The sequence below is a fragment of the Cinclus cinclus genome, chromosome 1, assembly GCF_963662255.1.
Source record: "Cinclus cinclus chromosome 1, bCinCin1.1, whole genome shotgun sequence".
NCBI classification, from domain to species: Eukaryota; Metazoa; Chordata; class Aves; order Passeriformes; family Cinclidae; genus Cinclus; species Cinclus cinclus.
The window spans coordinates 104823001-105111358 of record NC_085046.1 but is presented as its reverse complement, the minus strand read 5'-3'; the positions used below and the strand labels follow the sequence as shown (position 1 = coordinate 105111358).

Here is a 288358-nt window from a genome sequence, read left to right as displayed (position 1 = left end):
TTTAGGAAATTCGGTAATTGTCAAGTGTGGTAAATTATCTTTAAAGCAAACACTCTAAAAAGCACAGAGATAATGTTCATTCCCGTGGGACGAGGAGGTAGCGAGGAATATGGTGAGGCTGTGGGCAGGGATTCAAAGCAGCCCCGTCACACTGGGCAAGATAGCGTGGCCAGCTCCCGACAGGATTTCTGAGACTGCTGGCACCAGGGTGACAGGCCAGCAATCGTTAACAGGGGAAGTCTGTCTGGTGCCTACTCTTTGTTCCAGCCCCACTTTCATATTTGAGAACCCTTATGGTATACTTTCTATTCACAGCAACATTTCAGTCTGTCGCAAGTGTGGCCCCAGTGATTATAGTTAGGCAAATACAGCAAGAACCCACACATGCTTGAGCCCTTCAAAGTATCTTTTTCTCCCCCCGCTCAGTTTCCACTTGTTAATATTTGACTGAGTCTGTAGTTTGAACAAGTACTTCCCAAATATATTTCAGCTTTCAAAAAGGAAAAAAGAAAAGCCACCGAACGTTTTACGGTGTTCAGAGCATTTATGGCTGAAACTCGTTCTGCAAGTTCAGCCATCTGTCCTGCCCATCCTTGCACAACTGTTCTCTTGTAAAATGCAGTCGGCCTTCTTATTGGGGAATTCTCAACACCCCCGGCACCACATTCAGTTCCTCGATATCCCACCAGGATGACTTCTTGGAAACACTGAAAGCAAGGAAGATGCTAGGAAAATGTGTCTCAAGATGCTTAAGAGCTGCAGGGGGCAAGAAGGCATTGAAATGTAGATAACAATGTCTTAAGGGATCCATCTGAAGGAAGGACATACCCAAAGTGAGGGATTGTGATCACCTCCCTAGAAAGATGATGATGATGATGATGATGATGGTGATGATGATGATGATACATACTTCTGACTACATGAAAGGGAATTGCAGTACCAGGAAGAGCATCAGAGATGGGCCAATGTAAATGTTACTCAGATTAACAAGCACGGTAATTGCCATTCCTTACTGCTATCCACATAAAAGAGCTTGTCAAGGGGATCTATTCTTGTTATTCACCGCTGGAGAAATGTACCTGGAATTTCACAGAAGCTGGAAAACACAAAGTTCCAGCATCTCCAAAAGCTGCCCTTCCAAGCACTTTACATAGTCTTAGAACAGGTGACTCAGTGGGATTTTACACAAAGGCTTTTTCATTCTGCTTCTGGCAGCATAAAGCATTTTAGAGAGGATATCAATAATACTGTTTTGATAGAGGCTATAACAATTGTTCCTATGTGAATCTGTTCAACTGTTTTAAATCTCCTTAATCCTACGAGTGGACAAATGTGAAATCAGAGAATTTTGCAAACCCAGCTTCTTTTTTTTCCAGTCATGCACATATACCAGTTCTGGATTTCATATTTCTGTATATAAGCCTGTTCTGCCTATGTTGATATTTTTTGCTCACCAAGATAAGAAAACAAGGATATTGCAGTATTAATAAGAACGCAGCCCATTTTCCCTTTGAAGAAAAGTTCTTAAAAAATAAGCTTTATGATAGATGTAAATAATTGTGTGTTCTTAGAAATTATGGGTATTTCTTAATGTGACAATATAGCACTATTATAATAACCTTCAACAAGCCTGAAAGAATTTCCCATGAGCAAGGAAGGAAGAGGTGAAGTTCATCTCAAAGTCTGTGTAATTACACAGACTTACAGGAACTGCAAAAATGGTGTGGAAACTGTAATGTATGACAGAAATTCCACTTTCATATTTGCCTTGTTTGTAACTGGAACAAAGTTACTTCAGGTGAAGCTCAGTCCCACTACCACAAACAAAAAATTCTGATCTCACAGGGACACCAGGGGAAAAAATGTTGGGAAGGCTGAAAATGGGAGGGGAAGCTTTTCTAACAGGTTTATTTATTCCAAGAAATAAATAGTTAAGTTTAATAACATTTATTAGCAGTGCTGGCTAAGTGTTTGAATCAAACAATTTATTACCAAATCTGTCTCACTTTACTGTAGGAAACCTCAGAACTACAGAAACCTTCAAAGCCAAGAAGAAAAACTAAAACCCATTGCTCTCCTCCCTCCTTAATTGTTACAGTGCTGGTGAAGTCTCACAGTCTCACACTGCCCCTGCAGACATCCTGGGTGATGGCACAGTTTTGTTGAGCCAAGTTTTATGTGGCTACTTAAATAAGAATAAAATTTTCCATTGTTTTCTTCCCATTCTTCTCACAGGCCATGGATGCTGCCTGTCCACCACTGCCTTTACACAGACTGCAGATGTTAATGCCACATCTCCATTGTCTCACCTCTGCTACCCCTTTTTCCAGGTGCCCCTTTACTTTCACACATGCTTCTTCCACTCTACCTTCTTATCTTCTACTTTCCCACTGGGCAATCACAGTTGGAGCTGTCTTGTCATTTGCACCCTGGAAGAAACCCCTTTTTCTGCAGCACATGGGAACACCACAGCTTTCTCTTCACTAATAACACTACACCAACTCAAGCAGGTAAGCAGAGGCGATCTGCAAGCTCCTGTCTATAAGGCCTATGGGTGCTGCCAAACAACCTCTCTTTGTAGCATTTCTTCCTCCTAGAAATGCAACCATGGAGCAGTTCACATTTTCAAAGTGTAAATCAGGCCCCTATCTTGGATGCAGCTGGTACAGTTGGAGCATGGTCGGTTTAAATCAGCTCATAAAGTGAAAACTACATAATGAATGAGCACAGAAAATTGGCTTGGCAAAACTCCACTGTAATGATTTGTTTTCCAAAGTGCAGCTGATTTACAGATTTGAGGCCTTCATTGGTGCACTCTAGGTTTAAAGCAAGATATTTCAACAAAAATTATAGTTGAAGAGCCGTTCTGCTAATCCAGGAAATGTTCTGAGGGTGAGAGTAAACGCTCGAGGTATGTGCGAGAGGGGTATGTCCCAGCTGGTACTGTTACATCTCTGCACAGAGCAGCCTAGCCAGCAGAGTTCCTGAATTTATTGGCTTTCCAGCCCCTGCCCTGTCCATGCCCCCAGAGCCATCCCACTACCCCAACAGGCCAGGCGTGGGTTTAGCCAGATTCCTGTCAATTCTCACCGAATTTCCACCCTGTAGATGGAAGGGGCGTGTGGAGATATTGCTGGCTCTGTGTGGCTCCCAGCTACTCAGCCCCAAAATCACCCCTTTTCATGGGGCAAGGGGATTCCATGAAGGGCAGAGGAAAACCTTCAAGAGCTAAACCATGAGTAACAGCCCTTGGAGGAAACAATGCTAAACAAGGCACATCCTTGGGCCTGCTGCAGCTTCTTTTAATAAAGGGAGATCAAGCTCCCTGTGCGCTAGCTCCTGTCCCAGCATTTAACTTCCATCTCATTCCTAAGTAAGGAACCAAAAGCTCTTGGAGAGATTGACCTATTACATGCTTTGTCAGTTGTAATGTATGTCTTATTCCTTAATAAACTGGAAGGTGACTCCACTCCTCTTGTGGTGACAGAGGAACTGGTAGCTGACATCAAGTTGAATGCCTGGCTGCACACCAGCCATCCTTGGGAAGGTCCCCACAGGCATTTAGGAGCTCTCCAGGATGGTTATCTGATTTTTTTTTCTTCCTCTAGCATGAAATTAGATGATGGAAATTTAAACTACTTAAGACTTAAATGCCCATCAGAGATAATATAAGCAGTACAATCCCAAAAAATGTCAGTGTCCTGAGTATAAGGATTTTTACCCACCGTGTCAATTTAAAAACCAAAACAACAGCACAAGGGAAACTCAGTATGATGAAACTGTCCCCTCCCTTCAACTTCTGTATACTGCAATTAAATCCTCTGGTTTAAGGATGTGATTAAGGAGGTTGATTTCTCTTTTAGACGATGTGACATTGGCTTGAAAAGACATGGGAATGTTTACTAACAGTTTCCTCACAAATAAAAATAGGATAAAGAATTTATTAAACTTTCAAACTTTTAAAGATGACAGACTCAAAATATTGTTCCATGTATGGTGTGAAGAAGAGAAAGAGCCTTTCTACTGTGGGGGGGAAAGATGGTTTTGCTTCAGGCACACCTAAACTCTAAAAGTTAGGAAATGGCAGATATTTCGTATTATGGATGGATCTAGGTCTATGGAAAGAGAAGCTTAAAAGTTCTGCCACAATATTCTCATGACCAGAAGTACTGACAGTAATCAAACCCCCCTCAGGAAGCTGGGACAGGCTTGAAGAAGAATAACTTTTATAGGACAGAAACTAGAAGGAGACAAACTCAAATTACCCAGAAATGAATTGACTGCAAGGAGCTAGTCAGAAATGTAAATTCAGAGTTAAAGGTGTAAGATTTTCAAAGGGGCATCACAGTGCCTTGCCCAGCACCACCTGGACCTTAGTGACACATTTTGGTGGTGTAAGACCAGCAGGAGGTCCCCACTGAATGGACAGTAGGCAGGAACTGGGAAACATGGTCCTTGCTAGTCCAGCTGGGCAAACAGGGCTGGACCTGCACCCTCCCCGACACAGAGCACCTGCCTGGCAAGGCATCCAGAGGCAAATGAAATTCTTTTTCTCAGTTTGTTTTTTGCAGGAAAAAAAGAAAAAACTTCAAATTTTCAGGATTTTTTTCTTGTTTTTTAGCCCTGGTTTTTTTCAAGCTACAAGTTCTTCCTCTTTATGCCATGTCCATGACTTTATTTTTCTCACAAATGGAAAAGGAAAAATATTGGAGGAATAACAGAAAATTCTCCAAGAATTCTCTTTTACTGGAGATAAATTCTGAATTTTTTTCCTCTTTTATGTTCATTTACAGATTTTCAAGCTGTCTATTTCCTCTTTCAAGCCTTGGAAAGACTTGATAGCTCCTAAGGGTATGTGAAACCAAACTCACCACCCTGAGCTTTAAAATCCTCAGAAGTTCAGCAATGCAGAATGTGAGACTATTTCTTCTTGTGTTTGCACATCTTTGTTATCTACTTGAAACTGTAGCTGAAGGAAAGACAGGGAAACCCACAGGGATGAATTCATGTGGCTACCAGGGAAAATTTGCAATTGCCTTAATATGGATAATATTTTTTTGTCAATAATGCTTGCAGGGCAATGTAAGGGGGCAGCTTGGCACTGTAGGTGTATTCACACAGAGTAGCAAGTTGGTGGCATGAGCAGAAGTTTGGGTGGTTTTGCTTTTTTTTTTTTTTAAAAAGTGCTTCTATTTTTTTTTTCCAATAGACCTGGGCAAAGTTTTGTGTAGTTTTCCAACGACCTTGATTATGCAATTATGCTGCTGCCCTAGACGACATCAAAGATGCCACCCTCATCAGGTGGCAGGCAGCCCCAGCCAGGCAAAGGCACCGGGCAGTGCCAGGGGCAGCTGGCTCTTCAGCCTGCCTTGTTTAATGAACTTCTCCTGAGGAAGCTCTTATTGCTCCCACTCTTTTTTTTTTTTCTTTTTTCTTTTTTTTTTTTTTTTTTTATAAGCAGGGGAGTTACAGAGCTGGCAGTCATAAAACACACAGATGCATCATCAGGTAGATGATGATTTACCGCAAATCAACTGGATTATTTATTTCCCCTTTCAAACAAAGAGAGGAAGGTCCCAATCCAGAAACAGCACGTGCTTAACTCCAGCCAGGAGCTCAGGCCCCACTGAAATCAAAGGGTTAAATGCAGCCCCCTTTGAAGTCAGCAAGGGCAGCCCTTCATCTCAACAGGGCGAGCTCTTCCTCCCAGCACTAAATGCTTTGATAATCCACACTGCAGCACCCAAACGAGGTGCAAAGCCACGTCGTCTCTTCCGGGGTCCCTCCCTGATGCAGGCACGAGGTTTTGGAGCCAGGCTGGAGTCGGGGCTGGGACGAAGCCCTTCCACCCTTTCTCCTATAAACCATCAGGAATATCAGGTGAGAAACACCTGGCTCCTCTCTGCAAGCCTGACCATGGGCAGACAGTGAAGAGCGATGACCCCGCAAAGGCAGTGGTGAGAGGGAAGCAGAAGTGATGTTACCCCCAATTTTTTATGTTATGGGAGTCCCTGATCATGCTTGGCAAACCTCCTCACCGACCTCACTGGTACAGAGGAAACCAGTTACAGTCTCAAACTGCAAAAATGTGGCGAACATCACCCAGAAGCCCTCCCATCACTACCAGATTCTCTTTCAATGTTACCATAATTTTACCCTTCCCCCAAAGACAGATGAAAGCCACCTACACCCAGTGTTTCAGGTGGTTGAATGTTAGTTGTTTTTGTGGTAGGACCTGGAAAACTAAGCTATGAGAGGTTTGTACCTGGTTCTCTTTGAATACTTCTCTGTCTTTGGTCCCTTTACCACAATTTCTGTTCCCTGAAAGCCTGGGATGTAGATCTTAGCAAGCAGGTAATCTGTCTCCCAAGTGCTCTTGACACAAGTGAGACAAAGAAGAATGAGAATTGCCCATTAATCCTTGCTTTTCATAATTTCTTGCATCAAGAATGTTTTGACCAAAGCAAGTTCTTTCCAAAACATTTTTTTTTCTTCCCCCACGCCCTCCCCCGACCCCCCCCTCCCCCCCCCCCCCCCCCAAAAAAAAAAGGCAGAAAATAAGAACGAAGAAAAAGAAAAGGTCTGGTCAATCAAGCCCCAGGTCTCTTGTCTCCAGTTTGTGATTATGTTTTATGATCTCAGACACAACAGATTGTGAGCCTGCAATGTTTGGAAATAGTAGATGATTAAACCTTCTGGCCAGGTGTAAATGTAACCTTTGTCTTCTGATGACTGTGTGAGAATTACCTTTCCTCTCAAAGTCCCTGGCTGGCCCTGCTCTCTTCACTGTTACAAACACCCCTGCTTGGAGCTACAGTCACAATGTGCTTCCATTTTATTTCTTGTCTATCTACAGGTACCATCACAACCCATATCATTTCAACTGTCTTGAGACAGTGGAAAAAAAATGTTGAGCAAGCTACTAAAAATTTGAAAGTGCATGGCCTGTGAGTTTTTCTACTTCTTCACCCAGGGGGATTTTGTACCAGGTAAATAATAAAAAACGTGTAATGATTGACTAGGCTTTTAAACCTGAGCTGAAGGTAAGTTTGCCTTGCTGTTCCAGTTAAATATTCTCACTAGCCCCCTTCTCTTTCTCCAGCTGATCATGCCATGAAGTCCCATTCAGCCTGATGAATTCTTTATTCTTTAGAAATGTGGGCAACAGTCAAATCTGACCTTTAGAGCCATAAACAAATTAAATTGTTTCACAACCAAATAATATGAAACAATATTGAATAGCTAGGCTTCCGCCGGGTTTCCTCTTAAAGAGAAAGAAGCCCTGAAACAGCACAGATGTGGGAGATAGAGGGAGAGAGATGGAGGACAGGGCATGCTGACACCCCACACAGAAATGAGATGGCAGAGCACTGGGGTTTGGCAAGGGACCGATGGGTATTAGCACTTTGGAAAATGTTGTGAGACACCTTTATTAATTATTCCCTCTTCTGGGAACAGAACCATACCCCTCTGCAGAGACACCAGTGCCAGCAGCACCTTGAGCTCTGGCTGTGCTTCAAGGTGAAACCCAAAAGTGGCCAAAGCGGCCTCGGTGCCACTGGGTCGGAACCCATTCCTGCTCTCCAGTGTTTGCCTGAACTTTGGCTGCATGCAGCCCAGCCTTCCTGCACACAGAGCTCCCGCTGTCACCCGCGGTCCTGCTGACACGGGCGAGGGGCAGGGCTGTGTCACCTGCTGTCTGCTCTGCGGGGACATCCTTGGGACCAGGGCCGCTCCCTTCCCCTTGGATTGCATGCACGAAGCTGACAGCTGCCGAGGTGGTGAGAAGCGAGTCCTCTTTGGAGAGATGCTGTAGGGTTCAGCACCTTTGCGGAGCATTGCAGGAATGCAAAGCATCTGGAGCAGATGTGGAAACGTGATAAGGCTCCTTGCTGTCCTTAAAAACACTATGAAGTGGCCGGGTAGGGATTCCCCTGGCAAAGGGAGATTCCTCACCTGGCACCAAGCAGATCTCAGTTGCCAGTGAGTCTCTGGGACCACCACAGGCAGCCCACCCTCAGGCCCCTGGGGAGATCTCTGCTGTGGGTGGCACCCCTTCACCTGGTCCCCCTGTCTCCTATGCATGGGGACACCCCAGCTGGGGGCAGGCTACCCCTCTCCTCCCTTGCCTGTGCAGCCAGTTATACAGTTTATGTTTAAAGGCACAGACAGAGAAAGAAACAGAGAAATGAGAGGTTCTCTGGGCCAACACAAGCCACAGAGTACTACAGCTATATTGGGAAGGTGGCACCCACCTCAGGTCCCTTGGTCTGACACCAGGGCTGGTAGAGACTTCCCTGTGCCCCTGGGCACCCATCAGCACAACAACAGCCCCACCTCTCAGCATCTACACCAGCACCAGGACTCTCATGTTCAGTATAAAGAGATCCTAAACCACAGTTAATTCTTTCCCTACATGATGTCTGCACACACGATGCAAGCAACAATCTGTTGGAGACGTAAAAATAACACCCGTGCTGCTGCTTTTCCCTGGGGCTGGACACCTAAACTGCCATTACTGTCACTGATATGAAAAGCATTTCATTACCTACAGGTACATGCCATACAAAGCAGAGGCAACAAACATGAAACACATTTAGATGCCTTAATTAACTTGAAGAATTATGAAGCCATGCCTGTAACTGAAATACAGTTTTGCTTTCTGTAAAATGTTTGACATAAGAATGATGAGTATAAGAATTAGATGTAGAAATACATCTAAATATTTATACTATGTTCATTACACCAGTGTCTGAGCACGTGTTTATGCTGTAACCTCCACTTTTACATCCGTTAATTTTGCTCTGCTGTGTAACCCTGGGTTAGCCACTGCTCAGTGCCACGGTGCCCTTCTACAGGGACTGACTTGGCTCCAGGATGATTCAGGGTAAAGCTCTTTGTCTGGGCAGTGCATTTCCATGCTCTTGGTGCAAGACTTGCTGAGGCTTCGAAAACAGGACAAAGGATTGAGCAGACTCCTGACCTAAACCAGGCTGGCAACCCCTACGTTGTACAGCCCCAACAAACTGAACCTCCTCACGTCGTATTTCAAAGTCCTCTGACACAGGGCAAGGAAATGCTGTGGCTGGCATCCAGTAGCTGCTGTCATCAAAATGCTGATAGAAACAGAGGTTAAGGCTACTAAATATTTTGCTGATAACAAAGGCAATCTAAAGTGTTTTTTTTGAAGGCTAAGGAGAGGGGGACTCTGCCAGCAATGCCACTGAAATATACAGAAAGCTCTGAAACTAGCTTTGAATAAGGTTTTAAAAATCTTCTAATTAGATGAAATAAATGTGCATTTTGATCAAATGTTTTGCTCTATCTTTAATGCTTGCTTTCATTTAAAATATTAACCAATAAAATGATGAAAATTAATTTTTGGGGAACAAAGTCAACATGCTTGGTTTTGAAGAGCTCAGAACAGGGCTTCTTGTGCCTTTGCATTTTTCCCCTAAAATACATCTGCAAGTAAATTGTTCTCCAGAATAATCCATCTAATTCTACAATTATAGTAAAAAGTGATGTTAGTAATTACACATTCTCTAGAACACGGGAATTTGCCTTTTTATTTTCCCCATGGAACAGAATTGCAAGTGCTGCAGGCAGAATTTTTGACCAAAGAGTCATTTGGAGTTTTTGTACTAGCAAGCTAAATAACTGGACAGGGTATTTCTAATTTTTATTACTAGACACCATGACACTTGTCCCTTGCCACATTCCAGATGATCTCGTGAAGTCACCATCTTCAAGGAGGTGGTCCCAGCAGAGGCTTCCCCACAATATCCTCAATTCTACATTTTCTGCCCGTCTTCTACCACTCCAGGTAACAGACAGTGTCATCACAGTCCCAATGAATGACAGCTCCCTCAATGAAGATCAGTCATTTAGCATTGTCACTTTGTTTCTACTAAGCTGTTTTGTCATTTCCATGACAGCCCTTCTTTCCCCTACACACACACAATTTCACCAGTCAGTGCCCTAAGCCTGGCGCTGGACAGTAGCAGCTCCCTTGTCATCCTCCTAGAAAAATGAGTTTTGCTTTGCAAAGGACAATTCTGTTTTGCCAGCAGGGTGAAGAGCAGGAACGTCACCCTGATCTCTGCAGCCACATCCCCAGGAGAGTGGGTGGGAGATGTTGGCCACTGATGGGAACAGAGCCTGGGAGAGCCAGTTTAGGTGGGACAGGGATTTGCCCCCTTGACAGTTGCAGGTGGCTGCTGGGGAGCCCAGGCTCCTTGCTCAGGGCATTTGCATTGCAGGGACATCTCTGTATCTCACAGCGATTTTATTTACTGGGACTCAGCCCCAGACTGTTTCATCCTATTCCTGTTTCATCCACCTGCTATTATGTCATGCTGTTCTTGAGAAATTACTACCAAATTATGCTGCTCTCTTTTTTTTCCTCCCCATCATTAATTTCTTTTCTAGGGTGGAGAGCTTCCTAGATCACCCTCCACCCACTTACACACATGCATGCGCACACACACACTTTATAGAAAGTGTTTACTTATGCGGGGGCAATAGTTTAAAAGGTAAATGAAATAGAGGACGCAGCCTGGATTGGCTTAGCAACACAAACAGTGCCAGCAGGTAAAGGGCCCAGGCCTGTTCTTTCCCACCTCAGAATTGTTTTAAAATGACACCCCTTCATAATTAATTGTACAGCACCTGATTAGTCACTATTGACAGACCTAGAGCCAATTGACATTTTTTCCCTTCTTTTTTGTTGTTTTTTTTTTTTTTTATCTGGCTGGGGAGAAAATATGAAGTGCCTGTAGCCACGCACACACCTCCTGGTGATTACATCAGGCAGCTGAGCAATTAGAGCTGGTAAGATCAGCTCAGGAGCTGGAGGCTACAGTGGCAGGATCACAGCCCAACCTTAGCCTTTAATATGAAAATGAAGAAGGGAAGCAACAAACCCAGTAAACCCTAGAAGTCAAACAAAGCCAACTGGAAGTTCGTTTTTGATAAGCTGAAGGAAGAAATGAGGCTGGTAAAGCTGGACACTTCTACTGCTCTGGTCTCTCTCCTGCATGAGGAGGATTAAACCAGTCAGGAAGCATCACCTAAGTGAGAAGGCAACCCCAGTGGCAGAAAATGTATGTGTGGTTCATCGGCAATGGAGTTAGGTCAGAAGGGGTGAGTCTGTGCCCCTTTCCACTTCCATGCATCTGGGAACGCTTTGCAAAGCAAATGAGTTTGCTGTGGGACAGGGCAAGGACACATCATACCAGGGAAAGGTAGAGGCAGCCTTTGCTCACCTTGATCTAAAACAACATTATCTTGCTGGAGACTTTGAAAGAATAAAGTCAGTCTCCACCACCAGGAATGCAGTTGAGGTCCTCCATTTCCACATCTCCAGCAGTCCGCTTCCAGACACGCTGCTTCCACGCACCCCAGTCAGCCTGGTATCAAATGAGCTCAGATATTGTACAACCCAATAAAGCTGAGTCCTGCCCCTGTGCAAACACTTTACTCTCAAAGAAGAGGATCTGTACAAGACCTCAGCCAACTTCAGAGTACTTCTGAGTGAGGTATTAAGCTAATATCAGGCGTTTGCTCCAGTGTGAGTTAATCAGTTTAAACCCATACCTTTGGGTAAATACTTGTGCGCAGGCAGACAATGACTTGGGATGTGACCAAAGCTCAGTGAATACAATGTGAATTAATGTGTGCTTTGAATAAATAAATAATTAAAGGCACACCTGATTAAGGCTCCTCTGTGGCCATTCTTGCAGATGAGGCACTGTATGCAGGAAACCTCTGGGTCAGCTCTAAAGCAGATTATACGAATTTATCAAAGGATCTCCTGTTCTGGAAGCTGATAAGTTCATCAGGAATATTTTTCTCTGGAAAGACCTCAACATAGCCTGTATTTAAACTTCTTAGACACAGGTGATTTTACATCCCAGATGTAGTGACTTCCAAACTTATACCCCAGAGCACAGGAGAGAGCAGAGCAAAAATTCCACAGCTGACTGACTGACAAGAAAAATTTGACTGCAGAAGGAGCTCAAGTCACCTTGGGTCCAAAGTGACAGCCCCCGCTAAAAATGCCTAGCCCTGGGCTGGGTTAGTAACATGGTCCAAATGTACTCAGAGTTACTTTTGCAGTTTCAATCAGTATAAAATGCAGCATAGGGTTAATAGAAAATGCCGTAGTTAAATTAGAACCAAGTCACAGCTGTTTAGAGTTCCGGTTTAGGGTCCAGTTCTCTTCAGAAGAATGTAAATACTGCACTGGTTAATGCCCTTAAGACCCTGCAGATGAAATCTAGGATCAGGAATATATCACAGAATTGCAGATTCAAGTAGTTTGGAAAAGACCTCTGAGATCATCGAATCTAACCTTTGACTGAACACCATTTTGCCAACTAGACCATGGCACTAAGTGCCACATTTAGCCATTTCCTGAACACCTTTAGGGATAGTGACTCCACCACCTGCCTGGGCATCCTGTTTCAAGGCTTAACAATGCTTACTGTGAGGAAATTAATCCTCATGTCCAACTTGAACCTCCCCAGGTGCAGCTTGAGGCCAGGTCCTCTTGTCCTGCCACCAGTCTATCCTGGTTGCCTGGGAGAAGGGATTGATCCCCAGCTGTGTACACCCTCCTTTCAGGTAGAGAGTGAGAAGGTCACCCATGAGCCCCCTTTTCTCAAGGCCAAACAATCTCAGCTTCTTCAGCTGCTTCTCATGGGACTTACCCTCCAGACTCTTCCCCAGCTCTGTTGCCCTCCTCTGGACACGCTCCAGCCCCTGAATGTCCTTCCTGAACTGAGGGGCCCAGAACTGGACACAGCACTCAAGGTGTGGCCTCACCAGTGCCGAGCACAAGGAGACAATCACTGCCCTGGTCCTGCTGGTCACACTGTTGATGGTACAGGCCAGGATGCCATTGGTTTCTTGGCCACTTGGGCACTGCTGGCTCACATTCAGCTGCTGTCATCCAGCATCTCCAGGTCCTTTTCCACTGAGCTGCTTTTCAGCCACAGTTGTTGAAAAGTTATACACACTGTTGAGGAGAGATGAGAAGGACTGACACTGGGGCAGAGAGTGAACATGGTATCTGTTTCAGGCAGTGTTTGATGCCACCTGAAAGGTGACTCCAGTGACAAATGTCTCAGGCAATGCTAAGAGGGGAAGATCTGAATCTCACTGTCGGAGGAGGAAGCAACCACAAGATCAGGTCTTCCAGGAGTGATGCCTGCTGTTCCAGGTCACACTGAGCACATATGGAGGAAGGGCGTTAGGAAGGCACTAAGGATGGGAATGCTGGGCCCAGTGACTCAGAACACTGACATAGGATAGTGGTCCCATCACTCACTTGTACATCCAACTTGCCATGTGGACTTCACACGAGCTCACATGCCCCAGTGCTATGGCATCTGCTTAGGGAATAAGCATCCTAGAGGTCACAATGTTGCCTTTGTGTGTGTGTTTGTATGTGTTTGTGTGTGTGTGTGTGTGTGTGTGTGTTTGTGTGTGTGTGTTTGTGTGTGTGTTTGTGTGTGTGTGTGTTTGCATGTTTGTATGTGTGTGTGTGTTTGTGTGTGACAGCAGACCAACAGATCCCCAGATCCCAAGGTACTGCAGCAGCATGAGTGATCCTGACAAGGGGAGGAGCAGGACACCATGGAGTCCTGCTTCCCTGGGACAGCAGCAGCTGAAATCCATTGTAATAAATGCTGATAATTTTTTGCTGGTGGAGGACAAGTGTCTGGGGGTGGGAGGGAAGTGCATTTAAGCTGAGTGCTTCAGGCCAGATGCTGAGGAAATGCTGTCAAACATGGATGGTCAGAGTGTGGATATATCATTCAAAATTCTATGGAGTTCCCCCCAACCCCGATCTTTAGGAAAGACTACCAGTAAGTCTGTACTTCCTAATGTTATTTATCCCTGGCATTATCATGATTGACCTGGCTTTTCCTCCACAGGTTTGAATCTATACATATGTAAGAGATGTGTCTGTACCCATATCAGCAGATATACATTAGCCATAGGGCTATCTAAGGGATACTGTGTGTGCAACAGCTCACAGACTTGAATGATTGCTCCCTCTCATTAGTAGTGGTTAGAAATAATCATTTCTATCCCGTGGATTATTTTACCATTACAAAATTTTGTGCCATTTTGACACAGTCAAATACTTGACAAAGTTAATACTTGACAAAGTATTAACCTGAATTGCTACCTAATTTTAAATTACAAAATGGATATTCAGGAGAGCTTTGTGGGGATAATTCCAGCAAACTGCTCTGCCAAAGACGATGATCTATTAGTTGAATCAGCTACTTAGAGCAAAATGTTGAAATAACAAATTTTAATTTTATCCTCTACGTGAAATACAAAAGACTTGTTTCAATATATTTGGTCCCTTCAGAACTAGAATTCTTTTTGTAGTAAATGTTTAGAAATTTCAAAAGGAATAACTGTTCCACTCAGGCTTTTATATATCCTGCAGTTACACCAAGCATCACTGATGCTAGTTTGTGTATTTTTTATTCTCTTTGTACTTTGCCTGTGGGCATTAGTCAAGAGGCAGGACCCAGAGGAAGATCATTTAAATGACTCAGTAATCCATGAATAAACTATCTCTGTCTAGGAGAAACCATAAATTTTGCCAGTTGTCCAGCTCAGGATGCTTAACAGAACTCCCACAGCACTTTGTTATTCCAGAGGACCATTAATTCCTGCCAAATTTTGCTAGTTTGTAGATATTTGACTGTTGGTTCAAACTATGGAACGATAATCTGAAGATACCTACACACAGGGAGCATTTGCTTTTTGCTATTTGCAGTGTCATCTTCTATTGTTTTCATGCAGTTGAGTAAAGCTAAAAGGACTGCACCATGGTACTGCGGCAACATGCCACAAATTGTCTCTGATAAGAGTTTTATCAGATAAGCAGCATGTTGATCTAAGGACCTGTCACAAAGAGAAAATTTGCTAGATAGCTAATTTCCAAGGAAAACTCCATCTCTTTGAAACTTTCCTTCCAACAGCAGTCAAGACCCAGTGTTTAAAGAAAAAAAGACTGTAAAAATAAACCCACAATGCACCTGTAGAATTGTGCATTCTTGTTACAGCAGAGATCTCTGCCTTTGCCCCTACTGCTTTTGTAGGATGAGAAGGGTGCAATGGGGTTTCATCAAGTCTCAGGGAAGTGAAGACAGCACTAGTGGACTATGGCCCTTGTTCTGGGGTCAACACTTCCAAAACAGTGGAGAATGTGCAGGAAAATACAGATCAGAGGCACCATTTCAGTCAGTGTCTAGCTTTTTAAAAGAAGGCTGAGTCGGCTTGCTGTCAGTACAAATTAATTCAGAAGCAAACTGTGTCACATAGCAAACCCCACTTATTTTTGGTAGGGAGGGACGCAATATAAAGAAGTGGAATTTGAAGCCAGATTAAAAAAAAAAAAAAAACCACAAAACAAAACCAAAACAAAAAGCCTGATGTGAGGACTTACAACTACATTCTTCCTGGTGAAGCATGCTAGCAAGCTGCTGTGCTTACCAAGGGGACAAAATTCAGTGAGGAAGTGTGTGGTCAGTGTTATGTGGGAGACCCACAGGGCTATACTCTGGCACCTTCAAACCTTCACAAATAACACTGAAAGAATAAAACCACTAACACTTTTGTTTAGCTGCTGATGTCAGTAACCATCTGTTACACAATTTTTCCTGATTTTCATCTTTCACAATCATTTCTATTCCTGTAGGAAAATTTTTGGAACCTAGAAAGCATCTTTATCCACTTATTTCAAGACACATACAATTTTTCACAGAGCAGACCACCCCCATCCACTTGCTAATGCCTTAGCTTTCCCAGATTGTTGCACTCCCAGATGCTAAACACTAATCACCAAGCAGGGAGGCGTGTGCAACCACCAGAAATAGATCTTTTACATCCCACGTTATGTCATGACAAATGACTTGCCATTAATGAATTTCATCGGGACTAGCAGGGTGAGGGATGCAGGTGTGGTTTTCAGAAATCCCAGTGGCAGCTGTTCGAGGTGCAGCAGGCACAGAGGCATCAGCAGGAGTGCATGCAATGGTCAGACCCGAGAAGTGACTGGCCAAACCACAGAGATGTGAAGAGATGCAAGAGGCACAGGGGCCTGAGGTCAGCTTAGGGTGGTATTGCTTGAACAAATCCAGGCAGTACAAAAGACTTGATGACTTAGGGTACTTTGTCTGCCTTTTCTGCCATCATTTTTTAATGCCTGGGCATCCATAGCATGCTTTATCCTTTGATTTTCCACAATTCTTTCAGTCCATGGTTCCCCTTCCCACCCCTGGCCTATTATTTCTCTCTCCACTGCCAACAAAGTAAACCCCAAGCAGAGGCAGCACTGGTGGCATCATTGAAATGAGCCCTCCACCGTCATTTTGGTGCTGGCCCTGCATTTCCCGAGGGTGGGGTGGGGTCACATCCCGGTGCTTTCAGCAGCACCATGATGACACCACACTCGCCTGGCTGGATGTCCTGCAGCTTGGCAGCCCAAGGGGCAGCGGCAGCAGCTTCCCACTGCCTCTGCACAGAGCTGTTTTTTTTCTTCTGTCCCTTCACCCTCCCTCACCAAGAAACATCCTCCCTAGCCAGACTTCTCATATTATGACTAAGGCAGAAGGCCACAGATTTAGTCAGTTTGTGTACAGCTTGCGATTATTCAGCTGTTTTAATGAGAAGAGAGACCTTGAGGCCCGTGATGTCAGAGATAAGAAAGTGTGGAAAGCAGCAGATGTGTGACCTTGCTGCTGTCCTATTGCTTTCTCCTTTGTTGTGTGTGCTGCTGCTCTTCAAGGTTTTAATGCCAGGAAAGGGTGGGGGGAAGGCAGGTTTCGCAGTAACTCAAACCCCTGGTTCGTGGAGCAACCCCTGGCTTTTAATACAAGGCACTATTAACAACCAAACCCCAGGAGCTGCTTGAGGGCTGAGGTCTTGCAGGCTGTAGCCCTTTCCAGCACCTGGATATTTATTCTCCTTGGTAAGTTGGGGTAGAAGTTCTTAGTATCCAGTATTTCCCTGGACAGAGAAGTTTTCCAAAAGAAAAATGCCAGTTAATGAACACTGGGAGACTTTTTTCATACAGAACAGCATCTCCAAACACGTGACTGGGACTGAGTGAAACATTTCAGTTTGGTGTGCGTTTGTGCCCTTTGGCCTGGCAGGGAGCTGTGCTGCGAGAGCTGGAGCCAGCAAAGGGGCAGAGGTGCCTAAATCAAACCTCAACTGCCTCAGAGGCAGCTGAGTGCAAAGGTTGGGTGCTAAACTTCTCTGCCCAGGTGCCTTCAGACATCTGGGATGTCCCTGGCTTCTTAAAGTACAGCCAAGCTGAGTGGTAAAATGCCTAAACCCCACAGGTGCCCATGCCAGGGTGTCCTCCCAGCTGTCTTGCCAGCAACATCTCTTCTGAGCGCTGTCTGGGCACAGGGTTGGTGTTGTGCTTTCAAGTAAACCAGGAGAACACGGCTTCGATACAAAACTGGTTGGATAATGCAGTCCAAGGAGCCGCTGTTGGTGGTTGTTATCAAAAAGGGAGAGACACAGAGGAGTGGGTACAGGAGGCTTCTACTCAGCTCTGCCTGGCATCATCTGTCAGAGCACAGACTGTGATGGCAAACATGGCAGAGAGGGTCAAAACTGAAAATCTTTAAAAAGAGGGAAAAGTGGGGAAAGAGACATTGTTTTGACAATTTAGAGAAAGCGTGTGACAAAACTCAACAGAGCAGACTGCAGGGAACTACAATCAGGCAGAAATAACCAGGCGGAAATGGCTGGTTAAGAAGCAATTCTGTGGAAAATACTCTAAATCACACAATTACCAAAACCAAAAAACCAAAACCAATAAAGCAAATGTCATATTGGAAAGAATAACAAGCAGTATTCTGCATGTACAAAGATATGGCCCTTTTGTTCAGTGCAGATGTGGTGTGCTACTGCTCTTATAGGGTGGCCAGTTTAGTGCAATGCATTTCAGGAAAGATGTTGGCCTTTTGTAGAGAATTCAGGAACACCAGAGGTCTGGGAAATGTGACCTGCAGGGGAGAGCTGAAAGAACTGAATGGCCTAGGTAAAAAACAAACAACTTAGGGGGAAGCAGTAATAATTCTCAGCTACATAGAACAGCTCAGAGATGAAGATGGGAAAAGTTTGTTCCCCTGTCCTTAGCTAACAGAGAGAAAAACCTTTCTAAGGTAAGAGAGATCCTTAAGAATGATGTAAGAACACCTTTCACAACACAGTGCATGTATAGTTCGTCTCTTCTTGGGCAGACACAACACTTTTGGACATCCCTTCAAATCCCTCCATCCGTTTCTGTGCTCTGGGCATAGAAGCCCTCACCTGCAGGCAGGCAGTCATCCATACATATCCAGCACCAAATAAACATCCTCACCACCAGCCTTGAGGCACAGCTCCCTTTGAAATTATTCCACTTGGCACAGAAGGATGATGGAGCCATTTGTCTGGAGTTGGAGATCACCCTCGCCTCAGCAAGTCCGTGCAGATGTGGTCAGGGTGGTGTGGATTGGAAGAGGTTGTCACAGCTGAGGGTCCCTGACTGACCAGCCAGCTCTTCCCTGGGGCGTTGACAGGAAAGATAGGCCTATTTGAAGAGTATTTAGAGCATCTGTGTTACCCCCGAAAATACTTCCTGAGGGAATTTCTCTCCCTTCCTCCACTACAGAGGTAGCTAAGATGATCAGGAGGCTAGATAAGCAAACTCAGTGCATTGGTTTATATGATCTCCCTCTTGCCCAAAATGTCCTACTTTTAAAAAGTGACACTTTTGCATACATTTCACCGGACATTTAATGACACTGTCGTCATTTCTCTAAGATCTAGACCCTTGAAATGTGAGAGGGAAACTAGAGATTAAAAAATATTATCTGGCCATTATATTTATTTTTCAAATTAAAAACCCACAGCACAGTTCTTTATTGATTGCAGCTGGAAGTCAACCCGACAGGCCATTCCCACTTGCAAATACTTTGCGTGACACGTCAGGGAACAACAGCTCCAAGCAAGCTGTGCCAGCCACAGCCCTGGGACAAACAGTGCCTGTCCCAGAGCTCACCCTGTGCCTGTGAGGGGGCCAACACCTCACCCTGAGCCCTGCCACTGCCAAAAAGACAAAGCAGAAGAAAAGGAGCAATCCTAAGGCTATGATACTCGGAGCTGTGCCTGTGCCCATCATTACTTGGCTGCTACATTCTCAAGGCAACTTTTTGGGACAAGGTGTTGTGTGCACATCATCTGCAGAAACACCGTGGCCAGAAAACATCCCTATTCCAGCCATACAATGGCTTTCTTCCACTTAACTCACATAGCTTTCCCAGCAACCCCTCCTTTTATACCTTTGAACATATTTTAGAGGCCAGTGTGACATGCAAGGCAGGCTGCAAGATGGGTTGGGGGCAGCCCCATGGCCACTCTGCCCCACAGAGCAGGTACGCAGTCACCAGGATGGCCCTGGCTCGTGGCCCCCCAGCACCCCATTGTAATCCTTATCAGGCTGAGGCACATTTTTTATTCAAGGTGGCAAAATGCCCAGGATTGCCAGGCTGCCAAGCTTTCCTCTAAAAATACCCCTCAGACACATTGCAGACTGTGCCCATGAGAGAAAAGAAAGAGAGAGTGTATTCTGGCTGCAATGGAAATGACGTGGAATGAGGCAGGGGAAGAGAGAAAGAGAAGGGGAGACAGGGAGAATGGGGTGGCACGAAGGCTGGAGCACTGCCCATGACAAGTTAAAGCCAGGCTGAGCCTGAAGGAGGTCTTGGCTGTCCCTGGGGGTGCTGAGTGACATCACTGGATTTCCATCCCGCTGTAGAAAATGCTTGTCCTTGTCGTGCTTCCTATGTGTGATGCCACCAGCATTGCAGGAAAAGAGGGAGCACCCCCTGGGATGTCCCCCGGAAGTGCAGAGAACAGGAAGGGACCTGGCATAAGAGACAGAGGGACCAGGGTGAGAGGGCAGGATGGAGCCCAAGAGACCAAAGGGAGACTAGACAGCCAGGATGAAGGCAGTCTGGTGTGGAAAAGGAGGGAAAGGGAAGAAGAAAGTTGGGAGAGCAGTGGGTACAGAGCTGGGGAAGGAACTAAAAGCAAAGGGTGGGTGATGCTGGGTCAGTGGCAGCAGAAAGAGATAGGAAGAAATAAAAAATAAAAAGAGTTGAAAAAGAGCAAGGGATGGTAAAACACTCTCAGCATGAAGATCCCTTGGCTTCATTCCCTGCCAAGTGGGATGCCATTAGCTTGAAGATCCTTGGGCAGATCCCTATTTTGGGAGCCCTGCACAGTGACAAGTGTTTCATTGACTTTCCTAGCCTTCAACAAAGCTAGCTTTCATTGAATATAGCTGATTTTATCTATATTGCAAATGGAAGGAGCAATTGGCATAGAAGCAGTTAGGAAGGGGCTTAGGTTTTTGAGAGTCAAGAGTGATTAATACATTTTGGTTTTCTTCTTATTTTTAACATTTGCTTCTGTGTTTAAACTTTATGAGAACTGACAAACCTTCACGAACACAGCCTGTACTTCTCTCTGACCTTGCAGATAACCATGAACTAAAACGTGCAGCTCCCTAATTACTGCTCCTGGTGGCGCTTTACAGGCTTGTGCTAAATTTACCGAGGAGGAGGATTTGACTGAAAACTTTTCCAAATGCTTCTTTTCCTGTGGCATGGGGAGGTATTGGAGATGCAGGAGGACTGGAATCACTGTGTGCCTCCTGTGGCAGGGAACAAAAGTGCAAGAGATACAGAAATATCCAGAGGACCTTACCTTATTGTAAGAAGTTAATCCAACAAGAGACTGGAGCCTGCATGCACTTTTATCGGTATTTTTATGTCCATATGGCCATAGCAAACATAATCCCAAGGTTTTGTGTTCCTGGTCACAGTCCCTGTCCTGCCACACACACCCATGGAGTTCGTATGACAGCAGAGGACCTGAGGGACAAGCATCCTCTCCTTGGCCAAGGTTTCTCCTGCCCCACCAGCCTGGGGACAGGGGTAAGGACACAAGGCAGCCACTGGGTCCACAAGGATCACCTGTGGCTCTTGGGAGGCTTGGTGCCAGCCAGGATGACATTCCTGGAGCACAGGCATGCAGGCACCCATGTTGGGCCAGCCTCAGTGCCAGGACATGGCACTGACACACCGTAGATGCAGGTATTTTAAAGGGTATTTTCTTTCTAGTTTTTAAAAATGTTTTTCTCTCCCAGTTCTATCCCTTCTGGCCTTGTATGTTCCACACTTGTGATACGTCAGAGGAAGCAGATGTTTCCCTGACCACAGAAATTGCCACAGTGTTTAATCTTATTAGTCTCTTAAGCAAAAGACTGTAGGCATCTCACAATCTGCATATGCCAGCCTGAGAGTTGCAGATGACGACAGGCAAAAGCCATCCCTCAGGAGGATCACAGTGTATCCAAAGAAAGGCCTTACAACAGGAGACATCAGATCAGTTTGAAATCACCTGCTTGTCAAGTTAGTGTTGCAGGCAGAGAAAGAAAGAAAGAAAGAAAGAAAGAAAGAAAGAAAGAAAGAAAGAAAGAAAGAAAGAAAGAAAGAAAGAAAGAAAGAAAGAAAGAAAGAAAGAAAAAAAGAAAGAAAGAAAGAAAGAAAGAAAGAAAGAAAGAAAGAAAGAAAGAAAGAAAAAGAAAGAAACTCAAACAAAAAAACCCAACTTACCAGAAACACACAGAACGATATAAAAGTCGTAAAGATCAGAATATTCACTGATCAAGTAAAAGGGGCTGTAAAATTCAGTGCGTGATTTGGAGCCCTGGAGAGCCCTTCCTGAGCAGGAACCTGGTTTAATTACTCCTTGTTCCGGCACCCATCTCCCAGTGCCTCCTCTCCCTGCCACTATCTGCCTTGTCTAACAGGACTGCAAGTTTCTCAGGCCAGGGACTGCTTCTCACTTGAGTTTTGCATATTCCCAGGGCAGTTAAGTTTTCTGGCTTTTTCCCCACTCCAAGCAGTGGCAGCAGGAGCAGCAGCAACAACCAAAGTCTTCGTATCTCATCAGCGCCCAGGCTGTTGAGTCTTTTCCCATTGTACTGTATTGTTTGGCTTTGGTAAAGAGGAGAAACACATGACTTACAAGGATATGAGAGATTCTCTCATTTTCGTATTGCGTATTTCAGTCAAGCAAAATTTTCCTCTTTGTGGGAGATGAAAATTTAGCTCAGGTAAGATTACAGTGAGTGTGCTGGATGCGGCAAGGTGGAATAGAGAAGAAATAATTCACAAACAGAGGAAACAAAAAACTACTGCAGATAATCCAGGACAAAAAAAAAAAGAAAAAGGAAGTGGACCAGCTGCAGAGAGATACCTGAGCTGGAAAACAAAAAAGACAAAACAGGCTGTGAACTACATGAAAGGAGAAAACCCAAACCAGTTTGAAGGATTGGAGTGCCACATCCTTCTAGCTGCATACAGCCAGATGGTAATAGATGGTAAGTACCACTTGCCATGGCAGATACAGAAGTCACTTCATCTTCTCACAAAATATTTAAATGAAGACAATGTTTTCTAGTATGTGAGGGACAAGGGCATGGAGGACATAGCAAGGGAAATGGCTGTGGATGAATTGCACATAGGAGGGAAGCATTTAATAATACATGTTTGTGTTGCAAAGGGTCTGTTATCCATTTTTTTTTCCTGAAACAGCATTCATCCTTAAAATAGAGTAGGAAACACCGATTAAGGCAAATGCCCACACTCCTGCATTGCACGGAAAGGGGCTGTCAGCAGTTAGAATACCTCCACTAGGTTTTCCTCCCAAGGGTTGTTGTGTTAAACCATCCAGCTAAAAACCTCAACTTCTGCCCAAGCGCGCTGGGTATTTTCCCAACTTCCCTTCCTGCCTGAGCATGCCGGGTTGTGTGGTTGCCAGCTGGGTGCTGCAGCATGGGGAAAGGGTATCAGCAGGTGGCCCAGGACAGCTATCCCAAGGTGCTGCTGTAACGCATCAAGTATCCATCAAAATATCTCAATTCAATGTCAGTACTTTCAGGAACAAGAAATATGAGGATGCAGGTATAAAAGGCCCCATAGGTCTTTCTTGTCTCTGGCCATGGGTGAATGTACCTGGCAGAGCCAGTATTAATGTCTGGCTTTATTTCTGCTGGAATCCAGGCTGGAGCAATGATTCCAGCCACCTCAGGTGGCAGACAGGGAAACAGCAATATTGGCAGAGCTTGATCAAAATTGTGGCACAGCTCTTGACATATGCACATATTTCCACCTCTCCTTGCCAGCCCTGGTTCCAAAGTCAACTGCTATGTAAAGCTGAAGAAGCTCAAACTCTACTGCAAGCAGAGGTAGGGAATTTTCGTCCAGAATTAACTGGTTAATAACAATCCTTTCATTTTTCCTAACTGCCGTGTTCCAGGACACTTGAATTAACAATTCACCGAGCATGTTCACTTTGAATGACTGCATTGAAATCGGCACAAACTCAAACAGAAGCCCTATAAAAAGCCAAGGCTTTATCGTGTGCTTGGTGGTGGCAGCAAGGAGGGCTGTGGGAAGGAAACAATACCCGTCTGAGTGGAGCGAGGGTTTATCTCCCTGCCATCAGAACAGGCCAGTCGTGTTGTTTTTCCGTCCGTTCCCCATGGAAGCCAGCTACGGTGTACAGTACCAGCCTGAGCAAAAGCCCGCGGCTGGGTCCTTCTGTTTGTAGGGCTTGCTGACATAAGGTGGAGTTAAGGTTATTGTGGTGTGGGACGTTTCCTGCCCTGGCCGCTGATAACCGCAAATCCCAGCAGCCTTACAGGCTCCCTTTGTCTGCCGGGCCCGGACCTGAGCTATGTATAGCCCATGCCCGCCCAGCCCGGGGCAGACGCGCTCGCATCCCTGTGCCCGAGGATGCTCTCCCGCACGCTGATCGCTTCCCCGGCGAGCTGCGTAGGCTGAAAACCTTTCAACGCAGGGTCCAGATGAACTTTCTACCTCCAGGAGAAAAGGAGGAGGTTGAGGATGGGTCAGTGTGGGGCAGTCCCAGCCATCAAGCGCACATTCTTTCACACCAGAAGTAAAATGATTAAATTGACCGCTAAAACCTGGCGTCATTTATACCAGCTGAGGTGTAAATGAGGACCTTGCCCCGAAAACAGCATTAAGTTCACTCTGTCGGTCTCGGTGCCAGTGTGGATGGTGAAGGGTGACACCTCCATGTCAGTCAGTGTCTGTCCCCTGCCTCAGAAATCAGTGTGGTCGTGCCAGCCGGTGCATGTGGAGACATGACTCCGTGTGTGGCTCTCGTGAGCAGAAGAGAAGTGCAGGGGATGTGTTTTCATAAAGAGGTGATACAGGAGGAGGTGTGGACAGTCAGTCAGGAGAAGGATGAAGTGTGGGATGCAGGAGAGGGGACCACAGGCAGGAGAAGGGCTGAGCACCACCTTCCAGGATGCAGGCAGCACAGAGCCGTGCAGAGAAGAAAGGACCGCTCTGGGAAAATGGTGGAGCAGCAAAGGGGTAATGCACAATACAGTGCAAAACCAAAGGGTGTGGAACCCAAAAGAGTTTTCCTGAAGCCAGGGCTCTCTTCCAGCCTAACTGCTGCAGGATCACCCCAGGGACTAAGCTGTGCCTTGTGCCAAATAGAAATTGCAGCAGGGAAGTGTAGTTACATGTCTCTAAGTGAGTAAAATCCTCCAGGGATGTCCCCCGGCTTCAAAGCCTGCTAGCCCAGTGCAATTCACAACCATGTGGCCAGGTCTCATACCTCTAAAAACAGACTTGTCGCAACTAAGGTGCTCAGTAGTCACAGCTGCTGCAAACACCTGAAACACTCGAATCACAGAATTATTAGGGTTGGTCACACTCTTCTCAATGCTTCTTGGGATACCATTGCCCCTCCTGGGCACAAGGCACTGCCAGCTCATGGTCAGCTTGTCATCCACTGAGACCCCCAGGCCCTTCTCTACAGATCTGCTCTCCAGCAGGTCAGCCCCAGGCCTGTGTTGGTACTTGAGGTTATTCCTCCCCTAGTGGAGGACCCTGCACTTGCCCTTGTTGAACCTCATCAGATTTTTTCCACCCAACTCTCCAGCTTATCAAAGTCCCACTGAATGGCAGCAGAGCCTTCAGGTGTATCAGCCACTCCCCCAGTTTGTATCGTCAGCAGCCTTGCTGAGGGTGCAGTCTATCCCTTCATCCAGGTAAATAATTATAAACAAGTATTAAACAAGTTGAATAAGACTGGGTCTTGATCCCTGGGGAATGCCACTGACTACAGGCCTCAAATTTCAGCTCCTGATCACAACCCTCTGAGCTCTGCCATTCAGCCAGTTCTTGATCCACCTCACTGTCCATTCATCTCACCCACATTTCCTGAGCTTATCTAGGAGGATTTTATAGGACAGTCAAAAGCCTTGCTGAAGCTGAGGTCGACAACATCCACTGCTCTCCTCATCGTCCCACCCTGCCACACCATCATAGATGGGATGACCAATCCTCAGAGTGAGCAAGCACAATTTCCCCTTCATAATCCCACGCTGATTACTCCTGATTAACTTCTTTACTTCTACATGCTTGATGATGACCTCCAGAATGATCTGTTCTATCACCTTTCCAGGGATGGACATGAGGCTGACCGTCCAGTAGTTTCATGGATCCTCCTTCTTGCCCTTTTTGAAGATGGGAATAACATTGGGTTTTCTCTAATCATTGGGTACCTCCCATGATTTCCTAAGGATGATGGAGAGCGGTTTAGCAATAAAATCTCAGGGGGGCTGTAACTGGCATGGCTCAAACTCATGCAAGTACTTGTGCTAACAATTCAGTGATACAGGACTGCTACATGCTGGCCTAATTTAATTGATTTACATGGGTATGGCCAATGACATGGAATTCTCTTTCCTTTTGTGATTATTTGTGTGTGCTTGACAACCCAGACTGGAGGCTCTGTGAGCTCACCTGTATTGAGGCTTTCTATGTCCACAGCCACCAGCCAAAACACACAGACCATCACTTCCACTCACACAGGCTCTGCTGCCTTGATCCCGCATTGTAGCAGCCATAAGAGACAAGGTGCTGGAGAGATCAGCTTAGTCTGATAAACTGCTTTGGTGCAAAGCAGGGGGTCAGACTCCTTCCCATTAGGTGGACATTGGGACCATGCTGTGGAAGGAATTGGGCTCAGAGCAAGCAGAGGGGCAGCACACATCCTTGAAGAATGGGAACTCCCTGGTTTCAGGACTGGCGCTGACACTTGACAGGGAGGTGTTAAAAAGCAGCAGCATTTTACCTGGACTCATATGAAGCCTCAACAGGCTGTGCCCTGCGGATAAGCTGTGCTGCTGGAACAAATGGCAGTCTCCAAGAGCACCCCAGGGGGCTTAGAGGCGTCCCTGGTGACATCTGTTATCCCAGAACACAGAATTTCTTCTCCCCATACCACCTACTGAGCAGACCTGCTCTGCAAGGAGGTTGTGGCTGCACAACAGCACCCATGAAGAGAAAGACAAATATATTTCTGGTTCACTTACTCCAGTACTCCGACTTCTCACTGAAAATCTGGCTTTGGCGTGGGTCTGTGGATGGCAGAGCAAAGACTTTGGTGGGAGAAATTAATTAAAACCAGGGCTTGAGGGTCTTTGTGGCTAGACCTTACTTTGCATGAGGTACAATTCTCTTCTTGCCAACACAAGAAGCCCAGCAGCTCATGTTAGTGCTGGTGTGGAGCTACAAAAGGTGGGATGGTACATTCCTCTTACAGCAAGCCCAGCTGATGTGCCCTCTGGCTGGGAAGCACTGAAGACTCTCGCTTTTATACAGTATTTACTTTACTGCATTTGCACCAGCTTGGGAAAAGAGCACTAATACCATCAGCTACCAATGTCTGCCTCTAGTAATCAAATATCCTGCTCCCTATAAAACTCAGACACCAGGCACCCAACACTGCTACTCATATGAGGCTGCAAAGCAGGAAGATCCCCCATCTCCTGAGCAAATTCAAGTGAGAAAATGATCTGAATAAAGTGTTCTACTCACCTCAATCTACAGCTGCGAAGCCTCACACTCACTAATTACCCAGCCCTGGTAATCAGACCAGATCCCATTTAACACAGATGTTAATTTGTCAGGTGTTTTATCTCTCTTAAATGTTCACTTCTCTGTTGTTGGATCAGACAACATCCACATCTTACATTTGGTTCACTTTGGAATGCTCAGGGCTTTCACTCCTTTCTTCCACTTTGTCAGCCAGAGTTTGCCCAATCCAGGCACAGCTATTCACTCTGAGTTATGTCTGTACCCCTCATGGGGAGCACATTTCTAGCAGCACAAGGATGATGCTGCACACATGGCAGTGAGTGTGGCGGTAGAGGCTGGAAAAGGCCTTGGAAAAAGGATGTGGCAGACACAGCCAAGGTGGAGCTGCTCTTACATGACGTTTGTAACACTAATGGTGCAGTGAGTCAGACCTTGGAGACCTCTCTCACTCTTCTTACCTGTTCCCTGTGCCATGTCAGAGGCCGATCTGTGGCATTCCCATGGCCCTTCCATCAGCCAGAGGGATTTGTTGAGGGCTCTGTTTGGAGGAGAGACCTTTGATCCCCAGCTTGAAGGCATTTTTTTGGTCGTAACACACCAGTAAGGGAATGCCCTCCCTCCCAGCCACATTTGAGCTGGAGCTCCAGCTCTCCAAGACCCCAGCAAGCTCCTCTGACCAGCCAGCTGTGCTGGCCTGCACACCAGCCACAGAAGGTATAAACCAACCCATAGAATTGATCAGGCCCAACATGGAGAGCTGGGAATGTACAGGCTGGGACTGGAGCAGATCCACTGGCCGTGTGTGGTTGGGCTGGGCTGGGCCAGTAAGAGGGAGCACAGGTTCAATTTTGCTGGAGGGAGTGGGGGAGAAGTCTCGGATTCCATCCCTCTGGAAGGAGTGGAGTGTGGGTACAATAAGCTAGACCCAGGGTGAAGTGTCAGTCAGGGCCAAACACTCCATCCATCTCGCTGCGCTAGTCACTGCCGGCAAATTTTCTCCCTGTGAATATTCCACCCGGCTCCCTCAACTCACCCGGATAATGGCATTTCTGTTCCAGTTGTTTAAGCTAACAGCAGCACAGTTCGCAGCCAGCGGCTTCAGGGCTTTGTGTTCATTTGCTCAATCAACATTCGCCCCCTGGTAAGTGTCTTTCAGAGAGAAGTGTCACCGGCAGACAATGGGCTGGCAGTCAGCAGCGGCAGCTCTGCGTCTAAATGTTTGCAGACGCTCGGGTAAAATGTCTCAACCCAAATTTATAAGGACAGTCACCTCCCCGCGGTGCGTGGGGCGGGAGCGGCAGCGGGGAGACGAGAGTGGCTTTCCTTCATCCCTGCCCTGTGCTGGGAATGCCGGGGGAAGGCGTCTCCAGGCGGTGAAGCTCGGCGCTCTGCTGATGCTCATCCTCCCGCTTTCCCCGCGACCGGTACCCACGGGGAGCTTTTCTCCGAAGGACACGGCTCTGCTCTGCAGTACTCCTGAAAACACCCACGCTGCTTGGGCTTGACAGCCCCCTGCCACCAGCAGCTCCCTGGCATCGCCCCCAGACCTCAGAACTTCGTGAGAATAATTTGCCTCCCTTTCCGCGGCTCACGTAAAACATTTATTTTGACAATGATAGAGATTATGAATTCCAACCATTGATATATTTTTCCTAAAAGCCCATTGTTATCCCCTAAATGTGCATGGTAACTTACCATTTGAGATACCAGCAAATGGTTTATAAAGTTGTCTACCAGGAAAAGCCATGTCAGTTTATAAACAGGCTGGTTAAGTGGCTCCCTTGTGGCAGTGTCCTTATTTTGCTTTGACAGTAAAGCTTGATACGGTTTGAACTGTAGGCAAACCATTAATTAGGTAAATTGATATGATTCTCTCATACAGCTGAGACACCTCCTGGTTTTGATAATGCCATAAAAGTCCTATGTACCAGCAGGTCATCTAGAAGCTACTGTTAGATGACAGACTCCTTCTCATCCTTGTGACAAGGACAAGGTCCTGAAGTGTGAACTTCCCTGAAACTTCTATCAGTCTTTTAAATAAATATCTCTACTTTTTTGCCTTAGGAAAAAGAAAAAAGGCATTTCTACTATTCCTGGCTGCACAGCAAGCCTTGACAGACAGGTCTTCCAAAGACTGAAAAGCCAGAAAGATAAAAATGAGGAGTGTCTTGGGTTTTCTCTGTTTTTTCAGGCTTACAAGAGTCTCCAGCTCCTTAAGCCAAACCTGATTGCTGTATGTGTGAGTCTCTGGCGGTGAAATCTGCCAGCCTGTCAGGTGATGAAGATCCAGGTTTTACGCAGCTTGAGAAAACACTGTCTGTTTTTTACCACCAGAGTTTCCCCCACAGCAGATATTAAAATGAAAGTCAAGAAGCTATGCTGACATAAAGCACCCCGTGCACCTTCTGCCTGCTCAATGCAGACTTTGCCTACCCCAAGCCCTGTGGCCTTGCAGAGACTCTCTCTCCAGTCACACCAGCAAGCCGCTGCTCATCCCAGGGACGTCCCCTCCTGGGACTGACTGGCAGATTGATCCCAGCTCCATGACCCGGAGCGGGAGCCTTCCAGCGCACCATGCATTTTGGGAAGGTAAACACACAACCGAAATATCCAAGCTGCAGGGCGGTGTGACCTTCGGGCGACCCTTAGCCTGACCTAACGCTGGTCACTCTCACCAGAAGATTTGTTTATCTTGGGACCTCGAACCTCCCAACCTGAGAGCACCGGGTTGACTCCCAGCTCCAAGGCCTGCCAGTGCTGGCTGCCAGCCCCCATTAGGATTGACCAGTGAGAGGCAGATTTTATTTTTAGTCCCATCCTCACAACCTCAGGCCAAGCAAGTGGCTGTGATCGTGATAGAAAAGCCCTGGCAAGTTAAATTGGAGTGTGAGCCCCTTCCCCAGCCTGTGGAGCAGCTGCGGGCATTCACTCAGGAAACAGCTCCAAGAGGGGCTTTTCCTTTCGTCAAAACTCGGAGGAAATTTTGCCCGAGGGTTTCCTCTATTTTTGCTAGAGATGTGCAGCGTGGACCGGGAAGCAGCTGGGGCAGCAGATGCAAAAGCAGGGGGAGATTTTCTCTTACCATAAGATAGCAGAATGCAGGGGGCAGGGGCGTCAGCAGCACGCATCATTTCGGGAATGTCTGCTATCCCTGAACTGAGTGGAAACAACCCATCTGAAATATGCAGAGCCATTATCAGGCCAGGGCTTAAATAAACTTTACTGTCCTTTCAGTGATCAACCTCCCTGGGAGCCACCGGCTCCATTCATCACTGTCACCTTTTCAAAGTGACTGTGATGACAGTTCATGATCATTAACTAGTAATGGTGTGCTTTGCATTAACAGGAGGGCACATCAAACGGGCAGGCTCGCAGCTCGAAAGTTAACTAAATCATATAATAAACATTCTCCAGCTAACCATGTACAGATGGTGACAAAGGGTGGGACAAAGTGGCAGGCAGGAGAAAGAGGGGAGTGGGGGGATGCGTCGGGAGAAGAAGCACTTTGGTACCTATTGGGTGACTCGCCCCTCTATTTACTATTAATTAGAAATAGCACAACATGGCTCTCCAGCCAGAAGGACCACAGCCGCTCGCCGAAGCTGCAGAAGTTTTGCTGTCAGAAAACTTGCCTGAAGATTTCACAGATCTGTCATGGCCATGGGAATTTTTTTTCCCTGCATTTTGTCTTTTTTTTTTCTTTTTTTTTTTTTTTTTTTTTTCCCCTCAAATGATATTTATCGCAGGCAAAGCTGAGGCGCTCCAGGCACAGTTAGGATGGGAAACATTGAAAACTGAAAAGAAGAGAATGTAAGGAGAGAGATTTCAATCTTGCCCTTCATCTCGGAGGGCTGGGGTGGCTCGTTACCACTTCCTGCTGGCACGGAGCACCAGGCTCCTGTGCAGCCCTGCAGCGTGCTCAGAGCCAGAAGTGCCCGTGCTTGAGTGGGCTCAGCCAGCTGAGGCAAAACAGCCTTGCTCAGAGAATAGCTTGGGAGGCAAGAGCTCCCTAGCACAATTCCTAGTCTGAGAAACATTAAAAAAAAAATCCTATTTTTTCCATCTTTCACTAGCAAAAAAAAAAAAAAATTAAAGAAGCAATAAATTCATTTTATTACAATTTATTATATTATACTTGTAACCAGATCATTCACACAGAGAAAAATGGTGCCTAGAGTCGGGTTTTTAAGTCCATAATTCAACACTTTAAGGAAATGGGAATATATTTTAACTGGGACTTCAGTGGGAGGTGCTGGATGCTCAAAGCCTTTGCAGAAGTCCAGAAATATTCCAGAAAATGCACTGCAGCAAAGGAGTCTTCTGCCACAGAACCCAGAAGCCTCTGTACTTAAATGCTTATGGATTTGAAGGGGTTTCATTTTGGGCACCAATTTTTTTAACCATTCATCTTAATGTTTTAAATTAGTGCAGTCACAATCAGGCAAACCTTTGTGCTCCCCATGACTTAGAAATGACAAAAAATTTCATCAGTCAGTGACAGTTTGTCTTCCTTCACATCCCCACACCTCAGCCCCTTCAGCAATCTCTCAGGTAATGTACTTTTCCATTATTTACCTCTCTCTCATATCTATGTCTTCACAGAAAAATGTCCCAGAAAAGGCAATCTGGACTCAGCTTTTATCCTAACCTAAACAGAGGCTGGAGGGGGAGGAGAGGTAAAAAAGATGGCCTGATTTTTGTAGTTTCTCTCCCAACAGCTCTTCAATCTGCACTTGAAGAACTGATATCCCTGCATGAAACATTTTTGGACACGTATTTTCAAAACCAGTCGGTTTCTCAATGCTTAAATTATCGTGGATTGAAGGAATTGACTTTTCCTCTGCTCATGCACCACCTGTTTTCAGGCACCACTGAGCAGGGTGACTTTCCCACTAGTTCACTGTAACTGTGGGGAGTGTTGTTAGAATTGAGATTTTCAAAAGAGGCTTTAAAACCTGGGTGACTTGCCACTTGGGAGCATAATTTTGGAAACATGTGGCTTGTCTGTCTGAGGTGCCCGGAGCTCCCACTTGTGTCAGGTCTGTGGGAGTTTCACATTAGGTCACTAGTGCTCCCAAGGATCCAAGAGACCTGCAGACAGAAGGTCCTGTCCAAGTATTTGAGCAGATAAATTGCATTTCAGAGCACAATCATCTGTTGCTGACATCTCCCCCACCCCAGCAGTTGCTGGGTTCTTGCAGCAGGACAGCAGCAGCAGAACATGAGCTCTCCCAAGTCAGAACATTCCCGTTGGCTCCAGCTGCTGACAAAAGGAGGCTGCTGCGATACAGCAAGCTGTGAACGGCTTTGACTGAGGTACAGCCCTGTCTCTGCCCCTGCTGAGATGGGTGGAGCAGACACCCTTGACTGCCATCTATGCTGCCTGCCAACAATTTAAATAGGGAGGCACAGTTATGGCAACACATCCCTTCAAGGCTATGGACATGAGAGAGAACCTTAACTTCTCCTACAGCTGCTCTTTTCTCTTTTAAAGCTGCAGGAAAAGAAGTGACAGTGTCCAAACACTAGAAAGCCAGCTAGGACACCCACTGTCTTTCACCCCCTGCTCTCATGCTCTGCCAGGATCCCAGCTGGGCTCCGCCGCCTGCCCAGCACAGCGTTTCTCCTCGGGAATATGTTGGGACACCAAGCATATACTGTCCTACAAGGGAAGAAAGCCCTTCAGAAATCAGATAGAATGAAGAAGCTGCATTATTTTCTCAGGAGATTTATATTTCTTGTGGGATGTTGCTTAACAAATCTTTCTGTCTCTCTTCCTTGGTCCTAAAACAATGTTTCTGACAGAAAAGAAAAGCAGAGAACTACAACTGGTTTATGATTTGTTCTTTTATGCATGCAGATGTTTCACAAACATCTGTAAAATAACAATCCACCCTGGGAACTTAGTGGGTGAGAGAGGCAACAGAGACAACGACTTCTGGGTCCTGTTCCTGGTCTCATCAGTTGTCAGCTGTGTCACGCCACTCGAGTCACCTCGGGAGTATTTCGTGCCTCTCTATGACTCTATGCAAATGAGATGCTTCATATTTTAACATCAACATCGTCTTTCAAGTGGCCCTAGAGGTGACATTGAATGGGAGCTGATGGACTCAGATGTACTCAAAGCAAAAACAAACAAACAAGCAAACAAACAAGAGCTAAGCCATTCTCTAGTATTAAGCATATGCCCCATACAGGAATGACAGAGGTTTTGCACTTACTCCTGAAGGTCTGTGCTGGGCTAAAGGTTACCATATGCCATAGGAATGCTGTGCAAACACCCACGAGTGGCCATCAAAGCTGAAAATTTGAAGTTACTATACAGTCAGAGCTGGTTAATTGCAGCTTCTACAGCCTTCTTGCCTAGGTATACAGAGCATTCAACTGCTTGGTTACCAGGGATGTTAGCTTTTCTCCTCACACATGACTGACTAATTTTCTACATACCATTCAAAAGAAAATGCAAATAAAACTGGTTTTCAAACAGAACACGACTTCTTCTCTGGAGTGGCCTCTACAAACCTTTATGAGTTCTACAGTCAGGAAGGGAAGAACAAGAGCCATAGCTAAGTAGCTTAGGAAGGAAAGGGAACAGAGTTCTAAGCAGGAAAATAAAACCCTGCCAATAACTATTTTTTGGTTATGCTGTAAAGTCTCCATCTATTTTGCAAGCAGTTAACTCCTTTCACATTTCTCATGCACCAAGCCACTTCTCCCAGCCTCTGATGTGGGTAAGGGCATGTGATAAAGGACATTTTATCCTAAATAGAGAGCAAGAATACAGACAGAACATGGATCCACGGGGGCTATATTTACTGTGGTAAATGGTGACTGCCATTCTTCAAGGGCTGTGAAATCAGGGACTAGCCAAGTTGGGAAGGCAAGCACATCAGAAGCATGAATGAGATTGTGATTATAGCATCATATTGTGGGATTCAACTATGATCAGTGGAAAGAAAATAGCTGTATTGGTCTGCCAATATCACCTGAATGGAGCTGTGTCCAAATTGAGTGATGGGTGATGGGTGTCCACCTCATAGGCATGATTCAAACTTAAGAGGAAGATGTTCCTCTGCAAGAATGTGTCTCCTCATACACAGAAACCAGAAGAAAGAAACATGCTGAGATGAGGAATGACAAGCTAAGACACAAGAAGAAAGGCACATAAAGGTCTTCCTATGTCACTGCAAGGTGCAAACTCACAAATACAAATTACAGAATATATGTAGGTGCAAAAAGCACCAGAAATCATTCTGAGATGGAGGTGAGGGCAGAGTGGGAATTAGGACTTCCAATTGCATAATTCAGCCATTCTCCTACAGTCTTCATTCAAAAACAGGTGATGATTCATGTTTTTAGTTTCACCAAAGCCCATTGAAGGACCTCTGCCCCCACCATGTATGCAGCTGAATAATCTGTTGCAAAATGCCTGCCATGGTGTCTTAGTAAAGAGCTACTCCAATACACTGGCTTCTTTGGAAACATCTTCCCACACACACTTGATTCCTTCTTTGAAAACAAAAAAAATCCTAAAAAGCCAAGAAAACTGAAAGTGACAAAGCCATTCTCATCTCGTAGAAGATATGAGAGACAGCACTAGTAAAGTGACTTGAGCATGAAAGCCTATCAAACGCAATTTTATTTATCCAAACAGACGAAAAGACAGGGTGCAGGGTTCTGATTTAAAGGTATGACAAGTATAGGCAGCAAATGGGGAAATGGAACAAACCTTATATACTGAAGAGTGGAAGGAAAGTGTTTCCTGACCTGCACCATTGCAAATTAGACCTGTGCAGCTGGATTTCTAGTTTCCACTTTCAGGAAAAGCACTCCAACCAGAGAAAATGGCAAGCTCAGCTCTGACTAGGAAGCAGGTCTGGTTAACATTATGAAAGGAACTAAATCTCCCTTCCCCCAGCCTCTTCAAGGCCCAGAGATTTGTGTGCAAAATAACTTGAGTTTTACCCTGTGGTCAAAGACTGGAGTTTTATTTATTTGTGGTTGGTAATGTTGGACTTCTGTCATATTTTGCTGTGGTACTCCATTATTTAATAAAGTCCCAAGGAAACTGGCCAATGCCTTTGCTTGACAGGGACTACTTTCTGACATTGCACCTGGCCAACAAGATCACTTTTTATTGAGAGAGGAAAGGAATTAAAAGTACAACAAGGAATTGGTTTATAGCCTGAAGGAAGGGGAACTGTCAACCCTGCAGTGGTTTGTTATTTTTTTAACACATTAGACCAATAGTGCTGCTTATGCCACAGAGCACTTGTGTGTATAGATCAAGCTACTTTTAAATCCTTCTTCTAAGCTCTGCAGGCCTTGGCAATTTCCCCTCTGACCAAAGCCTTAGTCTGCCCAGCCACTGCTTAAGAAAAGCCCTGGGTTTTATCCATTCTGAAATCCAGGAGTGAGACACCTCAAACACCTCCTTATTCCCATGTCCCAGGAAAAACAACCCAGCACCTGCAGTCCCTTGCACTGATAACCACCCTCTGTAGTCAGATTTTAAAGCCTTTCTTCAAGGCAAAGAACCACTGCTCACCACCAGCCCAGAGCCTTTGTTACTATCCTGCGGATCTGAATCTAGAACATTATTAGGATTTTAGGATGGAGGCTAAAAGCAGCAGCTCTGCAATACCAAGTCCTGCAATTGTAGGGATGAAGACAGCGTGAAAACCCCTCTGCCTTCTTAGTGAGAGCATTTCAAGACAGCAACTACTAGGCCTGGGAAAATAAACCAGGGGAACTAGACAAGAGAAAATTATAAACTGTTGAAGTCTTGGAGTACTTCCAGGTATTCAAACAGGTAATAGATTTGTTTAAATAAGTGGAAATAGTTTCAAAACATCAACTTCGCCACATTGTCTAGCTTCTCCTTTCTGGTTCAGCTCCAGTCTGGGAGGTTTCTTTATGCATGAGCTCAGAGAAAAGCACCTAGTACAGAAATACAACAAAATCAACAGTGTTTCAGCAAGGGGATTTTCAGCTGGCACATGTCTAATGCTTTCATGATTTCCTGTTGGACAGATAGCTCTGGGGAAACAGTTATATGACCTACTGCCCAAATAGCATCAAGGAACTATGCACAGAAATAAATAAGCAAGCTAAAAAAAAACGTGACACTTGTTACTCTCTTCCCTGCCAGAGTCCTAAAAGCTGTTTGATTCTTGATAATCCAAACACATATTTTGGCCAAAACTTTATAGCCAATTTCAATTAGGTGAGTGACACAATAGAGCAGGGCCTAATGACTTCCAACGCCCTTCCATATGCAACCATATATATATATATATATATATATATATATATATATATATACACACACACACAATATACACATACACACCACGTGTATACACACATACACAAAATACCAATCAACAGGTTCAGTAGAAATAAAGACTTACAACGATATTTCATCCAGGATACAGCACATAAGTCTATTTGCTTCTCATGGGAGTGATGGCATTTCACACCTCTGTGGATAGTCCATTAAATTCCACATGTGGTTCATTTTAAATCTTTTTACCTTTTCAATGTCCAACATTAATTTGTGACAAATACCACTATCTGCATCTTTCCAAAACTGTTCTTTTTCTCTGCAGTCCTGGCTAGAACAATAATAACACATTCATGGAGTACAAGTTCTGCCTGAAGTTATTTTATAATACAGCATGCAGTTTCTGTGGATGCTGTCTTTGATTCAGAATTATGGGAAAGCAAGGCAGACAATGATTATTGGATACTCACAAGAACCGTTGCTGGTGAGAAGATGACACAGCTGTCCCAATTTTCATCAGTGTTCACACACTTCAAGACAGTTCCCTTTATTTGTGTTAAGTGACACAAATTGGCTGCAAGATTTCAACTAGTTTGCATTTAGCTCAGCATCCTATGGAACCAAACCTTGGGCAAACCAAATTTCACAAACTGAACTTCAATAAAGCCTGAGAAAAATAGACAACTGCGTAAAAGGGAAGAACAAGTGGGAGGGGAGGGGAGAGAGAGAGACCCAGAGAAAGCAGCATGGTTCACTCGTGGAACAGCCAGAGCTCAGAGAATCTGCTCTGGTGAAAACTGATGAAAATCTGATTCAGTTCACTCCCTCAATCAGAGAGTGACTTGTTCCTCCATATGCTCTGTAAAAAAAGCTCTCCTCATGTCAGAAACATGTGGAGACAGCAAATATTTCTCAATTGCGAATGATTCATTGACTTAATAAGCATGTGGCCTAAACATCTGATATATATTTAAAATTCCATCTATTTCCTAAAAAATAGTCCTTATTTTTTTTTTTTGAGTGATCAAAACCAAACGATAACAGTGAAAAAAAAAATGCAATAGGATAGTCTTTTTTGATGCCATTTGTGATCGGGGGAAAAGATGTTTAACATTGGTGTGGACCAGATTAGGAGCAATTCCTTGCTAAAACTCCTTTCTCAAGTAGAAGAAAGTGAACACGACAAATCTGAATCTGGGCAGTGGGTGAGCAGTGATGTTACTTGGGGGGGGATCTGCTTCAGCACAGGAGGTGATGATAACATTCCTGTGCAGAGGGCTGTTCCAAAGGCAATTATTGACTCAGCCTGACAGGTGCACACCCACTCCAGGAGGACAGAGCTCCTGGCTCCAGCTCCAAGTCACACCCTTCACCACTGGTCCCTATCAGATGACTTTTGCCACGCACGGAAACTGGCATAAGTTACAGATCAATTTATCACTTTGGAGCTGGATCGAGCACCAGCCCTCCAGGCCACCGTGGCTCCAGCCACACATGAATCAACATTTAATATGGCATTAAAATTCTCTTGTGATTGCTTTTAACTTCCCCACAGTGTGTGCTTAGGGCCGCAGAGTGGGTGTTCTCCTGTGCAGCATTTTGTAGGCTGGTTTGAGCTGTGTGTCCAGAGAGACATTCCTCCTCTTCTGGATGATCCAGAACACTACACTGTCTCCCTGCACCCATTTCCCCTCTCTCTTCTATACAGCAACAAAGCAGTCTGAGCACAGGTATACACAAAACATCCTTCTGTGGTGTGCAGTGCATACTGTGGTGTGCAGGACGTGAAGGACCATGACACAAGAGCAACTTGTTATCATACACTCCTCCAGCATTTTAACTTACTTACTTTTCCTTCCCTGTTTTTGGTGGATTAAGTTTTTCCAACATAACTGGGCTGACTCTGAGTGTCTGGGCTAGATTTAAAGTTCAGTGAGGTTCTTTATTTTCCAGGAAACATTCTTCCTTCCTCTCCTTCAATGACTGTTCCCACAGGTTCTAATTTCTTGTTGTTTGGGACTTTTTTTCTCCCTTTCTGGGTTTGACCTTTGTCCAGTTGCTTTTTAAACAGGAGTCTTGAGGGTCTCACAGCAGGTTTCAACACAGTTGTGCTTCCAGTCTGAAAGGGGGCTTAGCTGGGCAGATTGGAAGTCTCAGAGCTGGAAGCTTGGACTTGGTCACCTTACTCCACACAGAGATTTACACCTCCCAACAGACTGTACAGGGGCTGCTGGTCTCATTACCTCCAAGAGCTCATTCCTGCCCCTGCCTACCAGAAGCAAGGATGACTACAAGAAATTTCAGGCAACATAGTGAAGCAGGTATACCTCCATCTGAGGCTTTTCATGAAAACTACATATGTATCTGTGTGTGTGTGCATAGGTAGGTGAGTGTGGGTGTATAAAATAATAGAGAAAGAATAGAGAAAGAATAGAGAAAGAATAGAGAAAGAATAGAGAAAGAATAGAGAAAGAAAATCCATGGTCCTCATCACTTCCCACAGCCACATGAGTCTCTTCTCCTCCAGGTTAAGCATCTACCATCTAGCAAAATTGAATACATTTATTCTGAGATGCCTAATACCACTGTACTGGCAGAGGAGACAAGACCTAGGACAATGTAATCTGATCTAAAGCCTCTGCATCTTTTCTGTCTTTCCAGCTTGGTTTGTTTGGCTGAGGATTGTTCCTGCCCTTCTTTCTTAAGGATCCCTCAAACTAGGCCAGTACTATAATGACTATTGCCCTCCCTGTTGCTGGCTTGATCATCTTTGCCAATCTAATAATGCACATACTAACCACTTAAACACTCACCAGGTTTTCTAAGCTGCTCGTCTTGGAAGGCTCATCCAGAATCTCACAGGTCAAACTGTGGGAATCTCCTCTTAAACCTGCAACCTATATTCTTAAATTTACACTTAATTGTTCACCCCAGTATTTTATACTCGTGTATACTCCTTACAGTCCCTGTCCTTTAGTTCCAGTTCCTCTTCTTTGCACCTTTCTCATTTTGTGGCTTGTGAGTGAAGCTTGTTTGCTCTCTCACAAGACAAGGGTTTCCAGCCTCCTGGTTGCTCTGCTAGCCTGATGCTGTACCTACTTTCAGCATGGTCTGTCTCTTTTTTCCAGTTCTTCCTACAAAGGCAGCTGCCCAGAGCCATATGCAGCATTTCACACGAGGTCTCTCCTCAGCACCTGGCTCAGCTACAATGCTCCCCTCTTCCCTGGAAAGGGTTGCACTGACACTGCATCCAACTTACACTTCCTGTGACTCACTACAGCACCCTGGTTTTCACCTTCTCTGAACCCTCCAGCTCCATTTCATTGCCAAAAATGTTTATTTCCCCCTAAATACTATGAGATCTTATCTTCTGCAGCATTAAATTTCACACCTCTTGTGCTATGTGATTATTCTGTTTTCCTTGTGGAGATCCAAATTCCACTCTATATAAAATGCTTTCCAACTCCAGGTCATCAGCATACTCCTACACTGACACTTGGTGAAAATATTAATGCAATTAATTGCTGATTTTAATTTTATGAAGCTCTGCCAAGAAAACTCCCTCAAATATATTATTTCTTTTTACCAGGTAAGCCACTTAAATTTGTTGTCTGTTAACCACACACTGAATTCTCAATACCAATAGTTTTAGTCAGAGTTCAAATAAAATTCACAACCAGTAATTTAACACATGGAATTTTCTTAGCTTTGTGAGACCAAAACGGAGATGAAAAAGCTTTTTCCTATAACTCTTCCATTGGTGTTACACATGCTAGCTCTGCCTTCACTAACAAATCAAAAGGAATGAGCACTGTTAATTCAAGCTAGCTGTAGTAAAAATTCATATTAAAAAATAATGAAACTTTTAGGCCTTTATGAGCTAGTAAGTTTTAAGTTCAAATAACCCATTACCCACAGTCTTTAATTTAATCTGCTGCAGGATCCCTTACTTGGCTAGACTCTCCTTGGAGTTGGTGTTGCATTAACACTCCTCTCCTAGCAGTGAGGAGAAGACCTCAGACCAGCAATGTCAAACCAAGATTCTCCAAGTCTTTCACACAGCTTTTCTGGTATGTTTGGTCCACAACTGCTTCTGCCTTCCTCTCTAAAGGGTCCCTTAAATACAAGTGACATGAATTGCTTTGCCTGATGCCTGATATGATTTCTCTTGTGAAAGATGCATATTGATGTTACTCTCATGCAATATTGGGAGATTACAAGTATATTTCTTTCAGGGATAAAAAAATAGGTCATCCTGATTTTCCTCTTCTTTGCTCATATAAAGCCGGTTACATGGAAAAGAGAACCCCATAGGTCTCTTGTCTACCAAAATATTTATTTCAATACTCATTCTGAAACAAATTGCCCTGAATTTGTGACTCTTCAGCTATGAATTGTCCATGTCTCCTTTATTCCCAAACAGGCTCATAGGTTTGTAGACACCTTAGTGAACAAATACAGCAAGAAAAATCTTATTTCCATCTCTTTGGATCAGTTCTTATGCTGGAGAAGAGAAGAGAAGAGAAGAGAAGAGAAGAGAAGAGAAGAGAAGAGAAGAGAAGAGAAGAGAAGAGAAGAGAAGAGAAGAGAAGAGAAGAGAAGAGAAGAGAAGAGAAGAGAAGAGAAGAGAAGAGAAGAGAAGAGAAGAGAAGAGAAGAGAAGAGCCCAAGTGGTAGGAAAGAAGCTGCAGCTTGGAGAACAGAACTCCAAGACAGGACTTATCCAACATGACCACAAGCAATTCTGTTAAACTTGTAAAAGACACATATAGTCTTTCAATCAACTCATTGGCACCACTCCACCGCCCGTGTTTCAAGCTCCCAGTCCACTATCACAGCAATGTGCGGCACCAGGGTGCTCAGCTCTCTTCCAGCTGGTTTTCCATGATGGCTTCAGCCACCAAAGATGGGCACACGCACTCCCTGCTGCTAGTATCCATTAACAAGGACTCAACATGCTGGCAAAGTGAGGAGAACTGGGGTCACTGAACGCCAGCGAGCTCAGCATCCTTTCTTGGGGGTGCCCAGTGCCTTTGAAGATCAGGCCCTCGGGTACTTGCTACGTGAAGACATGAATAGACCTTTCTCTCTGCCCTCACTGGAGACACTGGCAGCATTGTTAGAGCACAGGCACAACCAAGTCTAAACTGGCTGAAAATTTGGCTGGCCTTTTTGCTTCAGCGTGATCAAATGGCAGCATTGCTCACCGAGTGTGAAGGGCATGAAAGGATTAGCCGCCCTCCCCCAGCAAGCAGGTGAGCTGAAACCCTTTCCAATTCACTACATGTCAGTTTACAAGTAAAACATAAGGTATAAATGCAGCTATTGTTAAGGTGAAGCAGCCATCCTGGCTGGGGAGTTAGATTAGCAATTTACCCTTTGTAAAAGGATTAGCACAGCCCTATTGTTTCGGTGTTTATCTATCAATTTGCATTTTTAAAAAGGGGCATATATCTGAGGAGGGCCCACGTTGTCCGTGTATCCCGGGCCACCCCATTTCCTTCCAACTCCCCACTGACAGAATTAACCAAAGCATTTTATAGACCAGAAATCGAGGAGAACCCAAAACCTTGGCACTGCTGCTGCTCACACAGCATTTTGATGGGCCAGCAGGCATTCCTCCATCTTTCAGCTGAGAGCAACTGCTGGGTGCTGCCAGCCATGCAGATCAAACACCAGAACTGGCTTCCCACTGTTCCTCAGAGACCAGAGTTGAACGCAAAGATATTTACAGCACATTCACCACAAGTTTCTAAGGACATGGAAACCTGCGCCAGGTTCTTCCGTCACATAGATTGCAGACACCAAAGCAATGAAGCACCTCTGTAACTAGCACTGATTCCACTCTTGCAGTTTTCAAAGCTCCCCAAATAATTTGTGTTGCTTCCACTGGGCTCACAAAAGCCTGATTTTTTTTTTTCCACTGACAAGGGTAATGAAGAAATTACTCGGTCCATTAAGCACAGAGGTTAGCATCAAAAACCATTTCTTGGCATCCCAACACCTCCGATGGATCCTCAGCTTCAGTTGTGTTGGGCGCTTACAGAGTCTTTGGGAGCCTTGTAAGCGAGCCTTTATTGGTGCAGGGACTGGTTCAGCCTCCACGTGCCGCAGGGACTCCTCGCTGGAGTTCAAGTCAAGGGAAGAGGTTTCACACAGAGCTGCTCCTCTGCAGCATGGGAGAGGGGGAACGCTGCTCACCCAGCCAGGAGCACAGACTGGCCATTTGGCAGACAGCAGCTGCTCACTCGGATTAGGTAAAAATTCCTTCGTCAGAGGGAACAGGGGTGTCTTGGAAGGTGAGTGAGAGAGCAGATTTTTTAATTAAAATTAAACCAGTGCATTTGCACTCTGGTGCAGCCCCACACCCTGCTTTTCCATAAGACGGCGATTTAGGAAGCTATTCTTTTAGACCATAAAAACAGTTTGGAAGACGAACAAGCATCCAGCTGTGCTAAATTATTTTCCTGCTCCCTCAGGACCCAGCAGCAAACTACAGCATGTATTTTACAGGCATATGATTTATTTATATGGACTAACATACAGGTATTGATTTTGACCCGTAAACCCCCTCTGTGGCTGGGGGCCTACACATCCAAAAGCCTTCTCCCAGCCCAGGCTCCACCACCACAGCTGTGCAGGAGCAGGATCCCCATTTGTGAGAGAGGGAGAAGAAACCGCAGGGTGTTCACTGGCTCCTTGTAACTCCTTCCTCACATCCATTAATTTTTCTTTTCCCAAACAATTCTAGTTTGTTGATCAAGCATCTCACACAGGCAATTCATTTTTGCTGGTCATGGGGGAAATGAGGAGGCTCCAGTGGGAGCTGTTAAGATCTTAAAATACACTCTGTGCTGCTGGCTTATTGCAGATACTCTGATTCATGGCTGAGAAGAGAGGCCATGAGTGGACTCGATTAAATACATGAATTTAGGAATCATCAAGGAGCACATAAAGCAAGCAACAGATACTGTGCCCTGAGGATCATGTGAAAACATAACATTAAATTAAATTAAATACACACAAAAAGAAGAGAATGTAAGGGACAGACCTTGTCCCACAAGGCTTACAATTTACATTTAGATTAGCACAAGTAGAAGCAACATTGCAGGGAAGGTGGGTGAGGGTTACAACAACAAAATTTTGTGGCTGGCCTGCATTTTAATTTCACTAATTAGAAAAAATGAAGTTTCTAGTTAATAAATCAGTGCTATTGACATTTCCATGAATTTGAGGGAGGTACACAAATACCTGTGAGATAAACCCTTTGATTGGATTTAGCCATTCTACCCTCTAGAGTAATGGTTTTAAATCATTAGCCTTTGAGGTCTGCTTTGAAGATAAATGAAACGTTCCTCAAAAAGAAACAAACCTATTTCCTAAACTTACACTCAGTGTATGTCCCTGAGTAATGCTGGTGGGTACCACAGAAAAAAAATCATGTGATATTGTAAGCAATTGCTGCAGAAAGACCCATGGAGAGGATTTCTACCTCTTTTTACTCAACTGAGAAAATCAATTATCACATCCTCAGAGACAGGGGCTGGCAATCTCCCAGTGTGTGGAGCTACCGACCTCTCCATAGGAGCTGGATTAACCAGGCTGACTGCTGGTGAGCACTCAGGTGTCTGTAAACACTGACCTCAGTGCTTGACAGATGCCTCAACTTGAGAGCAAGCTTTCTCAACAGACTTGCAGAGGCCTCAAGTCACCTTTTATCCTGGACTAGCGTGGCTGTTAGCAATAAATATCTAATCGTACCTCAGCACAGCACCAGCCCACAGACATTCATCAATCACAGGTGCCATGGCTACGGCACAACACACGGCAGCAAAGCCATGGCACCACTGGCACCATCACCGTCCTTTATCAGCAGCAGCGTGCTCTGGGAAGGCGGTGGCACTGGCAAACATGATTGTTTGTGGCTCTTCCCATAATAGGGCCCTCCCCCACTCCTGATTTACCAAGATTCCCCCTCTCAGTATGGAAGCAGAGAAGTGACTGTGACTCTGATACTTCTTGACACTCCTGCAAAGGCTGGTGGTACAAGCCTGAGATCTGTGAAGACAGCTGCTGATGCCAAGAACTGTACTGAATTGCAGTTTTTGTTCAGCTCAATGTTTAAGGTTGGATAGTATAGGTGAACTACCACGAGGCATGGCTGAAACGAGCATTGTGTGGATACAACTGAATATACTGCCTCATCCAAACAAGAATAGAAGGGAAAAAGCCAATTATTCTGCACTGAGAGCGCTTTTCCACTCAGCTGGCTAGAAACAGACCAGTGATCTCTTGGTATTGTTAATATCTGAACCACTTTATTTTTCTATGCCAAATTATTCCTAAATTTTCAGCCTAATATTCTGTTGTCATGAACTTCCTGGATTTAAATGAGGAAACAGGAATCAATATACATTCAAAGCCAGACAAAGTTTTGGATGGCAACCATGTTCTGGCAATATAGCATGTTAGCACATGTGTCTGGGGTGAGACTTCAGCTTCCAAAGGTACCTTCCATTGCCATGCCTCCAATTCCCCTTCCTTACCCTGCCGAAAGTGCTCAGTGAGTGAAGGTGGTTTCCCAAACCCAGCAGACTGGCTGCAATCCTGACACTTTCTATCTTAGCTCTAGGAACATCAAAAGGCAAATCAATTATGATTTCAGAGTGCCCACAGTCAACTGTTTTAAGTCAAAGGTTGAAAAACACGTTCTAAATTTTAAGGCAAGCTTAAAAAAATACTGTACTATTGGATGACCACAGAGTATTCCATGGTCAAGGCTAAATGGACACCACTGTGCCAGGCAAGTATTCCAGAGAATACCATGACTACAGTTTAGAGGCAAACAGATAGAGTGAATTGATAAGGCAGAGGTAAATAAGTGGTTCTGATAGAAAACGTTTTTTAAAAAAGCAGACCCAGATCATGGTACAGTAACTTTTATTGCAGAGATCAGTAGGCCAGCACAGCTATTCATAAGTACTGTACATACACAACTGCCTCATGCTTATGCCAGCCTCCACAGGGCTAAAATGGAAGCATATAACCAATTAGTGTTAATAGGCAAACAATCATTAGAAGTGTTAACAAGTGATGGTGGAGAGGCTCTGGTTTTAATTTTATTACTGATCTCTAGTAAGTGTTATTATCCTCATAGAATAACATTCTATTATGAAATGCACATGCACAGCATTAAAGCCTTTGATAGCCCAACTCTTGCCAGCAGCAGCAAAACTGTAAACAAAGTGAAAGAATCATTTCTGAAATGCCAACAGCCATTAGTATTCACAAAGTTTAGAGGATGCAGAGAGCCAATATGCTAAAGTGTAAATAACAGGAATTTACTGTGACCTGGGGATCTATGGAATCAACTGAATTTTTGGTTTCTTCCCATTTTTAAAAAGAGCCTAAACATACATGCTTAATCTCAATTGATTTGTGCCTGAACTAGGGTCTTGAATCTGTTACATATTTTCAAATCTTTTTAGCCAATAGAGTCCCCTCACATTTTTCTCTTTTATAACACAGCAAGCAGCTGCAACTAATCATATTTCATTATGGTTTTGTACATGTTTTGTTTTAAAACAAATTTTACTTAACCAACAAAAATGCAACTGAGCAACTTCTGCTCATTGTAGAAATAAGATTTTTCTGAAGACTGGCAGAATTGGCCATGACATCAGATACAATTTAGACAATATATTTACTTTGAATTTTAGCTAGGAGTACTCGGGTTGACGAAAGAAAAATCCCAAAAACCTTGAAATGAATAAGACAGACTTAAACTTTGCCTACTTTCTATTACTGTTCACAGACAGATGACCTGAAAATTATGGATACATTTTATATGACTACCTATTTATTGCAACCATTTCTTCAGTTTTGGCATACAACCAGAATAAGAAGTGATCAAGGCTTACATTTATGTATTGGAAATATGCAGTCTCCATCCGTCAGGAAAAATCTCAATGGGAACACAACCTACAACATCCTTTACCACAACTGAATAACACTAAGCCCCTCCCAAGCCACTTTCAGCACCAATACAACAAAGCAGGGAAGTGCACACAAGTCACTTTACAGCTTTGCATAGGTTACATTTAGGAAACTTTACAGAACTATTAAATAAGCAATAATGGCAATACAAGATATTAAATATAGATAGGGTTGTGTCAACTGAGCTACTAAATTTGGGCCTTGGGCTCTTTAAATTCTTCCCCAGAAATAGTAGGGGTATTCAAGTAAGCATTACGCCTTTCCTTCCAATATGCACCTCTTTCTTCAGAAGATACCCAAAATTCAGTGAAGAAAGAAAGGGGAAAAAAAAGTAACACGGCAAAGTCCTACTGGGGAATTGGGTTTTAATGGACACACAAAGCAACTAGGTGACATCTTTATCAGCCCTCATAAACCTTGATTGAATACACAGTGATAAGGCCTGTTTAAACTGTCATCCTCACGATAACACAGGCAGAGACAACGTGGGCCTTAGCAACGACCTGTGCGAGGGAGGCCCTTCCCAAAGAGGCCACCCTTCCCACTGCTAGGCAATGTCTGTGCCGTGAGCAGCACACAGCCTGCACGGCTGCCTGGGATGTGCCACGCTGGGAGGCAGAGGGCTGGGGACTGCCCAGGATGGTACAACCACCTCTTCTCCCAGCACCGGCTTGGAAGAGCATCTGCGTCAGAGCTCGCCTGGCTTTGGGGATAGCCAGCTCTCCAGGGAAGATGGGGGCTTTGAGGCAAGATTGACCTTCAGCACTCAGATCTGCAAACACCAAGAATTCCACAGAAGCGGTTTTAAAGAATTCAAGGAACGGCTTTTTGGGGTTCCTCAGTGTTCATTTTTGGTTGTTTTGTTGCTGTTTTTTTATTTTAAACCGCCATAATCTGTGAAGTGCATAACATTCAGCACTAGGAAGCAAATCAGTGTTTGGGGCCAGCATGCCTATGGAAGTGCCAGTGACATGACTTCTAACAGAAGATTGGTCTTGGCCATCTAGGATACTTAATTTTTTTAAGTAAGCATTTAGAACCTTTAAGCATCTCCAAGAAACATCTATGCAAATTGCCAAGTTAGGAAGTTAGGATTTAATTGTTCTTCTGCAATTATTTCTAACTTACAGAAGATACAGCATACACTTGAACTTTTATTCTTTCTCCCCCAAATCATTCTTCTCTCACTGCAATGCTTGCAGTGACACCCACTGGCTGTGGGAGGCAGAGGTCCAGAGAACACTTCTCAAACAAAATGCTTCAGAGCACTGACAAACTCACAAGAGACAGAACCTCAGAGAAGTGTTGCCACCCAAAAGCTGACATTTTGTCAGTACACTTAAAGCTATAACTCAGTGACTGTATTGAATACAGCTCCTTCTCATTAACAGCTTTAACAAGGACATAATAATCAACAGTTACTTGTTAAGAATAATAAAATACATATTTATATATAATTACTAGTTAATTAATAACTCCCATTGCTTGGGTGATGGAAGGTGTTAGTCCATTTTATGCCTATTTGCTCTGTGGGAAGATTGAAGTGGCACTAGCACCTGGTTTCAGATTTTCATCAGCAAGACACTGAACTGAGCTGGTACACCACTGCGTAGCTGACTGGCAGGGGAGACATCTTACCTACTCAGGAACACATTGAGGCTGTTGTAGGACTCCCTGCATACAACAGCAGATTTCTTTTCATACCTCCAAGCAGTAATTTCTCATTTCACACTTAAGAAAGAGAGGAAACACAAAACTAAGTGACTTGTGTAAAGACTCACAGGAAAACCACAGAAACCAAATCTAACAAATCACAGCCTAATGGCCTCAGTTAGAGGATAACTTGTTTCTTCAACCATATTAGAGAAACTTCTCTATAATATATAAACATAGGTTCTTAATGTTTAAACGAAATTATCCAAGTTTAAGCTGAAACACAAACAAATCACTCCTTATTACACAAGGTATTTACCAGAAGCCTGAGTTTTATTTTAACTACAACATAATGGCTTGGAACAGATCAAGGGAAAATTCAGAAATGCTTAGAATAAAAAATTAGAAAAAAAGGAGACCTACTTTTTGCCTACTCCGTGGCATGAGCCAAGAGCAAATGGCTTCTGGCTGTGAGCACGCATGGTGTGTTTGCTCACTTACTCAAATTAAAAATATTTCAGTCACCCTTGTGTTATTTCCCTTATATACAGCACTAATGTGCAGAGAGTCAGAAGCAGAACTATCACATTCATGGAAAACACATTTATACAGGACTTCCCACAGAGCTGAAAAAAAAATTAAATTATCCAATGCCTTCCCAGCCAAACTTCCTCCTGAAGTGAAAAATCCTTCCCTTTGATAAGAAAGCTGTGTCAGACCACATTTCTGTCCTGACAAAGGAATTTCTCTCCCTTGGCTTGCTCCAGTTTTGGCAGCTGTACTCAGCAGAACCAGGCTGCTCTTCCCAGCCAGTCACCACGCTTAGCAGAGACACCACTTTATCTTTCCTGAACAATAAAACAAAAATGAACTATGCACAAGCAAGCAGTAACTGTGGGTAACACTACCCACAGCTCCAAGGCAAGCAGTTCTCTGGGTTAGAAATTCCATCAATAACGTAACACATCATTAAAGACCTCTCTGTCCTACTCGCTCTCCCTTTTTTTTTTTTTGCCTGTCTACATTCAAAGCTATCTAAGGAGATGTTCAATGCTGCGTATACACAGTTCATAGCAAAACAAGGTAGGCTTGTTAGCTTCTTTCATTCTTTCCATACCAGGAGGAAGTAAATTAATAAAACACAAGGAAGGACACTTTTCATGCAAACTTGGAAAGCTGGTGCCTTATGGATTCTCATTTCTAATTCACTGACAGCCAATCCACAGACACACAAACTTGTTCTAGAGTTTTGGACTAAGAGTACCAAGCACCACCCAGTGTTCTATATCCAGGTTCCTAATGGCACCTATTAAGCTAATCTCAGGCTACCTAGCCCTTCCAGAAAAGCCCCGTGAAAAATATTGTTATCATGGATGCAGTGCACTTCCGCTCTCACCGCTAGCTCCTGTGGACACAGCACTGTGCCATGAAGATGCTTTAATCTGTATCTACCCTTCAGACACTGCAGGTCACACAGCATTTAGCATTCAGCTGTGACAGGGAAGAGTTTGACCTAGGATGTGCTAAGTCTTTCCTTATCTTCCCTAGAAAAACCTGCCAGATCCAGGCCATTTCTATTAATATTCCTATGAGTAGAGATGGCTAGCTTAGTGTTTAAATACCTGCACCTAATAAAACAACCAATCTTAGCCCAACAGGCCTGATTTTGTAGGAAAGGACAGGCCAAATCCAAGAATTCCAGGCACAACAATGATGCCCCCATTCACTTCCTCTCAAAATTAAATGCCACGTGAAAATAAAAGGCATCTCAACATTTGATAATTGAAGACGGTCAGAAAGAAAAAGATTGGACCAAATCAACATTAAATCGCTTTCCTTGTCCTGGAAAGTTACAGAGGATAACATTAGCTCTCCTATAACCCCACAAGTGAACACTCATAGCCTTGGAAAGATGTTCTGGAGAGAGACAGTATGATGGTCAGGAACAGTTGCAACAGACACAAGGGATATATGTTTGATTTTGGCAAATCCATATGGCAAGCAGCAATTATGGTAGCATCTCTGGCTAAATGAAAATTGTCAAAAGAAATAAAAAACCAGGCACAGTTTTCATCCAGTAGAAGGTGAGAACAAAAAACCAAAAAGCCAACCAACCAACTAACCAACCAAAAAAGGGTAACTCTCTTCTGAAACACTCCTGCTAGCTGCTTTTTTACTTTCCTGAGGACTATTTGACTATGTCCTCAAAGTTGAGAAACTCCTACAAAAGCCAGTGACTAACCTTTCCTGGAGTGCTCAACAACTGCTTGCCAAATCTTGTCACCGTTTGATTCAGCACAGCAGATAAAGCCTAAAATTAAATGCCAGGTATCCCAATCTTGCTAATGAAGATACAATTTTCAAATCTATTTCATTTCCATGCCACTTACAAATAAAGCAATGTCAGCTCAGGATAAGTAGATGCCCAGAGGGCTTGGCCCACTCAACCCTACTTGGCTGCAACACTTTAAAAGCTTAAGTGGCTCCCAGCTTCAGCTTGCTGCAGGGCAAGCACCTCACAGAGCTCATTGCTGAGCAGTTGATTTGCAGCAGCTCCTTTATGCTACTGCCTGGGTGCAGACAGCCACAGAACACAGAAAATCCAAGCCAAGATCATTTACTCCTTTACATCCTCTGCGTGTGCAATGGGAAGAGAGCTGTGTTAAATAGAAAAGCAGATTCTCAAGTTTTGCACCAGAGACTGGCTTGTAACTCCCATACCTTCCTTCTCCATGGGTGGAATTGTTTAAGTGTAATTATAAGAAATATTCCTCCAGGGAGATTTGGTGGGGAAGGACCTATCCAGGGTGGTGGGACATGCAGGGTTAACAGCAGGACTCAATATATCCAGACTCTCCAGATAGGGTACAGAAGAATTTTAAACTCAGTTTCATTAGATCACTCTTCTCTCTGTCAAATTTGCCATCTGAATTTCTCACCTCAAACTCCAGAAGAAGTAGGTCTATGACTGTATTTCAGCTTTAGGTTTCCCCATGCCCTTACTCTAACTCACTTTTCTATCTCAACAAAAAAAAGTGTGATGCTTCCAGACTCTCTGTCCGCTATATGAAAGGGTGGGAGAATGCTGTTTCAGAGGACAACAATGATATGAAGACTTCCTCAGCCTTACACAGAATCAGAATCACCTGATCAAAACCCAAAACCAATACAAATTAGGTGTTTTAAGTGCCATGTACTATAAATCAGAAAACTAAGACAAAAAACTTGAGCATGATGCTTTAAATTGTATGGCTGTACCATTAACAGAAACTAGGGCCTCCGGATTAGGAAAAGCTGCCTTGTCTAGATAGATCTGAAGTAATCTTTATTCTACAGGTCTCATCACAGAAGAAGAGAGGAAGAACAAAAGTATTGTATTTCAAAGTCAACAATCTATGGCCACTGGTAAATAAATTCTGTATAATTGCTATCTAGTTCATATAGCTTTCATACAGAACATCATGATACCTTACAACTGTAAGATATATACACAGTAGGGTTTATGAAATCCTAGCAGAAAAGTATTATTTGGAATTTGATTTCAGTTTTACTTCATTCAGAGAGATGGAATTCTTTTCCTAATTCTTTATGAAGGCAGCAAGAACTCAAAAACCAGACCACTTCTCTTTGCAAGCAATCCTACTGAACTTCATCCAGGCAACATTAGTGCAAGACACTCTAGTTGCAAGCTTCTCACTTCTATTTGTCTGTAAGTTTATTTGAAAATAAACCCTTAAGCTGTCAACAAAATCCAAACCCAGGATACAAAAAGAATGAAAATTACAGGTGGCTTATAGGACAAAAGACATCACCAAAGCAAAACAACCTTGAAACATTTACTTGTTTCTGAATTTCCTCATATAGCTGAGATCAGAAGTGTCCCTATCCTTTTCTCAGGTGGTAGACAAAATCTCTTTTTTATGCCACTAATGGAGAGAAATAAGGGATGTCAATAAATTAATGTGAAATTATGCTAAGATCAAATTCAGGAATTCCTCCTGCCAGTACATGAAATTCAGAGAGGAGTTAGGGACACAAGGACAGGACTTCACTATGCTTATGCCAACCTCAAGTGTAAAAGGAAACAGGAGGACGTTCAGACGGGACATACCAAGAAGGAAGGGACACAGTTCTGCTATCAAAAACACAGACGAAGAAAGAACTGAAATGGAGGATTTCAGTAGTGGAACAGAAGCACTGAAGACATAAAATACAAACCCCACAAGAGATGTGACATAGAGAATAACAAGAGTTGTAAACACAAAGGTAAGAAATTAAATTCAACACATGTAAGAACCTGAGCCTGAATGACATTGACCATCTCAAGATTCCTATTTGTGAAACACAATTTTGCTACAAAGAATGGAAATTTTGTTGAAGGAATAGCTCTCTTGTCTGTTCAGCCTCTTGGGAGAAAGATTACAGGTTACTTCAAACTTCTGGCCTTCAAGTAACTTGCATACTCAGGGAAGCCTTGAGAAGCTGGACATTCCTTCCACTGAGCAGCCTGATAGGCTTCAAAGCATATTTAACTATAAGCTGTGTTACTATAGAGTGGAAAATATTAATCAGCTCTAGCCATCTAGGGAGACTGTGGTTATCATTAAGAATATGTGGGACACTCATACAAGAATTCTTTTCCCCTGCCCACTGGACAAGCTCTTTCATATAGTTTATCTGCTCCAACTGCATGCTTTTGAAAAAAGCTTGACTAAATGAATACTTTCAACTAGAGCTAAAGGCAAACACTCCACTGGAACTTTGCCCTAATCAATAGCAGCAATGTTCATGTCACATGAGAGTCAGAGGATAGAATATGGTGCTTACTGAAGTCAGCAAATAACCTAATTATACTTAGCCTGCCTGAAGAAGCAGACAAGTGAGGTCTGGTCCAACCACATATTAATGCAATCATCATTATCCTTATCCCTTGTTTGCTTTCTGCTTATATTGTAATAAAAACTTGTGCCAAATGGAGGGTGCTACTGACCCCTTGTGGGAGAAACACTCACACATTTTAGGATGCAGACGTCAGTGGGGAAATAGGCTCAGAATTGTTTGTCTCCTTACCTCCCACAGATGTATTTCTAAGGAAAAGTCAGTGAAAGTGTTAGTGTTACAAGAGGTCACTATTGTCTCACAAGTGCATTTTCACCATTTTAAGCAATTTTACAGAAACCAAGGTCTATTAGCTCTAAGGCAGTCACATAAGCATCAATAAATCCTAATTGTAGTAGATACTGCAATGACTTACCCATAACTTAAAAGTCTTGCATTGTTGAAGATCGAAATTTATACATAGCCAGTTGGCACAGTTCTCGACTTTTAATGCAATTTAAGCTACTTTAATCCATCACACTATCACTTGCTAAAGACTGCAGAAAACCCCCACTTTATTATCTCTCTAGAAAGCAAGGGCATACTACTCTGCTGAAAAGAGAACAAACTATTTAAAACCCTGAAGTATTTTTTCAGCCAAAACCTTCTTGTAAGTATCAAGAGAAGTTGGTGTAATTCATTCTTGAAAGCAGAAGTTTTCCAATGCATGTCACTGTCATGAGCAGGGCTGCACAAAGCACAAGAACTTCAACGATTTTATTTCTGACAATTTATATTTCCTTTCCTTGTGGTGGAAAACCAAATCTGAAAAGAAAGGGTAATGTTTTTTGTTCCAACACTACTGCTAATCTTTACTCCCTAAATGAAACAGTGCACACCCATGAAGAACCACCCTTTTCATTTGATTCATGTCAAATACAAAGGAAATCTCCATGTGCTTTCACCACTCCCATCAAAAACAGATGGCTGTATACGGGATATAGCTGGAATGACTTGGAACACCAAAGTGCATCATAAAGAAATTAATCGCATTACACAGTATCTATATTACAAAATTATTATAATTATTTATATCGTCCAGTATGAAACAGCCTTCTCAGAATCTAAACCCATCAATACCAAACACCAGCAAAACCTGCAGCTTCCATTGCAACCAACAGCAGGGGCTGAAACCCTTGAGACAACAGAGATGAAGTCTTGAACCAATGCCAGCACTGCTCCCATCACATTTAATGAACATGTAAGGAGAAATATGTGAACAGCTTGTAAATCCCAAAGCAAAGAACAAGAGGCTACCTCAAATGTATTTCAACTATTTGCCTCAATTATTTTAAAATAAAGTTTTTTCAAAAGTATTTAAAAACATTGTGTTGTCATACAGACCTATCATATAAACCAAAGCTGAAGAAACTTGAGAAACTTGTAGAAATGAAAAGAAACTGCGAAAGAGAGAAACAAACTTTTTATTCTGTCAGTTCCTTTTTTCACCTGTACACAGGACAAATAAAAACACTAAGCCATGTAAGTCTGGTTGGTTTTGTTGCCTTTGATTACATAGACCCTTTTTTTTTTTTTTTTTTTTACAAATGCTTCCATTAAATTGAATCCTAAAAGTACAAACTATGATGCAGCATCTGTTGTCTCAGAATATGGAAGTTACTGTATCTGGCAGGAGATGTTTAAACAATCACATTCACGTAGCCAGATCTGTAAAGGCCATTCAATTACAAGTAAACACAGAGTCTAACATACACTTAACAGCAACTCTGGTCAGTGGAACAGTATTATGAACTGCATATTTACAGAAAATTTTGCACATAATCCAGAGATAATTTTAAATCAATCTTTCTGTTCTTACAACATAATCCACCCTTTAAACTTCTACTGTGCTGCTTTAACAATGTTTGAGTACCTTGAAGATTCAAAGGCACATAGCACTTCTGACGCCTCCACAAACTCATTCTTCAGGAACATACTGTAAGAGAACCAGGTTTTTTAAAGAACTTTGGACTGCAAAATTTCTCAGTGAAGTCTGGTGCAGTTTTAAACATTGTATGCCAACAAGTAACCAAGTTTGCAAATATTTTTTCAGGTATACAATTGTCTAATTCCATGGTGACATCTAACATCATTACAACTAAGAAGGAGGAAGACAAATGTGCCATCACGCCTTTTCCAATGTTGTGTGCAAAAAATCAGTATTAATTCAATCCAACTATACTTTTAAATCAAAGCTCTTGAAAAAGTCAGTATATATCTTATATGACAAGCTTTACTAACCATACAGTACATCAGCATTTCCTTTGAAAAGCTCAGACCTTGCAAAGCAGTTTTAAAGTAATCAACTACATAATGCTATCTGCATACAGAAATACACTACATTCACACAGGCAACCTTAAATTTCTCCAATAAACAGTCATGTCAAAATCTACAGTTTATAGAATATACAAAATTTTAACAAAAGCAAAAATGTTCATTGTGATTCAGTAAAACCTATTTTCTAACATGAATAGTTTGCATTCATAAAGACGCTAAGGTTGGGACAAATTAAGTATTTCCTAGAAACTCAAAATGACACAACATTTTCTAACTATGAAATGGCATGCAAACATACTGATTAGTTGTTGATTATTTCTCTCACACAAAAGATTTACTAGATCAGAGTAAAGCAGGTACTTTTACATGTTATACAATGACCTCTCCCTCATACTAAAAATGTCACATACAGAAAATTTTCTCAGCTGTCTTTGACACAAAAGCTGCTGCTGTAAATTTCAATATTACACCCTTCAGATCCTCATGACCAGTGCAACAATTAAACAGCTTTCAGAAAGCTTAACAATATCTAAATTTGCCAATTTTCCTTTACAGAAAGTATATACAAGTTTATAAATCCATGGCAAGGGCATTACAACTATATTAATGTCAACTCATTAACTGGATTGAAAAGATACTTGCATTCTGTGAAGACCCTATGGCTGCTGCCCATTCAATAGTTCCATCAAGGCACTGTACAGTCATTAAATCTCGAGTATTCTCCAAGATGTGCTGAAGAATATTGTGAATGTGTTTAAGTTGTTAAAAAGCCCTGAGTCAGAACTCGTGTATTCACCACAGGCTCAGCTATAAAAATGGCACATACTAAAGCTTCTGCAGACAACAGTTTTACTTTGTCAACACAAACAAGTTATGAAATGCACAAAAAGACAACAGTATGAATTCCAGCAACTTATGCACAGGTATACAATGTACTTTGTGGCAAATCACACACTGCTATTGTACACAGTTTACACAGTAATTTTATAAAGTCAAAAAAGCTCCGCAGTGTATTCAGACATCAAAACCAATGAAGCAAAAGAAAACTGATGCGTTCCCCATCCCTTCCCAAAGACAACAAACAGCTAGAGAAAAATGCAGCACTTTGACAGAAAGGAGGTAGCACTGCTAAAGTTTAGACTGTAGCGTTGTTGGGGTTTGGTTTTTTTAAGTGAAAACTTGACCCACGCAGCACAAAGAAAAGGTTAGGCTCTTCGGTTCACCTGCTACTACTGGAAGAGTAAAATTAAATTTCTGACAATTAGTTTTGTAGAGGAAGCTCAGATCACTAGCTGAAAGCAGCTTCTTCAAACAATTTAGTGTTTACATTAACTGCAATTAATACTGCTAAAGATAATTACACATACATAAACCTTCATCTCTAGAAAATATCTACACAATAAGTACTTAATTATTTTTAAAAGACCATTTCATGTCTTTAAAAGAAGCTAAAATACCAATTGTAAAACTATGCTAACAAGGCACAAGTACTTGTGCAAATCTGCTATATTCTCACCCAGTCCAAGTTAATAACACCACCTTCTAAACAAACTTTCACATTTACAAAGTAACTTGTTTGCTACCTCATCAGTGTAGTTTTTATTATCCACTTCAGGAAAAAGGGATTTCTCCAAACCCCAAAATACAAATACCCAGCAATCCAACAAATGGAACGCAGGTAATAGCTGCCCAGATTTTGGGAAGTGCCATATAAGCTTGGGCCAAAATAAGTGATGATACAAGTTTTGAGGGGAAGAAACAGTTAAAGGTAGTTATACAAAAGTTAGCAATCTACAACTACTAAGTTTATTCTGTTAACCTCTTAGGTTGTCTTTACACTTTAAATCACTGCATAGTGATATTACTGTTTATGTTTCCTACTGAATAGAAAGTATTTTATTTAAACATCTGAGCCTATCTCACACTGAACAATATATTTTAGGTGTCTTGTAACTTGTATCAAAAAACAAATGGAAATATTTCATTCCATTTAATTTCAAAATTGCTATTAAACGCTGGGGAATAGACATAACAAACCTTACAACCCTTACATTCTATAATTTTACAATAAATTAAAGATAAATGCCTTACTGATTTTTCTAATTTTCACTTTGCTCAGGTGAAATTTAGACTTCAATCTTTTGCTGAAGACAGACGCACAGTGATATTTCCTTAACTCTACAACTTGTTATGATCCCCTTTGACTTTCAAGTGAACTTCTCATCCTTCAAACATGTGCTATCCAACTAAACATTCACACTCTGTGCACATTGCACAGGAAACAACAGAATAAAGTGAATGAGCTTACTGGGTTCCTCAACACTAGCTCACCTTAGTTCATCTGAATGCAAAGAGAGGGTCTGAATATAAATATTTATTTCCATAAATGATACCAGATTTTCAAGCATTTTTCCTCATTAAGTTTGTTGAAAGGCAAACTATATTGCCATCTCCAGACAAATACAGCTCTTCCTCCTGTAAATAAGACCTAGATAAATAATTCAAGCATCTTGGTTATCTTTCCTAGTTTTTGTAATTCAGTTGTTTTTCTTGGCACCAAAATAGCATCAAGCATACTTCAGTTGCAACTGGCACACAGCATTGCTGAAGGAGTCCAATCACAACCTCCTTTGCAGTCACATGCATCAGCTGTGATTGCAATACAGGACACTAAAGCTGCTCCTACAGCAATACCCTCAGTCATTGTCTCCATTTCCATAGGACTGTGATGGTATTCAAGTACTGAGGGTGTTAAACAGTAACTTACATCTTACATCCAGTTTCCTACCCAGGATGCTTCAGATCTGTTCTAACTCAGCTGAATTATTCAAGTGATGCTAAACTGGAATACTTTCAAGTAATTCTGGCTTGTTCCAGCAAAAATAATTAGGGAAATGCAAACTCCGGTATTGAGGCTTCAGTTTTGAGCTGCGTTATCAAGAAGAGATCCACCCTGCATCTGTGCAGACATGTTTGCAGAGGTCCCCTTGAAGAATTAAGAGGGCAAAATATGTCTGCCAGAGACAGAGGAAATCAAGGTACAAATGTGATGCATGACAAGCTAAAACTCAGAATGGCTCATCAAACTGTACATCCTACTATAAAAGTATTTCCAGGGGAAACCTGACAAGAAATTGAAGCCCACTATAGAAAGCTCAGCTGTAAAACATGCTACCACCAAAAAAATATCACCAAAAAACCAAACCAAAAACCTTAGTGACATCAGTATTGGCCAAATGAAAATTGCAATAAACACTCAGATGCACACAGAGTTCAAGTGGAGATACCAAAATGCTGAACTGAAAAAAGGCCTTGTATCAAAAACTTTCCAAAACTCCTTGAAATTTTGGGATTTTAGAATAGGAACCAAGAAACAAAAAACGGGAAGGCTGCTTCATTTGATCAAGAATAGAGATGCAGATTATCTGAGAACAGATGACCACTAGTATACAAAATAAACCAGATTACTATGGTGACTCCAGACTGTGATTGTGTCCAATGAAAAAACACTGAAAATAATGAGGAACACTTGGAATGCTGGATGAGGATTAAAGATGGCTGTTGTAAGGCTGTGTATTACATCACTTCATGGTGTTAAAAGCCACTCTACATACCCTTTTCCAATATATCACCATACTTGTTTCCTGGAAAACTTTATTCAATGTTTAAATCTTATTGCTTAAAGGTTTGTCTGTCTTCACAGTTTATTAGTAACAGTCTTCTGAGACATTTGCCAACATTTGCACAGTTCAGGCTTATCAACATAACTTTCAGAAGACAGATTGATTTATCTGAAAAGACCACATTTTTATCTTTATCCTTACTTGGATCTTTCCCTGAACTATCCTTTTGTCCACATTTTAGATATGCAATGAGAATTCAATGATAAATTCATCTTAGCTGCAAGTAAGGCACCTAAGTGACTCCAGCATGGATTTCTTTAATGCTCTGCAAGAGCACATCCAAATCAAGTCTGCACAATGGCAAAGGGCTACATGAACTATGCACTCAGAAAACTGTTGAATCACTTTGGAGTAAGCACAGATTCCTCTTAGCTACAAGAGATCCTTAAATTAGCATATTTTCTACCACCAAAAAGGATGAAAGGATGCATTTGTTTTCAGAACGTTAACAGTTTATAGTCCCTAACAGCAGCATTTGGGGGGGGGGGGGGGGGGTGGTCAGGAGGAACAGCTCTTTAACATATCAGTGACAACAAACTCCTTCAGCCAAATTTAGCTCAGCTAGGCACAGCTCACAAAATTCACTTTCTGTCAGCAATATCTTCATTTGCAGTACTACTCAGTAATGCCCACAGATAAGTTCTGGTGTTAACACCCCACTTACATGAATAATCAATATTAAATATTTTCTTCTGCTGTTGACACTGTTTGCCTGGAGGCAATAAAGCTCACTTAAAAAGAAAGGAAATTTTGCAAAATCTGTTTTTTCTAAATCCACAGACCCACAAATTTTAAATGGCTCTGCATATGTGTGTTTCTATACAACTGATCAAATTCAGTCTTCTAAAAGGGATAACTGACCCACTGCTCAAATGTTCTTTCCACTCAAGTTAAAAGCAATTCCATGCGAAGTCAAGTAATTAGCAGAATTATAAAGCTCACTATTTAAGTTACTTAGCTTGAACCTGGTTAGACTAAAGTGCAGTTTTGGAAACATAATGCTTCTAAAACAGATTTTTCTTTTTACTGTTTCCTACACAACCCATCCTCAGGAACAAAGGGTATGATAAAGTCAGAATTACCTTAACATTGTATTCTGAGGCATGACCTTATGGGAACAGCATATTTATTACTACTGTGTATAGATTATGTATTGATTTTTCATGACTGTGTATTTCAAGACAGAAATTAATTGCAAATCAGAACTGCCATAGGAAATGTTGACACTCTCCAGAACAGCATAAAGCAAAAAAAATCCTAAATATGTTTGGTAGTAACTGACAATATTAAAAAAAAAAATTCCCTTACATCACTTGACATCTGATACATACGTGATACACATGAACAAAACCAAAATAAGATTGTCCCTTTAAACTTCAAGGGGAAGAAGACAGAAACAAAATTTTTAAAAGACTGCTTTAAATTAGCATTAGGGTTAAACGTTCTTAAAGAGTAAAGCTACAAGCTGACTGTTCAAATACTGTTTCTTTTATTTGGCGGGTTCACAGTCTTTAAACAATTACTATGTAACAAACCTGTGCTACCGTATTAGCAATGTTTCCATCAGAGCCCTTTACTGCCTTTCAACCTTACAGAGGTTTAACCCATGGACATGTCCTTACTCTTTCACAACCTAGTAAAAGTCCCTGGCCCCTGCTCAGTACAGAAGGATCCTCCGTTCAATTGCCTTGCGGCATATGGGGCACTCGCTCATCCGGTCTCCACAAAGCTGGCACGTTCCATGGCCACACAGAAAGATCATGTTCTTCAGGCGGTCCAGACACACAGGACACATGGTCTGGAAAAGATTGTGACAGGTTGCATAGTCAGTGGTAGTACTTATACACTATTGAATATGCAACATTTAAACTGCTGAAATTTAACAACTAACATGTCATCCTAAGCATAATTGCCATAGCCACTAAGCTAAAGTGGGGTTTTTTTAAATCCCATTTTTATTCCACATTGAATTAAAATATATGGGCTTTTCCTACTCCATCATGACACAAACAACTGCGTAGATTTTGTCTAAATATGATTCCTTTAATAAAGGCAATCCAGTAGTAGGTTGACATCATATTTTCAATATCATTACACAAGTTTGCAACATTAAAACATTCTTTAGAAGCATTCTCCTGTAATTACACCATGTAATCTTCCAGGGAACAAAACATACACAGCTTGATGTATGCAATGCTTGGGCAATGATTTACAAATTTCTTCTCAGGCTATCTAGCCATTCATATACTTACCTGCAAACACCGAGCACTCAACACTCGCCGAAACAACAAAAATGTTGCATAATCAATATGATATGTAAAACTTTAGCACTTTGTTTGTGAAAGTTATCTATATTTGCAACCAAAAGAACACCTCAAGTTTCAAATTAGGAACAGTGTAGTAAATCTGTAAGCTTCGCTCATAACAGCAGCACAGCAAACTTTTAAAATCAGTTTTAATTGCTGAACGTGAAGTGATAGTCAATGCCCTAAGTTCTTAAACAGCAAAATTCATTTTGTACCAAGCCACAAAGGAACAATGTCCTTCACCTTTGGCCATGTGCAGAAATTGAAGTTTTCATAAGGCATGTTCCTTCACCATAAACATATTGCAGCCATATGAGGATTTCATTTATAACAGTTTATAAAACGTTAGTAAATGAATAGATGTTACAAAAAATTAATATTAAGAACATTCTATAGATCAGATCAGATCAAATCAAATCTAAGATGTCCTCATCTGGAGACATACTACATATATCTAACATTTATAAATGTTGATCTCATACATAACATGAAATACTGACGAGGCTCATATTTGAAATACAAATTCATTTTATCACCATCTTGCACCTCTGACTTGCTTTTGAATTCATCATTGGGGCTTTACTTCAATTTGCTCATCACATGAGAGAGAATCAATAACAAGGTACCCTACTGAGAAAAATCTTAAAACACATTTTCTGTGAAATCAATAGGTATTACTTCCTAGGCAGTTTAACTGAAGACCAGAAAAATTCACCATAATTCTGCTTAAGAGTTTAAATTGGCATGGAATCTGGCCAAATTACAATTTTAATCTCCAGGATACTAGTTTAATGGGCTAGCAGGAAAATAAAACTTCCAGGTTAAAATCTTAAAGTCAATTTTATGTTTTAAAACGGCCCTGAAGGGGGGGTGTGCTAGAATTTCCACAGTACTGTAACAAAACGTTCACAAACTAAAAATTTACAGAAGGACTGTCAGTCAGTCCTGCTCATTATTCCATTCACACTAACTCATCACTTTCACATCCCACACATCAATGGGACTTTTAGAGTATTCCTCCTTCAGTTAAATTTACAGACTTCAGGTACCAGTGAAACAGCATTTCCAATGCAATGAATATGCTGCTGTGGGGCAAGTGTCTATAACTTGACAGAATTGGCATGATGACCTTTCATAAAGGACTGACAAAGCAAACACTCATCTTATCTTTGGGAAAATGCCCAATGTGTAGCCTTTATGTTTTGGCTAATTATTTGCTTTTGTGTCTAAATATAATGTCAGAATTATTGAAGTTACAAGGGTCTGTTTCTCTCCAAATCCTACACCATCATTTAATAATGAAAACATCCACTAAGGGGCAAAGACATAGTAAAAAAATAAAATCTTGTAAAACACCATTAGTTCAAACTGTTTCATTCAGTAAAGGACAGAAATCCCAACATTTTCATTTTGTAGTTATGCAGTGTTAGAAAATTGCCCTATTTCTCCTGCTTAGTACAAAAGTGGAGTATTTAAAATACATTAGCTGTTTAACTTCTTAACATGATACTATCTTGTCACTTAAGTTACTTCACACAGTAGGAGGACTCAGCTAGCAGAATAACAAGCTTCCTGTTTGTTACACAATTCTCTTCTGACACACTTTTCTCGATTAATTCAGCAGTTTCCCAGTGGGATACAAGCCCGGATAATTGAGTTTTATCCACCTCTGAAGGAGAATTCCTTACTTAACCACTATCTTACACTGCTTTTACAGTGAAAGTAAATTCACTGCAAGCCTTATGCCCCATTTGGGCAGTAGAAAATTGGGAGTGAGAAATAAGCAGTATCTCTAACTATTGTACTCTTTGTTAGAACATCCTCTGCATGAAATCCCGTTTTTTATCTTCCTGAAACATTTGCCTCCCATCTTCTGAAGGAAAACAAACAGTATAAAAAGGCACTATGCCTGTTCTATATGAGAATTACTTCTGCAGTTAAGTACTCTGGGAAAGTGCTCATTGCACCTTAAGTATAATTAGATTTGCAACTCAAATAATGTTTTTGTCACTAACCAGGTTTTCTAAACTTCTTGAAGTATCAATTCTTCACTATTAAAAACAGTTTTTACAACAATATACAGGTGCACAGTGACAAAATAAATTTACTTTTTAAGGAAGAAGAAAGTGATGTAAGTATGGTGAAGGAACATACATAAGGTATTAGATGGATGATGAAGATTATGTATAAAATGGAGTGAAGGTATTGCAATTACAGTCAAAAGGGTTCACATTCAGGGAATCCCTGAAGAATGGTGTGGTCATCAGATGTGGGAGATTCTGTTGACATCAGCATCACTTCTGCTTGGCACCAGAAATAGTTTTAAAAGCTTGCTGCACTAACATATTAGATTATCATTGAAGGTATGAGTTGAAACAAAGGCTTATACCTGCTGAAAGAGAACAAATTAATTTTAAGTAGAAAAATATCAATTGAACACAAAGACTGAACTGTTACAGCACAAATTAAAAGAATACACAATTATAGTGGAATGCAGTGCATAACTCTAAGCACAAATCTAAAATATTAGACGATCCATTTTAATCAGTCCGACTTACTACTCACAAGTATGATACAACTTGCTGTGTCACAAGACTTAAGTACAAAAGACACTAAAGAAAACTTAAAAAGCCTCAAGCCAAGAGGCATGCAAGGAATGACCAGAATCATCTCTTTCTAGTCAGAGGCACTGAACAATTTTGGCTACTGGCTAGCAAAATCCCAAAATCATAAAGAATAAAATTTCACTGAAGGAAAATGTACAAAAAACCCCTAAGAGCACATCTAATCAAGAAGAAGAAGTGAAACATGAAGCAGTTTTCTTTTCACGTGCCTATGCATAAGAATATCAGCATACCCAAACAGAACTCTAATCTTCTGTAACTCCTAAAGTACCCTGTAAAAATGTATCTGAAGAAAACAGATTACTTGCATTTAAGCATGCATCTGGCATCTTTGGCATGTATCATTTCATATGCCAAAATAACAACCTTATTCTTTCCATTCAGTAACAAAAAGTAAGGCAGAAGCTAAATAGCAGATGCAAGACATCAAAGATGACAGTAACATCTGGAGTTTCTAGGTAAGACAGAGTTGCATTTTAAAATTACAATTTCTAATCTGCATGTTCTTTACAGAAAAAAACTACACAGGAAATTGTTTTGAATTTCTACTACTGGGGTGCTGGCCCAGTCACCATATGACAGGAAGAGCTCTTTCCAGACGTTCAGTTGAGCATATCAGCTCTCAAATTTAAGGCATTTAGAAACACAGGCCTTAAAACTGGCAGTCTAAACATTCTAGCCCTGACTTTTATGCACATGAACAGCTGAATTCAACAACTACCAGGACAAGATGTGATGCTGCCATCACTGAAGTATTATGGACTGCTGTAAGCCTACTAGAGGCAAAGGGAAGCTAGAACACCTCAGTTTCCTGTATCCATGAAGTTTCTTCCAATTATGTTATATACATGGAAGGAAAATTCACATTATCAGGGTTCTAAGAGAGTAAGCTCATTCAGTAGTCAGAACCCTCATGGAAAGACCTGCAAACACTATACCTAATTACTAAGATAAGCCTCAACATTTAAATTCCAACTATTTGAATTACATGTATAATGCTTTCAAAGTTTTAACCTTGCAGCCACACAGTTTTTTGAAGTGTGTGTTCATTACACCCTTCATAAGACAGACAACTGTTAGCCATTTTTCCAAGGCAGTTAATGAACAGAAAAATCAAGATTAAGGTACATACAGAACAGTGAAGATGATCTACTTTTATCACAGTTCTGTGAAAACAGCTTCTGCTGTGCCTACACATTCAGGTCAGCTAAATAGAGAATGTACTGACTGAGCGAGCATCCTTTTTTAGTCACATCAACACACATGCCCTAATAGATGGATTATCGAATATGGACACTTGATTTTTTTTCCTTTAACCCTGTACACAGAGGACATACAAGCCACATCACACAAAAAATATTGGTCTTTTGACTAAAGTTTAAGACCTGATACAATTCAACATGTCATTCTGCTTTAAATAATAGAGGATACACTGGCTTTTTCAGTCAAGTAGTTCTTGCAATTAGTACTTAAAATTTTTATCCAGCACTTTTACCTGTTCCTTGATGTCTTGCAACTGTTGCTGAAGCTTCTGTACATCTGCATTGACATTAGTGTTGTCTTTGTCCTTCTGCAAAACTGGAATGTTTCCACTTGCTGTAAAATAAAAAAAAAAAAGATATGTAATTACACACCAATCTAATGAACCAAGAATAATTATTTCCAGTGTCACAGCTACATTTTTTCAATTATCTGAAAAAAATGTTAGTCAAGCATCTTTGATAATCCAGTTAAATTCACTACACCATCACTGCAGCTCAACAAAGATTTTCTTTGAGTTTAGTGGCAACACTTCTTTGACAAGTATTTCCATAATAACAATGACTGCAGTCCCTTAATGTTTTCAGAATTCTTATTTGTCAGTGAAGTTCCTGACATAAATATGTTTTGCACATGTTTAAAGAAGAAAAGCCAACTTCCTTCACATTCAAATGACTTTATCTACAGAGATGATTCCATTTGGTGTTCAAAATTGCCCAAGGAAGTAGTTCATTCAAAATTTGAACAAGCTCAGTTTAATATTCCTATATTTGACTGATCTGGGAAGCAATATTACTTCATGAAAGAAAAACTGTCAAGTCTTAAATTTCCAGTGTGAGTACTGAAAATCTGATTTTAGTGACTATTCTTAATATTTATCTATTTCAGAACATTATGACAAGGATGAACTAATATTCCAATTCCTATAAACTCAACTGAAATACTGTGTACCGCATATATACACACAGAGCAAATACAAATAATTTATAGAAATTACTCGAATAAATCACAAGAAGTTTAAAAACAAGTCATAGGAGGAGATGTAAAATTGGGCATTCTCTCAGGTAAGTTGCTTGTACCTAGATGCTACTTACCATTCCTTCAGAGTACCAGAGGTAAAAAAAAAAAAAAGTATTATTTGCTCATTTGCAGAGCCACAGACATTCTTCAGCTGTTCTTTCTTAGGGTATTAGTAAGTGGCCAAGTTATCATACTGTTTTGGATTCTACTCCAAATGCTGGAAGCAACTCTCCGGTGTAATGACTGGTAGTGTTACCACATTTGCTGCTTCCAATGCATAAAGTAGTGCAAACACCAAAGGGATACCTGGGTTAACACTGTTTTTGTTAAATTTTTCTTCAGAAAGGAGAGAAATATATAGATAATTTAAGAGAATGAGAATTAAGTTGGTGGAGAAACGTGAAAGAGTATGGGCTCTGGAGTCACTCACAAATATCATCACTGGTATCTTCTGTACCTTTCCCTCCGCAGCACATAATGAAAGGCACTCTTCGCTCAACCACTGCCCGACACTGCACACATTTCTTCATCAAGCTTGCACAATCTGAGGGAACAGAGAAATAATCAACTCTGAATCTTCCCACTTCATTTTTCCTTTTTCTATCCATGAGTTTGTTTATTCATAGAGTACCTATCCAGCAATGACTTAACAGATGCTTATAATAAAAAGAACTACTTGAGTTGATCTTCACATAATTTTCTGTAAATCACACCTAAACAATGTCCTATTTGGGACTGAGAGTAAACTTATTCTCTATCTCCTTTTAAGATATTTCAAGTGAACAGGTTCCTCTTTCTCAAATGGATGTCTAGTCCACAAAAATGACACAAGTCTCACACATTTGAGACCAGAACTTCCAAAAATGTCCTGGCTATCTGCTTTTTTCTTTAGAACAAAGAATCTCACTGGTCTAATGTTCCAGGCAAAGAGTTGCAGCTCTTTACCCTTAAGAGTAAACCTACATCTTTTGATATAACCCTAGAATGGGGGCTGACATTTTTCTGCTAAAGGCAAGTTATTGTCTCATATATGCTAAAATATTACTGTGAATCAAGAGAGTGAGTCCTATAAAATACATGAACTTAAAGACTCTCTAGTCTTGCTTGAAAAAGATGTCCAGAAAAAAAAAACTGGACAGAAATCATCTACAACTGTTAAACCTTTTGCTGTCCTTGTTCCATCTTAGACTTTGTAATGTGTACTGCACTGCTGAAATCCTTCACCACAGTAATCAATCTTTTTGTTGTCTTCTTTCCTGGGAAATGATTCAAGAAAACTTCTCTCATCATCTTTCAACTGCAGACAGTGAAAGAAGACAGATCAGGCTAACTATAGTCAGTGATTTTATGTCAGCTGCCTGAGCCAGAACAGAGGAAGAAACCAGACTTCTTTAGCAAGTCCAAGTAAGCAGTTACTCATAGGAATGATTACCTTCCCTCTTATGCAGATTCTCATCAATAAGGACCACTCTTTCCTAGGGAAATGACCCTTCAACAAAGCCCTAAAATGTCTGGAGACAAGGTGATAGCTGTATTCTCATCCATATATACTCAAAACAAAAAAATTTCTGGAGATCTCCTACGTACTTTTTCACTACACAGGATAAATCAAAGTGAACCATAACTGGTGCTCTTGGCAAAGATACATGATGTGACTTTTGGGCCCTTGTGCAAATCTGTAGATTAGTAAAGAAGCATACTAAGTATTTATTTACAGTTTTTTTAAAAACACCATTGGCATATCTGAATGCCTTCAAAAAGCTGCAACAAAACAACAAAATCAATTCTAATTACTTTCAAAGTGCTAATAATATAGAGTAAGTTTCTATAATGTGAGAAAGCCTTCTCACAGTTAAATAACTCAGATGAAAGTCCACATGTTTTGTAAACTTTTGAGAATCTCCAATTATTACCAGCATGACAAATACTGCCAAAATTCTGATGATCACCAGACTACCAAGTAAATTGAACCTGAAATCAGGTTACTAATGAGCTTTTAGCAATCTGATTAAAAACATTCTGTTTCATGATTACTTCAAAAAGAGGTCTTGTAAAGCTACTTACTCTCACAGGCACACATATGACCACAAGGCTGGAAGAGCACTGCTGCCTTTTTATCTGAACATACTACACATTCTTCAATCTGTAAAGAACAACACAGATGTGAGCAAAATGTATCTCCTGCTGTCTACATTAATTTGCAAGGCACGTGGGCTTCAAGAATCTCCATGTAGTGGGGTTTTTAACTAATTCAGCATCTCAAAAATGCAACTTAAATGAGTTATCACACTAACTTCTAAGAAGAGGTATTTGGTGACAATTTTTACACATTCAGTACAACGACAAGCACAGAGAAGCTGTTAGAACAGCACCAATTTCTTTTTCTTTTCTCCTTCTTTATTCCATCACAGATACTTCAATCAGGGCAGATCAGCCTGGTGAAGGGAAGTCTCCAGGAAGACGTTATTACAGCCTTTCTGCACTTAAAGATGGGAACAACCTTTTTTGCTGGGCCTGTTGCAGTAGTACAGGGAGTAATAGTTTTAGACTAAAAGAAAGCCAATTTGGACTACATATAAAAAAGAAATTTTTTACGATGAGGATCATGAAACATTGGAACAGGTTACCCAGAGGGGTGGTAGATGATCCATCCCTGGAAATATTCAAGGTCAGACTGGATAGGGCTCTCAGCAACCTGATCTCATTGAAGATGTCCCTGCTCATTGCATGGTATTAGATGTCAGTTACATGATAGATTTTAAAGGCCCCTCCCAACATTCTATGATCCTATGAAATTCACTTAAAAGGTACTTTCACAGAAATGCTTTCATATTCTGGGTTAGGGTTTCTCAAGCCCTTTTTTGTGAGAGCTGTATATATCATGGAATCATTGAATGGCCTGGGTTGGAAAGGATCTTAAAGATCCTCCAGTTCCAACCCCCTGCCATGGGCAGGGACACCTTCCACTAGACCAAGTTACTCAGGGCCCCATCCAACCCGGCCTTGAACACTGCCAGGGATGGGGCACATAGAGCATGATCACGGACATCACATACAATCCCATCTATATAGGCCTGGACCTCTTTCAGTACATAGAACTATTGTCCTGATTTATTAATTTCTCTAGCCTTGCAGATACTACTGCACGTTTTCATACAGAAAAGTTTAAATGAAATATTGACCAGATATTCCAACCTCTCAAGCTAATTCATCAAAAGAAATCAAAGGAAGGTTATCCACACAGCTTAGCTTTCACCTGGGAAAGCTGATTTCCATAGCTTCTTTAGATGGATGAGTAGAGGCAGAACCCCTCACTTTGCTGCTCCAAATCACCAAGTGGCAGAACCCTTTCACTGACTATAAAACCTAGAGAAAAGGAGCTTCCACTATGTTAGCATTTGGCTTTTGAACATACAAAATGCAGAACAGTGAATAGTATAAGAAGAATAAGAGTGAGTAGTAAAAACAGTGCAACTTTATATTAACAATTTTTATACTTACTCTGAGATGGAGAAAGAAACAACATACCACAGAAGCAGACTAATCAAATATGTTCGGAAAAGGTAAAAAAAACCAACCTAAACGGTTGGCTTTCCTAAAAAAAAAACCTCAATCAAACAAACAAACAAAAAAAAAAAAAAAAACAAACAAAAAAATCCCAAAGCCAAACCACAAATAAATCCAAGTGCAGAACATGAATTCTTTTATTAACAGCTAAAAAAATAACCAGGACAAGACCTGGTGATTACAAGGAATAAAATAATACTCAAACAGAAAAGATGGATGTACCCATATAGTCAAAACTACTTGGGAATAACCATTTGAGAAACTGTGGTCTCCAAAATAGGGGATGACTGGCTGACTCTCTGAAGGAAAAAGAAAGCATAATGAAACTCATGTTTCCAAAGAAAAAGAAGTGAAAGCTGAAAATAATTATTAACTACAGAAACAAGCACGTATTAACTCAGTTTACTGGCAGATAATCTTTCAAGCAGCCCTAAGGAACAGAAGAACTCAATATTACTGAGGGAAATGATACTTCAGAAAAAGTAGCAATTTATCTTAATATGAAGAGAAGATACCACGGCAGGGAGGAGATAGCCTATTTCAATCCTCAGGTGAGTCTATTACAACTCTGAGGACCTGAACAATAAAGATATTGCAAGGCTGGGAGAAGTAGGTACGACAGGCAAACAAAAAAGAACAAGATAGCATTATGATGCAAAATTAATTCCATCCAGTGAGATATGTAAGGCACAATACCACATAAAAGAAGACGTAAATTTCTTTGACATCTTTTTTCCATTTTCGTCACTTTTCCATGATAAAAGAAAGAGAACCAATAAACTTCACAGGTTTTTACCTTTGTCCTAGACTGAACTTGCTCTTTGCAGATGAGGCATTTTTTCACCCGTGGTGAGCACAAAGAACACGTGGCAATGTGACCACATGGACCAAACAGAGTATCTCTCTTCATGTCTGAACACACCATACATTCTTCTAAGGTTTCAGAATCATTGTTGATCATAGACGGGCTTCGGGAACCAACCTGCCCACTACAAAGAAACCTTGCAGTCAAACTTTTGAGAATTAAAAAAACCCCACTCAATTTAAAATGCACATCAACTAGCTGTTTATATACTCCTATGCACTCGGGCACCAACGTACGATCATAAAGCAATCTGCCTTTTCCAAGAAGTGCAGCTGACACGGGGTGCAAGGTCACACACTCGGGTAAGGCATTGTACAGAAAACAGGACACGTAAGTCAGGATATCGTATCGTGAACGCAAGAAGTTCCCCCCTCTAGTGCTGAGAGCTTGCTTTACCAACAGAGCCGTGTCCTGTGACTCCGTTCGGCACCGACCCCACGGCCGGCAGGGTCGGACCCCGGGCCGGAGCTGCGCTGGCCCGCAGGGGGCGCGCGTCCCCAGCCTGCCGCCGCTCCCGCCACGGGCGGCCACAGGGAACCGCCGAGGGATGGATGAGGCCGGGATGCACGGACACACGGACACACGCATACGCACGCACATACACATACGCACGCACATACACATACGCACATACACACACAGACTCCGAAACGAAATAAGCACCTTACTCCTTACCAGGGAACATCAATAAAAACAACATCTCCTCCTCACATTTTAAAAGTATTGTTTCGATTTCCATACAGGAATTCAGGATGGGAATCATTTGCGGCAACAGGGGTGGAACATAACTAGGACAAGGTGAATCATCTGATACTGCATGGACCTGATAACATGGTATTTCACTGAAACAATAATTCCTATAGACATCTGACCTACCACCTCATTCTCTTTTCACAGAATCATACGGCTGTTCAGATGAACAGCTACTCAGTAGGTGACTTCTCAAAGCAGCATCAACACTGAATTCATACCACTTTCTATCAGGCTTTGCCCATTTCAGTCATTAAAAGTTGTATGGACAGAGATTTCACAACTTCCCAGGCTAACCTGTCTGTAACGCTTAGTTATTCTTCCAGGGATTTTCCTCCAACCCCTTTGTGAATGAAGTTCTACCAATCCCCACTTGAAGATTGTAACCTACCCATTTTCCCCTCCCTCATACCAATATGCACAAAAGTTCTCTAAGACTTGGGTAAGTTTCAATTAATGCATTAATTAACGTATTCAGAGTACCATAAAAACTTAAAAGAATTAAAAGTAAAATTAAACAACCACACACAAAAAAAACCCACCAAATTCCCAGACTTGTATGTTTTAATTAGCTATTACTAATTAAAGGCTCAACATTTTAAATTAATCAATCTGTGGAAAGCAGAGATTTGGAAACTGTGTATTTTATGAATATACAAACCTGACTTTTTCTTTGTGACATTTAGCCAGTGCTTTGCAGAGACTTGGATCAGGGCAGAGATCGAGAGGGGACTGACCCTTCTTGTTACGAATGCCAAGGTCAGCCCCGTTGGCTGCCAGGAAGCAGGCAATAGATGCAGCACTCTTCTTCTCTGCTCCTTGAGTGCTAAGTCCCATTATTAACTGAAAGAAAACAAATATGTCAGCAAGAAAGACTCTCTAAACAGTTAGGAATTGTCTGGCTAAAGGAAAGCTACTTGACATGCACACATGCACATATATGCATAAATGTGTAAGCCCAAGGAAACGTCTCTAGAACTAAAATCAAAACAATTGCTTCATTTTGAGTCAGCAACATTCAGCTTTCCTTTAAGGAACTAAAATTCAGCAAGTTGAACTACTGAAGCACTCAATCTCCTGCACACCTATACTCACACGTGAAGTGGCTGTCCTTCTATGCAAGCACTGTAAAGGGCAAAGTTCCAGGGGGTATATTCAAAACACACTTCAGTATATACTCAAATTGCTGAGTTCAGACAAAATGCTACCACTACACCTGTACTGAAAACACAGCTGAACAGAGAAATGAATGCACACCTAGTTTTGGACCAGCAAGTAAAGTACCTGCCCAAGAAAGTAACAGAATGTCAGTCTTTCTCAACCTGGATGGATTAAATTCACACACTGTCCCTGTCTAATCACATAATGCTACTTTGCCCTTTTACAGCTGTTACTGTATCCTTTTGTCACTGCTTCACAGGGTCAGCTAGAAATAGAAAGAAGGCTGACTACCACAGCCCAGCAAGGAGTGAATTCCCCTACTCCAGAGCATTCTGGGACTCCTCCCAACATCTTTTTGCATTAATGCATTTTATCTGATCGAGCTTTAAGTTTAACACAGACTACACATAACACAGAACTGCTGGAATCACTAAGAACTCCGCAGCAAACTACGCTACACTGTATTCAAAGGAAGAGCTTTGGCAAAGCTAGGGCAGCTCCAACTCAAGGAAACCCAGGCTAGGAAGCACTTTTTTCAACCTCAGTCCATACATTTTATTTTTTTTTCCTAAATTAGAAGTTCTTATATCAATATGTATCACTGAGGCTACAAGACTCTTGAAGGCCACTTTATGAATTCAGATACTCCTGCATTCTTCCTCATGATTAGGTAAGAACAGTACATCTCCAAAGGCTTTATACCAGGAAAATCAGTAAGTTATGGAAACAAATGTTTCATGGTGTTTAGATAACAGAAAATTTTCATTTATTGAGACCATTTTTCTACATTTCAATTACAGCATTGGCTGAAGCAAAGCAGAGATTTTTATCTAGTTTCAGTCCTGATACTTTGGACCATGTTATTAATCCAGCCAAGGCAGCACAACATCCAGTGAAACTGATTTGCTCCAAGGTTGGCAGAGACATAATGGAACAGTCATTGACATTAGTCACAAAACCCCTAGGTCCTAAAATGCCTCTGCATGCAGTACAATTTGAAAACACGAGGACAACATTGCATCCTGCGACGTTTGTCAGAAAGTGTGCAACTTTCCAGGCACGAAGAATGAGGACACCACAAAACAACCCATGCACATATTCTCCATTATGTCTTGGTGCCCAGTATGGCTGCAGCAAGCTACCTCTGGAGGGGGTACTTTTTAGGGAGTACCCTGAAATGCATCAACACAGGCCAGTCCCAGCCAATTCACCAGTGAGGGAGAAGTCTCAGTGTAATCCACAAAAACTGTATAAATATCACCTAAGTAATTGTAACTAGTGAGCTACCTTTGAAGCAGTAAACATTTTCCATTTGTTTCTTTCTTTAAAGTTAGGATTTAGGCACTGGCAGTACTTAAAAGCATTTAAAGAGTCAAAAAGGCACCTATATTCAAACAAATCACTCAAAATGACCCTGGGAATAATACAATTATTTAGGATAAAAAGTATTCTAGGCCAGAACAGTGCATCTGTAATAAAGCAATTCAAATGACTTTTTTGTGGTGGAAGAGACTATACTTCAGAAAGTTTCTCTTCCTCCCAGCTGGACAATCACCACAACATGCTGGATGGAAAAACTTAAAAAATTATTTAAAGAAATGGTGTTCACTGGTTTTAGCACTTGGGCACAGAAATGTTTCTCAGAACGGTACCTAAAATGAGCAGGGCTTTGTGTACTATCAAGATCATTCACTACATGCATTTTAACTACAGTATCAAAAAATCAACTGAAAAAACCTGACAAAAATTGTTTTGGGTATAACATAAAATACCCCGAGTTGGAAGGAATTCACAAGGATCATCAAGTTCAATTCCTTGCCCTGCAAAGGACAGCCCCAAGATTCACATCAGGTGCCTGAGATCATTGTCCAGAAGCTTCTGGAACTCTGGCAGGCTTGGTGCTGTGACCAGCTCCATGGGGAGCCTGTTCCAACAGGCATAATGTTGGCATTCAGAAGGAACTATTAAAAAATATATATAAATGTTAAAGAATTAATTCCATTTAGTTCAGTTTATGAACTAATGATAACCAGTAAAAAGTATCATTTCATAGGTTAAACAGTGGTCAAAATAAAAAGTAACAAATTATACAATTTCAACGAGTTGCTGTCCAACCAACTCCATCAACTATGAAAAATCCCTAAAATCCTGCAAGTGCGAGTTTTCAGTTTATTCAACTGAAACAAAAAATAGAAATAATTATTTGTTGAAGTACTATGTACTATAAAGATGCACCCTACAGGCCTCAGTAGGTTGGAATCTCCATGACACCAGTCCAAAACAAATTAAAATTTAGCCAAGCAAAAATGAGCTCTAAAATACTAAATATTTACAGAGATGTGTTGCTATCACATTACCTAATTAAATCTGACATTTCCCAACTTTTAAAGGAATTAATGATGAATAATAAAAAAACCTCCCAAAACAAACCCTCAGTTTAACTCATTGCATTGCAAAGAAAGTCTTACTGATTCCCATGCTAAATTATTAATCCTATTTATCTTCTATTATCTATCACCTGTATTTGCAATTCCACACAAGACAAATTACCAATGTGTCCTTGGATAGCTTTAAAGGTCCAGATGCCTGCACATATTTTCACAGCTTCAATTCTGTCTTTGCTGATGTTCAATTTTGGGCCAAACGCAGATTAATACTTAAAATAGTTCAATGGTAAAATCTGGTTTATAGAATTTTTACCTTACTGTCATTTAAGTAAAGGTAAATAGGTACAGGTATTGTAAAGGGGAGACACATTTTCTTACACATGTTAGTCATATCTCAAATATCTCTTTCAAAGCTTATTGAAGTATATTTCAGAGAGATTAAGTAACCAATGTGAAAAAAAATTTGTACAGTGGAATTATTGTTTCGAACAAAGACTTGGTGAAAAGTTGGTGTATTTTTTTTTTGCAAAAAAATAATTTTTTTTCTAATTTTAACCCTCAGTTAAAATTATAAAACATTATACTGGTAACTAATTCAGCAGGTCAGCAGATCTGATCCACCATTATGTTGTGCATCTTTGATATCTAAAGAAAAAAAATTGTTCTTTTCCTCAATCTGAATTGCTCCATAATTTTATTTCTCCTTTGTCGCGCAGGTAAACTATCAACTTCACTTTTGCATATGGGGTTCACACAGCTTTTTGAGTGTGATAGTTTCTTTTGTTCAGTAAAACATTTTGGTTATTATTACCTGGAGGCTTTTTTACTAGTTCCTTACTACAGCACAATTTCTGAAATGAACTGTCAAAAATACCAATAAACATACAAAATTAAGAATGCCTTGTTCTAACAGAACATACTTTCAGAAAGTTATAGAAGCAACTAAGCAATTAAAGCTATAAAGACATGCAAGATGCTAAATCACAGAAGACTATTTCAGTCTCATTCTGTACTGCAATACTGTTCAATTCTCTTTCTGAAAAAGCTACTTTGATTTTTTGGCAGCCGTACATGTTCACTATAAAAGAGAAATTTGTATAAATACTTTTGAGCTACATAACCCTTTTTTTCTTCAAAAAAGGTAATGACTTCATGTGAAAAGCCACATATAACAATATGATTTCTGCCTACACTGCAGTTCAATGCAGGATGTCTACATAAACTTATGCTGCCAAAACCAAGTCCAACAGTACAGAACTAGACAAAGAGAAAAATATACATGGGGGAAAAAGGAATAAATAAATGTGTTTTATTTACTGTGTTCTTTGATGGCTCCCAAGCAGTATCTACCTTGCCCACATCTTGCATGTCTTGGAGTTGGCGGAGCTGTGATAGGGTGTGGTGTCTCAGGGCTTCATGCAGGGGAGTATCCCCATCTTTATCCTGAATATCCAATTTAGCACCTGCACGGACTAAGAGCTGAAAAGAGAGAGAGCCCAAATTAAAAAAAAAACAAAAAACAAAAATAACTCCATTTAGAATTAATTTCAGAAAATTATGGTTTAGGATTCTCTAGGAGGTTCAAAAGGGCTACTCCTATCTTGCTACAATTCACAGTTGAATTAATTTAAATTTATTTTCCATATCTGGAGCCCAGCCCTCAACCAAAGCATTTATCTGTCTCAAATATCAAGCTTATTTCAGCAGAAGACTAAAGCTTGCCTGTGCTCTGAGTGCTACAAAAGACACAATTTTAGAGGATTCTTTCTACTTCCTTAGACTTTAATTCTTATAAGACAGCATACAAACAATGTAATGTATTACAACAATACATGCAATACTTAAGATAGGTATATACCCTTTACTATTATTATTAGGTTACAATGACCTCAAAAACCACCACTTTCACACCGTGCTAAACTCTACAACTTAATTAACAGCATCTTTGTATTACCAAAGTAGTTAAGCATGTACATCAGTTTCCCCTAATTCAGAAGACATAAAAACCAATGACAAAATCAAAAAATATCTCAGAGCACTTTGGAAAGTAATGAACTGTAAGACTCGTCTCTAAGGCTAATTTTAGACACCCGTTCCTGTTCACATGACACAAAACAAGCACAAGGCTGCACAGGCCCTCCTATCCCTATGGCCTTTGCATACAGCCCTTCCATAATTCAACCCACCAGAACTTTCTTAAATACACTGTTGAGCAAAACAAAGCAACACATGCTGACAAAAAAGTACCAACTGCCCCTAAAAATTAAACCCTGTCACTGTCGCCATTCAGAAACCTGTGGGCAGCAGCTGAGGTTTTAACTCTAGTTTTTGAGCTTCTGCTACTCTGCAAAACTGGGATTAGCAGTAGAGACAAAAGGCATAACCTAAAACCAGGAATACACAGAGGGATCTCGTTCTTTGGAACCCACATGCTTTCAAGAAGCTCAGTTTCTCAGAACCAAAGAATCTCAGACTTCAGAACAGGCTAAAAGGAAAACAGCTTAAAAGGAATTCAAAGCTTAATTTTCAAGTAAGTATCTGCCTGCAATTATTTGCAGCTCACTATTTCCCCAACCTTTTCTTCCTCAAGCAAAACCAAGAAAACCAACTAACAGTCGACACAGTCTAGTTTCAACTTCTTACACTCTCTAAATGGATTTACTCCAGCCAAATTTCTTTCCTCATATTCATATCTTGTGTCTGCCACTAAATCTTTAGTGCTTAGAGTTTCTCCTGGAATCCTTGAAAACCACAGAACTTCAGAGTCTTTGCAGAAGTTTAAAAGATAACTTAAAAAAGGCAAACCACTGCCCTTTGTCATGGCAGAAGGACTTTTAAAAGAACCCTGCTACCTTTGACCACTATTCCACAAATGCCTGAGGGTACAAACCCAGCCCTGGAAGATATCCAATAGGAATTAATTTTGAAATATGGAGCCAACGTGTTCTTTGCATGGCTGCATGAGCTATTTTAGGACTTCTTAAAGTTAATCCAGCTCTGAAAAATGGATACTCTGCAGGGTCATTCACTTAAACATTCTCAGCTATAAGCATGTCAGTCAAATACACATGCTAATTCTTCTACATGCCTACCTTCCTGCTCATCTGCTACATTAATATTGTATTCCCAGGTACTGTGTAAATTCCAGAAGGGCACCAAGAGTTCACCAAACACAGCTGCCAAATAGCTTGCAGGATGCAAGTGGCACTGACTCTAGGAAACCATTCTTCTGGTAGCAAGCAGTTCCAGATATAGGGCCATATCACATGTTTCACTGTAATGGGATCACACCCATCAACTCTCAGAGAAGGAGAAACCTTATGGTAAAATAATGCTTAACAGAATACAGGTCTGGATAGAGGGGACAATTCTATGTAGGCCTGAATAAGAGACAGTGTTTCATACAAGATTACTCTACAAAGATTAAAAAAATAAGCCAAATTGATGTATCCACTCTGAGAGCAGTGAGTGCTTTCTCTGAGCCTCAAAAGCCCACACTAGCAAGGCAAATGGTCACACAGATCCTGTATGACAGTGCATGCGGGTCAGAAACAGCAAGCTGTGCCAGATTCACACTCCCTGTGCTAGTAACAAAGCTTTGTTAAGTTGAATATTAACTTTTGCAACCATGCAAGCAAAAATCCAGGATAGCATTCCTTTCACCAATAAGGTACTACTGTTAACTGCTTATAGGTCTCCCAAGCTCAGAGCAGGGAATGTTAAACACTCAGAGACTGAAAAGTAGTTAAGGTCATCAAAAGACGTTTCATGTTACAATTTGCAAAAGCTATGAGCAAGAATAACTACTCATACAGCAAAAGGCATCAGAAATTATATTTGAAGGTCCCCTTACAGCATCACGAGATTCAGACAAGAAACAGCCTAACACATTCTTCCTTACTAAACAAGAAGGGATGCTAGAATTGGCAGCCACACAGAGGAAACCATAATGTACGTGTACAAAAATTTAGCATGCCTCAAGTGGCGTTCATATTGCTGACTGACCTTCTGTGCAAGTTGGCAGGCTTCTGAATTAAACAAAATCCATCAAACAAACATGCAGTGACTATATGTTGTCAAATAATTTTTAGATGTTCATGAAGTATTCATATTAACAGCCGCCATCAGCTTTAGTCAAATGCCATTAACCATATGGCTTACTGCAAATAAGATACTTACCCTAACAATTTGTGTATGCTGTCGTTCAACAGCAAGATGAAGAGCAGTTTGCTGGTTAACATTCTGGATATCCAGGTTAGCATTGCCCTGCAAGATATACAAACATTAGAGCATTATCATTCCAGAATTCATCTACAGGCAAGGCAGTCCATTAGGACACTGACTACAACCCTGAATACAATTCCTAGTTGGGGGATTTGAGAAGTGATTAAATACTTCAATTATTCACTGTACAGATGCTAATCTGTTGAATGAAACTAGGTATCAAATTTTTCAGTCCCTCTGCATCATTAGGCCATTGTAACAATCTCAAAGGCAAGTTTGACCTTTAGAGCTCAGCACATCCTTCTCTGCTCCACTGCTTCTGCATTGCAACTGCAGGCATAAAGCAGCCAACTATTTTCACATCAGATGGCTAACCAAAGCATGACATTTAAATCCTCCTGAGGAAGAGTGTCCTACCTGATGCACCAGAAGTTCAGCCACTTCCACATGATTATTGAGAGCTGCCAGATGTAGGGCAGTGTAACCATCATCTTTTTTCTCATCAACTATCCACGGTCGTGGTAACTTGGACAACAACACACGCATTGCACTGAAAAAAATATGCAGAGATGGCATAAACACCCCTACAATGTATGCTGAATGACTATAGAAGAACAACATTAATTCTCAGAACTATGTAGTAGTGGCTAAAATAATTTTAATCTTTTTTCAAACAGAGAAAGTAGGTGAAAATCAATACCAACAGTTCCAAAGCAAAATAATTTCATGTTCATTTCCTTCTAGTTAAAGCATACAAACAAACTACACAATGCCTGGAACAGTGTGAGGATCAGGTTTGTTTTGCAGAAGAATGCTATCTAGCAGTAAAAATTACATTAAAGAAGTATTCAAACAAATTCTGAAATATAGATAAAAGAATTTTCTCCCTCAAAACCATTAAGTAAAGAATCCTTTACTTAAGTATTTATTGACCAGGTTCCACTACATTATATTTCTTTAAAATCATCACTTTATAAACTGATGCTGTGGGCTGTAACAGTTAAAAATACGTTTCTGAGAAAGAAAATGGAGCAAGATATCTTAAGCACAGACAAAATAAATGCTGAATCTGTGAAGTACTAGTGGGATATTTTCTTAACATATAATGGTTGAGTATAACATACCATGGCAGTGTCTGGTAGTCAGGGGGTAGGATGGGGAAAAGCAACTTGAGTACCGCAAGTATTAAAGCTAACTAAATATCATGAAGTCCAAAGACTGAAGGTTAAGGGTATTAACAACACAGTGTATTAATGCTAGATAAACAAATTGCTCAATCTTGTATTCTCTGAGAAATACAGTTTTCTTAAGCTTACTTGTCTTCACTTAGCTTTTGAAAGACATAAGTTACCAAACTTAAACCCCTTATTGTCTTATTTTTATAAACAGCATATGCAGCTCCCTTATGACAGTTCCTTAAAGACAAGCACAAAACCAGAAACTGCTACAATCCCGTGCCAAAAAAACCTTTTCTGTCATCTGATGTTTCTCTACTGTTGAATGCACATGCTACCTACAGGAGAAACAGAGCTTCTGCACAGAATTCAAACTTTTAAAATCCAAATAATACTTGCTAATGCAAGTGGAGTCACTCAGTCACACAGTGCCTTGCAAGGCAGATAATGTACCTGAATTAATTCAACAAAAACAGTTCTTCATTAGAGTTCTGGTATCAAAAATGTGGGATCTCAATAATCCTCAGAAATAGCCTCATAAACTGAACCTCCCAGCTTTTACTTCTAAATACCTTCAAAGGGTATGAATGACTGCCCTGTCAAGTAATAACTGAGCTCCCAGTTCATTCCAATCATTTGTCACCTTGAACATCCACACTGAGGTAAAGTGCTATTCACTCCTAAGCTCTCTTTTAGAACAAGCCAATGAGTTTCCTAATAAAAAAGCTAAAAGCTGTGTCTAGGCACAGCTCACCCTAATAAGCCCTCCTTATAAGCAGAGAAGTCTGTGAGGTAGACTATTGTACAAGTAAGGAAATGCACTCCTTCCTACACACTGCTCAGATGCTCCCATAAGAGACCCTGTTTATTAAGCATCTCCATTCTCCAATTGTAATGTGGAGCATCCACTGCCAGGCTATTCTGGATGTTTGTCCTCCTCAGAGTGGACAGAAGCCATTCTCAGCCTCTTAGGATTTTTTTGTTTTCCTGGCAGAAAGCTTCCCACTTCTTCACAGTCCAATATATATATATATTATAACACAGCAATATAAGACAACAACACTTAACACATTGTACATTGCTCATTGTGAGCCATTGCTCAGCTTCTATTCATAATGCCTTCTACAGCTCTCTCATGGGCTAGGAAGAAAAGACTAGAATACTTCAGAAAAAAACAAACAGTGGCAACATTTATTTTTTGAGAGATTCACTTATGTGGGATTTTTCAAAATTAAGGCTAATTTATACCAAAGCCTTATGAAACGTGGCAAAATGAACCAGTATCAGTTGCACTGATAAGTAGCCTATTTTGTAATGCAATGATGCCATATTTTCAAATCTTGGCAACATCAGAACTGTGTTTAGCCGCTTTTCCTGAGGCAGCATGTTTGGAGCACTTGGTTTGTTTGGTATCTGGGCACACCACCACATCAGCTCTTCAAAATGCTTGGCTGATACAAAGCACACAGCACAACAAGACTTCTACAGTGGCTTCCCACAGGGCATCATGTCATGTAAGCTCTTTATCTTCACCTGCCAGGCTCAGTGCTTCTAAAGACCCCGTAAAGCTCTAGGGTATCTACTGTGGATAGTCTTACTGGCAGAAGCAATATGATTATGAGCAACCAGGAAAGATGATGCAACAATAACCCAAGAAAGAGACAACAACCAAGAAATTTTTCTTACAACTGCAACTACAACTTGAAGAACACTACGGAAAGGCATCAACACTTTAATTACAGCCAGCTTGTCTCCAAAGTAGCTCAAGTCACTAAACAAGAAACTGTCCTAACCAACTCAATGGTATTTTTTATCCTTTTCTTCAGTAAGGAAATAAGAAAATTGCCAACTATAAATAAGATAAATAAAATTTAAAGTACACTGACACACTTCATCAGATGCCTAAATATGTAAACGTACTTCAGAAATACTACTGACATGTCTTTAATACACACTAACCTTTGAAACAAAAATAAGTAACCAACTAACTCAGTATATTGCATACTGTGAAGAAAAATCACTCACCAGATCCTCTTTCAAATCTTTAGTTTGCTGTCTTATACCAGAAACAAAATTTATCTGAAGTTTGACTGAAAAATATCTGGAGGTATCCTGATTTCAGAGAAATTAAGATGCCTGCTACATTTTTGGATGTTTTTAAGACGCATTAGTCTCACTGGAAAAACAGAAGGCCCACCAAAACAAATAAACGGCTTCTGTGTGGAATAGATTTTTATCTCACTGTTCACAGCAAATCATCACAGGGCCAGGAACCATTACTCAGTTGTTTCTTTTTTATTCAGAAAAAGACTATACCACTCTTCCAGACCATGCTATATTACGGGACAGCAGGATAGAAGGACTATTTCATGGAGTGACACCTTAAAAGTCTGCAAGATATTAATATGCTACAATGGTAAATTCAGCTCAGCGGCTGCATCCTCCTCCTCATTAGATGAGAGGTAGTTTCTTTTAAATTTTACAGGATTTTCTAGAGCTACTGCCAAAATTTTGACAGCTAAGTGGCTACTATTCAGAGCAGCACTCACTGGAACAGGCAAACATCATAAAAAGTAACATTAGAGAATTAATGTTGCCAGTTACACAGTAACTCTTGATTCACTCTTCCTCATGAAGTATTACAGAAGAAGCTGGGTTGTGTTGCTGTTTTTAAGATGATAACATAGATATGAAAATTTACTTTTATCTTGTATACATGAAACAAACCACAGACTGCTTCCACTGCAGTTGTATTGAAAAGATCAAGAAATCAGCAATTCTATTAGTAACCCTGATCATGAAAATGGCTAAAGAAAACTTTTCAAACTATCATCTTCAATGTGTTCAACTGTAACAGATTACATGGCTGTCTGAGGAGCTGCAAAGATTATTGATGAAAAGCTTAAAACTCTTTATTGAAACACTGACCTTATGCCATCACCAGGCTATTGGTACATTATTACTAAAGCATCATCAATAAAAAAAAAATTGTAACAGGCAAGCTTTGGTATTTGTTGGTCTGTAGCATTTTCAGCTTAGGGGGAAGCTCGTAAAGATTTTGGGCATTTCTTAGCTGGATGACCATTTGCAACTTCCAAAAATTTCTAATGGAACAACATGAGAAAAAACTCTTGAGAATTTCTGAGGGAGTTATCTGAAAAGCCTTAATATGGATAAGTAAACTATTGCTTCTTTTCTAGGAGCTAAACACATGCTCAGTCAAAAAGGAACAGGAACACTCATGGGCGTACAGGGGGCTGAGATGGAGGTCTCTGCTGCTTTCCAAGGCACAGCTGTTGGGGGTACACTGACTTACACTGTCCAATGTAATTCATCCCCATAAAATGACAGCCCAAACTCTAATAGTTAAAAGTGATTTGGTCAAAGCAACATCCACTAATATGGTGCTACAATTAATTTGAAATACAGAAGAGTAACAGTAAATGTTGCTGTTGCATGCATCTTTATCTGACCTTGCCACATGAGTAATACTTTCTTTTTCTTCTTTTTAAATTCAGGTTTTTAGAGAGTCTCGAACCACAGCTTAACACATATAGGATCATATATCTTGGATCCATCATCACTTGTATTGATAGAGACCTTACAGATCATCTTATTCCAGCCCTTGCCATGGAAATTTAGCAGCAAGAATTGTGTATTTGCAACGTAAGATATGTCACAGATCTGAACAATACACTAGTTCACCTTCAGCCACAAAGAGCACTTGTTTCAACACCAGTTGAAATCAGTTACCAACATCAGACACACAAAAAATAAAATTATTCTTATGATGGAAAGTTAGTATATGATATATTATTCATTACCAACTCACATATAAAATGTTGGGTTTTATGGAATTTTTAAAGATGCTCATCAGTACTCTCTGAGAATGCAACACACAATAACATTTATTTGGAAAATCTACAAGATAAAAGTACTTTTAAACAAGATGAAGCTCAGCACCTCATTGTATAAAAACAATTCCAGATTTAGCAGTCTTAACTGCAAAAGCATCCTTGCACCCTGTTTAAAAATACACAAATAAAATCTAGAGAAGACTGTCTGCCACCAACTGCAATTTGACTGCAGAATGAGTTAAATGAAGGTTGAGGGTTTGTGGCATAGTGGTGGGATGGGTTTGTTTGGCCTTTCAGGGTTTGTTTGTGAAGGTTTTTTAGAAACAAATACTTAGGCAGAAAAAAATTAGAAAGGCTACCTCACAACCTGCATAAGCACATTTAACTTAAATTGCTGCTGAAAGAAACAATCCCACTTTTTTCTGTGCACTTCAGTTCCTGCATTATGTTGGCTCTACAGACACATCATTTTCTAGCAAGTGAAACAACCTGCCAGACTCCTGATTTGGCAAGTTTGCTTTCAGACAGATCAATGAGATAATCCAACCTACCCTGCAACTTCATGATCACTAGAAGCAATAGGAGTAAGGAAATCACAAAGCCAGAGCTGCGGGGAGGGCAGACCACCCTTTCCAGAAGCAAAGTCTTAGATCAGCATAAACTTATCACCAATCCTATCACCAGAGGTTGTAATGATTCACTGCACTTTCTATTACAGGTTTTTCTACTTTCATGCTATTGTCCTCCCTCAACTCAAGTTTCCACTGTCTCAGTGTGTGTGACATGGTTTCATAATGTATTTTACAGCAATCCTGGCTTGAAGCATTCTCCACATACACCACCTCCCACCCCCACATAGTTCACTCCAGACTCCCAACCCTGGCTCAGCTAAACCCGTTCACCTGCCTCCTGTTAGAGCCTCAAACAGCTGAAGGAAGAGTTCAAATTTAAAGACTGCTTCTATGGCAAAGTTTTCTTTTAAGACTGTGTAGTCTGACATGAATTTTACAATACAACAGAAGAAAAACCACATTTTACTAAAATCCTTTCTTGTCCTGTTGACTCCCACCTCTGCTCACAAAAAGCTCCCACAAAAACTGGTCCCAACACAGCATCTGAAGAGACAACCCCTTCTGTTGGATTATTTTGCATATGGAATAGTACTCCAAGCCTTCTCACTGTGAAGCCAAAGAAACATTTGTACCAACATAGTGCAAGAAGTAACACAGGAGCAGGACAGTGCTATTTTTGGCAACCATAGAATCGTAAGTGCACGTCAGCACACAACTTCAAGCCAAATCAGCTCCCTGATCTGATTCACACCATACTTGCTGTACAACACAGAGAGAACCACTGGAAGAATGAAGGAGGAAGTATCTATCTCTCAGGAACAAACAACAGGAAGAGATTAATACCTTAGACTGGTACTACTGAGCACATTGTACCTTCAAATTATAGCTTAATATTTCATATCTGACCAATGGCCTAGTTAGTAAAAGTTTAAGTAGGCAGACTGTTTCCTTCGTTTTGCTTCTCAGATTTTTCAAGCATCTCTTGCTTTTGAAAAATCTATTCCAATATACATGTAACCAAAGAAACAATAAGGTATATACATTTACATGGAATTCGCAAGAACGTATCGCACAACAGCTTTGTTTTCAGTGAATAATTATGAAATCAAAAAGAAAAGAAAAAATGTGACTTTTACCAGAAAGCAACAGAAGTTACAGGGTAAATAGTTACCAAGCACAGGATAAAATCACGTCAAAAAGAAGCAGCAAGGGAAGCATAAACCCAAGATACTGGTCTGCTCAGGATTTTGCAATTCAGTCTCTACCCTACCATACTGAACTTATAACTACTACTTTCATCAATATTAATTGAATGGCATTTCAATTTAATAAATTTGTTTCATTTTAGATTGAGATATTTTCACCTTTTTCATCCTTCTTGCTCCCAAGCAAAGATTGTCTGCAAAATACAGAGAAAGTCTTGAAGTATTTGGGTTCCTGAGTGTTGTATTTAAATGCCTAAATTTCAGTTATTCCTTTTTAAAGAAAACATTGCATATACTCCCCATGAATATGAACATCCCTCTTCACATTTTGACTATGTAGTTATTAGGCTTGCCATGAGCTGATTTTGTAAACATGAAAGATTAATGCAGTGAGCTGGTCCCTTCATTTATTTTTATTCTTTTTCTAAAACAATTCAGTTTTTTTCCAAGAACAGTAGCTCCTAATTTATGAGTGCGTTTATTTTCTTTAGACGCAATTCTATGGATAAGCATTACAAACAAAATACTATGGCAGTATTAAACAGAATGGTATGGAATTATATGAATTTGTTGAAGTTTTTTCAGATAATTTCTAACGTGATTTGAATATGGAAATGCAGGGCTACAAATGGGCACCGATTGGTATACATAAAATAACTATGATTTGCACTTGAAAACTTAAGACTGAGGCAGCTCAGACCCTGGGTTAATCGACATGTTAGTCACGGCATTTTTCAGTGATCAAGAAACCAGGTTACACAACCTGCCATGGCAGTGCAGGATATTTATTGTTCTGTATCTGCGAGAAGTCCCTGCCTTGTTACTAGCAGGGCTGCCTTTTTTTTTTCCCTCTCTCCCACTCCTCCTCCCTCCCCCCCCCCCCCCCCCCCCCCAAACGTTTCTAAGTATAGTGACAACCTCATCAGGGTTTACTAGTAGCAGCGCAAGCTCAGTGAAAACCTGGGAAATCTAACTGGAAACACGAGAGAGAGCTTTATTTGGCAGTGCTAAAAAAACCTGGGGACAAATGGCTAAGCGGCGGTGGAAGTGCAGGCTGCACAATCAATAGGCAGAGAGCTGGATAGAGGCTCCCTTTGCTGCTGGATCGACAATCGACAGCTGAGAGACTATTTTTTGCAATGGTTGACTAAATATGGTCAGGGAAGAGAGAGGCACAAGAGAGCCTGTTTGCCTGGGAGTGCATGTTTCAAATGCTTAGCTGCCTATAAAGCCGTAACAGTTTTGCTCGTGCCCTCTAAGTGGGAAATACAGTTGGTGACTTCTGTAGTGTGTGTGCGGGAGCCCTGACCTCGCAAGCAGACCTGACCTCTGAAGATGGAAAGTAGCTTCAACACAGACCTGCCTACAGTTAAGCCTGGAAACATAACCTCAAGCAAGAAAAGATGCAGTGCAATATCTAAGGAACTAGAAGAAACCAATATTTGCCAGGGGAGGGGGGAGATGATCGCTATTTTTTTGGTGCCTTTTTCTAAATTTTTTTTGGAAGCAACTCCAACTTTTGGGGGCTTGGTTTCGGTCTTTTGTTGGGTTTTTATTTTTCTTTTTGCCTGTGATTACCTTCATCTGACAGTGGGCTAAGCTCACCTTCCCTTGGCTTCCTAGCATCTATCCTTGGAGTCTTAACTCTCAGTCCAGCAGACATAAGGTATAATTTCTATACAACATCATCCATATTTTAGCATTCAAAAGAAAGCAAGAAGGTGCCAATCAGGCACCCATCTTCATGCCTTTTTTTTTTCTTTTAAGTTTTATCTATTTAAGGTGGTGAGGTACAGTATGCACCGACATTCGCCCCCCCTTGCCTCCCCCTCCCATGTAATGAAGAGCTGATTCAGCGAATAGAGTGAGAGCACTCAGGATGAGATGGCTGCTGCTGATGTGTCTCTAGGTCATTACCTCTCTTCCAACTGCAAATGCTGCATGATACTAAGCTTACAGGTAACAGAACATCAGGAGACCTGCATTATTCTGCACGTTTAAAGGATGCCTATGACTTTCTGCATGTGTATCTTATTTACTAGCCTGTTTTTTTAATTGTTGTATTAATCCCTCTAATCTGGGAACAGCTTAATTTTGAGTGTGCTAAAGTACCAAGCATTTGTAGTGTAAAGAGCAGGTTGCAAGAAAACAACTGTTAGTGAAAATTTCATAGGGAAAAAAAAAAAAGAAACCAAAAAAACAAAATCCCAACTTGCTTAGTAGGCAGAATTCTTTTTAAAGAAGATAAACTAATAAATTGCAATGCCATTAACTGGTTGTTCATTTCAGTGAAATATATTCTTATCTTCCTATGCAAAACTGAAAATGTACAAACTTGAAAGCCTAATAAACAGTGTGGTAGTGCAATGCTGAGTTCTCAAATAGGTCTAGGTAAAATTTTCCAGGTACTTTATATCAGACGTAAATGAAAGCAGCTACTTTAAAACTAGAATGTGACTGCTGTGATTCTAATGCTGCATTGCTGATTCTCCCTGTACTACTGTGCTAGCTACTGCTACACTCTGATTTGCTCTCTATCAGCTGCACTAGGTTTTTGTCATGAGCTGCAGAAATTCTTACTTCCTCTGCTCTCAGCTTTCCTTACGACTATTACAGTTACTAATTGTTAAGCTTATTTCAAATTTACCTTCTAATGCTACAGAGACAAAGCTTACTCTTTACCGTAACCCAAATCAACTCCTGAAATACATATTAAGCAACCATAAGCTATATCTGACAGCCCCTCAGAAATCAAAGCTGTACTGCACATCAAATATTTAGCCTCCGTCTCAAACCAAGTCGTCCAAAATCTTACGAAACAGGGTTAAACTTGGGCTTTGTTCCTATGAGGTATTTTGTTTGGTTTGGGTTATTTTTTTTTAGTTAAATTATTTTAGCTGTCATAAATATGTCAAGGGTGGACAAGACTTGGACTGAAGAAGGTGAGTGCTAGTTTTAGAAAACGAGAAAAGCTGCTTGCAGAAGTGTTGAATAGGTATTAGCTTTCACATGTGACCTTCGGCCTAACAATCCAAATCCTGTCACAGCAGTTAGAGGTTGTTTTCTTAATTCAATGTCATCATCTTTACGAAAAGCAGGATCACTGGTGGCATGTGCTTTTGTGTGTGGGCTTTTTGTGGCTTTTTTGTGTTTGTTTTACTTTTTGCTTTCTTTTTTAAACCCCTGTGAAATACACTGTAAATAAGTATAAACCTGCAAGGAGTTTGCAGAATAATGGATGGACTGCAAAAAACATAGAAGTGGGATTTGGGGTAAGAAAATAAATTTATAACTGCTATTTTAGATCAGTTTATGCTTCCTTTCAGGACACTAGATGAAAACTTTACCCCAGCATGAAAATCTGCTAGAAGACCTGGGAGAAAGCTGAAGTTTTTACAGTGGACTACAACTACGAATTCTGAGAAAAAACACTGCAAACCTACCAGCAATTCAACTCTCTACTTAAACACTGTCACTTAGAAGAGCAAGAGGCTGCAAAGTATGGAAAAGCATTTCTAACATCATTGCCATCCAAAACAATGAACTATGCCCGGATTTAAGACACTGTGCAGGTAAATTGCATTGCAAAATTCAGTTAGCATAGTAAGTTTATTTTCCACCATGAGTTAATCAGAGCTGTTGTCCTTCCAAAGAACTGTCAGCCAATTTTACCTAATGACAGCAAGAAAAAGCAGCAGAATACTTTTCAGGTTCATCTGACAGGCAGTCAAGCAATTCTGTGTGTACCTGCTCAGAGCACATACTTCTTTATGTACCCATATGAACATACAATGCTATGGAATGTAAAGAAGTATGTATTTTTGGCAGGCAAGGAACGACCAGTAAGAGGAAACTAAACAGCTGCTGGAAGAAACAGGTTTCCCTCTTGTTTGAATGACATTCATGTGACAAATTGGCTTGCTAAGGGTCAGCTGGTACTGCCAAAATAACTCATACTTGTTAGTAACAAATCACAAAACATTAAATTAAGTGACTATAAAAGTGGGTAGGAAGAACTGTTAACAGCTGATAAGCAGAATGTTAGTTACAAACAGAATTTAAAGCAAGGCTGGAAATGAAACCCTGAAATGCACTAATTGAGACTGCAGCACAGTTGCAAAATTCATCATTACCAGTACTCCTCACTTCATAGATCTTAAACTAAACTTAAAAGCCTGGTTATCAAAATGCATCTCATAAAAACAAGCCTCTGTTCTAGTAATCACAGCGTGTTCTGTGTACTTCAGATGGTAGTACTTAAATTTGCATCTACCACAGAACATTTAACCCACAGGTTGCAACCTAGACAAGTATTAACAGCTAAAGAATTACAGGTGTGATCTAGAGAAAATTATAGCCAAAATAATTGAGTACAACTTCTGTAACTTAATAAGATTTAAGTTAGAATTTTCTCCAAATCAGCACTTATTATGCTCACTGAGCTGTTCAACACAAAGTGCAGTGTCAGGTTTATGCACAGAAAGTGACAATACAGAGATTTCTAGGCCAGAGTTGCTGGTCAGCGGATTAAATCTATTGACAGATTCCTAAATGAAAACAAAAATGACAACTACAGCCTAAATGGTATGTTATATTAAATAATATTTTCAAATAAGCTGAATTTATTTTAAATACAAATTTAAGAAAACTGGCCATTAAAAACAGAAAAACATTGTAGCATTCAAAAAATTTTAAGAACAACTTGAGAAATAGTTCTGGAATAGTTTCATGATCTAAAAGCGATATTAATTAAAATACAGTGCTGTAAGATACTCAACATCAAATTCAGGAACAGGGGAAAAACATGAGGAAAGAACTCCCCACTCATCAATCCATCGATTCCTATTCATGACAGCAGACTTCTAAAAGCAGTTATTAAATAGGATACATCCATGATAAACAGGCACATTTGGCCCAGATTAAAGATTCTAACTGTAGCTCTTTGCCTACTAAAATGTCTGTGAGGAAAAAAAACCCAACCAAAACAAACAAGAAAAACAAACAAAGGCAACACATGATTTTTAGATGGAGAACTTATTTTTAAATACTCATACAGATACTCTATAATAATATACATAGCCTGATATGTACACCTGAGACTACATAAATATATATACACAAGAAGAAATATTATCTTACCTGCTTAAGAAAGCAAAGTTTCAATACTTGTTTTAAAGCTCTCCCTCTTACAAGCAGATATTTTGACACCAAGGCTACAGTATCTTAACGTCTAAATTAAAACCTGGTTTACAGTGGGAAACAAATCAAATTGCAGTAGCTTTTCTGAATAAAGCAAGGCTACTAAACGTGATCATGCTCACAGAAGCAATCTGGTGTAACTAGCAGCTTCACTGAGGGGTTAATTGCTAAGCATCTTCTTCTTTACCTGAAGAGTTCCTGTGCTCAGCACCAATTGATTCAGCTACCACTATATAATGGGACAGACCTTTTAACAGTTTTAATTTATCTGAAAGGTTTTGGTAACAATTTATCATACTGTGTTCTCCCCTTGTATAACAATTGCAATGTTATTCTGACACAAAATGACAGTTCAGAGTGATACAAAAGTTAAAATTATATGTTGACATTGCTTCCTGCTAGTTCATGTTAGCATATCTCTAAGAATACATACCCAGTCACTCTAAAATGTCACATCCATCACTTAGATCAGCTGTTCAATTTTAACTGAGCACACGTTGAACTTTGGGCATCTGCTGACACAGTTGTAACTCAAACATTTCAACTGTGTGACTGACAGGGATAACAGATGCTGACATTATCAAATGCTACACGGCTTTTTTTCCACAGCCGTTTTTTGTCCCGATATGGCCAGTACATGAAACTGTATTGCCATCCAAAAGCACACTTGAGCAGCTGTATCTGTAAAACAGTTCCTCTATAACTGGTAAAAATAGAAACTCATTTTATAGCCATCTTGATGCTTAAGTCCAAGTGACACACCTGCTACGCTTCTATTACGATACATGGTGTTGGGAATATATTTACATAAATCTTCTCACCATCATCAGACTATGCAACAAACAGATGTAGACTATCCTTGACATACTCATTACTAGGGAATGGTTTGAAGTAAGGTTGTCCCCTACTTTCCACTGCAGTCAAAGCTCAGAAAGAATTCAGTATGACATAAAGAAAAGCTGTGTGAGCTCACACAATTGTATTAAGGACCTTAGTTATAGAAGAAATCAGACGCAACCCCAGATAAATCTTTAAAAACAGCATTTTTCTGGCATTAAATGTTTTTACATACACTATCAGGGTAAAAAAATTAAGTCTACCCTTCTATATTATATAACCATTCCTAAAAAGTTAATACTAACCAGAGATATAGCAATGGAATTGAAAGCACTTGGCATTTATATTTGTGCTAACTAACTACAGCATAAAAGCAGCTGCAAAAGGGAACTGCCAGAAATGAATGAGGGGAAGGGGGGGAGGAGGGTGACAAGGAAACTGAAACATTCTTCCCCAGTACAGTTTAACATAAAGAAATAAGGGAGCTCTACAGAAATTTTAAGACTACAATTTCTAATCTATTCTAAAATTTGATTTCACTAGACAGGAAAAAGTTAAAACTGTAACTATGATTTGATTTGAGAGTCATCCAAATATCCTCAAGGAAATACTCAAGGACAGAACAAACCTGTACAGGCCTTTCTGGTATACAGCTTTTAATTTTGCCATCTCCAAATTAGGAAAGAGTTAAAAATTTGCATTGACAAGAAACAAATTGGGTAACACAGAAGAAAGCCGTGTGTTCTTTGTGCACTGCTTATGTGCTTTAAAATGTGTTACTGAATTATAAGCTTCCTGCACTCCAATGCTTTGCTAAAGCTGGTAAAATGGAACCAAATCACCTCTTCAATGGATTTGGTCCCCTTCAACCAGCTGTAGCTATGCATTGATCACTACAGGATTTCTCATGTTTTTAACACGAGACACGAAACCTGCTCAAGCAATTATGCAGTCGTCTCTGCAGTCCAGCTTAACTTCTAGGCAGTCCGAAGATGGAAAGTAACCAGAAATGTAGCAAATTCTGTATTCTGAAATTTCGAGTTCGTATTTGTAAGTAAATAGCTACTGGTGTTTAACAGTTTGTCCATATGCAGTGAAAATCATCTCTTACAAGATTTATAAAGAAGATAGGTAAGCAATGAAATAAACATTTCCCAATGATTTATTGTCTCTTGTATTCTTCCTCAAGTCTGGTGCCCTTTCTAGCAGAACTGACCAAAAAAAATCCAGAACCTAAAATGAAACAATCATGAACAGTACTGGCAGAGCAAGTTTATTCTCTGGGCACCCCTCTCCCCTTTTTTTCATTACACAAGGAAGGAAACTCCTCGGGGCAGGAACTGTATTTGCCATTTTGTATCCGTCAGGCACATTATTTACTATTTAAAGATAATAAATTTGCCACTGACCTCAACAGCTACAGGCTAACCTGCCATCTAATAATAGGTCTGCTCATGGAGCTTATATTCTTCCTCCAAACCAACTTGAACAAAACTATTCTTCCAAAGCATTTTCTGACATAATACTTTAATAAGAGGTTTTAAAAACAGGCTCTCTTTGCACTCAGCTTCAACTATGCTTAACCTACACTTACTGTCAGAACTGCAAACACAAAAGAAAAAAGTCACTTTGACAGGTTTAGAAAATAATTGTACCACTCTCATTTCCTCAGAACTTGTCTCTCTGAGGACCTACATGACAACACAGCCGGTGAGTCCCGCAGACACTTCCTGAAGATACTCATTAACACCAGGTAGAAGTGAGAAACCCTACCTCTCAATTAAATTGCTACAGTTCGAAATTTCACTGCCAACCCGTTCAAGCCATCTGCAAATCTAAAAACAAATGGAGATCTCCTAGATAAGAAATCCACAGGGAAAAATTATGATTCCATTTTAAATCACAATCTCCTGCTTGCCAGTTTATGAACATAAAGATGACATACTTCTTGCTGTTGGAGAGCAATATATGAATTCTGTATCTTAGTTCAGGACTTTAATATTTTGATTTAAAGTCCAGCAGAACTGTCTTGCTCTGAAGAACTAATCACACACGTGTGTGAAGTCAGGTCAGCTCCAAGAGCAGCCTCTATTCAAGATGCTAGCTGCAGAGTGAATAATAAAGCTCTCTTCACAAGATACAATGCAAATCTAAAACTAACTGGGGCAACGGATATAAAATACGCCTACACTTCACAGTCATGTCTTCAGCTCAAAAATCTGAAGTCACAGGTATGCGAATAGATCAAACATAAGCAAGAGATGATAACATGGCAAAAATAACCAATCTGTACAGTATTTTCAATTTTTACTCTCCTTTTTTCTGTCTGAAAAAAAATCTCATTAACACTGAAAAGGCAAAGTCTGCCAAGCTTTGAGGCTCACAGCACTTTGAAAAAAGTCCAAAATAAATGCACTTTTAATATGACTGACTCAGTTAAAAATCACGAACAAGAAACCATGTATTAAATAAAAGTTGAACTTCACCACACTTAATTTAAAATTTCCTTTTAGCTCTCCCATGCACAAGTTTAAAGCCACCTACAGCATAAACTAACATCGATTCTACATTTCAACATTATACAACAGCACAGAAACCAAAAGTTCTCATCCTGTACCAATTCACAAGGTACAAAGAGAAGCAAAACATGAAAAGGAGAAATATTCTACTAAGAATAGGATGCTGTCTGAAACACACTGTAGCTTGACTTGTGGAAAACACAGCCAAACTAACATGGAAGATAAAGTGAAGAGAAAATCTAAGCTATTTGACATAAATCGCTATCTTTATCCAATATTCAAACATTTCATATTAAAAATTAAAAACCTTGGAATGTTCTTCTCAGCACAATTTGTAGGTTTTTTCTTGGGACATCTCCCTATTATTTATAAAGTTCAGAACACAAGAAACAAGAAATTTTGCTCTGAAAATGAAATTGGTTCCAAATATCTATTTGACATCAACTAGAAAAAAAACTATAGAAATCCACCTCTGTTTATTGCAGTACCCATGCACTTAACACATGCATTTATCTTTCTATCCTCAACAAGGAAGATGTATGTGAGCTTTATTAATTCTTGCATAGACAGCACATTTTAAATTTTTAGAATTATAGCTATGCACACAAATGCATATACATTTATATACACATAGAGTATGTGTAATTTTTGTAAAATTATACAGACATTACATAATATATCTATATATTTGAAAATCAGAGGAATTTAGTGCACCATATTACTATAAGGCACCACATCATGAAGCCATAAAAACTGTAATTTAGGTGGAGTAGGAAGATGAGGAAAGATAGGTCTTTAAGTAAGATTTCAAGCAGAACCTATTATATACTGTTTGTGACCCACAGCAGCAACAGGCTAAAGATGAGGGGGTTATTTTTAACAGAGTTTTTAATAGCTTGTGCTTAGTGCATTTAACAGATCAGTAGTAGCCATTGTTCTGTATTAGATTAGAAAAACAAAGTGGCAAATACAAAAACTTCGGTTTCATTCCGAAACAGGCAAGTGGATGAACTACAAAATCAGCAATGAAACAAATGAGTACCACTGAAGTCTTGAGAAATATAAAACTCAACTCCTAGATGAATGAAACTATTATGACAATTTTTGGCTGGGGGGAGAAATCAAAATAGATTTATTTTAGTTTCATTTTCAATCATTTCTTCCCAGGCTGATGGGTAAAATATCTAATGCTGAGAGCATTAGATATTTTAGATGAAACTACTCCTTCTGTGATGGGAGACAAAATTCCTTTTCTGCATGCTTGAGCAGTGCTCAGATGGAACTGCAACCAAAAAAAGAATATTAAATATCTGTTTTAGATACAAGTGAAACCCCTTGTATGGAGGGAACCCACACAGCATTCAAATCACTAATACTGGAAACATTTTCCAGTACTTCCAATAAAAAGTTTAGTAAAGGAGGGATTATTCTGTTTAAAACTGCACTGTACCTCACATTCTACCAATCATCAAACTGACCCAGTCTGAACTACAGTTTGGATCCCTCCATCAAAGGAATGCACTGTCCCTCCTTAAACACCCACCCACAGAAAAATCTCCAGCACATGTCTATGAAAAACATTTTTTTCCCATACACTTTCCCTGCATCTCATCTTGAGATTATGGTCACACAAACCAACTACCACAAGAGCTGAGGAAAAGCACTGCAGAAAAAAGTAAAAATAAATAAATAAATATATATATATATAAAAAAGAAACCACCAGAAAATACCCCACCTAGGTAACTGAGACTTTTACCTCATGAAATTATTCCATTCCACAAACAAATAATGAATAATGTTTACTTTTTAACTATCAGTCTTGATAGATATGTTCTAAGATACTAGCCTAGATTTATCAATAATGGGTGGAATTTATACAAACTTACAGCCTTATTTCTCCAACTTCTGTCAACTGAAAAACCAAATTTAGTAGTTAACAAGCAAACACACACATTTCTTGTTTTGTGTAAACTATACTGAATACTCCACCCCAGCATAAAGTATTACTGAAGTCTTGTTAGCCTGACAGCTTTGAAAAATACCATTTATCCACAATGTAATACAGAATCAGCAACACAACTTTTCTTTAAAGTTCTATCTGTGCAGTAGTTTTCAAAAGCTATCTTAGCTGAAAACTGAATTTAGACGTATATATAGAATGCAGCTAGTATAAAACAAACTATGCCTTAAAATGAACTTTTTCAGTTGAGCTGCTATATAAAAGCTGAAATAAAAAATATGATTAACTGTTTCATATACTGAAAAATATAATCTAATGTAACACTGCTAAGAGTGCTTCAGAGCTGTATGGTTTACTTAATAATTATCCACAAATAAGTATTTATAAAAAACTCAAATCTCTTTATCAATTCCAATAGTCAAGAAGGAAAACGTAGCAGTATTTACTATTTTTATCCTACATCAAGATTCTATCTTCACATGAAGATAGAATCTAACTAACTTCTGACTTTTTTATCATAACTTTTATTGGCAAAATTTTACAGCCATGACAGGAAATTTTTCAGGAATTTGGAGTTATCCAAATACAGCATTAAACTCAGCAGACTCCTAGCTTCATTCCAGTAAGGGCTTCCGAGCATTAGAAAGATGCACAGCTAAGCAACATCAGCATTTAAGAAATACAACTACACACAGATTTAAAGATCTTCTGAAAGAACACCATAGTTCTACCCTCACAAATACTTGCTTTCCTTTTACGTATGATAAAAAAATCTTTAAAAAGAAATCTGTACCTAGGGTTTCCTCTTAGTGCAGCATGATGAAGTGCATTAAACCCATTGTTGTTGGTGATAGTAACATCTGCTCCAGCTTCTAAGAGTACAGCAAGGATATCATCACGCTTTTTACTTATTGCATCATGAAGTGGAGTGTCTCCTTCAGAATCCTAAAACCAGAAACAGTTTACGTCAATTTTTGCATGCATTCACATTAAAAAGATACTACAATATCACTACGAAAACTGACTATTTAAACACAAAACAGTTCTTCCAGACCTGAGTGTTGCTATACTGCAAAATTCAGAGCAAGCCGCTTCTCATCCTGCTCCAGGTTTGCAAATTCTTCAGTGGGAAACCCCACCCTGAGCTCCACCATTGTACAGTCACTCTACTGCTAGAACTATGCTTTGCATCCCATAGTACTGAAGACACTGAGGTAGCTAATGACTTCTCTATGCTTCTTATCAAGATGGAGTTGATGCCCAAATTACAATTTATGAGTAACACGACAGCAACAAAAACTAATGTAATAAAGGGAAGACCAGTCAGGTGGAAGGAGAAATGGAATCTTGAGTAATAAATGCTGAGTTTAGCTAGCGATTAACCATGTAGCAGACAATACCAAAACAACAGTGTGAAATTAAAGCATAGGCAAATCAAAATAAAATAATGCAGTCCAGGTACTAAAAGCAGGCATATCTGTTGTTTTAACTGAAGCATATAATTTTCCATGAAGCAAAAGCCAATATCATAAAGCAATATTCAGCTTTTAACTTGTTATGGCTAATAGAAGATTATATTACACAAGGTACAAGATAATACTTGACTGCACAATTGAACAAGCAAAGAATTTAAACTTAGCTTGATGTTTTCTTTTTCAAGTATCCGAAATAAGGAAAAAATACTTTTTACTCCTAGAAGCATTTTGTAGATTATTTATTCAAGAACTCAGATGGCTGCACTGAAGAGAAATGCCCTAGACTAACAGCAAGAAAACACATCAATTTAAGCTTATTTGCAGCTACATAGGCAAAATCTCCAGATTTATGCTTCCACTAAAATTCTTGCACCATGTAAGTCAGGAAGCCTTTTGTCACCAACACTGACTCAACTGCAAGCTGACTAACACAGAAAGTGAACATTTTACCAATACAGTAGTACGAAAACAGATCTCTGCATGAGAATCAAAACCTGCCAAAAAGCACCAAAATATGGAAACACTTGAACCAGTGTGAACGAATTTGCCAGAACTAAATCATAGCTTTTATTTGGTTTAATTGATCGTATTTCCTAAATTTCCTGTTTACAAACATATGTTTGTTTACACAGTGAAGTGGCCACAGCAGTGGAGCGCTGGCCAGTTAAATTCCAGTTATGCCTCAGTCTTACTCCCCTGTGCTCTCATTGACAAAAATCAATCACCTACTCACATTTGCACATCACAGCTCCTCAACACACATGCTGAATCCAAAAGTTCATATTTTTCAGTAGCAATTATATTTTCCAGATGGAGCATCCTTGCACTATTCTACTGACTTCTTCAACTGAAACAAAATTCTGCAATTTAAACTCAGGCAAATCCACTTTGGCTACCCATATGATCCTATGGGACTTACAGTCACACTTTACTGGTCTCAGCACATCAGATTCCTTATTATATCTACCGTTCAACAAATACTACACAATATCTGGATGGACATAACAGCTCAACCTCAGCAAGATCAAGACAGTACCTTAAGAGATCAGGCAGAAGGAGATAAATAAATAATCACTACATTCACTAATTTCAAAAAACCTTTTGCTCATCTTCTTTTATGTGGATTTACAGCTCCAAAATATCTGATTATTGACATGGCAAAACAAGAAGGCAATGTCTTATTACTGCATATCTTGATTTGCGCCCAGACCACTACAGCGTTTTCTGATGCACATCTCTTCAAACTTACCCATTCTCATTTGTTTTACATACAGTTCACGAAGCTGCATTCAGCAGTGTGGACACCTGCTTATCTGATAGCTCATTTCCACACTACCTTCTATACAGTCCACTGCACTTACACTACTGCTTCCATCACCTTCATTACAGATGAAATTCCCTGTGAAATTATGGTACTTGAGATCCTATTCACGAAGGCTTTCTAAATAAAAAGCTGAATATTTGAAAGTGAATCTGACTAAATTGTTTTATCAATTATAGATCTGTTTAGGGAAAACAATAAAAGGTTTCTTTTAACAAACCATTCCACAGTATTGTTGGACTGCTAAACTGTAGCTTGTAGAAGGAGCACAGAGTTGTAGTGGAGTAATTAATCAGAAGTTGAAAAATTAGAAATAACTACAGACTGTGAAGATACCAATTAGTACCAACTGTCTAGAATAAACCAGGTGTCAATCTAGCTGTCAAGAAAAACAGACTTAATAGCATTTTTGTTATAGCTGATCACATGGTGAGGTGAAAGTTGATGCAGACAACTATACAAAGTTTGTTCCTTTCAATCCCATTTTCCATAATTTTTCTATCACCTACATGCAGCAAATCACACCATTCAGTAGCTGAAAAGTGAGCCTACACTAAAATTTACTTTACCTGGAGACTGGGGTGGCAGCCAAAGTCCAATAAAGTCTTGACAACTTGCAGATGACCTTTGTTGACAGCAATATGGAGGGGAGTCTGCCTGCGCTTGTTGCGAGCGTTCAAATCTGCACTGCCTCGGTGCAAAACCTCAATCACAGCACCCTCGTCACCGAAGGCTGCATGATGGACAGCCCTGTCTCCATCCTTGTCCTGAAGGGGAAACATTCATTTAACCTCGTATATTTCACGTTTCCTTGGCATTTAAACAAGAAGATTATTTCAACTAACAACTGTCCATATTTGATGTAATAAGAAAAATGAGACTACCATGACACCATTAAAATACCTAATTAAATAAGTGCTCAAACTGCAGCAATAGAGGATGAAGAATCAGTTTATAAATACACGTGTTCTACAACATATGATATTCTATAGCATATATAACTATTACCCTGAATCTTGGTGTGGTTTCAAATGGCTTCATTTGGGTTTCTACTACAAAACAACCACTGCCAAGAAAAAATCCAAAACAAAAGAACCAAAAAACCCACAAACAAAACCCAATGCCCAAACAGTATTATGCTTAATATCTCAGGGTAGTTCTTCCTGTAACTTGGGAAGTGTTAGAGATTCCAAACCATAGTGCAAGACTTGAGTATTTCCTTGTTCATATGATTAGGTTAGTATTTATTGGGACTTATGTGTCTTGGTTTTCACTTAATAACCCTTTTCGAAAGGAAATTTGTAACTGATGCTGACATTAACTAGAAGTTCTGATTCCGTGTTTATGATTCACAGCATTAAAACTCTGATTCAGTTTGTTTCAGTTTCACCCAAATTGAGAATTGAAATGTGAAAGTCAGACTTGTCAGTTTAGGCTATTTTAACTTTCATAGAAGTTGACTGAACAACATGAAACATTTTAAAATACCAATCAAGTTATTTTGGCATTAATGACAGTACACAAAAGACAGAAGTAAAATGGAAGTTATACATCATGAAATAATTTCCATAAGCTAGTTTCTAACTGAGTATTTGTGCATAACTTAATATAACCATGCATTTGTAGGATTCAAATTTGAAAACTGAGAAACACTGAAAATTGCAAAATAAAATCATGACTGATCAAGGGCTCACTGCCTCTCCTGAGTTAGCTTAAGTTTCTCATCAATTTGCTTCTTTAGCAACATCCTTGAAAAGTATTTTTATTATATGTAACACATCTCTAATATATTTTAAACCAATGCAAAAATTAATAGCCCTTAGCATAAACTGTATTTGCACAACCAGACTAGTTACAGCATTTTAAATGGTGGAAGACGACTTATCCCCTAATTATCTAATATACCTTTTTGAAAATATGGATGTGGTTTTCAAGATAGTCAGGGCACTATATAGCAGTTTCAGCAGCTTTTGAAAAGATACTTTTATTCCTTCCAAAGCAATCCACACTACCAAGATGCCTTCTCAGATCACAGGATTCCTTCTCAGGCTCATCTAACATGAACAGTCAAAAGAAGCCAAACCTTGCCCATTTCAAAGGGAAAAGGATCAGAAAGGGGACCTTCTCTCTATTTTTCATCTGGTTATAAGGATCATTATGAGGCAAACCTTATCAAGGGTGTGCCAGTCATCCTAAACTGCTACAAGATTTGTATTTACAGAGCATTTGGTTTCACAGAAACATGGTAATTTGTTGTTTCATATTTGCAGTCTGAGAAGTACATCAAGATATTTATGGATCAAACCCCGTATAATTATAGAATGTTTTGGCTTTACCGTATTTCAATTCTGACACAGAACCACCTGATTTTATTAAGTCTTAATGTACAGAATTCCTACTTTAATGAGTAGAGGTCCAAGATAATGCAAGCCTTTTTTTAAGCTCAGCATCAAAAAAAGTCATCTCAGGAACTAAATCCTACCCAACAGCAACAAATCATCTAGAAAAAGCTAGCAACTAGTAATCATCTGTCCTTAACACTTCCATTTAGATATAAATCTAAATATTAAAAGCATTATATTTCTACAGATGCCAACAGTACAATACTGTCAGTACTGTTTATATAATAGCTGACAAACAATAATGTCTGCAGCCTAGAAGGTTACATATTTTTACTATGCAATAGCTATATCAGGCTTTCTGAGCTATGTCAATAACTGTTTTCTGATTAAACAGAGGCCACTTGTAGTCTACATTAAGACATGTAATGCAGACATGTCTTAGAAAACACAGGAAACAACGAGGATATTCCCAGAAAATGTCATCATGTACATATATACTCTGCAGTAATGACTGTAAATGCAAAAATATCCAACTTAGCTATAAAGCAAAGAAAGTATGGATTTTTATCCAATGCTTCCATGCCTCAGACCACAACAGTGAAGTAAGTGGACTACATTTTTGCTCTCTGCTTAATGGGATGGCTCTGCTGAATATCTGCATTTTATAAACAATTATGTTTATAAACACACATACATATATATACATATATACACACACATAAATATTGATAAACAGCTTAAATTTTTAAAGCCTGAAAAATATAACTAATCTAATAATATGAAAATTATTAATATTATAATAACCAAGGCAATTATATAATCAAATGGGAATACCATCTTCACTTAAGCAACAGTTATGTGAAGATGGCTTTACAAGTCAAGTGAAATCCCTGACAATTTTTTTTATTTTAGTGTGATGGTGCTTCTGAAGCCTGAGCAAACACAAAACTCTTCACAATTCTTGTGCTAGCAGATTACTAGGTGTACGGTTTCAAACTGTTTAAGTTGTGCTTCTACCTCCCTCTTTAATGCTTCCAAGCTTCCCTTCAGTCCACCACTTGATTAACATGGCAGCCGTGAACACCACAGCACAGACAAAAAGTAGTTTAGTCTAATTTTAACAGTATTTGCTTTGTGCTGCAGTGAAAGCACTACTTCTAACATGAAGTTACTTCATAGAAATCAGACCATAGCAAGTATGTATTGCATCAATCTAAGCAGTCTTTAGAATCTAGCATGAAAGCTTTATATATTAACGGTGTATCTGTAAGTATGATTCGAATTCCAAGAGTTACATTGCCTCGTTAATGTTTTAACAATCTGTAACTTCTGTATATCAAATAAAATACAATGCTGGATGCCTAAGCATGTGAAGTTATTTTTCTATTATGCAAACAACTGGGTGCACAATTAATTTCTCAGCATCCCACTAGGCTTCAGTTTTTTTCTTAATAAATCAGATTTGACAGATCCTTCTTGTGCCTCACAAAACAAGAAATGGTTGCAATATCAGTGTGCTCTGTGCAAATAATTGAGTAAAAATCAATTCAAAATACAAATATCACAGTATGCTGATAGATAATTATCATGAACAATTACTCTAAAAAAACCTAAACAAGTGACACCCTTCTGTTTTCAGTGAAGTTAAAAAAAAGAAACTGAAAAACTGGATGCAGAGGTGGCAGTTTCTACCCAAAGATACCGCTATTACTTTCTGTTTAAACTTGTTTTAGCTAAGAATTTAAAGATTTCCCCTAACTGAATTTTGTTCATAAGAAGCATGGCAAGCATCTGAAGTTGGAGGTGCAGCACCTGACAACATTGTTTTCCCCTCAATGCTACAGGCAGAGTTCCCATTGAATTCTGCTGTTGAAATGAAACCAAAGGAACGAAAGAAGGGGCTCCATCGCACACTGGCTAACACAGCTCTATTATGTTACTTGTTATATTTCATTTAGTAAGAAGTGTTAAAGAGTTAGATATTTAGCCTTTATAGTACTGTTAGTAAGTCTAATTTGGGTACCCAATCATAGTAATAAAAGCAGTTTTTCACTCTCTCTGGCATTTAAAAAGAAGGCAAGTAAAGTAGAATTGTCATGCATTAACAAAGTTTAAGGACACACAAGCATATTTTGAAATTTTTAGGTTACCTCTGCTTCTACATCCACGTTCTGTTTCAGAAGCAACTTCAAAATGTCAACATGGCCATTCTGGCTGGCAGCTTGCATAGCTGTGTGTCCAGCACATTGCCCGTTCACCTGGAATGCCAACACTTCCAGGTGAGTTTCAAGACACACACACACACCCCTGTGAGACTGTTTAGCAGTAGAAAACTTAAAGCAACAGCACACGCAACACAGAATCAAATGAACAATTTTAAGATGATTTCTTAGCATATATAGATCTCCTAGGTCTTCTCTATTTCATTTCTGTATTAGCTAGACTGAAGAAAAGAGGAAGAAGTGGATTAAAAACATTAAGACATTAATGATACTCGGATTAAAAAATTTATCTTTCGGTGACTCCTGTAAAGGCAAGATTTTTGAGAACAAGTCTCAGATTTATACCTGTCCTCTGCTCTATGGTACATGTAACTTCCTTGCCAAATTTATGGTAACAGGAGAGAGTCTCAACAAAAAACCACATTTTGTAAAACTTTAAGCTAAAAATCAGTGCTCAGAACAGAAGAAGTTCAGACACTTAACTGTGAGCATTACTACTGCTCTAGTGAGAAAGACTGTAACTTTAAAATATGTTCCCTAAACAAACTCCTGTAATTACTAAGCATTTAGTTTTAGACTTTTCAGTCTTAGACAAGTTGGTAAAAGGAATCTGACAGAGAACAGATTAAATAATCTACTTTATGAGTTATTAAAGCAATACAAACTCACAACAACAGCAAAAAACATCCTGAAAAATCTACCCTCCTTCCTTCTATTCCCCCTTGAAAAGAGAATTTGAAGACCCTTCAGTAACTGTGAATGTTTCGTTCTCTGCACCAACTTTGGCAGCCAGAGATTTAAAAGTATCATAATTCACGGCAGACAAAAAAAATACAAAATCTGTCCAGCAAGGCAGCTCTGTGTTCACACAGCCCACACATTTCATAGGACAACAAATGGGAGAAGAGACACTGGAACTAGCTGTACTTCTTCTAAGAAGACACACTACCAACCGGCAAGGAATGCTCAGAACAGCTGCACTTCCTTTAGTACTAGAGAACCCCCAAAAGAGATACTCCCAAAACAGAATGCTCACATCTACGTCTGGCCTCTTTAGCAAGTCTTCCACTTTAGCAACGTCTCCATTGGCAGCAGCTTTTACTAATTCTTCATTGAGATCTCCAGATTCTTGGGTTTCAAATAATTTTTTCAATAGCTGGGACAATCTCTCTGTAAATGTTAACCAAAGGACAACTAAAATTACAATTCTAATTACACAAGATGAGAAAACAACTCCAGCTACATTTGTTGTGTTTCTAAGGCCACGTACATAGTAATACACAAATTACCATAAAATAGCAGCTGTAAAATTACTGAATTTGAAATAAGAGCTACAACCCCAGTACCCTTTAGACAGTGGAGACTGCCACATTAGACACTTCAAAACAAATATGGTTGTACCACAAATAGCTTTTCTCCCACAAAATACGAAACAGTAGGACAAGGTAAAAACATGAACTTAATGTACTGCTTAAACAGACTTTCTAGTATCAGGTATAGCCTGTCTTCTGTGATTTGGAACACTAAGTTGTTACACTCTTCTAGATAGTTTTACGGCCACTGTACCCTGTTCTTTATTGATAAAACTCACTGCATCTATGCCTCCTTAGGAAAAAATCTAGGAAACTATGTAGAAAGTTTTCTTGCCATTAAAGCAAGTATGTGAAGAGAAAAGAATAACTAACTATGACTAAAAAAAGGAAAAATTCTAGTTTCAATTGATCTGTGAAACTGCCAACAGAATACAAAACATGCTGGACAGTCTTTCTGTTTTGTTACTATATGAATGACAGCACGTTCAACAAAACTGAAGTGTGATTACATAGACACCAAAATATCTCACTATAATTAATCACAGGATGTCTGACTAAATTTTAAAGAAATAAATATCCTGAGTTATAATAAATAGCCACCTGCAAAAGATCCCTTGCCTACGTCCGCTATCTTAAACGACCTATTAAACAAGGAGGCTGCTTGTTACTGCCAGTGACACTCTCTTCATGCCTTAGTCCCTGTTTCAATCTAAAGTCCCTTCCAACCATTTTGAAGTCCTTGCAGAGGACCTCCAAAGACACACCTGCACTGTGACCAAACAGAAGCACCTGATACAATAATATAACAATATCTCCATCTTGACTGCAAGCTTTTCTTCCTATCTTTCTCAAGTACAACTTCAATTACCCAAACTCCAAATCCATTATTAGCCTTGCATAAAAACGATGTATTAGTACCTAATAACACCTTTTTAATTAATACAATTACTTGCCATACGTATATTACTGGTTATTCCTCAAACTTACCACCAGATGCATTGCTTATAGCAGATCCTGCTGATGCCACCTTCGAGACAGCTGCTGGATTATAGGTCCAAGATGTCCCACAAACCTCTACCTTTAAGTCACTGTCTGAATAGATCTGCTGAACCCGACCAACTTTACCTAAAGTCTGAAAAAAAGAAAATGTCAAAGGCAAATAAAACATTCAGACTTCTATATATTTTATTTTTAATATTATATACATTTTATGAAGTCTATTGTTTAACAGTACAATCACTACTACCTTTAGATAGGTTTCATTAGGCTAAACAGATAGGTACATCTGAGCAAGTATTACACTGAGTTTGACAAAAACCTAGAAGAAAATCCCTTTTAGACACCTGCATCCTTCAGGAGGAGGTATCTATACAATTATTGGTATATTACCAATAATAACTAGAAATACTGCAGAGGCTTTGCCATTCTATGAAGGCAAACACGCAGCTACTCACTGGAAGCATTGCCTCAGCCCACTCTCCGTGGCCTCTCTGGAGAAGCTTGATTCGCTCCAGGTCGTAACATACTTGAACAAGGTCACCCACTTGGAATTGAGAGGTACCTCCTTCTGCACCTTGTGCAGCATCTCCACTTCGGACAACGTTGGCCTTGGTGAGAACAGCTGGATTAAATGTCCACCTAAAACAATGAATCATTTGAAGAAGATATTAAACACACAAAGCAAAATATACGTTTAAAAATTATCAGTTGGGTAAGTTTCTGCTTGTATGCCTACAAACTTTCAGCAACTGGATACTATGGATACCATATTTGCTATTTTCCATTTTTTGTCCTTAAACTTGCCTGTGGCTCATTAATTCATTAATTGTGGCTCATTAATTAATTTCAAGGATAATCTTCAGAGATACACATGTGTAAAGGCAATTAAGAAATATCCTGCCTAAGGGGAAGCAAGCTGACAGCAATGTAAAAGTCCTGAACCTACACAGTTGCTTTATTTTTTCAGGGATAGGAAATAATTGGTTGAAAAGCAGCAGATCCCAGCTGTCTCACAACTGTCAGGAAATCACATGGGAAGAAGATGGAATTTTGGCCCCTCCCCCCAGGTCAAAAGATGCAATATTAAGTTATAACAATCCTTTTCAATTAAATGGATATCCCAGACATGCCTCAATTTTTAATCAAACTATCCCATTGGTAGTATAAATTTTACTTATTCAGAGGCATTTAGCTGTTTAGTTGGGGAGGAGACCACAAGATAAAGCAGCTCCTGTCACTGACTCTGCTGACATGACTGCCAGAAGAAAAGCCACTTGCATCCCTTTAACTGGGAAAACAGCTTTGTTCTGCATTACTATGCAGTATTAACAAAGGGAAATCCTGAAGGAACAATATACTGTCAATTCTTTCTGGACAAAATGAACAAGTCAAACTCCATATACAACTGAAATGATACTCCATTCCGCAGCTACTTTTTAAAGATAAGCCAAATACTTGAAAGCAAGAGAATAGAAAACCATGTGGCCATATCAGATTCAAACCCCGATGTAGAGCTGGGTTTGAGTCTTGTTTGCAAGGATACAGCTATGCAAAAATCAAACCTAAACAGCTTGTGGAGAGTAGTTTTGGGTTCCCCAATACCTCCTATTCTTGGTCTGTATTTACACAAAGTAACATTCCTTTGAATAATAAAAGGCTAGATACAGATCATGCCAAGGTGACTGTAGTTTAGACAATATTCCCCCTGACATTTGTCACCCGTCCTCTTAAGCTATTTTCCTGAAAACCCACAATGAATTGCTATTACCTTGGCTCTTGAAACCAAGGGATAGATAGTTTTTAATTAAAAAGGAAGTTACTGCTTAAAACACTACATTTTGCAAATAAGATAGTCTAGAATTTAATTTCTCATTTTGGACTCAAATTTTCAGCATGTAAGAGGCAGCAAAATTCCTCTTCCCACTAAAGCATCCTCAAAGTTAAGTCCTCATTACACACCTAGAAGAAAATCTTAACAGACACAAAAGGAGAAAAGAAAGCTTCTGGCACCAAACAATCACAAGCACTTAAGATGAAGGACGTTTGTGAGAAGCATCAAGGAAGGCTACAGAACACACCTGTTGCCACTCGGATATTGTACTACAATGTCATGGTCCTCATCGATGCCACAAACCGTTCCGGTTGTTGTTAAAGTTTCAAACATGCCATCAGTCCATCCTCCGTGACCATGCTGCAAAGACTGCACAATTTCCAAGTCGAGGTCAATGTTTACAAGGTCACCTATTTGCAGCCCACCAGGGTTTCTGTTACCATTTTGCTCACCTGAAAGGGAGTAAGAAAATAAAAGTTTACATCACCATACTAATTTTCTGAGTAATTTAAAGAATGGAAGTTAATTTCTGAGACTCATAGAATTGTTAAGTTTGGAAAAGACCTTTGAGATTTTTCAGGACCAACCCAGCACCGCCACCATGCTCATCACTGAACCCTGTTCCAAGTATCCTATGTGCATGTTTTCAACACTTCCAGGGATGGTGACACCACACCAATGTCTTTGCAACTGTAGTGGCCAACAGAAAAAAAAACTTTGGAACCTCTGGCAACAGAATCATGTGTTTCATGTTGAGTTTTCAAGGCAAATAGCAGTGACACTAGCACATGCTGAATACTTGTGACAAGTTCCACCATGGGTTCTAACTGGGATCTTAAAAGCTATCATATGGTGTTAGACATCTGGACACGTACAAGCTCTGGTATCAATAAAACAACAGTGCTTTTGTGCAAGGATTTAGATATATTGGATCTCTTAACATTTAAGCCAGTTCTGTAAGTATAAGCAGTTATGTTTGACTTATTAGAAATACAGAGCACAGGATGAACAACACAATTTATAACTTAATGAACACTTAAAAGCTCCCTTGCCATCCCCTTAGCACAATGATACCAAATACAATTTAGAAAAGCATGACAATTTATCATTAGTGCATAGCAATGTTACTCTTTTCACTAGTAAGGACAGTCCTTTTGAATGACATTTAAAAAGGAAAGGGAAATCCAGAGTGAGTATAATTAATACAAATCAACATGAATTTACTTCACTTTCAACTTACCTAACACAGGACAATGGTCTCTGTAGAAAGAGCCTCCTTTTGCATCTTGAACACATTTCAGGTCAGACTACGGAGAGAGATTGAGACAACTTTAGTCCTCAGTGACCGAGTCTCCAGGTCAGTGAAACTAGAACTGAAATATTTAATTAAGAAAGGCTGAAAATTATGTGTACAAAAAACATGTCCCATGATTGTCCCACACAATCAAATACTTTCCAGTCTATCAACCTTGACGTTCTCAAGATTTTAATAACATTTACAAATAAAAGAGGCTATAAAGGATGTGAAATTTTTAGTTCAAAGACAAGAATTAACACAAAGCACCTTTGCATTGTTCTATTAAGCTGTATTTCCTTTTAAAGTAGAATTCTGTGAACACAAGCAAGGAAGCATCATTTAATGCCTGCCAGTGCTGCCCACTCTTCCCAACACTTTTTGACAAACTCATGTTTAACTCGAAGAAAACTTGTCACTCAGATTGCATAAAATGAAAACTTTTCCATTAAGAATATGCAGAAGAGTATTACTTCAAAAGAGTCAACAAAATACTACACTGAGCAAAACATGTTCTTTTTAAAGAGGAAAGTTCTCAAGCTCATCCTTCATAAAACTGTTTCATACTACAAGAAAGAGAAATTTCAAGTGTGGTAACTGACTCCTATTCATGAAGCCAGAGGATTTTCTATAATTCTCCTTCCTTTAGGTTTTTTTCCTGTGTAATGCTTTATTCCAAATAGCTGTCACCTGCCATTGTTCCTTGTGAAACAATTCTCACTAAACAAAGGGCATTTTTGTATGCAAAATAAGTTGGGAAGGAGATCAGAAACTGCAAAATGTATCAGACTATTCTATCACGTGGGGAGGAAGTAGGGGACAGGTGGTGGCAATAATACAATTAACACAACTAAACAAATACTTGAACAATTCTTTTACCCCTGCCTGAGATTTATTGACAGATTGTCCTCCTGCAAAAGGATTAAAATGAAAACTCTGAACTCTTCCAAAGCACCATGGCTCTGAGCACAATACCATCCTTGGCAACTGGTAAGCAGTCAGAAACAATACAGAATTCAGTCCACGTCCTGATCTACGAAGAATGTACCACCACTTTGGAAAAACGATGAAGACAGCCAGAGGAAAACAATGAGATTTGAGCGGCTCTTCAAATCCCCTGAGAAACCAGAGAAAGAGCTTGCTCAGCGCGGGCGGCAGAAGGCTTGCGACAGGATGCTGCCACCCGGTGGGCAGGTGCTGGGTTTAGCTCGGCCGCATACAAAGGGGCTGCAAGGACCATCCCAGATGGCAAACTCATTCATCCCCCGGAGCGAGGGACGACTGAATGTGCCCGGGAGCACTGGGTCTCACCCACTGAATACAAACCCTCCGTGACAGGCAACAACCAGCTGGCTGTGAAGGAGATAAGGAGGGGTGCACACGCAAGAGCTGCTGTCACATTCTTCAGAACACCAAGAATAGAGTGCAGTAGAGTCCACAAGCTCTCCTCCTTGCCAGGCAAAATCAGGGTGAAAGACTGCTTGTGCTACAGAAGTGTTAATGCACCGAGCAGACTAATGGCCAAAACCTAGCAGAAGAAATAAAATGTTCATTGAAAGGCTAATTACTATTTTGCAGCTGACATTCCTAGGAAGCCTGTTATGGTATCCTAAATTTTATAGGGAAAAAAAACAAACTCAAACCTGCACTAGTATTTTACCCTGCCTGTACTGTGCCTGCACACAGTTTATTTCTGGAGTATAATGATATGCTTGGTTGAAAAACTAAGTGGTAGCTTCGTGTCCAACCTCAGCTTCACAACTGTTTTCCTCTCTCTTACATGATGTAGTCAATGTTATGTTGCTACAGAGTAAAACAAGAGTCTGATCTAACTACTGCAGAAAAGCAAGGGAACATGTCCTTTTTTATTCTTCTTTCCCAGAATCCTTCAACAAAATAAAGGAGGACCCAAAACACATAGAAAGGTAAGACACTGACTGATATTCAGGTAGTACAAAACAAACTTATATACAGTATATAAGCAGAGGGTCTTCAGCAACTTGGCAAACAGCACTAGTAAGAAAAGTACTGTCAACATGATAAAGGCCAGCAAATGCCTTAGAATATAAGCAAACTCGAGATTCTGGAGTTTTAAGGCAGAAAACTATACTTAGTTGTATTTCAGTGCCACTAAAGATGAGTTAGTAACTACAGTTGTCCTTCCAGCACTGGGCTGCTACACTTTTCAGAAAATGAAAATAAGCTTTCTCCTGCCCAGGTAATTCAAGTAAAAAATCTGGGATGATGGTTAGCTCCTGGTCACCCTATTCTGAGGGCTGCATAGCAAGAGGTGCCCCTAGTGCACATGGAACAAAAACACAAATAGATGGAGTCTGGATGCATCTGAATGCACTTCAGAGAACCCCACTGGGATTTCTAAAAGTTATGAGTCACCCTGAGACTTAAAATTAAATCAAAATTGTTTGGAGCAGATTGTTTGGAGATGAGATGTGCAAGCATAAAAGGGAAAGTACCAAAATAATGGACACTAGAATACAAGTTTTAGACTCACAGCAACACCATCAGAAAAAGAAATGACAACTGTGAGGCTGAGTGTAATGTAAATACATGGTGGAGATGAACAAATCAACTTTTCGACAATGACTTGATGGAGAAATCACTTAATAAACACCAAGTAGCATTCTTTCAGGAATAGTAAGCTATAGATTTTGCAGAACTTGTGTAGAATTAGAGATAGAAAGCCCAGTTAAGCAGGTAATCAATGACAATTCAAGGAAAAGCATGGGAATCAGACATTGCACAGCACAACCTGCAGGTCAGTAGTAACAGCTGATGCACATGAGCAATGGGTAGTAATGGGTTTTGCCCACAGTGGAGAATTTTGGTCTTCCAGCATCTAAACTTCAACTTCCTAAAAATCTGCACTCCAGCAGTATGTGACTGTATTACATAGAGATCATGACTTGCCCAGTCAAATGGAAAATACAGTAAATGTAACACTTTACTTTGACATACCATCCAATTATACAAACGGAAAACAACAGCAGCAATTTCATCTTCATAAAACTCCAGAGAATGAGTAAATGTAGAGCAAGGTCTGCAGTGCTGGCATATGGTATAAAAGCACCATTATCCCCAACCTTGAGGAGGAAAACAAAGCTGAAGGAGCAACTGAGTACAGAAATAACTATTAAGTAATTCCAATCAATATGGAATGCCATCCATCAAATCCAGGGAGGGAGGGTATACAGATTTGATAAAACTAGCCATGTTGCTGAGAAAAAGGGGAATGTTTGATCCAGTTGCACTGATACAGCATCTAACATCAGCAGAAAATATCAGGGGAGAACTTAATACTGATCTTACAGATACATTAGAAGGAACAGTGCTACAGCTGCAGTTGTTCAATGTAGCAATGAATACATACAGTAAAGGCCACTTTAAGCCTTTAAACTCACAACAGCTTTTGTCAAGGAAATCAGTCCTTCAGAGGCAAATGGGAAAAGTTCAGTGCACACTTTTTCACCAGATTAAGGTAACAAGAGACTGGATAATTCAGTAAGTTTTAGCTAAAGGTTTCTAAGAAATGCCGTATTTCAAATTCCACAAACTCAAATCCTTCTCAGCTTCAAGAAGCTGGGAAAAGAGAAGCAATAAATGGAGAAAGTAGAAGATGGTAGAGAAAGTGACTGAAGTGACAAAGAGGTGTGAAGCACAGAAACAATAACAAAAGTTTCTTACAGAAGAAACCAGACCTCAGGCAAGTCCTGAGTTTGTAAGGTTTGTAACCTTACTATTCATTATAGGCACTAACAAAAGCTTTGCATGAGTAACATTCATTTTAAAAGGAAGAAACATCTCCCTTGTCAGTTAATACTATAAATAAAATTGGAAAATGATCAGTAGATAACATTTCTGCTTTATGGAACTATTTTTCTTCGCAACACAGAAAGATGAAAAACTTGACTTGGTTGAGACTACAGGAGAAATGTGACTACATCAAAAAGAAGCAAAACAAAGTCTGCTGACAAATGCAAATAAATGCACAAGGTAAACAAATATCTTCTTCCTCTCTGGATTCAAACACGAATGGCAACTTAATTTTCTTACTGACATCTAACTTTTATACCACAGGTAATATATTAAAAAATATCTGCTGCTTGCATGAAAGTGGCCAAAAATCCTTGGTTTTGTTTTTTAAAACAATTATGGTCAGCACCTAGAAGAAACAGAAAGACACTAAACTAAGAAAATATTCTTGTTGTTCCTTCCTAAGTATTTTATTTTCATTGTTGTGGTGACAAGATAAATGACCAGAGAACTGAAAATCTGACTGGTGTTACAGATCTGACAGTTTTAACTAGAGTGGAAGGTGTATTTTTGTATATTTTGTAACACTCACATACAATGCCTAGTATACCAAGTCATTTACCTTGCTTTTATTTAAAAGAAGAAAGTGGTAACAAGCAATTCTTGAAATCCACTAGAGCAATTGCAGAGAGTAACATCATGAGCAATCCAAATAAAAGTTGATGAACAGATATTAATTATCCATCACCTAGAGGCAGGCAATCTCAACTTCCCTTACCCATTCACTATTTAGAATTTGTGGAAAGAAGTACACAACACAGATGGATTACAGATCACTGTGACAATGATGGATGTTAACTACAGATACTTCTTTCAGAGGCTACACAGATGAAAGCACAATCAATCCATAACAAGAAACAAGGAGAGGCTAATTGTAGCCAAAAAAGGCAAGTGGTACAGAGCAAAGAAATTCTGAAAGAAACAAATTCCTAAATAATTAAATTGATTTTGGACACTCCTGTGGATGGGACTATTTTCCACCGAAAACCAAGGGAAGTCACCAGCTTTACATCCTCAGCTCATGTGATATGAAGAAAAAAATCTAGACACAAGCTCCAAATGCAAAGTCACAATCTTCCCATTAACTTTTTAATTCCATATGACCTCTCTTTATTGCAAAAGGATATGTTCACACATTTCTAAAGCAGGTTATGTGCTTAACAGCTCAGTTTGGCTCAGGACTCTGAATACATATAGGTAAGAAATGTGAGTAGTGTAAAGAACCATATCAGCCAACAATAGTTCATTCTTTCAAAGGATCTAGCAAACATTTTATCTGACCTAACACCATCATAAACATAGATCTAAATTTGGGAATTTCTGGCCTGTGGCAACAGAAACTCTCAGATCCAAATGTCAGACTTCACAAAAAGAAAAAAAAGGGGGAAAAAAAAAAGAAAGATGCACTTCTCAGCTACTTCATATGTAAACACAGCAAACACACATAAAACCTCCAAGTATCTGACCAGAAATAAATGCATGTTTTCAGCTGGCACCTGCTGCCCCAACAGCCAAACCTCATCTCTCCAAAGCTGGCAGGCCAGATAGATTAATTTTGAGGACCAGATGCAGCCTATCAGCTATTAAACAAGAACACTGACTTACAATAATGAGTTGTGTTTCTTTAATCAGCTCCATTAACATGAGTCAAGTGTTATCCATTTGCAAGTCAGGGTCTCTTCCCAGCTGTATTTACATGGGTACACACTCTTGAGTATTGTTGATTCCACATTCTCTGGACCTTTTAAACCAATTTCCAAATACCAAAACAAATTTTCCCCAACTTTATGTGAACTTTCTGACAGTCTCAGCTTTATATAACAGCATATACTACTACTACTACATATTACATAAATAGTAGTAAATAATAATAACAAATTGTACACTTCACAAATTACTAAAATTAAGCGTACAATTAAGTATTCCATTCAAATGACTCTCACAGATATCCAAGAATCCATTCTGTCTGAAGTCAAGTAGCATTTGATGAAAACACCAAAGATAAAATTAGTGTAGGAATGGATTACAATCAGGTAAGCAGTACTTATATAGCCTCAAATTACCCTTTCTGTACATCCACATATACATATTTTTTTCTCTATTATACTAAATACAATATCTATATATGTAGTCTCACAGTTTAACAGGCTTTCTTTATTTAATTGAACAAATATATCTATTTCTACAAAACTTGTGTAAATGGTCACTGTCACCCTTTCAAGTTTACAGCCGCAGTACTTAATGGAGCTTTCTAGAAATATTCAGCACTTCCAGAGGTGGCAAAAGTTTGGAAATAAAATGTAGTTGATTTAAAAATAAGTTTTTTTATTAAGGGGATAACTAATTCAAAGTAGAATATAACTTATCTCAAATAAACTTTTTTCCTGAGGCCAGAAGGAGTCTTCAATGGTTCCACAGCACTTTTACTATGTAGTCCAAAAATTTTAACATAGCAACTGAAGTCATAACAACCACAACAACAAAAAACCCAGTTGATCTCTATCTCATTCTATCTAGATTTTGTAACTCTTAGTTTTCCATGTGTCACAAGAGGGAAGATACCAAACACTGATTGACTGTTATACTACAAAATACAACATACACTCATTTTTTTGCCAGCATATAAGAAACTTTCTTTAAAACTAGGGGACACCATGAAGCACATAATTTAATACTGACTCATATTTTACCACTAGGATCTTAATTAATCAGAAAAGCTGATTCCTGCACCAAATTAGCTTACTCTTTTTAAATGTAACACTAAATATGTATTTACAGCAAAGGTGGTATTTATTTTCATTTTAAGTATAAAAATAAACTTTAAGCGAGGCTATAAGGTCAGAGTTTACATTCAAAAAAGTAACTGGTCATTGTTTAACATTTTATTACTGTTACACATCTGACAGGATGACACTTCATTGTTAAACTAACATGGTTTTCCTCTGCACAATCTAAGAAAAATCATGCAGAGAAAATGCTAATTAAGATGTTTTAAGTAGTTGATAATCAAAGTAACCTTTCCTTGACCCACATTAGGATAAGAAAACCCAGCAACAGAAGGCACTTAGGCTAGAGTCTGACCCATTTTCTCTCTAAAGCTGAAGAAGTTGCCGGAGAAGCTTCAAAAGGAAACAGAAAAACTTAGCGCTAAAGCAAATTAAGGTTGTAATTTAATTCAACACCTTTCCATTTGCAAAAAGAAAATTGCCCTCAATAGCATTCCATGTGTTGACAGCAATTTAAAAACTGCAAATCTTGCAGTAATCACAGCAAAATTTGAAGTCAACTGAAGAGTTCAGGAGTTGGAGAACAGGGTTTTTCAAAAAGTTTGTAACTACACCTGCCACTCTTTTCTGAATTTTAATTTAAACACAACAGTAGCACAGAAAGATGTGTGTGATGCAAATATTTACTACGGCAGAAAGCAGCTCTTAACTTGTAGTTATTCACATTCAATAAATTCCCAGATTCTACATATGCATGACCCTTACAGCTGGATTCACAATAACCTGACTACCAGCAGGCAAACTGACAAAGCGTATTACAAAAACAGGACCATAAAGCACAAGTTATTCTTGCTGCCCTTCCCCCACAATGCTTTTAACCTTTTGTATTCTTTTATACTTACCATGCCCTCAAAGCCAACTCTGTAAAGGTTTTTAGCACCATTGTCCCAAAGAACATATGCTGCACTATGTGGACTCGACGCACTCCAATCTTGGATTTCAGTTACCTATTCAGTTGTGAAAATAAGAAAATGGTTTCTAGAGCAAAGACTCAGAAGCACAATTTGGACTTCAAAATTTACTTCAAAATTTATTTAATTAATGATAGTGCAGTTTTACTAAATCTGGTAAAATTTGTTCTGAAGCTGTTTTCTGCTTGATGCAAGTGTTCCCTAGGTGTGCTAAGACAGCAGTCTGAATATATGCTTTGTAGGCCTATTTTTCTTTTGCATATTTGGAGGTTATCTAACTACATAAGCAGAGAACAAAATCTGAACTGCTTGGACGTGTTCTTACCAGAAACAGCATTTAACTAAGAAAAACAGGATGAGAGCTATTCTACTTGCTTCAATATGTCTGGTTTAACTTGCATTAGCCTGGTGGCTGTGCACTATGTTAAGAGACAGTTTTATTTCCAGAGCCAGTATGTTTAACAACAGTACAAAAGGAGAGTAAAAATGTCTTTCCTTGACACTTCTGAAATCAGAAGGCCATGCACCAAAATCTGAAAGACTTCCATTATTTAAAAAAAGGAAAAAATCCCTTTCCAGAATTTGCTTTCTCTCGTTTTTTTTATTTAAACAGTGTTTCTGCTATCTACTACGTACCTTTCCTCATTTAAAAACATTTATATGCATTTATATATATTTTCACATGTACAGGCAAACAATCCCTCTAATACAAATTCAGTACACAAAGCAGACCATGCAGGATAAGACTTGTATTTTGCAAAGTTTCAGAGATTTCAATGTATTTTGACATGGGAATGGGCAAATAATCAAGATGAAAAAAGCTGCATTTAAATATCCCTTGCTTTAAGAGATCTAAACTTACTGTTTCCTTTCAGTAAAATTCAAAATGAAATCCCCAAAAGTCCTAAGGCTTCCATAAATGTCTAGGATATAAAATAAGCTAAACAAGAATATAAAATAGGCTAAATAACATATTCAGGAACTTCTCACTCTTCTTTAAATGTTGTTTAAGTGTATAAAAAATTGTTTAACAAAAAAACACCAGGTCACCAAGACCTGGGCATCCAATTCTCAAATTTGGTGATAAGTCGTACTATATTTTACACTGCCTGTAGTATGTTCATACTTATAACAAACCTTCATTAGTTCTCAAGGTAAATGGAAGTTGTAAAAAGAAAGTATGCAAGGGTTATGATTAGTAATTTATCATTTCATACAATTTTCAATAAATACAAATATTTTTACTATAGCACTGCATCAAAAGCACTCCTATATTTAACTAAGCCTAAGTAATGTAATATCCACACACAAATCTTGTAAAGCTTTTTAATTTTAAACTGGAGAAGTCCCTACAATCATTAGGTGAAAAACAAAGCCCTAGGGTGCCAGCACTGAAAACCAAGAGTAAGAGATACTGCTTGTGGACTAGCACATTTGTGTAAGACTACAGAATGCAGTGATAACTAGGAAGAGCTACTCTTGATAGCTGTTTTTATACCAGTTCTCTTGTAATGCTGAAATATGCTCAAGATTTTAATGTTGCTACAAGTCAATGTTACACAGCCATGACAAAAAAATAATAATTTAAAAAAATTCTGTGCTGATATTGTAAAAAATGAAAATTAAAATGTAAAAGAACTGGCTATGGTATATACATGCTCCTCTTTTTCTAGATGTTCAATTATTACAAGATTAAAAAATGCCCAGCCAATTAAAATAATAATCTTTTATGATTGCATTTTTGTTCTACAATTAAAAAAGGCCACTGAGGCCATTCCATGGGGAAAAAAAGGTGCAGCTTCTTATTTAAACCAGTCTTATTCTTACCTTTCCTCTACGCCCATTGCCACCATCTTGATCTTCCCATTGCCAGTCAACTCCTCGCACCACCCTGGCACCTGCAAAGATTCCTCTTGCTGTAATTTTCTTTGATTTACGTCGAGACTCCAACAATACCCTGAAGTTATTAAAAGAAGAACCCACAAATGTCAAGATAATAAAGGAAGTTCAAAACAAATCTTTGGGGATGGGAAGGAGAGCATTTTAAAATAAAAATAACCCACAACTGCAGATTTCAGTGCATGAATCACACAAGCAGTACACAAAGACAAAATCCCACGATCTTCCAAAATCTGATTTATTGAATGTTTACATTTAGTTATTTAATTCTAACAATTTTTCTTCAGACTTCCTACTACTCTCATTCATCTTGTAAATGAGTGCATATAGATCTGTTCTTGTATTATTAAAAATCATTAAGTAAATGAGGAGCCATATAAACACATTTCTGTTTATCTTAGATGCACTCTAAGCCAATACTTCTATCCCACAACTGCCCTGTAAATTTTAGTCAGAATTATGCTGTTAAGAGCATTTCTTTTCCTACCTCCCTCAATTTTTCAACATGCTTTTTATAGCATGTCTTGGCAAATTTAAGTCAATATAGTAGCATCCATTTTTCCATCATATTAGGTGTTTTTTTTAAAACAAACCACTTTTCCTTCTGACTTCAACAGGACTGAAGTAGATACGCCTAAACAGAACAGTTCACAATTCTTTAAATAGAAATAATAGAAATAATCATCTCAAAAGCCACCAATTTTCATGCAACAAAGCTTCTTACTTCATGCCAGGAACATGCTGCCAGACAAAACAATTTTTCAGCTGACATTCAGAAGGTTTCCTGACCACTTCAGGAAATTTCTCAGCCTCCTGCTAACTTTTAACATCCAGCAGATGGCACACGAGGAAAAAATTCAACTGTTATAATCAATGCAAAGAGCACATGAAAATATTAGCCTTTTTGTTTCCTAAGAAAAATAAAAGTTATCGAAAACACAAAGTAATCTTCAGAGAAGCTTCTTAAAATGTTATCAACATCTACAAAATTGAGACACTAACCTACATACATTACTTCATTATGCCACCCATATGATATCCCAGACTTGAAAATAAAATAGTAAGAGCTTATGCTTTCCTTCACCAAAATGTTCGTTCATGTTTCTTGCCATTCTTCCTGTTAGACATCACTCACATTCAACAGTGCTGTTTTGCCCTTTTCTCCTCCCTAAAGCAGTTAACTTCCATTATTTTTTCTCACCTAAGCTTGATCCAATAGAAACAGCTCCTTGGCAGAAGAAGCTGCCTTCTAGATAAGAGGTCAGCAAGAGTAAACAAAGAAAGGAAGAAAGTGACAAGATGCAAAAAATTTCCAGCAGTATTATACACAGTGTACAAGCTATCTTCAAAACTAAAAAACTAAACTTGTGCTGTATTCACCATAACCAACCTCTTAAAACTACAAAGGAAATCTCAGCTTAAGAAAGAACATCTGGCATGCATTTTCAAAAGCAACAAAAAAAGAAAAAAGAAAGAAATAGAAAACATACGTATTTTGTCACCTATTCTCCTTTAACTACATTAAGCCAGCATTTCTAAGTCCATCTTCTAAGTCTTGTTCTGCATTCAACATTCCAATTGAGAATAAATTTATGATACCCATTTGGTACCTAAAGCTACTGGTGTGACCATCCAAAAAAAAAAAAAAAATAGTTCTTACATTTTGATTAAGTCACTCACTTGGGGACCTCAGCCACAGTTAAAACTTTTAAGTAAACACTTGAAAATGCAAACACAGACCCTATAAGGCACAATTTGAGACCTCAGCTTGTGTGCTCCAGCCACTTCCCTTAACTGTAAAAGAACTGATTGAAGCACACCACTAATCTACAGCACACCTGTAAATCTAACTTCTCCAAGAAGAAGATAAAAATGTTGTCTTACACATGTCACATTCAAATGAGTACTAAAAATAAAAGATTTTGATGATTTAATGAAAGAACATACAGAGGGGCATGACAGTGTGTAGCCTTTAAACAGTGTTTTTCCATAGCTCTCCAAGTATTTAGCAGCAGGCAAATATCACTGTTCTCAACTGGTAGATAAATCGTGACAGAGGGGCTTTGGACTGCGACAAATTTTTAAAGTTAAGAACACCTACGCAAGATCACACTAAATGCAATTTTGTTCAGAGTTCTCCACAGAGATGATAATAGATGCTTAAGAATATGAAAACCAAGGCAAGGGCAGAACCACCCTTCACAGCATCTATACTCTGCTTCCTGCAGTGAGCAGTCTAAGCGGTTAAATTCAAGTTTTTATTCCCAGATTATTCTGCTTTCCACAAACTTCAAGGAGAGTATTTTCCCTCAGTCTGTCCACACCATTATTGAACCTAATTAAACCTTCACATTCAGAATTCACTGGCAAATCTTTTTGTGATTACACATAGTGTAAAGGTAATTGCCTTTATTTTAAGGCTGCTATATGAGAAGACAAACTAGGAAGGCCTCAAGGAGATTAAGCAAAACTGAATAATAATATCCTAACGTTTTCCTATACTCCAACCTTCCTAAAATTCCATGTTTTTCAAGGTCCAAAGACTTATCCTAGCAATCCCAGAGAAAGAATCTAACCTCAAGCCACTCTCTTACCTAATCCAAATTTCAGCAACCAAATATTCAGTTTAAAAGTTAACCACAAATAACTGTTTCTACTTGATTTCACAAGGAAAAAGTTAGTTTTTACCTTTCACTTCCTGGTGTGGTAATTCTGTAAAAACGATGCCTCAAGTGATGCTTGTCCCCGTGATAGCAAACTGTGCACAAGTCATAATTTGTGCATTCAGCACATTTCCATCGGATGCCAATGATAGGCTGCTGTCGACAAGTATCACACATAGTCCCATCATGCTTGATACCTGTGGAAAAAAAAACAAAAAGAAAAAAACCTAAAATCTTCGCTGCATCGCTACATAGACTTCTGTTGCACACCATTATAATTTGAAGCTATACTAGAAAGTTAATAATAAAGAAAGGCTGCTGCTTATACCCTATCAGCCTATATCACTGAGGGGAAAAGATAGTGGACTTTGCCTTGTATCTCCAGTTGTCAGTCTATTCCTGAAATATTCTATCTTCTCTCAGATTAAAAAGCTGAGAAGGATATACCTGCTTCCTTCCATCTCTACAAAGGAGAGAAAAAAAATGAGAAATCTTTTAGCTACAAGTTAAAAGGATCAGGAATGCATTTATCAAAATACACAGGGCAATCTAGAATTTTATCTCTGGAGTACAGCTATATCACAAAGGCTACTGTGCTCAAATCTGTGTGGCAGCGTGAAAATTACTGGTTTGACTCACATTTTGTACACTGGAAATTTTAAGTGCTTGCCTCTAATCTTTCTCATACAGAAAAAAAAAAAAAACAAGCTCTCCTGGATAGATGCCATTAGTTTCATGAAAATCTGCTACCATTTTTGAAGCATTTTAGTGCTATTCTGGTTTTGTTTTTAAAAAGAATGTGCCAGAGACAAACCAGATGTGATCCACCAGCATGGGCTCTGCCAAACCTTCCACAAAAACTGATCCCAAGACTTTAGTCTTATCGCTCTGCCAAGCTACAGCAGAGTGAAAACGATCAGTCACAAAGTTTCCATCCACCCATTCTGAATACAGTGAACAGCCACAAGTTCATTTAAAAAATAAATCAAATTCTGCTGCTGCTTGGAAAAAACTGAGCAACAGAAGAAAGAAGCAATGCCATTCAGTCTTTAGCACTAGACAGAAATGAGCACTAAGAAGCTAGAGTAACACAGAATTTTCCCAGTCACTTCCCCTTAAAAAAAAAAAAATCAATTTGAAATTAAGGGAGGAAAAAGAATGGATTTTGTCCCCTCCAGCAGGGATGCTTTCAAAAATGACTGCCGAATTCATACAAAGCTATTAGTCACTTACACCCAACAGCTGAGCCATCTTGTAGCAAAGAAAAATCAACAGCTGTAAAGGCAAAACTAAAGGAAATGCCTTCTTGTTTGATCATTTCACAGAAACACATAATAGCTGAGGTTGGAAGTAACATTTGGAAATTGTCTCTTCCAAGAACCACTGCTCAGAGCAGGGTAAACTGGAGCTGGCTGCCCAGGACCATATCCAGTCAAGGTTTTGAGCACCACCAAGAACAGACTCCACAACACAGCATATTCTAGTTCAACCACCCCTAGAAAAAAAAAAGTTTCTTCTGTTTCACTGGAAATTCCTGTATTTCAGTTTGTGCCCATTGCCTTTTGCCCTGTCACTTGATACCACTGAAAAGAGCCTGGCTCCATCCTCTTCACAACATTCATCAGGTATTTATATATACTCTTAAGATCTCCCTGAGACTTCTCTTCTCCAGACTAAACACCACCAGATCCCTCACTCTCTTTCTGTACCGGACACCCTTAAGATTCTTTGTAACTTATTTGGAGCTCTTCGCTTGACTCTCAGTAGGACCATTCCCCTCTTGCTCTAGGGATTGTATTGAAGCATTTTACTATTTTTTTAGTTCCAAAGCCAAAGTCTTCAAGAGCGCATACATTAAAAGCACTGAGTTATCTTGTTAGTGTTTTTGTCACCTTGTTTAAAAATTCTAACTAGTTATGGTGCTCAGGGTTGTGAGGTAGTATTTGTTTTGGTTTTACTTCTAACTGATTGATGAATTGGTATTTCACACAGAAACAGAAGTTACACATCTTTTGATTATATTATTTTTTAATGCCTGTTGAACTTCTGGGAAGGCACTTGGCCAAGCAATACATTTATTCTGGATGTGAAAGGACCAAGGAATTGGGTGTTGTAGGATTCTTCTACTTGACCAAACAGCAGGAAAAAACCAAAAGAGAGGTATAATCAGGAATCATGTGATACAGAATAGGTCATCTTGCTGTAAACTTAAATAAAAACTAAACATTTCTTGATGGTGAGGCAAAAGCAGCTATGCAAAACTCGGCAAAAATTCTTAAGGAAAGATCAAGAAAAAAACTGTACAAATGTATTTGACTCACATAATTTTACTGACCACAGTGTCTGGGACTTAAAAAAAAGAACAGTGCATGTCTGTACTTGAAGTGTCTGATCTAAAGGGACATATCTGTATCTTACAGATCCCTAAACACTATCCTGATAGATATGGCCTTTCTTCATCCATTCCCTGACACAAGAATCCAACAGCAACAACCACTTCAGTGCATGCTACACCTGACCATGCTGCTCCATTTGTTCCATTATGTGAGCAAAAAGGTTTTGCAGAGCTGAGATACAAACTGCATCAAGAAACACACCAGGCTGGAAAACAGCCAGGAGGAAAAATATTCAGCTGAACTGGTTTCCCAATCCCATTCTTTGAGGTGCTGCACAACACTACTGCCATGAGAAACAAAGAATTGCAGGGCAGGAGCAGGCAAGCAATCCTGTTACAGAATGTCTAACCACTACACCAGAGATTGGGAGGAAAAAGCAGATTTCCATGCTTCTGTTGACAGTGGACTAAGAGAGCTTGAACTTCATCTGCTAAAAAAAAGGGTAAAACAAGGTGCTACTACAGATCACATTATGTGATACTAAACTCTTATTCATGGTCATAATACAAACAAAATTATTTAGATTAATAATACATATTAAAAAAGATTGAAAGAATTTAAGTTTGACTAGATATCATAGGTACACAAGGGTGGTAGGTTGACCCTGCCTGGCTGTCAGTGCCCACCCAACCAGTCTCTCATTCTCCCTGCTCAACAGGACAGAGTGAAAACAAAATGTAACAGCTTAGGTCAAGCTAGAAGTGAAATTATTTACCCATCATCATCACAGGCAAAAGAGATTTGACTTGGGGAAAATGTACAGCTGACTTTAAAAAAAAAAAAAAGAGAATGGTGAGGAAAACTAAAACACCTTCTCCCTATGCCTCACCTTCTTCACAGAGACAACTGCATTCCTTCATTCCAAACTCTATCTCCCTGCATCTTCCCAGGGCAGATTAAAATCACAATTATTTTTTGGGTTGGAAAAGGCCCTTAAGACCATGAGTCCAACCATTAACTGAACACCACCAAGATCACCACTAAACCACATCCCTAAGCAACATGCCTACACGTCTTCTAAATACGTGCAGGAATGGTTATACAACCACTCCTCTGGGCAGCCCGTTCCAGTGTTTGACAACCCTTTTGCTGCAGATGGGGAATGCAGGGTCAGTCCATAACAGCTCCTCACACTCTTGCCCTGCCCTATCATGGGTCCTCTCCACAAGCTTTAGCCCTTCAGCAAAACACTCTCTGAGCAGGGGATCTCCCATGGGCTGCAGTGAGGATCCCTGCTCCACTGTGGCCTGCCACGGGTGGCACAGGGACAACCTGTATCACCGAGGTCTCCATCTGCTGGTGAATCATCCACACACCAAAACTCAGCACTGAGGACCTGAGGCAGCACTACAGGTACCCAGGGGGAGGGAAGGACACATTATGTCCAGTGTTTCAGACTAGCTTGGTTCTACCCCAGTGGACTGCAGACTCATCAGCACTGAGATCATGTATTTCAATTTACTTTTACCAAAAAGCAAAAGAAGTTTATGTGCTCCTAAACCATCCATTACGTAAATCAAAGAACAGTAGGTAAGAACAACCAGGAGACTATTTCAAGTGTAGGCTCTGGGGCCAAACTAAAATCCTGACCCAAAACCAAAATCTGTCACATAAACTCTTCCACTCTTCAAAAGGAACTCTGTTTAAGAAAGCTTGAGAAACACAAATATTACAAAGTTTATATTAGGAAAGAATGCCTTCATTAAACTACTGGAATAAATTAATGTGCTATAAAAACTTCAAAATTCAAACAGCAGCCCTACAGCTGACCAGCTGTGCTCCAAAAAGAGCACTTTAGCTCTCTAAACTGGGATAATGAAAAAACTAAATTTCTAAGTATTCTTAATTTTCTAGAACCAGGCTATTTTGAAATGAAAGAGGTTTTGTGTCATGTACACTTTAAAAACCAAAACCAAGCGGGTAATGAGAAGCATACTTTCACCACACCTAATTACTTTTAAATAGCTCTCATTTCCTTGTGTCCCTTCACCTTTAGTACATGATAAAATCCAATATTCCTGATGTCCACTTGTCATTAATGTTTTTTACTACTTGAATTTCATATTAGTTTTCTAACTTAATGCAATGGTTATCTTCACTTTTCTCATCTCTTCCCAAATCCTCCCTGGATTACCTAGCCCACCATTCCTCTATCACCACTCAATTACACATAACTTTTATAGCCTTTCATAAGTTTTTGAAACCCATGCTCACTCTTATAGCTGTAAAAATAAATAAAAGCGGTGTTGCTCAAACTGCTATTTGAATTTGCTACAAATAACTCTTTTGTACTAAAGATAATTAGATGGCATTATACATCTGTCCAGTTAAAGGATTTTAACAGTAAAATGAGATGTACAAGGGGTATCCATATCACTCACTGTTAAACACAGAAGACACCAATAGTGATTTCAGTTCTCAGAACAAACAAAATCTGATTTCCAATGGAGTTGTTACTCTCTACAGAAGAGTCATGGACCAAAATCCCTTCACACCATAATGACAATTATACCATCAGGTAAGGGATACCATAAACAACTTAGAAAATTTATTTCTATACACACCAATTTAAAAAGCAGTAATGTTTTGTTCTTATGCCTTCACCCCAGACCATTTTTACACTATGGTCAGACTCCTGGTAAATCGAAAACAAAGAGTTCTTAGAGATAACCAGTTAGATTCTGAAAAAATTGCACAAAAACTCCAATGCGCGTTCCCAGAAACATAACTCATCTACTAAATACACTGTTTGGAAGTAGCCAGCTGACCAATTATTATTACAGATACAAAATGCCAGACTTGCTAAAGCATGCATCCTATCTGGTAAGGGAATCACAAGGTACACAGGAAGGGAGAGGATTATCGTGTAGGAGACATGGGGGATGGGCAGGGAGAACAAAGAACACGTTTATTTTAAAAAACAGACCTCCCAAGTACCACTACTCAGGAGGCTATTAATTTATTTGATTTGTGAAGGTTCCTGTAAGTATTTGCAAGTAGCCACTAAAAATATCTTGACTAAGACAACTTGCCATAAATTACACTTGATGTTCTAAAAGCAACAACAAACTAATACACCAAATAAATCATAGGTGTTTTGTCATTTAAAATGGTTTAACTTTTTGACTTCAAGATCAATTATGCCACTTTTCAGGTACAAAAACCTATTATTTCAAGTACAGAAAGCCAATCATCTTCCTAGATTTTCAATATTACCAGAATAGCACATAATGCTTTCTACACTGCACACTCCAGCTGGGGGATTAATTCTGTATCGAGATTTCCATTTCCTGACCGCAACCCCTCCGCCACCTCCCTTTATTCAAACACAATTTGGTAAATACTTTCAGCAGGAAAATAATATTGTTACTTTGAACCAATTGTATAAAAAAGGAAATTAATGACAAATGAATTCTTGTCTAAGCTCTATAGAAAGCAAATCTTCAGAAAGAGAATAAACAGAAAAAGGTTCTGTAATTCTCATGACCATTATGTGAACATAGCCAGATGTGCTCTCTACAAACATGCCACTTGTCTGGCCTTTACCTCAGGTAAAAAGCTGTCTTCTTTTCTAAATAAAAAGCTTGGATTTATAACTTTCTTGCTTCTCTTCAGAAACTCAGAATACTACTCCTTTCTGTTTCTTTTCCACAACACTACCAAAAAAGGGGGACACTCAAGGCTCGTAGATCCTGGCAAAAGGCTACTTCACAGAAAAAACAGGATTTATCTGCAAGTAATTAAACAACCACACTGCACTACTGATGTACCACATCTGACCACTTTCTCCACTGAGGAGCCACCTACACAGGACCTACCTGAAGTTTTACTTCTATGTGAAATTTTGATTTTTTTCAAATCCTTGGTTTACCAATCCCTCTCAAGTGCCCTGTCTCACTTAAAGCAATGTGGGGTGATGAGCACACGAAAGGGCAGCTAATACAGTAGACATAACCAAAACAACCCTGAACTTGGTTCCACAAATCCCTCATGACCCAGATGATTACATCTGGAGAAAAGAGCTTATAAGACATTCTTCATGTAAACGAGTTTTTATTTTAAAAAGACCATCCTAGTATCTTAGCACTAAGGCTTTTGAAGTTTTCTAAGATGTTAATATAGTGTCACAATGCCAGTAATAGCCTACAACCTTTGAAAGACAAGGACAGTATATTTTTTAAGTCTATGAAGCATAGTTCTATACATATACATATATGCACATACATGAATCAAACTCAACTTGCCTTTTTTTTTTTTTAATAGAATGACCTTCAAACATTACTTTTATTACACAGTAAGTTCCTGATGCACCACTATTGTTCCTGGCTGCCCAGGCCTCAAACTCAAAGCAGCAACTCTGGCTGCAAACACCACTTCCAAGAACTTATAATCAAGATTGGTTTTGAATACATAATAGAAAACTCCCAGCAGTAACAATTTCTTTTTTATTTTTACTACTGTACTTTTATATTTATACTCACTATAAAGTTACATTCACATTGTGACAGTAAATTCATGAACCAGAGAAATTTTTCATTTTAAACTTTAAGAGCCATGACACACACTCCACTAAGTATTATCAAACAAAAACCAACTCCATGCTTTATAACATTTCCTTGCTCGACATCATCATTAATACCACCCCAAGAAATTCCTGTCACCTAATCCCACTTACATTAATGTCCCTAGAGAAGTATCAAACTATCATACAAAGTCAGGAGTCCCTTGCTCTAAACAAAGTCACCATCATGGCAAAAAAAAAAAAAAATCATTACCAAAAGGTGAAGAAAGGAAGTGATTTAGACAAGACTGAAAAGTGAATCAGCAGTAAATTCAGGATTTCAGTCCAAACTGAGAGCACTTTCACTCTATTAATTTTGCCCTTTTGTTACAACTACTTTACAGATTTTTACTCTTCCTATCTCCAGGGAATACAGACCTCAAAAGCAACTCTAGCAAAAAGCAATCCTGGGTACTCCCACACAACAGTTCCATGACGATGAGGATAAGGATGATGTTCCCCAGAAACCTCAAGAAGAGAAATACCATTTTGCTAAGCCTGACAGCAGCAATGTATGCGACACAATATATACAGTTCTACCTGAAACAGAAGTTAAAATTCTAATACAAAAATATAAAGAGAAATGAAACTCAGAAGGGATAAAGCAAAAAAAAAAAATCAATAAAAAATGACAGTTTTAAAACTGAATATTAAGTCTAGGCTTCCAGATACAGTTAAGAGGACACCATCTGCTTGCAAATACGTCAGGCAGGGCTAGAACAATGAGCATTCAAGGCTCATATGCAACATTTATGCATATGCTTCAGCTCTAAGCAGAAGTAGTCCCACTGGTTTCTACAGGACATCAAACACAGGTACAAGTTTTTAAGCATAAACATCTGCAAGACAAGGACTGACAACTTGAAAGACTCCTCTTTCTTGTTTTAAAGTCCATTGCAAAATGATTTTCAAAAATAAAACCATTATAATTATGGCAGCAGAGAGGAAGGTACCCAGTCACTGAAAAATTAAATCAATCTCAAAGTGCAACCATGCAATATTTGTGGTTCTTTTCTTAGCAAGGTTTTTTGTAATTAGAATGAATTCCATCATTCTGTCTCCTCGAAAGTATTTTAGCTTTAACCTTCTGCTGTAATTTTCCTTCCTGTTAACCCTACACATAGCTGGCACAAAGATAGTCTTTCCATCACATTCTAAATGAAAGACACATTACAAAAAGAGTACAGCTCAAGTGCCTTGACAAATCAGCGCAAACACCTCATTACTGAGGCAATCCTGACCGGCTCAAAAGTCACCTCACGATATTTCTGTTGAAACTTAACAATATCTATATTTTTCTGTGTGAGTTTTCACTGTAAAAACAGATGCTAAAATGAACATTTCCCTGCAGTGTTTGCAACACTAACACTGCCGCATAATGTCAGTGCAAATCAAATTCCATTGTTCAAAATGACTGGATTTAAAGCATAAATATCAAGCAGTCAAGTAATTAAAATAATTAACTCGTGCACTTTTTTTCTCTCCCAGTACCTTTACTATTTTACAGCAGCTCTGGCAATACAGATAAAAGGCAATGCGCAGATTACAGGCACAAAACCACAGTATTCTAACCACTCAGTGAAACCTCCAGAAAAAAGCTACTACACATCTTTTCTGCAATTATCGCTGTACTTGATGACTACCACTATTTTGTAAAACTGTTCTGAAATATAAATTCAAGAAGTGGGGATCGGGGTGTGAAAGTAAACCCAAACCCTGATGAATCACCCTCTCGGCTCCCTCTCTCCACCTCCTCCCCAGTACAACAGGAACCTGATGACTTTTGCTTTGTCTACGCCGATTTAGCAGTCCCGGGACAACTTCTGTCCCCGCGCCGTAGGTTCGTCCCAAGTTTGCGTTGTACACACACAGACACACGGACGCGCACGGACAGACACCCACGCGCGGGGAGGGGGAGGGTGCCTGACTCCCCCCCGCCCAAACCCAAGGCAAAGGCGCACCTCCATAAAGGGGAAGGAAGGGCGCAATCCGCTCCCCAGGGAGGGACCCCCAGCACCCCGGGGTGCTGCCCCCCGGACCCACCGCCGTGGGGGTGCCTCCATTCCCTCCCTCCGTCCCCGCTCACCGGTGGGCGCGCTGTCGAGGATGCGGAGGTCGTAGGCCCCGGAGCAGCGGTAGTTGGCGGCGGTGCCGTTGTCCCACACCACCACCACCTCCTCGGGGCTCTCGAAGCTGCGCACGGTGCCCACATGGCCCTCGCCGCCATCCTGCTTCCCCCACTTCCAGTCCGGGCCGCGGACCACCCGGGCCCCGACTCCTTCCACCATCACCCGGTTGTTCCGCGAGCTGCTCATCCCGGCGGCGGCGCCCTGGGGCGGATGGAGGGGGCGCGCAGCCCGCAGGCGGCGGAGGAGGACCCCGATGGGGGCGGCTACCTCGGGCGCCGGGCGGGAATCTCCGTCCGGCTCTTTTTCTTCTTCTCCTCCTCGCTCGCTCGCTCCCTCTCTCCCTTCCTTCCTCGCTCTCTCGCTCGCTCCCTACGCACCCATTCCCCGGCCCCACCGCCGGCCCCGCTCCCGCCGCTACATCCGGGACCCGCGGCCGCGACGGCGGCGGCTCCAGGGAGACCGGTGGGGCAGCCCCCGCCCCGCCGCGCTGCGCATGCGCGGCCCCGTGGCGGGCGCGTCGCTCGAGCGCCCCCTGCGGAGCCGCGGCGGGCACTGCTCCGCTCGCCCTGCCCCGGCCCGGCCTGGCCCGGCCCGGCCCCGGGGCTGCTCCCGAGGGAAGGGCCGGGAGCAGAGGAGCGAACAGGGGTTCATCCCTGCCGGCAGGGCTGCCTGAGCCTTCTCCAGGTCTCCAGCCCGGCCATTCCTTCTGGAATAGCGTCATCCTGCCGCCGAGGGCCGTGGGCCGCCCCGCCCGGCCCTGAGGTGATGATGTGGTGGCAGCGGCGGGAGCCGCTCCCACCGCCCGCCTCCTCCATGCACAAGTTGCTCCTATCGCCTGTTCTTCGGCGGCAGAGGGATTATCGATTCAATTGTATCAACTAGGTCATGAGCGATCTACCTTAGGAAAACCACAGAATGATTGAATGGTTTGGTTTGGAAGGGTCCTAAATGATCATCTTGTTCCAAACTCCCTGCCGTGGGCAGGGACACTTTCCAATAGACCAGGTTGCTCAAATCCCCATCCAGTGCAACCTTGAACACTTCCAAGGATGGGATATTTTATTAGTCTGCAGTTCTATGACTCTAAACCTGTGTAGTGGTTTCCTCGTTTTCGATTTTCTTTTGTGTCCTCATGTCCCATTTTCTTTTCAAATTGTGGATGTGAGACTTGCCTACTACTGAGGTGAATTTGGTGGGGCCTTACTTTTGTACCCAGGAACATTTTAAGCTGGTGTTCAGGTGTTCCAGTCTGCCACATGGAGGAATCAGTACCTCCACATGCCCTTCCCACCCCGGAGGATCCTTCATGGGGGATGTACTGCTCAAACTTTGGGCCAATACATGCAATGCAATTCTTCATAAAAGACCTCTTCATTAACACTCTCATGACACTCAAGGATTTCCTTTATCTCCACACGTCCTTGCTAATCTTTCATAGAATATTATTCTCTTGAGAATATGATTCTCATTCAAAAATTGTCCTCTGTTGCTTTTGTCTCTCCTTTTTTTTTTAATGTCACCTTTTTTAAAGCATCTGTCCTTCAGATAGACAAGTCTGAAACAGACAAAAGAAAACCATTTCTTAGTCAACAGGGATATAGCTGAAAAAAGACAGCCCAGCTACCTTATGTTCTGGGTATTTTTACTGTTTCTGTGCTTTCTTCCACCTTTGTGGTTATTAATACAGCTAGAAGAGTCTGTGAGGTCATCTCCTGATTTCTTTTGTGTAGTTTTTTACCAAAGGTATAACACAGCAGAATAATATGAATATGTAATCACCAGGCCACCACATTCCTCACATAATTTATTCCTTCTTAACCCCTGCTAAGGCTAAAGAATGTTGCCTCAAACATGACATTGTGTCCTGACAATGGGCAATCCCAAGAAGCTGTCAGATTTCTGCTCCTGCAGTGGAAGCCTCCAAGCCCAACAGATACCATGCAGTTGCCAGGCAGTGAGGGTTTTATGGCAGATGTTTTCCTCATACAAAAGCTACCCACAACTTGTACTAGCTTATTACATTGGTACGTGGCAGAATTTCACAGAGGTTTCTTATTATATCAAAGGATCTATCGGGGGTCTTGTGGGAATAATTTGCTCATCTGCCTCGTTCTACTTTTTCATGCTTTGATAGTTATGTGTATATGAAGAAGTAGAAGGTTCACGCATGCCTAAGGATAACCCAGAGGATGTTTTTCTATTAGTCTTTTGTACACTTAGATAAAAAAAGGCTTTTTGTAATCAGGAAAGTTATGCCAGAAATAACTAATAAAGTCTGAGATCAGAATTAGTTCTTCTGGAGAGAATCTGAGAAGTTCATCCCTTACATTAGTTTTTCCACAAAGGCTTTATACTAATTAAAGACCTTAAGAGGGACTGCTGCTGCTGCAGTTCAGCAGCAATGCATGTGGGTTAGATACTATCTTGGAGCTTCTTTTCTACCAATAATCCTTCTGACAACTCATGCTCTTTTTATAACAATAATCCCTGCCTCTCCTCCTACTCACCTGCTTTTTCTATTAGATGTTTTACTTGCAAAAACCAGAATCTAAAGATGCCTGGATCATTTCAGAGGTGTCTTAGACAGCAAAAACGTAAGTAATAACTGGAACCCAGTATCTATTGGACTGACTGTGACTGCTCCCTCAATAGCTGATAGGGAATTCTTTACCAGCTCAAAATACAGAGACTTGTACAACTTTATTTGTGTGATAGAAAATAAAGGCTGGTCTGCTACATTCACTTGCCAATGACTACATGACTAATTTCTGCACCCTAATCTGTTATTTCTACTCCTATATGGCCACAAAGTTGTGGAAGGTGCAAAATCGTCATTGGCCACATGATTCAGTTTTCCAGAATCCCAGATATTTTTTTGTATTATCTCTTTGAATCATACATTATATTCAATATTCTGTGCACCTGTTTAACTGACCAGTAAGGAAAAAGATATTTGGCTTTTGAATACTTTATTTTAATTAGGCTTCAAAATAAGCAATAAATACTGTTTTCAGATAGAGATTTAAAAAGTGACATCAGGGCATAGAGAAAGTGTATAGCTTTGGGGAAAGATTTTCAAGTTATGTTGGAAAGTTAGTGGTCCAATCTTGATATTTTTCTGGTATCAGCCACAAGAATATACAACAGAATTAGTGCTAGAATAATAAGCAAGAGAATCTAATTCTGAATAACAACTGAAAGACTATTGGAGACTCACAGAGATAGAGGAATCAGAATGAAATAGCAAAAGGAAAAAGAGAGCTTTGAGTTTTGAAAAGACACTGAACTAGGTTTAGAAATACAACAAGCAAATGTATACAAAAAGATAGATTCCATAGAAAGCTGGATCCAATTAACATATCATGACAAGAAAAGTGACAGATACTGCATTTTCAGCTATGTGTCAGCATTTTCTTTAGAAACTGGGAAACTAGCCACAGTAACACCTTGAGGAAAGAACTCATATTCATTTTTCAGCTGAAAGAAACTCTTGTTGTCTTAAGGCCTTTTGTGAGGCAGAAGGAGCTAGTTCCTTGTCTGTCTGGTTATACACAGAATAAATGCATGTGGATTTGCAATTGTCTCTGACAAGTCTCTGGTGTTCTGATGTATGCTGAGAGCTTCTCATATCTCCTAAACTTGCATTTGCCCCTAATTGCACAGAACAGCCATTTTACAGGAGGAGAGGAGAGGAGAGGAGAGGAGAGGAGAGGAGAGGAGAGGAGAGGAGAGGAGAGGAGAGGAGAGGAGAGGAGAGGAGAGGAGAGGAGAGGAGAGGAGAGGAGAGGAGAGGAGAGGAGAGGAGAGGAGAGGAGAGGAGAGGAGAGGAGAGGAGAGGAGAGGAGAGGAGAGGAGAGGAGAGGAGAGGAGAGGAGAGGAGAGGAGAGGAGAGGAGAGGAGAGGAGAGGAGAGGAGAGGAGAGGAGAGGAGAGGAGAGGAGAGGAGAGGAGAGGAGAGGAGAGGAGGAGAAGGATTGAGCCCTGAGGAGCACTGCTCCCAGACAGCCATATGTGGTAACCAGCCAGATGTGACCCTATTCACCACAACACCATAAGCCCTGTCCTTGAGCCAGTTCTTCACCCAGTGCATTGTGAACCAGCTCATCTTGTTTGGATAACTTATCCAAAAGGATGATGTGAGGGCCAATAAAAAGCCTTACTAGAATCCATAAGAACTCCATTCACTGTCTTCCCTTCAGCCACTAGATGTGTGACTGTATCATAAAAAGATACCAAATTGGTTAAACAGGACTGTCCCTTGTGAATCCATGTGCTCACACTCCAGGTAATCTAACCTATCAGTCCTCAAATTGTGGGTGAAATGCCATCTAAACCCTCACTGCTAGAGTTAGCAGATAATTAATTTCTATGTTTTTCAGGTCTACAGTCTAAAAATTATACTTTTAACCTCCCTCAAACCTAGCACCAGTAGAGGAATTGGACTATGGCATATTTTCCACTATTCACACTGGCAGAGCTGTAATGCCTTAAACTGCTGCATCAGAAGCAAGCAAGGTTCATCTGTAAAAGGCTTATTTACTGTGAGACTGTGATTATTTTGAACACCTCAGGGAGTAGGGACAGAGCAGTTGAATCACAGGCTGGAGGAAGGAAATGCACAGTACATTAGGCAAACTCACTCTAATTGCAAGGACTCATTCATATTCATCCAGTGCAGGAGCTTAGATGCACAAAATGAGTTAGTGCACTCTTCTGGCTACCCAAAGTTATGTATATTGCTGAGTCAATCCCCCAGCTGACGATTATGGTCTTCCTCACAACTTCCTGCCATATTGGAGCAATCCAGCCAGGGGCCAAGAGAGAAGACCTCTGGTTTGTGCAGAATTCAGTGCTGTGCTTCCTGGTTTTGTTGGAAAGCAAACACTTTTGTAAGAGTGACTTTTTCTAAGAGCAGCTGCCACCCTCCTGAAGGGTAGGGCAGCTCTCAAGACAACTCGCACAGAGTCACAGGAAGTAGGACCTTGGAGAACATCCAGCCCATGCTCCTGCCCATCAAAGCCATCCAGAAAGCTGCTTGTCTAAACTCTGCCTGGTTTCCTTTCATATCTGCAAAATGTCATGCTCCAGCAGGAAATTCTAATGTAAGTATTTGCCTGGATTGAAGAGAGGCTTTGATGGAGGTTTTTCTGGACTGTCTTGTTTGATTAAAGCTGAACTTGCAGTGTAGTATCTGGAACGTATAATGGAAACAGACCACAGAAAGGGAACTGTGCCTTTTGCAGGAAAGAATTCTATATTAAAGACTTCCTTTTATACATTTCAGAAAAAAAATCTCAACTTCTTGGAAAGATAATTTTTAACTTGTGGAGCTATGAGATTTTGTTTACTATGTTGCACAAATCCTGAGTTCTTAGAACTTTCCATATGAAGGATATATGTAAATAACTACCTATGAGTTGAGAAAGAACATCTAATTTGGATAAAATGAGCAGATTGTAGTTTTCTTTTTTAAATTACAGAGGTAAAGTTTATTGATTTATACTGATCTGAGTCCAAAAATTCTGCTTCCTTAGTTCAAGACTATTTTTGAACAAGCACGGTTTTTAGTCCTCCCCTTGAAAACTGAATGCATTCTAGATTTTAATTTTCTTGTTTTCCCCAAAAGTGATTTTATTCCGCAGTTCTTTCCTGTGGACAAAAGTACTAGGAAAAGAAATTAGGAAGTAGGAAGCAACTGTCTTGCTTTTAGTGAAATAGGCCTATTCTTTTCTGTGTAGCTAACTCAAGTAACTGAGGAAGACAGACAGAAATATTGGCAAATGAGATAAGTACTGTTTTACGGGGGAAAAAAAATGCCCCAAACGTTAAGGGTTTTTTTTAAATTAAAAGCATGTAATCCCACTCCACAGAAACTTCTGGCCTGATGCATATGCCAATTCTTTAAGTGAAAATGTACATAATGTATATTTTCTGGAACCCGAAGTACCAGTTAGGAACTTCAGGGCATAGCCTGTTTATCCTTGGTTTAGCGTTAAAAACAGCCCTAATCCCGCGGCCTCTGCTGCCATCGCGTGGCCGTCAACCATCTCTCATTAATGCTAAAAAAAACTCGCCCATCTTCACTCGTAGCACTCTTACTTCCTTTGCTTTATTTACCGGATTCATTACCCCAGCACAATCCAAATTTCTTCCACAGTTTTCAGAAATATCATTAATAATTTGTATTTATTTTTTTCCTAGTTTCTGCAGATTAAAATATTTTTAATGTCAGATGGTGAGCAAGTTGTCATGCACCAGAGCAAATTGCTTTGGTGGGCTTGGTTTTCACTATGCTAGTGGCATCCTCTATGAAACAGTTGATTAGAACAGATGTATTAACCCACAATGTCCATGACATTGGATTTTTTTCTTAGGAGGTTTATCACCTTTACTAGAAAGTAAAATAGCTGAGCAGAGAACAGAATAAAAATACATAATTTCATTTTCCTGCTGTGAAACATAAGCACTTTCTGTGGAGTGCTTATCCTAACAAAGAATTATTTTCCTTTTTTTCTGTATGTAGCAAAAAACCTGAACATGTTGCAAAAAGTGTTTAAGGATAATAATGAGCATCCTGGAATCTTCTTTCTTGGTTAAGGTTTTAAGTTTTACTGTGCTGAACTCTTTTGAGTGGAGAGAAAACAAGAAACCTGTGAAGTTAATCCTAAAGTTTTAAATATTCAAAGACAAAATAAAATAACAAAAAATTATGTAGCAATCTAGGGCATACACACTACATTAACACGTTTGCACATTTATACAAATTCTCCTACTTTAGCACACCTTAGAGGATTCAAAAATGTATACTTACCTGATATTTCCAAGAGTTTATCCAAATACTGTTGTTTAATTCATAGGTGATTTTTAAATTAGGTAATGCATTGCAAGGAGGGATTAATTTCTCCCTGGTATTAAATTTCCTGATTGCAAAGATTGTAAAGAAAGTACTTACTTGAAATTCTAAGATGTAATCAGAACCAGCTAGGTCATATTTTTAGACTGATAAGAAAAGAAACTGTCTCCACAAGTCATCAAGGTATTTTAAGAATGCTCCTACTTCATGTGCATGATAATTTTTGTTGCAATTAATGGGCCCAATCGTGTGCATAGTGTCCTGTGTCAAGTACATGTTTGTCTTGTATTACAAAGGCATTCAATATTCACTAAGTAATGCCTGAAAGGAGACTTCAGTACCAAAAAATACCTCTGTTTAATTTTAACAATCCTCCAAAATAGTAAAAACATTGAGCAACTCAAGCAGAATCTAAATTTTCTATGTTTTGTCATAAGAAAATTGTTCCAGTCACAACATTATGTAATCCCAAATTCTAAGAAGTAATATTTGCAGTACACTCTGATAGACTTATTGAAATCTGTATTTATCTAAAACATGGCTAGAAATTTTTTTTAAATTAAAATATTTGTTGCTAAACAAGGCAAAATACTTTGCATAAAGTAAACATTTAAAAGCAACATTTCATTTAAATTTGTATACAGTTCTCATAAACAATTTTCACTCTTAACATGCTAAAGAAAATCTAAGAAATTGCCTAAAGAAAGAAGATTCAATGACCTTATTTCTGACTCCACTGAATTCAGCTGGGGCCATTCTGCTGATGTACACAGAAAAATAATTTACTAAATGTATATGGAAGTTATTTCATTGGGGAGGGAGGTGTTACATGATTATAAAACACTCTAAGATATTTTGGTCTTTTGTGTGAAATACAACTATTTATCCTTTTATCCTCTTTAAAGTGATTACAAAGGAATGGAAACAGGTAAGTAAAACGGAGAATGCTTTACTGCAATAAATCTTCCTTGAAGATGGGAAGAAATTTAACATGGATTCAACATTCAGCTCTATTGTACTCTTTCAAAAATTCTCTAAGTTCTGTAGCAGCTTCTGTTAATATTTTTAATGAAAAAAATGATAAGTCAAATGTCCTCAATATACTTGCTTACTTTCAAATTATTTTATACTGTACTGTCTCATATTCACAGTTTTCAGCATGCCCTGGATCTCTGATTTCTAAACAAAATAATTAAAAACTAATTCACATTTCTGAGAATTAAACTCAGCTGTATATCACCCTTCATTTCAACTCTTCCATGAATATTTTAGGTAACACAAAGCAAAGTTTCATCACTATTATTTAAATATTAAATTTTATTATTTTTACAATGATGAGTCAAATTGGTCTGATCCTCTATTAACCATGATTTTGTATTTAGCAGTTAGCTGTAGTCAAAAGCAGGGAACTGATTTCATGCAGATCAGATCCTGCAAGGGTCATCCCGAGGGAGACCGGTATCGAGCAGACTTCCTGTGGCAGCAGCTGTTTAAGGCATCTTCAGTCACCCAAACAGAGAGTAAAACAATACCTGCTACTCCTGCTGAACTGAAATACATTTAATTGAAGGAAACATAGTTAAGGGAAGAAGTTAAATGAAATTATCATAGAATCATACAATGGCGTGGATTGGAAGGGACTGTAAATATCATCCAACCCCCCTGCCATAGGTTGGGACACCTTCCATTAGACCAGGCTGCTCAAAGCCTCATCCACTCTGGCCTTGAACACCTCCAAAGATGGGACATCTCTGAAACTCTCTGAATCTACCCTCATCCAGTTTAAAGCCATTCCCCCTTGTCCTACCACTACAAACCCCTGTAAAAAGTCCCGCTCCAGCTCTCTGGTAGCCCTCCTTTAAGTACTCAAAGGCTGCTTTAGGTGTCCCCAGGCCTTCTCTTCTTCAGGACGAACAACTGCTCTCTCAGTCTGTCTTCAAAGGTGCTCCACCCCTCTGATCATTTTTGTGGCCCTCCAACAGGTCCACATCTTTTCTGTGCTGAGGACTCCAGAGCTGGATGCAACACTCCAGGTGGGTTCTCACAAGAACAAATTAGAGGGGGATAATTACCTCCCTTCCCTGCTGGCTACACTTCTTTTGATGCTGTCCAGGATGCTGTTGGCCTTCTGGGCTGCAAGCAATCGCCAGGTCATGTTGAGTTTCTCATCCACCAACACATGTCCCAAGTAATTCCTTTTGAATCCTTTGTTCCTTCCAATTTTACCACCATAAAGGGCTGAGAAATACTTCTTGATGGAGTGAAGAGAAATATGGAAGAAAAATAAATGGGTGAATGGGAGTATGAAGATAATAGTAAGAGTAGCTTAAGAAAGGGACAACAAAAGCAGCCATTCCTAATGCCACAATTATTGATTTTTTCATGAGCACTAGGAGTACAAACACAAACACAGCCTGGCTTTTTCCATCTGAAATTTGAAGAGCCTCCAACACAGAGCATTTTCACTGACTTAATTCATATTTTAAAGAAAGACAAATAAATAATATGCATGAGGAAGTCTTGAAAAATGTTGAATTGAGTTTTTCAAATGCACTTCTTTTTCTTCCATTCCCTTGCTGATAATAAATATCACTAACACTGGATGCCTTTTCCCCTGTGTTAATGGTAAACTTTTCAGATATTTTATGCATGGACTTCACATTTTTAAGTATCCCAAGATAGTTTATGCTGACACAAAGATATTTTTCCCATTTGGTTAAATGAATATTGAAGCTAAACAAACATTAAAAGAATATAATCAAACAGAACCTTGAATTTAAAGCTCTGAGGTTAAAAGTCACTGTGCTCCTTGTCAGAGGTGCTGCTCATTGAAATCCGTTCCAAGAGTGGGCCTACAGAGAACTGCAGTGGGATCAGCTTGCAGTTCTCCATTGCAACGTCAGGAAGAACATAATGATTCTGCCCCAAACCCCAAATAATCATAGAACAACCTCCCTAAAAAAAAAGAAAACATAAACATAGTGCAGCCTTCTAGTGATAAAAGAAAATCAAACTGTGATTCTTCAATTGCTTCTGTCAATTATTATCTATTGCTTAAGCAAAATAAATTGGGAGACAATGTGAAAGAACAGTCCTGTGCCCTTTCATTTCTGCTTAATCTATAATCCATTAGTAGTGGGTTGAGGCAATCGTTTTATGAAGCACTTGGAGAGAAGAGAGCATATTGCAAACAGGAACTCTCTCTGGGAATGTGGACTCTCTCTGAAAAAAAAAAAAAGCAGTAAGTGTTCAAAACAACATAGTGACCACTTCACTTTTTCACACATGGACAATTTGCAATGACTCAATCACTTAGAAGTAGCTGTAGTATGAGCAGAGTACAGCCTTTTCTTTATCAGCTCTGCTCTTTGTAGGTCAAAGGACAACCTTTTAAAGTCTTAAAAAAAACCAGCACCAGAACCAGAGGATCTGATGGGGATTGCTTGAAGAAGAAGGAAGTTATTAACATTACTGGTATTGCCAATGTAGCAATATGCTTACACAGTAAAAAACCCAAACCCCTCAGCCCTTCTCAGTACATGTCATTTGTTTCAGTTTGCCAAGGGTGTGTCACATGTGCCTGACCTTGTTAATATTCCTATGAGTAACCAATACAGGGTAGATGGAAGTCCGAGACCAGATAAACCTCATCTACCTTCGTGTCAGGATGTTTCTTCAGGCATTCAATCTCTCTTGGTTGTTGATTGAGTCATTAAACTACTGGGTTTGTATGACTCAAAGGCTTTCTCTAACCATCAACAGTCACACCTTCCACTTTTCAGTCAAATGAGTAGATATGCATTTAAAAGCCTTCTAAACCCAAGGACTCAGGCTGTGTCCCTTTATTTCTCGGACATTTGGGATTTTTCTTTTCTCTAGATTTTGGGTGACTCAAGGATTCTTCAGCTTAATGAGGATAGGATTCAGATACAGAACAGTCTACTGCAAGCAGCAACTAGTTCCTCCTTCAGATGTAGCACGTTCTTGCGCATCCTAAAATCAAGTTGTCAGTTCAGCCAAATTTTTGTCTGTGAAGATTCCTAAACTCACACTGTAGATGAAGCCTACATGCTCTCAAACTGAGCTATCTACTCCAGCTTTCCCACTGGAGTCTCCCTTCATGATAAATTGTTTTATCTGGGGTATATAGCATACACTCCCAGCAAGTCAGTACCAAAACCTAGGTAAGGTTACCCTCCATCAGCACAGGAAGCGCAGCCTTGATGACAGCAGGTTTCCACCCATTCGGTTTTATGTTTTTGTAACAGTTCTGGGGAAAAAAAATAAACTCCAGACCATCCCTGCCTCCACTTACCAATTCCCATACTCTTTACAACTTTGGACAGCTTACTGTATAGGAAGAATAGGTATCTTAAAATTTCTTCAGATCTCTGCAATATACTCATCATTCTTCATGGTGAACAAGAAAATTTTGGACCAAGATGCTTAATGTTAAGGCATAATCTCTCTGGTAAGCTCTGTCTTAGTTAGGAGGAGCAAGTGGAAAAGGCCACAACTCCTCTTCTAATGTTACATTTTTCCTTCCTTTTCTGTTTTTGTGGGTTTTGTTTGGTTGGTTGGTTGGTTGATTGGGGTTTTTTTTTTATTTGGTTGGTTTTTTGTTTGTTTGGGTTTGTTTGTTTGGTTTTTTTGTTTGTTTTGTTCCTGTTTTTTGGTTTGGTTTGGTTTTTTGGGTTTTTTTTCGTAAATTTTGAAATTACTTCTGTGTACCGTGGTGCATGCATGCATCTGAGATAGCAGATGCTCAGCTCCAGGATCTTTGTGTTATCAGCTGTGCTCCTAGGACTTTGCCAAGGAAAAGATGCAGATACTGTACATCTTTTTATGAAGTTGAAGGGGGGAGCATCTGAGTTAGCAAACACGAGGGTCTCCAAACAACAATCCATACAGTTGAAAAGGGAGCTGGCTGAAATTCTCTCGGGAATTAGAGATACCTCTACTCCTCTCTGGTCTTCACTACTGCCTTGTAACAGCAGTGGTAAGTGGAAGAGCAGTAGCACACTTCTGTCTCACGTAAAATATTTAGAGAATGGTCGCTGATTAACCACTGCTGCATTTTGAAGCCCACGTCCCCTCTTCCCTTCCCGGCAGCGACTGAGTTTCCACACCCCTGCATCAGCAGTTCCTTACGGTTTTGGAGGGGTCCTTTTCCCATCTGACCCCCACACGCCCTCCCTGCCCTCCCGGCAAAGCGACGGGACAAGGTGACCCCGAAGGAGCACGGCGATGCCACCTGCCGTGGGGCGGCCGATGCCGGCAGCACTGCCATGGAGGAGCAGGCGCTGGCGGCGGCTGAGACACCCCGGGCCGCCCGGGACTGCGTTCCCCCCGGGTCAGGCTTCGACCAAGCTCGGCCCCGGCCCCTCCAAGCCGGCCGGCCCCAGGCCCCGGCGGCCGCGGCGGGGGCGGTCCCGGTCCCGGTCCCGATCCCGGGGCGGCGCTGTAGCGCGGAGCGGGCCGCGGGCAGCGGCAGCGGGAGGCGGGCGCCAGCTCCTCCTTCTCCTTCTCCTTTTCTCTTCCTTCTCCTCCTCCCTCGGCGTCGGGGTGGGCTCGCCCGCGGCAGCCGGGGTGTGGTGTCCTGCCGTGCCGTCCCCCCGTGTGCGATGGACTGGCAGGTGCTGACCAGGGAGCTCTCCCTCTACCTGGAGAGCCAGGTCCGCGTGGGCTTCTTCGGCTCCGGCGTAGGCTTGTCCCTGGTACTGGGTTTCGGCGTCGCCTACGCCTGCTACTACCTCAACAGCATCGCCAAGGTGAGCGGGAGGGCGGCGGGGCGGGCGGGCTCCGCAGGTGTCCCGCCGACGGGGACGGTCCCGAAGGTCACCGCGACCCACCGCCCGTAGGCGGGGGGATCGCACCTGGAATGGCTGGGGGGGCAGGGTTCTGCGGCCGCCTTGTCCTCGCGTCGCTCTTCCTTCCCCCGGAGGTGCTGCCCCGGGGCCCGGCCGGCCGAAACCCCGCTCGAAGCCCACGCGGGCCCGGCAGCGCAGCCTCCCCCGCCCGCCGGGGCTGCGTCTTCCGCGGGGGCCGCCGGTGACCCCCGGAGGCCGCCGGCCTGCGGTGAGGGAGAGCTCCCCTGGTCGTGCTCGGTTTGGGAGAGGAAGGGGCTCCGGCCTCGGCAGTCCACAAAACGCAGTTGTACCGGTTGGAGAGCTTGGCCGGATGCCATGGTTGGGAAAGGGAAGTTAGGAGACTGCCCTGCACAACACGAACCCGACTACTCGGTTCACTAGTACGGCAGGTGATAAAGTAATTTTGCCGCCCTTGTGTCACCGTCGGTACCATGCTAAGTACCTCTGGAGGCACCATGGCAGCGTTTTGGGGGCTGGAGCACTCTTGAGCATCTCATCATCAGCAGCAGTTTTACAGAAAAATTAGGCAATCTCAGATTACTTGGATACGGTGAGCCTGGTGAGATCTGAAGTGGCCCCGTGGTGAGAGCGCCTCGTTGAATGCGTAATCAACTGAAAATACGCATATCAAAAGGTTTTTGACTGTTGAGGACCTGAGTGTTGCCACGGTCCTTCAGAGAACCGCTGGGAATGTAGCCTTCCTCTTTAGAGAGAAGAGGGTACTTGATTTTGGTTAGGGGAGAAAAACGAAGGGAGGATGTGCCATTACAGCTGTTTATGTGGAATGGTTTTCCTCAAAGAGTCTGTCATTGTCCTGTTAATGCTTGCATGTTGGGTAGTCACTGTGACAGAGAGATACAAGAAATATGGTTGCTAAAACCTGAGATGCTTGGTATACAGGGACTTTTCCATGTTAATTGATAAACAAATGGAAACTGTAATCAAATTGTCTGCATGCAGAGCATTCTTAGAGAGGAGGAACCGATGCAGTTGTGTACTGTAGAACGAGATGCGAGAAGTGTGCAAAACCAGCATACAGGTGAAAAAAGGTACTGCGGTCAAAGTGCATGCATGAATTAAATGTCATTTTTGTGTGGTCCAAGGAAACAGACTTGGTAACATCTCTCTTGCCTACTAAGAAACAGTGCGATTTTAATTTGTCAGTGAAGATACAATGCTGGTAAAAGTAGAGCTAGATTAGTATGTTATTAGAAATAGGTAAGGAATCCTTTATGCCTAATGGGTTTTGCTTTTCACTTGGGTATTTTTGGCATTTTGTTTCGTTTTCATTTACTTATCTCTGTACTATGAAAGGTAAAAGCATTGCAAATGATTATATGAAATAAATTAAAACTGAGAGACTATTTAAATAAGCTTTATTTCTTTCTTTCTTTTTTTTTTTTGTTTTATAAGAATGCCCATGTCTGACTGTAGTCTCTTTTCCTAGAAACCCCAGCTGGTGGCAAGCAATGACCGTTTCTGCCGCTTTCTCGAGGAATATTGCCCTGTTGTGACAGAAACTTACTATCCCACAATTTGGTGCTGGGAAGGTCGGGTACAGACACTCCTACGCCCCTTTATCACATCTAGACCCCAAGTACAGTACAGGAAGTAAGTGCCTTTATTCTTGAAAGTGTTTGATTTGATATCCAGCTGTTCTCTGACTGTGTCACACCCACTGCCATTGCTCAAGTTCATGCCCGTTTTTTTTTCCTTTATGCCCACCTTTACAACTTTGTCATGGACTTGAACTATCTTTATCATGGATCCAATATGAAGTAGGTTTGAAAGGTCAATGTTCATAAATGGGCCTATTTTAGCTCAGAGAGTTTTGTAGCACTGAAATACAGGTGACAATATAGGAACTGATGTGGCTATATGTTCACAGGATTACTCAGTGGATGAAGTCATGAAAGACATCTGGAGGCCACCTAGTCCAACTCCCCTGCTCAAGCAGGGTCACCCAGAGCCAGCTGCCCCAGATCATGTTGAAATAGCTTTCAGATTTCCATAAGAATGGTGACTGCACAATACCCCTGGGCAAATTGTGCCAGTGCTCAGTCACTCTCACATTAAAAATGTGCTTCCTCATATTCAGAGGGAACCTCCCATGATTCAGGTTGGGCCCATTGCCTCTTGTTCTGTCAGTGGGCACCGCTGGAAGGAGCCTGGCTCCATCCTCTTTGCACCCTCCCTTCAGGTACGTAAAGACATTGCTAAGTTCTCCCTGAGCATTTTCTTCAGGCTGAGCAGTCTCAGATGTCCTAGCCTTTCCTCATAGGAGATAGTTTGTTCATCACCTTTGTGGCCCTTTGCTGGATTCTCTCCAGTATGTCCATCCAGTCCGTCTTGGACTAGGGAGCCCAGAGCTGGACTCAGTACTCCAGGTGTGGCCTCACCAGTGTTCCATAGCAGAGCAGGACTGTCTCCATCAACCTGATGGCTATACTCCTCCTAAGCCTCCACAGCCTTCACACTTTTGGCCATCTTTCCTGCAAGGGTGCATTACTGGCTCATGTTCAACATGGTGGCCACCACAAGGACCTTCGGGTCCTTTTCTGCCAAGCTGTTTTCCAGACGGGCAGCCTCTACTGGTCCATGGGGTTGTTCCTTCCCAGGCACAGGACTTTGCACTTCTCCTCACTGAACTTCATGAAGTTCCTGTCAACCCATTTCTGTAGCCTGTTGAGGCCTCTCTGGATGGCAGCACAATTACTTGGCCTATCAAATATTCTGGTGTTTGAATGCCAAAATTTTGCAAAGGTCATGCAGTCACTGTATCCATCCATTAATCCAACATGTTGTACCTTAACCATAGTAGCCACATTCAGCCTTGTTTTGAATATACCAAACTTCTGGGATTTTCAGAGTAACTTTTACCTGTGGAGTTTATGTTGTATTCTTTCATGCCTAAATTCTAAGAGGGGAAAAAAAAATCCCTTATATTTATTTTTTGTCCTCAGCTAATCTCTTTCACACAGAATTGAGACTTAGTCTGGCAAATGAGGCATTTGGCACAAGACCTAAGGAGAAGGACTTTTATGCGCCGGAACCTGGATTCAACACAAGTTGTTTCAGCTCTGCTTGAACAGTAGAATAGATTTAGCATTTAGCAGCTTCCCTTAAGTTTTAGTAACTAGGAAACATTTCAGTGGTATGGCCATGTCCACTTTTTCTAGTCCTTCTTGTACACTTTTATTTCAAGGGTTTTGAGAGAAGAAACATAGTTCCACAGGGCAGTGCTTATTTTGCACCATTTTAGATTGTGTTGGCAGTACTCACTAGCATTGCATCTACTTCCCATTACTGAAAAAGGGCAAAGCTGAGCTAATGAGTCCAACAAGGCTGGTCATCTTTAAAATCTGCAGTAGTCACTACCAAGAATTTAAGAAGAAAAATCAAATGCAAGGTAGGCTTACATTTCTGTAGTTTCTACACCAACTCCCTCCAACTATTCAAATATGTATATATTAGCTTTTATCTACGTTTGGCTATCTCTTCTCCATTTGGATAACTACTTTTCTAAGTTATGAAAATAAAGTAACACTTTAACTGTTCAAATTTCCAGGAAGTGGGAAAATTTGTATGTTTCTAAAACAAAAAACTAAACTTTTTTGTCATTGTTTAATGCACGCGTAGCTTTGTGAGATATTACAGTATTTGTTGCATTATTAAGATATATGCTATAAGAGTGCATTTTAGCACACCTCTTAGTGATATGGGGTGAAAGATGAAGTAGTGTGTGTGTCTGTGCTCTGCATGTTTAAAACATAACAATCCATTATACACTTGACTTCTTTGGATGAAGAGGAAAAAAAATGCGATAAATGTTTATTACATTACCCAGCGTGCTATCAAAAGATTCTCAGATGATTCAAAGGAAATCTGCAGTGCACAAAAATGCCTGTATAAAACACAAGGTAGTGCCAAAAATCACATTAGCTACAAGCTTTCAGTACATCAGCAGCAATTTATGAAAGGCCATGTCTTCATTTACTGAATGGGAATTACTCTGCAAATTGACTGTTCTAACTCTTGTCAGCTGTAGGTGTAACTCTTTCTGAATGCAGACATGCCTTGTCACATGGCACTTTGAGTATTAAAACATAACGAAAAAAGAAGAGTTCATACCTGGTAATTTGTAAACCACAAGCACTCCTGTGTGTATTTATTTTTCAATCTAATCAGTGTTGTCTTAAAATGTACCTTTCAGTGAGCTCATTAAAACAGCAGATGGAGGACAGATTTCGTTGGATTGGTTTGATAATAATGACAGCTCATATTATCCGGATGCCAGCACAAGACCCACTGTCCTGTTATTGCCTGGCCTGACAGGAACAAGCAAGGAATCCTACATTCTTCATATGATCCATCAAAGCGAAACACTGGGATATAGGTACTGTTGTTTTTCATTGCCATTAATTTTGCTGCTTCTGCTAGGATCCAATATCAGTATGTGTAAGTATCAGATGCTTTCCTAAGGGAAATGAGATCTGAATACAGTAGCTTATGTAAGGAAGTGTTATTAGTAATAATAATCACAGTGGAATTATATAACAGGCAGTAGATGTGGAAGGGCTGTTTTAATATCTACAGATGTGCCCCAGAGATTGCAGTGAAAGCCAGCTAAGTCTGCACAGGGCTTTGCTGCTGCTTCTTAAGTTATTATATTGCATTAGGTGTTAAACTTTACACTTTCTAGAGAAAGGGTTTGTATTCAGCTCCAAGAAAACTTGTGTGGATTGTTTGCTGGCAGTCGGCCTCAGAGGAGGTCAGCTTCTGAATGCCAAAATTGCTTGATTCAGCAGCTTCAAATTCCTGGGTGCAGAAAGGAGAGCTAGCCTGCTCTTACTGATGGTGTTTGAGGGGGCTGTCACCTCTTCATTGTTACTGTGTAATTTAGTTTCATTTTAAGGCTTCTGGTCAGAGTTGGGTAACATAAGTGGATTAGTCAATGAGTAGACTCCTTTATGTAACCATATTGCTACTGCACATTAAAATTAGTTGTCGTTGTTCCAGGATCTGTATTTTGGAATATTAGATTTTGTCTTTGCAGATTGGCTTCTGGTGCTGACTCCAGTAAGTTCTTCGACTATATGTGTATTTATTAGCTTCTATCTACATGTTTGGGCTGTCTCTTCTCTTTTTGGATAACTACTTTACTAAATTATGAAAGTAAAGCAACACTTTGATTGTTTAAAGTACTTTTTAAATCACTTTGAAACTTAGCAGTAAAAAATATCAGAGGAAAACCCCAAATCAACAACTTATTACTATTAATTTTTAAAGTATTCCTGGAAGTTATATCTGCATTTCATCCCCTAAGGGGAGAAGGCAGAACACTAAAAAGTGGAGCTTCAGGTCAGATTTCAAGAAAATGCTGTAATTTTGTTTTTAAATAGCAACATTTGAGAAAAATACCAAAATAAGTATTCTTTCATGCCTTTAACCCATCAAACTATGTATACTATTTAATAAAATTATTTCCGTGAGATGGTAAAAGGGCAATAGAAAATTAATATTGTTTGAGAAAGTATGGATTCCTAAATCATGGTAATACTGACAGAAGATTTAGAGACTCCCACCAACAGAGAGACCAGAAACTTCTGCTGTACCAGATGAGAAAAAAAAAAATTCACAAGAACCTGCAACTTAGATCCAGCTGTCATTATAATTTTTACTTGGCTCATTTCTTCCAATTTAATAGAATTATGTAGCTTTGGAGGATGTCTGCACACGGATCTCTGACATTCTTTTTTCAGAGCACAGCTTTAGGCTGGGTCCTGCACTGGCAGAGCTCTTGGCAGAGTGCAGGCAGGACATGTCTGTACCACCCTCAGCTAAACCTTGAGGTTCTCACCCTGACCTCCACAAATCACAGTGTTCTGATAGTCCCACTGACCTCAGTGAACTCCATTTTGGTATAAAGCTTGTTCCACACAGGTCAGCCTCTAGGATCTGTGGGTCTGTAAATATTTATGTACTGAACTTATTCATAGAAGTGGATCATTTTTCTTTATGCATTTTCATTTTTTTTTTTTCTGTGCTTAAGTTGCCTCTTCTGGTGAAATTAACAATATACACAATTGAATTTACTGTCTCAATTTTTAGATGCGTGGTTTTCAACAATCGGGGAATTGCTGGTGAGGAGCTTTTGGTAAGGATGACTTCTAAGATAAACATCTCTCACTTATAAGTGGTAATTATGAAATCATTTGTGCCTATTTGTACAGTTGGATTTAAATGACAGAAACTCAGAGCATGGGTTGAAAATGCAGACAAGAGATTTCAGTCATCTGGTAGATCAGTCATGCCAATATTAATTTTTTACTTTGAAATCCTAGAGGATCAACTGGTCAACACATGATTTTTTACTGAATATTTCATTTTAGGAAATTATTCAATTAATAATATATGTAACATTAAAATGAACAATCCTTACATTTTCTTTCCAAAAATAGTGCAGTATCTAAAATGTGCACATCTCTGCTCAGTCATTGCAATTTTCTCCCAGTGATGTAACATACATATCCAACTACAATCCACTGTAATTTCTTTCCCAGTATAAAATATATTTTTGATATGGTTAAAAAGGTGTGCCATTGGAAGTGATTCACACAACATTGTTAGTGAATTAACAGACCAGCTTTATATGGATATCTGTATCCTGAAAGTTAAATGTGTTCTTGTATTTTTCTCAGCAATCATGACACAAACTCAGCTACCGAGGACATTTTTTTGGGACAGGCATATCATGTTTGCTTAGAAATAACTGGCCATTCCTCAGATGAAAAAATCTTGAAGCTAAACGTTTTCTGCAGCTAGGGACAAGGCATGATGAAATATTGCTGAATAAGCTTTGTTTTTTCATATGCGTTCTATTGACAATTCTGCAGCTGGAATGAATGTGCATAATACTCAGTATTGTTTTATATTTTTTTAAACCCCTGGTTTCAAACTTCAAAAAAGCTCAGAATGTTTTCCCATAATCAGATAAAGCATTTCAATGCAAATATTGCCATGTTAAGAGTAGTTTTCTGCATACTTTGGGAGATGGATCTACAAAGCAGTTTTGTGACACACAAAGTCCTTATTGATGAATTTCTGAATCATTTAGAGAAAAGACCCCTTGTTTGGATACATTGTGTGTGTTTTACTGTAATCGGATTTACATCTTTAAGCTTTATAAGTTCTTGTGGTGCAGAAAACCAGCTGAAATTATCACATTTTCTGCAAAGAGGTTTCAACGTTTTAGTATAAAATCCCTACTTAATGACTCTGAAGCATAGTTAAGCACCACAGTAGAAATTAGTTATGTAAGCAGTTCTTTTTCTAGTCACTTCAAAGATAGATTCAAATTTACAACAAATAATAGTTATTTAAAGAATACTGTTCTCATTGATTATTGAAAGCTATTGTGAATTATTGCTCTGGAATAATAAAATATTACATTGACCACAGCCACTGTGAGCTAAGATGGTGTTTTAAAATATCTTCATAGAAAGCACAGATAGCTAAACATTAAACTGTCTGGAATTAACTGAATTTAAAATGAAAAATATATCTTTAGTTTTATAAACTTTAATGAAATACACTTTCACTTAGAATGCATTAGATCCTAGTTACCCAAAATAATTTATTTTTCCTTGTAAAGTTGACAATTTAATTAAAATAAAACATTCACACTATTTATAATTAATAGGATGTAAAACAGCGAAGAGTGATTCATGCGGATGAGAAATGGAAATGCAATATAAATGGAAATTAAAAATGTCTTCAGTTCTAATTATCTAGATTTAGCTTTTCTTTCCATTTCTTAATCTTTGACATCAACATTTCAATATTCTTGTTAAATGTGTTTTAAGTAATTAGTTTAATGTTGTTAAAGTCACCCACAAATCACCAGTTTAACTGAAAGCAATTTAAAAAAACACCCTTGAAATCCATCGTTGCTTTAGGCAACAGGAAAAGTTCCATTAATGCATAGTTATGTATTTTTATATTTAATGTTTCACTGAATTTTGGCAGTTCAGTCAGTACCTATAGTTAAGTGCAAGTTACTAACATGTTAGTAGCAGCTATCAAGTTAAAAACCATTTCTTTGGAGATGAGATCTGGACAACACTATTAGAAAAAAACTGTGATTCTTATGGTGCCTAAATGTATTGGTCTCCCTCATACTGCTCCAGACAGTGCCTCAGGTCAGGCTATGTGGCCTGTTCCAGGTGTCTGTGCAGGGGAGGCTCAAGAGTCATGCTTATCCTTCAATAGAAGTGGTTAAAATCTTACCTAAGGGTTATCCAATCTGATGCCAGCAGAAGTCTTTTCAAGTCTCAGTCAGGATTTAAAGAGACACTAATGATGGATAAAGAACAGATAATATGTTTCATTGCTTCAGTTACTAGAATACTTTCCTAAATTAGGTAAACCACACTGGGGAATTTATTTATCTGTTTATTTGACTGTGTTGCATGTAGAATCTAAATATGGGTTAGTTTTCAAATGCTGGCTGACAGAACTTAAAATCTAATGCTTTCTTTTGCATTTGAATGTGGGTGAATATAGTAAAATTGATCTTATAACTTCCTTTTCTGTAAATGACAGCCTTTATAATGTTTCCATTTCCTTGGGGTATTTTAAAAAAATCAGTATCTATCTAATTCTGATCTAGTTCTCTCCAGTTTAGCATGTTCTCTGTTCAGATTTTGTCTAATGACCTGGAGGTTGCAGATACTGAAGATACCTGTCACCTCCTTTGTTTTGTAATGATAACAAGTGTAAGTCCTTCTTTCACCTCCTTCTGAACCACTCTGGATTAATATTTGCCATTTAGTGAAGCTTCACAATAAATGATAAATTTATCTTCTTATATAATGATCCACTGTTCAGTATGCTTTGTCCTTAAAGGATAATACAAAAGCTTATGATGGCATTTTTTCCCTCTTGACTCCTTACAGACACCAAGGACTTATTGTGCAGCTAACACAGAGGATTTAGAGGCTGTTATTCATCATGTGCACAGCTTGCACCCCTCAGCTCCATTCATGGCAGCAGGTGTTTCCATGGGAGGGTAAGGTTGTGTAACACAAGTCCCAGCTTAACTGTGATCATAAGACTGGTGTAGCCTGATTTTAAATTATTACTCTGGAAGAATTTACTGAACTGCAGGCAAGTTGGGTTTCTCTCCAACAGTTAGTATGCAGAAGACCTTTAGAAACTTCATATCTCTTTAAGGCTTTTACCTCTGTTTCAGGGAAGGTTGAAATTGGCTAACATTTAAAAACTGGGAGGGGGAGGGGGAAAGGGGGGAATGGAGAAAGACAGGAAACAGTAACAGGCATATTGACAGCCAAATAGGTAGGCTGTACCATCTTTGGAAACTATGGAGGCTGTCTTTGGAACAGACAGATATGAAATAGGATCTTGAACTAACAGACCATGTTTCATAGCAACCTCTGGCAATAAGATTTGTCTTCACTCTGTGTTCTGCAGTGTGTGGGTAGGTTAGGCTGGAAGAGGTGTGGATATCTGCTCTGTCTGGCTCAGAAGCAAGAAGTAGTATTGTTGTTCAAACTGGTATGGATTGGCAGAGCATATGATATTAAGATTTGCCATGTCCTGGCTTCTCTCCAGAAAGCACAGCAAGAACAGACAATGATAGCTGTTTCTTAGGAACACAAAAAAAACAAACAAAAAAAAACCAAAAAAAACCCAAAAAAAACCAAAAACAACCACCACTGCTAGAAGCTAGCAGAAATATTCCAGCAGCCTCTTTAACAAAAATCACAGCAGAGGAGAATTTTTTTCCTTAGGAATACAGCAGACACAGTGGTAACTTCTTTTCCTTTTCCCTCAGAAATTTTGTGGGTAATGGGCAGATACAGCCCATATATATTGATATTAATATATATTCCTATATATTGACATTAATCTATCAATCACTTGTCAGACCTTTGAGATAAATACATACTTGTTCAAAATTGCTATTCTCTGCTATTTAGCAAATCTTTAGTCACTAGGTTCCCTATTCTGCTGAACAGTAGTCCCAGGAAGGAAAAAGGCTGGCCAGCCTAACTTCAGTTCTTTGGCAAGATCCTCTGGGAGCCATTTCCAGGCATATGGGGAGTAATGTTGACAGTTTTCATCAAGGACAAAACATGCCCAGGTGATCAGATTGCATTCTAGGATGAGATGACTAGCTTCACTTATGAGGGGAAAGAAGAGAATGTTGTTTGTTCTGAGTCTTCTTTTGTACCAAAAGACTTAGAGGAGCCTTTCTTGCTGCAGAAACCTTTCTGTTCTTGGATGTCTTGGATGTCTTGTACATCCCTTGCTTGTTCCAGCTCCAGCTGAACTTCAGTTTTCCTAACTGCATCCCTGCATGCTTGGGCAATGACTGTTTCTCACAGGCAGACCACCCCTTTTCTACCTTAAAGATACTTCCTCTTGAAATTGGTCAGAAGAGTATTTTTCTTCCATGTGACCTTCTGCTACTCTTCCTGCATATAAGAATGTATCACACTTTTGCTTTATGTTTGATTATCCTTAAAGTCCCCTTTGGTCTTCAGGCCCATCTAATGTGAGATCCTGCCAACCAGATCCCTGAACAAATGAAAGCCAACTCTCTCCAGCCTTGTAATTCTGCTACTTACCTCACCCACTTTTTTCATCTTAAAAATGTACCATCAAATAATCTCAGTGACCAAGACTGCTTTGCATCTTCTCTATCTGACCAGTTCTTCCTTACATATGAATAGCAGATCCATAGACTCTTTTTCCTATTTAGTTCCTTGATTGTGTATCAAAATATTGTCCTCAATATTCTCCAGAAATCTGGTATGCTTGTGCTTTTCTGTGGCAGTTGATACTGGGATGGCTACAGTTCTCTGTGCCTGGCAATTATGAAGGGCTGAAGGTATGGTAGAAGCTGGCAGTGCTGTGACTGGTACCAAAGACCACATCAGCCCTTAGTATAATTTCTGTCCTTGGGTTAACCTAGTTATGGTATCCAAAAACTGGCAAAGTCTGTTGCAGTGGCACAGGGAATCTGCATTGTGTACCTGGCTTATATGTCACTAGCACCACTGGGCAATTTTAGGCAAGGTGTTCCACCTTCACCCTCCAGTATGTTTTTAAAATCCTGAACCAAAACCAGAAAGCATATGCTTAATTGCACAGAACACTGGAATAGTCTCTAATCATCAACATGAGAACTGTTTCCATGCTTCAAAATTAATTGGAGCATTGCATGTTTAAAATGAAGTACGAGCAAAGATCTCACCAGGGACATTCTACAAAATCATCCACTTGTCTTAATCTAGCAGGAATTTTTTCTTGCTTTTCAGAATTTTCTGAGAAGTCAAATAATCTATTTGCCCCAGTTAAGAATGAAAATAGATATTCACTTCAGATATATATATATATATATATAAATGTAAATGAAACACTACCTGTTCTACTATCTTCAGCAGGTATTATTGTGGAAGGGGACTTTATTTTGTAACATAAAGATTCCTAAGCCTTCTCTCTAACACATACACATTGTGAATTGTTAGAAAAGTGCTTCTTCTGCTACTGCAACTTTTTTTGGTTGGTTTATTGGACTGCTGTCCTATGATGTGGTAGGTAGTGCAGAGGAACAAAGTCTCTGTGACAGCAGGCTGGTTCATAATGTCTTTGCTAAAGGTTGCTACCTCCTGAAGTACAGTAGATGAGTCCAGGAAGCTATTCAGGAAGCTGTCTTAATGTTAACTAATTAACTGGTTTGTGTTGAAAACGTGGTATTAAAATGCTTGTTGTAAACTTTATGGTCTCAGGCACTATAGTAAGACTTAGAGCTTTTCTGTCAGTATTTTTATTTTACTCCCTTCTTGCAGTTTTATTTTTTCTACATTTGAAGGGTAGATACTTGTGAACCCCCCCCCATTTTCAACTCAAGTGTACATTAGCAGCAGAGACTGTAAGTTGCAATTGGTCAGAAAGACAAGACCTGAGCCATTTATTTGGGTCATAATTTTGTTTCTTAGTTTTATTGATTGTGCAAGGCTTCATTCTTCACACACTTTGTGTTAAAGAAGAGCTATATTCTTCCATATGGATGAGGTGAGGTAATGACACTACCTTAATCTCAAAAGACTTCTTCATAGTGAGGCACATGTGCCAGGGGCAGCATGCATTTGTCAGGCAAGCTTATCAGATTTATCACATCAGGAAGACCAAGACTAAGATGGAAAAGTTACTAACACTTAGGAATGCTTGTTCCATGAGTAAGAATCATTTTACTTTTCCATCCTTTTAGTGATCTAAGACTTAATACAGCTCTATTTCTAAATGCACTCCTACTCACACCCTACACAGTGCACCCTGTTCCTCTCTGATAGTAGAGAAAGTAAACTTCATGAGTCATATGTTCATTATGTGACTACCTTCTAGGTGTAGTAGGCACAACTGCAGGATTCATAGCAGAAACTATTGAAAAACAGACAAAACCATGGCTGTTACATTTACTCTAAATTGAAGCAAACAGTTTGATAGTATGTATGTTTCTGTTTTTCATTTGTAGCATGCTTCTTTTAAATTACCTGGGCAAAACTGGCAGAGACACTCCTTTAATGGCAGCTGCAATTTTCTCTGCGGGTTGGAATGTTTTTGAATCTGTAGAATCTCTGGAGAAGCCACTAAATTGGCTTCTTTTCAACTATTACTTGACCACTTGTCTACAATCCTCTATCAGCAGGTGAGTTGCCTTCTGAACTATTTAGCAAGGTGGAAGGATTTTAACATGAGATCAACAGCAGGTATAAAAATATTGGCAAAAATAATGCTGTAACAACTCTAGTTGTTCTTTGTGCATTATTTGGTAAGTTTTGAAATCAAATGGATCTTTTCAAGAAAGTTTGTTATCAATGTGACTAAATTTATATGCTACTCAAGGGACTCGCAACAAGCCCAATGTACTTCTGTATCCATGGGTGAAGTAAATGGATTTAAAAAATTTTTAGACTTGTACATATTGACTTTGAATAGATTTACATATATAATAATTGTTTTAAGTTGGTGTTCACTGAAAAACCACAGAAAGCCCTAGTTCATAAGTGGCTTTATAAAATCAAGGTGTATTTTGTATTCCCAAATATTAAGTTCTCTTATCTTTGGCATCTTTCTCATGGCTTATGCAGATTTTTACTATGTTGCTGGATGCGCCTACATATGGATGAACAATTATTCTGCTCTTGGATTCCAGACAGATTTTTAATATGACAGAAAATTAAAACCAAGCATGTTAGAGAGTTACTTCTATAAAAGTATCTGTAAAGCATAGAACTTCTACATTTGTTTACATAACAAAAAAAAAACCAGGCCCTCCAATTTTTCTATCCTTCTTTTTAGGCATCGACAAATGTTGGAGAAATTATTTGATATGGATCTTGTGATGAAGGTATGTGAAAATGTTACTTCTGCTTGAGCTGGATGCTGTTTTCCAAATGCTGACATAGTTCCCTATTTGAATTCTGTACTTCAGGCTAGAACTGTTAGAGAATTTGATAAGCAGTTCACTTCAGTCATGTTTGGCTACCGTTCAATTGATGATTACTATGAAGATGCCAGCCCGTGTCGCAAGCTGAAGTCAGTAGGAATTCCAGTGTTATGTCTAAACTCTGTGGATGATGTTTTCTCCCCAGCTCATGGTAAGTTTAGGCTTTTTAAAATATATTTATCTGTATATGCAGTCATTAAGACAAACTACATAGGTTTGAGAATAAACTCAGACCTGTGAGTAGAAGTGTATTTAAATGTTACTTGCATGGAGGATCAAAAGTTCCATGTCTCAGTCTTGTAGTTAAGACACATATAAAACAGATTACGATGGCGAGACTTGATTAGTACAGGATGCAGAAGTATATGGGGTGGCCTCATTAGGCATTAGTGCAGTCTTTACAGTCAAAAGAAAGAAACAGGCACATTTAGGGTGTGAGTTATCTCGCTGTAAAGAAGATACCAGATGTAGTGCCTGCTCAGAAGTACCTGTTTCTGTTCACCAAGTATGAAGAGAACCCATAAAAAACGACCTTGGATTCTGATGTCTGGATGTAGACATTCACAATTCAAACTGTAAACAAGTGGGGGGTTTTGCCATTCTTCAAGTACCTACAAATAATGTCTGGGAGTTGCTTATGTTTGAGATGACATGAAATCCTCATCTGTTGATCTCAGTGACACCTCCAGTGCCTGTAAATCGTAAGTAAAAATAAATAAATAAAAAAATTAGTTACATCTAATCATGTAGGCCAAAATCTAGGGTAAGGGAAGAGATACACACAAGGTGAGCTCCTAGAAGGAGGCATGTTGAAATTAGTAAGGAGCATCAGTATCAGCTAAGTAACAGGCTGAAAACTGCTTTCCATTTTCTTTGTTTCATGCCAAACATGTGATCATTTTGCTTTTCCTCTGAAGATGAAAACCCTGTTGCTAACTATTCTGAAAATATATGCCTGCTCCTGTGGTCTGTGTATTGGTTATAGCTTCTGAAAAGAGAACAAAGGCTAGTGTAGAGGAACACCACTAAAATGAACAGCTGGTTGAGGCAACAGTCTTCAGCAATGAGCACCTGACTCCTTTAAAAATGTAGTTTATACAACTAATTTATTTCAGGGAAGTTTTCTTCTGCCACCACAAGTGAAGTGAGATTCTTGCAGAATGAATCATGAAACCAAAGTGAGCAGGCACAGATCAGAACAACAAGCAGAAATGAAAGAATTGGAAGAGACTCTTTGTGTGTACTGTTCATCTGTGTGCAGATGTACAGCACATACAGAAACATGCACACACATTACTGTTTATAGTTTGAAGACCAGTTAGAGACAAATGTGACATGAAAAGGGCCACTCCAGTAGAATGCACTAGGAAAAGTCTGATTTATTCTTCTCTAGAACAAAAGGCATCCATGCTTTGCATGAACAATGTAAACAGGTGACAGACACCTAATATGAGGGGAAAAAATGGTGACTCTAGATTAGCCAAACTACCTATCCCTTACATTGGCCAAAACAGAAACTTAATTAAAAAAAGTCTGAGTAAACACAGCAATATTATAGTAGAATACTATATGCACCTTTTAAAAATTTGCAGTTCAAATGCTTTCTGAAACAGCATTACTCCCTTTCTATTTATTAGCCTCTGTACGATTTTTTTTCCTTGAAATTGGATAGTTGCTTGTTCTCTTATAAGCTTATAATGGCCTGAAAATTAGAATGGGTGGGCTGTGACCCTAAAATCTGTGTCCAAATATAAAATCTGGCTAGTTATTCTGAAGACAATTTTTATGGGTTTTAGGACCCTAGAGATGAGCTTCCCTTTGCACTGTAGGGAGGTCATCTGCTGTGCCATGTTTGTTTCAGAGAGTATCTGAAAGACAGAACAATGGTTTCACCTCTTTGTTTAACAACAGCTTAGTTTGTGGTTTCTGTCTAAAGTTAAGTAATAACTGGCAGGGTCTACCTAGTTAGCAGTGACAACAGCAGTAAACCAGTGAGTGTGCCTCAGTCCCTGAAAGATTTGTTAACCTTTCCCAGCCCATTATGACTGGGACTTGGACATTTGTTACCTAGATGAAAGCCAGTGCAGTTACTCCATCCTCTTTTTACCTCCAGCTCTCAAGAGCCAGCTATTGATCTGACTCTATGACATTTAATCTGAACACAAGGAAACAGCAATGCTGGCATAGTTTGTGTAGTCTCCATCTATTGACATACTCACAACTTTACTGGACACAGCCCTGGAAAACCTGCTGTTGATAACCCTGCTTGAGCAGGTGCTGGACTAGATGATTTCAAGAGATCTCTTACAGCCTCAGCAGTTCTGTGATTAGTTTGAGTACTCAAAGATTGAGTTCCCTAGACTGCGGCCATAGTAGATACCTGAAACCTTGAAGCTGTTTTGTCAAAGTAACACAAGTCTTGGTGAACTATGGGATGACTGGTTGTGTAAAATCAAGGTATCTAAACAACTGTGAGGATGCCTCAGAAGTCTTGCAGTGTAGAGGGGGGCGAGGTAGAACACCAGTACTTCTGAAACAAGAAGTACTAAGAGTCTATTGTAATGACTGTCCATCTTCTCTTAAAACTCTGATTGTAACCATCCTTTCTCCATGGAGATATCTGAGTGGCTAGGCATTTGTTTATTCCTTGTTCACAGAGTTAATGCTGTTCGTTGTAAAGCCTTGTCCTTGTACAAGTTTACCTCAGAAAGGGCCACTAGGACGATGGGAGAATGTTGATTTCCAGCTAACAGCACGACTCTGTTGTAGCTGTATATCCTTGGTTCCTTTTTCTTTTGAGCTATGCACCCTCAGTGGGAATCCTTGTGCTGGCAGGAGACACAGAGCACCCCAATTGGTAGCCTGGGATTTATGTCTGCTGCCATTAGTTACTGGAGTTCATTCATCTTGACTTCTTCTGTGAGCTGTTCTATGTTAGCAAACGTAAAGGGCTGGTATAACTCTTGGAGGTGACCTTATTTTGGCAACTGTGGGGGTTTTTTTTCTGATTTAAAAACTTCTATGTATGGACACATAGATGCCTGTGGCAACCAAAGGCAGCTTCCACTCACAACTACATCATGGATTCAATGTCACAAAATTCATACTCATCCAAACCCCAGCCTTTTATTGACTTAGGGGACTGCTTATTTCATGCCTCATCTCTCCCAGTGATACCTACCAACTTTTAAACCACCTTCCAATTTCGTTGTAGGTAGCTGTAGTTTCCAAGAGCTGGGAAACCAGCCCAGAAAACTCATCAGGGAGAAAGCTGTGCCAGAACTCCTTTGTGTTTAAATAGTTTCCATAAAGCCAGGCACATCTATCTTCCACTAACAGAGCTTGAGGAATACAAAACCAAGTCTGCTTTGTCACTACATAATGTGGACCTAAAGAGACACTTCCCTTAAAAAGTGCAGATGCTCAGTTGCTTGTTACTACCTGATCATTTATTCTCATGCGCTTTTTGGTACGCTTTGTACTTCCCAGCAGCTATTTTTAAATATACAGGGAAAATGTGCCATTTGATCTCATTCCAGTATTACGAAGAAGCAATAAATATGCAGTCCTTCCTTAATGTTGCTGTTCAAAGTTCATAGAGCTTGGCAGCTGATGTATCTGTAGTTTAATTCGGGAATGCAATTCTCATATTGCCTAATACTGACTAGTGAAAACAAATATTTTCTTCATTGCATGACACTTCTCTCACTGTAACTAATTTAAACAAGCCACTGCTTCAGGAAATACGTAATAAAGCCAAGTCAAGCCCTTGTATTTTGTAAATGTAGAAAATAAGTCAGGAAAATGGAGTGATAGCATTCATTATCACTGTCACATTTAACTTCTCATCTGAAGTGGCATTTTTCTCTGAAGAGACTTTTAGCAGTGTATTAAGCATCTGACTTAAATTTCATTATACTAATGCTTAGCTAATTGCTGCTGATGAGCATTGTGCCTGAACTGTAAGCCTGCCCTTGGAGCTAGGTACCAGGCCAGCTTCCTTCTGATCCACTGTGACAAATAAATGCATGTCTGAAGCTCAGTTAAATATATTTTATTGAAATCTCTGAAGCTTTTGATTCCACCTGAATTCAAACTTGGAGTAATTGCTCTTAGGTGATAATTTACATCCTGTTATGTAAAAGAGCACAGTTGAATGAAGTTGTCAGGAGAGATCAAATGGCCAAGGAATGGCCAGATAGATAACAATTAGGTCAAAAGTTTAGGGAACAGAGAAATCAAGCAAAAAAATTGAATGTTTGATAGCAATGACTTACATATTTTTTCTTTTGTTCTTTAAGAAAATAATAATTATTTTTGGCAAAGAAAGTACAACAAATTGGTTTTGAACAAAGTAGTTTTGCATACAAATATTTACATTGTGGTTCTGTGATCACAAATCACAGGTCTGTGCTTGCTGGGTCAAATAGCAGTACAGATTTTGGCCAAAATAAACTTAAGTACAATGTTATGTGTGGACAAAAATGAACAGTGGTATGTTTTGGCATGCAGTCCTATCTCCTAGAATGCATACATCCAGTGCTCCATTCATCTGCCCTTTACATTGCAAAATTTACTCTGTTGCATTGTGGTTTTATTTATTGGACGGCTAACAGTCCCTAGGAACAGCCTTGAGAAAAATACCACACCACTGCCAAGCATCATTTGCATTTTGGCACTGAAGAGCAACACAATATACTCAATTCTCTTCCAAGAACCTCCAGAGCAAGAAACTCTGCTGGGGAAGAAAGAGTTACATGGACAAATAGAGGGAATTTCAGGATGGGGAAGATGACATTTGTAAAGACCTACATGTGGCTTGCACCTTACTGGGCATGGAAAATAATCAGCATCCTAGTGCAGGACTACTAGGCTTCTAGGAAAGAGCCACTGTAGCTGTGTGGAGGCAGGCAGCACATGGCTCCCACTCCAGTATCACCAGCCAGTTTGGGAATGAATGACCAGCAGCAAACTGATGTGGGAGCTATGATTATGCTGGCAACCTCTGAAGGACTGGTATGCAGAGGTCATGGTGAGATTGGCCTGTAAGGGTTTCCCCACAGTAGAGGAGACATTTATTATGATCTCCCTTTTAATCCCCCAGCAAAGCAGTTTATTACAGAAATGAACATTCTCCCTACACATTGACACTAGTCTGCTAAATTGAATGACTGTCATGTTTTTGCATGTTTCAGCTAGTGAAGAGGTATGTTCAGGCCAGTTAGGAGCTGATCCTGAATCCATTAGGACTGATGGAGCTCTCATGTCAATCTCTGATACTTGGAGGTCAAATCTGTCTCTCCTCACATGCTCCTTCCTGCACCTTGCACAGAAGCCTATTTATTAGTCCCCTCAGTGACCAGGCAGACAGCTGCAGAACGGATGTGGAAAGTGTGATTCATTACCTGAAGCAGGCATGGGGTTTGTGTCTGATCCCCACTTCTCTTTCGGGTTCTATTTAATACAGACCACAGACTACTGGAGGGAAGCAGATCAGATGTCTTGGTACAGATAAGTGGGCAAATTCCTATGCAGTCAGCAGAAGCTGACATGAATCGCAGCCACTCTCTTTGTGCATGGCAACGTGTTCCTCCACAGAATCCAAGAGAGGCAGATCAGAGATTGCTGAGTAGATTAACTCAGGCAAAACTCCAGACAAGCGCGTGCCGAGTCTGAAAATGATGCATGTGTTGGATTGCAAGAAATAACACATTGTTTCCTGCATCTCATGTTCTCAGCATGTGCTATTCCCCAGTCTAGGCTTTTACATCATTGACTTTTTAGTCTGGCCTCAGTACTGCTTTAAAAGGCCCAGATCCTGCATACGGTATTTTCAGTTTTCCAACTGAACAAAGGAAAAGCCAAGGACTTCTCATAGAAGCAGTAAGAAGCACAGTTTCTTCCTCCTAGTAAAGAATCAGAAATACTTAATAAATGCTGGAATCTACAAACTACTTAGATGCCTGTGATTTTGAAAGGAGGGAAAGAGTAGAAGAAATGGATAGCACTGAGCAGCAAAGAACCTCGCACATTTGGCAAGAGAGGCCCCATTGCTCTCTGGAGCTCAGTCTGTGCTCCTCTAGGGTATGGTCAGGTATGGGGCAGGGAGCTTGTCCACACCTGCACAGTCAAAGACAGTAACCCAGCTCTGTGGGCAGTTGGTTTGGCATCCAGTGGAACAGAGCGTGTCGTTCCAGGCACGGCTGGTAGGGACCTCTGAGGCACAGACTGCTCCCCTGGCTCCACAGGTGCAGTGCTTCTGCCCTGATCTATTTTAAGTTGCACAGCTGTTCCCCACAGTCATTGCACTCAAGTTCTCCTGTGACTTAGTCTGGCTGGGGGCCCTTTTTTGGCTAAGCAAAGGGCTACTCTGTGCCCTTACTCTAATTGCTGAAAATGAAGGCAAACTGGCATCTCAAGCACACAGCTATGAGTTTGCCAGCATCCAAATGAAAGTAAGGAGCACATCTATGAAGAAGGTAGTAATATGCAGAGACAGGGACTATTCAAGGACAATGACCTTTGAGATAGCAAATTTATAAAGGGGTAAAGGAACAGACTCCTAGGAAAAGGAATGAGTGGAAGGTGTCTCTGAAGGAAGTGCAGTCAGAAACAGATGTGTACAACTGAACACCCCAAAAATTGAATCTGATTCAAAAATACTTTAAAGTAAGTAAGGAAGTAGTATAAATCTTGTGAACAACTTGCTGCTCAGTGTTGTAGTGACAAGGTATTTCTAGTTGAGCAGTGTATGACTTTAAATCAGCTTTATTTTCTTGTCATAACAGTTTTTAGACAGCACAGTGAATGAAACTGCTGCTACTCCCTTCTTTGGACAAAGCATTTTTCTTTTGCTGTTGCTTTTTCTGTCAATCATGTATAATCAAAAATCTATATGATTTTTTTCCCATTTCATAAAGTTTTTTTAATTGAAAACTGGAACTTTGAAAGCCATTCTTTACTGAAATATGCTGAGATTTCTGCTCATTCAGATGTCTACTTAACATACCTAAAACTCCAGAGTAAGTTGCTTAAATAATTTTATTTTTATGGATCTGTGGTGTTTGCAGTCATGATATAAAGCTCTACTGCTGTGTCAATCAGTTCAAATGATAACAGGGTCACCCCATCACACCAAGTAGCCTTTGTAAAGTCATACGCGTTCTCCGGTGTCAGTCTGTGCTCACTGACCTCTATTTTCCTTCACTAAAGGGAACTGCGCAGTGGTGAAACTGTTTAAGCCACACATCTATGCAGAGTCAAAACAGGAGGCACTGAAGCCTCCTTCCTACACATTTCCAGATCAGTGCATATCTCAGGTGTCATTCACTGATGGTTTTAAGCTAATTGTAGGCCATTGCTGAAATTGCCACCTCACTGAAGGCTCCATCTGACTGTGGCTGCCGCTATTCTGATGTTGGCATTAACATGGGGAACTGGATTAGGGTGCTAATCAGATCAGGAAAACTAACCCAGCAAAAGAAAAATCCTTGTACTATCCAGTCCTATAATCTACATTCTAAAATAATTTCTAGCAGTCACTATTCAGTAGAGAGCCACTAATCTCCTGGGTGGCACGGAGCACTTTCTGTGTCCTTGTACACTTGTTTGCCCCTTCATCTTTCTCTGTTTACCTTGTGTTTTAGATTATGGGCTCCTGAGGGCAAGAACCATCCCGCAGTGTGTTTGCATGGTGTGCTCTAAACATACAGGTGTAAACATACGGCAGATCAGATATAATGATAATCTTTTATATTAGCTGATAGGATATCTTACAGGCCGAATCTTACCCTGATGCTAAAGGTTCTGTGCTTGGAGTCTCATACAATTGCAATTGAGGGCCCAGTTCCTTAGTTTTTCTAAAGCCAAATATTGTAACAACAGTTAAAAATTAGTCCTTTTACTTACACTATTTATAGCAAATCATAAGTGTGCATTAACATGGGTGCTTTTCCATCAGTGTGAGTGAAAGACAGATGAAGCTAAAATTTTTACAGCACCCAGGGAAAAAAAAAAAAAAATCACACAGGTAAGTAAGGTGAGGTAATGATGAAGAGAAAATTGGCTTTTAATACAGCTGTGGTTCCAAACCCTGTATGACATTTAAGTGTATATTAATGCTGTGCCTATTTATTCATACATAATATGAGAAATATTTAAGAGAAATTATTCAATGGCTGGCATTTCACAGAAGGTTAAGGACTTAAAATGTTTTTACCCTCCTTTTAGCTATACCAGTAGAAACTGCCAAACAAAATGCAAACGTTGCTTTGGTTCTGACTTCGTGCGGAGGCCATATCGGTTTTCTGGAAGGAATATGGCCAAGGAAGTGCACTTACATGGACAGAGTCTTCAAGCAGTTTGTGCAAGCTGTGTTTGAGCATGGAAATAAAATCTTTAGCATGTAGCTTTGGACCACTATTATAGCACAGTGGCACATTCTGACAAGGGCAGTTAAGCTTAGTGCACAAATTTTAACTTCTGTAAGCCAGCAAATGGATAAAGTCTATTACTACATGCAAAAATATTTTTGCCTAAGATTTTGTAGCAAGAAACTAAATGTTATGTTGTCACTTTTATATTTATTTTTAATATGCCTTACTAAGAATGACCTTAAATGAAACAGTGTTCTGCATACATCAAATTGCACTTAACCAAAACTATCAAGTAGAGAGATTAAAATTCCTCAGGATTTTAATTTAAACCAGTATGTATTTAGGAGACTTTATTTAGATGGCTTTTACTATTAGAATGGCGACACTCAAAATAGCTTATATTATCCTGTCACATATAGTACCAGCTGGCCCATTCCTTAGAGCACGGATGGTGAAAAACTTAAAATAGGAAAACAAAAGGAGGGATCAAATAAAAGTACCAATTCTTCACATAAATCAAAATTTCAGCATGTTATTCCACAGCATTAGACTGATACCTGCTTCTGCTGTTCTGCCCTGAGAGTATTCAGATTTAGGATTGTTTATTGTTTTTTCAAACTATGTCAATGCCATACTTGTCTTACATGGTTACTTTTTAAAGAGCTAATTTATAGTGTTTACATTTAACCAAAAGATTCCTTTAAAACAGTACTGTAATAACTTATGTAATTAAAAGACATTTTGCATTTCAGAGTTTATGTAAAGCTGGGTGTTGTCACATAAGTAACACATACTTCATATAACTGGTAAACTTGGTGATTGAACCTGCTATGTTTATATTACCTTGCGAGAACATTTCAGTTTTAAAGAATAGATATTAGAGCATCAGAAAATTATTATATAATCTGCTTTAAATTAAAAAAGACAGACAAATTCAAACCTTTTGTCTCTGCTATTGTTTCATATTGTTTCTTAAAAGAATGGAACAAACTGTTTAAAGAAAGTTGGGATGGAGGTCAGAGTTGTGCCTCTGGTTTGTTTACTTAATCATTTGTCACCATTTTGGCAGTAGGCTGTAAAATCATTGAAGGCACTGCAAAACAGCTTCTGCCCTAGTGGCTTACGATTTGTGAGGGTGGCCGAGGCATCGCTGTTCTCCTGAGCCCTGACAGAGTGACAGCCAGCATGGGCCTTTGAGGAGAAAGGACAGATGGACAGAATATATTTTGAAACTGTTGGGAAGCCCTAGTTTAGGGCATACTGAAATTTAAAACAGGCCCTTAAGCAGTATCTGTGGAGCACCCATCTTTTGCTGATCACTGATTTGGGCCCAGCCACATACAAGAAGTCAGGAAAGATGCCTCTGCATTTTTATTTTTATCTTTTGAGCAGGGTCAGTACAAGAAGAAAATGCAGCTAAAAAAAGCAAGTCAGGTCTTTTGTCTCAAGCAATACGTGAACACTCCTCTTGCAAGGCATGTTTCCTAGTAACAGCAAAGGAAGAACAAAAATACTTTTTGTCTTTAGAAAAAGAAATTGGGACATGCTATGCAAGAGCTGTTTTGTAACGTAGATGGTTGAATTAAGAAAATTAAAAAGTGCTTTCAAGTTCTGACTTTTCAAACAGGCACTTGCGCAAATAACAAACTCTTATTTTTTCTCTAATAAGAAAAAAGAGGAAAGTGACTTGCAAAAGTAAAATGATTTTTTGTGCATGCTACTACAATACAGAAAATAGTATATTGGTAGGGTGCCTTATTTATTCTTGTATTCAATTCCAGGTTTTATGTTCATGCAAAAACAATGAGCAATAAACAGTGTATTTAATGTTATATTTGTAAAAGTATTTAGGTACGGCTGTTCAAAATTTAGCATCAAGTATTAATAAAAATAAAACCACTTACATTCAATCACACCTTGCCATTTAAATAAAAGTAATATGATTAATGCCAGAATTTCTGTCTCTCTGCACTGTCTTAATTTAGGTCCAATCCCTATACAGATCTCCATGAGATATTTATCTTTAAAGCTACATCAAGCAAAAAATTTGTAAAGCTGGTGTTCCCATCCCAGATGTACCCCAACAAGGAAAAGCACAGCATGCAAGGTGGTAACAATCAAATTTTAATATGGGTATCTTCAAGCTTTCCTAGTCAGACTTTCTGAAACAAAAAATGCAGACACCTCAGACTGTACACAGTACACACAAGATAGAAACAAGTGCCATAAACATTTTTGCTGTGTAATAACTTTGTGCCTCACACACAGTTTCAGAAGTGAGCCAAAATCCACAATGTGCCTTCTATTCAAAACTGTGTGAATTCACAGGGTCTTTATCTGGCTTTTCATGTGATCTGATTATCCAGGAATCAGCAGGGATATGCAATACTAAAGGTGGGAGAAAGTGGTTAGCTCTCAGCGTACTCATTACTGGAAAGACGGAGTAGAACAAAAATGAAATTCTAAGCCACAAAGGCTGCAGACATCTACCTCTTAAAAAAAACTTTCCTCCTAGTTCAGAATCCTGAAGTGGCTGAAGTTGGTGGGGTTCTCTAGAGGTGATCTAGACCCTCCTGACCAAGACAGGACATATCACACACATGCCCTGGAACATCCACCTTCTCTCATTTTTCCCTTGGAATCAATGCATAGTACAGTTCTTTTTCTCTGTGGGGCCTTCAGTCACACATGAGCCATTAGTGGCCTCAGATGTCTTAGCACCAGATCATAAAGACCAAGGCTAAGGTGTAATTTATTATGTCCACTCCTGGCTTAAAAAAAAAAAAAAAAACAACCAGGAAAAATTCCAATAGGCAAATATGGTTCTTTGAATACAGAGAAACTAATCCATCCACATTTCACACTGAACAGAAGAATTAATGCTCTTTTAAGAAACCAAGTCACATAACAGAATCATTTAAAATACTTAGCAGAAAGGGCTGTGGATGACAGTCTACAAATCCACAGGAGCTGGTGTCAAGATAACACCAATAAAGCAGCAGTGACTCCAGGCAGAAAGCTTGGTTCTGTCGATGTGGCACTGAGTGTCACACTTCAGATACCAACATGCTGACTGTTGCAGAGTGTAGTCACTCCAAAGCCTAGACTCACCATTACAGACATTGGAAAAGGGCTCCACATTCAATAATTACTCCCCAGATGTGGTTCAGGAAGCTTTTCCTTACCTTCTCTGCTGCAAGTTGCAACTTCCAGGTGAGATTTAATAGTCAACTGTTCGAGCCCTTCAAATCCACAGAATGGACCTGCTTTCTTTATCTCGGCAGTTCCCAAATGTTTCAGACAACAGCCTCCTCCCCTTTTACTGGAATAGTCTGGAGCCCTTGTGTGCCACTCACACAGGTATCCACTCTGTCCCAGACCCAAACCCCTGTAAGGCAACTGTAACCAGCCTTCCCTCCAGATGTAGCTATCTGCAGTCCTTTTTATGCCTGTTCCCCTCTTTTCCTGAAAAAAACAAACAAGCAAACAAACAAAAAAACCCAACTCATTCAGCATGCAAGCAAAGTGGGCAAGTCCCAGCCCATTTTTTCCCCCTGCCTCCCTGCAAAAAGAAAAACACCAAAACAAAACCAACTATTCAAATTTTACCTCCCCCCATTTCATGCATGGTTCCCTGCTTTTTCAGCTAATTGCCCTGTAAAGCTCTTTAACTCCAGGCAGTGAAGGCATTCTCCAATCCCTGTTGTGCCACGTGCCATCTACACGGGAATTTCAGAGGGGAACTGCCTCTTTCACCTGCAACTCGTGGAGCCACCTGGCTCATGCCAGTGACTCACACCTGCCAGGAAGAGGACTTTTAGCCCAGCACTCTGCTTCTCCCTGGGTCAATGCATCATCACTCTGAAGGGGGGGGGGAGGGGGAACAACAACAAGAACAGAAAAAAAAAAAACAAACAAAAAAAAACCCAAAAAAACCAACAACAACAAAAAACAAACAAACAAAAAAAAAAACAAAAAAAAAACCCCACAACCCTTTGTTCCCCGAGTCATCGGGTTGCTGTAACATACCAGCACACTTCAACCTGTGCCACTTAATTGGGTTCTCATCCCAGTCTGCCAGCTGGTCAAAAAGAGCCTTGGAATACTCAAGGTAATAAGAAAGAGGAAGGTGTAAAAAAGCCCAGGAGACTCACCCTGGGGACTTGCCACTGACCAACAGCATCCATGCTGTGTCCCCCCAGGTAACTCCTGCTGCAGCCAATCTGTTGTGGAATACCTCAGCCACTTTTTGGGTTTGGGTTGTTATTGTTAGTTTTCATTCTAGGAAGAAAAATCTGCCAAGCAGACAAGTTCTTCATCGGCAAGCATCTCTCCCTCTGAAGGATCCAATTTTCCTGTCTCATTCCTTCTACTGGAGACGCAAAAATCAGCTTCTCCCTTCTTCCTAAGATACAGGGACTTTTTGAATGTGCTGAAGGGTGGAAAATCGGAGTCCTGTGCTGTCTCAGCTACTCCTCCAGTTCCTTCAGTGTTCTGTACATGTAGTGATGAGAAAGCCACTGGTTTAAATTAATTTCCGTGTGGCCTTCCCTCACCTGTCTTAGGCACTCTGAGGCACGAGCAGTGCTTGCAAGGTTAATTACCGGTGAAAGATTTAAGCAGCTCCTGCCTTTTGGTTGTCGGTCACCACTTCCCTGCTCAAATGAGATGTCTGATAAACGGCAGCGCAGGCTGGGAGTGTGTTTGCATGTCAAAGGGAGCTGTAAAATCTGTTCCCTGGGATTGAGTTTGGGATCAAGAGCTCAATCCTGTAACTACGCAGCCCGCCCTAAGGCTGCGGTTTCACAAGCAGCTGTCAATGTTAACAGCTCCCTCATGCCAAAAGGGGAAGGCTTGCGCTTCCTCCACCCCTGTCTTTTCTTATCCTGATTCCAGTCATACGATTCCAGTCAGACTGATTCCAGTCTGCCTTTCTTACTCTGCTAGAATATGACTCAGTTTTTCCACTGTTTTTGTTTTGGGTTTTTTTGCTAGCTCAGGAGCTTAAGTTTGCTTGCCTAAGCAGGTCCCCCCCAGGTGCTAGATAGAGGCTGGCATGGTAAGGAGCTGGAAAACACTGCTGGGAATGGGCAAAGGAATGGACAAAACAATAGAAGCTTCCCCTCTCTGGTGACATTAATCTCCCAAAGCTGTAGCCCAACAGGACATTCGCTGCAATTAGTGGAGTGATCCATTATCAGCTGAGCTATTCTGTGAAAAAGTCATAACCTAGAAGCAAGTAATTTTTCATTTATCTGCAGACAAGAGGCACTCCAGCAGTATTACAGCAGTGGCAAATAAACATGGCTAAATAAACAAAGAATCCTTTTGGGGGTTAAATCTGTCCTACTCATATACTCCACCTATGAGAATACAGTTTCTCCGCCCTCCCCAGGTTCCCCAGTTCAACAACAATTCATGCCCAAGCACTCCGGTTTATATTCACCACAACTTCCAAGGAGAGTAAATTTCTGTAAAGTTTCTGCTCCTTCAACAACATTTGCTAGCAAGTTCACACTGACATCAGTGCTTCAGAATGCTGCCACCTTCTGTGGAAAACCGGAAAATTACTGATATTCTTCTATCCCGTGAACTAAGTTTCTTCAAATTTTGGAATTTAATGCTTTGTAAGAATGCCTGCTACTTTACTACTTCCCTGCTGTACAGCAAATTACTATTTCATGGAAGGATGTAAGAATATCTAGGTTTACTTGCTTCATGTTCCTAAGAAAGAAACATGGGAAAACATAACTTTAGATTTATAAAGATAATGATAACATAAAGAAATGCTTTTCTCATCCTTTAGGAAATTTACTTGCAGCCTAGTGATTAAAATATTCTTTATGTGGAAAATATTCTGTCATTTACTGAAGGAGAGAAGGAGACCTCATGTTGCTGCGTTCATTGTAAAGTCACAGCAGATTATCATGCATTAAAGAGGAGATGCTACAAGGAGTTATAAATAACATCTTCCCCTATCAGCTTTTAAAAAAAACCTACAGCTGCTGAAAATTCCCATTTATCCAGTACAAACTGTGCTTCAATGAAGTGTGCCAGAAAGAGGACTTATCAAGCAGTTCCTTGTTCCAGTTAACAAAGAGACACAAAACTTTAAAGGCAAAACAGGGTTTCTCCAGGTAAATTTGATATTTATATAAAAAAATTTATACTAGTCAGAAACTTGACAGCAATTTCCAACAATTAATCCCATAAATGTGATAACAGTAGAAATCACTAAAATGCTTTGAAGATTATTATGCAGATGTAGGAAGTTTATTATAAAAACAAAAATAACCCCTTTTTAAACATTTTAAGCAAAAACAAATTAATATTTACAGAACCAAATACTAAAATATTTCTGTGCTCTCCTTTAGATCAGTGAACTGTAACCAGAAATTGTAAAGAAAAGCAGAAATTTCTGGGAGAAACCCTGTCACATACTACCTTTTCTTCTAAAACCTTTCATGGCTATTAAAAGCCATGAGGTTCATCATGCTGTTCTCCAGTGGTGTATACACATCATTATGTGAATTCACAGTCAAATAAACCAAGGCTGTGTTTATATTAGCAAGTAGAACATACTGATAGGAGTGGGTATGCCGAACAAAGATACTGAATGTAGAGATCTTGATACACTTATGTGTGCATTTCAGGTAGGACCTACTTCACATTACCTCTAGGAAAGTAATATGGATGGAGCATACTAGGTATGCATAAGGTACATCTGCATCGGTATTCTAGTTAGGATCAGCAGCTCACTTTTGAAGGGAATCCTCTGATGGCTTCCACTTACCAGCAAGGGTCTTGGAGTGTGCACAAAGGATTCTTTTTGAAGGAACCCAAACCCATAGTTGCATCCCCAGAATACACTCAATATATTCAAATTCTAGCTATCACTGCATCCATTGTGACAAAAACTGGTCTGTACTGCCACATCAGTGGTGTGATGTCAGGTCTTCAGTTTTTCCTTCAGAACTTCTCCTACTTGCCAATGTAGACAACAGGCTCAGACACATAAATATCCTGAGGCAAAGAAGCCATAGCATAAGGTTAGGTGAGGTATAAACACTTCACAAGTGCAGCAAGGACTGCTATCCAAATATCCCAGACCATGGAAAAATCATAAAGAGGTGGTTACGCTGTAGAGTGAGTTGTGAAACACTGTGCTGAACACACAAAAGAGCTAGCTGGCACCTTCAGAGTTACTGCTGAACTTAGGAAAGCAAAACAAGTTGGAGAAATGGACTCAAAAGAGCACCTCACTGAGGGAACTCAGTGCTCTGGAGAGAGGATTGGACACAGCACAGGACCAAAACACACCCAAGAACTCTCTTTAATCTCCCAGACATAGACAAGCATCCATCCTGCTTTACACCTAAGTGACATATACTGACACTGTGACACACCCGTACCAAGGGGGCTGGCAGCTGTCTGCACACCTGAGCAGCAGCTGAATAACCTATTTCAAAGGTGTCTGCAAACATAATTGTGAGAAGAGGCAGGCAAACACTAAGGAAATGCTGCTGCAAGCACATCTGCTGCAATACCACCAGGTACTTGGTGGGACTCAGAATCACAGAAACACAGAATTGGTCAGGTTGGAAAGGATCACAGTCATCTGGTCCAACCTTCCTGCCCAAGCAGGGTTATCCTAGAGCACATGGCACAGAATTGTGCCCAAATGCTTATTCAATATCTCCAGTGACGGTGACTGCACAACCTCTCTGGGCAATGTATTCCAGTCCACAGTCACCCACACAAGTAAAGTTCTTCCTCATGTTCACGTGGAGCTTCCTGTGCATCAGATTCTACCCACTGCCTCTGGTCCTACTGCTTACAACCACCGAGGAGAGCCTGGCTCCATCCTCTTGACACCCTCCCTTTGGATATTTATACACATTGATGAGGTCCCCTCTCAGTCGACTCTTCATTTCACTACGGCTGCCAGCTGTGAGGTGCCAGCCACTGACACAGCAGGCTACCACCACAGCCACTTCGTCTCCGCTGGCCCCACAGCATGTGGCGCTGCACTTCCCCCTTGTTTTTGGCACAGGATGAGGCTCAGACAACCCACCCGGGTGCCCAGCAGTGTGAGTGGGCTGAGCCACTGGGACATCACCGCCAGAAGGGCAACTTAAAGATCGCCTGGTTCCAACTCCCTTGGCATGGGCAGGCACACTTCCTACTAGACCTGGTTGCTCAGAGGTCCATCCAGCCTGGCCTGGAACACTTCCAGGGACGAGGCATCCACAACTTCTCTGAGCAACCTGTCCCACTAGCTCATCCCCTCGCACTATACAATTTCTTCCTTACACCTAACCTAAAACTACCCCAGTTTGAAGCAATTCCCCCTTGTCCTGCCAACACATGCTTTTTCAAACACCCTCCAGTCCTTACACGCGTGCCTTAATTAACACCATCTCTGAATTCCTTACTTACCATTCCCACATGGCAGCCGCCCTCACACAGGCGGCTGCGCGTGCGCAACCCCCGCCGCTTCCCGCCCTCCCCGTTCCTTCCCGCCGGAAGATGTCCCGTCCCCGCCGGGGGAGGCTGGGCCGGCGGCGGGCGGGACGGGGCGGTGCCGCGACGGTGCCCGGCTGTGGGCGGGTTCGAGGCTTGGGCTCGCCGCCTCCGCCAGCGCCGGCACGTCGCTGACACCCTCGCTAGGTAAGCGGCCGCCGGCAGACCGAGGAAGTTGCTCTCCTCCATACTCTCCCCACCCCACCCGTGTCCCGCCGGGTCCCGTCACGCCCGGTTGCTCCGTGCCCGCTGCCCTCCGCGCCCTCCCCGGGGCCGAGAGCCCGGCGGCGGCTCCTCCCCGGGCCTGCCCGGCGCTGTCGCGGGGGGAGCGGGCCGGCCGTGCCCTGTCGCCAGCGGGAGCCGCGGCGGGCGCCCGGCCTCATCCCGGCACTCCCGCCCTGTCCCCGGCGGCCCTGGTCGCGGGAGCTACCGGCCGGGAGTGGGGTCCCCCCGTCAGGCCCAGCTCCGGGAGGGCTGTCACCGCGGGGCGCAGGGCCGGCTGACTCCGGGCCACGCTTGGAGGCCTTCCCTTCCCTTCCCTTCCCTTCCCTTCCCTTCCCTTCCCTTCCCTTCCCTTCCCTTCCCTTCCCTTCCCTTCCCTTCCCTTCCCTTCCCTTCGTCCTGAGTTGTGCCTTAGGGGCTGCCGGGCGCTGCCCTCGGCCGGGACGGCTCAGGTTCGATACCCCGGCGCCCTGTCCAGCTGTTGTGCAACCAGCCTCAGCCCCTGCTCTAAGGACTGGAAGCTGTGGGGCTCGCGTTTCCCTGTTTTGTTCGTTTATCGGTTTGGGTTTTTTGCGTTTGAGGTTTTTGTTTGCTCTGTTTTTCGGGTTCCCCCCCACTTCTTGCACCAAACCTTTGCTCGTGTTCTAGTTTGTTCCTTCTGTGTCTGCCCTGCTTTCCATAATCCAGCTTTTACTAGAGGGTGACTTCTCCAGGGCAGAGACTGCCAGTTCTGGAATGTCTGGAAAAGACTTTGCTCTGCTGTACAAAGTATTAGTAGGAAGGAAATTAATGTTCGAGAGCTCTGTGGGAGGAGTGTGTATTTTTTAGTTGCTTGAGAAGGAGTGCCAGCGAGGGAAGTTTTATACTTTCTGTTTTGTGCTTGAAAGTCTTCCCCGAGTGTGCCATGTCTGGGGAACAAAAATGAAGGTCCAGGTGTATACGTTGTGTGTCATGGCATTCTCAAATTCTGAGAATTGTTGTGGTCTAGGAGACCAAAGACCTATTCAGCATCCGGGGCTGTTATTTTCAGGATGAGTGACCATTCTGTGTCTCTGACAGGTTTTCTTTGACTGGTGGAAGCCCATAGGCTTGTGAGGTATCCTGGAACTCATGAGCTATTAGAATGTACACATGCAAATTCTGTTACCTGCTCCTTTGGGAGAGACATGAAAATAGTACCACAAAAAATGCTGTTAGAGATTTCTTCCCTGGATGGAATTAAAAAATATATATCTCAAATATGGGTTGTTTATCATTTATCTTCCTTAAATGAGAAGGTTAGAAGACAGGACTGGTGTTTGGAGTCTGAGTTTTTAATCAGCTTTTAACAAAACTACCAGTTTTGCATTGTTAGAAATGCTTTCATAAGTAGATAAATGAAAATGAGGTTAAGGAAAATATAAAGTCTAAAGAAAAGAAAAAGTATAGTTGTTTACTTTTTCCTTTTGGGTAATGATCAATTACTAAAAGGAGCTTAACATATGTATATTTTAGATTGTTAGGGAAATACATTAACTTGTCAATACTGGAAGTCTTACTTTACTTGTAATGAACTGAAAGTGTCTGGTCTGTGTTACACAACCAGTGACTTGTTCCTGTTTGACCTTAAAAATGTGTCAGATTTAATATCAGATCATTTAAGGTTTGAAAAGCAATGTAGTTGTGTAGTAATCTATATATAATCTGTAAGTCTGTCAGTTAGAACAATTAATAGGTAATTCTTGAATGAAAAAGGTAATGTGGAAATTCTGACCACTAAGTCTTGCAGTAAACTTAATTTTAGTGAAACTTGATTGAACAATTATTACCTATGCCCTAATACAATAATGGTGTCTTTGAACAAGGGAACTGAAAATTTCACAAGTCAGAAATGTATATGAAAGGGATGATCAGCCAAATCTGTGAAGATTTTTTTTTATCAAGAATCTCTCTTAGCTTTCAGACTCTTGTGCAGAGTAATTTCTGCTTTGTTAACATCGATTCAGTTCTCATGAAGATATTAACTGCCCAAGGCAAATATCTCTAATAATGCTACTTTCTAGGCTTTCCATCTGATTTGTAGCTTAAGTCATATTAGAGGGAATAGTTGTAGGTGGTTGCTGGTGAAGTTCTGTTGTAGCAGCCACAAAACTTGGTAACTGAGTCTAATGGACTTACTCCATGTTGCTGTGAAGCACAGGATTGACAGCAGTCCCATGTTTTTTGCTGGCTCTGAAAGAGAGCAGCACACTATTTTCTGGAAAAAGGTGAAAGGCTGAGAAACTTCCTTTTGAACTGTAGTGCTACTTGCCACCTTTTGAAAGGTAAAAGGGTACTGCTTAAAACAGCAGATTGCCAAAAATTGTTGCATATGGAAATTTAAAAAATTGTTTGTTGTTTTTTTGGTTGGTTGTTGTTGTTTGTGGTGTTCTTTAATTTTAGTTCCTTATCAGTGAAGCTCTAAAGCTAAGCATTGTTTGGAGGGGATGGAAGAGGGTGGAAATTCAGAGTCTTGAGTAGGAAGTTACGAAGTGTTTACTGCATGAACGTTTTCTGTTCTTCATAGGTGGCATGAAACATCCTGTTTGTAAGCATATGCATAAGGAATGCTCTTGTCACACCTTGATAAGTTACTTTGGCCTAAACATCGATTGCCTCTTGTAAAAACCTGTAAGTAAAATGAGTGTTATTTGGTTTGAGATTGCTTTAGTGATTTGCTTTCTGATCACAGCATGATCTCGCTGTAAAAGGAAAAGTGAATATATAAAAGTGAAAACTATATTTGACAAAGAGTCTAAAAGCTGAGTCGCTTGGTTTTTTTACAGAAATGGCAGCTCAGAAAAGGAAGTCTACGTTAGTAGAACCTTCTGCTAAACGTCCAAAGCTGGATAAGAACAGCAAACCATCTTTGTCAAAGAAAGAAAAAGAGGTGTCGGATACAAAACATGGCTCAAATAAATCAAAGCCCAATCAGTGTGCAGTGCAGGAGAAAACTGTACTCAAAACCTCTGTCAAACCAAACAGGTCAGTGACAAAAAAATTACATAATTCTACGTTGTATTGACTGGCTACATTTCTGCGCTAATGTAGTCTACCTAAGCAGAGGGAATCTGAGTTAAAGATACAGCTAAATAGTGCTAGAAGGGAGATCAGATTTAAATCATTGTGTATGCCATCTGCTGCATGATTTTTCTCTGAAACCATGTAAATGCCTTAAAATCCAGAAAGACCACCTTCAAAAAGTTTCTGAAGCAAAAATAAATCTAATACTATCTATAAATATATATATAGCTCATACTTCATTTGAAAGTCACAGGTGTCAGTGATTAAAAACTGCTGGAGATGTTACAAAGCATTCATCTGGGGTTCATAGTTCAGTCTTGCTGTGCATAAAAAACATTAAATGCAACACTTAAGAGTAACTAGGTGGAAGTGAACATCTTTTTGGAATAATTCTAGAGCAAATTCTTCCAGAAATATTGAGGGTATAAGATCTAGTGTTTTTAAAAAAGAACAGCAAGAGGCAGAGGAGGAAAGAAAATAATCTTATGACAGATTCTATTTTCTGGATGCTGAAAAAAGTATTATTTGAATCTTTCAGTGATAACACCAATGAACTTGAAGTAGGAACACGCATGACTACAAGATCATCAGCACTCAACTCAAATAATAAAACAATACCTGGCAAAACAGTCCAACAGCAGCAGCCTAAATCTGCAAAACATAAGGAGGTATGCCAGAAAAAATCTGTGCAAGAAATTTCTAAGTCAAAATGCTTAATTGCGCCAAATGAGCCAGTAACGAGGAGATCACAGAGACTGCAGCAGTTAACACAAGTGCATGTTTCAGCAAGATCCCTGCGCAGCAGAGGAGTTAAAGAAGAAAAAGTTTCGGAAGTTAAGCACAGTAGCCAGGCAAAAAAACATGCTCACAGTGTTGCATCAAAACCACTGAAATCTGCAGGAGGGAAAACGGAACAAAAAAACACAAAGATAAAGCCAAACAATAAAAAGGAGGATAAAGAAGTACACGTGGAAGTGACCAGCTCTCTGAAGAAGTGTAAAGTGGACAATAAAAAGGATAATTCGAGCAGCTTTCAACACAATCTTCAAGAGTCCTCATCATGTCCTGGTGAGATTCTTGAGGAAGTCAAGAAAGACCAAACGGGTCCTGTATCTCCTAACTCTAGCAACACAAAGAAAGCAGAAACCGATTCTCTTAAGCCAAATTCTACAGCATCTAAGGAAAAGCAACAAACACACCAGAACATAAAACCCAGTACAAAACCAAAAAATACTTCACAGCCATCTGTGAGTGAGACAAATGTGGCTGATCAACCAGAGAACGATGCAAAATCCAAAAGGGTGAGCATCCTTGAACTTTGTGAAGAAATTGCAGGTGAGATTGAGTCAGATACAGTAGAAGTGAAAAAAGATTCCCCTAATGCAGAGGATAGCAAAGCAGAAGAAAAGCATGATGACACACAGTCACAGCAAACTGAAATACTTACTCAGAAAGAGCCCAGTCAAAGTACTCAAAGCAAACGGTTTTTCCCTAGCAAAAAAGCAATGCCTGTCAAATGCACTCTGAATGGTAGAAATAACTCCTCAAACAAAAACTCTAAATGGACCAAAATTAAATTGCTGAAAGCTAGTAATGTAAAGCAAAGTCACTCAAATTCTCCAAATGTCCCCAAGCTTCCTTTTTTAAAAGATTTCCCTGAAGTTTCAGAGGCAAGTCAAATGGCTGTAGAAGCAGAGCTTTCAAAGGCACAAGGCAAGCTGTCAACAAGTTTCTTTGAGAATGAAAGTACAACTTGTGCGCAGGAGAAATCAGATCCTTCATCTGAAAGAGCTGGAGCTAAAGAAGTGACATTAGAAACAAAACAGCCCACAAGGAAAGGTGCAGAAAATGGTTTGCTGCCTAACTTGACAAAACCTTTATGTGAGCCAAGACCAGATGAGGTAAGTTATTTTAATTATGGTGCATAGTGGGAGGGTGTTCTAAATCTATTCTGTTTTCTGAGAATCCCATGCTCAGAATTGTTTTAACAATGACTTTCTTTTACAGTAACTTAAAATTTTCAAATGTATTAAGAGATTTACTGGTGTGTTGTCATAGATGGGTGATAGCTGGAAAATGGATTCCACACTCCTAGATTATGTTGTTAACTAAATGTTGATCAGTAAAATTTTGTGCTGGTACCAAAGGTTGTACGGATTCATATGGACACTTCTTCATGGCTTCAGCTTCCATAGCTGTTTTGTTTTGCAAGGGTTTATTAGGAAAACACTTGTTTTCTTCTCATTTCCTTATCTGAATGAGTTTCTACTAAAATTTAGGATTTTAAGGACCACTGTGTTCTATAGCAAATATTTTACAAGCTTATATATAAAATGTAAAAGATTTTTTTAAAAATTAATACCACAAACTTCAGTATGGACCAGCTAATCAGTTGCATTTTGTCTGCTTTACGTAAAACTGATGCTGTATTCAGAATGTTAATACTTAGTTCAGTTAGTTGTTTTGTTAATAGGTAAAAGGCATTGAATGATTTGGACATTTTTAAATGTAATGTTTCCTGTTTTGCTTAGGACTTTCGATTATATTTGGAATCAGATCCAGAAAGTTCTCCAGTAAAGTGTGTTACAGCTCCTAGACCACCAAAACCATTAAAGAAAGAGCCCAGAGAAAGTGAACCTCAAGGTAACTACTGATTTTTCCACTTGGTTTGATCAATTCCATGGGAAGGGTAAGCCTCCCTTTAAGAGAAATGTTTCACAGAATAAGGCATAGATAGTGCAGAGCTAAACTTTGAGAGTTGGAACTAATTACCAGGGGTTTTTTGCTTTGTGTCACACCTAGGGCCACTTGAGTAGCACTGAAATGTGCTTTTTTCCTCTGGGCTGTGGAGTGAGAAAGAGGGGAAACCCAACCAAATTCTTTCCTTTTCCATGTAATAAAGCAGTAAAACTTTTATATTTCAGTTGGCTTCTTCTCTTGGCTTGGCTTTTGTTAAATCTCTTCTCTGTTTCTTTTGCATAAGTATCTGCACTTCTTCCTTCTAAATTTTTGTATTTGATCTTAAGCAAATTATTGAGTAATCACTCTCCTGTTTTTATTATGTAGTCTTCATTTATCAGCCAGTGAATGCAGTTTGTCAAAGATTATGATGAGTGTGGTGCGAATATTTTGACTGAAGAACATTTGACTAAGAAATACTGTCAATGGATCACTGACATCTCTTAATTCATTTTTTTTCTGTTCTTAGTGGTGAAGGGTTTGTTCTGGGGTTTTAATGTATTTTTTTTTAGTCTGAGCCTCAATTTGAATGCACTGCTTTATTATTTAGCTTTTCTAGTCTGAGTTTTTTTCCTGCCATTGTAGGATACTTTTGAAGAGTAACCATTCTTAAATTCTGTTATAGAATTAAAAAAAAATTCTTTTGCTGTTTTTGATTGTTTCTTTTGCTTAAGTGTTGTAGAAAATACCTCAGATTGAGGCTTGCTGTACATTTGTGATTCCAGTAAAATACAGACAGCTATTTATATGTGTGTCAGTACAAACATAAACTCCTGGGTAGTTTACCGCTGGCCTTGTTTAGCTTCTGGCAAGCTGTTCAGCAGAGCTGTTGTCAAAATGTTGGAGAAAAGTGTGGGGTTTTTTTTTTCAAGTGTACTTGGAGAAATGTGCCTCAAACTTGAATATTTTTTATTGGCCACGAGCAGATTGCAAAATTGTTTTGAATATGTCTTTTGAAAATCACTGTTTGTGTAACTCAAATTTCCTTTGCAACTAAAAACTTTATAATGAAGTTACAATCTTTGATTAATTGTAGATTTGGCTCCCACACAGTTGATGCAAACTTCACTTACAAGTCAAATTTCGGAATCTGAGAACAGGTATAGTATTTCATACATTATGAAATTACAGTAACCTTGCACATAGAGTTATGAGATAATTTAATTATAAAACAGTTGTCTCCTAGCCTCACTTTTCAGTTTCAAATAAGTGACTTGTCCTTTGTAAAAACAGATTTTAATTTTATCCCATTGTTAAGGGATGTTTTTGCTTTGCTAAGAAAAGATATTTGAAGCTGCACATTTATTTTAAAAAGTATTATTTAACAGAGTTGGAAAAACATTTATACTGGTCTCTTCCTCAAATCAGATGAGAACCAGGGAGTAGGGGAAGGATTTGCTGCATGATTTTCACATACTGAATTATTTAATTTACATCTGGAGGAGTTTTTTTTACTCCTTCTGCTATGTGAATCATGTATGTGTGTTTTTTTTTTTTAGGTGGGGAGCAGGGGAATTTATTTGGAATTTTGTAATTACTGTGAAATGAAGGTGTCAGCAGCCATATTAAAAAAAAAGTTCTTAGTACGAAGTTTTTCTTACAGTTCAAGTTTGCATTTTAGCCTTGATCACATTGACTGTTACAGTTTTTGAGCAGTGCTGACATAGGCTCTGGTTTTAGCCAATTACAAGCTAAAGAAAAAGATTTCTTAGTACCTGATACCTTGAGCAGCAGCAGTGCTCAGTGTGTTGTTACTGTTTTCAATATTAATAACTGGGACAAGAAGAAATGTTTCAGGTAATTTTCAGTACATCTCTTTGAGGCCAGATTAACAACTCTGACTAATCAACCCTTTTGTACATGATGAAAAACTCTACTACTATGGAACTTCACAGAAGATGGTTGGTAAGGTAGATGCAAACGAGCTAAATGAGTGATTTAAAATGTATTGATAAGCATTGCAATAGCTTTGGTTTTTCGTATATTTTTTCTCAACTGCCAAACAGGTTTGTGATACCTACTTACATTAATTACCTTTATTACCTGAACAAGCTCATTTTGCTTTACTGTTATCTGGATATATGTTTTAATTCTGAGACCATTCTTACCCTGCTTTCTGTATGATATCCAAGATTTAAGCCATCATTCTTTCTGTGGTACTCCTGCCATAACAAAGAGTAATCTGTTATCTGTGTGCATATCTACTGTGTAGCTGTCTTTAGGGCTTTGTAGGAAAGGCTTCCAGCAGGAAAAGACAAACCTCCAAGTAGCTACATATGGCAAATTTGCAGGCACATGAAAGGAATTAAAAAATTACCCCAAATTTAGCATGTCTGGCAAGAGTTAATTTTTTAGAAAACTCACTGGATTAACCTGCTGCTTGTGCTGCAGGGCTGCCACAATTAAGTTTGCTCAGAAACAGAAAAATATGTAAACACCTAGTTGAAGTATGTGCATTTTTGTGTGTGTTTTGCTTTGGCAATCTCCATGAGTTTTATCCAAACCTGGAATTAATGTCACTTTTTTTTCCCCTGAATGCAGGAGCAAGTTCATAGAATTATTTTGGAGATAGTTTATTTGTTTTGTTTGTTTCAGCTGTGACAGTGTGAGGTTTAAACTGAGTAAGATTGCGGTGATACCAATGCATATGTTCCTTGGGTCTTCCTCCCTTCTTCCCTATTAGAAGGGAATTAAGTTTTAATTGTAGGGATTTTATACCTGACTTAGACTTGTGAGAACATATTTCTGTGGTCTACTTTAGCAGCCTGATGTATGATACCTAGATCTTACTTTGGAAATATATAGCATTGGACACCATCAGTCATGCTCTGAAAGTGCCTCTTTAAAATGCTGGTGTTAGTGGTTGAGACTAACCTACCCACTTGATTTTTTTTTTTCATAAACCAAAAAAATCTTGTAATTAGGCTAGTTACAAACTGTGTTTTTTGATAGATCCTTTTATTTCCTTATTTTTCCATTTGAATTGCACGTTAAAATGTACAGGACTGTGTTTCATGTAATTAATTTGGATTTGCATTTTGGTAAAGTTTGTACTAATCACAACGTTTTGAGTATCCAGCATGACATGTATAAGCAGTTCAATTTTTAACATGAAATATATTTGTATTTCAAGGACTCCATTGACAAATCCTTCATTAGCATCAAAATGCAGTAACTTGCCATCATCTGAGGAACACATTCAGAAACTAAAAGAAGCAGGAAAAGATGGTGATAAGCAGCTGATCACAGTAAGTAATACCCTTTTAGTAAGGCTTGTAGCTTCTTGAAGAAATTACCTCTGAATTTGCAGTACTATGTTTTAATGAACTTGTCTAAAAATCATTACTCATACATACTACTTATCACCATGTAAATGACTTGTAAAAGTAGGACCTGTACTAGATTGCCATTCACTCTTGATGGGGAAATGGTGTCAGCAAGCCTTAATGTTTAAGGCTTAAAATAAATAAATTGTTAAAATAAATTTTTGCAATTTTTAAATAGAGTGGCTATTCATTGAAAATAGGGAGAGTGAATATGCCTTAGCTTATGTGTAAATTTTTAGTTTCTTAAAATCTCAGAATTATAGGGGGAGGTGCATATGGTAGCATGTGTGCAGAATTAATACTGACAGATTTGTTCCCATGTCATTAAAGTGTCCATTGTTCTGAGATCAACTTAAAGATTTCCCTGTGCATTCACTTATTTTTACCATAATATTTAAGCAGCAATACCAGTTTGGTTATTTATTCTTAGCCTTTTGGCTGTTAGTTACAAAATACAGGTAACAAGGGAATGCAAAATGAGAAGGGAGTGACACAGTTGTTTTATTGCCTTGTAGAATCACACAGCTTGATTGTGAGACACTTGGAGTTTTTGGTTGTGGTTTGGTTCGTATTTTCAATAATGCACATGTCAGATAATCCTGGAGAATTCTGAAAGGCTAGAAGGGGAGAGGAATGCAGGCCATTAGGAAGGAAGAAGTTTCCTTATGAAAATACACATACAACATATATAATTGGAAGTGTTACTAAGTTGTTACTTTTTCGTGTAATACCTGGATTATGCACATGAAAATATTAACTGAAATAGAAGCAAGTGAGTTCTGAACACTGTTACATCCATACTGAAATATTTTAAAATCAGAGCTTCTAAGAACTAAGGCGATAAATCTATCTTCCAGTTGTCTCAAGTTATACAAATCTAGGCATGTGAATGCCCAGCCACAGGATAACTGAACTGCATCTAGCATTTAAGAAGTATTTCAGTTACTGCCTCTTTGAAATCCATTTTACCAGCAGAGTTAAAATGAGTTATTTAATATCTTAACTACATTAAAAGCACTATAAGAGTATCCCTTTTCATTTCTGTGAAACTAACTTAATTTTTACTCACCCACTAATATAACTTGGTTGAAAAGTTGCTAGGGTCTTTGACAAGAAGAAATACAGAACTTCCTGCTTGGTTACTGAAGAGAGCTTCAGCTCTCTTGTGGGGCTTTGTGTAGCTCTCTGCGGTGTTTATTATACAAAGAGATTTTCTGTGAGTTACTGATTATGCTGGTAGTGTACTTGTATTCAACTAGAATTAGGAGAGCAATCTTTTCTTCAGGTATGCAACAATAAAAATTAATTATCAAGCAAAATTTCATAGAAAGGTTCATTGATGAAGAGCAGTGGAGGAAATGAGGAAAAATGGGAGAGGCTTAGTTTGTGGTTTTCTGTGGGTATTTGTGGAAAATGCAAGTGGGTATTTAATTTGTAAATGTAAAAATAACAGCTTCACAATATCTTACATGTTTCAGCACTTCATGCATATCTAATTGATTTGATTGAGTTCAGAGTAGGCTTTTTATTGTGTGGAAAGGGCATTTTAATAATGCCTATATTTCGGTTTACCAAGGCAACATTAGGTAGGGTGTTGATCTGTTATTCTTTTATCTTGGGGAAAACTGCCCTTTTGTCAAAACATGTAGAGGAACTCAAATATTGGTTAAGCTGCTTGGTGAAATACTGTCCTTGACTTCGGTTACAGTGGAGATGAGACATGATTATGTTTGGAATAGTTTGTGCCAGCTTCTAGAGGTGAAAAGTGGCTAAATTAACTTTTAAATTACTAGGTGCTCCTCCTACAAATATTCAAAAGATTTGGGATTAAATGCATATAATAAAATAATGTACATTTTGTAATTAATAGTTTTGCTTGCAAAACCATGGTGAGTTTTTAAAATGTGGATTCTGAATGGCTGGGCTTATTTTTCTATTATTAGTAGCAATTATTTTCAAAGGTGTTGATGTAGTTCCATAATGATCCTGTGAGAACAGAGACATTAGTAATTTGGTTTAAAAACTGCTGAGGTTGAAATTTCTCCTATGGAGAGAGCAGTCTCACTGCACAGGGTCAAATCACTTAGATTAGCATTTACAGTGTCTAAAAAATTACGGTTAATAGCTAGAAATCACTTTTATTTCAAGTTTCTGGCATGTTGTATTAAGAGAAGCAATTTCATTATTCTTTACCTTGAGCAAAGTTGGGAAATCATGCTTTTATACTTAGCAAGAGACATCTAATTAGCACTTGATTATACTTAAAAAAAACCTAAATGCCTCAAAGATGCAATTTTGGGCTTTCCAATGCAAGATCTGATTCTTTTGGAGATGTCGGGCCAGTCCATGTATGTATGTACAGAATCCTTTTTTCTTTTTGTAACCACAGCTGAAAAACTGATTATTTTTTTGACTAGTCACATAATGCAAACTCTTGATTTTGCTGCTTGTTTGCTGCTGAATTTTCCTAGTCTTTTATGTAAGTTTGACACTCGTCCTTTTAAATTTTTTTGGGGTATCTAAGGCTCAGAATCTGGAATGTTACTGTATTGCCTGTGTATTCTAATATTTTTGGTGCCTGAGCTATATTTAGAGAGGTTTTACGGTAAAACCGGGCTTTGTTTTTCACAGTATGCTTTGAGTTTTTTGTATTTAATCCTTAAAGATATATCTTAGCTTCCTTCTTCTCCCATATGATTGCTATAATGAAAAGATATATTTTCTTTTTTTCTTAAGTAATATAATTTTTAACAAGCTTTAAGGTTATTTGACTAACAGAAGTAAAATAACACAAATTCTGTTTGTAGCAGAAATGCCTAGTAGCTGCACTTGCACCATTCTCTTTCCTGGTAGACATTATCTAGTTATCTGGGCAGCTTTCAAACATAAAATTACCTTCATTTTGTAGAAGTACATCTAAATCAGACCATGTTTTTTTTTCTGTGTAGATGTGCTTGCTGCTACCCATCTTAAAAAGCAAGTCTCTTCAGAGCATAGAACTTCAGCTGGGAACACTTCATAAAGCAAACAGTGCCAGAAAACAGTGGTGCTTGAAGTGATAGGCAAAGGCTTAGGTTCAGACTGAAGAGAGTATGATCTCTTTTTTTAGGGGAAAGAAATTATGATCAAGGCTAAAAATTCATTGCGTTCCAAATCCGTGACTTGGTGTTTGGTGGAATAGTCCGTTCTGAGCATTTGTGAACTGCATTTGTGAATGCTTACGCTTCATTTAAATGTTAAGTTTGTAGTTTGTCAGGTTGCATGATGCTCCATAGGAAGCTTTCTAAAGTAATGCACTAAATTAGTTCTTTCCTTTGCAATTACTTGAATGTGATTTGCAAATATGAGAACTTGCATATAAAATCATCTGTTCCTTTAAGTTCTGATATGGAATGAAATAGAAATGCACAAAGCGTGTGTTCTCAGTTTTCATCAAATGAGAGATGCTGTACAACCAAGACAAGAAAAGTCAGTTGTTTCAGTCTTGTAAAAAGTCTGCTTGCCTGTCACACCTAGGACAAAATTTTGACCATAAAATTAAGAATTGATAAAAGCATTAATGGTATAAAGAAATCTCCTAAATAATTACCTATTAAGCACAGGGATGCTTATTCCATTTTGAGGTTTGCTCCTCGGAATTTGACTAGTATTTAGAAAATAAATAATCACTTTTAGGAAAGAACATGTAAAATGAATGAGCAGTGAAAACAAATCACTGAAGTGATAGAAGGATAGTGTTGAGTTATGGGGACTTTTTTGCCTTTCTAGAGCTCTGAGTTAATGCCTGGATGCCAGGAAGTGTGATTAAATGTAGTTGATCATTATAAGTATCAGCAAGTGCATGGATCAGGATTGCTTGATGGAAGGTGCTTTTGATTCTGAGGTTTGAGTTGGTGCTGTGTGTGGATGCGATGTGCATGCTAATCTGGTTTACACATTTGGTTATCATGCTTGAATTTTTCCTTATATATTTTGATTGAAATTGAACTTAGTTTCCTGCTTGACTGAAATAGGTTATATATGAAATAAATATTTTTCTTTAAGGTGAAAACACAGCCCTTAGTGGAATTAATAAGCATAAGAGTAATTTCTTATGAGAAGAATTTCTGAAGGAACTTGCATAGCAACCATTTAAAGTTGCTATTTTCTTCCTTAAACTTATATAGTCTGGTTAGGCAATTTCTCTGAAGATTTAGAGAATAGCTTTTAGGCAATCATTCATTGTTCACATTAGTTAAGTACTGCCTCTCTCCTGTCCTGTAAGCCCAGTGAAAATGAGACAATGACTACTTTGTAAGCATAAGAGAGGGAGTTTGGTAGTTGAGAGCAGTTATTTTTCTTTCCATACCAATGGTACCCTTTGGGATAGCTCCAGTTCTTACTGGGGTGGTAGGTATCCTTTCTTATTATCACTTCTTCCCATTTCTTCTCCTCTGCAGAAACCGAGCTTTGTCTTGCAAATTCAGGTGGCTTGTACTTGGTGTCCTTTGTCCTGAAGGGAGGTGAGAATGTTTTGTAACATTAGCTGGGAGCTGCTACTGGAATTCAGGCACCAAGGCCATGAACACTGTGCTGTGGGTTAACCCTGGCAAGCAGCTAAGCACCTGCAGCTGCTCCCTCATTGCCCCCAAGTAGGAGGGGGGAGAACAGTTTCACAGGTAAAGCAAAAGCTGTGCGTGCAGGCAAAGCAAAATAAGGCATCCATTGACTCCTGTTCATCAGCTTGCACATGTTCAGCCTTCTCTGGGAAAGAAGGATTTAATCATGTGTAACAATTGGGAAGACAAATGCCATTAACTCCAGACATCCTCCCCTTCCTCCCTCTTTCCCTAGCTCTTACTGCTTGGCAGGATGCCATGTGGTGTGGGATACCGTCTGGTCAGGTGGGATCAGCTGGTCCCTGCTCTGTCACTTCCCAGCTTCTCGGCATCCCCATCCTCCTCACTGGCACAGCAGTGTGAGAAACAGAAAAGGCTTTGAATGCTGTGTAAGCATCATGCAGCAATAGCTAAAACATCCCTGTGTTATCAGCCGTATTTTGGTCACAGATCTAATACACAGCACCATAGCACCTGCTGTGAAGGAAATTAACCTTATCCAAGCCAAAACCTGTGCTTGTCAGAACACTTTGTGTAATATTCCTGCTTAATAGTTTTATATGGGTTCAGAATGGATTACATGTCCATCGTAAATATTATGCAGATTTATTTTCTTACTCTGTATTGCTTTTCATACTGCTCTAGCTAATGAGCAGTGAAAATGTAATTTAATGATGGATGATAACCCTCCATTTTCATTTTTCACATATGTTAAGTAAAATTAGATACATCACAGCTTTGAAAGTTTCAAGTTGATTTATATCCTTTTGTTAAAATAGCTTTTCAGGAAGATGAGCACTGGAGATGGGTTGGTTTTCTTTAGTTTTTTCTTGGTTGGTTGGGGTTTTTTGTTCAAAATGAAGATTGGATTTTATTCTGAGTTGGGACATGTCTTCTGATCCTTCTGGTCAGCAGGGGGATCTGTCCATCAGTATCAGTCTTGAATGCATCTTTCACTGGAATAGCATTCTTTTTAATTTTTTTTTTATTTTTTGTGGAGCGCCCCCAAATCTTTGTTGTTTCTTCCTGCACTTTTATTTCCTTTCCAGCCTGCCTGCTTCTCTGGCTTGGCTTTAGTCTTTGTTCTGTGAAAAGGCTAGAGGAAAAGAAGAAAAAGCAATCTTCCTCTAACTAATACTAGGTAATCAAGAAGGAGGTGACCTGATCTGTGACTGAAGAGAGAGAAAACAAAGGAAGGGAAAAAAAAGGCCCATTTTAATCTCCTACAGAGGCACCAAATGCCTTTTTTGCTTGCAGGGTTCCTTATTGCACATATGGAGGATCAGCAGTCATGTACCTTCTCAAAGAAGATATTGGTAAGACTTTTCTTTCTGTCTAACACAGAATTAAGAAACCCTTCTGAAGTTAAGGCAGTATTGTCTCAATGTTCAATTACAGTTAGCCTGGAAACAGTGGATATCCTGTACTTCAGGATTGCCAGAGATGCTGGAATGCTTAATTGCCATCTATACATGCAGAATTCTCTTTATTGTTATTGTTTAGAGAACTGAGTTGTAAACAGAGTAGCAACATTGTTTCTGCCTGAAACCCCACATTTTCCTGTATATTGTTGCTCTGAAAAACATGAAGTTCTGAGAGTCAAACCTCTTGTGTCTTTGTGTAGTTGTGACAAGTCAGCACTTTATTTTTCACTATCTGATGCTTGCTGAAGTTTCCATCTCTCCACTTTGAAATCCCAGTTTTATTTACTCTCATACATAGTACAGAAGGTACTAAGCTCCCAAGTTGTTGGGGTTTGGGGCTTTTTTTGTTTCTGGTTTTGTTCTGTTTTGGTTGGGGTTTTTTTTGTTTGGTTTGGGGATTTTTTTGGTGGTTTTTTGGGTATTTTTTGTTTGGTTTGTTGATGTTTCTTTTGAAGTTGTTTCATTTTGGGTTTTCATTGGTTGTTGTTGTTGATCTCTTCCCATTAGGAAGGTCTGGCAAGCTTTAATGCAATATTATCATTTGGGAGTACTTTTTTCCTCTGGGTGCATGCCCTTTCCACTTTGCTAATGCAATGACATCACTTTAAAAACAGTCAGATCTTGTAGATGTTCTGTTGAAGTACTAACTTGCATTCATCATAATTCCTGACTTTATTTTGCATGGGTTTTTTTGTTGTTGCAGTATGTGCTGGATTTTAAAGCTCCTGCATTTTAGTTTTGCCTGAAGCATTATGTCCTGTGCTGTGGCTTTGAAATGGTACTTCAATTAAGCAAAAATCTTCTTCCTTGTCTTCGGGAGACTGTAAAATATTTCCTAAAGGCTACAGTCCACATTTGTCAGGGCTACAGAGTTCAAAATACTGCTTTAGATACTACAGTGTGCTTTTTTCAATAATTTCATATTAACTTCTGTGGGTAGCCCATTGATACAAGTGAAGGTGTGTACAATAGTAATATCTGTGAAATCCTTAAAAACAAAATACAAACAAAAAAAAAATCTCCCTCCTGAAATTCAAAGCCGCTGATACCAGCAACATCTCAGAAGGTCTGACTATAAAATACAATATGGCAATACTATTTCAGGGAACTAATCTGTTCCTGGAAACTTGCAAAACAGCATTTGCATTTACAAGGCAAGATGGGGTGAGCTAGGGAGCTGGACAGCTTTGAGGATATCCTTGCCTTGAGTTTTCTGATGACTTCCTGCATAACTAGAGCTTTTTTGCTTGAGATTTTTGATAGTAAATTTACAAGTTAGTTTAATACATTTAGCTTCTTGATGATTTGAACAGAAATTGTGTCATGAGACTTAATGCAGCACCAGTACTTAAGACTTGCTTTATCTAGCTGAATTTCTAATTTAAGTGCTGGGGGGGTTTTTTGGCATATATTCCAAGCATCAGAGTGCACTTCCTTTTCACTTATCCTACTCTAGGTATAGGGGATATGTTCTCCATCTTCAAGGTAGGATTATTAAGTCTGGTTCACTTGGTTCATCTTTAGATAGTCAGCTGCACTGCCTTTTTCCTCTTTGGTGTATTAACCCTTGAAATGCAGTGTCTTTTGGTGGCTAGAATGGGTACTTGGTTTTGCTGCTTTAAAGGTAATCTGCAAGTGAAATAAAATGTGTTTGGTTCAGTTTTTGGACTTTTAGAAAGGTCACCTTACTCTGACTTTTCAAATCTAACTTCAGGGTTCATCTTTCCATTTTCATTCAGAAACATGGTGTACTCCTGTTTGTCCTTCTGTGTACGGTAGGGATCTGTACACTGATGTATGGTTAAAGCCATGACTACCCAGATTAAGCTTCTTTCTTTTGGCTGAGTTCCATAGATGTTCTCCTAAGGACAAGTTCAACTCTGAGTTTGTCTGGCCTGTTTAGTCTCTTCTTGGAAAGAAACTGATACCTACACTTGAGATGGAACTAATGTCTCTTTGAAATAAGTTGCTGTTGTGTGGAGAATTGAACTGTTGTTTAGCTTGTAGACATGTCTTTGAAAATGGAAGGAATAGGAGATGTTTCGTAAGCACTTCTTTTGTGTTGCAAAATGCTTTCTTCTGTAAAATATGTTTTTCCTGCTATGAATACTTTCAGCTCTTAGAAAACAATTTGAAGTTAATGTAATCTGTTTCCTTGCAAATTCTGCACACAGATCAATTTAATGTTAAAAAACACCCTCAAATATTTTTTTGCTTATGTAGTATACTGGTTTAGAGTACTGAGTGAGTTCCTGTTTCATTGCTTGTGATGTATGTTAAAATAAATTAAAAGTGACATTTATTGCTGCTTACATAAGCTCAATTTCCAAATGTAGTTAAAGAGGAAAAAAAGTTGTTGAGCATTAAACTGTAACTTAAACATGCCTTTTTGTCTTTATTCTAACTGGTATTCTTTGCTCTTTGCGAAAGGCAGCCTCAGCACCTGATATACTTCACTCTTTCTTAGGCACTGACTCCAAAATCTGAGCATGTTTCCAGATAAATAGCACTTTTAATGAATAAATATGAAGCAGTGTATACTGAGTAGTGCCCTGAGTTTTGTAATGGTTACATATTGAGTAGCAGGAGAACCTTAGAAGGTCATGAGTGGTATGATTTTCCATTTGCAGTGTAGCTGCTATACAGTGTCTCAAAAATTGCCCGGAAATACTTGGTTTTTGTTAAAAACCAAAGAGGTAGTGATCAGCTGTTGCAGACATATTGCTGATCTTAATGATTATTTCCATAACTTTCATTGTTAATGATACCCTTCCAGACATTCAGGAAAATGACTCACCTTTGGCCTGTCTCAGAGCAGCTCACAACCAAAGACAGGCAGCAGCAGAAGTGTAGGAAAAACCAAGTAATGTGGGATATGGGAATTTTCATTCTGGAAGATGTTTATGTTTCTGCAGATGGGGAAATGAATGAAGAATTCTCTGTTCTTTGTATGTCATAGCATAAAAGTAATTTGTTCAAAAGTAATGGGGGATGGAGCTAGTATTTTTAGGTAGTTTGCCTTGTCATTGATGCCTTTTAAGGGTATATGGGTTTTTGAAAGATGAAATTCTAAGTTCTGTGCTTGTTTTTTCTCCTGTTTCACCCCATTTTAACCTTTGTGTTGAGTTTCCAGAAGATAAGCTGTGTGGAGGGATATCTGATTCAATGAAAGTTCTGTTTAACTGTATTTTCTGTGCAGGGAATTGATAAATTCCTGTTTTGTTGGTTATTTGTTGGTTTGGTTTTGTTGTTTTTCTTTTTTATAGGATGGAGGACAGAAGAGATTTGGTGCTATTTCTTGTAATATTTGTGGAATGCTTTACACTGTGTCAAATCCAGAGGATGAAACCCAACATCTGTTATTCCACAACCAGTTCATAAGTGCTGTTAAATATGTGGTAAGAAAGCCCTCTCTTTTGAAAGACATAAACAGTATCTTTTGTTTCCTTTGTTCTAGTTACAATTCCTATTAAGTTGTGTTTTGATAAATTGTTATCACAGTAGGACATAAATCATCCACTTTGGGAAATAAATGTTTTTAAGAGCCATGGCAGACAGGTTATATGTTATGTATTAAAATAGTTAATAATAATGGTGTTTCATTGCCATATTATTATTTCTGCTACAATTATGTGATCTTGGGGAGGTGTGAGGGTAGTGATAGGAAAACAAAGGGATGTCACTGTTCTGAAAGTACTAAATACAGGTTTCTCTACTACTGGCATTCGCAGCAGCAATTGACTTAATAGTCAGATGAAGGGCTGACTGTCCTGTTTTTGTAAGTGTGTGATCTTAGATGACTTACAAATTACTTTTCCATTAATTATGTGTGATTTGAGGAGAGACTGCCTAGGAGTTCAACTGATTACAACTTCCTAGCATATTGAAGCTCTACTGAATTTTCAATGAGAATGTGGTCTCTAAAGTGTATATTATTTGAAAATGTAATTATATGTGCTATCTCTGAGTATTTCTCATTAAATCCCCGATTTGAAAGATTCTGTGTCATTTCAAGTGTATTGTGAAATCAGCTACTTCACACTAGCTGATTTTACAAGACATAGGAAATGCCTGTTCACGTGTCTGAAATCCAGAACAGAATCCACAAGGTCTATTTTCTTTCTCATACATGTTACCTTCAGTACTCTACACTCGAGTAGATAAGACCTCCAGGATAATTGAACTGAGGCCACTATTCATTTCATGTAGGCATTAAATGACTGTTGGGCTACTCTTAAATCTCAAGCATACTTTTATCCCACTGTTTGCAAATATAAAGATGTGACTTCATACCTAAAGTGCTTGAAAGTCTCTGGTGAATACTTCTGGTTTTTATTCCATCCTTGGTTAGTTTTTGCCAAATAATCATTCTGAAATATCTCTTCTGATACACTTTAGCTACATCATAAGGTGGGACTGGGCAGAAAGTGTGATGGAACTCAGGACATGACAATGGCAGCATAAAACAAGTTTCCCCATTTTATTCATGTTTGTCCTCCCTCTCCCCACCCAAGTACTTTCAGATCTTGAATGTTACCAAAGATGTAAATATAATTCACAGAAGATGATGTTTAGTTCTTTTGGACAGAAGTTCTTTGGCACATGAGTTCAGTAGCTTCTTAAAGCTGCTATGTTCATGTAGGTAAGAAGCTGTACTGAAGTTTTGAATGTTTTGAAAGTTGAAAGAGCTGAAATCTCTCACTTGTGTATATGTCTAGGGTAGCAACACAATTAACATGAGAGTGAATGAGCAGACCACCTTAATCTAGTCATAAATAGTTTCCTACAGAGTTAGGTACACTTTTAATTTGAGAAAAGCTTTCCTTATTGTTTTCTTAGTTGCTAACCATCTTCTTAAAACTTCCAACAATGTGTACTCAAGCAAATTATTTGTATTGTTAGTTCAGTGGTAAACATTTCTCTCTCTGTAATCTTTTGAGGCTTTTAATAGTGTTTTGTGACATTTTAGATGGCTGTAGACCCATGGAGCCATGATTATTATGGAATATTCTGGTTCTGGAAACTAGAGTAACAGGCAAAAGAAGAGCTCTTACGAGTCTTCAAATTCCCCTCTGTTTTTTTTTTTTTTCCTCCTTAACAATCTTAACACTGTTTTCTGCATGGATGAGTAACTTTTGCCATTCTAAATAGATGAATTTTTACCACTAGTCATTTGATCTGGAGTCAGTGGTTCTTGGTTGATAGTATTGTGACAGAAACATTCTCGCCTCCTCTTAGAAAATAATTTCAATTTAAGATAAGCCTTCTTGGCAGCGAATTAGTACACCAAGTGACTACTTGTTAATTCTTAGTCATCCAGCAATACTGAATGACTGCTAATTATCCTGGTTTTGCTAGGAGGTTTTTAGTGGGGATTGTTGGGAGGATGGTTCATAATTTCTGGATATTTGTATGTAGTTACTGCATTGAAAGTTTAACTGTCTTCCTTGCCCTGACAATGTTAACTGGACAGTAGTGTCAGAGAATTAAGAAAAATGTACGGGGGAAAGTCCTGGTAACTCCTTGGTTAAGCTTCCTGGTCCAGGAACACATGGTTTTACTGGCCTTGACATGTTAGATTTTTAGTTCTCCAGACACTATATGTGTTTATATGTATGGCATTGTGGTTCAGAGGCCGTTCTAAGGGATCTTACAAGCATTTGTCATTCTCTTGTCATTAACATTCTCCATGCCATATGATGAGGTCCCAGTCGGACTTGAGAAAACTTTTCTCAGTTTTTTGTCCCTTTCAAACATCTCTTGTTATGGGCTTAATAGTTATGAATGATTAATTTCACAGACTCAAAAAAAAGTAGGTTTATATACATTGTCATGCTAGAGCTCCTTGCTGTGAAGTGTGAAAATTGACTTTATTGTTTGTGTCTTGCCCACCTGTCTGGAGGTGCTTTGTGGGTTTTAAAAAAGGTTTTGAGTAGCCACAAGGTAGTTTGCATGTAAATAATAAATTACTTATGATCAACAAAAAAAATTTTGTTTGGTGGGCTATTTTAAAGGCCTGTCTTACTCCTTGTAGTAAAAAATTCTGTTTAGGTCTCTAGAAATGTCACGATGCCCCCAAAAGAAGGACAGGCCAACAAGGAGTTGGTGTTGGGTACTTGCTTTATTGTGGGTATCTGATAGAGATGTTAAGGAAATTAGGCTTTGTATGTAGAGAGGAATTTTGGCAAGTGTAATGGGCATTTCTAGATTTGGGGACAGGAGATTAGCAAGGATTGATACAGGTTTTCCTAAGGGTGACATTTGCTATTAATAGAAACATGCAGATTTAATTAGCAAGAAGGTAAAGTGGCCAAGGATAGCACTGGAGCAGGAATGAGACATGTCCCCACCTGCAGACAAATGGAGCAATCTGTCTCACTTTCCTCTGGTTTCAGACATCTGAAAGTATTCAGACAAATGATGCCATTCTAGCATGTGTGCACTGAGTGGTGATGTACACATTAGATGTTAGCTCCAGCAGGATGGGCAGCTCTGTGGGATGGATAAATGATTCAGTTTTATAAAATCTCCTAGCTGTGATACTACACAGTATCAGTTCTGCATCCTCTCTGTGATACCATGTAGGATCAAGTTAGTATTTCTGCAAAATATTTTTGTAACAGCAAGGCATTTTTAATGGTGCTTTGAAGTTGCAAAGCCAAAACACTGAGTTAGTAAATTCCTGTGGATTCAGGTGTCATATGTGATCGCAGATAATGTGTTTGTACTTCAAGCTCAACTTCTTGGTTAAGAATATTTTGAGCTTAATAAAATGGAGGAAACTTATTTGGGCTGTGTAATTGTGATAAATTTACAGCTATTCTGCTCTAACTGCACCCAAGTTAATCTCTGAGCTTCTTACAGTTCTCATATTTAAAGAAAGTCAATATTTGACTTCTTGGCATCTAAAGTTAATAGGATACTGGGATTGAAGATAATGCTGAAGTTTGTCATCTTAGAAGGATTTCATACTTGTCTTGATTTGCATTAATTCCAGAAGTAATGCATCTGTATGACATAAAAATAATATTACAAACGAAGTTCTCATCATTAGTATCTTCTGTGAGAAGTTTTATTAGAGGGTAATATTTGGTAGTTGTATCCAAGGATCTTAATGTGTTCTGCAGTCACATTCTGCATTCTCACTCTCTCTATTTCATTCATAGGAAGGAGAGGCAGAATACCTGTACTTGTGAGGAAGAAAAATGCAACAGACCCATTTCTGTGCTGCGCATTGTCAAGGACAATAGTTTATTTTTCACACTAGACTTCATTGCTAGGGAAAAAATTCATAAATCCTTTTCATTGTGAAGACTAAGAATTATACAGTATTAACCATGTTTTCTTCAGTACCTCAGTATTTTTGAGGAAAAAACTTCATAAGAAAAAAACGCCAGTTGTTTTGGTTTTTTTTCCCATATATTTGTATTCGGTTGGGAAGTAGTGAATACAGAAAAGCCAGAACTGGCAGATATAGAAAAGCACCAGCATTGTTGTATTGTTTCCTACTCCTGTGTAAGAATTTCTAAAAACTTAGGAAATTCATGGGAAGCAGGTTATCACATCTGCTAACTTACTCTTTTAAAGACAAATCTACATCAGAGATTTTTTTTTTAAGCAGAACATAATTCATGAAAAACACAGCACTGAATATTTAGTTACTATGCTATTAATGTTGGAGCCATCTTTACACCTCTGTTCTACCTTTATATACATACATCATATCCACTGAAAACAATGCACTGCACTCTAGTGGTAGCTGCTGTCCACTATTTCATGATCTGGTAGCAGCTGCTTGTCTGTATTGTCCTTTTGTAATGATGTCTTTTCTAATCCTAGTGCCATTGCCCCTTAATAGATGCAGTAGAAGCAACCTTTATTCTTGTTTGAAATGGGAGAAAGACTAAAAAGGAGCTAACTGTGCATTGTATAGTTGCCTTATTTTCTCAAGCAATTACAAATACTCATAGGATAAGTAATCACAACATGGAGGGGAGGAGGGTGTTGCTACAGTGGTTACACAGCCCCTTAGAGCACCAGTCTGCCCAGTTGTGGTGAAGGGTCTCTGCCTGCCTTGCTGCTGCTGGCTGGAGGTAATGTGTTGTTGGGCATAGACTTGCAGTATCAGGGAGGAATGCTGTAATCATGTGCTTTTACTCCAGGCCTTGCAAAACATGTTTTCCTTGTGGGAAGAGTAGCTTTCCTTTTGACTTCTTTGGTCATCACAGGCAATTTACATCAATGCTTGGGCATCTGATTTAGCAGTAAATAAGTCTTAATGTCCTAAAGAAATGTCAGTTAAAAGGGAAAGCCATTTTTCTGACATAACAGTAGAATACTGTATAATCGCAGACATAAGACATGTGTTTCTTACTCTACTGAGGTATTCTTGTCATCTGCCTGCTGAAAAGAGTCCCACTTCAGTTCTCAGTGACTGAAATACCTTGCAGACAGTAGTATTTTAGTAGTGTCAGAATAGTGGGGGGTTGGTTAAAAAGTGTTAATGAGTGTGTTTAGGGAAATAATTTTCAGACCACATGGAAATGCTGGCACTAAAGTATATTTTGTGTATTACAAATATCTAATAGGATTATTCCCAGCTACAGCTGTAGCACTTACCCTTCAGTGTTACAATATGACAGTTGTGATCAGTCTTGTGCATTGCTTACATTTGTCTGGTTTAAAGGAAGCAAAACTCAGCAATAAGGGTGCAGATAAAGGTGCAGATAAATATATGAAATCATTATTTTTCTTCATAACATTATTAGAGCTGCATATGACTTTAAAGGCTCCATATGGCTTTAAAATGGCTTCACTAAAAATCTGCATAAGCTTAGGCATTGCAGAAACTTTTTGGAAAGCTACATCTAAAAGCTGCATTTCTGAATTTCAAAATACTTCAGTTTAGAAACTACCCCCCTCCTGTGAATATTATCAGTCTCCATATTATACAGATCACTTAAGAACATGATCAGGTGGACAGTAATGAAAATAATGAGTCGTATACATTTGAGAATCAATTACTGCATCTTTACAGATTTCTAGATTTGTGCTAATCTACTGTTGTTTAAAGGCATAAGTACTGTGATGTTGAGAAGTGTTCTGTTCTTTATTGGGTTTCATTTTGTGGAAATACCTGGCTATAACATTAACAGGATACCTTAACTTAAAAATCAGCATTGAATTTTCTGCATTAGGCTTGCAGCAGTCTGGATGCTGTAATGGCAGGTTTATCAAACACATTGAATTTATATCCTGAGAGATGATTTAAAATAGGCTGTAAAAAGCTCTTGCAGAGCAAGCAGGTAACCAAAGGGCAGAAAAAGACAAAAATTTGAGAGAGGTAAGATTTGAAGTTGGAGAGTAATAATTCTTGCCTGATTTTTGATGCCTTTCCTGATGAGTCTCAAAAAGCATGTCCCAATCCTACAAATTCCACTTTCCTACTCCCCTAAATATGATGACATTGCTGTTTACTGCCTTTTGTGTTCAGACCATCATATATATAAAGTCAAGCAGGATCTTCATTTGTTCAATTCTACTGAGAAGAAAAGCAGACAAGATTAAAATTTTGGGTGTCTGTGTTGCAACCATTGCCATGCTGGGTGCTAAACTAATACTTAAATAGTTTCAGGGCTAGCAGCAAGTAGATAAATTTCTAAAATTACTCTCTTCATGTCCTCCATGGGGTAAGGGAGTAAAAAGCAGTATGAATAAAATGAGGTGCAGATCAAGTATGATAGCACTGAAGTTTAACATTTTTTTTGTGGTAGTATATATGGCATTTATACAGTGCCAAATTCCATTACTTGGTCTTTAGTCAAACGTTATTTTATGGGAAGGTACAGATTTCAGTGAGAATCACTCCATCAGTATTGTTTCTTCAAAGACTTTTTTTATTAAAAGTTGCTTTGAAGTAAGATTTGTAAATCAGCCTTTTTAGTGGCTGAAGTTACTTCTGCTTTCAGTATTTTTAGGTCCCATCAAAGCAACTTGAGTTCTGATATCTACCAGTCCCATCTTGCTAGATTTAAGTGGCTTTTTTGTTTTGTTTTTTTCCATGCAGGTACTGCTCATTATTCACCACGAGTGTGGATCTGAAGAAGAGTTAATTACCTCTATTTTTTTGAGTATGTTTATACTTCAGATACACACAACGTAGTCTCCTTCCCTATTAGATTCTTAGAAGGTAGTTATAAATTTTTTTCTAGTATCCTTCTTGTGGCTTTAACAGTTATGATCAGTAACAAAATAAAATATTCCTTACATTTTGGGCAACTGCATGCCAATCAGTTCACTTAGAACCTCCTGGAGGTCTTTCGCATGCCAGACTTTTAAAACTGAGTGTGTATTTGTGGAGGTAACTATGTTAAAAAGAAATCTTCTAATGAAACTTAGGACTTTCTCATTCACTGGACTTCGAAAAAATAAGTATTTATGTAGGTTTGGAAATCAGTTATGTGAGCTGAATTTTCTACTTCTCTTCTAAAACTGAGTTTGCACTGCAGTTCTGGGGAAAAAAAACTTAGTTGGAAAATTGTAAGAATCTTTCACATTGTTTTTAGATATAGTTAGGTTACTGTATAAATGATTGTATAAATAACATAATATTTTATCTGTTGTGCTTATTTTAAAAAGCTAGCTGAAGTTTCCTTCTCTAGCAAAGCAACTGCTAAATTCTGTGAAATCTGCATAAATTCAGTGTCTAGAATAATAATCTGCCACTTCAGTTTGAAAAAGTACATCTTGTATATGGTTTAGATAAGTGTTTGTTTTATTTAGGGCTGGAAAAAGGAGAGAATCTTGGCTGAATATCCTGATGGAAAGATAATAATGGTTCTTCCCGATGACCCAAAGTATGCACTTAAAAAGGTATGGTGAGAAGGACTGGATTTGTATGTCTTGCTTTGTTTGCTGTTTTCATATACGTAATGAGAATGCTCATAGAAAAGTTGTTGTCATTTACATGTGAACAGTTGAAATTGGACTCAAAACTGCAGTGGTTCTGTTCCCTTCTCCATAGACAGGTCAGATACCTCACTCTTAAGCACTGCTGGTTTCTTCATAGAGAAATCTGGGCAAGCGTGGGAAGAGCACTGACTGACTTCTTCAAGTTTGGTGGTTACTTTTTTAACTGTCCTTGCAGAATGTCTGATGGATATTTTACGTAATATAAACTTCCCATTGTATTTAAATTAACTGAAATCTAGTAACTTTATAACACAGCACAAATGTAGCACCATTCTCTAGGTGACTTTCTGTTAAAAACAGAATTAGGTGGGAAGTGGCCTCAAAGTCATCTAGTCCATTGCCATGCCTAAAGCAGGATTTGCTCTGGTTATGCTGCATCTGACAACTTTTTAAAAATTCTACCACTAGAGATTTGCCTGACCTCTTCAGACTGTATCACAGTGTTTCACTAACTGTGATAACTTCAATAACATTAGGAATTTTTCCCTGAATGTCTTAACAGAATCTCCATACTGTAATTTAAGCTCATTAGTACTAAACATAATGCCATAGCTATAGAAAACATCCTTCTTTTCCTCTTTGCAGCAGATTTTTTGTGCCTGAACAAACTGATTTTTTTTTTTTTTTTTTTTTTACTTTAAGAAGATTGACTGGATGTGCTGGGGTTTTTTTGTTGTTTTGTTTTGTTTTAGTTTTTGTTTTGTTCTTTTTTTTGTTTTGTTTTTTCTTTTTAGTTTATACTCCTAAATAATGATTTTTAGAGCTCCATTCAGTATCATGTTCTCTTCTAGCTTATCTCCATTTCTGCCATGACTCATGTCTTTCTTGAAGCTCTAAAACTGGGCCCAGTACACTAATGGGGACTTGGAGCTGTCAAGTACTCCAGTGTCCTGTTGGCTAACCTGTGTTCATACATACTAAAGTGTCATTTCATTGTAGCCTGGCACTGATTCTGCTTAGCTGGGCATTTGCTGTGGCTAATAGGGACTTTTTACAGTATCCCTGTCAAAGGGTCACAGAATGGTTGAGGTTGGAAGGGACCTATGGAGGTTGAATTGATGCTCAAGACAGATCTTGTTGCTGGTGTGGCTGTAGCAGGTTTCTTTAAGTCTAAGTTACTGAATTAAAAAGAAACTACAAATTTTCACATTTGATGCAGATCAGATTATTTTTTTAGTTTGATTTTTCTGGTGGGTTTATTCTAATTTTAGTTCATTTGTTGCACATTTATTCTTAAATGTAATGGCTGAGGAAAAAGAAGGAAGACTGTAGCAAATGAAGTAATTTAGGATAGAGTTCTCTTCAGTTCTGTGTAGCAGAAGTTGATAGAATCTTACAGGTGTCATAACCTTGGATGCCTGATTTCAAGAATAGTTTTACTTGGTGTTTCAGATAATTGGATGTGTCATTAAATTATTAGTACCTGAAGGATAGGTGAGAAAATAGAGAGTTAACTCATAACATACCTGCTAAAATTATTTTTAAAGCATTTTTTAACACAGTTTTCTTTACTGTGCGGGTGCCTGTGCATTGGAACAGATTGCCCAGAGAGGGTGTGGAGTCTCACTAGAAATACTCAAGACCTGTCTGGATGCAATCCTGTGCCATGTGGTCTAGGATGGCCCTGCTTGAGCAGAGAGGTTGGATCAGCTGTGATACCTTCCAACCTGACCTGTTCTGTGATACAGCATCAATAATCTCCTTTTGTATTGCTGTTGTAACTACAACATGCAGTCAAGAACCTTATGCCATTTAGTGCACCATACATAGGTGAGGGCACCTTTTTGTCTTACAAGAGGTGAGGGATGATGAAGGCTGTTCCAATGTCCAGATGTAGGTTCAGAAATCCCTCAGTAAAAAATTAGCTCATGCATAAGATTTCATTTGCATTCATGCTAGAGTTTATCTATTTCTTCTAAACTTGCTAATGCTAAACAAAATTTTATTTTTAGTTTCAGTTGCTCTTTGAAAACCCAGTGGAAGAGTAGAAAGCTGGAGGAAAGAGACAAACAAATAAAACAAATGCCTGTATTTTCTACCTGCCTTGGCACTGTGCCTGCTGTCATCTGCTCAAAACCCTTAATGGATTAGTTCTTTCAAGTCTTCAAAAATAACAAAAAAAAATCTTAAACTGCTTTAACTTTTTTTGTAGGTCTAATTTACTTCTAAAATGTCAGAGCTCACAGTTTGATTATCTGCATTCTCTCTAATTCTCTTTTCTAATGAAGTTTGGATTACTGGAAGCTGACTGAGGGGTCTCTACTCTTCCTATTTCCAGACGAGTATTGTTTAAGGAACATTTATCCAGATGATGTGTTGCAGGTTACTTAGATTGATTCTTAACTTCTGGAATAGCTTTCATTGTTCTAGATACCCTAATATATTTCTGCAAATCTGTGTTTTCAATGCAAATTTATAAAAATGTGCATTTAGAAGTGTTTCTTATACAGCTTTTAAAATTATTTTGACAGGTTGAAGAAATCAGAGAAATGGTAGACAGTGACTTGGGATTTCAGCAAACTCCTCTCATGTGCTACTCTAGAACTAAAACTCTTCTTTTTATTTCTAATGACAAAAAAGTTATTGGCTGCTTAATTGCAGAACATATACAGTGGGTAAGTGATTGAACTGGAGAAAGATAATCTGTCAGTGCTTAATAACTATTTTTCACAGCAAATTAGTTGTATGTATGTCTGTTCCACAGAGGAAGAGACTGGGTGGTTGGACGATTCTGAAATGTGGTTACTCAGTTTCGTGTGGTTGACACTGAACAGAAAAACATGGATGGTGTCACACTTGGCTCAGACAGACTTCATAATCTAAAAACTTGCTACAGCTGAGAGGTGGAATTTTTCTTCCTCTGCTGTTACGCAGCTTTGGCTGTGCTCTTGCTTGTGACAAGCAGGTTCAACTCCCTACCCAGCAGAAATCCAACATGGATGAAAGAGTGGATGCTCTGTATGATTGAATTGAATCACCACAGGTGATAACAGCTCCACAGGAAATAAAAGCAGAGGACAGAACTGCACTGGAAGGCAGGACAAGAAGTCATTGCAGTACTAATCACTGATGTCACATAATCTGTCCATTCCAAACTGTAGCGTTTTCTACTGTCCCTTGGGAGTGTCAGACAACAAGCAAAACAATCTTAACCAAAGCCAGAGAAATTGATGCAAACACTTTAATACAGATGTTAATGAGAATTGGGTTGTTGCTGTTATTTTAAGTGAGATAAACTTTAGATTTTTTTTATTTAATATTTTATCATCTGCTTGGTTTTTGAAACTGTTACAAGAAACTAAACAACACAGATAAAGTCTTTTTGATAAAGAATTTTAGCAGCCAAGTATGTTTAACTGAAATAAATTAAACATTATTTTCTCCAGTCATTAGTGATGTTTTTATAAAGTGACAAATGTTTTTTACATCATCTGCAGGGCTACAGAGTTATAGAAGAGAAGGTTCCAGAAGTCAGTTCAGAAAATGAGAAAGTTATATTTGAGAGACAGAAAGCATGGTGCTGTTCAACTTCTCCAGAACCCGCTATCTGCGGGATCAGTCGGATCTGGGTGTTCAGCATGATGCGCCGGAAGAAGATCGCTTCTCGGATGATAGAGTGTCTTAGGTAAGTCCTCAGCTACACATGGTTTAGACAGAATTCAGTGCAAGACATTGATTGTTTTGTGTGTCTCAAGCTTGTATTTACAAGCTGCTGGTGATGCTGAGGATATGGATTTGAACACAGTTTACAGTTCCAGTATTAGGTGGAGTTCAATAACTAACATCAGTACTCTACAATCATTTGTCTTCCACAGAAATCTTTGAGTGCAATTGAAATGACTCACCCTGGCAGACTCCTGGGAGAAATTCCTCCACAGTAATTATGAGTAAAGGACTGTCTTTGGTCACAGTGTGAGATTACCCATGGCCTGGGACCCAACCATTGGCCGATGGTCCGTTCCTTAGAGGTAGCAAGAGGGAAGCAACAGAAACTCAATGCACCAAACTATTTGGTATAGTGTAGTGGCTTTAGGCTGTTGTTTTGGTTTGTTTTTTTTAATCTATACTCAGTTTCACTGAATCTTAAAAATATTTTCAATTTCCATGGAGCTTTAGTAGCTAGTGGGGAGTGTATCCCAGCTGAATACTAAGTGCTATATCCGTAAAAAGGACTCAAACATCTGTGCTATTGTCTAGATAAATGTTAACAATGTTGAATCTCCAAACCTTCGGTTTCTTTCCAAGAATTTAAATGTCAGTTCTGAGTAATGGCAAGAACTGCTCAAATCTTACCAACTGGTGGGCTGTCTGGCTTGTGCTTGCCTCATCTTAGTTTCTAGAACAGGTGCTACTGCCTCTGCCAGTCCTCACCCTCTTGGGTATTTGGGGAGCTCAGCAAAACTGTTCTGCCGTGCACAATTCATCTTGCCCAGCTGGTGGAGCAAATTGTGATCAGATCATGTTTTGGCTGACCTATTGACAGTAAAGGTGTATTCACATAAGCATATTAACTTGGTGATTTACTTATGTTTTTGGCAGATTTTTAAGGTGTGTTCTGTGGCAGGTGTGTTCTGTAGCTTCCTAGAAACTATTTCTGAAGGAAAAATTTCTCCACCAAAATGATGCTGGAGTTGATTCCTCAGCTACAGCTCTAAAGGATCTTCAGAATCAATCTTGATGACTTGTTGCAGCTAGTGAGGCCTCAGTTTTCCTCTTAACTGTGCACTGCACCTCCCCGTTTGCTGTGCTCTGGTGCTTGTTGGGCCATCCAGTAGCTCATTGCTGTATTCACCAAAAAGTTTTGAGTTACTCTGGTGCTCCTTTGGTTTGTAGAAAGGTCTGATGAGCTCTAGAGCTCTAGTGTAGTAAGCAGTTAGATCTGCTCAGCTGCCTAAACCTAAACATTTTCCATAGCAAAAGGTACTTGGAATGGGATAATTTTGGTAGCCAGTTAAATCCTGACTTCAAAATATTGAAGGTATGGTAACAGACTGAGGTCCATTTTGAAAATGTCTTCCCCATTTCACTCAGGCTTTCACAGTACCTGGGGAGTCACAGAAACCCAGTCAGTCAGTCTTCAGAACCTTGCAAGATTGTCTTTCTGAACACATGAAAGAGAGGAGACTAAAGCTGGTAGTAATTAAAAAGGATTTTGTTCCTGCTATCTTTTCCTCAGTATTTAATGGAGATGTCCATATGAGTGAAGCTCCTGCTTTCTCTTCAAGTACATTTACAGTTACTTTATAGAAACTGAAGGACTTCAGTCTAAAGGGAATTTCTTCTGGTTCTAAGGATAAAATATCACCTCACCTTTAAGACCAGTTGAGGTCTTAAGGCTTGAATTCAGTTTTCTAAAATTGTTCACACAGCCAGCCAGAGAATTAGAATGGTATCACTTGATTGCCACTCTGCCTTTAAGTAAGAGTGAAACATACGGGAAATACTCTTCATGAACAAATTAAGCAAATTGATTCTTTATTTTTGTATAGTTAATTACTGAATGTGTATTTAGGAATTATGCCTTGAGGTTGGTCCCTTGGGGCCCATCCGTAAGCACCCCAATTTGTTTTGTAGCTTGTTTTCATTCCTAGTGATTGTAGTCACAGCCTTAGTGGTCTCTTTTCTATTAAAAAACACTTGGAATTAATTCAAACTTTTTATTTTAAACTCAGAATTTGAACTCTTGATGCAATTGTTCTGTACAAACATTCCTTCTAAAACACCAGACCCTTGTAAAACCCTTGCCAGAGCAAGCGATCCTCCTTGCTCTTTGGAAGGAGGAGATAAGTCCTATGAATAGAGCCATCTCCTCCTAATAGAAATTCTTCCTTTTGAAGGTCACTTAATTAATAGTTTGTGGCCTAATAGCATAAATATTTTTCATTATTCCCTGAAGGTAATTATCTTCTTTCCTTTTTTCCTTTTCCCCTCTTTTAAACAGGAGCAACTTCATATATGGCTCATACTTAAGCAAGGAGGAAATTGCTTTCTCTGACCCCACTCCTGATGGAAAACTCTTTGCAACACAGTACTGTGGCACTGGCCAGTTCCTGGTATACAACTTCCTCAATGGACAGCACCAGACTTAACTGCTCTGCAGGAATTCCATTTTTATTGGAGACTTCTGCCTAACTGCATGGAGTGGGTGCAGACCTTCAGCAGAAGCCAGGGCCATTTTTATTACAGTGAACTCAGGACTGGTAACAACCAAATGGTTGTACTATTTTATTAAAATTGTAAACAATGCAGTAATAGGCTAACTTTGTTTTTTTAAAAGAAAGATATTTTATTAACTTTTACAGAAGTTTGATTGTATTTTATCTAGTTATTCATGTTTACATGCAGCAGGAAATTGTTCATAGTGGACTGTAAACTAATGCAAAGACTATAGTCTGGCTGACGAGTACATGCTGAAGTTCTTACTGAGGTAATATACCAGTGCTTCCCAATACTGGAGTGCTGGGCTCCTGCCCCAGCTCCCACTGCCAACACTTGTCTGACAGAGTTCCAGGCTATGCCCAGTGACATGGAGGCAGGAAGTGTTACAGTGCAGTTGCTGTGGGCAGCAACCCCCACAGGCTGTTTGTTCGGTGCCTCCCGGGGTGCCCCATACCCTGCTCCATGTCAGGGCACCTGCTCCCTGGCAGCAGCATCAGAATCTCGCTGTGGCCCCTGTCCCCTTGTCCCCCAGTTAGTTTTGGAGTAAAAAGTGGAATGAGAAGCCCAAGGACTGGTGTACTCATCATTCTTGAAGTATTGTACTGAGTATATACCTTTGTTAGTGAACTTCACTTTGATACTTGTCACTCCTTCGTAAGTTTCCTCTTTCAAAGGGTTTGTATGTTGAAAAACTGCTGTGGCCTTTCTTGATTTGTACATAATGTAGATAGGTTAAAAATAAAATACTTGATAGCTTTTTTAAAGTTACTCGGTACAATACTAAGTGTGAATGAATCTTCAGTGTATTTCATCATTTTCTTAGTGGGAAAAACATAACATGCTGAAGATCAGTGCACCCAGGAGCCCTGGATCAAGACCATCCTCATACAAGGTTTATAGTAAGGTGAGTGGGGATACCTTCATTCTTGGGTAACAGTTTAAAACCCTAATGGAAGATGGGAAAGATTTAGTTAAGGTTGAACTTAGGGTTTGTTTCAGTTTTGGAACCTGCGTGCGGTCAGCATGTACTTGTTTATGGTGTGCTGTCCTTAGTCTTGGTCTAGAGCTGAAGCAGAGACCTTGCACCACATCCCAAACAGTATTGAAGAGTGCTTAAAGCTGGACTAGCAGAACAGGCGTGAATTCTGGGCTGCAGAGGCTGCTTGTTTCCAGGCTGCCACATGTAATTTTTAGGGAACTGTGAGCAGCCTGTAAAGAGCTTTGTCAGAAAAGTGGTGCAGGTAAACAGGAACTCCTGAAGCCATGCTCTGTGGCAGGCTCAGAAAGCAAGAGCAGGACCCAGTGAGAGAGAGGCAGTCTGAAATGGTAACTTAATATATTCAAATTTAATGAGAGCACATTATAAACATACCATAGCCACAACTTCAGACAGTTTCAGTTCATAAACAATAACATGAGGTAGACTGACTAGTGAAGCTAAATTCACCAAGTTTTTGGTTAAGAAAACTTTACACTAGGAAAACAATGTTTTTAACCCTCTTCCAAAAGTCACAAAAAGCAATTACATAAGTTAAGCAAAAAGCATCTGCATATGATTCTTTAAATCTTAGTTTACATTCAGTTTTAACCTGTGAATAGACAAGAACATCTACAGGTAAAATGTAATGCTGGCTGATTTTCATACATTCATAAAAATGGCCTTAATGGCAAGGCTTAAAATGAAAATGGAATAGCAATCATGTGCCTGTCAACCAAGGGTCTCCTTCCCAGGAATTCACAGGCAGCCAATTTAGTGTTCCATGGGAGAAGCCTGCGCTGTTGAGGCTGGTGTAGTGCACTCGGGCCCCAGAGCATTAGCAAAATTCCTTGCTTCCACAGGGGACAGCGCGAAGGAAATGGGTTTAACTAGTATCTGGACTATTATCTGGTAAAGGCAAGCAAATACACTGATTTTCTAAATGCACTCTCAGCCTTCAGGATGATTTCGCTCTGCTCCACCAATGGGCTAACTCCTCCTAGTAGTCTCAGCACCTGGAATTTTAAGAACTTAGTGCAAACATCAAATACACGAACAAAAAGGAAACCGTTTTTGAACATGTAATACCTGACACTTCCCTACACCATGCTAAGACTGGGGGCTGGCCTTAAGCCCTCTGGAAAACCAGAGCTACTGCAATACATTCAGGCATGTAGCAAACACTTCAAGAATAATCTTTGATATCCCTACTTCTTCCCAGTATTAAAATAGGTATAGCAAAAAATAAATTTACTGAAGTGGTTGATCATGTGAAAGTTGCTGAATTTACAGCATCAGAAATAATGCTACATCAACACAGACATATGCACACCCTTTTCCTTTGGCCTCTGTCAAATATATTACGTCTATTCATCTGTAAACATCTCTTCACAAGATAAAAAAGTTGCTTAATTAGCACTATGCCTTAAAAAAAAATGCAGCTTTGGCAGGTCCTTCTGCAATGACTGACTGCACGTCAGGTATAAAGATGCATTATTTCATTGCTTTTTGGGGAGTAAATTCAAATTCCTGAATAGCCTTTAAGAACACTCTGCATTTTTCTTATTGATGGGGGGGGTCACAATGTGCAGAAAGATGATTGTTGGGGGCTATGTGTGTAAACCTCAGTGAGGCAACACCTACTAAGTGTGAGGGGAACAGAGCACTGCTACATTCACCCCTGACAGCCAAATCCTATGGCAGCAGCTAAATTCCGGAACTCCTTCCCAAGGATCGGTATTGCGCCTGGAAACAGAATAGTGTACAATTGCTGCAGAGTCAGTATTTACAGAGATAAACCCATGATGGGGCCAGGTGCTGTGTTCACACATCTTTGCTTCTGGAGAGTCCCTCCTGAGCAGTCCCAGCTCCCTGGGCTTTCTCCTCTGCACGTTTCTTGGTGTGTTGCTTCATATACAGGTACAACTCAGAGCTGATCTCAGCTCTGCAGCCAACTGGAGTTGAGATTAAAGGAAAGGGAGAGAGAGTTGCAGACAGTCCACCAGAAAGGCACCAGAGGGACAGGAGGATGCACTTCCAGGTACAAAGGAGGATGGACCGCAGGTTTCCAAAGCTCTGAGGAGAGTGAGAAACTGAGGGTAATACTCTGGCCTCTAACTGAAGAGAAAGCAGCTCTGAGAAGCCTTTTGCTTCAGGCCCTGGAGCTGAGGAGGGGGTGCCTGCTGGGGTAAAATACCGTTGCTAAGGGTGCACAGTGCCTGCCATTCATTTGCCCATTTGTTCAGGTTTAAGTAGTAAACTTTGAACACCTGTGGAAATTTTGCCAAAGACAGTTTCAATACATACACAATTACAATTTTTAAACTAACACCGCACAGACAAGACTATTCCTTGTAATACAAATATCTACTTTATATTGTAGTTTCAAACCCCTGAGTATTCCTGTACCACAGCACAGAGCTGAAGAGACACGGTGGGCTCTCTTCCACCTATCTTTGATAAATTCCACATGCTAGGGTGCGTTTCATGTAACACATTCAAGCTTGCAGCTGCAAGAGGAGAGCAGCTTCTTCTCCTAACTCAGCTGAATATAAAAAGGATTCTTGGACAAAACAACATCCTCTTCCCAGATTCTACAGCTTGGTTGGCTGTGTGATTAGTGTCGGTGGTTGTGAATGATGTAAAAATAATTGGAATCCAGGATCCTTTAAATCATAACTGATGCGGTTATTTTATCCCAAAGAATAAAGCTACTTCAGAATGCAGGGAATCCTTTAGAGCAGTCTAGATAAATATTGGTTGCACTTTTCTCCACAGTGATTGTACTTTAAAAAAAAAAAAAAAATTCCTTTTTTTTTTTTGTTAGCGGTGTCTCAGCGAAGCTTATATGTGGCGTCCCGTAAGGAAATAAAGTGGTTCATCATCGCTACTGTTAGCAGTTTGAAACTCATCCCGAAGCCGGAACTGCCACTCATCCTCCAACTCCAACCGGACTATTGTCTGCCGTAGCGAGCTTCTGTCTTGACATATGACACACAGGGTGGCACCTTCAATTGAAAAGCACATTAGATTCTCAAGGTACAATAGCAACTCATCTCCTTCAGTGATTTTCCTGAAATATTTTAAAGAAATCTCTGCTGCTAGGGAGGAAGAAAGTAGTTTTAGAAGAGTCTTAACACCAACCATCTGGTCCAGGCCCAGATCAGTTCTTTGAGACCCAGGACAGAAATGAATGTGTCCATTTGCAGGAAGGCACAGACACAGAAGCAGGCATGGTGTAGGGTATGGTGTGCTCTGGATCTCAGGGTGTCATTGCCTGACAGGCAGTGTTAATGTCATCAACTGCAGCAAAGAGAACACTACCTGGGATCTTTAAATGACTACTGATAATTATGCCCAAGTAATAAAGCCTACTTTTTTGTTTGTTTATTTCATGGGATGCTTGGGTTTGTAGAAGGTCAATGATGAAATTCTACTAAGCCAAACCAGTCCCACAACTAACTCAAGAAAATCTGCTGACTTCCTGAAGTATGAGAGCTGCCCTTGGTAAAGCACTCTAAAAGTCCATAATTTCTTCTGTGGCTTAACAAATTTACAAACTTGGTTCCACCTGGTGTTACACATGATCATTTAAAAATCGGGAGAACTGGACACCTTCAGGACTTTGTCCTCTGCTCCAGCCCATGCACATGGCACACAGAAAGGTTTGGTTCAGATCCCTCCTGTGCTTGACTGAAGCAGGGGAGGAGGGCCTTTCCTACCAGGCATCCACTGTCTATTTTTGGGAAGAAAGCCACCCCTTGCCCAAGAAACAACAAAGTGCCCTCTCTAGCTGCATCTGCTCTGGGGACCTGGTGGTGGGCAGCACCATCCCCAGCGTGTCTTTGTCAGGGCCCAAGAGGGCACAGAAGCAAACTTCAAAATGTGTTTCTTGGAACTGGCTAAGGGTCATCCTGAGAGGGAAATGGCTTAGCTGTGCCATCACAGCTGCAACACACTTCAGCATTACTGAATTCCTCTGGCAATTTGATAATTGTCAGCATTAAGACAAAAAGAAAGATTTTTATGAAGTTTATCAAGTTCTGGTTGGTCAGATCACATCATCCTGCAGCTAAGAGCTGTCCTTATTTACAGAACTGAAGATTTATTGCCATTATAGACTGATTGCCAGAGCAGAATTTCCCATCCTCATCACCTATGCTCACAACTCTCAATTTGCTGACTGCACAATCCACTTTCCACAAGGATTTCCACAATCCTTGCTGATGTCACTTTAAAGTAACTTAATGGATGTGATTTATCAATGCTTACCTAAGATTCCATTATGTGCCAACAGGAAGAGAAGTCTGATACACCCCTCAAAAATCACTCTATCTATTTCTTTTGAAAACAGTGCCTAAACAGTGAAAATAATGAAGCTGTTTAATCAAGCTGTTTATTCATCTGCCTTTCCCTTTTCCTCCATGCTATTATTAGTTGGCAAGAGGCACCCAGGATGCCCAGCAGAGATGTGAGATTACCTTTGAGAAACCTGAACCGCTTGAGGAGGTCTGCACCAACAAAGGAATCACAGAGATAGAGCAGAAGTCCACTGAAGAACACCCCTTCACAGTTGACATTGACAGAGTGTGGGCGAGAGCTAACATAGCATATGGCCACCTGAAACACAAGGGGGAAAGAAATGCTTTCTGTTTCAGAAATGTCTAAGGATGGATGGATCAGAATATAACTTGGTGATAACAGGCAAATCAGCTGGTGCTCTGATAAAAACCCAATCCAACAAGATTGCGGTACTGAGCAAACTTTCCCGAAGAAGTAACACATGGAACAAACCTCTAGATGCAGATTTGGTCACCAAGTCTGCAACATGTTATTTCAGGGCTCTCAGTAATTCAGTTTGATTTATCTTCCTCTACAAATTACCTGCTTATAATGACTGTATAGATTATATAGGTTATTCTAATAAGGATACATTTGTCAAACATAGTAAGCTATTCCCTAAGTAGGGGAAATGCTGATGCTTGTGGTTCCAAGCACTCTCATGTCTCAGTGCTGTGATGGCTGTTACATATCAAAGAGTGTCTCCTCTATCTTACTTCTGACCTCCATAAAATTTGTCTGAACAACACCCTTGTTAGACACTGACCCTGCTCCAGACCCACTTCAAACTGACCATTGGGTTCAAAAATTCTAATCTCCCCACCTACAGACATCTAGAACATACTTGCAAAAATCTAATTTCCTTGTAACCTAGGTTTGTAAAAAAGGAAGCATCACCAGGTTTTGTCAAGAACGGCTTCACTTACAGGTTTTTCCTTTGTGTGACATACTTTTTCAGCTAGACATGCCCAATTCCTTTGCAAACCATGGAATTGTTTAGGTTAACATCAAGATCCCACTGTTATCATGGATCCCTCAGATCCAAGATCACTGACTTCAACTGTTAAGCCAGCCCTGCCAAATGTTGCCAAATACCACATCTACACATCTTTTAAATACCTTCTGTCATGGTGAATCCACCCAGCATTACTCTGTGCAGCCTGTTTCAGTGCTTGACAAAACTTTCCATGGAGAAATTTTTCCCAATATCCAATCTAAACCTCCCCTGGCACAACTTGAGGTTTGTTTCCCCTTGTCCCATCCTTTGTAACCTGGCCGAAGAGGCTGACTCCCACCTGGCTACAGCCTCCTTTCACATGTTTGTAGAGAGTAGTAAGGTCTCTCCTGAGCCTCCTTTTCTCCAGGCTAAACAACACCAGCTCACTCAACTGCTTCTCATCAGACTTGTGCTCCAGACCCTTCACCACCTCCATTGCCCTTCTCTGGACATGCTTCAGCAGCTCAATGTCTTTCATAAATTAAGGGGCCCAAACCTGAATACAGGACTTGAGGTGTAACCTCCCCAATGCCAATTACAAAGGAATGATCTCCTCCCTAGTCCTGCTGGCCTCACTATTGCTGATCCACGCCAGGATGCCATTGGCCTTCTTGGCCACCTGGGCACACACTGGCTCATGTTCAGCTCAGTGTTGACCAGCACCCCCAGGTCCTTTTGTGTAGCTTCCCAGCCACGCTTCCCCAAGCCTGTAGCACTGCATGGAGTTGTTGGACCCAAGTGCAGGACCTGACACAGTCCAGCAGTCACAATAATCCATCACAAACCTCTGGTCTCTACCCACACCAGCCAGCTAGAGGCTTCACCACCAGCTCCTCCAGTGGATTAGTCCTTTACTTCCAGCAGCAGAATCTGTTTGAGACCAAAGTCTTCAAATGTTACCTTGATGCTGAAGAAGGGCATTTCAACACAACAAAGATATTGAAGTAAAGGTTTGGATTTCCCCATCATCCCTGCAAATCTTTTGTACCTCAAGCCCGATGTTCAGGTAGCAGTCGATGGCCAGTACCGGGTTCTTGAAGTTGTGAATGGCCTTGGGGAAGAGTTTGTAGGTTGCATGTTGAAGGAATTTCTCCAGGAGGAACTGAGATGGGGCTGCCAACAATGTGTGCTCGCTGTCAGGGGCACAGACATACTGAAGGGGCATTATTGGTGCCACGCTGTCTGAGACCTGCAGTGAAACCGAGGGGAAGCCCTTTTAACCCACCTACTCCATCTATTTACTCTGCAGGAGTTCTTCTAACTAGGGATGGTATTGCCATGACAGGAGGAGCAGGAAGAGAGAGAAGAGGAACAAAAGGATCAAAACTCTCCATTTGATTTTCACATAGGTCCAAAGCATAGAAATAAATTAATTGTTTGCTCTGTGCTTGCTTCATACTTCTGTGGATATCTGCTTGCCTAAAGAAGGGACATAAAAATACAGAGTTCAGACTTTCACAGTGGCCTTCATCCTGCCTTACTCCTGGGCAGTATATGAAGTTACATACTCCTTATGTGGAGTCATCCATAAAAAGTGTTTTCTATGGAGTTTTCTCATAGGCCAGTCTATCACTACAGATTCCACTGCAACCACAAGAAAAGGAAAATCAGAAAATTATCTTCAAAAATACTCAAACCCAGTGTTTAGTCAGTTAAGTTGTGAAGTATGGGAGGTGTTTTTTTAAAAGGGAGATGGTGTGGGATGTGCTCAAAACCACCAGGGACACAAACGGTAAGATTCCTAAATTAAAAACAATCCTTTGAAATACACCTCCATTTAAAGCTGGCATAGGTCTAAGACTCTGTATAAAATATCTGCTATATTTTTATAAATATTTGGATTCCTGGGAGGATTTCAAAGGGTTTCAGTCTTCAGAGCCTTTCCTCAGCCCTCTTCTTGTTCGGAAGTGCAAGGACTGAAAATCATCACAAATCAGCAAACACCAGAAACTTGTGGCTGTACTAACATTTTTAAAACTGAATCTGGTACAACTTGCCTACTTTGGATCAGAGTCTGCAAATTCTTCCTCCATCAGAGGTACCACTGAAAAGCTAGACCAAACTCTTGCCAATCTCAGTCAATCTTCTAATAGATTAGGAGGATTTTTTTCAATAATTTATAAATAGCAAAATGTTTCTCATTTTATATTTTTGATGTGGCAGCCCTACCATGGATTAAGCCATGAATGTCAGATGTCAAATAAGCACAACATAAGTATACACAAGTACAACAGAGCATACTTCCATACTTACCATGATTTTTGGCTTAACAACGAAGTCCTTTTGTCCTCCAACCTGTATATGTTTCTTCATGACACTGAAGTTGTTGAAGCGGCAGATGAGGAGGCCGCTGCTGTTGGTCCGCAGATTAAAATCCACATCTTCACAGAAATACCTAGACATTAAACACAAGATCACTAAACCAGCTGTGTGGCTGCTGTGCACAAGCTTTCACACAGCTCCTGCTGAAATACACCTGTATGGGCTCAGCAGTGATTTTTGGAGATCATCTGATATGGTGCTACTAGCAATTTTCTGCAGAGCTGTGAAGACTCATTCCTTCAATGTGCTCCTGGTCAAGGAAAGCAGCTGCTAGTCACCCTAAACCCAAACTAGTTTGGGTTTTCAGTGTGCCTGTGTGCTTCTTCTCCACACCAAATCTGGCTTGTGCTCTCATGCTCATGACATACTGACATCAATCATTTCCTCCCCACCCTTACTTTGGTTTTTTTGGTTTTTTTTTAAATTCTTTTTATGTATGGGGGTTTTGTATTATATATTTTGGACTTGACAGAAGCTCTGCAGTGACCAACCTCCACTTTGGAGCAAGCCAGTTCCATATGACATATTCCTCCATAAACTGGAATTGGGGAAAATATGGCTTTAACAAATACTTGGCTATGGGAGAAAAAGCTGCTGGGAAGTAACCTTAGACCTCCACTATTCATGTCGTCATTGTTCACTTCTATGGGCTGATCCCCACCTCATCATTCAGCCTGACACAGAATGTGAAATCAAGAGCTCCAAAAGTCACACCAGCTTGCACTGACAGGCTACAATTCCTTGCTGAAACATACAGGATCCCTGAAAAACATCAGCAGGAGCCCAGGGTGAGAAGCCCCGAGGCCATTTATGGCCAGCAGACACACAGGGTTTATTTGGAATTCACTTGTCTGGTAAGAGGAAGAATTGGTTATTTCTTCAATCTGTGATGAGAGTTAGCAATAAAGGCCCATGATATAGGTGCTTTATTGCAAATGCTTTAGGATGAAGTTAGGTGAGGAGGGGGGAAGGAAAGGAAGGAAATAGTAGAAAGTAATTTTTTCATCTGTTTTTCTTGCAAACTCAAGTGGCAACAGGGAGGACAGTTATCTCTGAAGGAAATGCAAGGAATCCCTCCTCCTAGACACTCTGGAAGCTCCCCATTCTTCCTGTAACTGAAAGCATTTTGGCTTCTTTCTTGTACTTTTGGTGTCCCAATTATTTTTTCTCCTTACGTTTCTTCTTTCCTCATTTTTTTCACGGCTCTGAAGCCCTTCCTTGCCCTTGATCTGTCTTCCTAGGTTTTCTTGGCTTATGGCAGGCTTATTTTGATGCCTTACTCATTCAGATGAAACGTGTATCATGCTGTGTTTTATTTTTTGTGATTGTGCACTCATTACCTAAGGCAGGATCTTTCTGTTTATCTCAACAGCATTCAGAAACATTGTGACAAGGTTCTTATCAAGTCAATATGCTATTTTTCCACACATATATATGTACCTGTTTAGATCATATTGCACATTCTGGGTCAGGTCTATGTTGAGCAGTATAAAATCACGCACGTGGCACCTGGAGAACGGAGCCTTTGATTTCCTGGTGTTCAGCTTGCTGTTCCATTTCTGAACACCCAGTATTGCATAATGAACAATTTTGGGGGTGGCTTCAATGTGTTGGAGGACGCTTTTCAAAGACACATTCTTGCTGAAACCCCCAGGCTCCAGGGACTGGCTGCAAAACATGATCATACATAACATACATACTTTATTTTTATACTACATACACTGCATATATATACATATGTGTGTATAAAAAGGACTAAAAAATTCTATTGACAACTGGGAATGTTTACTCCAGATGCTATAAAAACATATACATAAATGAAGACTTCTTCAGCAACAGGCAACTAATTTTACCCCATCAATGCAACCATTCAAAAAAATGAGCCTTTCATCAGAATAAGTTCTTACACAGCAGTTTAGGAAAGGAAAATAAGTCACCTTACACATAATTTTTGGAATACTATTTTCTCTGTATTGGACAGTGTAAGCACTGAGAAGGTCAAAAGCTTAATGCCGTCTAAGTTCACCAAATAAACTGTTTGCTCTGAGAAATATAAATTGAATCAAAACAGAGCAACACACTGAAAAATCACTCAAACAATCGCTGGAAACAAGAGTGGCTCCAGGCAAAGAACAAATACAAGCAGAGGTCTGTTGGTGGTACTGACACAGATGTAAGGGCACAGTCATTGTAAAGTGTTCAACAGCAGGAGGTTGAATGTTGGTGGTCAACAAGACAAACGTACAAACTTCCTACTGCTCTGAGTACTCTGTCAGATGTTGGAGATGAGCCTCAGTCACAGATGTGCTGCTGTCAGTGCTGCATCAGTGCAAGGAGCCAGCGTGGGTGGGTACCAACCTGGACTGCTCATGGAGGCTGTGCATGTTCCACAGGACACAGGAGTCGTCCATGACCACAATGAAGGGCCACACGCACTGGCGCTTCACTCCCAGCTCCTCCAAGCGGTTTCGTTCCAGTTCTAGGTTGTGGTAGGAAAGTTCCTTAATAAGAAACCTGGCAGCACCTGAGGAAATACCATAAAGAAGGTGTACAGACATCTTTATTAGACTTTATCACTCTTTCCAGAGAAAGGCAATAAGAACTTCTGCAGTCATTACCCTTTTTGAACTTAGTGCTCATAACACCTTAGTTTTGAAAGAAATCTGTGTGTCCCTTTATCAGTACAATTAAATCTAAAAGGCAGATTCCAAGAAGACTGGATGCTTTAGGACACTCTGCAGTACACAATTTTGCAGGCATTAATGAAGTAACTTGAACCAACAGGAGGCTAAGATTCCAAAAGTGAAGCTACTTAAAATTTCTTGCAGAATAAACTCAGCATCCATGAAAACAAATTCCAAAGTTCAAGCCCTCTGTGTTCAGCTGCAGTTAATATTTACTTTCTGCTAACTAAAACGTTCCAATTTGAATACATGTAGAACATTTAGAATGAACATTTACACAGCAGGGTTGAGTAAAATGAGTGAATATGCCCCATAAAACATCAGACTTTAAGCTGAGGAGGCAGTGATTCATGCAAACATATATATTCCATGCCCCTGACAGCAGTTCTTCCACATTTTTGCATAGACATTGCTGCTATTATCACAGCAGGTTTGTGAGGAGCTGCTGCAATGTTTCCTGCAACAGCATGATCCACATTGTCCAATGTAGATCTTAATACCTTCACAGCAATATATGGATGGTGCCTCTTACCAACTCCAGCGTTATTGAACATGCCCGGCAGGACAAGCATGATGTGGTTAGGCCAGTATTTTCGGTAAAGTGGCATTTCATACTCCTTGACTACCAGGAGGTGCAGGTGGCTGATGCCTTCCATGGCATGGTAGAGGTTCAAGAGTCCATGTTCATGACGTCCACTCGATGGGGTGAAGATAGGACTCTTGACTGCATTCAAATTCTGCTGGAACACAAGGTATTTTGGCAACATTAGGTAAAAAAGCAGGTTATTCCTGATAGGGACTTCTGGTTTGTTTTCTTGGTTTTTTTATATACCAGATTTTAAGATCACTGATTTTTGCAATGATATTGCAACTGCATACGAACTGGACACTAGGAAGGGAAAAAAGGATATTTGCCATCAAAAAACCCATTCTAAGGACAGTCGGGCAGGATTTACACAAAGGACTTTAAAACAAAAAAAACCTTCCCCCCAGTAATTTGCATATGTATGTCAAGCTGACTGCATGCAGCAGATGGGTAAGAGCAGCACACAAACCTTGTCAGAAACGAGTGGGAGTCTCATGCTTTCAAGATGTTTTCCCTGTTTGCTGAAGACAAAATGGTTCTCTTTGGACTTGGGGATTATAAAATGCAGCTGAATCTCTTCTCCCAGCATTGAGGATGAAAATGTGAATGCATGCAGAGTGGAGTCAGACACCTGAATACAAACAAGCAACAAAAAGAGATTTCCAAGCAGGTAACACAGAAGGAGTGTGTAAAGAGAAGGAGTTCTTTCAGTCACAGCAATGGAAGTCATCAGAGAAGAACATCCAAACCACTCTCTTTCAGTAATCATTTTCCTCACAGTAAGATGCATTATTTAAGCCTTGGAATTAAAAGAATCAGCTTTCTGTACCAGTAATGGTCTTTGGCCAAACTGGACTCTTCTGAAGTTTCATTTCAACTAGGAATTATTTATCAATATTTACAAAGAGAAATCAAATACATAGATACACACACACACACACACACATATACTAGGAAAAATAAATGTCCAATTTCCCCAGAAGATTCAAAGAGCAGTGCAGCATGTGGGGGTGCCTCCACAGCAGCATGCACTGTCATTCAGACACCTCAGCAGGAGCACTACTGTACTGGTATCAGTATAGTATTTTTCCTGTGGCAATACTCTCCTAAGTAGTTGTGTGACCAAAGCAGACCACACCATTAACAAGGCTATGAAAAATCTGGGTGAGCTTAAGTTTGCACAGCACTTCACTGAGCCATGTAAGTATATACAAATGCCTACACAGCTGATAGATTTCATTCTACAAAAGCATCTGTCTTACTACAAAGTCAAATCACTTACTCTTACCAATGAGCTTTCTATAATCTTTGCTAAAAATTGAAATAATTAGCCTGAGATGGAAAATGCAAGGGACTTTATTTAGGTTCTCTTAAAGCATTTAAGAATCTCCCTTCATAATATTTTCTATCCAATGACTCCCCTTTGAAAGTGCAATTTCCCTGAGCTTAATTATCTTAATTCTATATACACAGCTCACACAGGCACATACAAGTAGATGTTTATATTTATTAGCACTAGTTATGTTTAACCACATGCACAAAGATGAGTGGAGGGAACAACAGATGTCCTTGCGGAGAATTTGCTTCTGTCAATGGACTTAATGAAGCATGAGGTTTAGATCAGAGCTGCTAGTGCTGCTCTGAGGGAACTGGCATTGTGCACTGCCAGGTTGGAGTGTCTACACTGCCATATCTTAATAGCAAGTTGTTGGAAAACATTAGCGAGCAAGGAAGATATGAAGTGAGATAAGAAACTTCCAGGCAAATTGCTGCTGGTGGTTAAGAAATAATGTGTGAGCTATTAACTAGGAATAATCTTACTTTCCAGTCTCCTGTGAGCATAACTAGAAACTTTAGAAACTACAGGTTTTTCAACTAAACAGATTAAAATGTTCATTTCTGTCCAGCAACTCATAAACTACTGCTGAGAAGGATGCACAGTTACATACAAAGTGAGGAAGGAGTAGGCCTTGCCATCTCCCATCACAGGTGTGGATGGCTGGCATTTAGGTTAGACAAGCATTTCTCTTAATTTTTACAGTCTTCTCCCATGAGACAATGCAAACCCTCTGGGCAGGCTGAATAATGCTTTGGCTTGAGAAAACTAATCACAATATTCACCCTTTGCCAGAGGCAGTTGCAGAGGAAAACTGCTCATTCAGAACATGGCAGACACAGTTGATGCTCCTGGGTCTGTAGCTCAGTATCTCCCCTGAGAACAGGAGAATTAAACAATTCCATCTCAGGGAAGGAGAGAGCATGAGTCCTGAGTATGCCTGGAGAGAACACAATAAAAAGCAAGGATGCAGTTTACCCTTAGACCCTGACACCAACCTGTGCAGTAGAATTAATGTCCATGTACTGATGGCACTGCTCACAGTGATGGAAGGTGTTGTAAGCTGCATATTTAGTCAGCATCATGGACACAGTCTCCCTTTTCTTAGGTTCCTCTGATTTTGTTTCTTTTCTTGTTTCTGTGCACAAAGAAGAAAAGCAACAGAGATTTTAGGTGCATTAAAAAACAGAGGTTGTGATCCTGGTAAAAACTGTAAAGAATATATAAAATATTTTTTTCCATTTAATTTTGGAGGTTATTAAAATAAAGGTTACTAATAAAGGTTATTCTGAACTTGTGTTCAAATGAGCCAATAAACAGAGTCTCTGTAGGAAAGTATTCCAAAAAAGTCTACATTTTACTTACCTTGTCTCACTCTTGAGAGTTGTTCTGTGTATACGGGACTTATATTTCTGTACTTAGGGTCATGTACACTCAGGTCAAAAGATATTTTGCTGAAGATCTCAATGTCTGGCCAGTGGTCATTGCTAGACTGAGTGATTTCGCTGTTTTCTGTATGATCTGCAACAACACACTTCAGGTAAGCAGAATCAGATACCCACCAAATGATGTTTATGTGATGGTTGCTGCTTTACAGTTGCACAGGAACTCACACAGGCACATGCACACAGAGCAACATCTTTGAACATCATAAATATTACCAGTGAAATTACAATCCATACAAAGCCATTTCAAAGAAATGGCAATTCCTTAGAAATTGTGTGCCGGGGAAGGAGCCTTCTAGGTATCTTTCTGCACTGTTCCTCATCATACTGCTGAGGTGTAATTCACTGTGGTTTAAGCATAAAATGCTCAGATGAATGGTCCTATTTGTGCAGAAAGCATAGGTGTAGTAGCTTCAAGTTTCTCTGTGATGGAATGAAGAGCACTGGGTAAATGAGAAGCTAAAGTACCCAAAGGCAGAAGGATGAAAGCAAGGAAAGAGAGGGTGTATATATTTATGAACTAGTAGCTGACGGTTCATGATAAAGGCAGTAGAAGACATGCTCCTTTTACAGAATGGGATGTGGCCAGCAAGGATCAAACAAAACTTTCCTGCATTGATCCAACAAAGATAAGTCTAAAGTAGAAAATCAAGTTTAGGCAAGGGAATGGTAGAAAACACTGGCCAAAGAAAACAACTTTGGAATGCAGCTTGAACGTGAGTCAAATCAGATCAAAATGAGATGGAAGAATGCAAGAAAATAGGTGTGTAACTGAGGTTGCTGATTTTAGAAAAGTGAACTCTGGTGAAATGAAGATTGGGTCTACAGAGGAGCACATGATCACCCTACCCTGATGCAAGAGGAGACAGTAATCTACAGAGCTCTGAGTCCTACTTTGACCTGGATAATATTCAAAATTTGGAGAGGGTGAAGGAAGTAATGAAAGATGTTGAATTAAATGAAAAATATGATAAAATGCAAATAGGCTGACCAAAGAAATCCTGTGTTACTTTCATTATATGGCTATGAAATACAAAGGAAATGCAATGAATCTGATCCTCCTGGACTCAAGTACTTGGTATGATACTATAGGACAAATTATTAATACAGCTGAAGGAAATGGAGAGAGGGAACAGTCTATAAACTGAAAGGGTTGACTAAATAGAAGATGGAAGCATGTGACATTGTAAGCATTAAGGCAGGTGAGATTACCAATGAAGTTAAAAGGTTAGTAGAGGCACACACTGTTTAATATTCTCACTAATGTCACCAGCTTAAACAAAAAATTGGCATAAGCTTGCTGGTGGCACACTCCCAAGAGTCATTGTCAACATGGAGAAGGAATCAAAGATCAGCTGGAAAGAATTCAATGCCCTCTATAACTGTAATAACAAAAGTTTGGTGATATTTAACAGAAAAAAATGTGAGTCATATGTACATTCAAGGATTAATAACAAGTATTTCTGCCACAGTCTGGGAGTACCCTGGTTGGAAATAACTGAGTTGCTGAGAAACCTTGGAGTACAAGGAGTACATCAATGCCAATGAAAAGGGAGAATGGAAAAGACCAGTGCAATCATAGTCATGAGGCTTCATCAGTCATGGGGCTTTCAGTGGGGGAAGGGAAATACATGAGCTGTTGTAGGCTGAGTTAGTTAAATATTCAGTTCTGCTCACCCATGCACCAGAAGGATAAATTGAAAATAGATGTGTAGGCCAGAGTACCAATCTGATAAGGAGAATAAAGAGCCTGTCATTTGTGAGAATCCTGTAAGAAGATCCAGACTACCTAGATGAATGCTGAAGAGGAAGTAAGATAGCTGCCTGACCACTCCAAAGAAACAAACCTCAAAGAAGAGAAAAAGTACTTGAATTTAAATTATTATGTTTTTTAGTCTCAAAAAGAATGTATACAAATGTGACCGAAACATATTTGGGGTGGAGAATAAAGTAGGATTTTAAATAATGAGAACACAAGGCCTCTGAAGAAGCATTCTGACAGAAGTAGTGGGAGCAAAAAGCCACAACCAAAAACCCCAACCAAACCCAAATTGCTTTTCTGCTGGAGTTCCATGCATTCCTGGCAGGGGTGTGACACATTGCTGTGATCTCAACAGGCCAGCTGGCATGATGCAGACCATCTCTTACATTTTGATATTTTATCCTGAGTTTCTGAGGCACTTTAGTTCAAAAAATGAGAGAATAACTGCCCCCGAAGCTCCAAATCAAAGGGAAATATTTTCTCTCTCTTTTTTTTTTTTTTTTTTTATTTAATAGCACTATATGAACAGAAAAACAAATTAGTCTTTTCAAAGGTTCAGCAACAGCTACATTTTCAGGATACCAGTCTAAAGGTCATAAGTGTTATGTACCAGAACACCATGAAGAGAACTAATTTTTAAAAGGTTTTGCTCTTCTCATGGCAAAGTCCTTCCATGGCAGTTAATGGATCTGTAAGATCTGACAAATGAGCACAAATCCAAAGAGGATCCCACTCCCCTTTATCCTCAGCATAAAACCTGCAACCTGCAGACAGCAGACAATCTTACTAAAAATGGGTATTAAATAGTTAGGTTTCAACCAGGAACAAAATACTCTTACATGTCCTGTCTGCTTAAACAGCACTTAAAAACCTGCATGGAGAGATAACATGGGCAGATATTGCCCATTTACAGCTTTGTGCTCACTTTCATTTGAGTGCTACACAAATATGCCAACGAAAATTACATTTAACAGTTCTCAGACAAGCCCATTATAAAGTTTACTTTTTTATCAATTGATACTGAAATGCATGCAGACACACTAGCTACACACCAGTGGAGAGGAAATGTAGTAGGTGAAATTCATAGTCTTTCAGTGAGCCTAAAAACTTCCTTGCTGAATAGTACACAAGATAGGCTCTTCACGATACATTTTAAGAATACCTGCTATATACTTACTGGCATTAATCTCTTCTTCATCATACACATCTACTTCCAGCAACCGGATCAGCATGCGGAAGAGAATCCTTAGGAACTGCAAGTATGAACCAGTCTTTCCAACCTGAGCCAGAGATGGAAAAAAAGTCTAAATGCCAACACAAACTACTACAGTGGAAGGGCAAATTTCAGATAAATGCCTCTGGGTTTACCCCAGAGCTCTGTGTTCAGCTCTGCCTGAAAACACTGCAAGATGTAATACTGCCCACTCTACTGAAAACACTTTTACTAAATGAGTCTCTGAGCACAACCTGGCCACAGCCTGTGTCACTTTTGTCACTTTTTGTATGCAGGGAGATATGCAGTGGTAACTGTTTCTCTCCTGGCATGCTCACAGCAATGTTATGCCCAGTGCCACCCATATGTGTTTTGTTAGGCTAAAACATGACATAAAGCATCACCCTTCCTCTCGTTACCACTTTCTGCATGGACTTAGCCTTAAAATTTGACTTTGATTTTTGATCTCAAAACACATCACTGCAAACTTGGCCCCCTCAGACTGCTAAAAAAGGCAGGAGGAAGGAACTGTGCTGTTACTTGTGGTGGTCCTGTCAGAAGCAGTCGCCTGGGGTGAAAAGTCCTGGTGCCAGATGCCTCAGCCTGATTGCTGAAGTCCGCGTGGTGCTGCCGGGCTGTCGTCCACTGCCTGTAGTACAGAGACTGCTCCTCACTGCTCATGTCCTTGTGAAGCAGAGGCCTCAGAGAGCTCAGCCAAGACACGTCTGCATGAGGCAGGAGGGAAGCGGAGGAAGGCAAGTTCCCATTTTTCTGCGAGCTCAGGAGGCAGTATGCAGCTTTGGACAGGATGACGATGCGTGGCAGCGCCACACGGATGGCTTTGCTGTCCTTGGCTGACTGGGCAGGCCACTGAAAGGTCTGGGAGACTGAAGACAGCGAGGAGAGTTTGGGAGTGGTGCTGCTCGCCATCTGGTTACCCAGCGAGTCACACTCTTGTTTCAGGGTCTCTCTGGCTGTAAAACTGGAGTAAGCTCCCTCATCTACTGAGCTGTGTGCCACAGCCTGGAAGTTAAGGGATGGTGCCTGCTTCTGAGACTTGTCTGCAGCACTCGAGGAGCTCACACCATTGTCAGCCAGGGAACCTGGGAAAACAAAAAGCAGGCCATGAAAAGTTACTGAGTGACATAAGAAAACAATTAATTCATTTGATCTATGCGACAATCCTAATTTACAAATACTTCTGTTCAATGAATGCTGCTCTGGCTTAGATCAGTGTTTCACCATGTAAAAAGAGATCATTTACATGTGTCTGTGCCTTTGGCTGGAGAGGCAAACGTCCTGCTGCAACAGGGTTCAAACTCCAAGTGTTCAATCCTAATCTCTATATGCTAGCTATCATTTCCCATCTAGGATTTGGAATTTGATGGTACAAAATTCTGAAAGTAAAGTTTAACAAACCACTGTAAACACAGATCCATTGCCTCCTCTTTTCTATAAATATCAGGGTATTTATTTCACTTCAGCTTGGACATGAACTGGGCTATGTCCCCTCCTCCCTACCTGTCAGGCTTAGTTAGTGTATGGGAAAACCTAGTGCATAGCAAAGATCCAGTTCAGCTGTCTTAATACCTCAGACTCATAGGGAAATAAAGGGAAGGAACCACAAAGTGCCTGCAGAATGCAAAGAAGGGAAGGCTTGGTGGCAGGTAACGCCTGAAGAGGTAGGAGAACACCCAACCATTCTGTTGGTCTTGGCAAGGAGGCAGATACCCATCCTCACCCGTAGGTACTCCCAGAGTTACAGAACATTTTCTATTCCTAGAATTTCATATAGTCCTTTTTGCTTCGATTTTTAAGATCTTTTCAGGATCCATTGAACAAAGCTAGCAACAGATGTGAAATGTAAGATTAAAAATCAAAATCACAAGTGACGCTTAGCAATGGAATACCATCCCTCCCATTGAAACACTCTCTCCCTTTAGCAGTAAACAGGAAAATTGCTCACTCTGTGAAGAATCTGCAACTAATATTTCATTGTCTAGCCTGCAGCTGGATCCAGCTAAGCAACCCACATTGAGAAAACATCTCCAATTCTCAAAATCTCAAAAAAAAAAAAATTGTTTGCATCCAAATTCCTATGACGCAGGAATAAAGACTTGTTTTTTGGGCCAACACAGAATAACTGACCTGAGGTTCCAGTGACAGCACTGCTGTTGCTCTGGGGCCGGTCCAAGTCTATCAGCAGCTCATCAGAGTCATTCTCGCTACCATTTGCCTTCTCCTGCTCCTTCTCACTGAGGTCAAGAGCTACAATAGGCCCTCGAATTGCCTCCTTGGAGACATAGCAGCATGCCAGACCTACTTCTTGCTCTAATGCAGTACGAGTTAAGTAGCTGGAGTCAATTAGTCGAAGGTCACAGTATTTCAACGACCTAGGAAAGCAAACGCAAATGAATACAGTTTTGTTTTATCTTTGAAGAACACTCTCTACCTTTAATTGCTTACTTAATATTCATGGACAATTTTATTAGCCCTACATATAAAATGATTTCGAAATATTCAGCAAGGAAGTTGTGCTCCTTGGTATGTGCACAGAAACTTACTGACCCACACACTAGAGCAATATGACTTTTCACAAACTGCACTTTCCAAACCTTTAAAGGGTTCCTAATTGAAGTCTAAAAAAAGAATTCACTTATTTTGTGAAAAGACAGCTAGACGTTACCAAACCAAATTTTTCTGAGCATGGTAGAGAGCAATCATATTGAAAGAGTAACAACAGCACCTGGGGAAAGTCTCTCCCAGGGGGTCTTTGCCAGTGAGAATAACAATGCAAGGTAGACCTTCCAGATCCTGATAGGTGCGAGGAATCCAGTCATCCTGCTCATTGCCCCTCCAAGCCTGTGAACAAAGAACATTCCAGTCACACTACATAACATCTTCTAAATCTTCAACTGTTTCCTTTTTTCATCATTTCCACTTTTGCCTGGTATATGGGGCTTGCTTACTCAATGGCCAACAGGAAGGAGATCTTGGGCGGAGGCATGCATTTGTTTTCTGGTAGCCAACTGTTAGCCAAGCAGTAAATGCAAAGAAAATGGTGTATAGCATATGTTATTCAGTGCTGGAAATATTCACCTGGTGTGGTATTAGTGTGTTCTGTCAGAGAAAAAAAAGCAGTCGATGTGTTCCATTTGGCGCAGATAAAAGATGTATAGCTAAAGTAAGACTTTAAAGTGGAGTATGAAAATGGGTCAATGAACCCTGCTTAATTATTTTATACAGTGAAAGATTATGTGACAGAAACACATTTCACCTTTCCTTGGAGGTAATACCCCCACAAAGGAACTCCTTACCTACAGTCTACCAAGGCCCGATACCACAAAACTGCACCATTTTCCCTTAGCACTGGAAAGGTTGGCAGCATCAGTCCCATGTCCTTACACCCTTCAGTTCCCCTGGTTCAGCAGAACTTACTGAAAAGAATGATTTCTCCAATTACCTAGCAGTATCTAATGACTTGGTAATGCAGCCTTGGCAGCAGAGAGAATTTCTGGCTCAGCAAGGTTAGTCCAGCTGTGTGTTCCCCTGCCTCTCCAGTGACCAAAGTTTCTGTGATGGTGCATGACTAGCAAATGAAACAGGGGAAGACAGTTTTTCTTTTGATTCTCCTTGATTTTCTTTTCACTAGCATAAGGACCTACAAGGAATAACTGCATGGGGCTTTGAGCTGTAAAGTTACATCCAGAAGATGTATTTCTTGGCCATTTTTCTCAAAAAGGTCAGAGAGGTGCAACCCTCAGGGCTCCTCACTTCTCAAGGTCTCCCAAAAAGTTTGATTCCTGTTAACACTTAAACAGTATGCCATGACAGCATCCTGGTCAGTGAGATAGTTATTTAAACTGTCTTCCAACTCTTGTTTCATTCTGTACCTCTGGCTCCCTGATGGAGAGGAATGACCTCTCTAGCTGGTCTGGCTGACCAGCAGGCTTGTCTGACAGAGAGGGGAACAACGTAGCCACCAGCCCTGCAGAGACAGCTGCCCAGCCTCCCCACCCTGCTGTAGCATCCCACACCCTGCTAATGCCCTCTGAGACAGAGGCTAAGTTAAGTCACACTTTTCAGCTGGGTTCACTAACACCTGTGAAGTTTCCCTCCCTGCCTTGTGATGAGGTCTCATTGTTCCTGCAACTAAGAGTATTTATTGGTGGGGCCACATTTTGAGCCTCAGAACTCAGTAGCCTCATACTGCTCTCTCCCCACACACATCAAAAAACGGGCTGGGATGGTTGTAGTGAAAGCTCTCCACTGGCTCTAGTCCTTCAGTTTCAGTACTCCACCTAATGTCAGAACAAATGCCCAGCAGCATGGAGACTAAATTAAAATTGTCGGGTAACCTAGGCTGATGAATTTTACACTGGGAATCAGTTCCCCAAACACATGCTCAGACCATGTCAGAAATCTTGTGTTATCCTAGGCACCAGACTAGCAGGTATGGTAGTGCAGCACCAGCCTCACTGGTGACCTTTATTATTCTGAAATACTACTGGGACACCCCACCTAAAAAGACACTACAGGCTTATATTTGGGCAACTGAATTCCTCTCCTCACTCCCTTCATACGCATGGCTCAGATTTGAGGGCTTTTCTTCTGGTGAACTGCAAGAAAAGAAACAAATCCAGAATCCTACAGCTTTGTTTAGTCCAAAAATGCGTCTTATGTTTTGCAGGGAGGAATAGTAAGAATTATTTAGAAGGTTTTTCACTCTCTACCTGATAAAATTTCTCTATTCCAGACCAATGTCTACAGGGATATCCACCTGCAGCAGCTCCACAGTCACGGCCTCACAGGCTGCTCCAGCACTATCTAAGGGCTGCAACTCATTGATGGCAAAGCACTATTAAGAAGCCCTCACAGGACTTAATCCAGAATTATTTAAGGGTGGAATTAATGCCTATCCAAAAAAACCCACCAGCACAGAACGGTTATCTCACATGTCACTGTCCCATTTATGACTACTTTCTTCCCTCTCCTGCTGCAGATAAAGTTTGAGAAGCAGGAGTCATAGCTTCTTTAAAGGACATTTTATCTGCTTTGGGCTGTAGGCAAGCTCTTTCAGACAGGCTCACAAAAATTATTCCTCTTCTCTGTGGTTTTGAATACACTGTATAACTCATAGTAGAAGCAGAAAATTAATCTCTCTGTGAGACTTAGAGCAAGGATCAGGAGAGATAACCAGTATTACTTTCAGGCTGATACCTACAGCAGGCAACCCATCGCCCCTTTGTTTTATGTTGTGAGGGCAATTCATGAAATGGGTTTGGCTACTTGAACCATGCTCTTGTAAATCCATGCAAAATTTTAGGCTGGTGCAGATATGCTAGGCATATATACGTGTAACCTCTTCAAGCTTTCAGCATGCAGGGGGTTGAGGAAAGAAATCTGTGACAAGAAGCATACTTTACCAGTTATCAGAAGGGCAGAAGATGGATGAACAGAGCAGACAACAGATACACTAGACAGACAGATAAGTTGGTAGAAACAATTAGTTTGCCTACAGAGATCTGAGCTCTGCTTTTAGAGTTGAACCCTATCTCATGCATGCTGTTATTCAACTTTAAGAAGTGAAAATAACTGCTGATGTTTGACTTCATGGACAGGCAACAATTCAGGTTTGTTCCAGGTCTCTCTATCTTTTATGCTCCAAGTACAGAAATGCATTCACAGTGACAGATACAGAGCACCTGCCCTTTCCCCATGGAACATTTTACCTATAAACATGTGGGAATATAAATACAGAGCAACTACAACAGCCAGATGACTGCAGTGAGCACACACACAAACGTTCAGTTTCTGCTAACCTTGAGCCGTGTCACAAAGTGTTTGGAGACAGTGAGCTCCGAGGCAGGGTTCCCAAGGAGGATCTCAAAACGATACTGCAGCCCCAACTTGTCCCTTACTTCCTGCAACCTCTCCTTGGCCAGCATGGCCAGCTGCACCGATGGCACCCGAATGACAAGCATGTGGCCACAGCCATTCTTATCCTTTCCCGGAGATGTGATGAGGTCATCCATTATGCTGAGTGTTTCGGGTGTGCTGTGATCCCTTAGAGAGGCCATGGTGGTGAGGGCCATGAGAGCTTGGGAATACTGCTGGATGAGCAGGTAGCAGCGGATCACCATGCTGTGCAGCCGGGGGTACCTTGGGGGAGACACAGTTCTGCATTAGCATGTGCTAAATCACAGCACTGTCTGAAAATCAGCCAAAACATAGGACAGCATAGCCAAGAAGTGCCTGTTTTTTTTCAGTAGTGCTCAATGAAAGAAGTCTTCCATTTTCATAGAAAAAAAATGTGAAAAAAATTCTCTGCATTTGGCCCAAGTGCTGAGCTCAAGTAACAGGAATTATAAACTTCTCTTACCCTCATCTGGTCCAAAATTTCACCTAAAGATCTTTGACTTCATGGAGATAAGGAACCGCTTGGATCCATTTCATTCCAAGAGCACAAGCTTGTAATGGCTTTGCTTCCCACAAGCTTTTTCTTCTACAAACTTGAAGACCATTGTGGCTTCAAGTGGTTTGTGGGAGAAGTCCTTCATGATTTCACATCTCTCAACCTCTCACCAGAAATTGGGATTGCTGGCTCTGAGGAATTGCTAATTCCAATAGGAATTGCTGGCTCTGAGCCAAATCTGAACTTTCATTTTGCCATTTAACTTACATAGCCAAAATCTTTGCTTTCATTACAACTACATGCAGTGACAACAAATATGAAGTGAAATTCTAAGAGAAATAAAATTAAAACCTACTCAAGAAAGAAAATCCCACTCAATTTCTAGACATTTCCCATGAGCTCACTTGCCACAATAATACAGAAAAACACTACACTATTATCCCTTGAGTGCTGGTCTTATGCCACATAAGTCCAAATAACTAAAATAACTAGAAGTTCCAAATTTCTCTGGTCTCTTTCTCGTGTAATCTAATAGATAATATGATACCCATTTAAAGAAAGTTTGGGGGTTGTGTTTAGCCAGTAGATACAGTAGTTTGTTCTGGATACCATAAGCCAGTCATTAAACCAGTAAGCTTTTAAAATACTTTTTAGTCTTCATGAAAGTACCCACTGCATTGCTGCTACTACTAAAACAAATGGAGCCTTTCTTATACTACAAAAATGTCTGCAATATTTTCATCTTGTAAGCTTGAATGGATCATCTGTCCAGACAGAATAGCCCAGTATCTTGAAAACAGAGCCTAAATTGATAGGAGAAGCCTAAGGAACTGACCTAATTATTACTGCCCATTTGTATAACAACAAGTATCACGTATTAATTATGTACTTAATTATTAATGTTGCTAATTTAACACATTTGATATTGAATTTCACTTAATGAATACAGATGCATTTAGAACTATTACATTGACCTAATTAAAACAGAAAACACAGAACAAAGAACAATTCTGTTCTAGTAAATATGAAAACACAAGACCTATTATTTGAAGTGCTGTAAGGGATCTGTCCTGCTGATACACACAGCAGATTAACTCCATATTGCTGAAAATGTCAGTATTCCCTTCATTCATGAAATGGGCACATTTAATTGTATCTTGGATATGTGCCATGAAATTAGCTTTTTCAGGCAGCTGCAGGGTACTAACAGGCCCTGAGCTGCAGGAACCTAAACCATGGCTAACTACTGAAATAACAAAAATTATATTTTTGAAACAATGTCCCCTACCACCACCACCAAGACAGACACCAGAAGTGGTGAGGTCTTAAACCTCACCACGCTCAGTGGGGGCTGAGCCAAAAGAAGAGAGAAGCACAGCTGAGCCCAGATTGCTGTTGAGTGGGCCCAATCTCTTCTAAAAACAAAAAAAAAAGGATATCCACTCCCTTCTTCAACCGCATTAAACTTGTTACAAAAATAAAATTGCACATACTTCATGTTTTCCAAGATCAACATCAAAGGTCATCATGTCTTCATCCCCCTTAATGGGGCTCATAAAGATGTATCTTTAAGATCCCAACTGGGCAGAATCCCAAGCTTCCATTTTATTATTTACCTTTCTAAAAGCGTGTTGACCATTTTTTCAAAGGTTTCATCACATCTCAAAAGGGGACTTGTGACTCCCCACTGGAGGGATTTGCTGTATTCATTCAAACCAAAGTATAGCTTTTCTTCACTTGCTGCATCATCCTGTTTCATACACAAACAGCAAAAATATTAGGTATTCTGGAACAAATTTGTATTTCTTGTTTCATTTAAAAAATAAGTGGAAAGCACTTTGCCAAACAAAAAAATCCTTTCTTTTTATACCTTCTCCTTAAGGGATGTTATTTGTTTCAACGAATACGACAAAATTTTACTTAGATTAGTTTTTTACTTAGATTTTTATTTGCCTACAGCTAGAAAAGACAAGTGTAGGTCCTTGCAAAATTTTTCAGTTTATCTCCTCCTTGAGACTGCAGAGGATTCCTAGAATCCTGCTAATTATTTTCTGACTCCCTATCTCTGGCTTTATATCTACTGTCATCTCATTTCTATTTAGATTAGAGCCTGAAAATAGAAGGATTAATGTCTTCCAAAGTTGTTCTTGATTGTCAGAGTCTTCATGCTTTTCTAATGGAAACCACAAATTAATAATTTTTTTTTTGTTGGAATGTAAATCTGCAGACAGCTATCTGAAAGGCAGAATATTTGTGTTTCAAATTTTGTAAGCCTTTGATGGAAGCACAGCATGTTCACCAGTGCATTTATATCATCAATAATCTCTAGGACTGTAATTAATTACCTACAGTCTCCTCCTTTTTTGTGGGTTATTTTTTTTAATCAGAAGATTAAAAACTATTAATTTTTTTACTTTTGGGAAACAAAAAATTTTCTAGACCATTTTACAGAAGGTCACCACATGGTTTATATTAACAATCAACCAAAGAGCAAATTTAGAATATTCATTCACTCTGTCATTTTACATTAACTATTTTTTTACAGCTTCTACTTCAAGACACTTTGCAGAAACTAATGGTCCACTCAGCACAGTAAAGTCAAATCTGATATAAATACACCAAACAAGTAATAGGAGAAGATGCTATTTTTAACAGGTTTATCCAAAACAGCCTAAGAATCAGCTGGCTGAAATGATGAAAAAAGTTAATAGTGCATAATATCCAAAAGGATTTTTCCTCTGCACAATAGCAGCACCTACTGCTCCAAAACTTGTTCACCTAGAACACAACTTTAATTAGGACTGGGAAAGTAATGACCAGACCTGACAGGGTCTGTGACATATAACTTACATCAAAATTTAAACTGCTTGAAAAGAGAAAGCCAGCTCTGGAGCTTTTTATGGCATGTCTACATAGCTTTGTCTGACCAGAGCACAGAAAGTGGTTTTTCATCTTACATGACTGGATAAAGAAAACTGTGTATTTCCTGGTCCTAAATATCAGGTGCTACCTTTACCATCATTATCTCAGGGCTGTCCATCTGGAATCTGAGAAAATAAACTCCAGCAGAGAAGGAGCTCCCTCCTAACACACACATTTTCTAGATGCTGTTAGGTGTGAATTCCACACTAAAATTCACAACTAAAATTAACAATTAAACACTTACCACAGTGTCAGATTGTATCCAATGTACCTCATTGCTAGAGCTGATCCTGGACTGCTGCGTTTGCAGGGCATAAGGGAAAGAGCTGACCTGAAGAACAAGGAGGTTGAATGCTTCAAGCACCTCCCTGCAATTAATAACTCTATCAGCCAGACCATGATTAGGCTCACCATGTGACAGAGAACTTGAAATGGCACTGCAGAAATAAGAATGCAAAGAATTGCCTTACTGACATCCTGAAATTCAATGGATTCGTCTCTTCCTACAGAAAAATCTCTAAATGACCATGACATGGAGATACATAGCTCAGAAAAATCTCTTTGGAAAGGTAAAAGACATCAAAACACATTTGACTGATCTCTGTGAGTAAACTCAGGAAAACAAGGGAAAACAACAAATACCTAAATAAAGGATCAAAATCTGCTGACAGCAAGAAGGTGGATTAGTGTGACAATTTTAAAAAGCACCACACAGAGGAAACCAAAAATAAGACAAAGCTAGTTAAATCCCTCTCATTAAGAAACACTGTTCCATCAGCTGTGGGGATAGGATATAGCAGCAATTTTATGAAATTCAGTGTCTTTTCCAGTCTAAAACAGCAAATTACTGAAAGGCTGGGGAGCCTGAAAGACTACTACTGTTCTGATATTCCGAGCTCCTGAAATTGCCTTTACTTCCATTATATATTCAGAAATTCCAAATTCAAAGTATAGCAAAGACAGTAAAAAAATGTGACAGGGAAATCCAGGTAGAAATAATGTTGCTTTTGTCTATTATCAGCTGTCCTTCAAGGAAAGTATTTTGCTTATTATAGATCCATGGAATGTTTTGGGTTGTAAGGGACCTTAAAGACCCTCTAGTTTCAACCCCTCTGCTATGGGCAGGGACACCTTTCACTCTTTCTGATATTAAAATGAATTTACACATCATGCTTAAACCATATTATTCTTCTTAGTTTACTCATGGAACAAGAACAGAATAATCAGCTTCACTTATTTCTTTCAAGATGAAGTTGTGATTTGTTGTGAATTTCTGCATGTGTGTACATGTTGTGTTTAGACCTAAAGCAAATTCCAATACAGCTGTTTTATAAAATCCTTTTCTTACAGAAGCTATATCATCTTTATCATGATGCAGGCTTAAATGTCTATAAGCTTTCTCGTATCACAAACAACACTGTTATCAGGGATAAAAATATGAATTAAAGCATGACCAGCCTGTGAATATCAGACACATTTGTGTTTGAGTACAGAAAAAGAAGAGGAATAGGACAAAAAAAACAAGAAGAACTAAGAAATTTGCAAAATCCAGCTTTTCCCCCTTAATTTCAGCACCACAGCACATAACCCTAAAAAGAGTCCTGTTAGGAATCCTAACAACCTGAAACTAGTCTCACCTACCTTCAGCTGAATCAGATTTAAGTAACAAATATCATGGGCAACCAAAAGAGATTCTTTCCAATTATAAGGCACAAAATGCCTTAAAAATGCTAAGAGAAAGCAATGGGTGTCTAAGTTGGTGTCCAGGTTTAGGACAAAAAAACCTAAAGGAAAGATGCTGGGAGAGGATGGTTTTTCCCCAGCAGACTGAAGCAGCTACCTTGTTAAATCCACGTGGGCATTGTCATGAACCAGCACAAAAAGCGTGTAGGGGTTCTGCTTCACTCGCCTCATGAAAACTTCAAATTTTGTTTGAATCTCATTGTCCAGCCGAACCACGTATTTCTCAGCTCTCTGATAGGCCGTTCCATTGTCTTCTAGGCCCAAGTCCACCAGCACACCTGTCAAAAAGAAGAATACAACAAAAATCTTTTCCTCTGAGTGCATCCAAAAATGAAGGGTCAACGGGAAGCTGCAACTTGTCCAACGAACCACTGATATGTCCCAGTAAAAAGATGATTATCCAAATGCGATTTCTCTCACAATGGAGGCCAAAAATGTGCTCTTTGGCTTCTGGATTTCCTCCAAAAAGTGCCTGAAGACCTTTCAAAAACTTCTCACATTGTCAAAAAAGGGGAGGGGGGTGGGAAAAATCAGGCCTCCACAAAGATCTCCAAAGCAGCACTCAGTTGGCTATGCTCCATGATCCTAGGCCAAACTTGCCTACGTTAAGCTAAGATATTAATATTGTTCGAGTCACAAAAAGTCACCCTGACCTCTCCTTTGCAAATATAATTAATTTATATGAAACTGATTCTCCCTACTGTCGTATTGTATCCTCTTCATGCTCTGCTTCAATGTTTGTGTCAATACAACTAGTCTTTGTAAAGATATATTGCTGTCATATTCATAAGTTATGCATCGTGCAATGAATATGACTTTGAATGTAATTTGAATTAATGGAGTAGAAACAAACTACTCTGAAATATGGGTCAGTTATGATTAATGATTCTGTAATTTTTTTTTTAAGTAAAAAAACCTGCAAACTATGAGGACAAAAGATACATTGGAGCAACTTACTTTTCCCCTTAAACCAGTAATGATTAATAACATCACACATGGGGGTTTATCAGCCTGATTTCCTTCCCCTCCCTTTTACCTGACTGTCGAATCCTTTGAAGGGTCTGCTGCACCAGGACTTCCGAACGGGGCACGATAACGATGAAATCCACCTTGCTGAAGTGGCCCAGATCCAGGCTCTGATTGCCACTGTCTGCTATAGCACAAACCTGGGACAAGAGCTTTCTGGCAACTGTGAGCTGTGGCTGGTAAATTTGGAAGGTATCAACATCCAAATCTAGAGTGTGTTTGTTTGAAAAAGAAAACAAAACACAACAAGAAACATGTTTATTTTCCCACCCCCCCCAGCAAAACATGACCCTCCAAACAGCCTACCCTCCATTATCAGGAAAAAAAAAAAGAAATCACTCACCATAATAAATCTCAGCACTCTGGAGAGTTTGGTCCAGATCACAAATGCCAACTTTCTTTCTTTGATCAAAATGTGGTAACATATCAGATGACCCCAAGTACAGCACTCCCCATTTTTTAAAATGCCCTAAGTGTTTAAGGATTTATAACAGTGCAACCCAAAGAAACCTCAATGCCAACACTGTGAAATGCCTTCTGTTAAATGAACCAACACATACATAATACGCATGCACATACACAGATATACATAAAGATGTGCATGTGTACCTATAATAAAAGGCAGAGAGAGAGGTAGAAAGCTCTAATATTCTCCTGAAACTCTGATTTATTTGAACTTAATGCATGTCAATATCACACTCAATGTAGAGAACTGAGAAACTGATCAGAGCACTCATGTTTCCTCAAAATAAAAAACATGTTCCATTTCAGTATTTCCATTAGATAAATTCTATGTCCAACCATCCACGCTTCATTAACCACTGAGTATTTTCAATTTGCAGATTACTAGATTAAATCCTATTATGGTACTACAGTTTTTGCTTATGCCACTTCTACTGTGTTCATTTTACAAGGGATGTAATTTTCATGTGTGTGTACACACATGTGCTTATCTCCTGTTCAAATATGCCTTAGAGTCCATTTCAGTAGATCTGCTATGGAAGAAATGTCCCTCTCACTACCTTCTTTAATTTTTTTATTCAGGCAGTTTCTCAATAGCTTCAGCCACTGTACAGCCATATGTTAAAGACAAAATGAACACAGAACAATGGTTTGAGAAAATACAAAGGTTTTAAAAAAAGTACACAGTAAGAAGAAAATAAAAACAGAATCTAAAGATCATTCTCCCTTCAAATTAATCCTCTGAGGAAGCTCAACACTTGTACTTCTGAGGGTGCCAGAACAAAATGCCTGGCAGCCCTTCTAGTTGGATCTCCTGATCCATATGGAGACAATAAACCATTTAGCTTTCATTCAGATTTAACACCAAATACATGAATTTAAGTTAACTGATATGAACCAAGAGCATACCATTCTTTCACAGAAAGAAAGCCTTACTGAAGGTTGAATTTGCTTTGATATTAGACCTGAAAAGTTCTCAGTGTTCACAACTGCTCAGTGTATCTTTTTCCATTATTGTGATATGAAAAGGAAAGTATGTTTAGAACTCTGAATACCTAAATAATTCTGAAAATTGGCAATTTTAGACAGGAAATCCTAGCTTACCTTTTGCACTTAAGCATCTTATCAAATTATGCTGAATAAGACACATCTCTGATTACAGATCACACTTTCCTAGCGCTTTCAGTCCAAGATCTTAAAACACATTCCCTAAAAGTTTAAGCCTCAGAGCACAAGTCTCAGATGCATATTACCAGGCAGGAGGATACCTGAGGAGATCAAGAGAACACAATTCCCCTCTGCCTTAAACTCAAGGTTACATTCCTTTTCTCTGTCCAAAAAGATGAGATGAATCCACTCTGCCAGTGTTACAAAGAAACTTCTCTACTCAGCCTGATGCCTAACAGAATATAACATGTTTTAGCTTAGAGAATATAAAAACATCGGGGGAAAAAAATTGCTGAAGGTTATTAGAGAGATTTTCTGTCCAAGCGACGGCTATATTGCTACATTTAGCTGGCAGTATTAGTATTTTAGGGTTGGCACACTGCAAACGTGTCCTCAGATTCTCCTGAAGTGTATGCATTTTGATGTTTAACAAGCTACTCAGTTATTTCATATCTTGCAAGTAAAAAAATTACCTGGTTCTTGTGTAGAAACCATGGCAATAGCCTCCTGAGATGACACACACTCACTAACATCTCCATTAAAAGGAATAATGACACTTTCCCCTCTCTGCTGTAGCATCTTCTCCAGCAGCTTGTCCAAATCATCACCTAGATCAGAATTAGCAACACCAAATTATCTGGAAACCATTTCAGAGAAACAACATCTAACATTACACACACCCATGTTCTCATATAACTGATGCAAAATCTGCACAGTTGTGTAATTTCAGGTCTGTGGCTTTACAGCTGCTGGTGACATCTGATGATTACAAAGAAACACACACTATAAGACAACCTCTAAAACCTTGCTAAAAGCGCAAACTGAAAAACACTTGTGTACTTATATGTGCATTACATGTCCTGCCATTACATTCAACAGCTGAGACAGTGTTAAAAGTGTTTTGTCAGAGGGTTATGAACTGCCACCCTCCAGGTGAAGAAGACAAGCACTCTTTGACATAAAAATGACAAAGAACAGAATGCCTCTCAATGGAGAGAGCAGAGCTGTATCCATGTGCCTTTTAACTGCTGAGACACACAAACCCTAAAGACAAGACTGTCTTGGCTAGAGCTTCTTAGAATCACTCACCTAAAGATGTATTTTTGAAATGTGATGCCAGGAAACTAACTTTCCCTGTGATGAGCTCATAACTAATCTCTTTTAAAAATTCACTGGTGGTAAGCATGCTCTCTGCAAGTGCCCGAGATTGATACTGACCTGGAAAAGAGAGGGAGAAAGAGTGAGAGCAAACCTTAACACAATTTACTTATCCTAGAAGTCTGGGGCACTCTGATCTTCAATCATGGATCTTCACTGCCTTTACCCAGTAGACTGGGAGAGCAGTGTCAAGCCTACTTCACTAGTGACTGGAGAATTAGTTGATATAACTAATTTTAGCACGTTCTTTGCTATTGCACATCATTATACATACTTGTATGACAAATTATATTCAAAGCAAGTATTTGTACCTTAGATGAAAAGGAGGATTCTGGATAAATATAAAAAATGTAATTATCCCTAGTGTGGGCAGGAAAAGGTGAAACAAGTAAAATATTGACATTACTGATTTACCTGCCTACAAAGGAAAGATGACTAGTCAAAGTTCATTTCTGTCCAGACACACTCATTCACACACAAACAGCACAGCCAGTCATCAGTGCAGAATAAAAAGGATAAAATAAGGATAAAAAGGATAAAAGTAAGGATAAAAAGGATGAAAAGCACATTCTCTTTTAAGCAGTCTGCAGAAGACTCTTCCATGTAAAATACCATAGTTGTTACATGAAACAAAGACAAACCAACTTTTTTGCTACTGGGTCACTTCAAGATATTTTCTAAGGCAATCACACAAACAATAAAGTCTCAGGCCTCTCAAGAAGTAGTAATGAGTAGCACAAAAATATTTTTCTATATCCTCATGGACCTCAGTACCCCAAATCTTGCTGAAGACACAGTAAACTGTGACATAGCAGTGCAACAATACAAGGGAGAATAAGAAGAACAAAAGAGATTTAAAAACCGGATCAATAACTCAAGAAAATTAATGTGGCATTGACATTTGAAGCAGTCTACAAATATACTCACCTAGAACAACTACACAGAATTCATTTCCTCTAATCTTTGATGCACAAATGGCAACTACATAATCTGGTAGCTTTTGCTGATGTTTCATTTCATTGAGAGACCTCAAGGTCTCCGAGATGCCCTCTGCCAGGGAATTCTGGGTGACAACAACATGCACGAGATCCCGAGACACACTAGCGATTAACCTGGCAAGCCAAGGGAGTTGACCTGGTGACACAGAGATACACTGTGCACTCATTTGCAAGGATCTCTCTCTCAGAGTGAACTCCTGCATAGCTTTCAACATGATCTGCTCAAATTCTTCCCTCAGGGGTATCTGGTCAGGACCTACAGTGAAAACAAACAAACAGAAGAACAGTGTCTCGTATAAAAATGTTATTGAACCAGGAATAATTACATCTGTCTTGATCTGATGAACCCCTTCACCAAATTTTTTTATTCTTGGTTTTTTTATTTTAGAAGCCTTTCTCTTCCACCGCTGCCTTTTTTTTTCTCCTCTAAACAATGAGGTATTCCACCTCACTCCTAGCTTCAGCAATTGGTGGGACAAACAAAGGAGTGGGAAAATATGTGCCTTTTGCCTGGAAGAGAAGGATTAAGCATGCAGCCATATGTTTTTGCAGCAGAAAACCAAAATGGTTACCCTTGTTGCCTAATCACAGCCACGCAGCCTGACAAAGCTTGTGAAGTGCTCTTTGCTTTGCCTTTTCTCATCATGCATACTAATCAACTAAGCATGGATGCAAATAAACATGTATAACCTCTTCCTTAGCTAAACTAAATTAATTTAGCAAATCTGCAAGCATCTAACATAAAGAAGAATATTCAACTTTAGATCTACATTCCCCAGACTCTGTCAATTCAAACAGGAAAACAGAAATATAAGCCATCCTATCTTGGCATCAGACTGAACTTCAATTAATTCAGTTAATTTAGCTCTGTCTCATTGTCAAAGATATTCAGGAAGAGTTAAAAACATTCATGAACACAGAATAAAAAGTAACTGTATCTTATATTGCCAAGATCTTGTATCAGTGCCAAAGGAGACAGCTTCACACCTCAGCAGCTTTCTTTTCTATGACAGAACAGGGGGGTACTTAAATATCAGAGATATGTGAAAACACTGGGTTTGGTTTTATGTTTTCTTTCGGGCCAGGAAACAGAAAAGTTGTGTGAGAAACAGGGTGTGGGTAAATAACCCACAGCACAGAATCTGTAAAAACTGCCACCTGTTGCCATTTTTGCCTTTTTGAGAAGTAACATATAGAAAGTGCCACCACCCAATTACCATAGGATGGTAAGATAACTATAAACTTCTAAGTGCAAAGCTGTTTTCATTTTTGATGCAAACTGAAAGATTCTGATGAGTCCAATTTAACACAGCATGGGCATAATTCTCTCTTTTAGAAATGTATTTTCCTTTTCCTTCTAAGAAAACATCATACATTCTAGGTCCTTGAAGATTTTAAAATTTAAAAAACAAAAACAAAACCAAAAAAAACTAGACATATATCAGTACAAAGAATGTTCCTCTGCAGATGTAAAGTTTACCTGAAACATATCAACCCCTGAAAATGATGCTATCCACTAGTAGAAATAAAAGCAAAGTTTTGGTGATTGGGGAAGGCTACTTAAGAGACAGGCTCTAAATAAAAGGGTCTTCATCATGAATCCAAGAAGATTAAAATAATGGTACAAATGGAAAAGCAGATTCTCAGTATGAGAATACACAGAATTTCACTCAGATTACTTATATGAAGTATGGCAGACTTTCTCCACAACTGTCCAGAAAAATAGTGGAACTAATATCAGATGAGGTGTAAGACAATAATATAGATATTGATTTTGATTGTGAACAGTTTCTAAAAAAAAAAAAGTCAATGCTAAAAGGGAATATATAGAAACTTCTCTACAGAAATGAGCATGATCATCCTTATTTCAAAAACAAAACTGCCAAATAAACAATATAATAAAATATTAATATCTGAGTTATATCCAATTTGTGTCCGGTCACAAGTGGTGTTCCCCAGGGCTCAGTGTTTGGGCCAGTCTGTTTAATATCTGTATTGATGACATGGACAAGGGGATTGAGTGAGGTTAGCTCAGTTAGTTAGAACATGGTGCTAATAATGCCAACCCAGTAGGTTCAAACTCCATATGGACCATTGCCTTAAGAGCTGGACTTGATGATCCTTATGGGTCCCTTTCAACTCAGAATATGCAGTATGAAAATATTCTGTGTGAAAGCACCTGCAGGCAGTTGGAGGTGACAGAGGGCAGGGAGGCTCTGCAGAGGGATCTGGACAGGCTGGATCAATGCCACGAGGACAATGGTTTGAGTTTCAACAAAACGAAGTGCCATGTCCTGCCCTTGGGTCACAACAACCCCCAGCAGTGCAACAGGCTTGGGAAGAGTGGCTGGAAAGCTGCCCAGAGGAAAAGGACCTGGGGATGTTGGTTGATGGCTGGCTGAACATGAGCCAGCATATGCCCAGGTGGCCAAGAAGGCCAATGCCTGGCTTGTACCAGAAATAATGTGACCAGCAGGACCAGGGCAGGATCATCTTGGCACTGGTGAAGCCACACCTCAAATCCTGTGTCCAGTTCAGGGCTCCTCAGTTCAGGAATGACATTGAGGTGCTGGAGCATGTCCAGAGAAGGGCAACAAAGCTGGTGAGCACAAGTTCTATGGGAAATGGGAGCTGGGGTTGTTTAGCCTGGAGAAAAGGAGGCCCGGGAGGACCTCATCACTCTTTACAATTACCTGAAAGGAGTCTGTAGGCAGGTGAGAATTGGTCTCTTCTCTCTGGATAACAAGTGACAGGATAGATGGAAATGGCCTCAAGTTGTGCCAGGAAAAGATTGTATCAGATATTAGGATAAATTTCTGCACTGAAAGGGTGGTTAGGCATTGGAATAGGCTGCCCAGGGAAGCGGTGTATTCAGCATCACTGAAGGCATTCAAAAGACACATGGATGTGGCATTTGGGGACATGGTTTAGTGGTGAACCTGGCTCGGTTAATGATTGGTCTCACTGATACTAAAGGTTTTTTCAACCTAAATGATTCAATGCTGCTATGTTATATTCTATTATTATATACAGTTTAAGTCAACATATTTGAATGTCATCCATTTCTGGATGATACTCATTTCTGGGTACACAAACTTGATGGTGTATCCCACAGAAACTACTTTTCCAACCATCTAAGACAGGAGAATTGCTGGAATAAGCTCTTGCTTTTAGTTTCTGACTATCCCTTCCACTCAAGATAAAGCCTTGCAGGAGCCTTGAGTCTGGATGTGCATTTGGATATTAAAACTACAAAACACCTCTGGGTGTCACAGCATACCACATATATAGTCAAAATAATTCAAATGTACCACAACAGGAGAGAAGAGAGAATGATTTCAGAACTCTAAACAGATGGTAAAACAAAGGGTCCAGAAATCTTTTTCAACCAGAGCACAGACCATCTTAGCACTGCATAGGCTGAGATTGTGTTTGTAGAAATGGCAGTGCAATAGTAAAAAGTTGATGATTACAGATGATGGAATGTAACCCATACTGCAAATAGGGGCATCCTGATGTATAAAAACAAAATTTGAGAATATTTCACCCTGAGCACTGCCAAAGATAACAAATGTGAAATCTGAGTAAGTCCAGGAGATAGATTAAAAAAACAAAACAAAACAAAAAAACCAAAAAACCCTCTGAAATCAAACACACTTCTTTATCTTTTTTTACTCACTCCTTTACTATTCCTTTACTATTACAATGAAATTTATTTATAGCAGTGCTGTGGCTCAGGTTTAACTATGTATAGTCTCCATATAAGGTCTAAAGCATCAGAAAAGCATTTTTTAAACTTTGATTTTTAACACCATCACGAGTTGTTCAGCTGATTTCTGAAAACACAACAGCATCATCCTACAATTAATGTCATAATTTTACAAAAAAACTGATAGGAATTCTCAGCTACATCCTTTTTTACCAAAAAAAGGAGTACTTACATAGGTAATATTCTTATAATCTGTGATCACAGTCATCTGCAAATATATTTTATACAAACAGTAAGACCTGAAAAAAATTAGGCAAGACTGTCTTCTGTGCTTTTGTCTGCTTTTTTATCTTTGCCATTATCTTTCTCTTTTCCAACATACTCTGGAGAAAAGAAAAACATTTTAGTTCTACTTTCTCAATAAAAAAAATACTTATATGAATGAATTGTTAATGTAGATGTGTATTTGTAAAATACACATATCTTCTTATAAAAAACTTTTGAATCTGGCTGCCTTCCAATCACCTCTAATCTGCTTTGATTTAACAACATGGGACAAAGGCTATGCAGCTGTCACAATTACAACAGTTTTAAGTTTACAGCAATATTCAAACCAGCAACATGTTTTGATCCCCTCCTCTACAGAATGTTTTTACTTTTCTCCTCATTAGGCTCTCTTTCATCTTACAGTACTGGCACACCTCTCCATGTCTCCACGTCAGGTCAAATAGGAAACTATGCAGCTTAGCACAGCTAAGAACAAAAACCAAACTAAACACCTGCTAATAAGAGAACTGCTTTATGCTGAAGTCACAGTGCTCAATAAACACAGTCCTGCTGCAGAAGCTTTGCATGAAGCCTCCTCTAGTTTGCAGCAAGTAGAGACTTGCTGCATCCATCTAAACTTAGACTTGCTCACGAAGCACGATTCACTGACTCACAGGTTTCAACAAACAGCTTATTTTTAATAGGAAATGCTGTTATCAGCTGGCTACAAATTTTCAAGCTGCCTCTATCAATCCAGAATTGTGTGAAGCAGCTGGTTTTAACACACAAAAACTTCCAAGAAAGATGAAAACCTCAGATAACAAATTTAAGCCCACTGAAAGAAGGTTACAGAAAAACATCCTTTAAAAAAAAATTAGAAACCCTTTGTCAGTTCTAACATGGTATCCAATGCACTAGTGAGGCAGAGAGTGATAAACAAAGCTAACAGGTCACTTGGAGAGTATTACAACATAAAAAATGGTTTTCTTCCTGTCTCTTACAGAAGTGCAGCAAAGTGTAAGCACTCATGGGTGCAACTTGCATGGGGCATGTTTGCTCCTATCAGCAGTTGTGCTGCTGTTTTTGAAACACCTGCATATTTCATACCATTATGTATCACAGATGCACTGCGCTCTTCACAAAAGTAACTTCACACTCCTCTATGATAAGTGGCATCCTTTCAAATACAAAAGCTAGGGTGAGACTGCTGTGGAAGTTTCCTAACACTATCCTGCATTTTTAACTTCTAAAACCTTGCTGTTGCCACTGCTCTTTTTATTCTAAGGGAGAGAAAATGACTGGACCTGCAATAAGAGAAAAAAAAAAGTCGCTTGCTGGTTTACTCTCAAAATTGCAAAAAGTCCATTTCAAAAACATTTGCAAGAATGAAATATTCACTGAATCACTTGCTTTAGTCTGAATAACAAATGTGGTTTTCAGTGCTGACACCAAAACAATGACAACCATCACACATCTGCCAGCATTTGTCACAAAACTGAATAAAACAGATCGGGTGTCCTTAGAAAGGGCTGTGATAACTGATGGTTTGATACCCTAAGCAAATGAGTTATCTGCATTGCAAATCGACTTCACAAAGGTGACCTGGTCAATCCCCATACGGAAAGCAGAAGCAGTATCAGCCTTTAAATTCACTTCACTTCTTCCGTTTCAGGAACAAAGTGGCCAAGTCACACACACTAGATGGAGCCACTTGCCTCTTCCAGCCACAAAAGCAGCCAGAAAACTGGCCCTGAAAGGGATATAAAGAAGGTATGAAGGAAAAAGGAAAGTCTCGAATAAAACCAAGTGCTTATGACAAATTGCTTACCTAGTTGGACAAGATACTGAATAGTTAACAGTATCATATTCTCCACACTTAGCAGCTGGCTGCTGGACAAACCCAAGAGATCCAAATCCTTGTTTTCCAGCTGTGGAATCTTGTAGCAGTTCACCAGCAAGGGACTTACAACAATATCACCAACATTTCCATAGAAATAAGGTAAAGTGCCATAGCCTATGATAAAAGAAACAAATCCCCTCAGAAATTCACAAAATTTGCCATTACATGAAATCGTGCACAACAATACATTTCCAAACTTCTTCTTAAAGCTGTCTGGCAAAATAAACTGCATTAATGACTGTTCTTGGCATTATAATAGTTTGAAAAATAAATTCTAGGTCAGGGATCTTCTGCTGTATTTTACAAGAAGTGATCACACACATTTGCAAGAACTAACATTAGCATTATATCCAGCAGGATAATAACTATTGTTATCCAAATACAGATGAGAATATTATCTGTTTGGGTCTCATCCTGACCTTTAAATACAGATTCTCCATAATATAGTGTACAAAGAAGAAAAAATCAATGAAAGCAAAAGTACATTGATCTTAACATTATAAAAGCAGCATAAGTGACATTAGCATTGATTCAGCTACTGTGGTATTGCTGTGATTGATTTCACTTTTTTGCCACCTTCCCATTCTGTTTTCATAAACAGGTAAAATAAACATAGACAACAAAACATGCTATTCTGCAAGGTAAAGCACACGAGCACAAGCTAACTCCTCTTTTCCTTCAGAATGTTTTTCGTTTCAAAAGAAGCATTTCCACTGAGATTTTGCCAAATCCATCCTTTTGGGTACATCTGGTTCTGTACTATTAATAGAACACTGCTTCTCAGGGCCACTAACATTTAGCCTAACTGAGGACTTAATGGCAGCTCTCCAAGAGCCTAAGGGCTGCATTCAATTTGCACTTAAGCTGATGGCTATAGCCACCCTCATCTTTAATAAGGAAGTGTTTCTCTGAAAACCATTAGAGCACCATGCTAGATCTTTATAATTGGCTTCCAGGAAAACAACGCTAAGCAAAACAAACCAGAAGCGTAACCCTATCCTTTACAGATTTACTGGTGTAGATGGTCCTGTTAATTCTCTGGGAACTGAGTGTATTAAAATTATCTGTGCGAGTGAGGACTTGGAGAACTTCTCCATTCCTTCAGGAATGGTAAATTATTTCACAGACTGCACTGATTAGGCATGTTCTATTGACATAGAAGCTACTTTATATGACTATCGATACTATATTGGACCCAAAAGAAATTTAAAGTGGGAAAAAAGAAAAATCACTCATCAAAATTTTGGCAGCAATAGCTGACCCATGTTTTATTATATACTATGCCCAAATAGCTCAGGTTGAAAGGCATACTCATATTAAAAGCCATACTCTTAAGGCAATGTCATTCTAAGGGTTAACAAAGTACTTCATACAGCTAAAGGATTTTAAAAGCCTGAAGCCTGATCTGTTATCTCAATTGCTTACAAGAACTATGGACTATAAATGACAAAAAGTTAGTATGATTTACTCCTGTTTAGTCAGTGCAAATCAATTTTCTGCTTCTCATGTAGAATTCTGGGGCTTCAAGATCTGAACTATAAATGATGCAGGAAATATCTGCTTAGTTTATAAGCTGTTTGTACTGGAAAGCTATTTTCATTACTTGGAAATATTTCTCTTCTTGGGTTTAACAAAAATCTTATTTGTATAAAACTTAGATTTGGCCAGCGGTTCTGCATAAATTTGACCTGGTGGTGACCTGTTTGCAAATCAGGTTCTCCAGAAACCACCTGACTCTAATTTTAAAATATTGAGCAACTAAGGGAATCTATCTGTGACCAACTTTGTATTGCACTGAATGCCAGAACAAACAAAAATAAATAAAACCCTCTTTCTCCTGGGAAGCATGTATTAGTACAAAATGCAGCATCTGATTCCCCAGTGTAAGACTTACCTATCAGAATCACTGGTCTGACTCCCGAGTTATTCAGCAGGTTTTCAGGAACTATTACAGTCTCCCCTGCTGGGATGGGTTGAGGCTGTAAAATTCCAGTTAACATGGATTGAGGAACTGGGACTGACAAAAGAGGCTCTATAAAATAAAGAAAAGAGAGACTTCCATCACTAAAAGGCTCATACTGTGATTTGGCCTTATGAACAAATAAGAAAAAAATTACTGCAAATCACTAACTGTAATAAAATTCAAAAGGTCTCTGCATTTCCTGCTATAGTTTTAAGTAATTTAAATTACGAACCTTATCCTCCTGTAGCCCCACCCCTAAAATAAAACGTTTTCTGACCACTGTATTGTTGGTGAGAATGAGAGAGCAAAACACAAGTTTGAATATGCATCTTTAAACAAAGCCAAGTACTAAGCCAAAAGGCCACCCCAAATACTGCCTCTCAATACAGGGGAAGAAACTGCTTCAACTTCTGACCTAGAATATATGTAGATAAGAAAAATAAAAGCAGGCCAAAATCTCAAAGCTGCCCTTAGATAGTTGCTACAAGGATAAAAATCAGGCTTTACTCAGGAAGAGCAACAACATCTTTCATAAGTAAAGGAAACAAAGTGCAAGAATTTTGTAATCTGCAATCAGGTTTCAGAGTAAGGCCTGCTTCACAAGTTTCTGAGGCCTCATTTGGTGGTTTGCAACCACTTTTTCAAACCATGCCATCAATAGGAAAACTTCAAAGGCAGGATGAATGAATGTATATGTTTTACCAGGGAAAACTGTTTATCCAACAGAAAAAAGTACTACTGAAGACTCATAGAAAATGCAGTACACAACAGAGGTAGCAGATTAGTGGAGGCAAACTCAACAAAAAGGGGAGATTGCCTTATGTCATGTCTCTTCAGCAGGTTTCTGAAGACAGAAACTGACAAAAGCTGCAATTTGAGGTGTTCAGATAAGCAGGCCTGCACTACCATGTAACCCTACCTCCTGTGATGAATATATCTGAAAATAATTCCAAAATATCTTAAAACCAAGTCTTCAAGAGTAGTGTTAAAAATGCATTGTGCATGTTGATGAATGGCTTTTTTCATTCCATGGATGCTTATTCTCTCACTCTACAGAGAGAAGAATAACTCTTTATTCCCCTTTAGAAAATATGCTCAATCTTACAACTGAAAAGTACTCAAATAGAGAACAGTTTTATTAAGAGTTATGAATAAAGAGGTATCTATATGGATATCGATGAGTACTCATAACTAATTCTATTTCATGTCATGATATTAAATTCTTGCAGCCTTTCCATGCAAAAGTAACAATTGGTTCTCACTTTCTTCTTTTAACTGAAGATGACCTAGTGGATATCAGTGTCCTTTGTCAGGCCGAAATTATATAATGCTGTTTCTCCCATGCAGAAACGGAGTGTACAGTTCCTGTAGCATCCCACACCAGACTGAGACACAACAGTCAAGGTGAAGGCTAACAGAAAATCCTTGAAATTTATTCATATATCCATACACCTGCACAATTTTAGAACAACCGAGTTGCAGTTGGGGGACTCTGGATTTCTTTTACCTTTGTATTTTTAATAATATTATTTTCCTCTTCCTTTCCTCTCTCTCCTCCAGCAGTTTTACCTCCCTTGTATCACATCTTAGACTACAACAACCAGGACCAAGCAATCACATGTGCTTTTTTGGGGGCACCTGAAAAACTCTTCATGGTGCGCTTAAATACTTGGACAAGATCACTTACATCTGCTGTGCAACACATGAGAGGTGCAGCACAGGGCTGCTGGGCTGGCTCAGTTCACATTTTAGCAAATGAAATCTCACTGTCACTCAAGTTTTACCTGTTCTTGTCGAAGACCGGGTTGTAGGAACAGGTACCGCTAAAGCAGGAGGAGGGACTGGGGACCCAGGAGACCATCCTCGGTGGCGTTTCTTTGGTGGTCCAGAACTGGACATAGATGCTGGAAGGAAAGCAAAAACTAATTCTAAACCCTATCCTCCCAAATTACCAAATTTCAGCCCACACTCCATTTGACACAGGTGTTGAGCAGGTATCACATCGCACAGCACCAGAGGCTCATACCTAGATTTACATAAAACCAGACTATGATGTGAAAAATATTGTTACCCTTGTTAAAAAGTCCAGCATTATCATTTATGGTCATGCCAAAAAGCAAATGGATCTGTAAAGACTGAACACCAGGAACAGCTACAAGGAAGAAGAACAAAATCACAAATTGCAAGCTCAAGATCCAATGCAGCTTAGAATAAAGAATCAGAGGGGTTTTCTTTACCTTGGTCTCCAGCTGCACAGCCAGGACTTGGAGATGTCGAGTGAGGCATTGGCCGAGAGACTGTAGTACTCAATGTGTTATTTCTTCCTCCATTAGCGTTTCCATTAGCAACATCCGTGGTACGCAGTGGAAGAGGAGCTGAGTATAATAAAATACAGAGTGTGTGGCTTGAGACAATCTTGAAAACAAACAAATAAAATAATACAGCCACACACAGATGCAAAAGAACAGGGCAAGATGAGCGACCAAAAAAAAACATACTCCAGGGAAAGCATCAAATGCACTCAGCAGAGAAACATTCAGGCTGCAAATCCAAGCCTTGAAAAGGGTGTCCAGATTTCCACGTGGGGAGGGATAGGTGGAAAAAAGACCAAAATACAATAAAAAATTACACAAACATAAAATTATTGGGAAGTGCGTGACATGTTTTTTACACGGTGAATTTTTTTTTTTTAATATCCATGGCGAATTCAGTTTGTAAAGATTTCTAAGCCACTGTGTGTATCTACAGAATTTCCCCCAAGTCATCCATATGCTATGCACACTAATTCACTACAGGGCTTTCATCTAAAGCCTTAGCAAAGGACACTGGGCAGGGGAAGACAGGGCAGTTTGCTGCAAAGTATACATGGCCTGAGCATTACTGAGGCAAATCATGCTTCATTTTGCTACCTTTGCCTAAGGTGATCCTCCAGTCCCAGCAAGCCTGACGCTCTGGCAGGACCTGCTATATCCAGGCCACAATATTAAATTACAACAATGGATGACCACCAGAAGTTATCATCACTCATCTGAGCTAGTTCTCATTCTTCTTCAGAACACAGTTTTTGCAGAAGAAAAAAAGAGGCATAAACTGCCAACATGGAGGCCAATGGAAACTACAGTTCCTTGCTGGTATCGGCCAGCTCCACAAGGATTTAGCTCCCAAGAACATATACCAGAAGCAACACCAGGAGCTGGTCCAGCAGCTTGCTGATGGCAGCTGCAACTGGAAGTGTTAGAGATGTGGGTATGTGGCTTAAAGCAATGCAATGCCTCAGCTGCAGACATCCAAATAAATTCTGGCACAAGACTCTCCTGTTGCCAACTGGACAAAACATTAATAACCTCACTTGCCCATTGTAAGCTCCCCATCTGTACTCTGAGTCAACAATTTTGTATGGACAGATCTGGTGGACACAGGTGAGTTACAGAAGTGGTTGAAAAGCAGGGAAGAAATTTCAGTGCAAAATAAAATCGTACAAGTATGGAAGGGCAAAAGGTATTTTGCATGAAGAACTGTTAATGATTTATTAGATACAACATAATTATATTATGCACCATAACAATATATATTGCATTAAACAGCAGATGCAATACATCATGTATAAAGTGTAATGCTCATATACATATATAAACCAAATAAATGGATATATTTTCTCATTCAAGCATACTGTCCTGCAATAAATGTGATTATTTCTTCTTTATTGCTTAAAGACTAACCAGCTAAAGTAAAAAACAACCAGATTATCCCAACAGAGTGTCAGTGAGGGACTTAGATGTCACAGTTGAGGGTTATAATTTGTTAAACACACAATACAGAAATTAGCAAATAAAACAGCAGAGATATTAAAATTCCTTAAAACGAGACTAAATTCCACTAAATGTATGCTGAGGAACTATAATTGTTAGAAATGCAGAACTACACACAGACCTCAATTAGCGAGGCAGGAATCAGTGTGATATCAAGAGATGACATTTATGCTCTCTCGCATATCTTAGGAAGTGCAGAGAGAGATATCATTGCACTCCTACCAGGATGTCAAATCTGAAAGCCAAGGTGTGGCTCAAGCTTGGGGACAGCACTAACTGCAAAAATTTCTGTGCTGAAGGCTGCAAGAATATGAGAGTTCTGGAGAATGCTAGTGAATGTTTTCCTTCCCCTTTTCCACCAAAAAAATTACACTCTCTTTTCTTGGCTGTTAAGCTGATGGGTCTCAGCTGTTTTGGAAAGCAAAGCCATACCTGCAGCAAATGCCTTTCCTACGAGCTGTACTGAGAGGGCCAGAGGTTTCACAATGTTCTTGCTCCGGGATGGGTCTTGTGTTCCACTTAAGTTAACAGCAGCAGAAGACGATTTTGCTGGACTGAACACTGAAGAATCTGAGAATAGAAGTTGTTTAATTAATGACTTATATATATATATATATATATAATTTTTACTATATACACATATATCAAGACTCATCTCTGCATAAATTGCAAATCATTTTTTTACACTCCAAAGAAATTGCATGTATCTTTCATGAGTTTTAACAAACATTTAACTGGGCATATCTATAGAATCTTATATTCTACTGAACCCATGATTGATCTCTTCCACAATATTTTTGCACTCACACACACTCAAAAAATATTTTAACTGCAGAATGGGCTATCTCATTACTCCTCAATATAGCCTCATGGGATAGGCAAGTAAATGCAGTTTTCTCACAGTTCACATGAGGAAGCTAAGACAAAGAGATTATGAAACTTGCAGCCAGCGAGCATAGAGAATAAGCACTGGAATGAGTTGCCTAAAGAGCTTGCGGAATCTCCATCACCTGAAATTTTCAACAACAAGCTAATGAATCTCTGTCAGACACAGCTAGGCTTGACTAAGGGCAGAAAAAAACAAACCCAAAACCAATAGCCTTCTTACAGCACTACGGTCTATAAAACTATAAAAACTTATGCCCATTTATAAGTCTGAGTAAAAGAATTAAGGATATTTGAGCCCAAACTCTTTGCATGAATTAACAAACTTCATAGAGCAAGCCTGTTACCAAGGCTAAAACCTATAAATCTTACTTTTTAGAAGGATAAACTGAAGAACAAACAAATTTTAATATTTGCCCAGTATAAAACTGATTCCAAACCTCTCAGCATGTAAATCTCTTTAACATCAGACATTTAGTAGTTGCAATTTACTTCAAGAAAAAGTTGGTATTTGGATGCTGATACACTAGCAAATCCAAATTCTTACAACCAGAGCTAAAGAATATTAACTCAGCATCAATCCAGAAAGTAGTTTGCAAAAAGTAGGCAAAGGAGGCTAAGTTCACCTACAGATGTCCTAGTAAAACAGCCAGCTAAAGAAAACAGAAGACAAACACCAACTTGATCTGCCAAACACATTCACCCTCAGGTCACACACCATTTGGTGAAGGAGGGTGGGAGGAAGCTCTGCTTTGCCAGACAGAGTAACTGACATGAAGAACAAACACAGAAGCCTCTGCTGCTGCTGCCCCACCAGAAAACCTTGTCCATGTTCACAGGAAATACGCTGAATGGCTAACAAAGTAGACCACCAGGTCAGGGCCCTTGGAGGGAGACGCTGGTCTGTCATTAAATATGATGTGGCAAATAGTTAAAAGTTAAAGTTTCTTCACAGCAAACTGTCCAGAAGGTTTGGGTATTTTTCTTTTTTCTCTGTCTCTAGTTGTAATACATTTTCTTGAAATTTTAACTGTAAATGTGGATGTGGCTGGTATATGTTTAAATGCTACTCTGTTACCCAAGCAGGACTTATTAAAATACCAATTGTTAAAATTCTTCATCTTTCTCTTGTAAAGCCTCGTTTCTAGTTGCTTAACACATGAATTGAATTTTCCCCTCTCAAGTGTCTGCCCAAAACCATATTTTTGATACTGTATGCCCATAACTACCTAGATGTATCCTATAGAACTCAAGAGACTGAACAACTCACCAGAATTATCTACACAACTTTTAAAGAAAAAAAGGGGTATGATTTGGTGATGCACTGAAAACGATGTCAGAAAACAACGTGCTTGTTTTAACCTGCTAATAAGCAGTCCTGTTTTAAAACAACCAAGAAGCAAAGTCCAGTAGAAAGAGCTATGCAGAATCTAGAAAAGAAAAAGGCAGAAAAGCTTTTTCCACCTCCATCACAGGTGACAAGTCAGAATTTATGCCCTGAATAAAAGGTGCCCTCCACCCTTCTCCCAGTCACAGGGGATTCATGTGTATGTATGTGGCATTATCTTCACTAGAAGATAACAGTAGAAGGAGATGAAAAGGTTTTGATGAGCATGACCTAGGAGCACAAACAGTGACACACAGAAACACCAAGCAGACTGAAAATGGCAGAGAGTGATAAGGAGAAAGAAAGCCATATATAAAAGGTGTATCTATTAACTTGGCAGATACAATAGAAGACAAAGCTGTGCAAATATTAGAATTCTTGTTGTTCCAAATAAACAGGTTCTCATGCATCTGCACAGTTCTCATGCCTGAATCTGGAAGCAAAGGGATAATGCAATGCAGATGTGTTTAAACCACACAGTCATTTAATTTTACCCAAAGCCTAAAGCATTTAGCTTCCTCAACAGAGACGGGGCAACCATCTAAGGGAAGTGCCTCTGAAAGTACTAATCAGTATAATTTCACGTGAATGCCTATGTTCAGCTTTTGTTTGTTACTCTTTTTAACAAACTTTTTAGGTGTAAAAAGTATTTTAACCATCTTCCTTTATATCTGCATTGCACATTCCTTTAAAGCAACAATTAACAGACCATTTTCTCTTGTTTTTAATTTTTCAAGAAATAGCATGAACAGACACAAAAACATACAACAGCATAGATGAAGCTGCAATAAAGCAATGAGGAAGAAAGCTCATACAAGAGCACTTTGGCTACTTGCAATAAATAACTAGACACATGACATTAAGATGCTGTTTCTTTGTTGGTCAATGTCTACTTGATTTTTGTATATTCTCCTTATTTAAGGATATCATTAATAGCTTTCTAGGATAGTTGTGAGTGAACAATTAGCTCACATAACACAAACCCACGGTATGCATATGGGTAACTTGCAATTCTAAGTACATCTCTGTGTGCAACAAAATTTAAATAAATAAGGAAAAAAGCAAGTAAATAAAATCTTCCCCCTTCTCCCTAAAAGTTTATTTTCCTTTTCCAGACAAATAGCCTAGTTTATATACTAAGTAGGCGATTTCCTACAAACATGTAATTGAAGTTTTTTGAGATGCACAAAAAAATTAATGAAAGAAAGACAGGCAGGCACAGAATCAAATAAATTAATCAAAAGATCGTTTAATGCTTTTACATCAACTGTTGTTTTGAGACTAATCTAACCTTCAGCCTCACCTGGGTCTTAATCTTTGCCAAAGCAAATTCTGGAAGGCATCCTCTCCAATGTAATCTATATATGGCTCAAGGTAAATACCCAGTTGTTTACAACATCCCTGACCCACCAGTGTCTGAGGTAACTTACCACCCCCAATGGTTATCTTTACAGCACTTTCAGCTCCTACCTGTCTGAGTGAACCCTGATTTGTATCCATTAGCTGATCCACCCTCTGGGGTCGTGGACGGCGACACCGAAGGATTTGGTTTAGCAGAGAGGCTAGCAGCAGATGATTGCCTGCTTCTACATTCTGCAAACAAAGCAGCTACAGTACATATTAACAAGGCCTGCCTTCCAGCAGCAAGGTTCAGCAACACGGTGGCGAAAGGTGACAAAATGTTAAGAGCGTACATAGAGCACGTACAACAAACAGCGGCAAATGGCAGCATTCAACGAAAATACGGATTCGCAGTTTAGTCAACTTTGTCTTCTAATTAAGGAAACCTCCCTGGGGGCCACTCAGGGGGCCAGGCAAATACAGACCAGATGCTGCAAAACGGCAAGAGCCCTCAGATCACCGCTTCCAAGAGATTTGAAGGTATTGAACATGTCCCAGAAAACACTCAGCGATTTCTGTGGCACAACCTGTATACAAACCATCATATGCTGCCTTTTAAAAGGAGAAAGTGTGCTGAAACCCAGGTTTTTAATAAGCCTCCACAAATCTTCAGGGACATTTCAGCGCTGTTAGTGTCTGTCTGGATGAAAACTGAGTTGAGGGAGGAGAATGTCACCTTGAAAATCACGTATTAATCCATTTTTTAAACTGAGATCTAAGATCAGGATTTGTTTTAAGAAAAGTGTTTAATTGCTTAAAAGCACTCTTCTTCTAATTAGACCTATAATGTAAGTGAAGAGTGAAAGGTTACCAGATGGATGGCAGCAGTATGGGGACAGAACCTATCAAAGTAATGCCCATGAGGTTGACTCCTGGTTGGTTTTCTCAACTTTCATGGGCTCTCAGAGCAATTGCCATTTGCATATAACCAAAAGTGAAACTCCTGACTGGATTTACCAGGACATGCACCAACTCTAACTACATGAGCATCTGAGAGAAAAAAAGATTCCAAAAGTAAAATAAGGCTTCCTTTGTCTGCATTTGGGATTTGACTTCCAAATTAAATATTTGTGACATTTTTCTGAAAAATGCTGTTGAAAACCCACATGCACTCTAAAGCAGTAGTTGATTATCCTTGTAACGGAGCAAAGCAGCTAAAGCCAGGATCCTTTTGAACCACTAACTAACTATAATCACTCATACAGCTCGGTGATAACCATCTCTTTCTGGTGTCATGCTGCTATTCGCATCAGGATGTGACTCTTCAGATGTCTGTCAGTCCTCCTGCAGAGCTTCCCCTCTCCTCTCATCAACTTTTTGGAACAACAGGGACCAGATCGAACTCTGTCCTCACTGAGTGAGACCACAGATGAAAAGGTCAGGTAGTCTGCACATAAACCAACTTGGTAGTGAGTAGGCAAACCACTCTTTCCTTGAGTCTTTGCATGGTTCTAGCTCCAAAATCCTGCATCCTCCAATAAGAGACCCCATAGCTACCTTGCCTTGGGGTCACAGATGTACCCTCTTGTAGCACATAATATCGCACAGGCTGCTCTGGTAGAGGGTAAGACCAAGTGTAAAACACTGCAAACGGCAGGAGCATCCTTTGCTTTCCCCAAGATCCATGACCTGAGCTTTCTTAACCTTATGGCATGCTAGGTATCCCTCAGGCATGAGACAGATTGGATTGCACCTGCAAAGATGAATATCAGTGGAAAACCAATGTTGCAGCCCTGGCTGTGAGTCACTGTGCTTCAGGCACATCAAGGACTCATCAGAGTAACCTCTTTTCTTCTACCAAGATGACTGCACACTCTTAGGGTGGGCAGATCTAGGGCTGCCACCAAAAGTATGGGGAGATGAAAGAAGAGTGTTTACAATCACATGGTTATTATTAAGACAAACTTCTTTGGCAAAATCCAAACTTCAGTGAAATCTGTAAGAATTTTCCCTTCAAGCAGTTGCTTTTGAATGCATACATTTTCAACAGAAACTTGCAATTTTTCATTCCACATCAACCCTAACAGCATAAAACACCTCTTTTATTGAATAGGCACCTTTATTACCTTTCCAACAAATAAGGGGTCCCTTTGACAGTACACCTTGGGAGCTTCTTACTAGGTAGTACTTTAAGTGCTTCTGCTTCTTTGGCTGAGTGGTTAATTTCAGGTTAATGTGATTGGAAAACTCTGTGAAGTACCGAAATCCTCTTTCTCCACAGCCTATACAATTCCCAGAAAATCCTGGAAGAACAAAGTAGAAGATACACAAACAGATTAAATGTCTTGTGCTATCTGCTAGGAATAAAGCCATCTAAACCTACCTGCACATCCAGTTCCAAGGGACTGGAGGCTACTTTTTCTATATTAAATATCCATGGGTCCCAAACTGCAGACACCTCTCTGAAAACAGTGGCTAATCCATAAGAGCAATTTCATATGACTGAAATGAACATCAAATGAATTTTCCCTGAGGCTTCTTATACAAAATACTTTCCAAGTAAGCTGAACATTACATTTTATTCAAGTCATGAAAACTATCATTTGATGTCAAGATTTGCACAGCCAAAGTTGGAGTGCTTCAGAACAGTTTAAAAAATCTACAGCTTCTCAAGAAAGTAACAAATTTAGGGAAAAAGGCTGTTTTTCTGCAACGTTCCCAACAAGGTTTCACAGAAAGGGGTGAAATTTTGAGTTGAGGTCTGGAGGATACAATCCAGACTAAGAATTATATGCAGCCTTGATTTCCAGGGCCATTCATAGCTATGCTAATGGGAATCTGGCATAATGATGGCACCAGCCTAACATTTAATAGAACAAAGCACAGGGCATGTTCTGAATTAGGTCTGCCTTAAAATCTTTTTTGTTTGAATCAGCCCTCTATTATCTAATGCTGAACAATTAAGCCCTCCTGTCTTACTTGTCATGTCACTTATCTCTGAATTGCTTTCAACCCTTAATGAAACAGATTTTCTGTGGAATATCAATAATGATTTATAAAAGTGCTAGCAGATTCATACCTAGTGGGCATGCTTTATTTTTGTTTGTTTGGGGCTTTCTTCCATTTACTAATCAGTTCAAGATCTGTAAGAGAATCGATTTTTCATTCTTGCTACTGCCATTGTTTTCCATGATGACAAACACCTTGGAGGATACTGGTTCCTACACTCACCTGTCAGCCAAATTAATGGTTTATGACAAAGATATCTAGTGTTTTTGACAAAATGCCTTATCCACAAAACTCTTAATAATTAGGCCATTGTCTTTAGCCTTACTGTGCCTCATTATCAGCTTGGACAAGGTTGTCAAGACACAAATTTCTTCATCCCGTTTTTCCTGGGACTGAATCAGCCTTTCTTTACTCCCTCGCAGCCCACAGGATCTACTGGTGCATCTCTACATTCTTCTGGAAAAGTAACAAGGGTCTCACAGAGCTGCTGAGTCAGTTCTTTGCTTATAGGTGCCAGTTTCAGAAGCCTGGAGGCACTTCAATACACCAGCAGTACCAGAGATGTGAGTCACCAGGCTCATTATCAAATGAGACCAGAGATGATGGATGGATACAAAGCTGGGAAGGGGGGGAGGCTTACCAACAAAGACAAGCAGTACCACATTTAATCAGGTTTAAACACCATCTGCCTGTCTATCAGATAGTTCTTATTGGTCAGCTCCTGACACTTCCCCTGTTTAACAGGGGAGAAGCCCCTCTGAATCCTGAAGTGTACACCAGAGTATCCCATTATCCCACACCCCCAGCCATAGCCAGTGAGGGCACAGCACACCACAACCTCTATCTAACTCAGGCCAGGGGCATTTCTGCCTTAGGCCCAAAGGTTTACAGTGTGTAGTAGCATATCAAATGGATTTAATGGAGAGGTAACATTAAAGCACAAAATAAAGCTGTTTCAAAGAGTTACACAACATATTACTGGTCTGGACCAGAATTTGAGCAATGCAGTTAAATCAGGGTATTTATCCTTTGTTGTTATTTCTTTCCTGATGAAAGGTCTTTGTGAATATATCCTGGGAAGAACAATGACTGGAGGGAGAAATGAGAGAATAAATTCAAAACAGGCTAAAGGAGCCAAATTACATTAAATCACTTCTACTAGCCTGTTAAAATGTGTACCAGCTGTGATCCAGGCAGGAAGTCTAGGTGCACATAGGCCTGTCTTCAATTACCAAGACACACTGTTGTATTAAAATTTTAATCTTCATAAATGTAACAGATTATGACATAATTGGGAAAGGTGGGAGGGGGTGTCCCTATGTATTGGGTTTTGGGAAACAAATTGCTCCCAGAACTTCTACTGTGAACAGTGATCCTGGTGAAGCCAAGGGCAGAAATAGTCCCTTAATAAAAAAAAAATAAAAATTATACAGTTCATTTTCAATACTTGCATGAGCATATTTCTTCTCAAATGAAAATGCTGTAAGCTCCAGCAGAGATAAAGAGTATATGGGTAGTTCAACTTTAGAATGCCAGGGCTGCAATTGACTTCTGCCCACACAGAAATCTAGGAGATTCAATTGTGGCTAATTGTGGAATCAGGGACTTGTTTTAAAATGGGCTTTTAAGGCAGGTTCATTTACAGCTTTGATTTAATGAAATCACTCCTCTCCTCAACATATTTCTAATAGAAGGTTATTAGCTGAAATGGCATTAGATAATTTTCAACTGGCTTTTTTTCCCCTCTCTGAATTATTATGGCACAAAGGAAAAAAGATCTCTTACCTAAAAGTGCATTTTTTCCATGATCATCTGGCAAAAACCTCTTGTCAACAGCGCAGACTAGAATGTGCTCAGGAAGGTTGGGAGATTTGGCTCCCACTAACAGGAAGCCTGCTGGGATATCAATTTGCTCCATGCACAGAGATACTAACCGTAAATCCTTGCCTGCTTGACAAAATCCTACGAAATAAAGCAAAACAAATGATAACTCTTCAAAAGAATTAATTTAATTTTCTTTGTTTTAACAGTTACAAAAGCGAATGGGCTTCACAACTTGATGCTGTAACTGGGGTTTTAATATATCCTTTTTAAGGGAAACAGAGGAAATTCAGATAGCATCTCATCAGAACCATGAGCTGAGAGCTTCAGAGGCAATAGATAACATTGTTTTGAAGATGCTGAACATATTCAGGTACAAAAGAAATTTAAGTGTACAAACATTAGATATCAAATAGCTCCACAACCCAATTTTTCAAAACAATCGAAATAAGAGGATAAGCTTGTGATTTAATAAAAGAAAACAGCTCTTGAAACATGCCAAACATTATTTTTTCTTTGCCAAACTTTAGTTTACAGTTTTTTAAGAGAAACCATTTTGTCTTTGTTGCTTGCAGAAGGCTAGCATTGATACATAAACACCATTAAGTAATACAAAAGAAGGATAAAAATTGATGACTGAAGTTTACTAGTGGCTACTAAAACTTATTTTATTGCATTAAAATAATTAATTTAATTAACAATTAAATATCTAATTTTTACATTCTGTACACATTTTAGAAATCCCAGCAAATAAATAATTCACTGTTTTAGACATGTGAATCATGTTTTCGCTAAGTCTCCAGTTGAGTCTCTTGAAGACTCAGTGGACTGCATGACTTTCAAGTCCCCAGTTAAATTTTTTCCCTACTCAAATACACGTACGCACACAAAATAAGGACATAACATTGCTTCTTGAGCTGCTAATCGGTGTAGGGCTAAAGCAGCAGAAGTGGGCAAAAATGGGGACCTGAGAGAGTTTCTGATGTTCTATGCCGTGCAGTGAGCAGATAAGCAGGCTGGGTCACACAGAAAGCATAGCAAGGCAAGCCAGAGCAGTGTCCAGGATAAATAAACAATAAATAAAGAAAATCATAATCACAAGAATCAAGATTATGGTGAAGTTTGAAATTACTGCAATAGCTATTAACACTTCAGCTATCAATACCTATTATTTACACTTGATTTAAAATATTACTCATGTAGTCCTTAATTGTCACAGAAATTTTAAGGAAGAAAAATAAAAATCCTGGAGAAAGACATTGTCTAACCATCTGGTAACACAATGTGATCACAGCTTAACCAAAAGCCACCTCAGCCATTATTGATATGTATGTCTGTGCTCTTAGCTCCTGTACCAAAACCTATAGCAATTTCATTAAAAATTATGGAAGTTAATGGGTTTTGGTTTTATCTCAAAACTGTAGCAAGCACAGAGCATGTGTAAAATGAAATGCACAGAATCAGCTTGCATGAATTTCCTCACAAGCAGCAGCATGCTGAAAACAGGGTCCATACAGGTTCAGTCCTGTGCCTACATTCACAATCTGCTGAGCCAGTTCTTAGCTGAATGGTCTCTGCAGTTCTTCAATCAGCTCAGTTCCAGCTCATGGAAAGCTAGCTTGGATTCACCCCTCACACACACACCTTTTTCCAGGCAATGAATTGAAACACAGCATCTAAAGTTTTCATGTATGAATCAGTGGACTACAGCAATAACTTACCAAGAAAAACTTAAATATGTTTTAGGAGAGAAGTGTTAACTCTGCATATAAGTACAATCAGTTATTTTCTGATCAGGTGCCATATGATTTTAATCTGTTAAATTCTTCTTATGGCATGTTCTCTAAAAACATACTGATCCTAGTCAAATAGAAAGCCAGATACCAGGCTAAGTATTACCTACACTTTTTGACGTAATTTAGAAAGAAACAATCACAGATAAACCCATGGGGAAAGTCCCTTACATTCAAAATAAAATGTGCTTATTCTAATGTTTATGCCATCTGGGTATTATATCTAGAATTTTCAAAACTGACCTTAAATATTTAGTCATTCAGTGAAATTTCAGTAGCTGACATGCTCAGAAAATACCACTTTAAATCTAGATTTAACATAGAAAAATTATCCACTGCTGACAATGTGGGCAAACAGGAAATCTGCAGATAAGGATTATGACACAGCAAGTGCAGTAAGATTTCAACACAGATTTAAACCCGTGCTTTTTCACAATAACCTTCTAGCCCAGTCTCTCCCTAAAAATGTTCTGGAAATGTCCAGAAGCATGAATGGTGATGAGGTTTTCGAAGGAATTGCTAGAAATAGCAATACCAGCACAAGGAAGGTTGCCAGTATTGTTGTGTGTCAATACAGACTTGCTTTCTGAAGGAGCACACACCATTGAGAAGGGTGAATATCACATGAGAAGCCCCTCAGAGTGCTTGATGGTTTTGATGTCCCAGTGAAGTGAATCAGTGCTCCACGACATTCCAGGTGAAAGAAAAGACTCAGCTTTATCCAGGCTACAAGCAAAACAACTTCAGCCATTCTTTGAGCAGCTGTTTGTCACCATTCTGCATCAGTTCCCAAGGGTAAAGCTACAGGAGAACCCTACGAAACAACATCCTAACAAGTTTACAAGCACAATTCAGTAACAGCCTGCTATCATGGGAACAGCAGCCTCTTACCTGAGAGGCTATAGATCTTAATACACTTATCATTTTCCACCATTTAGGATATGTAGGACTGGACTGTAGAAATGCTGCATCCTCTCTAATCTGCAAACAATACCTACAATTTACCCCCAGTATCATCTCTTACGTATCCAGGGCTCCCAGACCCCTTGTATGGTCCTCCTTCTCCCTCCTTTCACAATCTCCTTTGGCATCCTCTTCTGCTTTGGCAGGCAACATCTCTGGATCAGAGAGGTATGCATGTGCAGACTGGCTGACCAGCACATGCCTCTGTGATGTTCAGCTTGTGAGAGAGCTTTAATTACTTTGCTGCCCCAGGGGACTTAAGTTTGGGGACACTGATGTCATCCAACCAACTCCTGAACTTCACAAATCTTGTTGAAATTCACTACCTTTATTATCTCTACCCCTCTGCCAGCAATTGCAGAAAGCAGCTAGCAGCTCAGAGCTTACTGCCAAAACCTCATTTTCTGAGGTGGTGAGACAATAAACAGGGCTGATGCCAAATGGTTTCCTCTGGCTCCCCTTCTGCAGAGGGAAAGGGATCCCGATGGGTGGGCAGTGAGAGAGGCAGCACAGACAGACCCTCAAGCCTCCATGAGCTTTTCTCTTGCTCACTGAACAGCTGCCACAGGAAAAGCACGGAGGGCTGCAGAGCTTGGCCAGGTACAGCTGGGATTTACTTCCATCAGGAGATACGCAGAGGCTGCAAATCTGCTCCTGTGCAGTAAAAGGTTTGAATTTTCCTTCAAAGACGTGAGGATGGTATACTTCAAGAGCCCTTCATTATCCTTCTTTCCCTTGACTTTTAGGGCTGAAAAGCACTCCTTTAAGTTTCTGCTGCTTTTTGAAACTGAATGAGGAAATTCCACCCAAAACACATTGATTTGGAAGCGAGTAACTCAACTGTGGGGAGATGAAGAAGGGATTAACCCTCTCTCTATTACATTGTCTTTTTCTAACTAGCAAGCATCACAGAGACCCCAACCTTATTTTCTTTTCTGTTTTGCATGATTTTTTCATTGGTAATTAATTATCCGTTAGAAATAATAATTTCCACGTTAGGAAAGACAAGACATAATGTCTCAGTACTAGATGAACTTGTGCTGTCAGTGTCTAAGAGTTAGAACATTTAAAATCCATTTACATTTCATAGCTATTCATTTATAATTGTTCTGGCACCTATATTTCTATGTCAAACAGCAGTAAAACATTTCCTCTAAAGAAGAAAGAATGGCACTTTAATTTACTTGTGTACCTTTTATGAAAATGGAAGTACAAAGAGAAGAAAACACGAGTCAGTAAACCAAATCAACTTCTTTTTGTGAAATCTTTTATCAACATCTAACTATAAAAAGCAGAAGTCCAAAGCTGAACTGCTGAACTACTAAAAACAACAAAAAACCAACATGTTCTTACAGGATCTCAGCTTTGTTTCAAGTAGGGAACAAGCATTTATATTTTGATTAAAAATTTGCAAACACCGGGAGCATTCACCAAAAAAATTAAAATATTAACAGCTTTTACAGACATCTTCATTTCTCTGGAAGAAAATTCACTAATTTTTGCTTCTGAGAAGCACATTTGTGTTCTCCAACATCATTTCATTTAAAGTAACCCAGTCCCATCTTCCTGAAAATGTATCCCTGCAGCTGTCAACGACTGCAAGTGCTAGAATCTTCTTTAAAATGAAATCTGTAGCTATATTCCCTTTCCCCGCTGTAAGAAAAAGTAGTTTCCATGTGGGGTACCAGCCCCTTGTTGCACTGTAATAAATGGGGTATTTGCATAAGGAATTAGTTTCCAGGAATTACATATGAATTAGGGGTCACTGTCACTCACTATTGTAACCTCACAGTAACTGATCAGGTGTTAAGTACCTCCTTACCTAATTGCTTCTGAAACTACCTTGGCCGTTCTTTAAGTACCAGGTAAACTGAGGATTTGCTAACAAAAGAAAGGTGATACTATTGTGTTTCCCACGGCTTGCACAGAATGTTATTCCACAAATTAGAAGCAGCCTCTCTTAAAGCTACAGCAAACAAGAAAGTGGTTCAGAACAGCTCCTTGTTAATGCAAGAATTTTGTTGCCTATTTGAGCTACCCGTATACAAATTTTCTTGAAACCCTATTTTCATGGAAGCTTTAGTTAGAAAAATTTGTGTTGAGCAGTAAAAAAAGAAGTCCCCCCCCAAAGCCCCTGAAAAAAAAGCTGTTAATCATTAATTACTTTCATGACTAATAGCAAGGCTCAGTGGCAAATGCAGTTGCTCTTTCCATCGGGCTAAAGAGAGAGTCAAGAGAACCAATACTACAACCAGCTGAGAAAGAATCTCCCACAAACTCACCTGCAAGGCACTTATTTTTTTAGCTGACAACAAAAGGCATTAAGATCTACCTTCTGCACCCATGTGATAGACAAATGCATCTGAATAAAAGAATAAGTCACCACAGAAAATAGTACGATGGTTATGGCACAAACCCTGAATTCAGGAAAAGCAAACGGCACAAATATCTTGAAGGGGAAAAGATTTCATCCTACCTGATCCAAAAGGTGGGAAACAGGTTTTTCAGTAGGCAGAGCTATGAATTGCAGGTTCTAGTACCAATATTATGCTCTTGGATAAGCAATTGAATACATGCTTAATTTAAAGTATTCAAACACAGGGAGTTCAAATGGTCTATCAGAATTGTTTAACATCTTCATAATGTTATTTACCTTTGCAATTAAATAACTAAGATAAGGGATGCAAACAATGCCAGTGATCCAGTCTTACATTTCTGGAAGGCATGCTCATGAGATGAAAGATGAGCTATCAGATTAAGATCTTCTTGAGATATGGTCTGCAGTGTGAATGTTTGGGAACCAGGGCATTTTAAACAATTATGTAAAACTGTCCTAACAAATCACCAGAAGTATTTGGAAAAAAAATGTTTTCCTTTCCTTTTCCAGATACAAAAACAGTTCTCTCTTAAACCAGTTCCTTGAGAACATCTCAAAGTAAGGCAGATTTTGTAAACTAAGAATGGTAAATTTAAAAATGAGTAATGAACAACCCTAAAAATCTGTAGATGTAGCACATGAAACTTTCTTCTAGAGTGCTTTGATCATAAAAGACTTATGGATAAAAATCAAAGCACAAAACTGTCCCTGAAAGGTCAGATTTTTCCAGGATATACTAAGAAGTTTAATATTACATACATGTAATATGTAAAGTGATAAATGTACTGCTCCTGCTCTCCACAGAAGATTTTGCAGAATTTATTGATACTTGTCCTCAACTGAGAACACTTTCCTAGGAATACATTTTTTTGTACTTTCTCCTTTCCTCCTCCTTCAAATTTACAAGCCTTCAAAGAACAGAAAACCACAGAACACACTTACGTGTCAATAACAAATTCTCGCAACAATATTCCCCATCTTTTCACAGCCAGCCCTTCTATTCTTTGTGCTACAGGGAACGGGCAGTACAGAGGTAAACATGCTCATGTGAGCTGCATTTGGAAGTGGAAAAGGCAAAGATGACAACACATGCCATTACCACCTCCCCGAAATGTGAAAGAATTACCAGTGCTGGGTCCTTACTTCTATCACTCCATATAGCCAGATACTTCAGTAAGGTACAAAACCATTTTACAAATTACACCTTTTGATGAACTGTGCACAAGGAATTCCATGATTCAGGGGGATATTGAATAAAATGTCAAGGAGGGCATTTGGACCTGCTGGGAACAGTTCTTTTTTTCAGGTGTCTGAAGTCAGCAGGGAGACGTTTTAACAAGAAGCGCATCTAATAAATAAGAGTAGGTCTTCCTTTTTGGAGGAATGCAAACCTTCAGAATAGAACAATTTTGGGGTAAGATGAACCAATCACATCAATTTTTCTTTGGCCAAGTAGGTGCATGCATAATGACCTGGTTCTTTCCTTAACACGTTTAAATCCAAACAAATACAGTATGGTCAACAACTTTGGTCCTCTTGAGCAACAACAAATCGGGACAGCTCAGGCTAAGGAAGCAATAGCCAGCAGGCACACAGGGAAGACAAAACAGACAAGCTTCCACTACCAACCTTCTCATGACCTTAGCACAGACAGCACACTAAGTGTCCTCCCCATTTTTTTTCTCCAAACTCTTCCTTCTGCCCATGGAAGCAACTAAATTCAGCTTTGCCAATGTTTCCAAAAATCATTTATGGGTAGACTGAGAACCAGCCATACTGATGCCGACTAAGTAACCTGTTTGAGGACAGTCAATCAATGAAAACCACAGACAAAAAAGAGCTTTCAGAAACTAATCAAGTGGCACAGTCAGTCCTCCACACTGCTTTCAAATGGCACGTTAAACTTTATATCCTCAAACAACTCCTTCTAATCCATATTTTGTCAGATCTAATGCTTTCACTGTAAACTGTATTTGCAGACTTTCTAGCTCAAGAATCTGTAACTGTAGAGAGTGCACACTATCATTAAAATCAGTTGTGAAGGTCATACAGTAAAAAAAAAGATACCAACCATCAGTAGTGCAAGACCCTTCTGGGGCAGGTTTCTGCGAGTATGGGATTGGTGGACTACTTGAATCTGACATGTCTTCATCCTCTTCTTCATCTTCCATTTCATTAACAGTTTGGTTGGCAGAAAAGTCCAAGTTTCCATTTTGTGAATAGCGATGTACTAACTCTTTATCCAACTCTTCTACCTTTGGCTTCACATCTGAAGAACAAAAATAGAAAAAATAGTAAAATATAGTAAAAATTAAAATAATGTAAAAAATTAAACTTTTCAACAGCAAATTAAACTTTTCAACAACTTTCAATACAACAACTATCTCATTTTAAAATAACCAGCATGCCATTCTTTCCCCTTAATGATGACCAAGACTCAGATTTTGTCAACAGTTATGCAGTTTTTTGCTGTTTTTTTCAATGAAACACACCCCACCCTTTACACACACAGAAAAACAAGTGAAACGTGCCATACTTTCATGGTTACCTTCCGGCAAGAAAGGAGGCTGGTCAGGATCCAGGTACAGTTGTGAGAAGATTGGCCGCGGGACAACGCTGCTACATCTCAGAGAAGCTTCTATGGAGTTATGAAGAGCTTCCTCAAAACGGGCAGATTTTAGTTGCCCTGCATATGAATTCCCCATGTTCTAAAAACACAAAGGAAACAGCTGATAAGGAGATGGGAACATCCATGCACAGAAAATTTACAATGAAGACAAAGACCCTACTATTATCCACGACAGCAAGAAAATACACTGTGGAAACAACATCTCTAAGTAGCACTACACATTCATGTTTCCCTCTCAATCTGGCAGACTGCATCCTTCTGTTCCACTAAGCTTTTAGCACATTTCCAACACACTGCTCTGTGTCTTCTGCATACATGGCCTCCCAACAGTCGCAAGAATCTGCCTGGTATAAAAAAATAATGGTGGGTAGATAAACTCATTATTATTTGGGGTTTTTTTTAGGGTATTCAGGGTAGAATACAAAAGGGTATGTAACAAAAAAAAAAAAATTACAAAAAAACTAGTTTGGCTTCAGCAGTTTTTGTCAAAGTGTATTTACATGATTTTTCACTTGTCATCATGCCATTATTTGAGAAAAACTTTATGCAAAAACATCCAATAACCTGAATTTTTGCTCTTGCTCATATTAACTGAAATTACATGAAAGGTCAGTCTCTCTGTCTTTTCAGAATCTCTGCATCTCCTGCCCTCAATGTAATACTGCAATTTACATGTAGTCAGACCTATCAAAGGATCTAATTGTACTCTTATAACAAAAGATATACATTAAAAAGAGAGAAGTAACTTCTAAACCACATGCAGCAAATGCAGTGAAATGTCTCATGGAGTGATAACAAGCATATAAATATCTGCTTTAACAATTAATATTTGATTATGAACTTAGGAACTTCATTAAATATTCAAGCACAAACAGACCTGTAGATCATTTCTTCTCCTTGGATGGCATCACACAGCCCATAGACTGTTGTATTTGTGCACCCAGCACTAGGATATAGACTCTCAAATTTAAATGTTTTGTAACAGGGTGGCCATGGAAGGTTTTCAAATGAGCTAAGGGAGACTCAGTGAAATATGAACTTTTCCACTTTGCAAGATCATTATACCAAATGACATATGTTGCAAAGAAACAGCAATCTAACATTTTCCAATACTCAGAACACAAGACTGAACTTTCAGAGAAATTTATTTCAACAGAAAACAGTTTTGCCCAGTAAAATCAACAAACACAAAAGTATAAAACCTTTTAGCATTATCTTTGTACTTCCCCTCACTACGTGTCACCTAGCCCTTAAAACAGGGAGAGACCTTGGCCAAGAAGATAAGTTGGCATTTTGAAAACCTACAGTTCCACTCCTGCTTTATCACCAGGTTGCTCAAGGTCTTCAGGGCGACCTGTAAAAGGGCAATAATCATGACAGCCACTTCCAGCAACCTTTGAGGTCTGCTAGTGTAGACAAATACCTAAGAGCTAATTATTACTACACTACTGGATACATAGGTGTGAAATAAATGAAATTATTCACCTCTAACCTGGGAGAGAGGGTCAGTTCCCTGTTCAGACACTTTTTGCAGCTTTGGGAAAATAATTCCCCATCTCTGATTTAGACTGGCTTTTCATAAATTTTGTGGCAACTACACTTCTCTACCCCAACCAGAGACGATACCAGATTATAAAAACATTTCTTAACCTGACACATTCTGCTATTTCAGCAGTGAAATACCCAAGATAAATAGATTATCTTTTCCCTTCCATAACCTTTCATTACATTTGGAAATGGTAGGGAGGGTGTACATACACAACTACAAAGTGTGTTAGGGAAAAAGTGACACTGAAGCAGTATTAAGGCTGCAGTAAGCTAAAGCCTGTCAGATGCCTTTGACAAAAAGAATTGATGGAAATCAGCTATGTGACTGAAATACTGATTTTACATCATCAGTGATGATACATCCATAAATATAAACTGAAATTGTGACAGACTATTATTGAACTTCATGCAATAGAATTTAATTTCTCTGCTATTTATGTCAGTTATGATGTACTTAAGCTAAGATTTCAGGAACGTATTCAGATGAAAAGACTTTTGTTAAAACACCATAATGAAAATGATCAATCTTCATTTAACAGAAACTTTGCAATTCCCACAGCACCTGCTTGAACTCCGTTTATTCTCCATGATTTCTACAGCCTACTTGTATAAAATCAATGACAACTACTTTAATTTTTAAGGGAAGCTATCAATAAAGCATAGCACGCACTCAGCAAAAATGATGGCAATTTGATTTGCTTCCCTGGCATCTATACAAGGAGACTTGCTTGTGGATGGAGATTGCCACAGATTTACCCGAGAAAGCTGATTAATGTTACCAGAGGATGTTTCTAGCTTGCCAAGAGAAAACAAGTTTGTTGGTGGAAATGCCAAGTAAAGAAAAGCTCAGGAAGCACAGCTTGTGTGAGTTGTGGTCCCTGCAGGGTGGAAGCAGAGCAGGAGGAAGGGATGTGACAGGGATGTGCTTGTGCAAGATGGGGCAGGCAGAGGTATCAGGGGGCAGAGTGGCCACAGGTCCTGCTAGGCTGCAGCTGAGGAAGCTGGGAGCCCTGGAGAACAGCATGGGGCAGCTGATTTCCTAACACTGCCTGAGGCCATTAGGGCAGCTGGGGCTCATTTGGAGCTCAACAGAGCTGGGGAGGGGAGAGCAGGGGCTTTTCCTTCTGCAGGGGAGAGGAGGTGGCGAGACCCTTCAGCAATGAGCTGCTGCCTGGTTCAGGTTGTGCCATCTTCATCCAGCCCCCCAAAAGCCAGGAGCACCAATTCAAGGGAGTAACTCCTTATTGTTTCTGCACTTGATTCTACCCCTAAATGCCTGGTGCAATTAGGAAATGGTTAATTTTCCTCCTCGAAGTCTAAATGGGAGGCAGCCTCCAGCCCGAACACCTCAGCAGCAGTGGCAGAGGAGACAGGAGAGCGTGCTTTAAATGGGCTCAAGTGTGCTGAGGGGGCTTCAGGAGGCAGCAGAGACTGGAGGAAAAATAAATTGATGGAATGTAAAGGGAGGCAAAAAACCAACCAAACAACAACAACAACAAAAAAAAAAAAACCAAACCAAAAACAAACAAACAAAAAAACCCCACCAAAACAAAAGAACATTTCTCTCATTAAGATATCTGCATTTAAATATGACCAAAGCAAATGATTTAACATAATTAATGCTCATTGTTTAAAAAAGTTACCCAAATAATATGTCTATCCAACATTCATATATGAGGTCATTTGGTGAAAATAAAACAAACCAACCTCTCTTGCTTTTTATAGTGAAATTAAACCAAGGTTTTCTTAAAGTTCTGTCCATCTGATGTATTGGTGAGCTCGGGAGGATGTGGGAAAGACATTTCATTGTTGAATTCATTTGAGCTGATTTGACATGGAGACTGAGAGAAAACAGAGCTGGACTTGACTCAGGAGTTCCTCCTTGATCTCACAAACCTGTTTTTATGCTTCCAGCTCTGGCACATCAGGGCTCACTCTCGTGTCCATTGTTCCACACCCAGCAGCATGGCATGGAACTGTGCTGGAGCCTACCTGTGTGCACTGAGAGGCTTCCAAAGGGCAGGAGGTTTGATGAGAGGGTAAATAATTATTTCCATTTCTACATGCACACTAACTGTAGATAGCTCAGCAAGGAGCTGGTTAGATTTCCAGCAATGAGCATCTGCACATCTCTAATTCCTTATTCCAGCCCTCACCTTTGCTTTTACCTGCACCGCTGGATGGATACCAGTGTAATTCTTAAGTTGCCTGCTTCTCTTGGCAGCCTTTGGAGGTCTGGTTTTGGACTGAACTCTAAGAATATTAGTATGTGAAAAGTGTATGTGTATTTAGCTACAATACTTTTTCCTTCCCTACCACCCTACCAAGGAAGGAGGTTCAATTTGGCAACAGTCCTTCTAAGGCTTCCCCTCTTCCTCAACAACTTTCCCACTGTATACAGATTAATTTTAATTTCCTTAAAACTTACTATCGAAATTAGAAGACATGATCAGAATTGAATAATTTCAAAATTAAATCTGAAAGAAAACATGAAATAATAGGGAAATTTCCTAAAATTTAGATCGCCCACACTTCCAGGCTCTGTCACTCTCCACGTTCTTCTCAGAAAAGATACAGATACTAAGGCACCACCCAACACATCTCCACAGCTGCTGTGCTTTTTCAAAGCAAATTTCCTAAACCCACTTCAAATTGTCTTTGCAGTGGCCCATCACTGAACTAGAGGATTAACCATGAGATTTGCTAGAGAGAGAACTGCCTTAGAACAGAGCTGGAAGGCAGCCCTCATATTTCAATCTGTCTCCTTACAAAGACACATGAACAAGGCAATTGTGAAATTCCTCTAACCTGACCACAGATAAAGAAGGATTATTGCTATAGCTTTTAACAAAACAATTAATATGGGCATTCATTCTGGAAAGCAAAACTACAATTACCGTGAGTTTCTATCAAAGCAGACAAATATGAAAATAACAAAAGCAACATATCAAAGATAGCTGATTGCATCACTTAACTGTGTGGTGAAGGGCTCAGGAAAATTCTAATCACTCTTTCAAACGCAGAAGCTGAACTTACAAAAAGACCTTGTCAGTTCAAGCAAATAATCTTGTTTCATGTGGTCACCCAGGTTTCAAAAGATCTGTGCAGAAACATGACATGGGATGTTTGAGAAAAACCAGAGCCCAGGTCCAGTAGTGTGTAAGTATAGTAAACACTGCCCACTTTTAGATAGAAAAAAAAGGTGACTATGCTTCTTTACATTAAAAATAAAAAAAGTCACCTCTGAAAAGTGGATCATTACTCAATAACTCTTGGGAGCCAGAACTGCACATTGAGTTGAAGGCTCTGCTAGTAAAAATATAATCAGATCATTCAGTACACCAGATACCACATATTTGGCCTCCAGGTGGGTCATGACCCCAGAGACTTTAAAGGAGAGGAACCGAACTGGAGGATGAGGGAGGGGGTGAGTGTTGTTGTTATGGCTTAAAGCAATTTCACAATTACCTGATAGCGAATGATGAATCTGATGCAAACACCCTCCATTAAGTCAGCTCTATCAAGTCCTTACTTTGTGTTTAACCTAATAATGTAGTTGTGTTCTCCAAAACACATAATCTAGCTTCTGATCTGGCCTACCCCCCAGAAAAGTTTCTCTTCAAAGGAAAAGAAAGCAAGTTCCTCCACAAAGGCATTGCCAGGCCCAGCACAACTTCTGTATCTCAAAGGGTTATCTCAGGAAAAGAGAGACCAGGCATCTATTTGTGCTGCAGAATAACTGAACTGGTTGTTTCAGGTACAGCTAGTGTTTTTGATTGTTTACATCATTCTTAGCCATGTTCTGGGAGTATAATTTTTTACCATTACAGCATCATTACGATGTACCCTGAACATGCATACAGCTGAAAGAATGTCAGGTAATAACAACAATAACAAATATATAAACTCATTAAAATGCAGACTTCAAAGTCAAAAGTCTATGTACAGCATCAACTGTAGCATTCAGTGGGGAAAACTTATGTGTGACTCAAAACAAGATTGTAAGGTGGAGTAGAAGCCTTACTTCATAACCACTGTTAAGATCCCTTTTTTCCTACCTCACAGTCTTCTCAAGGCCTTAAGTCTCATCGTGTTTTGTCTTCATAAAGGATATTCAAACTCAACTGTGAAAGAGCTTACAATCTTATGTAGCAAATGGCAGAAAAATAACTCATTCACAATGTCTTTCAAGGAATATGAATTGTTAGTTTGAATTTACCCTATTTACAGTGCAGTTTCCTCTCATCTTTATTTTTCATTTTGTTTTTAAGAAAATATTGTTTGCATCCAATACCATTTAGAGTCTCATTTTTCAGTCTAATGCTGCCACTACTGTGTACAAGTAATGGGAAGGATGAAGAACACGTATTTTTTCCTGACGAGGTTATTTCTCTTAGTGCTCAATTAATGGTATCTGTACTTGGAGTATTGCATCAGATTATCTGGGATTTGGACAATTCCTTGGACAGAGACAGAAAAATGCATATACTACAAAGCCACATGCAGGATGGTGGAAGAGGGCAGCTGTTTCCCCACAACATCAAACAGAAAGCATATTAAGACAAATGGTCTTAATATGGAGGCTGCTATGCCCTTACTGCTCTATCCCTTCCACCCCAAGACTACTCCTACAGTCCTCAGGAACAGCTCACAAAACAATAAACATACTAAAGATAAAATTAACACCTGGATGCAGGAGGGTGTTACTAAGTAGAACTTCCATGCGTGAAGCTATCAACTTCCAATCACCCCTAAGTGCTGCAAAAATTAGGTCTGAATTGCATTTTTAGAAATTTGGTGACCTGGAAGTTTTCAGCTTCACAGAATGAACCAGTGTAACACTGAGGCTGGCAAAAACCACCAAGAAATAGCAACTTAAACACCATCTCATCTCTTTTACCTCAATGTCTCTTTAGTTGTTTTCAACAGTGTTATCCATAGAGCTGTGCCCACAAAGAGCAGTTTACAACCACTATCAAATACAGAATACACTGAGAGGCAAAATGTTTCAGAAGTCACTGCAAACTGAGCTCAAGTCAAGTTTCACAAAATGGCACTGGCTTTACTTTTCTCCAGATTATGGCTCGTGCTCAGGCAAAAAAAAAAATGCTGAATTCTAAAACTCTTAAAACATAGTGAGAAGAAAACTGGTGCAGTCAGTGCACCAACACATTCCTCTACAGAGGACTGAAGTGATTTAAGATTAAGCGTGTTCCAAGCTTCATTTGATGCCATTTCCTCAAAAAAAAGATCCAATAAGCAGATGAAGGAAAACATATAAAAGCTTTCAGGAGTTAATTATGTGGATTTAGCCTACTCTAACTGCAAAGCTTTTAGAGCCCTTTCAAAGGATGTTATGAAATGAGCAGATAAGTTACTGTGGATTTTCTAAATCCACTGTAGGGTTTTCTAAATAAATTTATAGAAGATGGAGCAAATCCTTTTATGCTGCAGTGACCTTTCACAGTATACATACAAAAAGGAACATTACTATGCATCCTTAATAGAAGGGATACACTTCTCTTTCAATAGAAAAACCTTCAGGAGGGAAAAAAATATATTATCAACCTACAAACACTGCTTTTGATTTTGAAATTTAAGTATTGTTAAAAGACTTCTTTATTTTAAAAGGAACATATGCTCACACAGTCGTGGCAGGGATGGCACAAATAAATCACTAAAGGAGCACTTTTGAAAACCTCAGCCTACTTGCTTAAAACATGCATGCTCATACATAGCTTTCGCCACTTATGCCTTCTGTCCTAAATCAACAGGACTATTAACCATATTATTAATGCCAGTGCAATACAACCAAATCAGCAATGATATTTAATCCTAGCTATAGGATCAAAGGGTATTTTTCCTGTGTAATTTTGATTTTGCAATTAGTTGCAGACATGAATTACAATTTATTCTTCTAACAACCTGGCATGTTCACACAATCAGGCAGTTATGTGTTTGAATGACCTCTGTGCCCGGCAAGATCATGGAGCAGATCTTCCTGGAAACTGTGTTAAGCACATGGAAAATAAGGAGGTGACTGACAGCCAACATGACTTCACTAAGGACAAACTGTGCCAGAAAATTTGGTAATCTTCTACAAAGGGGAAGAGTGGTGGGAAGGGTGGGAAGTGGTGGAGGGACCTCACAGGTTTGAGAGGGGGTCCCATGAAAACTTCATAAAGGTCCTACATCTGGGTTGGGACAACCCCAGGCATAAATACAGGCTGAATAGGGAATGGATTGAGAGCAGCCCTGAGGAGAAGGACTTGGGGATGTTGGTTGACAAGAAGAGCAACGTGACCCAGCCATGTGCACTTGCAGCCCAAAAGGCCAACTGCATCCTGAGCTCCATCAAAAGCAGCATGGCCAGCAGGTCAAGGGAGGGGATTCTGCCCCTCTGCTCTGCTCTTCTCTTCTCTGGTGAGACCCCATCTGCAGCTCTGGGGTCTACATCATACTAAGAATGATGTAAATCTGCTGGAGCAGGTCCAGAAGAGGGCCATGAATATGATTAGAGGGTTGGAGCACCTCTTTTCTGAGAAAAGGCTGTGAGAGTTGAGGCTGCTCAGCCTGGAGAAGAAAAAGCTCTAGGCAGACCTCCAGTGCCTAGGAGGAAGCTGGAGAAGCACTTTTGACATGGACAAGGAGTGACAGAACAAGAGGAAATGGCTTTAAACTGAAAGAAGATAGATTTACAGTAAGCATTAGGAAAAAATTCTTCACTGTGAGGGTGGTGAGGCACTGGGGCTGGAACTAGATGGTCTTGAAGGTCCCTTCCAATTCAATCCATTCTATGATTCTATTAATTCATTTAGCTACCACTCTTAATAAGACAGCAAATAAAATTTATATAGTATGTAAGCAATTAGCAGAACAAAATAAGCATTAATTTGTTCCTCAAATAATGTATTCAAAATCAGTAACTGCTCCCAAAGCCAGTGTATTTTAATTGTAACATAATTATTTTGTACACTTTTCATATACATAAGTGTTTAGTCATTCACTAACTACATACATTCTGTTAATACACAGATCTTATTGTAAGTTACTTGCTAACAACTATATTTAGTAATTACCAATTAAAACAAACTATTCAGAAGCATTAGAGATATAAAATCTGTTTATGTAGTTTACAAAAATCTATGAAGTAAACTATCTTCTCTGATGCACCAGTTAATTTAAAGCTTTGTTTCTAATGAAGATTTAATGCTCCTTTCAAGAGAACACTGCCTAATATTCCACCATTAAAAAAAAATCCGTAACTGGGAATCTCAGTGAATGGTCTTTCTAAATAAATACAAGTCTGTGTTTGTCACCAATTTTAATGCTGGTAATTATCACTAATTGCTTACTTTTATGAACTTTTATGTTTTTGTTTGGTTTTTGGTTTGTTTGTTTGTTTGGTTTTTTTCCAGTTGCTTCTATCCTGGGAAATTGAAAGGCAAAGTCACCAGTGTTTCAAAAGAACCATGTAATGCCATAAAAAGAAGCAATCACAATGGCATCTCAGCTGGCATTGCTGGTGAAAATGAAAGGGATGATCATCTATTAAGCACTTTAGGACTAGGTAACTGGGAGCTGAGCACTTCACCTACAATCCCAGGCATACTTCCAATGCCTTATCAATCAATTTTGTGACCAACTCTTCAACACAGCTGGACTAACGAAGACTACTGTATAAAGCTAATGATATTGAAGTAATTTCCAACCACTGAGTTTGCTCAGCTTGTTTGTATTTCATTTTTTTCCTGCAAGTTCTCTCTACACCAGTTCTCCTGATCTGCCTTCAGAACTCAGCACTGTAAGTACATGTTCACCTGCTTGGTGTTGCCTTCAACAACAGGACTGTGGAGTAGGACTGTGCATTATGGCTTAGCCAACCCTTTATGTAAATTATTGTAAATCCTAAGGCCAATGAGCTGCAAAATTTTAAGTTTTAAACATCACAGCTTATGGTATTTATTCATTGCAGGCAGAAAGTATCATTTGTATAGGAACTTCTGCTTGACATTTTTAAAGGCTGCTCACCAAGATGACACTACTTGACAGCAAAACAGCAAAAAAAAATCACTATTAAGATACAGAAAATAGAAGCAAAAATGTGATCCATTCTGACACATCCCAACATCAGATTGTACAGCATTAAAAAGAAAATCCTTAATAAAGATAATTTTAGATATGTACATCTACAACGGAAGTGTTCTCCTCCATTTTCTTTTCTTTTTTTTAAGTTTTCTCATGTGAAAGTGCTGCTAAATAGTAGAGGCAAAGATATTTTTATTACCAAGCAATATAAACGACTCACTGTTCATTTTGCAGAGACATTAATGGTTCTGAAAGTTCTCAGTTCTCAAAACATATATGAACTGACACTTATAAAAATAAAACTTTCTGAATAATAGGCATAATGGTAATGCAGATTACATTGGCTCTTAAAACTTTCCAAACAAAGATGACCCAATTCTTCACAAATATCCACTTAATACTTTCTTTTTCCATAGTATTCATCTTATCTGATGCATGTTCTGGTTTCTGACAGCAGCAACAGACTAAAAATAAAGCACTGGAGTAAAACTTTGTTGACTTCATCCTTTCTTTTGCTGCAAGCAAACTTTTTTCCCCTCTGAAGTTGGCAGAACTGGAGATGTACCATGGCACTTCTTCAAATATGCAACTTGAAAGTAATTTCAGGGTTACCAATTAAAGAAAAAAAAAAAAAGTCTCTGCAGCCAGAGTGTGCCTATGACTGTGTACAAAGGATAATACTCCGCATCCAAGTGACTCACACATGGCATTTCCCCCCTCTCCTTCACTTGTAAAGTGCATAATTCTGCCAAAAGCACCATCAAGTTTTGTTCTTTTCCCTCTTCAGATAGATTATATCACTAACAGAGATTTCTAGATTAAGAAATAAAATTTAATCAAGAAGAAATAAAGTCAGTCTTAAGTAATTAAACAAGCCTTCACTAATGCACTTTGATAGAAGGTTAGGTAAGTTGTTGGTTCCTCACATCCTCTGAAAAAGGATTGTTTTTCTCTCTAGAGCCCAGTTTGAAAACAGGCAAGCCTGAACAAGAGTTCTCCTTGGTTTTACAAGGCTTAGTCATCCCTAAAAAGGAACCAGCAAAGGTGGAAATGAGCACCTCTTCTTTCATAGAGGGTTGTGTCAAAATGTTTGTCAAGTTCCCTCAGAGCACATACCTGCACAGCTCTTCCAAAAGTACCATTTTCAAGTAAGTCAAGTTGATCATACTTCTGCTCTTTTGGACTCAAGGTATGTCTTAGAATGGAACAAACAAGATTTTTCTTATCTGAAGCTACCAAGTAGTCACTAGATAGAGAGGCATATCTAACATTTCTCCAGCCACTTTTAGCCCATGATGCAGAGACAAGAAAAGACCAACATAGCAAAGCCAGCTGCTTTCACGACCATTTCTATGCAAAAAATCAGTGCTCTGAACAGATAAGAAAACTCTCTATAGGTCAAAACCATAACAATCAGCTTAAATCCACAAGTAATGTTAATTTAATATCTTTTAGACACTTTTTGTAACTTCCCTGATGGTGGAATATGGTGTCCAAATTTCTCACAGATCATTTTAGTGGAAATGAACTTCCAAGTGCAGAGTACTTTGTAGAGTTCTTCCTATTCCACAACATGTGTTTGTCATGTGTCAAAGCTGACTCTACTTTCTCTCCTCTCCCCAGACTACCACAAATTCTTCTGTAACATAAACAAAGTTCTGTCCGAAATCTACAAAATTACCAGAGGCAACCCTGTTTGAGATCAAAGATGTGCATCACTGTTGGTCTGTCTGCAATGTCCCAGATTTCAACTAGGATAAAATTTGCAAGAAACAGGCAAGCAACAAAGCAAAACTTCAACACCATATCCAGGGATACAGCTAAAAAAGAAGAGTTTTGACATTCTAGCTATAGCTACCTTTTCTAGATACTTAGGAATCTCAAAAGATATCTGTGGGATAAATGTCCACAAATGACATTTATATAATGTCATTTTAGGTCTAGGATAAACACCCTACCTTTATATTTACTCAAAACAGGAATCCAAAAATTCAAATCACATACTATTAACACTTAATAGGAGGAGGAAACAATTTTCAATTTCTAATGCTTATAGTGTTCTGTAATGCAACTCATCAGCCACTATGATAAACTGGGGGGGAGGGGCAGCCATGTCTTACATGAATCAAAAATTACAATAAAATATTTGACTTTTTGGAGGCATTTGATGTGCTTCTCTACTTTTCTCCCCAAAATCTTAATGATGTTTACATGCTGATCTTAATTTATGTGCAGCATAAACGTGCTAGCACAGGCAATCTTGATTCCCAATGCTGCTATTACAGTTTAATGAATCAGCAACACAGAATATTTACAGGTTCTATGCATTCTTGATGATATATAAAACCTCCAGTAAATCTTGACACTCAATAATCTAGAGCTCAAAATATTTTTTCATGACTGTTGCCCCAGTAGAAAATAAATACTATGCATATAATCCTCACTGTAGGCTAAAATCAGCTTTAAAAACAATTTAAAAACCCAAACACCTGAGAAATGAACAGTTTATAAACATATAACAATTTTCTCCAGTAGGCAAGAAAAAAAATAACACGTTTAAACCTATTGTACATACATACTCTGAGTAGTTAAATTCAGAAGTTACAAACAAAATTAAGCATCACAGCTCAAATACGTACTCTTCTAAGCAGTTTGATTATACAGATATAGCACTTAATTCCACATAGATATATATGTAAAATGTGGTAGTTATTGTCTATAGGGATAAAGCTGAAAATAGTCTCAGACTTCTCATAGAATTCCTACAGCAAAAGCCAGACCAATCTCCACTGATAAATAAATCACTTAATCCTTTCTTCATCTGCCATCACCCTATTGCAAAAGCATGAAGCTGAAGTCTAGAAAGTCAAAGCTAAGGCCTGACCTTCCATCTCTATCCTCTCTGGCTGCTCCCTTGTGTACCCCTCAAACACATGCCATCATTTCCTGATGAGTTTAGAAGGGGTTATCAGGAGAATTTCAGGACATGTGTCAGTTTTGTGGCAACCTGAATGCTATACAAACATCTTCTGTTTTTAATAGGCGATTTGTATTTTAGTAGGTTTATCCATTCCCAACTTTATTTGTTTAAAGGTGCCTTAACCTTGACATAAATCAATGCTAAGCATCTGTATGGAGTACTGCTGAAGAGTTTAAAAATTAAACCCTACAAAGAGCTGTATTTTGCAAGGAGGTTTCTTTCAAAATTAAACCAAACCAACTTGTCAACTTCTTTGTTCACTTCTCCCCAACCCCTTTGAAAATTATGCAGTCTATTCTTTTTTGCTCTTTTTACAGAGTTCTCCTAAAGATCACAAGATCACCAGGCTGGTGAGTATAAAAACGCCACCACCACTGGTTCCCAAGTACCTTTTTCTTCTTCCTAATACAAGCACGAGTGTTTGTGTAAGACAGTAGGGCCAACGAGTCAGAGGCCCTGGGTCGTGCCTTGCAGCAACTCCCCCCTTCCAAAGGAAAACAAAAAGCACTGAACCCTTTCTGCCCCATGTCCAGTCCTTCCCCCACCACCTCTGTGGTGAAGACAGCCATTATTACATTTCCTTTCGGGTTATTTACAAGGTCTTGGCTCTGACATTGATTTCTTATCTGTTTCTATGACAAATGTTAAGTGTTAATAAGCTGTCCTTTTAAAGAAAGATAATGTTAAACAAATTATAGGAATTAATTACCCCAAACCTATTCTTTTTTTTTCTCATGAGAATTGAAACAGTAACAGTAAAAATTACTCAAGACCAGGAAAAAAACCACACTTTTTTTTCAGCCAATTAATAAGTGCTAGCAGACTAAAGGAATACACTTTAAGCCAGGCAGTGCCCTGAAAATCTAAAGCAAATTTGTCAGGGAATATAGAATAACCAGGCAGACACAGCTCCCTTATGAAGAGTTTTTTAAATTATAAGTGAAGAGTTACTACTTTTTCAGATATTTTCTTCGTGGTTTAAATTTTAGGATGAAGGGTGAAAGTTTCAGAAATGTTTTCAGATACAGGACCATTAAAATGATAAACATTTGGGATCCCAAAGTACACTTCTACTCTAACTGTCCTTTCAGACCTGCATTGACTGCACTATAATAGCTGCCAACATTTGGTAAGGATTAGCCTTTCATTTACACAAAAGCAAGCATTCCTTAGCTAAATCAGCACTTTTTGCCATCAGACTCATAAAACCTTTTCACAACACAGATTTTCAAGAGAATCCTTTAGAGTTTTAGGATGCTGCTCCTTTTACTAAGTAACAAAATACACCCCAGGGTGTCTCATTGACCACATTCAGCTGTCCTTTGACCTCTGCAATTGTTTAGCCTAACTTCAGGGCCACAGAATCTGCCTCCCCCCAATCAAAAAGGCTAATGTTGCTTCCTCCCAGCACCTGGCCAAGCAAAATCCTAGAGGTTCCCCCCCTCTTCCAGATTTATGCCACGTTCCAGATGTTGCCAAGCAAAATGTTCCTGCAGGCAGGTTTTGGGAGCCCACAAGTGCCACTGAGAACCTGAGCTGTGGCCATGACCCCCTTGCTCCGCTCAGGGCTGCCCTTGCCCCCAGGGATACAACAGGTCATAAAGCAGGAATAGATCTTCAGCCTTCTGGGTACCCTGGCTATTTAAATGCAACAAGAAACTATGTGAGCCCAATACTGTGTACTAAGCCTCCCCCCTCTCAGAAGCCAGGAAAAAAAAAGACAGTGTGAGAATCTCAGTTAGAAGCACAAATCTATCCCAATCATTACAAAGATCTGCATTCTTCTTCCCTTTTGTTTTAAACCCTTTGAGAGGACAAATAAACAAACAAACATTCACTCACCCTCCAAGCACATAAAACATATATTTAGCTAGTTGCTTAGGTATTTGCTGAGCCTCTAAGTAAAACAGCAGAAAAAGATTGTTACAGCTTCAAAAGAATTGTCATTAAATAATGAAGTTGGGGTACCTCATTGTGGGTATATAAGAAAAACATGGAAGTGCAAATTAGCCCTCTGTTAAAGGCTTTTTGATTATATGAACTGGATTTAATGATTTTTTTTAAGACCCTGGACATTTTACATGCCTGAAGCAAAAATAAAATCGTTATTTGAAGTCCACACTGCTCCTACAATGCAGTCAATGGAAATGAAAGCAGAGATGCTGATCACAAACATACAGTGTACTGTCTATTAGGAAAGGCAAGTACGGTACCTTCTCAGGTTCCTTTTAACCTATTTGAAATGCAGTCATGATTAAAGGATACAGCTAAGAGTTTGTGAAGCCTTGCTGCAAAGTTGTTTAAAACTCCTGAACACCTGAAAAATAAAAAGGGAGAAAAAAATCAGAATGACTCATGCCAGCATATCTTTTTTAACAAGACAAACCCTTCCTGTGGAAACCTGGTTTTGAGTGAAAAAAGAAGGGCCAATGACTTTAAAAAGCAGATTTTTAATTAGAGAAATATTTGGTTGAAAGTGCTTGCTTGCTTCTCTATAATCTACCAGAAGTATAAACTTAAAATTTGCACATTTTTGGTGCTGAAGTCACTAAATGACAAATCAGAAATTTATCACATTAATATGATAAAAATAACTGTCACAGAAACATTTTAAAAAGGATATGATAACTCAGAAGTAATTATTTTAGTAATTATAAAGAAACAAACTAAATGGGGGAGCAGTTATCTACCCTGGAGATCAAAGCTCAAAATGAAATCAGAATTACCTGGCTACTCTCCTACTTGCCTTTCCATAAAAATATTGGAGTTAAAACAATACTAATAGAAATTGTACCTTATAGAAGAAAATACACCTGAAATACCCCAAGGAATGGCAAAAATGGTGCAACAAGCAGCAAGCAAAAGAGCAACACCTAAAATACCTAGGGCTGTACAGAACACCAATTAATATCAGGAAAAGCTTTAAATTAAGTTATCATTGAGTGGACTTTGACAAGACTTTCTTAGGCAGACAAAATGGCTTGGTTTCTCAGTAGCAACAGACCATATTTTGCCAAAAGATTTAAAGGAATTTTCCCTGGTGCTCACAAATGGGATTTTAAAGCTTAAAGCTGGGACTACAGGCACAGGCCCACTGGCAAAACCAGAACGCATCTGCACACACAGAATTCAAACTCCAGGTTTTAAAATTAAAGGCTTTAAAGCTTCGTTCCCCCCTCCCAATTTGAAAAACCAGCCTGTTTACAAGGGCAGCTCTAACCCTCACCTGTGGCTCAAGGAAAGGTTTTGGGCAGGATTGTAGCGTTGTGAAGGAAAGCACTGAATAACTCCATTGCCAGGGACCACGGATGCCATCGGTGCCACGCTGGCCGTGGGTCGGGCACGGATGGACAGCAGGGATAACGCCCGCGACTCCCGGCCAAACTGTAGGGATCTGTACACACTTCAGCAATTGCAGAATGCCAGTAATCCAATTCCAACAGCTCCTGGCTCTGAAATTGCTATTTTTCAGACACGTGCTGAACATTTCACCTGCTAGTAATGACATTTTTGTATTTTCTTCTAATTACACTCAAAGCTAAGACCTTTGGCCCTAGGCCACAGACCTCTATTCAGGCTGCACACATTCTCTTAAAGGCCCTGAGCCTTTGTTGTCACTCTCGGTCTTTCATCTATTATTTACATCCATTGAGAAGAGAGATACTCCACCATTTGTGAAGCTTTAAAGCTTCTAATCATCTTAATTTCTTCGCCTTTCAACCACTGCTTCCCCTTATGGACCAATGCCAACAGTGTGACAAAATAATTTTTCAAGCCAAGATCCTCCTGGACCCTTCCCAAACCTTGACACACACTGGGCTGTGAGTGCCTTTTGTCCTTTGCTGGCTGCTTTTGCAAACACAGACTTTTGCTCAGCTTGGGGGTGGGGGGTATGGATCTGCCTGTCAGTGCATTCGAGGGAGTTTTCTTGGGGTTTGTGTGGTTTTGCACCACTTTCTCTCCGTAAAAAGTCTAACTCAATTAGTCCAGCTAAATCAGAGATGCTGTAGGGAACCTTACCTCTTCTAAAAATATTAAGTACCTTCTGAAATAACATCGACTGTGAATTTTATGTTTCCATTTTTTTTTTCCCCCAAAAGCTAAACTGCTGATATGCTTCTTTGGTTTGCATACTGTTATGTGCCCACTTAAAACTGACAGATTGTCACACAATATTTAAGATACACAAAATATCATTAACCTTTTTCCTGGTTATTGGCAACATTAATTTGCCCTGATCATATGACATAATGTGGAAAAAAACATATTTTTCATCTTGTGTTCAGGTCATCTCCTTCTTATCCACCCTTATTTGCAAATGAAACAGGAAACAAATCAACAGCATTTTTGCCAAGATGGAGAAGATCTCTTCAGATTTCATCAGCCACCAACCTTCATTACCAAGACCTGTGAGATCTGCTAACATGTTCCACATCTTGGCTCCTTCCTTCACTATGGTCTGGCTTACTTCTGATTTTTAACAGTGCTTCCTTGTTGTATGTCCCCTCTGAAGACCCCCAGCCCCCATGTCGTTTCTTATTTTTACCATTTGCTTCAACTAGCAGTTCACTTGAGACTCATCCATCTTACAATGCCTAAAGTGACAGATGCTCTCAGGAATGACCATACTGTTGAGTGAACAAAAGATAACATCACCTCTAGGAACTCAGGGAGAAATACAGCTTCAACCCCGAGACACGGTTATCCTGGCAGACACAGCACCATAAACCTCTCTCAAGTGAAAAAAAAAAAAAACAACCAACAACTGTGTGGAAAAGGAATCTGACACAATTACAAGCCAAAAAGAGTATTCTTTCTATCCTAAGATGTAGTTAGTGGTGTTGATAACCTTTTTATTTTATTTTTTCCCCCCTAATACTCCATTGGAGAATTTTGTTGAATTCACCTGTGATAAAATCAAGAGGAGAAGAGAGAATGGAGAAATTTCACACAAATACTGTTTCAGGACCCCTACAGACTTGAATGGAGGAAGAAGGCACTTTGGAACAGCTTCAGTGGAAGGTCACACAAGTCCTTTGCCAAAACACAGACATTACCTTGTTAAAATCTACACATCCTACAGACCAGCTGTTGCTCAGTTAAATTCCACAGGAATTCAGAATCATCATGGGAGCCTGTGGCCTTGACAAATGCATACTGTAACCAGAGTAAGATTACTTTAATGTCACAGCTGCTTGATAAATCTGTAATCTGCAAGTAACCGCCCCTCAGTGTTTTGACATTTGAACATTCACCACTTAAAAAAATAATTAAATTAGAATGATAGATTTTCCAGCCAACATCCACACACCCAACTACAGAATGATGCTTGTTCCTAAACAAAAATCTGCCCTCTATGCTTATATGACTGAACTAAAAACTGTTGATTTGAAATACACCCAAAATTCTCCATCCAGTCAGTGGAACAGGACTTGCTGAAGAGTCCTGGGTGGCAGAAAACATTACTTAAAAAAAAAGGAAAGGTCATATTAGCTTCTCCCAGGGTCACATTTGCAAAAGTGACACTAAAAATGCTGAGAACTGCTTTTCTGCAGTAAGATACAAAGAATTTCCCTGTCTTTCCCAGTAAAGTTTAAACAGCATCTCATGTTCAGTTTTCAAACACTACATGTAATAACCATCATTACAGTACATGAGACTGAGAACATGTGAGTTTTACAGATGTAAAGTTAGAGCTGTAAAATGAAAGACCAGGATAGGGGGCTTGATAACCAAACATCTCCTGTCCAGTGTAAAGTCAGGGGAAAATCACAATATGGACTTCTTAAGATCTATTCACTGATTGTATTTAGCCATATTTATTAATTTGTGGTGAGTTATGATTTTAGGTCCCTATTCTGATGTAGAATGTTTCTGCTGTGCTCTCATAGCAGACCACATCAAACCACCAGACTGTAAATATGGAAGTAATGTATAAATACACCATTTTTAATATAGGCCATTTTAACACAGTATGCCATTCTGCAGTACTATTTTGGACCTCCAACACACAGAAAGTAAACTAACAACCAGTTTGGTCCTTCCTAAAGAGGATCCCAGCTCTGGGCTCAGACCAGCTTTTGAGTTCCTCTCCCATTCTGAGCCACTGAGAGATCTGACACAAAAATCTTTGAACAAATCCCATTCAGTTGGGAAAAACATGAACAGGAAAATCTAAAGAAGATCATTACTGGTGTATGATTGAAAAAGTTTTATGCAAGGCTCTGCTTTCCACCTCCTATTTCAGCAACTGGGTTCAAGGGTTCAAGGCATAGTGTAACGACCAAGAAGAAAAGAAATGAGACAATGGATTCTGGGGGATGTACTGGCACACCCTTGAGTGTCACCATGCCCAGAATAACTTTGCGAAGCTCCTTCCAACCCAAATAAAGCAAAGAAGCAAATGATGAAGTCTGCACTTAACATCCACACAGGAAAAAGTCTTGAAAATATATAATGCTTTCACCCAAAATACTTGACGATCTTGCCAACAGATATGGATGAAAAAGTAGTAGCTGCATCCTGCCTTATAAAATCTGTACTTTGCACTCAAATGGGCATCTTAGCAAACAGCCAGCTCTTACACATTTAATCTCCAAATATTTATCACACTAGAGAGAAGTGTTTATAGTTAATATGCAATCCATCTTCTGCATGCTGCTGCTTTTAAACAAGACAAAATGTGAGGTAAAAGGTCATAACTACCAGAAAGAACTTTGAATAAAATTCTGATATTACAAGTATTTTTCTGGAAGAGACAAGGTGTAAAATAGATTACTGGAGCCAAACTCCGTATGGAATAGGGCAGGCCAAGGTACTGATCCAAAACAGCAGTGAACAGTATCAGAACCATCAGTATTAATGTGTCTGGTAACTCCAGGCTGCTTTGAAAAATCTCTCATTTAATGAGAGTCCCATTTTCCAGCTGAAGCTGAACATTTTTACATGCATGTATGTAAAATCAGTTCTCATTCAACGCAATTTTAACATGGAATGATTAAAAAATTGATGATAAACTTACAGGTAACTTCTGTCATTACCATTAAGTTACTGACACTGAAACATGACCTTGAAATGACAGCTTCATTAATGCAAGTTTTACCAGGGAAGGTTTCAAAAAGCCCTGATTAAATTAACTACTTTTAAACACAATAGGATCAATATGTATGCAGAGAATGTACACCCCCATGGCAAGTTCTGCTTGCTTGATTGATCAAAAACAAAAAAATCCTGTGGCTTTCCAGATCTCAGCTGGTGCCAGAAATCCACATAGAAAAAAAAAAAAAAGTCCATCTAAATGAAACTCTGAAAAGGTTTACCCTTCGCTAGTCTATTTGCACTTCAAAAACTCCTTAAGTCCTTCAGCTAAACCCCAGGGTTGAACCATTTCAAAAATGAGAGGGGGATGGCCATGATTTATCTTTCTTCTGTGCTGTGGACAGAGCTGTAAAATCTGCCTGCTGGTGTGCCTGTGTGCTACAGGCCTCTTTTCATGAACCTTGGATATTTACCCCTTTTAGAAATAACTCTGTTCATTTCGTCACCACCCTTTATTTCCTTCAATCAGACACAAGTACCATTTATAAAGCAAAATTTCAATTTTTGGGCATTGGCATACAAGCTGATGAAACTGAATCATCAAAATGGCCAGGAATCTGAAATTAGCATTTTAAAGGAAAATATAGCAGATCTTATTCATACCTGTAAGGATTGGCTGTTGCCTGTGAATTTGTGCTCAGGGAACACTTGTTTAACAATCTAATTTAAGCCTATCCCTTATATTTACTAGTATCAAACACATTTTTAGCAATAAGCTCAAATAATCTTCTGTTTGTAGATAATCAATGTTTTAGGTCACCCAGGATGCATTTTCCAGGCTTCTGTACTTCAAGATATATTACCAGTAGAAGGAAAATGGAGATTTCACGGGTCACAAACTTCTGCATCACAAGGACCTTCAGTGCTGCTGTCAGCCTAGTAAAACTCAATCAATACACTCTTGCTTTATTTGTCCACTATTAAAACCCCTGCACCTGAATTTCTACAGGGTTATTTTTTTTCTGAAGCAAAAATATCAATTCAACAACCATATTGACATTCTTTGAACAAAATTTAATGCTATGATATTTAGTTTGTATATTAAAAACATAAACACACACATATAATATAAAGATAAATTCTACAGTACCGATATCATGGAAGAGCACAAAGCAAGGGCACTGAAACATGTTTGTGTACTTCAACTTCTCTAAAACCTTCTTCTATCTGAAGACCCAGCCCTATAAGCCATATATCAGTGGCACAACTCTTACCAGCCTAAATTCTTCAGATTTGAGTAAACAGATAGACTTGCTCTCAAGGTAAACAACAATAATAATAGATTCAGTATTAACTACTTTTGCATAGAAAGGGCCCATTTATTTCCAGTCTTATG

At 39.6% G+C, this 288358-nt stretch overlaps 4 protein-coding genes across 10 annotated transcripts; 2 read left to right on the top strand and 2 right to left on the bottom strand.

The window, feature by feature from the left end:
• Positions 1-60459: 60459 nt before the first annotated feature.
• On the bottom strand, positions 60460-130450 carry MIB1 (MIB E3 ubiquitin protein ligase 1). Its single transcript, XM_062488479.1, has 21 exons — positions 130222-130450; positions 121204-121375; positions 118444-118573; positions 116548-116652; positions 109035-109101; positions 108042-108246; positions 106419-106602; positions 105952-106096; positions 104688-104821; positions 103580-103687; positions 99657-99854; positions 97085-97236; positions 79384-79516; positions 78922-79008; positions 76060-76221; positions 71856-72037; positions 70376-70568; positions 68077-68155; positions 66443-66556; positions 65228-65328; positions 60460-60600 (listed from the first exon to the last, which is right to left on the bottom strand). Exons 1-21 carry the CDS (start codon positions 130448-130450, stop codon positions 60460-60462), a joined length of 3021 nt encoding a protein of 1006 aa, XP_062344463.1.
• Positions 130451-142731: 12281 nt separating this feature from the next.
• ABHD3 (abhydrolase domain containing 3, phospholipase) lies at positions 142732-164931 on the top strand. Its single transcript, XM_062501155.1, has 9 exons — positions 142732-142887; positions 144434-144597; positions 147200-147382; positions 149098-149143; positions 151944-152056; positions 155549-155722; positions 156376-156424; positions 156509-156674; positions 164753-164931. Exons 1-9 carry the CDS (start codon positions 142741-142743, stop codon positions 164929-164931), a joined length of 1221 nt encoding a protein of 406 aa, XP_062357139.1. The 5' UTR covers positions 142732-142740.
• An 8594-nt stretch (positions 164932-173525) lies between these two features.
• On the top strand, positions 173526-210247 carry ESCO1 (establishment of sister chromatid cohesion N-acetyltransferase 1). Of its 4 annotated transcripts, XM_062488444.1 has the most exons (13): positions 173526-173568; positions 176189-176292; positions 176448-176646; positions 177224-178586; positions 179217-179328; positions 180461-180524; positions 182558-182672; positions 192039-192170; positions 199555-199644; positions 202215-202358; positions 203181-203368; positions 205685-206806; positions 209706-210247. In XM_062488444.1, exons 3-12 carry the CDS (start codon positions 176450-176452, stop codon positions 205830-205832), a joined length of 2553 nt encoding a protein of 850 aa, XP_062344428.1. In that variant the 5' UTR covers positions 173526-173568; positions 176189-176292; positions 176448-176449; the 3' UTR covers positions 205833-206806; positions 209706-210247. The 4 variants fall into 4 exon arrangements, with proteins under 4 accessions (XP_062344428.1, XP_062344435.1, XP_062344451.1 ...); XM_062488451.1 differs by lacking the exons at positions 205685-206806; positions 209706-210247 and adding an exon at positions 203559-203662; XM_062488467.1 differs by lacking the exons at positions 203181-203368; positions 205685-206806; positions 209706-210247 and adding an exon at positions 198839-198961 and having other exon boundaries at positions 202215-202229.
• GREB1L (GREB1 like retinoic acid receptor coactivator) lies at positions 209723-267384 on the bottom strand. Of its 4 annotated transcripts, none has more exons than XM_062488407.1 (32): positions 267216-267384; positions 266751-266948; positions 259511-259687; positions 256843-257019; positions 254846-254968; positions 251536-251673; positions 249532-249669; positions 249079-249198; positions 247226-247363; positions 245260-245445; positions 239385-239711; positions 238389-238517; positions 237773-237907; positions 235681-235878; positions 234742-234922; positions 233146-233338; positions 231596-231729; positions 229387-229726; positions 226311-226426; positions 225713-225957; positions 224105-224667; positions 223529-223631; positions 220510-220665; positions 220143-220282; positions 218278-218439; positions 217755-217959; positions 216897-217062; positions 215979-216206; positions 214470-214611; positions 213205-213405; positions 211360-211498; positions 209723-209886 (listed from the first exon to the last, which is right to left on the bottom strand). In XM_062488407.1, the coding sequence occupies exons 1-32, from the start codon at positions 267382-267384 to the stop codon at positions 209723-209725; spliced, it is 5931 nt and encodes a 1976-aa protein (XP_062344391.1). The 4 variants fall into 4 exon arrangements, with proteins under 4 accessions (XP_062344391.1, XP_062344399.1, XP_062344408.1 ...); XM_062488415.1 differs by having other exon boundaries at positions 267228-267384; XM_062488424.1 differs by lacking the exon at positions 251536-251673 and having other exon boundaries at positions 267228-267384.
• Positions 267385-288358: the final 20974 nt, after the last annotated feature.

Coding starts and splice junctions, on each gene's coding strand:
- ESCO1 (XM_062488444.1), top strand. CDS start 176,450: ATGGCAGCTCAGAAAAGGAAGTCTACGTTAGTAGAACCTTCTGCTAAA. Junction 178,587..179,216: donor GTGAGCCAAGACCAGATGAG/GTAAGTTATTTT, acceptor TGTTTTGCTTAG/GACTTTCGATTATATTTGGA. Junction 180,525..182,557: donor ATTTCGGAATCTGAGAACAG/GTATAGTATTTC, acceptor TTGTATTTCAAG/GACTCCATTGACAAATCCTT.
- MIB1 (XM_062488479.1), bottom strand. CDS start 130,450: ATGAGCAGCTCGCGGAACAACCGGGTGATGGTGGAAGGAGTCGGGGCC. Junction 103,688..104,687: donor TAAAGAGGCCAGACGTAGAT/GTGAGCATTCTG, acceptor TTGGCATTCCAG/GTGAACGGGCAATGTGCTGG. Junction 76,222..78,921: donor AGCATACACAAATTGTTAGG/GTAAGTATCTTA, acceptor CTCTCTTTTCAG/CTCTTAGTCCGTGCAGGTGC.
- GREB1L (XM_062488407.1), bottom strand. CDS start 267,384: ATGGGGAATTCATATGCAGGGCAACTAAAATCTGCCCGTTTTGAGGAA. Junction 257,020..259,510: donor TGGAAAAAATGCACTTTTAG/GTAAGAGATCTT, acceptor TTGTTCTTCCAG/GATTTTCTGGGAATTGTATA. Junction 235,879..237,772: donor GGTTTCTACACAAGAACCAG/GTAATTTTTTTA, acceptor AACACACTCTAG/ATTTGGATGTTGATACCTTC.
- ABHD3 (XM_062501155.1), top strand. CDS start 142,741: ATGGACTGGCAGGTGCTGACCAGGGAGCTCTCCCTCTACCTGGAGAGC. Junction 152,057..155,548: donor GCAGGTGTTTCCATGGGAGG/GTAAGGTTGTGT, acceptor TTTCATTTGTAG/CATGCTTCTTTTAAATTACC. Junction 156,675..164,752: donor TGTTTTCTCCCCAGCTCATG/GTAAGTTTAGGC, acceptor CCCTCCTTTTAG/CTATACCAGTAGAAACTGCC.